Source organism: Mirounga angustirostris, unplaced genomic scaffold (assembly GCF_029215605.1).
Source record: "Mirounga angustirostris isolate CCGP_5_RB_7025 unplaced genomic scaffold, mMirAng1.0.hap1 SCAF_5, whole genome shotgun sequence".
Lineage (NCBI taxonomy): Eukaryota > Metazoa > Chordata > Mammalia > Carnivora > Phocidae > Mirounga > Mirounga angustirostris.
In genome coordinates, this window is record NW_026991713.1 from 71534241 (window position 1) to 71822598 (window position 288358).

At 36.7% G+C, this 288358-nt stretch overlaps 1 protein-coding gene across 5 annotated transcripts; it reads right to left on the bottom strand.

The window, feature by feature from the left end:
* Positions 1 to 66903: 66903 nt before the first annotated feature.
* Positions 66904 to 208827, bottom strand: LRRK2 (leucine rich repeat kinase 2). 5 transcript variants are annotated; one of them, XM_064591389.1, is made up of 51 exons: positions 208063 to 208827; positions 207705 to 207790; positions 203149 to 203258; positions 200742 to 200830; positions 196531 to 196665; positions 193732 to 193866; positions 190164 to 190295; positions 187174 to 187293; positions 186560 to 186699; positions 186387 to 186466; positions 184951 to 185057; positions 180259 to 180388; positions 177798 to 177922; positions 172861 to 172973; positions 166300 to 166444; positions 166027 to 166166; positions 161488 to 161616; positions 161243 to 161413; positions 155272 to 155530; positions 151298 to 151486; positions 144013 to 144131; positions 143537 to 143606; positions 142811 to 143028; positions 140722 to 140972; positions 140296 to 140444; positions 137017 to 137110; positions 134600 to 134786; positions 133284 to 133465; positions 129637 to 129866; positions 129069 to 129196; positions 126862 to 127080; positions 123086 to 123287; positions 121637 to 121725; positions 115169 to 115356; positions 114141 to 114295; positions 112732 to 112878; positions 112401 to 112592; positions 110823 to 110969; positions 106460 to 106560; positions 103243 to 103433; positions 97875 to 98035; positions 86151 to 86321; positions 84829 to 84929; positions 79927 to 80121; positions 78667 to 78860; positions 77228 to 77300; positions 76225 to 76409; positions 72979 to 73131; positions 70964 to 71172; positions 69038 to 69130; positions 66904 to 68442 (listed from the first exon to the last, which is right to left on the bottom strand). In XM_064591389.1, exons 1-51 carry the CDS (start codon positions 208214 to 208216, stop codon positions 68321 to 68323), a joined length of 7605 nt encoding a protein of 2534 aa, XP_064447459.1. In that variant the 5' UTR covers positions 208217 to 208827; the 3' UTR covers positions 66904 to 68320. The 5 variants fall into 5 exon arrangements, with proteins under 5 accessions (XP_064447459.1, XP_064447460.1, XP_064447461.1 ...); XM_064591390.1 differs by having other exon boundaries at positions 69038 to 69109; positions 208063 to 208826; XM_064591391.1 differs by lacking the exon at positions 187174 to 187293.
* Between the last annotated feature and the right edge of the window lie 79531 nt (positions 208828 to 288358).

The following is a 288358-nucleotide window of genomic DNA, read 5'->3' on the forward strand; positions in this document are numbered from 1 at the left end:
CCTACTATTCAACAGCTGTGGAAAAAACTGTCTGAGGAGGAAAAGAATAGGTATAGAAAAAGACAACTGTGTTGGTCCCCCTCCCCCAATGAAAGATGGGTTTTCTAGTTGTGCCTCAGCCAGCCGGACTGCTTCTCTGCTGTTCCCTGCAAAACTGGGACAGTACAACAAACACTAGAGAAAAACAGGATTATCTGATAGTCCCATATTATTATCAGAATAAGTACACAATTCCTAGCTCAAGTATTTAATTACAGAGTTTGATGTTCAATTACCAATACCTTTTTCTATACTGATGCATGAAGTGGGTTTTCCTTTAGGACAGGGCATCATTTCCCAAGAATCAGCAAATGCCTGAGGTGTCTTCTCCAATATATTCTGACTTGACATTAAATCATCCTCTACTCTGCTGTTGAAGGAACCACAGAGTCCTGGATAGGGCACAGAACAAATTTTAACATTTCCTCACCTACTCAGCTTTTTGGATTCATATTCTCACATCATATTCAGTTCTATGCTCAAATCAAAACACGCAGAAGCTACCTGAGAGTATGTCTTGGTGAGTCTTTATACATATAAGTAAAATTTCATGACACTTCCAACTAATGCTCCATTTTATTCAAATTCCAGGAGCACTGAAACACCATTCGCCACAAATACTGTGTTTTTCCTGTGTGTTGCTATAACATAACCTCCTTGAACAAGGTGGTAGGAAGCATGCTTATAAGCAGGGCATTTGTGACTGCACATTTTCAATATTAGTGTGGAGACTTGAATCATGTTAAGGGCTATATTCTTTCTTATCTGGAATCTTCCATGAGTTACATTTTTTCCCTATGTATACATAAGTCACCTTCTCGAGTAAAGATATGTTGCAAAAGCTCAGACGGTTTGAAATTAGTAACTGTGGGCTTTGCCATTGTTTTGTTTGTTTTGTTTGCCATCCATGACAGAATGCAAAAGCTGATTTCTATGACAGAAAACCTCCGTGAAAGAGATGACCATGTCATCTATCAGCAGAAAGACAAATTGTAATGTAGCTTGCATTTGAAACTTGATATTCAAAAGATGTAAATGTATAATATTTTCATCTTTTTCTTCTATAGATAAAAGCTTTCATAATCTATCTTAGCAGTGATATATAACATATATTATCAAACCTCACTTTAAGAAACCTTAATTTAAAAACCTTTAAATGTTTAAATTTGCAGAAAAACACTTGGGAATAGATTTTGTAATAAATAAAACTGTCTTCCCCTAATGAAGGAGGGGAAATTGGAGGCGGAGACAAACCATGAGAGACGACGGACTCTATGAAACAAACTGAGGGTTCTAGAGGGGAGAAGGGTGGGGGAATGGGTTAGCCTGGTGATGGGTATTAAAGAGGGCACGTTCTGCATGGAGCACTGGGTGTTATACGCAAACAATGAATCATGGCACACTACATCAAAAACTGATGATGTAATGTATGGTGATTAACATAACATAATAATAAAAATAAATAAATAAATAAACTATCTTTACCATCAGTTGAAACTGTTTTACTGCACTGTTGAAAGGAAGATTTAAGTAAAAATGCTTTATGATCTCATGTCATTAATGGAGGGACAGCTGAAAATGAAAATAAGTGATGGTCACATTACAGCCTTGGAAATAAAAACATATCCAGAGGACTTACCTATGGTATCCGTGAAATTGTTGTGTGGCACTGAAACATATAATTGCATCGCAGGAGCAATTTGTATTTGCATTTTTACACCAAAGTTCGTTTCTACTTGAAGGTATGAGGAAGATGCTTGGAAGACATATACTTTGCCTGTTAAAATAATTATTTACATTAATAGTAATAATTAAAATATTGAACAGGTTTTGATTTATTAAAATGATTTTATACTTTAACATCTGTTAAAAAACAGTTAATGTCCCTAAAAATTGAATAAATGAATGCATCTTACACCTATTTTAAAGTGGTATTATTAAACTTACCTGAATCGTCATAACTTTGTTTTATGTATTCAATCCCATTGTTTGTGACTGTTCCATTTCTGTTGAATACATATTTGTTACCTGAAATAGGCTAATATTTAAAACAATGGTTAATTCATGTCAACTTGCAATATTAATCCATTTTAATGCAATATATGAACCTAAATTTTTGTGCCATAAAAATGTTTAATTTTATTGGATTAGTTTTAAATATCTAAAATACAGAATATTTTTTGAAACACTCCTCATATGTTGCTTCATTTTTTCTTATACCAATTCTTTGAGGAAGACTCTAAAGGAATCCTCATCCGCAATTTGTAGATGAGGAAACTGAGACCCAGGAAGGTGACTTACATTCCCAAAGGTCAAAAGCCTTCTAAGTACCAAAGGCCAGTTTCAGTGTCCTCCCTCCCCCTTTAGTTCTAATTTCCATTTACAGTGTCAGTTCCAAATACATGAAATTCTAAACAAATGTAATTGCCTTCTTAAATGGTCCGCAGAGTTTAATAATTTAATAAGCACATAGGTTGATCTATAATTAGCACATCAGTTGTGTGTATATGATAATTATTATACACTTAAGGAGCCTTAGAACTATCCAGCTCTTCCAGAGACTTTATTAATTTTCTGTACAATCTTTTTATGATTTCTTTTTTATTTTATTATGTTATGTTAATCACACCATACATTACATCATTAGTTTTTGATGTAGTGTTCCATGATTCATTGTTTGCTAATAACACCCAGTGCTCCATGCAGTACATGCCCTCTTTAATACCCATCACCAGGCTAACCCATCCCCCCACCCCCCTCCCCTCTAGAACCCTCAGTTTGTTTCTCAGAGTCCATTGTCTCTCATGGTTCGTCTCCTCCTCCGAATCCCCCCCTTCATTCTTTCCTTCCTGCTATCTTCTTCTTTTTTTTTTAACATATAATGTATTATTTGTTTCAGAAATACAGGTCTGTGATTCAACAGTCTTACACAATTCACAGCGCTCACCATAGCACGTACCCTCCCCAATGTCCATCACCCAGCCACCCCATCCCTCCCACCCCCCACCACTCCAGCAACCCTCAGTTTGTTTCCTGAGATTAAGAATTCCTCAAATCAGTGAGATTATGATTTCAATTCACACAGTAAAGCCTCTATTAAGCCACAAAAATTCTGAATTTGTGAAGTAATTCATTCAATTTTGCTCTGGATAAACTTTAGGAAGCTGATTACTTACCGAATTTAAGAGGAGTGTAACACTGTTTAAGCATGTTCCTGACTGGCCACTTGGACATGGACGAAGTTCAACACTAATAGACCAATCTTTATGCTGTTAAAAAATGCATTTCATTGATATGTTAATTAAAATGTCATTGATTATATGCTATTACTGTGTGATTCATTTACAAGGCATGTTTGCATCTTAAACATGCACAGTTCCTACATACAATCAGTCTGCTCTGAAAATAAAACTTTGCTCAGTCCATGGTAAGTCTAGAATTGGCCAAAAGCTTTACAGAAGGTCCAAGTATCTTGCATAAACTATATTTATATAGTCTGATTAGTGGATTTTCATAGTCATCATTTTTTTTTCTTTTATCATTACTTTGTGCTGCATTGTAGAGACTAGTAGGAATTAGAGGTAACATAGCTGGTTGATTCTCTGGACAATCCACAATGTCTATTTAAATCCAATGTGACAGGTATTTAATTTGTAAAACCATAATATAAGCCATGCCAAACTTTGACTTCCAGTTCTCAAGATCTAGAAATCTAATATTTAACAAGCAAATGTTCCGTGTATTTTGGCATATTTCCCTTTTGGTTTGCCCATCCCCTACCGTCACGGATTATGTGAAGAACATAAAAAGAAGGAAAGATCTGGAAAACTGTCTTTTAGTAGCAGTGACTACATTTTTTAGATTACTGAATATGACCCACATCTCTCAATTCAGCAGTCACAAATTCTGCTCATCTTGGTTTCTTACCAGGAAGATTAAACAAAACTGTATTTTCAGACTAGCTGAAGGCAAAGCTACAAGATGGAATCCCCCTTTTATTGAAATTCAGATTACTTAAAGTCTTAGCCCTGAAAAGAATTTAAAAGTAAGGATTGCCTCTATCATATTGGTGATATTGTATTATAAAAACTATAAATAAATGTAAAGGAATAATGATGAAAAAGGAAGATGTTTCATGGAACATAAAAGATCATTTCAACTGAAGCATTAGTGAACACATGCAAAGAAAAGTAGAAGAAGGAAATATTTTTCAGTGTATTTAGAAAGTTACTAGTGATGAAGGAAATGGGGTTTTTTTGTTTGTTTAGCAAGGAATTTCTAAGGAGTGCAGGTAATACTGATTGTCAATGGCAATATGTGACAGAAAACAGATACTGAAATATGTAACCAATCATTGAAGGGCTGTTTGCTATTTATTTTTTTTAAATAGTAACTTAAAGTGAAGACTCTGTTTTAAATTGGTTGAATAGCTCAGTGTGTGTGCATCAGTTTTCTCAAGTGTTCCAGGCTATTACATACGTGGATGGCCAAGAAGTGACAGTTTCCAGGGTGGTGGTATTTAATACCATCAAAGGTGGTGATTGAATTTCCTTCTACCTTACATCTTCCAGGACATAATGCTTCAGTGCAAGACCACTTCGCATTTTGGCATGTGCTGTTAAAATGCAATGGTTATGTTAAAGGTCATCAGTTGTGTTTTCTCCATGAGGAAAATAAATATCCCAACATTAAAAATCAAAATTTAAATTAAGACATTTACTTAAGCTTTATTAGACCATCTTTTTTTAAAAAAAAAACTTTTAAGTAATCTTTACACCCAACATGGGGCTCAAACTCACAGCCCCAAGATCAAGAGTCACATGTCTATTGACTAACCAGCCAGGCACCTCTATTAGACCACCCTTATTCTCCACTCAACATCCCAACTCTGATCAAATGTCACATTGATGGTGGCATCCTGGCATTTTAAAGGATTTTAATTCCATGGACTAAAATAATAGCTTCTGCCTGCATTAAATATATAAAAACTTTTAAACTGGATTTCAGAAGTTTTTTAAAATGGAATACATTTCACTATTAGTATTAAACACCTGCTACATGCCACATCGTAGACCCTCACTGTTCAATATGGTATAGAGACATATAGCTATAGATTACTTGAAATATGACTAGTCCAGATTGAGATCTGCTATAAATATAAAATACGACTTTTAAGACTTAATTTGAAAAACAGATTGTAAAATCTTTCATTAACTTTTTATACTAATTTCATTTCTAGATGATAATACTGTACTTTGGATGTATAAAATACATGATTAAAATTAATTCCACCCCTATCTTTTTGCTTTTTAAAAACACATCAACTAAAAAATGTTAAATTATGTATGTGGGTCATATTTGTGGCTCATATGATATTTCTCTTGGATAGCACTGTCCTAGATATTCAATAAATTATAGTTATTGTTATTCATAATTATTACTAATATATTATTGCCACACTAACAGGAACATTTCTCATTTATAAGGAACATACTATAGTATAAATAATAAATTAGCTTTCACTGAGTCAGATCTATTTCCCTACAAAGGCACGATACATTTTTAGAAAAATCCTTTGGAGTTCTGCAGTAATTTAGAGTTTCAGAGAAAAGTCATAAGGAAGAATGGGGAACTCTGTCTGATCAGTATATTGTTCCCGAACTCAAATAATCTACACTAATTTTGGCATATAAAAATCCACTCTTGTTGAATATATCTATAAACATCATATATAAAAATAAGAATATATATGTATATTTAAATATATGTAAATATATAAATAAAGATTAAATATATTTTCACCAATGTAGCACATATAAAAATTATTTGAAAAGTAGTGGGCTGTTTCTGATTATACGTTACTAAATATTCTTGGTAATTAGCATAATTATTATTTCATTGTTGTAACCATACTCTTGTATTATTCTTTGCTCCATATTTGCAACCACCAATTGGTTTACTCTTTGAAAACCTCAGCTAGTGAAACTCATTACCTTTTAAAGATACCTAGAAAGCTCATACATTTTATTTAAAAAACACACTAGGGGCGCCTGGGTGGCTCAGTCGGTTGAGCGTCTGCCTTCGGCTCTGGTCATGATCCCGAGGTCCTGGGATCGAGCACCACATCAGGCTCCCTGCTCAGCGGGGAGCCTGCTTCTCCTCTCCCTCTGCCTGCCGCTCTGCCTACTTGTGCTCTCTCTCTCTCTATCTAATAAATAAAATCTTTTAAAAAAATAAATAAAAAACACACTAAACTTTCCCTAAAAAATAAGAGACAAACTATCTACACAGAAAATGCAGTGTTTATTTCTGAAGTTTATTTTAAGGGTGGACCTAGGCATTATTTCAAATTAGATGAAAATATTATTATTATTTCACTATTAACAAAATGTGGACAAAAAGCATGCACATACCACTGAGAACCACAAGGACCTCTTCGGACTTCCCCTGACTTATAGATCTTTCCATGTAAATTACAAGGACATTCGGTCTTTAATACACATTCCCCTTTTTCTCCAATATCATCCAATAGATAACCTAGAATAAATACATTGTACAAGAATTATATAAACATCAGTAAATTCTCAAGCAGTGAACTGTGAAATCACTCTTGAGCTAGTTCTTTCAAGTGTAAGCATACACTTAAAATAGTAAGTTCCATTTAGCAATTACCCCTAGTTTGAGAACTGGCAAGAGTGTAATTTTCTGAGCCATGGAACATTCCTACGGAGCCCAATACAGGACTAGGGGATCATCTGTGGATACCAGGGCCCTGAGGTACTATAGAAATAGACATATACGTTAACTTTGTCTCTACTCCTCTTCTGCAGTTTGCTAGAAGGATGGATTATGAATAGGTGATTTCATTAAACATCTGGTTAGAAATAAGACCCACCATTCTTGAATCACTGTTTTCAGTTGTTTTAGTGTAAACATTCTCACAGAGTGTATTACCTTCTGGGCAGACGCAGCCATTCACACATTCACTGTCTTGAAAAGGAGCCACATTAGAACAAGTTGCAGGATTTGAGGGACCGCATTCTTTGTAGATATGTTTTTCTGGGCATCTAGGTTTTGCTGGAGAAATATAGAAATATGTATACATGGGAATGAGAGGGAAATGAATGTGATAAATACATAATATTCTAATGGGGATCTTTTCAAATGGGATTGAGTCTAATTTTCAAGACATGAGTCAGTTTTTAAAATTATTCAGTACAACTAAATCGTGCCAATTTCTCATGCTTATTTTATGCTACAATATTTGTAGAAAAAATTAAAAACGAAGACAGAAATTAGGAATAAATGTATATTATATATGTAATAATATCTCATCTTACTTTGAAATTGATCTTCTACCTGTATTTTAACTTAAAAGGATTGAGCTAAGCCTAAATTGAAAGTACTTTTATATTTGTGTGAAATTCACATCTGTTTTACTAATTTTTTGAAAGAAAATCATAGTACTAATCAACATACTTTTGATAACTTTTCCAGTTACTTTTTTTCAGTTTTTGCAGAATTTCTCATTTTTCCCAGTGACTCTTACGAATTATATACTATAAAGTTCCTAATTGAGATCTTTTCACAAAGCACTGCAACTTATGGCAAAACAGTCCTGTTTCCTTGTAAGTACCCATGAGAGATGAGACTCCATCATATCTAAGATCCCGTTCAGGGCTTACAGTCATTTAAGAACATTACTTTGAAATATAGCTCAATTTTAAAGTGCTATAGAAACTTCCTGGCTTGGAATCTGCAATAAAATTTAAAACTTACCACAAATCACATCAGAATCATCTCGCCAGGATTCATAGATGCCGGGACCATCTGAGGCACAGAGGCGGGACAATTCTGAATAAGTGTCACACGTAGAATTTTTGTCTCTATTTTCACAGTAGTCGTTAACACAGATCATTCTGTAGTCATTGGAAAAAGCGGCGACCTTTCTACATTTCTCAAAGTAAGTTCCAATAATTTTGTCACAGTACTACAAAATAAAGTGTGAAGTTTTATTAAAACATAAGAAAAAATGACAATCAAATAAATATTTAGGAAGAGATAAATTCAGAACTATTTGGTTTTGCATGATAACCTGTAGCTTTGGCAGGGAGAGTTGCTGAATGCTGGTTGAAATGGACAGTTTTGAAGTGTTATAGTTGGCATGGTGACTCCTAAAAGAATACTTCACCTCTGGCATTTTGGATTGCTATATAACGACTTCAGAAATGTTTGTACCTACACTCATCCAAAATTTCTCCAAAGGTGACATGAAATTTACAAGTTGAGAAAATGGAAGGGGTGAGAAAAAAGAGCTACTGTCAATGCCAGAGAGTGGGATGGTAAATGACTGATACCACAAAAGACAGAAGGGAAATCAGCCCTTCATCTCTTAGTCTTATTATATTTGGTGAGCAAATAGGCAGTAAAATAGTCACTGTGGGCTTTCTTGGTGGGGGCCATGTGAGTTGACTCTGGAAACAATGTATTTGTTCCCACCTTGGTTAAGGAGGTAAACACATCATCAAACCCACAAAAGTTCAAATTTCAACATATGTTAACTACCACATAGCTGTTCATATGTTTCTCACAGAGAAATATAAAACCACTGTCAAGCAAATGCACAATTTGTAACAAATAAGCCCTAAGACAACTGATAACATTCTCCAAGTGAGGTATAAGATTAAGTGAAATAAAATCTTCAAAGATTGCTTTTTTATCTATTATTTTTTGCATATCTTTATCACTAGATTACAGGTTTCTTTAGGGCAAAAAATAGAATTTTGTATCCTCTTGGCTTAACAGTGTCTTGCACATAGTAGGTCCTTACTAAATATGCATTAGCTTTAACATAAATTTATATATTCACTGAGCTAATATTTTTGAGCCACCCGGAGTAAGTTCTCACACGCTATACAACTACCACAATAGCTAAAACATAATTCTTGTCAACATAGAAGGCATAATTTTACAGAGAATATATGGAAAAGAAACAAGGGAAATTTTTATAGATGGTCTCTTATCATAAGAAGCAAGAAGTAGCATAGGGTAACAGGAAAGAGAAAGCAATTCTAACTGTGAAAACCAAGAAGGGTTTCACAAAGAGGATAGCAGATGATATATAATGTCATGGCTTAATTTGTTTTGTTAGAAGATGACAAGGTGGTTATAAATGCAACATCCATTGTCAGTAAAACCAAAAGTCTTTTCTGTCCATACTATCCATACATCATGATCTTGAGAATTTTCTTCTAGATTGAAACAAGAATATGTAAACATTTATTCACTCATCAAATAAATGCAACCTATCAAATTCAACATAACAGAACTACACAAGTGTAGAAAGTTCAGAATGGGCTATTTTCAAGTGTCATAGTCAAAATAATTAATTATACATAACTCTTTCAAAAAGAAAGTAAAGGATACAGGGGCTGACGATTCAGATTGGCTCTCTGGGGCAAAAGTATAGGAGAGCAGAAAGTAGTTCTTAGGGACACAGTATATGGATTTCCAAAGTGTAAGAGTCAGTCAGTATCCACCAACAGTCTTAATGGAGAGGTGAAGTGTGTCAGTTTACAGACAAATTAAAACGTTATGCAAAAAAATCAGAATTGTTACAGTAATATATAGTAAATATCATAGAGTTTTAAGAAAAACTCTTATTTTAGTATCTACAGCTAAACTAAAGCTGAGAAACAGACTACAGAGACACTGGAGAGAAAGCAGTTGCACAGTTCTGAGAATCAGGCACGGGTGCTTAGAAGAGGATGTTGGCTATCTAAATTGAAACTAAGGAGAACAATGCTGAAATTTGCTACTAGGTGAAATATAAATCTCTCACCTCTATGCCATCTTCACAGACTTCATAGCTTTTACTAAAAGCTTTGGGACAATCACCAGGAATTTTACTATCGGCAATGTGTTCATTGATATTGTCTCCTTAAGAAGAAAACAATGCTTAGTTCAAGATATTCACTATGCACATACATGTTATTTTCAAGCTAAATATAACTAAATTGACAACATATTTTTTTATTTTAACAAGTTCTTATTCTTTAGATAAATGCAAATTATTGTTAGATTTATTCAAATATAAGCAATCATTTTATAATTTTCTTTCAGGAAGCAATTTTCTTAGATATAATGCACTGAAATCTTACCTAGAGTGCTGTTGAAGTTACCACAGAGACCACAAGTTGGATATTGCTTGTGAAGAGCAAGCTTTAAAAAAAAAATCACATGTACATGTTTATAAAATATTAAAAATACCTCAAGACAAAATTTATCCAAACCAAATGACGGTGTCTGTTCATATTCAATTCTACCTAAGCTGGTTACTTAGGCATGTACTATAGAGCCTCTTTTAGAGGACCTGGAACTAGAAGTTGGAAAGATCCTGACTCTACCTCTTACTAACTGTGTGCCTTTGGATGGATAGCTTGTATTAGCCTGAATTTCCTGAGTTCCATCACCTGTAAAATAAGATTAATAATAGTATGTACTTCAAGGTATTTTAAATTTTAAATAAGATAATGCTTAGTACAGTGCATAATATAGAGATTTTTCAATAAATCTTAGCTCTTATTTTCCTTATAATGTAATGTTTTTATAACTGAAAGCAAAGAAGAAAAAGCACAGGAATGTAAGAAAATCAGAGCCAGACTTACTGAGAGCTTATTTTTGCCCCACATCAAAGACAGGATTCCTCTACGGCTTTTCAGGACATAATGTTCTCCATATTTTTTAATGTGTATCAATTTATTGTCATATGGTATCTGTACTCTGAAAAGTATAAAATACAAGTACATATAATGGTAAGAATAGTATTATAACATGTTTTTTTAAAAATAATCCATGTTCTATATTTAGTATCATAAATATAATACTGGCTAATAAATATTAAAGCTTTCTTTTTCCTCTCATTTCAGAAGAGGAGACAATGGTTTTGTTTTTCCAATTTTTGAAAGACTTTTAAAGAACAATGAATAAATCCTTGGGGCTTTAGAGAAATAAAGAAGAAACTGGTTCAGTGTAAGGAATAAATGATCAAATAATTTGAAATGTTCACAAGTAGAATATCATGCCTCAACTTCTTATCCTGGAAAACATTCAAATATGGCATCCCTTCCAAATATGAATTGCTACTTCTAAAAATAATGGCTTAAGTTTCAATCTATTGAAAATCCCATATTTATATTTAATTATAAACATACAAGTGAAAATTGAAATATTCTATTAGCAGATTTGTTGAACATGTATGTTGCCCCAAATCTCGATACTCAAAATAGTCAAACAACAGAACTACTCTTTTTCTCCCCACCTTGTTATAGGAATAAATATAGTATCTTACAATCTCACACATAACAAAATCTTCTATCAGACTCCTATCCAAGAAATTATTATAAATACCAGTATGAGAACCAAAATAGGAAAAGAGTACCATCTTTTCCCTATTCAACCTTTTTTCTTTTTGCTCTGGTTACTTTAAGTGCTTCTATAGCATTTATCCATAACATTGTGGCATTTACCTTTCCTCATTAACTAGAATGCGATCACCAAAAATAGAGACCTCATTATTGTCGATTTTAACTGCTATTTTTTCAAAGTCACTATTACTCCTCCGTTTGATCTCAATATTGAAATCTCCTCCAGATTCAATGCAATGATGGCAGAAAGTGTATGCGCAGGAGGACTCAAAGGAAAAGATGCGGCCATTGAAAGTTTTGTATGTTCCTTTGCCCCAAGTAGTAGCTTCACCTACAAAATATTTAGAGTATTCATAATTATTTAGAACTATTAATGCAGCGTCTAGTTCTGCTTTTTTTAAGTGTTTATGTACCAAGAGAAAACATCACTGAAAGGTTCTGTTCTCACAGCCACCCCCTTAAATCAGTATTTTTCTTTCTCACATACACGCAGCAAAAGCACACCAGAAGTAGTGCCTGAATCCTTGGGAAGACACAAGGTGTCTATTCTGGCTCAGATAAAACATGAAGAAAAACATCTTTTTTCCTATGGAAAAGGGAAATTGTCTCTACTATGGGAAGGTAGATATGGAGGGAGCTGTGATCTGTTTGCCTACTTGCTTTGCTTTTTGTAGAGATAATCTTTCTATTGTTGCACAAGGGGATTACCATTTATATCAAATAAGTGTAAAGAATATTATTTCTTTATGTACATGCATCTGTACATATGCATGTGTGTGCATATCCGTTCATGTGCATGTGTGTGCATATTGTGTCTATGTGTCGTGTGTATATGTGTGGGCATGTGTGTGTGTGTATGTGTACCTTTGAGGAAAAATATTACAAATGTGATCTCATTCAAAAATGCAATGATCAAACAGATAGATGATGGGTAAATGTTTAAAACTAGTTTCAAATTTTGGTTACTTTGTAACCCTATTAGGTACTGGCTGGCTTGGACATAAAAATATAGATAGAAATCAGAGTCATTTTTACTTACCAATAATTGGGCTTACTTCTGAGTATTTTGGAATTGCTTCTGGAACATTGGATCCTTTTGCTATTTAACACAATGCATACATTACTTAAATTTCAAGACATACATTGATTTTAAATATACAGGATTTGAACTTCTACATGGGAACTTAGAAGCTGATTCTGAAGGCCATCAATGAGTTCCTTGATCCTGAATATATAATTTGATTTTGTGAGAACTGTCATTTACCAAGTTCATATACACGATTATCTCTTAAATACATATTTTTTTCTTGAACAATTAGCCATAGTATTTTCAGAAATCATTATGAGCTTATTCATTTTGGGTCATGTACAATTACTGACATACGCTGCATCCCCTACAGAACTATATTTTGAACTTCAAAAATAGAACTTTGCTAGCATACTTTTATTGGAAGCCATTAGCTAAACAGGTCCAAGGTAGATTTTATTAAATCAGTCTACTATATAATACTAATAATTCAATTATCTATATATGAACTCATTTCTCCTGATCCAAGAGGAAAATTCATATCCCCTGATACTTTTCCATGATTTTCTATTTCTAATGCATTGACCCTTTTATGTGACCAAGTAAATTTATATGAAATCTTAGAGTGAGGTCTAAAATCAAGCAGAATAGAAGAGCAACAACAATAACAAAAATCAGTATTTTGATGGAATCTTCAAATGTTTTTTTTATAACACCACTTATTGTGTATCTTGGGACCACTTGTCTTTACTACAGGCTGTCTTGTCTCAGGTCAAGTGGAAGTAGACTGAACTCTTTATTTATAAAGTCATTTTAAAAATAATATATCTAAAATGATAAAGGAGAAGTTGCATTATGTTTTATTTAGGTTCCCTTAAAGTATAACTTAATCTATCTTGTTAATGGAGTTGTTTAAAATATCCAGTTGGTTATCAAAGAGAAGCATTTAGAAGCTCAATTCAACATGGAAAAGACATAACAATATCATGTGCTAGTAAATCAATAATCCACAGAACATTTAAATTTCAAAATCATGTATACATGCACACCACACACACAGATACACACATATGCATCATATATAGAGATTTTAAACACTGAAAGCCATACATCCAACTACCTGGAGTACTGGATGGTCCAGAGGCACTGTTGTCAGAGGAGCTTGTGACACCTGTTTTAATACAAAATAGTTAAGCTATTTATTTATTTATTTATTTATTTATTTATTTATTTATTTCTTAAATGCGTACATTTTACTTGGTAAAATATGAGAAAAAGTTTTGAAAATCTGACGGATAAACGATGGATCCAAGTTCAGCGATGCTAATGCTAGCAGACTTAGAACAATGTGAAGCTGTATATGAAAAAAAAAAATAGTATCAACTCAACAACCTGTGGGACAAACAAAATTACATGCCTCACCACCAAATGAACTGACACCAAATTAATTATTCCAGATCAATTGCCTTAAAATGTATTCAGGAAAAGAGAAAGGTTTGCATAAACAGAGTTCAGGGTCTCCTATCTTCAGATTCAACCACACTTACTCCCACTTTGAATTGCTTTACATTTGGGAAATCCAGGTACCATTTCAAGATGTCAATCGAACAAAGGAGTCTGCACTCACAAAAACTGCAAGTATGAAAACCTAGTTGAGCTTTTGTCTGAATACATCTAATGTCAAGAGATAGTAATGTCAACAGCCAGAACTTGCCATTTCAAAGCCACTAGATTCACTGCTATTAGATATACTATCAGAAAGAACACTAATTAATAAAAGTCTGCCTTATTTAAAAAACTAAAGCAGACAAAAGCTGGCAATCAAATAGCAGAAAAATCTCAAACTGGTAACCACTCCACAACAGAAAGATGAGAGGCAACTACTTCTTAATACATTTCTCAGGAACACCTTGTAAATTTGAATACCTGAGCTAATGGCAGCAGATCTGGGGTTTAGATATTCAGGGTCTCTTAAACCATTTGTACCAACTATGTTTAAACAAAATCGGCGGCATAAATAATGAGTGATTTCAAATTTATCAGTTCCATTGCAGTGTTGACCTCAAAATTGATGTCCAAAGATTAAGAACAACCCAAAATAGAATTATTATTTCTGTATGACCATGCCTTTTCTGAACAGACTCACTGATAGTCAATCCTGACTGAGGTCAACCATTCCTGCACTATCTCTATTGCTAATTGGACTTTACCTTTTAAAAATGCATCAATCCTAAAGTTAAGTTCTAAAGGTGAATCCTGAATATTTTTCAGATCACTCACATCATTAAAAGTGAATCTACTACCCACAGTTCTGTGGTCATCTAGTCCAGTGGCTCCCAAGACTTTCCAATACGGCTAACAGCATCAACATAGTTCCCATACCATAATAAGTATTATTTAACAACGTGTACCACAAATTCCTAAACTATTCAATCTAATGTTTCCATTAAGGAGAAATATTAAATCTTATGAGATTTTCAAAAGGGAGGGAACTTGTTTACTCTTATCAGACATAAACCTGCAAAAAAATTTAAACTATCACGACCAGATCCAGAATACAAAGCTCAAACCCAACAAATTATGTGCTACTCTAACCACCTCTTCAACTTCTACAACTCCAAATCAGTTTTGCATAAAGGCAACAAAAACAATTCCACATCAGTATAATCACAGCCACAAAACTTGTTCCACATTCTATGCCAAAAAAATATTAAATGACTTTTCCTTGATCACATCTACATACAGTTTATCATTTCAGAATTTTGGCTTGCTTTTGGTATCACTATTAATGTTTGTGATTTTTGTTGTTATTTTATAATGCATTTTAGAATCCTGACTTTTTTTTTTTAAGATTTTATTATTTATTTGACAGAGACACAGCGAGAGCAGGAGCACAAGCAGGGGGAGTGGGAGAGGGAGAAGGAGGCTTCCCGCGGAGCAGGGAGCCCGATTCTGGGCTCGATCCCAGGACCTTGGGATCATGACCTGAGCCGAAGGCAGACGCTTAACTGACTGAGACACCCAGGCGTCCCCTTTAATCCATTTTTAGATATAGATCCATCAAAATTGACTAAAATATTTTAATGTTTATGTATTTATTTTTTTAAAGATTTTATTTGACAGAGACACAGCGAGAGAGGGAACACAAGCAGGGGGAGCGGGAGAGGGAGAAGCAGGCTTCCTGCGGACCAGGAAGCCCGATGCGGGGCTCGATCCCAGGACCCTGGGACCACGACCTGAGCTGAAGGCAGACGCTTAACGACTGAGCCACCCAGGCGCCCCTAGAATCCTGACTTTCTAATCATCAGACATAAATCTCAATTCCCAAGCCATGGGAACCAGATCCAGTAACATCATCTCCAGTATCACAGGTACCTGTACCACTAACGGCAGTTTCACCAAATTCATTCGGTCCGGAAGCACTACCACCAAGTCCAGCTGCACCCTTCCTTCCTCCACCACTTCCAGAACCAGAAGACCAAGCGTTTTCTCCTAATGGAAAATCAAAATGTGATTAAGAGAAATAAAGGAGGAAGAAATTAATTTGGATTTCTTGGGAATAGAGTCCAGGTTAAGATGCCTGAGCTACTGACATCAGATCCAGGACTCAAGGGTCCAGCCCCCAAGAAGCCACTGTCTCTCTCTCCATTCCAACCAATTCCACTGATTCCAAATCGCTGCTGGTCAGATGACCCCAAATTTAATCCTGAATCTTCAGAGATACCAACCAGAATATCCATCCCCATTTCTTGCACTTGAGTCACCTGATGAATACAAAATTATGGTCACGAGGATTATTTTTAAGGCGTAGCATGGTTCAGAATTTTTCTAGGCACAGACAGTAATCATCAATACCTAGAGCCCTGGAGCTAGAGCCTCTGGGACCACCTACTCCATTTCCATCAAAGGTTTTACCGCTATGGCCATTGGACTTGAACCAGAATCTCTAAAACTGATTTGAGTTTCACCCTTCCTTTCTCCATTTTCAAAATTAGAAAACCAATTCCTTCCCTCTAATGGAAAATTTAAATGTTATTTTTAAAAATTATTAAAAAAAAACTTAAATCCATTTCCATTTCACCAAGAGTCCAGGTTAGTAGAATGCCTGAGTTATGGGTATTGGACCTGAGATTCATGAATCCAGGGACAACATAAATGCTGCTGCTCATTCCATCAATCCCCTGCCTCCAAATTCCTTTTTATCAAATGCCCCAGCACCAAATCCTGAATTTTCAAAAAATTTTTAAACATTTTATTTATTTGTTTAAGAGGGAGAGAGAGAGAGAGAGTGGGAGAAGCAGACTTCCCGCTGAGCAGAGAGCCTGATGTGGGACTCAATCCCAGGACCCTGAGATCATGACCTGAGCCAAAGGCACACACTTAACTGACTGAGCCACCCAGGCACCTCTGAATTTTCAAAATTACCACCAGCATGCTCACCACCACTTCTTGCACTGGTACTTCTGCCAGAATATTAAAAGTGTGTCAATAGGACATATTCAATAAATTTTATAACTGAGAAATTTTTTAAGCAAAAAATTAACTAGCAACATCCATACCACTAAAATTAGATTCTATAGTACCTTTTATTACATTTTCACTAAGGCCAATGTCATCAAATCGATTTGAACCAGAATCTCCAAAATCAAATTTAGCTTTACGTTTCCTTTCTCCAAATCTCAAATCAAGTGATGAGGACTTTTCCACTAACAGAGAAATAAAAATGTTAACACAATAACAGATGAAAGGCTGAAATCAATTTAGATTTCACCTGAGCAGAGTCCAAAATTAGACTACCTGAGCCACTGGCATCAGATTCCCTGCTGCTCTTATCACTCCGATCAGATCCACTGGTTTCCAATCCCTTTTGACCAAATTTCTCAAAACCATATCTCAAATTTTCTGATATGTCATCAACAAAACTATCCCAATTCTTGCACTGGTGGTGCCTGCAGAATGTAAAATGATTGTCATCAGAACATATTTCGATAAATTTTATGATTCAAATATTTTTTATGCACAGAAATTAAACATCAACACCTAAACCACTGGAACTAAATTCACTAGTACATTTTATTCCATTATCACCATTGTCACCACAGTGATTTGAACCAGAATCTACAAAATCAAAATCAGTTCCAAACATGTTTCCTTCAAGTCCAAAATCAAAAGACCCAGGCCTTCCCAGTAACAGAAGATTCAAAATATTATCAAATAAAATAATGAATATTGGAAATCCAATTGGATTTCTCAGGAACAGAGCCTAAGTGGAATACCTGAGCTACCAGCATGAGATCCAAGGCCTTTGAATCCAGCCCAGGCAGATCCACTGCCACTCATTTTAGTCCCTTCAATTTCATTGATTCCAAATCCCTGTTGACCAGAAACCCCTACATTGGTTTCTGATTTTCCAGGGCTGTCACCAACAAATGTATTCCGATTTCTCAAACCAGAATCACCTGCAGAATATAAAGTGATGTCACAGAGTGTATTGAAAACATTTCATGACTCAGAAATTTTTATGCAGAAGAATGAGATATCAATACCTAGATTATTAGGAATGGGTCCTTCAGAACTACCCATTTGATTTCCTTCAATTTTTATTTTGCCATTAATGCCACTGCCACCAAATGAACTCAAACCAGAAGCTCCAAAACCAAATGCAGCATTGCCCTTCTGTTTTCCAAGTTCCCAACCAAAAGACCCAGTTCCAACTGACAGAAAAATTAAAATGTTATTAAAAATTAATCTTAATTAATAAGTTCATTGTTAAATATTAAAGAAATATATTTTAACCAATTAATTACTTTAATTAATTTCAAATTTTCTGTAATGAGTCTTAGTTGGAATACCTGAGCTATGGGCATCAAATCCGAAACCCACTGATTCACCCCTGGCAGATCCTCTGCTGCTCATTTCACTCCGGTCAGCTCTACCAATGCCCAGTCCCTTTTGATCAGATGCCCCCAAACCAAATCCCAAATTTCCAGAGACACTGCTACTAAATCCAGCCCTACTCCTTGGGTTGGTATTATCTGCTAAAATTAAAAAAAAAAAAAAAGATTGTTACCAGGTAATAATTAAATACAACTTACAGCTCTACTTTTTATGCACAAAACCTAAAGAGTAATAACTAGATCACTGGAACTTGATTTTCCAATGTTCCCTATTTCATTTTCACCAAAGTCTTTTTGTTCAAGACCACTGATAACGATTCCACATGAGCCAGAATTACCAAGACCAAATTCAAATTCACCCTTCTTTCTACCACCAAATCCAAAATCAAAAGGCAAATGTAAAATTCAACTGTTATCAAGAGCAAAAAAACAAAGGATGGAAATGATTAATTATTTGTATTTTTTTCTTTACAGAGTCTGGATTAGAATTCCTGAGCCACTGATATGAAAGCCAAAGCCCATTGATTTACCAAACTCCTTTCTGTTCTTCCTCTTTCCACCAACGTCCACATCTTTTAAGATAAATTGCTCTGACACAAAAATAGCAAGATTAACATACTTTATTGACCCTAACTTCTTTCACTGACTTTAATTTCCAAATATAAAATGCTATTTACCACACTTTTATAAATTTGTTTTTTTCTGGCATTCTTCTTCAAGGAAACTAGTTGAAATATGAGTAATGAAACTTAAAAAATTAACACCGCAAAAGTATGGAAACATGAGACCCAAATTCTCCTGTTCCTTAAGACAAAACTTGGGAAGAAGAGAGTTTAAGTGGCTTTCCCAAAGTCCACAGAAGGTTGGCAGGAAAGACTGGGGATAGAAACTGGGTCTCTTCCTTACAGGTCCAAACTCCTTCACAATTAAATCTAATTGCCTCTTCACTAAAATGTTCAAATTGATGATTTCTGTTGAAGACAACACAGATCCTTTAAGAATCAAACATAGTTTAAAAATCATTTCCATGAGTTTCTCTACTCTAAATCAGGTCAAAACACCACCTTCCCTGCTTTGCTAATTGATTGATTTTTTTTCTGTCAAAAGCAGAAACTAAGAAACAACTTAGAATACCTGTTTCACTGGCAGCAGAATTAGAGCCAGCCAATCCATTTACCGCATTCACATCAAATCCACTTTGGCCAGCTGGACCCCTACCAATGTCATTTCAATCTGAAGCAGTGCCACCAAATTTAATACCACCAGATATATTGTTGGCAAAACCACTTGCTAACTTGGTTTTCTCTGCCATACAAAAACACAATCACTATCAGAAAAAAAGTTGCATTCATTCATAATGTATAAGAAATTAATCTATACACATTGCTTGAACTAGGCCTACATTTTCATTTCAAAAATATTCCCCCTCCCCTCCACTCCATATATAATTCCATACAGTGTAACAGGGGTGTGCATGGTAACCAATTTACCATGAAGTTTGAGAATTCCTTTAGAAAACTAAAGCAGGGGCGCCTGGGTGGCTCAGATGGTTAGGCATCTGCCTTCTGCTCGGGTCATGATCCCAGGGTCCTGGGATCGAGTCCCTCATCGGGCTCCCTGCTCCGCGGGGAGCCTGCTTCTCCCTCTGCCTCTGCCTCTCTCTCTCTCTCTCTCTCTGACTTTCATGAATAAATAAATAAAACATTTTAAAAAAAAAGAAAAGAAAACTAAAGCATTGGGGCCATTTAAGATAAATTTCGCTGTGTTCTTTAGAACATGAGCAAACAATTAACAACTCAGTATAAACAAAAGCAAGTGTATCTGCATTAACTTATTAGTCATACTGTGTTTGTCAGCCCCCAAATAGATGACTGGATAAATAAGAAACTTGTGTCCTTCCTAAAGTTAATTTCAACTGCACCCCTATACCCCAAACTGTTTCTCCCTTTTCAGTTATCATCACTTGGATTCAAATATTAAATTTCAATATAAAATATTGAAGTTATTTTCCTCATTGGATCTCCTTCTTTTCTATTTTTGTACAGACATGAACTATAGAGATTTTGGGGACCAGGCAAGTAAAGTAAAACTTGGCCAATTGGGAGAAGTATGTAGAACCAGAGAGAACATCCCTCATCTAAAGAAAGTTGATTTTTTTTTCAAACAAAACCAAATAGCAGACCACAAACTGTTTAGAAACCCTGTTTTATAATATTACTCATAAAACTGAGCATGCAATTTAAAGACAGAATCCCAGTATAGAAAATAAATTATGGTTGGAGATAAAAATGTAAGTAGAGAAACCTTGCACCAAATTTGGGGCCAGGAAGTATTTTAATTAAATATCATAAAAATGATTGATCATTATAATATTAGCGCCAAGAAGAAAGATAGCATACGAAAACTAAAATGATCAGGAAAAAAAATGTAACTTAATGTAAACATCTTTGCCAAAATTCTCTAAAGACAGAATTCTCTAAGGTCAGTCTCATTGGCCCTGGAATTAGTGCCTTTCTATTCCCCTCTATTACTGTTAAGGCCATGTGCTGCAAATGATGCAAAGATTACCAGCTTATCCCAAAGGAAATAAAGCACTCGTTTCCTAGATAAGTTTTTTTCTCTAGCAGTACCTGCTGGAGTGTCTTTTAACACTAAACTATCATTATCTCGATGTTTCCTTGACCCATCTTTCAGCCCCTCCTGGAGCATTAAATCCAGTGTTAAGGAGTGAGCCAACAAGAGATTTCTTTCTTCTGTTTGGGTCACCAAAGTTCAGACTACTGAATAAAAAGCCACCTAATGTGAATAACGGAAGATCATATTTGAAAACAGTATTGCTAGCACAAAAAGGTGATTCAATTGTGACACTTAGGAAGCCATGTTATTCCCTGTTATTCTGGCAGCCCTTGGAACATCATACACTGCTTATTGCCTTCATTGCCATATCCGTAACATTTTGTCATAATTCTAAGACTTCAAGAAAGAGAGATGAATAGAGCTACAAAGATTTCACTGCCGTGTACTAGAAACGCTTCTTATAGTCGGGGCAGAAACCTCCCCAGCTGCTTCCTCTCCATTGCTAAGCCCTGAGTTCCAGTGTCCAACCTCCTGCTATCAAAATATTCTGCTGTGTTGAATCCACACTGTCCTTGGCTTAGTAATAGCTGATAAAGTTAAGATAACATGCCTGCTTGTCTTTTCTGTTTTCCTGCAAAGAAAAAAACAATGAGAACATTTATTCATAAGTTGTAGCATTTACCTCTTTCAAGTCTCAGCTTAAATGTCATCTCAATGAGGCATACTCTGACAATTTAAAACTGCTATCCCCATTCTAATACTCCCAATAATCATTATATTTCTCTAATTTATTCCAGAGATTTTATCACCTTGTAATATACCATGTTTACTACTTAGGTTTATTACTTACTGTCTGCTTCTTCTAGATTTTAAGCCCCATAAACTCAAGGGTTTTTTTTTGCCTGTTTTATTCACTGAGGTATCCCAGGTATCTAGATACTAGATTTTAATATCTAACTATCTTAGTTTGATGCCAAAGCAGAGAGAAATGAGGCAGTATTCAGTAGTGGGAAATCTACAGGTTTTTGAGTCAAACCCATCTGAACTCCCAGACCTACCATCAGAATGGCCTTTGACAATGCCTCTCTTAAGACTCAGGCAAGAGGGATTCCCACTCAGAACCACTCAAGTCTCACTCTGGCCTTCCTCATGCCATGGCTTTCCTCAGAGGGCAAAGAATAAAGGCAGAGCAATGTGCCATCTTCCCTCCCCCCACTGTAGACCATACTGAGTCCCCAAAGTCCCATGGTCCCACGACTGCTCTCCGGACCTTCATAAGCATCCTTCCCAAGACCATTTTCCCAAGGTTAGACCACACTGAAGCAATGAGAAGCCCTAGACTGGGGGGATAATCAAGGGGTGCTTCTTTGCAGGAGTAGTAGATGATGCTGAGACATGCAGGCAAGTGTATTTCTGTATGTGTGGAACAAAGCCAGGGATGGAAAGAGCGGGGGATGGTGGGGACAGGGACATTGGCAAGGGCACTGCACACCCTGTTCTCACATTGAATTCCAGTGATTTGAAAATCTGCATTAGAATCAGGCCTTCTAGGTGGTCACAAATATGATTTTGTCAAGTTGGAAGAAAAAGAAATTATGTTAAATTTTATTCCTTTATTTATAGATGTGCCATTCTTGCTCCCGGTTATGCCCCTGGATATATTTGATACTTCTGAAATAAAGTTTCTTTATCTATTAACTGGAGACTACATAACAAATGATAATAAAACATTATCCACTTTATAATGTGGTTATTAATGAAATGAAAGAATCAAATAAGATAAAAGCATCTAGCACAGTGTCTGGCACATACTAAGTATTCAGTAAGGAAGGACAGTATCTTTCAATATATTTTATTTTTCTCACCCAACTTGTCACATGAAACTTATGCAGAATCTTTTTATTTCATCTATTTACTTCATAAATATTCACTATACTTATACCTTTCCTGAGTTCAACCCCATAGATATATTATCAGATCTTTCATTTTGTTAGACCAATGTCTCCTCTAAATTTATTCATTCTGTTGTGGAAATGAATAGTCTGGTATCTTGGTCAGTGTGCCATGTTTGTTTCTACTAAGTAAATTATCCCTTTTTTAATATATAAAACTTACTCAGAAATACATTGCCATTAGGGTCATGAGCAGTAATGATCGGATGTGTTTTGTAGGTACTACATCTTAGACATGTAACAGTACCTTACATGCCTTATCTCTTCAATCCTCACAATCCCCCAAAAGGTTGGTACTATTATTATTCTTCACTTGTAGATGAGGAAATGGATATTTAAAAGAGACTGAATCACTTGCCTAAGATTACATGGTAAAATTTGCCAAGAAATCATTTTTTTCTTATGCAAAATATATATCTCATTTAAAGATCGATTGTTTATAAAATGCTTAAAGATAAATAAACTGTTTACTTCAGATCACAGACTTCAGACCACAGGATGAATCAGAAAAGAGAAATAGACATAATTCGGCTCCTCCACCTTCGCGCTATAGAGAAAAACTGCTGGATGAGAGAGATGAATATAGATGGGCTACCTGGAAGGGGAGATTTTAAAGGTAATGGCAACAAACAAGTTACATTGTCTGAAATCAGTAAAATGGAAAAATATCAAAAAATATAAAGTCCTATTGTCGTTTATGGATCCTTTTCTCAAATATGTGAATCTTTGTCTCATTAAAGAATAAAGATTGTGGGGGATACCATTGTTCTGGATTTTGACCAGTTTTATGTTGGTTGGTTGAGTGGTTGGTTGAGACTTCCTTGCTTGGCATTTTTATTCATCCAATGCAACTCTAGCCTTAGAGATCCTCAAGTCCCTCCTAAGTAATACCCAGACCTGGGATGTTCCCTGAGAGACACAGGAAAAAACTCAATTGTTCATAATTTCAGAAGATTTTCAGAGAACTATAGAATTCTAAGCATTTCCTTGCCTCACTCAAACTTCTCAAATGAGGACTTTTAGGAGAATGCTCAAGACTCATATGACTCAATTTATTCTAATTAACAATCAGATTTTGTACTCTTGGAAGGAAAGAAGCTCTTGCTCTATCATTATAGTAAAACATAATGAGTCCCATCCATAGTTATGAGGAAGTGAAAATTTTGCTGTCTTCATGAGACAACTAACCTGCTGCTTATTCTCAGTTTGTGTTTACCTCAAAAAAAACATCTTCCAATTATATTTTATTGTATTTCAGTTGTAGAAAGACACAGAGATCTAAAATATCACATAAGAAAAACATATAAAAGTAATCTTGGGCTATTTTGATTGTTATATGCATTAGACCAAATCAAATTGAATCTATATTGATAATAGCAAAAATCCTTTTCTTAGATTTAAGAAAAATTCCATGAAAGCAGTCTTGATTTGCTGTGGCTTATTTTTCATTTTGGTGGATAGAGAAACAAAATAATCGATAATATTCAGTGTTACTCAATTTTCTAAGGGAATCTGTAATAAAACTAATAGGACCAGGATCAATTTTAATTAAAACAGATCTCTAAGAAATTAATCCTATAATAAAAAATACTTATTTAAGGAAAGTAAATCCTTAAATCTGTATCTACATTTCTCTTACAAGTTTAAAAATTTTAGAAAAGCAAGTAACCACAGCAATTTTTTATTTCAAATGTTACCATCTTTATAAATGCTGATTAAATTTGTAAATATCTGGCCCAGAATATTCAAAAACACACTATAATATGTTTGCTTATAATAAGGAATATTTCATTTTAAATGTTGTAATGTTATTTCCAGGGGAGATATGCCTTCTCTCCAAATAAAAGCACTGTCACTTTATTGTTGTTTAGCATAAAAGTAACTTACCTGATGTATTTCCAGCTATTTTTCCATCTGAAGAAAAAAAAGGAGAATTGCTGTCATTAGTAGCTTATCTGACAGATTTGCCAACAGAAAGTGAATTTTGATTACAGCCATTTCTTGTCCTTGAGAGGTGTTCCCATAGAGCTATGCTCATTGAATTCAATACTCAGGCATGAATATGGTTAATTATCCATTGACCGTGGTATACTTATACCTCTTCAGAACACCCCCATAAAAGAGAAAGGCTCCATTGGTCCTCCAACCCATTTAAAGTACAGCCTAGGTGCAGGAATTAGAACACAGCAAAAAACAGTAATTCTTGGATGACTGAAAAGGTGCAAAGCATTGATTCCTATTCTGTTGGTAAAATGCAGGATGAAATAAAATACTGGATGAAAATAACTACTTAATTTGAATGAAATGGCTACAATTTCTATTGTACCGCTAGATACAAAATTCATGTACATGCTACATACAAATGATTTAAGCGTTATTATTGTTTATCAAGGTGAATTTTCTTCATATTTAAGTGAATAGCATGTATATCTGCAAGATGTCAAATTATAGTAAGAATAGCTGAGTCAAAAACACACTAAGAATGAGTAATTTATAACAAATGACAATTTACATATAAGCACATGTATTAAGTTATATTTAAAGATGTAAACATATTTTGTCAAATATATAAAAGCATTGGTTTCCCAGAAAATTTTCTTAAGAATTTTGTGAAATGAAACATTTAACAATGGCAATAGAATTTTGCATAAAATTACATGTTGATTACATATTCAAGAACCCTCAAAAAAAAAAAAAACATTTTGGGTAACATTTTTGGTTTGGTACTTAATGGATTGTAGATTTTTTTTAATGCTTCTCCATGCTCTATAATCTTCACAAATTTCCTAAACCCAAACTGACTACATCATTCAAATAAAAAGTCAAAGCATATGGTCTGATACTAAGATAAACTTTCAGAAATTGGACTGTCCTGAAAAATCTAGGACTTATGGTTGCCAAATCTATTCCAGAAACATAGACATAAATTAAGTAAAACAGGAAACAGAGCCAGTTAAAAGATAAAGAGCTTCCATGTGTTCTGACAAACTGTTACCAAAACCAAGTTACACGTAATTACACATACAAATACATATACACATATTTAGCCAAAGGCTAAGAAGAAATAGTTTGGAGACACTTAATATAAATGCTTCTAAAGAAAACTATATGATAACATTCTCCGTATAGGTTAAAAACCTGGAAAATTCTAATTATTTAAAACGTAGTTTGCAGTCAAAGTCATTCCCAAATCCTCTTACAACAAATAGGGAAAAAAATCCCTCAGGGCCCCACTTTAGGTGCACAGTCTTACAACAAATACTAGACTGAAAGCAATAAATAAAAATTGGTAACTGGGTGCAAAAATACAGATATAATAATCCTATCAGGATATAGAGTTAAATGTTTAATAGAAATGAAAAGACAGAAAGGAAAATCAAAAGCAGAAACATAGAAACCATCTTTAGAGTAAGGCTAAACTATCTTTTTTTTTTTAAGATTTTATTTATTTATTTGAGAGAGAGAGAATGAGAGACAGAGAGCACGAGAGGAAAGAGGGCAGAGGGAGAAGCAGACCCCCTGCTGAGCAGGGAGCCCGATGTGGGACTCGATCCCGGGACTCCAGGATCATGACCTGAGCTGAAGGCAGTTGCTTAACCAACTGAGCCACCCAGGTGCCCAAGGCTAAACTATCGTACACACAGCATTAGATCCCAAGGGCACCATTGCCTGATATATGATAATTGGCATTCATTTTTGTGTCCCTGAAAAAGATTAGACTATGTTCACAAGTCCCTTGTCTTCTTGGGTAAAAATATAAGAGTATCTGTGGTTCATTTCAGGAGTTTTACTTTGGAAAGGATTTGGTTATTTTCATATAGAAAATTCTTGTATGCAGAAAAAATCATATCTATAACCCCAAATTATATCATTAATTCAAAACAAGTATGACTTGAGTGTCTGTTCCATTGCAGCCACTGTTCTCAGCATTGTGAATACAGAACAAACAGTATAGATCAAAATCCTATCCTTGAGGTGTTTACAATCATGTGGGATACATGAGTAAGGAGTCATAGTAGTTTATTCCTAAATCAAGTGTGTATAAAACACATCAATTTTCTGTATTCCATGTTGGCAAGAATGTAAATTGGTCCAGCTATCATAGCAAATTGTATGGAGGTTTTTCAAAAAATAAAAATAGAATTAGCATGACCCACAAATTCCACTTCTGGGTATATATCCAAAAGGATATGAAATCACTATCTCAAAGAGTATTTCCACTTTCATGTTCATTCCAGCATTATTCACAATAGCCAAGACATGGAAGCAACCTAAATGTCCATCAACAGATGAATGACTAAAGAAAGTGTGGCACATATACACATGGGATACTATCCAACCATAATAAAAGAAAATTCTGCCATTTGGGACAATATGGATGGACCTTGAAGGCATTATGCTAAGAGAAATAAGTCAGACAAAGACAAATATCGTATAATCTAATTTGTATGTGGAATCTAAAAACATCAAACTCATAGAAACAAAGTAAAATGGTGTTTGCCAGGGGTTGGAGGTTGGGGTAAATGGGGAGATGTTGACCAAAGGGCACAAACTTCTAGTTGAATAAGTTCTGGGGATCTAATGTATAGCACTGTGACTATAGTTAATAATATTGTATTGTATATTTGACAGGTGCTAAGAGAATATGTCTTAAAAATTCTCACCACACACACACACACACACACACACAAAGGTGAATATGTGCAATGATAGAGGTGTTGAATAACCATATTGTGGTAATCATTTTACAACATAAACATGTATCAAATCATGTCATATCTCTTAAATTTACCCAATGTTATATGTCAATTATATCTCAATAAACCTGGAAAAAAAAATTCCTGTGTTCCAAAAGAAGCAGGCTCAGAATACATCTTGATATCCCAAAGTAAAGATTAATTTCTGGAAGATACAGACCTGAATTTTTTTTGTATAATAGGGCTTCCGCATCTATAAGAAAAGGAAAAAAAGTAATAACAATTAAGTCATTTTATATTTCTCTATAGTATGTTTTTTAAAACAATGAAAATAACATTCTGCCTGTTTCCATTCTTTTAAATTAAATCCAAGGAATCTAATTTTTATATCTAAAAAGTATATTTTCAATATTAATTTACTAATTTGAGAGCTTTCTTATATAGGTCTAGGTAATGCATTTACCTATCAACAAACTCAAAATCAAAATTTTCAATGTCAACTCATTATTGAAAAAATACATGGCCAAATAAATTAAATCCACAAATTTATATTAGCCAGTACTTTATATCTTTTTCATACTATCAAAACCTTTTACAGCTGTCAATCTGAAGTATATTTTCTGATTGAAATTTCACCTAGTTTTATTTTCCCCTAAACATTTCTGGTTAGTGTATTCATAAGCAGTGAATTAGACAAAAGACAAAAATAGAAAGAGAGAGAGAGAGAGAGAGAGAGAGAGAAAGAAAGAAAGAAAGAAAGAAAGAAAGAAAGAAAGAAAGAAAGAAAAAGAAAGAAAGAAGAAAAAGAAAGAGAGAAGGAAGGAAGGAAAGAAAGAAAGAAAAAAGAAAGGAAGGAAGGAAGAAAGGAAGAAAAAAAGCAAGCAAGCAGGCGGGAGGAAGGGAGGGCAGGAGGTAGAAAGAAAGGCAATAAATTGTATAGATGTTACCCCACTGAGAAGATAGAATAATGTGGGAAAAAATAATACTTGATTATACATATCTATTTCATGCCAGATCTATATCTCATATTACTGAAGTTTTCCCCCAATTAGCCAGGGTATTTTTTTATTTTTCTTTATTTTTTATACAGTTATGGTTGCTTAAACAGTAAAATTTTTTCTTCTGATTGATTACAGGAAGGGCTCCTAAATATCTGCTTTCACCAGCTTCCAGTCCCCAAGGCTTTACCATTCTATAACCTACAGAAAATGAAGTGAATCTGTATTTGGAACTTAGAGCTCATTGACTCAGGAAGAAATATTCATTTCAACTAAGGCACCTGGAATTTCTGCAGAGCATTTTTCCAGATAGATTTCTTATTTCTCAACATAACCTTATTAATGCATATAATACCTGCATTTTGTCAAAAAAAAATCACCAATCTATGGAAATCCTATTGAAATATTCATAATCATTTTTAGAGCAATCAGGGATATTTAAGAATTTACTTTAGAAATACTCTCCAATTCTCTAGTGAACTTAATATACTTTACTAAATACTTCTAAAACATTTTGCTGTGATAGGATATCATTTAATAAATACTCTGAAAATAATGTGTTTTGTGTACTGTTATTTAAGAAATAAACACATTTATGCAAAGTAGAAGCAAAGAATATAACAAAGTACTATTTAAAATTATGAAAGTCAGTATTACTTGAAGTAATCATTTTCTAATGGTCTATCAGATGATTTCTTAGGTAGCCGGATTAAGGATAGAAATCTTTTCTCTTAATCACAACAAATAATCGTAGTCCTCCACATTCTGGCTTCTCATAGAAAAGTAAAATGTACTCTACTCCCAAATTTAGAAAATAGATTTTAAATTTAGGAATAGAATGAATCTCCTCCCTTTTGCTGACCTTTCCCCTTATGTTTAGACGTTACTGTTTTTCTGCCATTTTCAGAAATAGAACTAAGCAAGTAATACATTTGTTTCTTAAGATATTTTCCCATTTTGTTCAATTATTAATTAACAAAACTAATGATGTGTTCCCTTTCGATTAATTTTAGAAATTAACTAACTGACTTCATGAAATATCCAGGAAAGTTGTTAGCTTAAGAAATGTTTTCTCTACAAAAAAAATTTTTTGTCATAAACCAGTCTTTTAATTGGTGATACTTTCATGATTTGTGAAAATTGCAATTACCAGTGTGGGTCTTTAGTCTAAATGCAGTTTTAAGTTCAAGATAGAGTCATTAGAAGATAAACTGTGATAAAAATAGACAACAAAAATAACACTATGTGCATCTTGAGTAACATGTTCATTAATAATTCCTTAAGATAGGTTTATGAAAGCTGAATAGGATAAAATCTAGGTTTCTTAGTATCCTAGTATCCTTACTTATTAGCCTACTGAGATATAGGAAAGTTTTCCGATGGAGAAAAACATTTAAAGTAGAGAACACCAAACATTTAAGCAAACATATACACATGTCTATCAAATTTGAAATGATTCTTTAAATTAGTACCTTACCTTTGCAGAAGGTGCAAAGGGCCACAACCAAATACAAAAAGATCAGTTTCATGGTGGTGATTTGAGACCTAGAAATGGGGACCAGTCATCCTGGAGAACGATCCGTGAGGGACCCTTTCACAAGAGTTTTTATACCCACTCTTACCACTGTTTCTCATCATGGGCTAGGTGTGGCAATGATAGAGCAAAGATAAATACCATAGCATGCCAAAGATGAAATCCGCTTCAAGTCAGTTTAGCGTCTTATTTGTGCCATCTTCTATCTTGGATCAAGTCCAGCTCACACCAAACCCAGACCATACCCTCTTGCCACCCTGTGCAAACAGGAAAGGCAGGAACTAAAAGCCTCAGGATTAAAAACCAAATACGCCAATGATATACATTTGTCTGCACCCTATTAATCATTGCAGAAGTTTTAATACCTCAAGAAACTCAAATAGTGTGATTAAATATTGTAATATTGTCTCGCCCTTAACAACAAAATGTACTTTAAACATTAACCTACCTTGAAACAAAGAACTCTTTACTTATCAATATATTAATGGGTATTTCTTTACAAAAGCAAATAATTATCACATAGGCATACGCATAAGTATAGCTGTAGATATACTAAGACATACCATGCCCTATGGTCACTGTAATAGCTCTATTACTCACAAGTACACATGATATTCCAATGATATACATGCTTACCATGAACTTTATAATCAGATATATAACTAGAAGACATGAAAATGAGAACATCAGGAAAAGAATGCTTTAGAACAAAAATAAAATTAAATAGAAAATATCACCCATCGGGCTCCTGGGTGGCTCAGTTGGCTAAGCGACTGCCTTCAGCTCAGGTCATGACCCCAGGGTCCTGGGATCGAGTCCCACATCAGGCTCCCCTGCTATGTGGGGAGCCTGCTTCTCCCTTTCCCTCTGCCTGCCACTCCCCCTGCTTGTGCTCTCTCTCGCTCTCTCTCTCTATCTCTGTCAAATGAATAAATAAAATCTTTAAAAAAAATACCACCCATGAATTATACATGTAGATATTCTGGGATAGGGAGAGGAAGTTCAAGTCATGGTCTAAGAGGAGAAGGTCTGGTGTGTGCTGAGCAGGGTAGACATGATTGGCCATGAAAGGTGGACCTGAAAACTAGAAGGGCCAACTTCACAGTTTGATGATGCAACTGCTCATCTGCTCTCAATCACCATCAAGGAAAGGCTTCAGTGCACTTGTGGTGAACATAGCATAATATATAAATTTGTCAAATCACTAAGTTGTACACCTGAAACTAATGTAACATTGCATGCCAACTATACTCAAATAAAATTAACAAGAGAAGAAAAGGTGTCAGTAGCCAAAGGGAAAATAGTCCTCAGTCTATCTCTAGAAAAGCAGAAAAATCCCACAAAAAAGGGAAAACTATGGATAAGCATCCCTTTCCTTCCCTTTTATCCACTCATCCTCAACTAATCTGTAGGAAATAAATGATACCAGCCTTGTCAGAGGGCCTTACCAATACCTGGTGAATGCTTTCACTCATGTGCTTCCTGTCCCCATGAAATCTCCTTAGTCTGTTTGTTCATTCCTTAAATCATCTTGAAGGAGAACAGAATTTATCAGGTTTAAATATTTTAAATGCTTTTTCCTGTTTAAGGTAATGCATTCACTGAAGGCCATGCATTTTTTTATCTGACATCAGTGAAAGTGTCAGAGTTTTCCTGGTGGGGCAAGGATTTGGAGAGTGGGCAAACAATAGACACAGGAGTGCTGGGGAGAGAGCTCACTCCAAGAAGAGAGAAGGAGGTAACAGAGATTGGAGGGGGTAAGATTGATTTCACTAACTTTGTAGTTTTTCCAAAACCCAGATCTGATTGTTTCAGTACTTTGCAAATAAAGACTATGTATTGAGGATTTTTCTCCAACACAGAAAAAAAAATGTAGTTAAGGAGGAATATTCCCCTTTGAGACATATGACTCATATGAACATGGCCATTTACAATGTTCTTTTGTTTTTTAATCATGCATGACTTCACTGTGAAGGAGATTTGGTCTTGAAGAGCCCATTTTTCAGATTATAATTATGACGTGATTATTCTGCTATGTGTCAAGAGTAGACCTAGATATGTAGACCAGAATGAAACGAAGTTACCTTGAGGCTTTCGGGGAACTAAGAATACATGCAAGATGGGAAATTTTCCATAAGTAAGGATCAGGTGAAATGCTATGGAAGCTTGAAGGAAGGTGGCACTCTTTTAGCTTGTGAGAATCAGGGAAAATTTCATGGAGAGGGTAGTTTAAGGGCTGAACCTGAGAAAAGAAAGTTGATAAAACCTGGACATGCAGAATCAGGGATGGAGTCCAAATGGAAAATGCATTATGAAAAAGTCAAATGCAATCTCAAGCATCTAATGTATTACCACCCACTTCTCTTTCTAGATCACTTGTTCCAGTAGTACGATTCCAAGAATCTACTGTATCCACTGGGACTTACAATCCATGGATCTGCTACATTTCATTCACCCTCACTCCTCTCGACAATTCAGCTACTCTCTTACTTGGTTTAAATTGTATGGTTATCATTATTCCTTTGCACGAACCCTTAATTCCTTTCTCTATTAAATCTATGATCCCTGTTGGGCCCTGAAGACAGTCAGGCAATTATATTTCCTAATGCATTGCTTTCACACTCTTCATGTTTTCTTTTCTCTTCTCCAATATCCAATGCTTTCTTTCCATCTTCCCTCTCAGTCAATGACCTTACTTACCTTACTTACTTACCCATTTTTATTGAGAAAATATAAGCTATCAAAAGAGAAACTCTATAAGCTCCCATCCACAAATATATCCATCTACTGGTATCTGTACCCTTTGCTCTGCCTGCCTTCTTATTAATACACAAGAACTCTCTTGTGCTACCATCTAAGGTCAATGTTCCCATTTGTATACTGGATTCCATCCAAGAACATTAATGTCAGTAATTTGTTCACCTGTGTCCATATCACCAAGGTTTCTTTCCTCTTTTGGATTAATCCCAACAATATAAATACATGCTGTTATTTGTTCCTAAGAAAAATAAATGTAAACAAAAAAGTAACTTTATGATTCTGAATTGTATGTCAATAAAGCTGTTACTAAAAAAAAAAAAAAAAAAAAAAAAAGATGTTGAACTCACTTCCTTCCTGCTCTCTTCCCATTTCTCTGCTCCCCTAATGGTTAAACTTCACAAGAGTTCCTGTGTTCGCTGACTCAAGTCCTGACTTCTCATTATCCCATGAACTTACTCAACCCCCACTAAGTTCTCTCCAACACTGCACAAAATCAAGAACACAGGTGATCTTATGTGAATCCAATGGTCAGCTGTCAGTCCTCATTTTACTGACCTCTCAACAACATTTGACCCATAGTTGATCAATTCTTCCTTCTTAGTACACTTTGACTTCTACAGTTTCCAGGTTTTTCCTGTTTCATGTGCTGCTCCCTCTTATTCTCCTCTGCTGAATCCTCATCTCCAGCACCTCTTAACATGAGGGCCTGGACACTCAATTTTGGATCTCTTCTTTTTCTCTAGACACTTCACTCCCTTGGTGATTGTACCCAAGTTCTATGGATTTACATACCATTTAGATACTCATGAATTCCAGGTTAATATATCCAGCCCTGGACTATTCCCCTGCCTCCAAGCTTATTTTCCACATCTTCACCTGTATGTCTAATAGGCAAATAAACTCAATGTGCCCAAAATGAAACTCTAAACCCACTCTTTCCACAAATGTGGTGTTCCCAGTATTTTTTTTTATATCAGTTAATGGCAAATCTGTCTGGGTTACCTCACCCCCAAAATTTATAGCCATTCTTGAATTTTCCTTTCTTTCACCATCCCTCCTCCATGCACATTCTCCGTCAGAAGATCCTGTTGATTCTCAATTTAAAATAAATCCAGAGTGAAACCTCTTTTCACCACCTCCTCTCCCATCACCCTGGCTCCCCTCATTCAGGACACAATTACCTCTGACCTCGACTACCACAGTGGACTTCTAGCTAGCCTCTCTTTTTATAATCTCAGAACATCAGCCAGAATTGTCCTGTGCAAACTGACACTTAAGATGCATTTTTCTACTCAAAACACTGCAGGACCCCCACCCCCTCATTTCACCAAATAAAACCATATTTTTGAGGAAGAGCAAGATGGCAGGGGATTAGGAGACCTAAATTTCGTCTGGTACCAGGAATTCAGCTAGATAGGTAGCGAACCATTCCGAACACCTACGAACTCAAAAGGAGATCGAAGAAAAGAATAGCAGCAACTCTCTGAACAGAAAAGCGACCACTTTCTGGAAGGTAGGACATGCGGAGAAGTGAATCCGAGGCGATATTCAGGAGGATAGACGGAGGGGGAGGGGGCCTCCGGCTGCCGCTTCTGGCAAGTGATAGAGCCGCGGAGCACAAAATCGGAACTTTTAGAAGTTGGCTCCGCTGAGGGACGTCGCTCCAGTGGCTAAGTGGGGGGTGGAACCCTCACAGGACAGTGTGGTCTCAGGACCCTCAGGGTCACAGAAAGACTGGGTGTGCCTGAGTGCGGCAGAGCTCCCAGGTATCGGAGCAGGGAAGCCGGCTGCAGAGACGGAGCCGAGGCACGGGCTCTCAGCTTGGGGTTGCCATAACCGTGATCCACGGCACAGTCGGGCCACTGCTCCTCCAGCAGGGACCCAACAAGCGGCAGATCTGGGGAGACTCCCCTTCCCCCCACCCCAGGAGCAGCACAGGAGCACACCACAGGGGTCTGCTGAGTTTGGAGACTCCACACAGGGTCGTGAGCCAGAGACAGAAACGCTTGGTCACAGGCCAGGTGAGCACGGAGTGTGGCCGGAGACTGGGGAGACGGGAGTGACTGACTGCTTTTCTCTGGAGGCGCACTGAGGAGCGGGCCCGAGTTCTCAGCTCCTCCGGGGGGCGGACATTGGGAGGCTGCCATTTTCAATCTCGTCCTCCAAAGCTGTACGGAAAGCTTGCAGGGAACAAAAGCTCCCGAGAGCAAACCCGAGCACGTACTTAGGCCGGACCGGGCAAGGGTGGGGCAATTCCAACTCCAGCAAAGACATTTGGGAACCACAGCAACAGGCCCCTCCCCCAGAAGATCAGCAAGAACAGCCAGCCAAGACCAAGTTTACCAATCAATGAGAACGGCAGAACTCCAGCACTAAGGGAATACAGCACATAGAATTCATGGCTTTTTTCCCCCCAAGATTCTTTAGTCTTTCAAAGTTAATTTTTTTAATTTTCTTTTTTTCTTTTTCTATTTTTTTTGAATTTTTCTTTTTCCCTTTTTCAACCAACATCTTATCTTATAAATCCCTTTTTAAAAAATCATTTTATTTTTCATTTTTAAAGTCATATTCTATCCCTTCATTGTAGCTAACCTTATTTTTTGTACATATATAAGTGGTTCTCTCTTTAAAATTTTGGGATAGAGTTTCCTCTAAGAGACTAAAATATACCCTAAATCTCTAGTGTATGGCTTTATTCTAGTCTCCTGCCTGATCACATTCTCTCCCTTTTTGCTGTTGTTGTTGTTTTTATTTCTCTTCTTTCTTTTTTCAACCAACTTCTTATCAATTCCTTTTGTAAAATCTTTTATAATTTTCATCTTTACAGTCATATTCCATCCCTTCATCATATTTACCCTTATTTTTGTACATATATAAGTTTTTCTTTCTTTAAAATTTTGGGAGGCAGTTTCTTCTAACAAACCAAAATACACCCAAAATCTAGTGTGTGGCTCTGATCTATTCACCAGCCTGATCATATTTGATTATATTCTTTTTTTCTTTCTTTATTTCTTTCCCTTTCTTTCCCCCCTAGTTTCAGGTCTCTTCTGATTTGTTTAGTATGTATTTTTCTGGGGGCATTGTTACCCTGTTAGCATTTTGATCTCACACTCATCTATTCTCCTCTGGACAAAATGACAAGATGGAAAAACTCATCTCAAAAAAGAGAACAAGAGGCAGTACTAACTACCAGGGGCCTAATCAGTATGGATATAAATAAGATGTCAGAACTAGAGTTCAGAATGATGATTATAAAGATACTAGCTAGGCCTGAAAAAAGCATGGAAGTTACCAGAGAATCTCTTTCTGGAGAAATAAAACAACTAACATCTAACCAAGTCAAAATCAAAAAGGCTATTAATGAGGTGCAATAAAAAAGGGAGGCTCTAACTGCTAGGATAAATGAGGTAGAAGAGAGAATTAGTGATAAAAGACCAAATGATGGAGAATAAATAAGCTGAGAAAAGGAGAGACAAACAGCTACAGGATCACGAGGGCAGAATTTGAGAGATAAGTGATACCATAACATGAAACAATATTAAAATAATTGGGATCCCAGAAGAAGAAGGGGGGGCAGAAGGTATATTGGAACAAATCATAGCAGAGAACTTCCCTAATTTGGGGAAGGAAACAGGCATCAAAATCCAGAAGCACAGAGAACCCCCCTCAAAATCCATAAAAATAGGTCAACACCCTGAAATCTAATAGTAAAACTTACTAGTCCAGAGACAAAGAGAAAATCCTGAAAGCAGCTCTGGACAAGAGATCTGTAACCTATAATATAGAAACATTAGACTGGCAGCAGACCTATCCACAGAGACCTGGTAGGCCAGAAAGGACTGGCATGATATATTCAGAGCACTAAATGAGAAAAATATGCAGCCAAGAATACGATATCCAGCTAGGCTGTCACTGAAAATAGAAGGAGAGATAAAAAGCTTCCAGGACAAACAAAAACTAAAGGAATTTGCAATAACCAGCCCTATAAGAAACATTGAAAGGGGTCCTCTAAACAAAGAGAGAGCCTAAAAGTAACATAGACAAGAAAGGAACACAGACAATATATGGTAACAGTCACCTTACAGGCAATACAATGGCACTAAATTCATATCTTTCAATAGTTAACCTGAATGCAAATGGGCTAAATGCCCCAATCAAAACACAGGGTATCAGATTGGATAAAAAAACAAGACCCATTGATATGCTGTCTGCAAGACACTCATTTTAGACCCAAAGACACTTCCAGATTTAAAGTGATGGGGTGGAAAACAATTTATCACGCTAATGGACATCAAAAGAAAGCTGGGGTGGCAATCCTTATATCAGACAAATTAGATTTTAAACCAAAAACTATAATAAGATATGAGGAAGGACACTATATCATACTTAAAAGGTCTATCCGACAAGAAGATCTAATAACTGTAAATATCTATGACCCTAACATGGGAGCAGCAAATTATATAAGCCAACTAATAACAAAATTAAAGAAACACATCAACAGCAACACAATAATAGTAGGGGACTTTAACACCCCCCTCAATGAAATGGACAGATCATCTAAGGAAATAAAGACTTTAAATGACACATTGGACCAAATGGACGTCACAGATATATTCAGAACATTCCATCCCAAAGCAACAGAACACACATTCTTCTCTAGTGCCCATGGAACATTCTCCAGAATAGATCACATCCTAGGTCATAAATCAGGTTTCAACTGGTACCAAAAGATTGGGATCATTCCCTGAATATTTTCAGGGAATACTTTGAAACTAAAACTCAATCACAAGAGGAAAGTTGGAAAGAACTCAAATACATGGAGGCTAAAGAGCATCCTACTAAAGAATGAATGGGTCAACCAGGAAATTAAAGAAGAATTAAAAAAAATTCATGGAAACCAATGAAAATGAAAACACAACTGTTCAAAATCTTTGGAATGCAGCAAAGGCGGTCCTAAGAGGAAAGTATATAGCAATATAAACCTCTCTCAAGAAACAAGAAAGGTCTCAACCTAGCCCTACACCTAAAGGAGCTGGAGAAAGAACAGCAAATAAAGCCTAAACCCAGCAGGAGAAGAGAAATAATAAAGATCAGAGCAGAAATCAATGAAATAGAAACCAAAAGAACAGTAGAACAGATCAACAAAACTAGGAGCTGGTTCTTTGAAAGAATTAACAAGATTGATAAACCCCTGGCCACACGTATCAAAAAGAAAAGAGAAATGACCCAAATAAATAAAATCATGAACAGAAGAGGAGAGATCACAACCAACACCAAAGAAATACAAACAATTATAAGAACATATTATGAGCAACTCTATGCCAGGAAATTAGATAACCTGGAAGAAATGGATGCATTCCTAGAGATGTATCAACTACCAAAACTGAACCAGGAAGAAATAGAAAACCTGAACAGACCTATCACCACTAAGGAAATTGAAGCAGTCATCAAAAATCTCCCAAAAAACAAAAGCCCAGGGCCAGATGGCTTCCCAGGGGAATTCTACCAAACATTTAAAGAATTAATACCTATTCTTCTGAAACTGTTCCAAAAAATAGAAACGGAAGGAAAACTTCCAAACTCATTTTACGAGGCCAGCATTACCTTGATCCCAAAACCAGACAAAGACCCCATCAAAAAGGAGAACTACAGACCAATATCCCTGATGAACATGGATGCAAAAATTCTCACCAAAATACTAGCCAATAGGATCCAACGGTACATTAAAAGGATTATTCACCACGACCAAGTGGGATTTATTCCTGGGCTACAAGGTTGGTTCAACATCCACAAATCAATCAGTGTGATACAATATATTAATTAAAAAAAAGAACAAGAACCATATGATCCTCTCAATAGATGCAGAAAAAGCATTTGACAAAGTACAGCATCTTTTCTTGATTAAAACCCTTCAGAGTGTAGGGATAGAGGGCACATACCTCAATATCATAAAAGGCACCTATGAAAAACCCACAGTGAATATCATTCTCAATGGGGAAAAGCTGAGAGCTTTCCCCGTAAGGTCAGGAACACGGCAGGGATGTCCACTATCACCACTGCTATTCAACATAGTACTGGAAGTCCTAGCCTCAGCAATCAGACAACAAAGAGAAATAAAAGGCATCCAAATCAGCAAAGAAGTCAAACTCTCACTCTTTGCAGATGATATGATACTTTATGTGGAAAACCCAAAAGACTCCACCCCAAAACTGCTAGAACTCACACAGGAATTCAGTAAAGTGGCAGGATGTAAAATCAATGCACAGAAATCAGTGGCATTCCTATACACCAACAACAAGACAGAAGAAAGAGAAATTAAGGGGTTGATCCATTTACAATTGCACCCAAGACCATAAGATACCTAGGAATAAATCTAACCAAAGAGGCAAAGAATCTGTACTCAGAAAACTATAGAATACTCATGAAAGAAATTGAGGAAGACACAAAGAAATGGAAAAACATTCCATGCTCAAGGATTGGAAGAACAAATATTGTGAAGATGTCAATGTTACCTAGAGCAATCTACACATTTAATGCAATCCTTATCAAAATACCATCCACTTTTTTCAAAGAAATGGAACAAATAATCCTAAAATTTGTATGGAACCAGAAAAGATCCCCAATAGCCAGAGGAATGTTGAAAAAGAAAAGCAAAGCTGGTGGCATCACAATTCTGGACTTCAAGCACTATTATAAAGCTGTAATCATCAAGACAGTATGGTCCTGGCACAAAAACAAACACATAGATCAATGGAACAGAATAGAGAGCCCAGAAATGGACCCTCAACTCTATGGTCAACTAATCTTTGACAAAGCAAGAATGAATGTCCAATAGAAAAAAGACATTCTCTTCAAAAAATGGTGTTGGGGAAATTGGACAGCCACATGCAGAAGAATGAAACTGGACCATTTCCTTACACCACACACAAAAATAGACTCAAAATGGATGAAAGACCTAAATGTGAGACAGGAGTCCATCAAAATCCTAAAGGAGAACACAGGCAGCAACCTCTTTGACCTCAGCTGCAGCAACTTCTTCCTAGAAACATCGCCAAAGGCAAGGGAAGCAAGGGCAAAAATGAACTATTGGGACTTCATCAAGATAAAAAGTTTTGCACAGCAAAGGAAACAGTCAACAATACCAAAAGACAACTGACAGAATGGGAGAAGATATTTGCAAATGATATATCAGATAAAGGGCTAGTATCTAAAATCTATAAAGAACTTATCAAACTCAACACCCAAAAAACAAATGATCCAATCAAGAAATGGGCAGAAGACATGAACAGACATTTTTCCAAAGAAGACATCCAAATGGCCAACAGACACATGAAAAAGTGCTCAATATCGCTCGGCATCAGGGAAATCCAAATCAAAACCTTAGTGAGATACCATCTCACACCAGTCAGAATGGCTAAAGTTAACAAGTCAGGAAACGACAGATGTTGGTGAGGATTCAGAGAAAAGGGAATCCTCCTACACTGTTGGTGGGAATGCAAGCTGGTGCAGCCACTCTGGAAAATAGTATGGAAGTTCCTCAAAAAGTTGAAAATAGAGATACCCTATGACCCAGCAATTACATTACTGGGTATTTACCCCAAAAATACAAATGTAGTAATTCAAAGGGGTACATGCACCCCAAAATTTATAGCAGCACTGTCCACAATAGGCAAACTATGGAAAGAGCCAAGATGTTCATCAACAGACGAATGCATAAAGAAGACGTGGTATATATATATATATATATACAATGGAATATTATGCAGCCATAAGAAAAAAAAACCATGAAATCTTACCATTTGCAATGATGTGGTTGGAACTAGAGTATTATGCTAAGTGAAATAAGTCAATCAGAGAAAGACAAGTATCATATGATCTCACTAATATGAGGAATTCTTAATCTCAGGAAACAAAATGAGGTTTGCTGGAGTGGTGGGGGGGTGGGAGAGTTGGGGTGGCTGGGTGATGGACATTGGGGAGGGTATGTGCTAATGTGAGCACTGTGAATTGTGTAAGAGTGATGAATCACAGACCTGTACCTCTGAAACAAATAATACATTATATGTTTAAAAAAAAAAAAAGATAGTAGGAAGGGAAAAATGAAGGAGGGGAAATCGGAGAGGGAGACAAACCATGAGAGACTATGGACTCTGAGAAACAGAGTTTTAGAGGGGAAGAGGTTTGGGGGATGGGTTAGCCTGGTGATGGGTATTAAGGAGGGCACGTATTGAATGGAGCACTGGGTGTTATACACAATGAATCATGGAACAGTACATCAAAAACTAATGATGCAATGTATGGTGACTAACATAACATAATAAAATAAAATGTAAAAAATTTAAAAAATTAAAAAAAAAAAACAGTGTCTTTAATATGGTCTACAAGGCCCTCTTCCATCAGCCCCAACTCTGATTTCACCTCTTTCCTGCTTGCCCTCACTCTCTGCTCCAGCCTCAGAGGCCTCTCTGAGTCACTGTTCCTCACCATACAATCCTACCTCAGAGCTTCTGCATTTGCTATTTCTGCTCCCTGGGATACTCTCTCCTCAGGTATCCACAGAATGTGCTCTTTCACCATTAAAACTTGCATTTTAATGACATTTTGCAAATAGCTAATATCTACTTCCACATGCTATAATTATTTTTCCTCCAAAATAACCTTTTTCAGGGTTGTGATTAGACTTTACCCTTAGTGAGTCAGAGCCTATACATATATAAGGGATTTAAAATATGGACAGTTTGCATGTGTTTTAAACAGATGTCCAGAAAGATAGTTACATAATATAATTCTTTGGCATGATCAATATTTTATACTATTAAACTAAATATTTTAATTTCAAAATAAATTAGAAGCCTTTTAAATTTTTTCTAAGTCATTTATACTTTTATGCAATTGCTAATTCTTTCCCCAGATATCAATACCTCACCTCATTCAGGTCTTTGTCCAAAAACCACCTTCACATGGACATCTTCCTTGAATAAATTACAAACCTCATCTCACAGCACTCCTTCCCTCTATTCTTTTCTGTTTTATTTTTCTCCATAGCTTTTACCACCATCTAATGTATATTTTTACTTAATCTGTTTAATACATTTAATTATGTCTGTCTTTAGTACTAGAATTTAAATTCAATTAAGGCTGGGATCTCTATGTGTTTTGTTCACTACTGAGTCTCAGTGACTATAAAGGAGTCTGGCACATGCTAGATGCTCAATAAATATTGAATAAATGATTTAATGAATAATTTTGCCATGCTCAAAAATAAAGATTATATTAAATAATAATGGCAATAATAATAATGATAAACAAGTTTTAGTATTAAAGCTATTTATATTAAGAGATTTAATTCAATATAATATAGCATGCACTGAGTTAGACACACTATAATAAAACTGGGGAAATATTGATGGTTAAGAAAAGGTTCCCACCACTTGAAACTTCTAGTCCAGATTCATCCTTGATTATTATAAGGGTAAAATGCTGTACCAGCAGTGTTAATGGTTTTGTTTGATTTCACCAGCTCAGTTGACTAGTAGTAAAAATAGTCAAAAGTCCTAGATCTTTTTCACTATAATGTCAATAACTACAGATGAAATTGGCTTTACAGTTATTAGAAAGTGGAGGAGAGACAGTAAAGTATCCTCCAGACTGAGAAGATACTTTAAGACCCCAAATCGGAAGTGAGCAACTCCAGTACATTTACACAGTCAGTCAGAGTAACTTACTGAAGGTGGTCGGGGGTGGGAACCAGGCAATCCAGGCGTTGTGCAGCTATCCTCAGACCAGTTTGGACCTTAATCCATAGTTTTCATAGAGCAAGGGGGATTGTGGTGGGATCAAAGGGTAGTTATCTAAAATGGGAACTTCTGTGCACAGGCATCTCCACTGGTTATCTACTGGTGCCATCTGTGTGCCTCTTTAGGGATGACCAGAACAAGCCTTTCCACATTCTGGTCAAGGCATACATTAACCTCCAAGGGGCCTGAAACACATAATGTTTTAAGGAGGTCATTGCATGGGCATGAACAAGATGGAGGGCCAAAGATGGAGTCAGTTTTGTTAGCACTCCCACAACAGTGGTGCTTAAAGTCAAGATGACAGTAAAATGCCAATATACTGCATTTATGTTTGTTGCCTTGCCATGAGGTGTTTTTTTTTTTTTAATTTTCATGAAGAACTAGGTAACTTGGAGGGGGGAAAGATGGTGGAGGTGTAGGGGACCCTATTTCAACTGGCCCCTGGAATTGAGCTGGATATCTATCAGACCGCTCTGAGCACCCATGAAACCAGCCTGAGATGTAAGAAGATCTGGATCTCTACAAACAGAATATTGCAGGCGGTTGGTTTTGAGGTAGGAAGCAGGGAGCCGTGATTCCCCGGGCAGATATCAGAGGATAAACAACAGCAGGAGGGTGCCTGGCCATGGGGATCCTACACCGCCAGTGAGTGACAGCCTCGCGCGCTGCGGAGGGGGCATAGACTCGCAGACTGGTAGCGGCTGGGAAGCGGGGTCTCGCCTGTGAACTGCAGCCCCCCGGAGGGAAACCCGGAGCCGCGGGGGTTGCACATGTGATCTGGGGGTGGCTGGCGGTTTTAGAAGCACAAAGGGCAAAGATGTGCCCCAACCTGGAGGCAGGACTGGAAATGCTGCTGAGGGGCGCACAACCCAGGCTGCTGCAGTTTATAGCAGCGCGGACAGAAATGGAGACAGTGTGGCCTGGAGAGCTCACTGAAGAACAGACTGAGGTCTCTCTGCTCTGAGGCAGAGGGTTGGAAACAGTCTCTTCTGCTCTGACTCATGGAAGAGACGCGGAAAGCCATCAGGGAAAGGCGCCAGAGAACAAAAGCCCCAAAGACTGATTCCCACTGAGCCTATCCCCCACCAGAGGGGCGCAGAGCAACTCCGCCCAAACAGGGTTGCCTGAGTAACAGTGCAGCAGGCCCCTCCCACAGAAGACAGGCTGGGAAAACAAGAGGCCAGCAACCTTAAGGTCCCAAGAAAACAGGTACGTCTTGCTTGGGTTCTGGTCAATAATTTGGACTCTATACATTCCCTCAAACACCAATCAACAGAATGACTAGGAGGAGGAGCCCCCAAAATAGAAAAGACTCAGAGATTATGACTTATGCTGCAGATTTATAAATGGATGCAGATATAACCAAGATGTCGGAGATGGAATTCAGGCTAGCAATTGTGAAGACAATGGCTAGAATGGAGAAATCAATTAATGACAACATAGAGTCTCTAAGGGCAGAAGTACAAGGTGAATTGGCAGAACTTAAAAATGCTATCAATGAGATCCAATCCAATCTAGATAATCTAACAGCTAGGGTAACTGAGACAGAAGAGAGAATAAGCGATCTGGAAGACAGTATAATAGATAAAAAGGGAAAAGAGGAGGCCAGGGAAAAACAACTCAGAATCCATGAAAATAGAATCAGAGAAATAAGTGACACCATGAGGCGTTCCAATGTCAGAATAATTGGAATCCCGGAGGGAGTGGAGAGAGAGAGAGGACTAGAAGATGTATTTGAGCAAATCGTAGCTGAGAACTTCCCTAATCTGGGGAATGAAACAAACATTCGAGTCCTAGAGGCAGAGAGGACCCCTCCCAAGATCAAGGAAAACAGGCCAACACCCCGGCATGTAACAGTAAAACTTGCAAATCTTAGAACCAAGGAAACCATCTTAAGGGCAGTTAGGGGGAAGAGATTCCTTATGTACAGAGGGAGGAACATCAGAATAATGTCAGACCTATCCACAGAGACCTGGCAAGCCAGAAAGGCCTGGCAAGACATATTCAGGGTACTAAACGAGAAGAACATGCAGCCAAGAATATTTTATCTGGCAAGGCTGTCATTTAGAATGGATGGAGAGATGCAGAGCTTCCATGACCGGCAGAAACTGAAATAATATGTGACCACTAAGCCAGCCCTGCAAGAAATATTAAGGGCGGTTCTATAAAAGGAGAAAGACCCCAAGAATGATATACAACAGAAATTTACAGGGACAATCTATAAAAACAACATCTTCACAGGCAATATGATGACAATTAATTCATATCTTTCAATAATCACTCTCAACGTGAATGGCCTAAATGCTCCCATAAAATGGCACAGGGTTGCAGATTGGATAAAAAGACAGGACCCATCCATATGCTGTCTACAAGAGACTCGTTTTGAACCTAAAGATACATCCAGACTGAAAGTGAAGGGATGGAGATCCATCTTCCATGCCAGCGGACCTCAAAAGAAAGCTGGGGTAGGAATTCCTATATTAGACAAATTAGATTTTAAACTAAAGTCTGTAATAAGAGACACAGAAGGACACTATATCATTCTTAAAGGGTCTATCCAACAAGAAGATCTAACAATTGTAAATATCTATGCCCCCAACATGGGAGCAGCCATCTACATAAACCAACTGTTAACCAAAATAGAGTCATATTGATAACAATATGTTAATTGTAGGAAACCTCAATACTCCACTTTCAGCAATGGACAGATCATCTAAGCAGAAAATCAACAAGGAAACAAGAGCTTTGAATGATACATTGGACCAGATGGACCTCATAGATATTTATAGAACATTCCACCCTAAAACAACAGAATACTCATTCTTCTCAAGCGCAAATGGAACTTTCTCCAGAATAGACTATATACTGGGTCACATATCAGGTCTCAACCGATATCAAAAGATTGAGATTATTCCCTGCATATTTCTCAGACCACAATGCTCTAAAACTGGAAGTCAATCACAAGAAAAAAATTGGCAGAAATTCAAACACTTGGAAGGTAAAGACCACTCTGCTCAAGAATGTTTGGGTCAACCAGGAAATCAAAGAAGAAAAACAATTCATGGAAATCAATGAGAATGAAACACATCGGTCCAAAACCTATGGGATACTGCAAAGGCAGTCCTAAGGGGGAAATACATAGCCATCCAAGCCTCGTTCAAAAAAGTAGAAAAATCCCGAATTCACCAACTAACTCTACACCTTAAAGAACTAGAGAAAAAGCAACAAATGATGCCTAAGCCACGCATTAGAAGAGAAATAATTAAAATTAGAGCAGAAATCAATGAATTAGAAACCAGAAACAGTAGATCAGATAAACGAAACTAGAAGCTGGTTCTTTGAAAGAATTAATAAGATCAATAAACCACTGGCCAGACCTATCCAAAAGAAAAGAGAAAGGACCCAAATTAATAAAATTATGAATGAAAGGGGAGAAATCATGACTAACACCAAGGAAATACAAACAATTATTAGACATTATTATCAACAACTATATGCCAGTAAACTGAGCAATCTGGATGAAATGGAGGCCTTCCTGAAACCTATAAGCTGCCAAGACTGAAACAGGAAGAAAATGACAACCTGAATAGGCCAATAACCAGTAACAAGATTGAAGCAGTGATCAAAAACCTCCCAAAAAACAAGAGTCCAGGGCCTGATGGATTCCCTGGGGAATTCTACCAAACATTCAAAGAAGAAATAATACCTATTCTACTGAAGCTGTTTCAAAAAATAGAAACAGAAGGAAAACTTCCAAACTCATTCTATGAGGCCAGCATTACCTTAATCCCCAAACCAGGCAAAGACCCCATCAAAAAGGAGAATTTCAGACCAATATCCCTGATGAATATGGATTCCAAAATCCTCAACAAAATCCTAGCTAATAGGATCCAGCAATACATTAAAAGGATCATCCACCACGACCAAGTGGGATTTACCCCCGGGATGCAAGGGTGGTTCAACATTTGCAAATCAATCAATGTGATAGAACACATTAATAAGAGGAGGGAGAAGAACTATATGGTCCTCTCAATTGATGCAGAAAAAGCATTTGACAAAATACAACATCCTTTCCTGATTAAAACTCTCCAGAGTATAGGAATAGAGGGAACATTCCTCAAGCTCATAAAATCCATCTATGAAAAACCCACAGCGAATATCATCCTCAATGGGGAAAAGCTGAGAGCCTTTCCCTTAAGATCAGGAACACGTCAAGGATGCCCACTCTCGCCACTATTGTTCAACATAGTACTAGAAGTCCTAGCAACAGCAATCAGACAACAAAAAGAAATAAAAGGTATTCAAATTGGCAAAGAAGAAGTCAAACTCTCTCTTTTCACAGACGACATGATATTTTATGTGGAAAACCCAAAAGACTCCACCCCCAAATTACTAGAACTCATATAGTAATTCAGTAATGTGGCAGGATACAAAATCAATGCACAGAAATCAGTTACTTTCTTATGCACTAACAACGCAACTGTAGAAAGAGAAATTAAAGAAACGATTCCATTTACAATAGCACCAAAAACCATAAGATACCTTGGAATAAACCTAACCAAAGAGGTAAAGGATCTATACTCTAGGAACTACAAAACACTCATGAAAGAAATTGAAGACACAAAAAGATGGAAAAATATTCCATGCTCATGTATCGGAAGAATAAACATTGTTAAAATGTCTATGCTATCCAGAGCAATCTATACCTTCAATGCCATCCTGATCAAAATTCCAATGACATTTTTCAAAGTGCTGGAACAAACAATCCTAAAATTTGTATGGAATCAGAAAAGACCCCAAATCGCCAAGAAAATGTTGAAAAAGAAAAACAGCTGGGGGCATCACGTTGTCTGATTTCAAGCTATATTACAAAGCTGTGATCAGCAAGACAGCATGGTGCTGGCACAAAAACAGACATATAGACCAATGGAACAGAATAGAGAACCCAGATATGGGCCCTCAACTCTATGGTCAAATAATCTTTGACAAGGCAGGAAAAAAACATGCAATGGAAAAAAGACAGTCTCTTCAATAAATGGTGCTGGGAAAATTGGACAGCCACATGCAGAAGAATGAAACTCGACCATTCTCTAACACCATTCACAAAGATAGACTCAAAGTGGATGAAAGACCTCAATGTGAGACAGGAATCCATCAAAATCCTAAACGAGAGCAAATAATCAAGTCAAAAAGTGGGCAGAAGATATGAAAAGACACTTCTCTGAAGAAGACATACAAATGGCTAACAGACACATGAAAAAATGTTCATCATCATTAGCCATCAGGGAAATTCAAATCAAAACCACATTGAAATACCACCTTACACCAGTTAGAATGGCAAAAAATGGACAGGGAAAGAAACAACAAATGTTGGAGAGGTTGTGGAGAAAGGGGAACCCTCTTACACCGTTGATGGGAATGCAAGTTGGTACAGCCACTTTGGAAAACAGTATGGAGGTTCCTTAAAATTTTAAAAATAGAGCTGCCCTATGACCCAGCAATTGCACTACTGGGTTATTACCCCAAAGACACAAATGTAGTGAAAAGAAGGGCCATATACATCCCAATGTTCATAGCAGCAATGTCCTCAATAACCAAACTGTGGAAAGAGCCGAGATGCCCTTCAACAGATGAATGGATAAAGAAGATGTGGTCCATATATACAATGGAATATTACTCAGCCATCAGAAAAGATGAATACCCAACTTTTACATCAACATGGATGGGACTGGAGGAGGTTATGCTAAGTGAAATAAGTCAAGCAGAGAAAGTCAATTATCATATGGTTTCACTTATTTGTGGAACATAAGTAATAGCATGGAGGACATTAGGAGAAGGAAGGGAAAAATGGGGGGGGTGGGGAATTGGAGGTAGAGATGAACCATGAGAGACTATGGACTCTGTGAAACAAACAGGGTTTTAGAGGGGAGGGGGGAGGGGGATTGGTTAGCCTGGTGATGGGTATTAAGGAGGGCACGTACTACATGGAGCACTGGGTGTTATATGAAAACAATGGATCGTGGATCACCACATCACAAACCAATGATGTATTGTATGGTGACTAATATAGCATAATAAAATTTTAAAAAAAAAGAACTAGGTAACTCAATGATTATTATATGAAAGCTACAAACCACATTTGCTTGATTCTTGTGCCCTTATACTTCTCAAGCCACTCCTTTAAAGATTTCACTGCATGTTATTCTTTTTTACCTTCTAAAATTTTAAAGTATCCATGATCGATATCACTATAAGAGAAAAGTTTTAAAAAGAATTAAAACTACTGACTTAGCAAATGTTAAAGAAGGTTCTTAAAAAAATTAATTTTTCTGGGAGGCAGACTCAGTTTTGCTCTGGAATTTTTTTACTAGGTAGCTTGTTTTTACAAGGAAATTAAACACTTTAACTCTTTTGTAATAGTATATCAATCAGATAAAGCCATCTAATAATATTAAAACATAGACTGAATAACAACTGTACATAGTGTAAAAACACACCCATCAAAAAGAACAATAGTCAAATGTTTCCTTCTTGATTTAAAAGAATGTGGCTTAAGTGTCTGTACACTTTACACTGTCAGAGGAAAAGTCAACAGTTGAAAGAACAATAGCATCAGTATGGGCAAGACAGTTTATTGTTTTTAAAGAACATTTGTACCAGAAGCAAATACAGAAAATGTTAAATAATACTTATTTGGATTATGGGACAAGAAGTTCCTTACTTTCATATATATTATGATCTGAAATTATATTGGAAAGTTGAATGTCTGGAAATTGGAAAATTTTTATTATATGGGAAGCTTCACACCAAGAAAAATAAAAATGTAATTAAATTATCAAATAAATATTACTTAGCCTGATATAATTATTTAACTTGATATAATTATTTAACATATATAATACTTAACATTAGATATAAATAATATTTTTTCATGGTAAATTACTACCTCCTATTTAACATCTCAAAATTCTTTATCATAGTAGTTGTAGGTAGAAGAAACTGGTAATATTAAAACAGATTTTCAGATAGTGATTTTATAATAAAGAAATTTTGTCGGAGTTCTGAGCAGGATATCATAGTGACATTGATACTTACAGCTATATTGTCAGCTTTCCTGAATAAAATTTTAAGAATTTGGACACTGGCCTTCTCTTGATAAGGTCTGTAGTAAGCCATATTCCTGACAGAAGTTTTATCTGTGTCTTCTCTCTGCATTACTATCACTGAAATGGCTTCTTGTGCTCAATCTAAAGCCATATTTTAAACATCACCCTATCATTTGTCTTGCACAATTATGCTATGGTTATATCAATTCCTTCTTTCGAGCTTTCTTCTACATTTTAACATTCCCTGATGTATTTTCATTCTCACTGTGTCTTCTAGTTATATATTGTCCTCTACCCACTTCAGTTAGGGTTTCATTCTATAAACTGTTCCCTAAACAGTCACCACATAACGGCTCATCACCACACTTATTTGCTTGATTCAATCCAGATGGCTTCTCATGGACTATTCTGCCACTTTCAATTCCACTGATTATCTCCTTTAAACTATCTCCATCTCAGTCTCTCCCTTTCTATTACTTCTGAATATGGATGTTTTCTGGAGGCTTTTTCCCCCAATATGTTCTCTGCCATTTCATACTCTCCCCCATTTTGAAATGATGGTGTTATGGGCTGAATTGTGTCCCCTCAAAAATTTGTATGTTGAAGTCCTAACCCACAGTACCTCAAAATGTAACCATATTTGGAAATAGGGTCTTTAAAGAGGTAATTAAAATAAAATGAGGTCGTTGAAGTAGACCCTAACTACTGGTGTTCTCATAAGAAGAGGAAATTTGAACACAGACTCCTACACAGGAATGATGGTCAAAAGATAACGGGGAGAAGATGAATGACCATTGCAAGCCAAGGAGAGAGGCCCATACAGCTTCTTTCACAGCCCTTGGAAGCAACCCACTTGCTGACACCTCGATCTTGGATTTCTAGCCTCCAGAACTGTGAGAAAATTGACCTTTCATGTTTAGCCACCCAATCTTTGATACATTACTGTAACAGCCCTTAACAAACTAATACAAATGACCTCTCAGCAATTGCAGATCTACCTCTAACCCCATGGTCTCTTCTGAGTCTTGGATCAGCATTCACAAATGTCTACTGAACATTTCCATCTCTGTGTTTTACAAGAAGCTAAAATAAACATGTCAAGCACTAAATAATCATCTGCACCAAACCTGCTCCTCTTCTCTACTTCCCAGTAGGTTTTCAATATTCAACAATTTAAGCTTAAAATTTCAGAATTATTTTGCAGATATAGTCTTGTGATTTTAAAATCGAATGATTTTTAACTTGATGTTAAAATCTTGCCATTTGTGAGAAGATGGATGGAATTTAAGGACATTATGCTAAGTGAAATAAGTCAGAGAAAGACAAATATCGTATAATCTTACTTGTATGTGGAATCTAAAAAACCAGAAAAAAAATGAACAAAACACAACAATAACAAAACGAGCTCATAGATACAGAGAACAGATTGGTGGTTGCTAAAGGCAGGGCGTGGGGTAGGTGAAATGGGTGAAGAAGTTCAAAAGGTACAAATTCCAGTTATAAAATAAATAAGTCCTGTACTATATGGTGACTAAAGTTAACAATACTGCATTGCATATTTGAAAGTTGCTGAGAGAATAGATCTTAAAAATCCTCATCACAAGAAGAAAAAAATTTTAGCTATGTATGGGGACATATGTTAACTAGACTTACTGTGGTGATTATTTCACAATATATACAAATATCAAATCATTATGTTGTACACCTGAAACTAATATAATGTTATATATCAAGTATACTTCAATAAATAAATAAATAATAAATAATGAAAACCTTAAAGTATAACCAAAGAATATCTTTAAAAAATTCTGACAATCAAAAAATGACCCCAAAGACTTGTGCCAAAAAATAAAGGATATCGTGTATAAAATATAAACAGATTCACTTTTTAATGTAACATATCATTTACTTTAAAAATAAACTGAATGAGGCATTATGTAGTGATGTTAACTGGAAATAGTGATTTATTTCATTACTGATGAAACATTTATACCCTATTAAACCTACTAACACTTGCCAGGCTAGGAAAAAATAAAAGCTAAACCTGAGGGGATAAGAATTACAGAAGTTTAAAAAATGTTTTCAGAAGAATTTTACGTCATTCAGTGGAAGTAAATTAGTGTGTTCCATTATTTATTGAGATATAACATACATGAATAAATACATAAACAGATGCATAATTTAAAGAATCATTATAAATCAAAAACCCATCTAACTGCCAATTAGGTCAAGAGATAGAAAGTTTTCCAAAATCCCAGAATCCCCCACCTGCTTGCTTTTCAATCATAATTCCTTCCTCTTTTTATAGAGATATTGACTGTTCTGGCATTTGTAATCATCATTTCTTTATTTGCTTTGTAGGTTTCCCACCTATCTATGAATCCTTAAACAATAGGGCAGTTCTTTTCCACTTTATATGAGTGGAAGCATTCTGTGTTTTGTTATTTTGTTTTGCTTCTCTCACTCGTATTATGTTTGTGAGAATCATCCAGGTCTTATTTGATGTTCTGCATTTGTGTTTTAGTGTGTCTGTGTAGAGATAACTTTTAGTTTATCCTGATTTAGATTATCAAGACATTGTGTATATATAGATGGATATCTTTCATCAGTTCTAGCTATTTCTTAGCCTTTATTTCATCAAACATACCTCTCCCCATATTCTCTCTCCTGACATTCCAATCAGATACATGTGAGACCTTCTTACTCCATCCTACAAGATTCTTGCTACTCCATTTATATTTTCCATCTATTTTTCTACCCAGGCTGCATTTTAGAAAATTTATTTTGACTAATCTTCCAGTTTACCAACTTTTTGTTCATCAGTGTCTAACATGCTATTAAACCCATCCATGACACACTTTTAATTATAATTATTGTAATTTTCCTGTTCAGAGTTCCACTTGATTCTTTTTCAGATCTCCTCAGTCATACTTACAGCTTCCTGCACCCTGAAAATATTTTCAAGTTTGTTTGTATCTCAGATCTTATGTTTCACTATTCTCATAATTAGACTTTTAACTGGTATCCTTCTGTTCTGATATGACCCTGAATCTTCTCTCTCATGTTGTCTTCTTTTCTTGTAGGCTTTATTTGGACTGTACACTGCTTATTGTCTTTAAAAATTTATTTACATCATTTGACTGATAGAATAAGGGTATACTCCTTCAGTGAAAATGTCAGTTTTCTCCTTCCAGGTACCTAAATACTACCAGTGGAACTACTTTAGATAACAAATCTGATGTTTTTTGGAAACACGTAATATAAATTTGGTCTACAACTCTACTATGACTTCAGAGTTACAGTGTCTCAGATTCTTTTATCACCACCTAGCTATGGCTTAGCATCAATGCAATTTTACTTGGAGGGAGGGGCTGTAAAAGTGTGAGGTGAGTGGGGTCTGGTTTGCCTTTATTCTGAGTTTACTTCTTTGGGTTACAGCTTTATTTGAGGAATGAATCTTTAATTAGACTCCCCATGTTTGGTAGATCCTCATTTATGTCTTCATTTCCACATACCACATAAGTCCTTCAAAACTTCATCCCAATTTTACTGGAATCAACAAATACATTCAAAGCAATTGGTTATTTACACAGGTATTTATTGCTTTAGAAATACATTGGAATTTTAGTTATCTCCCATAGATGCTGCTCAACACCACCCAGAACTGAAGAACACATTCCCCCATTTGCTGGGAAGGTTGTCAACTTGTCTTACAGTCCTTTCCTACAGATGCCTCTGCTGAAAGTGTTGTCATGCCCAAGTTCACTTTGCCCTTTCCAGATAGCCCACATCCAATGATCTATGGTCTATGTGGGTATAAAGTCCTGGGTCCCTCACCTCAACTTAGATGACACTGAAGGGCTATAGCAGCTTCAAAGTTCTCCATGAGGTTAACAGAAGTCTGGTCACATGTGTGGCACCACCCAACTTCTCCTTCTGCCCCATCCTGCCCCATTCTTTTCTATCCCCCCAACCCATGTGTGGATCTAAGAAGCACTTTTTGATAAACTTCCTGCACACTGATTTCTATATCAGAGTCAGCTTGTCAAACTGTGACTCCTTTTTGTAATTGATTTTTTCTTTGTTTTTTCTTTTTTTCCCCTTTCTTTTTAATTTAAATTCAATTAGCCAAAGCATAGTACATCATTGATTATCTTAATTACATTCTGGTGAGACAATAAACTTGTATGATTTCAGCCCTTTAAAATTAAATGATTAATTAATGACTTGTGAACCAGCTTATGGTAAGTTTCTATAAATGTTTCTTGTGTGGTTGAAAAAGAAACACCTATGATAAAGATACTGGTTGCAATATTCTTTTTATCTCCATCATGTCAAAATTGTTCATTGTGCTATTCAAACCTCTGTCCTCACCAATTTGTTCTTCTGTCTAATTGCTCTATCAAGTAAAGAGAAAGGATATTAAAATTTTTCACTCTTATATGTCAAATTATTCTTTGCAGTTTTGCTAACTTTTGCTTTATGTATTTGAGATTATGTGATTATATAAATTCAAATGCATATTTTGCATATATATTTAAAAGTTACATCTTCATAATGAATTAAACATTTTGCATTATGAAGTGATCCTCTTTACTTCTAGCAATGATATCTGCCTTAATGTCTAGTTTGTCTACTACTAATATAGCTGTCTTGGCTTCATTTTGGTTACTATTTGTGTGTGTCTGTATTTCTATTATTTTATGTTCAACATTTATGTATTTTTAAAACTTAGTTGCATCTCATAGTTTACAGATGGATTTTTATTTTTTATCAAATCTGAAAATCTTTTCTTAATTGGATCATTAAGCTTATTTACATTTAACGTAAAAACTGATATATTTGATTTTATACCTATGGTATATTTTTTTTATTTGTCTCATTTTTTCTGTTTCTATTTCACTCATTTCTTGCCTTCATTTGGATTGAAAAATATTTTATAATTTCTTTTTTCTCCTCAACTACTTTAGAATTTATACACTCTGTACTTATTCTTTTAGTGGTTACTCTAGAAATGACAATACATATATATTTATCAAAATCTAAATGTGTTTGCCCTCTTCCTAGCTAATTAAAGGACTTTAAAACATTTTTCATTTAATCAATAGTTTGAATGATTTTGTTTTTAATAATATTCATGATGTGAATTTGGATTGTAGCTCCAGAAGGGTGAACTTACGGGCAATCTCAGGACCATGCTGTCCCAGTGGGAGAGGATGGGGCAGTTCTACTCCCGCTTCTCACTTACACTAAGATGTATCCCTTCAGTACCCCTGCCTAATGGAAACAGCTGTGTATTTGACTCCCAAGCATGATGTGTGTTGGGATATGCCCTATGCCCTCCAATCCACTCAAAGCTGAAGAGACAAAGCTCAGGTTCACTAGGATCAGCCAATGCTCACAGTAGGGGGAAAAAGGCAGCTTTGATGCTCTGCTTACATCACTGTGTTCTCACCCTCACTTTGACTTTGGCCTGATAATTCCATACCATCTTATCAGATCTTTCTTTTTATCTAAACGTTTTAGTTGTCAGCAGCTGGACTTCTCCAAATCATTGCTGGAAATGAAACCAAGGCCCATTTGTTTTCATATTATTTTGGTTAACACAAAATCAGTTTCTCCTAGGTCTCACTGAATAAAGGCTGAACAAATATTTAAAGTGTTAGTTTGATGGGATACCAAGTTACTCAGCCAGTAATACCTGTGATACACAATCCAGAGACCATAGTCTGTCACTCACGTAACTCAGCAGAATGAATAATCAGCAGAATATTGGCTCCATCTACTAGCTGCAAACTTCAAAATTCACCTTCCTTCTATCAACAAATATAAAGCAACTAAAAGTTCTTTTAGGTTTGGGGATAAATAGGATCTGAGAAGAATATGCTCCTCACAGCTATATGTGATAGTATTTTTTCATCTTTTTACATATGAGCACACTGACACAAAAAGAGATTGGGCAGGCCAAATGGTATAACCATGAGCCCAGAGCCCACATTCCTCACTTCTAGTTTCTTTGACTTTGATGCACAAAAGGAAAAACAGTTAATTCTTCTGTCTATATAGACTTACAAAGGAAACTTTCCCATAGGTTTCTGACACACAGGCCTTCAACTAATGATTAAAGATTTAGGTTGAGTACTTCTTCACTTTTTCCATAATGTGCAATTATGTTATAAAAATCTTCAATGTAGTATGTCTATACAATGGAATACTACTCAGCCATCAAAAAATGAAATCTTGCCATTTGCAATGACATGGATGGAACTAAGCAAAATAATTCAATCAGAGAAAAATAATTATCATATGATCTCACTGATATGTGGAATTTAAGAAACAAGGCAGAGGTTCATAGGAGAAATGAGGAAAACATAAAACAAGACAAAACCAGAGAGAAAGACAAATTATAAGAGATTCTTAATCATAGGAAACAAACTGAGGGTTACTGGAAGGGAGTGGGTGGTGGATGGGGTCACTGGGTGATAGACATTAAGGAGGGCATGAGCACTGGGTGTTATATAAGACTGATGAATCACTGACCTCTACCTCTGAAACTAATAATACACGATGTTAATTAAAGTTTTTAAAAAAATTTTTTTTAAATCTCCTTCAGTCAATGTTTCAGATTATGTCAATTTTCTTTCTTCCTATTTATATTACCTTGAAAATATAAAAATTATTTGAAGAAACAATTGAATAATTTATATTATGATATTTTAAAAATAAGTCTATACCTGGAAAACCACTTTCTTTAATATAAAGTGAATAACCCAAAAAGAGTTGTAAAAAGTAAAATGTCAGTAGTCAACGGATAAAGGACTACTTATTTCTCTGTAATTGACACATACTAATTATCTTTATGGAACACCAAAATGTATAAAATAATTGTGAGCATTTAATGAAAATGTAATTGAGTTGACTTAACAGCTTAACATAATAGTTCATTTAGAATATTACTAGATATTGCTACCACTTATGTTTACTTTTGAAATAAGTACATATCAATGAAGACATTCTATTTTATGTAGCTAAACTTATATTTATATAAAATCCTTCTTGCTAAATAAAGATACTCCCAGATTTACTCAAGCATGCTTGACACATAAAACTGAAATGATCTCATTTATTTTATAATTCCCTACTGCAACAAAAAAGAACTTTCTAGAAATTATCAGAAATTCATAGAAGGTTTCAAATGCCAAAGTTAATTTTCCGGATGTAATTACGTGCCACAGCCATTATGCCCATCAGTAATGTAGCTCTGACATAGTAGATATGAAACAGATAAATAGCAAACCTCATATTGTGGGAAGGGAAGGGAGCAGAGAGAGGTTATTGTAATGCAGAAAAATTACATGGAAAAAGCAACTCTGTGCTAAGGCAGAATTTTCATCAGATGATCCTCATCCTCAATGTTGCTCTCTTCTCCCACCACTACACATTACCCCACCCCCCAACCCGGAAACAACAACAAAAAGTCAGAGCAATCTTACTCCCCTTTGCTACACAAAGCATAACCCAGCAGCTGCAGACAATTCACTGAAGCAGAGAAAATCATAAATGTTATCAAATGATCAACATACTAGCAAATTAATTATGTTTGTAGTTAAAATCAAAGATGAGTTGTACTTAATGTGTTTATTTTAGTAATTGCAGACAAAACAAAACAAAACAAAACACAACACCTCATACAGTTCTTTGCAACTCCACTTTCATTTTGATACCAGGAAATCTCCTTGCTGTTACAAGCCAACATGGAACATAGACCAGTGAATTTACAAGCTCTTTTTACATTTATTTTTAGGCATACTTTGTTTATCCCAAATTGTAATGTCTCATCAAAGAAATCCACATCCCTAACATATTAGTAAACTTATACTCTTTCTAAAAACATAACTTTAGTCAGAATAGCTATGTTATTATTGATCTGTCTGCAGCAAAGACTTTTTTGATGCAATCCTATGACAAATATGTATGTATCTGGTGATTGACAGCAGAAATCCATCTAAACAAAGTTTATGGTCAAAGAATACCCTTACCTACAAGCAGCTTCTATCTATGGTTGCCTTATTACTCTGATAGATACCCCATCTGCACTATTCCATGCATAACAGGAAACCAAAACAATGCCAACATGAGCGAATAAGCTTGCAAATTGGACTCCCACTGTAGTAAATTATATAGTATACACCCTTTTTTTCAAGTTTTTATTTAAATTCTAGTTAGTGAACATATATGGTAACATTGGTTTCAGGTGTAGAATTCAGTGATTCATCACTTATATATAAAGCCCAATGCTCACCACAAGTGCCCTCCTTAATACTCATCGCCCATCTAGTCCATCACCGACCCACCCCCTTCCATCAACCCTGTTAACAAACATCTATCATTTGTTCTGTACAAATTTTTCCTACTTCTTGAAAGTTGATGGCATTTAGGAAGCCTTAATATTGAATCAAAAGATCCAAGAAATGAATATCTAGAATTATTTCAATGCTGAAGGATTTTAATCCATTACCAGATGATATTGAGGTTGAAGCGATGACATGAAAGTATAATGGTACTGTATAACTATATTGTCCCCTTGCCACATTCTTTTAACTTTGTCTATACTTTCTTTGCTGAGTTCATAATTGGTTCTTTATTCAGGCTAGTGACTCAATGGTTATTGAGAAATTTGCCTTTGTACTAGATTTTAAAAAATAAAATAGTCATAAATATAAAAAACAGAGTCTCTTATGGTTTGCTTCCCTCTCTCTTTTTTTCCTTCCCCTATGTTCATCTGTTTTGTTCCTTAAATTCCACATATGAGTGAAATCCTATGGTATTTGTCTTTCTCTGACTGACTTATTTCACTCTACCTAATACACTCTAGCACCATCCACATCATTGCGAATGGCAAGATATCATTCTTTTTGGTGGCTGAGTAATATTCCATTATATATATTCCACATACGAATGAGATCACATGGTATTTGTCTTTGACTGACTTATTTCACTTAGCATAATACACTCTAGCTCCAACCATGTGATTGCAAATGGCAAGATTTCATTCTTTTTAATGGCTGAGTAATATTCCATTGTGTGTGTGTGTGTGTGTGTGTGTAATCACTTCTTTTTTATCCATTTAGTAGTCGATGGACATTTGGGCTCTCTCCATAGTTTGACTATTGTTGATAATGCTGTCATAGACATTGGGGCGCCTATAACCCTTTGAATCTGTATTTTTATATTCTTTGGGTAAATATCTAGTAGTGCAATTACTGGATCACAGAGTAGTTCTATTTTTAACATTTTGAGGAACCTCCTACTGTTCTCCAGAGTGGCTGCACCAGTTTGCATTCCCACTAACAGTGCAAGAGTTCCCCTTTTCTGCATCTTCATCAACACCTGTTGTTTCTTGTTAATTTTAGCCATCTTGACAAGTGTGAGATGGTATTTCATCATGGTTTTGATTTGTATTTCCCCGACGATGAGTGATGTTGAGCATCTTTTCATGTGTCTATCTGACATCTGGATGTCTTTCTTAGAAAAGTGTCTATTCATGTCCTATGCCCATTTCTTAACTGGGTTATTTGGTTTTTGGATGTTGATTTTGATAAGTTCTTTGTAGATTTTGGATACTAACCCTTTATCAGACATGTCATTTACAAATATCTGCTCCCATTCCACAGGCTGCCTTTTAGTTTTGTTGATCAGTTCTTTTGCAGAAGCTTTTTATCTTGCTGAAATCCCAATAGTTCATTTTTGCTTTTGTTTCCCTTGCCTCTGGAGACATGTCTACTAAGAAGTTGCTATGGCCGAGGTCAAAGAGGTTTCCGCCTGTGTTCTCCTCTAGGATTTTGATGGTATCCTGTCTCACATTAAGGTCTTTCATCCATTTTGAATTTATTTTTGTGTATGGTATAAGAAAGTAGTCCAGTTTCATTCTTCTGCATATTGCTGTCCAGTTTTCCCAGCACCATTTGTTGAAGAGACTGTCTCTTTTCCAATGGATATTCTTTCCTGCATTGTGGAAGATTAGTTAACCATATAGTTGTGAGTCCATATGATTCTCTTCTGGGTTCTCTTCTGTTCCATTGATCTCTGTGTCTGTTTTGTGCCCATATCATACTATCTGGATGACTACAGCTTTGTAACAGAGCTTGAAATCCAGAATTGTGATGCCTCCAGTTTTGTTTTTCTTTTTCAGAATTGCTTTGGCTATTCAGGGTCTTTTGCGGTTCCATACAAATTTTAGGACTGTTTGTTATAGCTCTGTGAAAAATACTGGTGGCATTTTCATGGGGATTACCTTAAATGTGTAGATTGCTTTGGGTAGTATAGACATTTTAACAATGTTTGTTCTTTCAACCCATGAGCATGGAATGCTTTTCCATTTCTTTGTGTCCTCTTCAATTTCTTTCATAAATGTTCTATAGTTTTCGAAATATAGATCATTTACTGCTTTAGTTAGATTTATTCCTAGGTATCTTATTGTTTTTGGTGCACTTGCAAATGGGATTGATTCCTTGATTTCTTTTTCTGATGCTTTGTTATTAGTGTATAGAAATAGAACAGATTTCTGCACATTGAATTTATATACTATGACTTTGCTGAATTTGTGTATGAATTTTAGCAATTTTTTGGTGTAGTCTTTCAGGTTCCTACACAGAATATCATGTCTGCAATAGTGAAAGTTTGACTTATTTGCCAATTTGTTTGCCCTTTATTTCCTTTTGCTGTCTGATTGCTGAGGCTATGACTTCCAGTACTATGTTGAACAAGAGTAGTGAGAGTGGACATCCCTTTCGTGTTCCTGACCTTAGGGAAAAGCTCTCAATTTTTCCCTATTAAGAATGATACTTGCTGTGGGTTTTTTGCATATGGCTTTTATGATATCAAGGTACGTTCCTTCTATCCCTACAGTGTGGAGAGTTTTTATCAAGAAAGGATGCTGTATTTTGTCAAATGCTTTTTCTGCATCTATTAAGAGGATCATATGGTTCTTGTCCTTTCTTTTATTAATGTGGTGCATCACATTGATTGATTTGTGGATGTTAAACCACCCTTGCAGCCCAGTAATAAATCCCACTTGGTCATGGTGAATAGTCCTTTTAATGTACTGTTGGATCTGATTAGCTAGTATCTTGGTGACAATTTCTGCATCCATTTTCATGAGGGATATTGGTCTGTAATTCTCCTTTTTAGTGATGTCTTTGTCTGGTTTGGGGACCAAGGAAATACTGGCCTCATGGAATGAATTTGGAAGTTTTCCTTCCATTTCTAATTTTTGGAACAGTATCAGAAGAATAGGTATTAATTCTTCTTTAAATGTTTGGTAGAATTCTGCTCTGAGGCCATCCAGCCATGGACTCCTATTTGCTGGGAGATTATTGATTACTGGTTCAATTTCTTTGCTGATTATGGATCTGTTCAAATTTTCTATTCCTTCTTGTTCCAGTTTTGGTAGTTTGTAAGTTTCTAGGAATCTATCCATTTCTTCCAGTTTGCCCAGTTGGTTGGCATATAATTTTTCATAGTATTCTCTTATAATTGTTTGTATTTCTGTGGTGTTGGTTGTGATCTCTCCTCTATCCTTTGTGATTTTATCTATTTGGGTCCTTCCCCTTTTCTTTTTGATAAGTCTGGCTTGGTTTTATCAATTTTATTAATTCTTTCAAAGAACCAGCTCTGAGTTTCCTTAATCCATTCTACTGGGGGTTTTGTTTCTATATCGTTTATTTCTGCTCTAATCTTTATTATTTCCCTTCTTCTACTGGCTTTAGGCTTTTTTTGCTCTTCCTTTTCTAGCTCCTTCAGGTCTAAGGTTAGGCTGTGTATTTGAGACTTTTCTTGCATCTTGTGGTAGGCCTGTACTACAATATACTTCCCTCTTAGAACTGCTTTTGCTGCATCCCAAAGTTTTCAGGCTGTCATGCTTTCATTTTCATTTGCTTCCATGTATTTTTTTAATTCTTCTCTAATTTCGTGGTTAACCCTTTCATTCTTTAATAAGATGTTCTTTAATCTCCTTGTATTTGATGTCTTTCCAAAATTTTTCATGTGTTTGACTTCCAGTTTCATAGTGTTGTGACCTGAAAATGTGCATGGTATGACCTTGATCTTTTTGTACTCGTACAGGGCTGATTTGTGACCCAGTGTGTGATCTAGTCTGAAAATGTTCCATGTGCACTCAAGAATAATGTGTACTCTGCTGCTTTAGGATGAAATGTTCTGAATATATCTGTTAAGTCCATCTGGTTCAGAGTGTTATTCAAAGCCATTGTTTCCTTGTTGATTTTCTGCTTAGATGATCTGTCCATGGCTGTAAGTGGGGTGTTAAGTTCCCCTACTATTACTGTACTATCATCAATGAGTTTATGCTTATTAATTGATTTATATATTTGGATGATGCCAAGTTGGGGGCATAAGTATTTATAATTGTTAGATCTTGTTGATGGATAAGATATAATCTCTTCTACCAGTTTTCCAGACTGCCCTTGTTACAATCTTTGTTTTAAAATCTAGTTTGTCTGATATAAGTATGGCTACTCCAGCTTCCTTTGACTTCCATTAACATGATAGATAGTTCTCCATCCCCTCACTTTCAATCTGCAGGTGTCTTTAGGTCTAAAATGAGTTTCTTGTAGGCAACATATAGATGGAGCTTGTCATTTTTTTAATCCATTCTGATATCCTATGTCTTTTGATTAACACATTTAGTCCATTTACATTCAGAGTGATTATTGAGAAATATGAATTTAGTGCCATTGTGTTACCTGTAGAGTTGGTGTTCCTGGTGATATTCTCTGGTTCTTTTTAGTCTTTGTTACTTTTGATCTTTTTTTCTCCATTCAAAGAAGTTTACAGCTATAATTTGTTCAAATAAACCTTCTGCCCCTTTATTTCTCTCTTCATCTTCTGAGAGTCCTATGAATGAATGTTACTACATCTTACTAAGCTGCTGAGTTCTCTAAGTCTACCTTCATGGCCCATTACCTTTCTTTTCCTCTTTTTGGCTTCATTATTTTCCATAATTTTATCTTCTATATCACTGATTTGCTCCTCCATTTCATCCATCCTCATTTTTATGGACTGCATTTGTGTTTGCATCTTGGTTATAGCATTTTTCGTTTTGGCCTGACTAGATTTTACTTCTTCTATCTCTGTAGTAAGGGATTCTCTAGTGTCTTCTATGCTTTTTTCAAGCCCAGCTAGATCCTTATAATCATTGTTTTAAATTCTAGTTCAGACATCTTACTTATATGTATATTGATTAAATCCCTAGCTGTGAGTACAACCTTGTGTTCTTTCTTTTGGGATGCATTTCTCCATCTCATCATTTTGTCCAGAAAAGAAAAGAAGAAAGAGAAAAAAGAACAAAAACAAAAACAAAAATGCAAAAAACAAAACAAAAACACAAAAACAAAGCAAAAAACAAAGAAAAAGAAAAAGACAAACAACAACAAAAAAAAACCCCAAGAAAAACAAAAACATAAAAAAAGAAAACCAAACCAAAAAACAAACAAACAAAAAAATCAAACTGGATCCTGGGTGTGTTTTGGTCTGTTTGTTGAAAAATCTAGATCCCAAAATAAAAAATAAAATAAAATAAAAAGTAAAAAATAAAATGAAAGTAGACAAAAATTAAAAATATATATGTAAAGTATATATATAAAAATTTTAAAAGAAAAAATTTTTAAAGGAAATTGGAAAATATAAGAAAATAAATGAAAAAATAAGAAAAATAAAAGAAATAAAGAATAAAAGTAAAAACGAAGCTCGATCCTATTTCCCTTAGAGCTAAAGACTTTGCAGCACTCTATGATCAATAAACTGGTGCAAGCCAGTTGTTTGTGCAGGTCTCCTGAGGGGGAGGGGAGGGCCTGCTGTGCTGATTCCCTTGTTTCAGGGGAAATGTGCCTCCGGGGGGCGCCTGGGTGGCTAAGTCGGTTAAGTGTCCGCCTTTGGCTCAGGTCATGATTCCCAGGATTCTGCGATGGAGCCCTGCATCAGGCTCTCGGCTCAGCGGGGAGTCGTCTTCTCCCTCTCCCTCTGCCTGCAGCTCTGCCTACTTGTGCTCCCTCTCTCTCTCTCTCTCCGTCTCTCTCTGTTAAATAAATTAATAAAATACTTTTTTTTAAAAAAGATTTTATTTATTTGAGAGAGCGAGAATGAGAGAGAGCACATGAGAGGGGGGAGGGTCAGAGGGAGAAGCAGACCCCCTGCTGAGCAGGGAGCCCGATGCGGGACTTGATCCCGGGACTCCAGGATCATGACCTGAGCCGAAGGCAATTGCTTAACCAACTGAGCCACCCAGGCGCCCCAATAAAATACTATTTTTAAAAAGAAAAGAAATGTGCCTCCAGGGCACAGGGCGCAAGGCTTGGCGTACACAGTTCTGGCTTCCACTAAGTGGCACTGTTCTGCTCTCTGAAGGCTTTCAGCACTGATGGGTGGGATGAAAATGGCTGCACTCATGGGGCGCCTGGGTGGCTTAGTTGATTAAGCGTCTGCCTTCGGCTCAGGTCATGATCCCAGTGTCCTGGGAGTGAGCCCCGCATCGGGCTCCCCGGTCAGCGGGGATCCTGCTTCTCCGTCTCGCTCTGCCTCTCCCGTATGCTTGTTCTCTCTCTCAATAAAATCTTTTGAAAAGGAAAGAAGAAAGAAAAGAAAAAGAGAAAAAAGGAAAGAAAAAAGAAAAAACAAAGAAAAGAAAATGGCTGCACCCTGTTCTCTAGCCCCGGAGCTGAAAGTTCACAACCGCTACTCTTCAGTGAGCCCTCACAGAAAACAATCACCCTATTTGTTTCACCGGTTTCCATCTGACCCCTGCATTCACGCTATTCGTGTCTGGAGCATTTTGGTGTTTCAAAACCCCAAATTTCAGAGATGGCCAGGGCGCAGACCCACACTGTTCCTCCAGGGGTGGGTCCCCCCACACTTGCTGGCCTGTCCCAGGAAAGGGGTCCCATAATTGCACAGCGGTTTGCAGTTTATAGCAGAAAGCCTGCGCCAAGATCCGAGGCTCTCTGCTGGCTTCCTGGCGCCTATGCCTGAGAACAGCGCAGCACTTTGGCGCCACCTGTTCTTCCCGCGGCCCAGGGGATCCTCAGACCACCCTGTCACTCCTGGGATTCTGCCCCTTTTTTACCACCTGTGCACCTTAATCCAGGAACGTCCCCCACAGTAGCAAATCTATAAATTCAGATTTTGTACTCCGCAGCTTGTAATACTGCTTACCTTCATAAGCGGCCTCCCTCCCCACCGTGGCATCCGCAGCTATGCCTCCCCCAAGTAAACTTCCGCACCTCCTACCATCCAAAAGGTGGTTGCTTTTCTACTTGTAGACTTGCAGTTTCTGTTCTCTCAGACCTCCAGTTGATTTCTTGGGTATTCAGAATGATTTGATAACTCTCTACCTGTGTCGGAAAGACCAGACAAGCTCAGGGTCCTCCCACTCCTCCGCCATCTCAACTCTTCCCCCTAGTGATTCAACACGTTCCTACAACACCCAGTGCTCACAAGTGTACTCCTTAATCCCCATCACCTGTTACCCATTCCCGCCACCCACCTCCCCTGCTCCCTGTAACCATCTGTTTGTTCTCTATAGTTCAGAGTCCGTTTCTTGGTTTTTCTCTCTCCTTATTTCCCCATATGATCATTTGTTTTGTCCCGTAATACTTCTAACACAGCATTTATCCGCTGGTTTGTATTTTCAGAAGTAAATGGGGATAATAATAACCTCTCTCAGTCATGTTCAGATTAGTCATAGTGACACAAATAAGGTACTCCATGAAGTCTAGCTGTCTAGGCCCTATTGCCATGGGACAGTGGAATCTCTGGAGGCCAAGCAGTATCCCCCCATGACCCATCCCTCTCCCTACTCTTTGTCTTAGGCTGAGAATCCCCCTAGCAGAGACTTCTCAGTGAGCCTGTAAACCAAGGGAAGGTAGAGGTCCAGCACAAAGGGAGAGCCATGTTTCTGCTCACACTTACAGCGCATTCAGACTGCAGACCTGGCTCCCAACCGAACGCGAAGGTGCCAAGAATACTCCAAATACCTTGAGGAATTGGATGAAGCAAGTACCTGTGTACTTTTAAACAGCCAGATTCTGAATTGTTATTGGCAACAATGGTCCCAAGGTTGGGAAACTGGCCAGATGGAGAATGAGAATTTCAATTTCTCATGAGTTGGCAAAGTTTAAGATTTTACTATATTGCTGATGAGTGTCTATGAAAAGCAAAAGCATTAAGTTTCCCAAGTTAGGTGTTGAGCTACATACAGTGATGGATTACATAAAGATGCAAAGTCCCAGGAGGTTTAGACATTATCCACTCTCAGTATCTTCAATTTAGAAAAGTTCTCAAATTTTTTTTGTTGTTTTTGCTGTTTCATCAATTTATGTCACAGTCTTGATGAAAAATAAGATGAATTTTACTTAAAGTAGTTCACACATAATCCATAGTGCTTGCCAGAATTAGATCTGGGGGTTACCTTTTTTTTTTTCTTAATCCTTTTAAAGATTTTATTTATTTATTTGTCAGAGAGAGAGAGAGCACAGGCAGGGGAAGAGTCAGGTAGGGCAGGCAGAGGGAGAAGCAGGCTCTCCGCTGAGCAAGGAGGCTGATGTGGGACTCCATCCCAGGACCCTGGGATCATGACCTGAGCCGAAGGCAGATGCTTAACCGACTGAGCCACCCAGGTGTCCCAACCGGGGCTCCCTTTTTAAATTTAAAATTCCTCTCCAAAATATTTTCTATTAATATAAATGCTTACGCTTTTATAAAGATTAGTAGCTTATTTGGGGGTTCTAGCCAGAAAAAACTTAAAGTAACTGTCAATTTTTTTATAAATTGTTCTAAAGTCATTTTTTTCTGTACTCAAGAGTGAATAATCCTACTTAAGAAAATTTTTATGAAAACTTGAAAATGAAATAGATCAGGCCTATCAGCTTTTATCCTGGGATCCTGGAATCTACGTGTACTATAGAAAACTGAATAAATCCTCAAGAGAAAACTTTAGTTAGCATTTTCTATGTATCTCATACACACATTAATGCAAAATTTCATATTATAGACCTATACGTGAAAAATAAAACATCACAAAGTTTTAAAATTCTTAAACATGCTTTAAAAATGTTTATTATTCCATTTAAATACAATGTTCATTTTACATATTTCTTCATAATTACCTTTGTAAAAAATTGCAATAAATACAAAGTAACAATGAGAAATACCACAGGAACAAACTCCTCCATTTTTTAAAAAATCATCCTATAACACAACATCAGTCAGTTCTGAGAATATTAAATGGACTGGTTATCCTATCACAGGGAATTGTTTGAAATTATGAATATTGGCCAGGGCCAATTAATTTACCAGAAATGTTTTTCCTTAAAACAGAAACGGCACTCAAATTGTTTCCTGGATACTTGGCCCTGATATTCCTACTGTGGGAAGATATTTAAACAATTTAGGTATAATTTAGGAGACTAGGTTAGCAAGTATTTTTACCCATCATAGCCTGAAGCTCCTTCCTTCGTCAGCAAACTAAAGTGTTAACATACTTGCGCCCATGGTCCTAATGGGAGTTGTGGAATCCTGTAATTCTGGAAATGTGGTTTTTTTCCTGAGTGATGCAGGATGTGCAGAGTCACAAATTTAGGAAGAAGATGGGTAGAAGTGTTAGAGCAGAGATTAGGAATGAGTAACCAGAGGTCTGGCTTACCACTGAGAATCCAAATTAAAACATAAAAAATATCACTTGAAGACTGAACATTGTATTTACACCAATTATACAAATTTCAGGGTATCCACATTCAAAGATAGAATTGCAAAATAGGAAAAGAGAAAGTGACTGTGTCTTTCCTGGCTATGACAACAATATGCTACATTTTCTCATCAGCACTTTTCATGACATTTTCTTCCAGATGGAAGGAGGTTGCATGAAATGCCTTGTTTGAATCAGCAATGAAGAGAATGCACATCCCAATGAAGGGCTTCATTAGTGAAAATTCATTGACGGTTTACAAGCCTATGTGATAGCTGCATTTAAAAGCAATCTAAGAAGGAATGTATTACATGTGAAATGGGTCTAATAGTTTGATTCTATTTTGCAGAATACCTAGAAAGTAATCAAACAACAGTCTTGTTTAAGCACAGAATTTTAAATAATGTTTACTTTCCTTATGGATAAGAGCAACAAAATTAGTCACTTTGTAAATTTTAGTATGATTCCTGCAATTATGTACTTTTTAGATTTCCTTTCATTACTTAATCCACAAAATTAATTAGGATGTGTAGGAAATATAATGTTGTATTTTAAATAGTTCTTCAAAACATATTTTCACTGATAATTATTTTTACACATATTTATATTTAAAATAAAATATATATAAATTCCCTCATATACACATGAGCTATTTCAAAAAGTGGAAGAACGCTTTTCATATGTAAACATTTTTAAAGAAATATTTACAAGAGAATAATCTTCCCATCCAGAGACAGAGATCTCCAAAATCTCTCTTATTCAACAGATATTCTTCTCATTTTTTCAGCTAATTCTTTTCTCACTTCAATATGTTTTTCTAAATTTTGCACTTCATGTGGAAGATTGATGTCCCAAACAGACAAACAAGATTGTATCTCTACAAAGGAAAAAAAAAGAAACCATGTTTCAAAGATTGTCCATAAGGCATTTTTATTTTATTTCAATTTTGTTCATTTATATTTAGTTGTCTTGTACAAATATATATATAAATACAGCTAAAAATAATGCACTAAATTACTGCTATTTATAAGAAACTCCATTTGGAAAATGTTTAAAATATCTTACAGGAACTACTACATTTCAAAAAGAGTATGGACCTTTAATAATCTAACATTTCATTTTTTGAAAGAAATCATTTTTTCAAACACTGTTCAAAATCAGACCTAATATGGATATTGGTAAGTTGTAAGGAAAAATATCCACATTTAGCTTAAATGTGGGCTAGTTCTCACTTTATAGTGGTTGGTATTTCTACTTCATTTCAAAAAATACTTAACACTGCTAAATCACTGAAACTTAATTTTGAAGATTTATGTTTAAATTATTTACACTCTAAAGAAGCTACCAATTAAAACTGCTTGAAGTATTATAGCATATGTTATATTTATTATAAATGTATAAAACACATAACATGTTATAATCATCAATGTCATTGCAATGTGTTTGGAATACAGTATCTTATTAAACATTACCTTTTTGGTATTGTGTACTTTCGGTACTTTTCCGGATATACCCCAAAACCAGCATGACATTTTTAAGGCTTCCTTTAAAAAAATATGAGTCTTCTGTTAAAACAATATATTAAGTTGGACTTTAAAAAGTCCTTGGAACTTACTTTATAATTCTACTTTTTAGGAGACACTTCAATTATATTGAATAAAAACTCTCCAAGACAAGCAATTATTTAATGTTCAAAAATTTGTGATCTACTCCTTGCTATAATTCCTATAAATTGTGTCAATCTGAGAAAACAATTTAACCTTTGAAAAACGGGTTTAATGTTTATACAGTCCAAGTTATAATATTAAATGAGATCATGTGCATGAAGGTGATTTGCCACTAGTCAAATGTGAAGCACTTGGATAAAGAATTGGATGGATGTATATACTGAGAGTCTGTCACCGAGCCATACTTTCTTCTCAAGTCATTCGCTGAGAGGCCTTAGAGAGGCCCTAGCAGTAAAGGGGTAAACAAACACATGCAAACTCAACCCACATGGAGTTTAGTTCTAGTGAGGAAATTGACATTAATTTAAAAAATCCATGACCAGGATCAATGCTATGCAAGAGAGATGTTATGAGAGCCCCCAAGAAAGAAGTTTGACCTCATCATTATTGACTTCTCAGGGGTTTGGTATATGAACTGCCATTTTGAAGAAAGAGTTAACTTAGTCTATCTTCCTGGCTTAGTTAATTACATTAACTTAAGTTAAATAAGCCAAGAAGGAAACAGCACATGAAAAACCTTGTGGCCGTATGAAGCACGGTATTTCAGAGGGACTGAACAATATTCTAGAGCAGAAAGCGCTGGGAGGAATGTGGTAACGGGCAGAAGCTAGGAAGGTGAGGTGAAGCCACATTGTGCCTGCCACACCTTGTAGATTCTGTTTAAATTTTATCTTTATTTTAAAAATCAATTAAACCCACTGAAATCCCACATAATGTCAATAAGGAACAACCACCTGGGTCCTAAAGTATATACGAATTAAATCAGAGGTTGGAACAACCTTGGTAGAATAAAACTAGAGAGACAAACCTCTAGACACCTACTGCTCTGCTTGCGTGGACATGTATCCTGATAGCTAACTAGGCACTCACAGCACCTAATCTCACTCCTTCTGTGCAACTCCAACATCCATTCACAAAAACTGGGTGAGAGTAAGGAGAAACACTTGTCATTGCTTAATATATTCCTGTAAAAGGAATTTACTATTTTCTTCACCTGTCAAACACATTATGATGTATTTGCTCAAGTTATATAAACTCTAGTTTCGCAGAACTTAATCCCATTATGTTATTTTCATGATCAACTTTGCATATATGCTAATACTGTATTCTAAGCCAAATAATTAGTTAAAAGAAGACAATGGAATGTATTTATGTAGAAAACATATTTCACATGCTGTTATGATTTCTCATATTTAAATAGAAAAATAAGAGCAAGAAAAGACAAAGTTTGTGTAAACATCATGATTGTCAATACTTGCACATTGTAGAGTTCAGCATTTATTGTTACAAGAATATAAATTTGCTTATAGGATGAAAAACCAAACTTAACAAGGGTGGGAAGCTTAAACTGATCAAAATAAACATTTGCTTTAATATCTTTGGTTAAAATTTAAAAATAATCAACATTATCTATTTCCTCTTTTTGCCTTAGGTATAAAAAGTAAGATGCAAATTTAGTGCTCAACCACAATAATCTGCTTCTCTATGGGACTGAGAGCATCTACTCTCTCTGTTTTTTTAATGACCCATTCCAAATTTCTCCCACTCCTGTTTCATTTTGTGACCAAGACACTTCAAATGACATTGGAAAGTGAGAGAAAAATTAAAAATAAAAGCATATTTTTATAATCTCAGACAATACGAGAAAAGATCTAAAGGAGAGAAACTTACCTAACTGTGCTGTCATCATGACTCTGACAGAGTCACAAAAATTGTGAATTATACGTATAATTCGACGAGTTGAAAGATCAAGAAGTAAAATATGGCCTCCTCCAGTTCCTATCCAGAGAGCAGTGTTCTTCTGGAGGCAGAGGGTTTTCACTCTCCCAGAATAAGACAGTTTATGTTTTGATTCTGCATTTACTTTGACCATTTCCTCCCTAAAACCATAAAGTATGCATTATAAGTTTTATCAACAACTGAGAGATAAAATAGATGTATATCTACATATAAATAATATATACAGCATCTTAAACTATGAATACATGAGAATATACATTATATATCATTAAAATCCTACAAAACTGGTTTTGTTAAATACAGAATGCCGAAGTAGCTTCTCTACTTGAAACAAATTATCAAAGATAACACAATCATAGCCCCTTAACTTCAATAAATTCTGAAGTACATAAAATGGATATAATTTTTATAAGTAACAAGCCTATGTAATTCAGTAAAAAAAAGAATAAATTTGGGGCGCCTGGGTGGCTCAGATGGTTAAGCGTCTGCCTACAGCTCAGGTCATGATCCCAGAGTCCTGGGATCGAGTCCCGCATCGGGCTCTCTGCTCCTTGGGAGCCTACTTCTCCCTCTGCCTCTCTCTCTCTCTCTGTCTCTCATGAATAAATAAATAAAATCTTTAAAAAAAAAAGAATAAATTTGCCCAATATAAATAGAAAAAGTTACTTTCAAAAGCTTTCCATGAAGTCTAAAATTTACAAAGGAAAATTAAATTGTAGTTATTTGCCTGTATAAGATATCAATACCAACCACTAAATTTTTCCCTGAGCCAATGAATAATTCATGACAAAAATGAGGTGTCGAGAAATAAAAGAACTCTAATACTTCTAGAACTTCAGGAAGTAAGGGAGTCTTTACCAGCCAGAACTCCCAGCACTTCAGAATATAAATCGCCTTACCATCCAAAGAAAAACGAAAAGATTCTAGGAGAGTAAACTTTGAAGTCTCATTTTATAGACATAGGGCATAATCTAAGTGTTTTCCAGAGTATAAAAAATCTACATAGTAAAAACAAAACAAAAGAAAAAATATAAAGCGGCTAGCAAATAAGGCTGGCAGTGGTCCTGTTTCCCAGCAGTAGCACACAAAAGATGTGTTTGATTTGAAGTCTGAGATTTGTGTCTGACATGCTGGATCAGACTAAGAACTGGCTGTCAGTCTGGTGTCTTGACCCTTCGTCCTTAGGGACTTAGTGCACTGGCCAGTCCAGTAGGTTATCCCCCATTTTTAAAATTGTTTTGTGACTTGAGAGCAAAGTATCCTTGGACCTATAGGATAAAATAAGTAGTAAACTTTGAGGGCTGCCTGGATGGTTCAGTTGGTTAAGCATCCAACTCTTGGTTTCCGCTCAGGTCATGATCTCAGGGTCATAAGATTGAGCCCCATGTCGGGCTCTGCACTCAGCGAGGCATCTACTTCGGATTCTCTCCCTCTGCCCCTCACCCCATTCCCACTCTCTCTCTCCCTCTAAAATAAATAAATAAAATCTTTTTTAAAAGAGTAGGAAACATCGATACTGTAACATCACTAGATGTACCATCAGCAATGAATCCAGTATGATCACTTTCAATAATGTGCTATTTTTTCATTAGAGAATATTCTTTGTAATACTTTGAAGAAACCATATACATTATATTTCTTTTTTTTCCAAAATGAAATTTGCTAGATACCAAGAGATTGTGCTAAAAAGCAATAACAATTTTGTTTCTGAGTTTTTGTTTGTTTAGTTTTCTAGTTAGAGGTAGAAACAAAGTACTATTAGTCATACTGCCTTTCTCTGTGAAATCTGAAATGTAAAGACAGCTCTTACAAGCATAAAATAAAGAACCAATGACATTGTACCTACAGTCAACAATATGTTATACACCTAAAAATTTGTTAAGAGGATCAATGTCACATTATATTCTTTCCACACTAAAATACAATTAAAAAAACAATTAATTTACTTTAAAAAGTGCACACAGTCTATTAGTTCAAAGAGTTTTTCAGTTTTCTTATCCCGTACTTCCACAAATGGGCTATTTTTCTTAGCAACGTAGAGAGCCGTGTCTACCACCACCGCTATGATGTTGGAATCACTGAAAGCTGCATAAGAAAACCTAGAGGGAAAGAAAGAATGTCACTACTATTCATTTCTTGCATACAGATTGGCTACCATAGGCCCTATCTTCATGGCAAACTCCTACTAGTTAGTCCTTGAGGCTTAACTTAAAAGTCAGCTCCTCTGAAATTCATCCCTGACCTATCAAAATACACCAGTCATTCCCTTTCCCGCACTGGTACTAGCTGTAATACTTTAGAGCTTATGAAATGTAAAATTGCTTTTATTAATTAGTACATCCCTGACACTAGACTGTAAATGTGATTTCTTAAGGGCAAGGACCATGTATTTTCTATATAACTGCAATCCAGTGAAGAAGAGTCACCAAGTACCTATCTTATCTAGTGATAGACGGGTGAGTATCTATCTAGAAAAATGCCTGGTTAACAAAGTAGGCAGTCTGTGAAGTGGATGGACAGAAGAATGGATGGATGAGGAATGAACTAACAGAAGGAATGCACAACCACGAAAAAGTTAAAATGGTTAAAGTTGCAATGCAATCAGATAAATGACATGAACATGTCACAGGGTGTAAAAAAATCTTTAGTTTGTCCTAGGGTAGGAAGACTTTTTTCCTCCATCCTTCTTGTCCTGGCGAAGGAGGCAAAAACATGTGTTGCCAGACAGCTGCTACATTTTAGGCAATTCCTCCCTGTTGCTGTATTTAACAGAAGACAGCCAAACTAGTCCAAATGTTCCATAGTTTTAGAATTTATAAAATATTTTTGTGTGTTATCCTATTTGATCCTCAGTAAAAATCTTATAAAATATTACAAATCTCAATGTCTGTAATTACAGAAAGCTTACAAGTGCTAAATAACTTGCTCGAGGCCACATGACTGGCATGGTACAGAAGGAGGACTCTACGCAAGTCTTTGGAGGCCCATGGCTCCAGAGGCCCCATCATCTTTTACTCCCTGTCATGCCTCTGTCAGTGTGTACTGAGGAATAAGGAGGGCAGTGAGGATGAGGCAGCATCTAATTAGCGATGTGGTATCTGCTTAGCCAGGGAGAGACCAAGGCAACAGGAGATGCGTTTTGAGAAGAGAGTAAATATTTCCATGTGTCTATGAAACTGGGTCCTAATCTCTTTTGGGAGGTGAGCAGCTTTGAAAGCTTCATGTTTATGAGTGATCTCTCTGGGAAAGTGTTTATACTCCAAATCTTACATGGAAATGTAGGGGATCGATACCCATGATCTCATAACATGCTCTATGAAATTAAAAAAAGAAAAACTGGAGGGCCTTCTTTCTAAATATTTTCAGGCTTGTTTAGGTTGGTTAAAAGTGGAAATTCCAGAATGAGAATAAGTTTATCCAAACATGTACCACATACCACACACTAGGAAACAAATCTGTGAACATGACAGAAAACAAAAATCCTCACCCACGAGAACCTACAATACATAGCAATGTATCTGAACCCCAACTCTACTTTTGAATTACCTGAGAGCCTGAAAAGAAAAATACTGACACATGGGCTCCACCCCATGATGAATTCTTCTGATTTAATTTGTCTGAGGTGAGTCCCAGGCAGAAGATTATTTTCAGCTACCTAGTGGTTTCTAAGTGGGACCAAGCTGAAAACCAGTAGGTTTAGTATTATTAGGAAAACATTTTTGAAACTTCTTTTATAACAATGAAGGGACATAAGAGCTGCAATGGGAGAACAAATCCAAGGCACCTAATCTGCACAGGTGGAATCAGACACCACCACTCAGAGGAAGTGACATCTGAATTAAACTCAGCAGGGAACACAATCATCATCCAAGAGAGGGAGGACCCTAGTTTAAATATATAGCCAGGGAAATAAACAAAGGTGTCTTTGAGAACTGAGATGATTTCAGTTTGGCTAAAGCACAGAGGGCAAGGAGGCTGCAAAATATTAATTTAGAGAGGGAAGCAAGGGTCTGGTAAGCTCTCTTAAGAAATCTGAACATCATGTAAAGGACAATGGGACCTGACTGGGGGTTTTAAGCAAGAGACTGACATCAGATTGATTTGCATTTTAGAAGAGCCCCTCTGTCTGCAATGTTGCGAATGGACTAAACGGAGCACAATCAGAGGTTGAGAACTGGTTAGAAAAATGCTCTTGATAACATGGTGATCGATGGTGGATGACAGCCTGCCCCATGGAAGCAGCAGTAGGAAAAGTGAGAAATACAAGAATATGAGAGTCGATTAGAAGGAGAGTTAAGTAGACAAAGGGAGTAAAGCACAAAGGAGTCAAGGATTGCTCCCAGAATTTTGGTCTTGGGCAACTGGATAGATATTGAGAAACCAGGATATTCCAAGATAGGGATTTGTGACTCAAAGCGATTTATAATCATAACTAATATTTACTAGAGCTTACCAAGTCCTGGGCATTCTGTTAGCTCCCTATATTAATTTTGTCTAGTCTTCCAAACATCCCTTTGAGATAGAATATATTACAATTCTCAGGTTAGAGAAGACTGGGTATTTAAGAAGTTCTTGCCCAAGTTTACATAATCAATACATGGCAAAGCCAATATCTGAACTACAATTTATGCTGTTATCCACCAACCTACACTGCTTCTCCCTGAAGAATGTAATACAGAAGAACTAACTGCAATGATTTGGTTAAAATGCAACTCTAAATATTGAAACAACAAATTGGTACAAGGTTTATAGTTTATTTTCACTTGAAAGTGGCTATCATTAACTTTGCTGTATAGAGGACATCTGTGTAATTATCAAATCTAGAGATGACTTTATTCCTGAGGCATATGTTTCTTACAATCAACATTTAATGGAAGTTATCCAAAACACATATGTAAAACCCACAGATGAAGTAAAATACTGCTAAATTTATCACCTATCAAATTCATGTTTAATTTGATACAGAGATAATGAAATTGTTAAAAATTTAGATTGATAAATACTACTAGATTATCATGGTTTTTCATATTTTATCCCAAACATGATGAGGCTGGGTGATATCTTTAATAGAAAAATAAATTATGCATTTTAAAAGATTTTTACTTGGATTGCAATAGCATTATTGATATGATTATAAAAAGAATAAACATGAATAAAGTAGTAAATTAATTGTATAGATAGAAATAACTTACAGCTGATTTGTCTTTGTCTCAATGAGCTTCTGAATGGTGAAATCATCAGAAAATGAGAAAAGTTTTGTACCACATCCTCCCCACATAATGTTTTTTTCAGTTGAATTCATGGATTCACTCAAACACATCAGTGGAGTACTGACATTTCCTATATTTAGTATCTTCAAAGGAGCGGCTCCTTTACACTTTGCCAAGAAGAGAAACACATTAATTAAACTGAGTATCTGCAAAAGGAAATGCTGTATAATTTGCTGTGCTTTCTAAAAGCTACTTTTCCATCATAAATGGCTAGAGGTCTTAAAATAAAAATTCAAGATACATTTTTCAAAGGATTTATGAAAACACGATTCAATTCAAGTGGAATGCAAACCAATCTCTGTACTTCTCCATGCAAAAAATTTACAGGAAATAACTCAGGGATTATACTCTACTTGTTTGTCTCTCATCAGATAATCAGCTTTTTGATAACAAGGAGTATAAATGGGTAGGATGTTGGATAAATAGATGGAATCACAGATGCATGGATGGAGGAAAGAATAAATGTTTTATTGATAGATGAGAATCTGAAGAACAGAAAGTTATATGATTTCTTCCAGACTAAAGAAAATCTGAAGAACAGAAAGTTATATGATTTCTTCCAGACTAAAGAAAAAGTTGGTGGCCAGCCATATTTAAAACTTAAGTTTTGTTTTTTCCACAATATATTTATAAGGAATTATCACTTCATTTATTAAAAATAGAATTATTTTCATTACTAACATTTTAAATCAGATCTCATTTATCATTTTATCCTTAGTTCATTCATATAAAATGTATAGTCAACAAGTATTTATAGAGGATCTATTGTATGCAATAGATGAAAAAAAAGGAAAAGAAGATGAAAAGCAGAATTTCTGACCTTGCTCTTAGGGAGTTTATGTCACTTAGAAGAGGGGTGGGAATAAGCATACATAAAACAAATAACTTAAAACAATTTTTGATGTAGAATGGATTCAACATTTACCTTAACAGTTTTATCTTCAAAAATTGCTAAATTGCCATCAGCAGTTCCCACCAGAAGAAAATTTTTTTGCTTGCTAAAAGAAAAAATGTCAAAATTGTTATAAAAAGAATGGTGATATTGACCAAGATGGCCATAACGTTCCCCTCTAAAGCTGACTAAACTTTAGACAGGTTTCTGCGTGACTATGGGCCCCTGACATCCCTTTTCTTATGGCATTTATTTAGAAAACTGAACAGCTGTAAATTCTTGCTCTGCCCATTTGAGATATAACCCCTCAGCCTCTTGTCAGTTCTACAGCCCAGGCCCAGGTATGTGTCTCTGGGAACTAGGAGCCTTCCTTTTGAAATGTAATCATCAAGAAAGGCAGGGCCCCATCTCCCAGTCTCTTGGGAGGGTAGGAGCTTAACTTCAATAACGCAAAACCACTGAATCGTTGAACACTACATCAAAAACTTATGAGGTACTGTACGCTGGCTAACTGAACATAATGAACAATAAAATAAAATAAATAAAATAAAATAAGCAACAATTAGCAAACACAGATGGCCTAATCACACTGACCCCCCCCCACATATTAAGTCCTCCGGTACTCTTCTACTAGCTCATCCCAGTGTTAAAAACTCTGCCACCTTTTGTTTCAGCACAGAGAGCTGAGTTCAATCTCTGTCCCTTATTGCAATAAGCTTAAATAAAGTCTTCCTTGCCTATTTAATGCCATCTGATGACATTTTTCTTTGACGATATCCAAATAATTTCAACTCCAAAACTGCCAGTGGAGTTTCTATTTCAGCTGCCAAAAACTTTAGTTTCACATTTTTTCTAATATTTATTTTCCAGTATTGACTTAAACCAGAGTAATACATGGGGTATAATCTTAATGGCTCCTGGAAATCATCCTGCCCCAAGTATTATAGCAGTCAGCCTGTGACTCACACCTGCAATCCTGCCATTTAGATAAATTCCTTTGAAATGACATCCCCACAACTAATAATGCTTGAGTCATTTTCACCTATTAATAACTTATGAATTCATTTACTGGATATTTTCTCAATTTGATAGTGAACTGATATGTTTTAAACCAGCACATAACAGGCTATTAATATTCAAAAAAAGGATAAAGAAAAAGTCATCCCTGAAGAGGCCCTACAAAGAAAAGCAAACTGATGTGAGGGCTGGTAAAGAAATAGACCAGGGCTGAAGTATCACCAGCAGTAGGTGTGGCTGGCCTGAAGAAGGGACTGATCTGTTTTATAACAACGGCCGCAGCTCGAGCTATAAGAATATCGTTGTGGCCTCCCACAATGCCCTTTAAAATATGCAAATAAATAGAAATATGTTAAAAATGAGCAGTTTTTGCTGAAGCAATAACAGTTTTCCACACAATTCAGTCATATAAAAGGTATGTAATTTTCTCCCAAAGTTCAAATTCACTACAGCACCTTTGCTTGGGAAAGGGATTGCAATACAAGCAAGTCACAGAATCAGTCATCTTTTCAAGGGTATGTCTCTTTTCCCCATCTTCGGTATTGATGACCAGGAGCATGCCAGACTGTGTCCCACACACAATCCAGCTTTCCTTTTCCACAGGAAGAGGCACCAAAGCCAGGCACAGTATTCTACTATCAATAACTTCCTGTTTAAAAAAAAGAAGAAGAAAAGAAAACACACTCTGAAGAACTTGATTCAAGCTTAAGTAACTAGAATATGAGTAGAATGAAAATATTGTTATCCAGACACTTAACTCGTTTTATTCTCTTGCTTTTAATTTTAAAAACAATGCCAATTTTACTTAACTTTCAACAATAAATGAATTAACTGACAAACAATTTTGCCCTTCTAGTGCATTGGAAACTAGAATTAAAATTGAAATTTGTTTTTTGGTATCATTATTTCTCACTCCGTCAAAATAATATGAAGGGATTGTTCAACTTTAAGAATAATAATTAAGCATAACCTTTATTTCAAGGCAACAGTCAAAATATTAGGTTATTTTGTAAGTCTAGAAATTTATCTTTTATTTGCTAATACAATTTATTGATCCATCTTGTAAAGCTGGGCTCAGATTTCCTCTGTCAGTCATGTGTGTGCATGCACCCCCCTCCCATTCTGAGTGCTGAGTGCTGAGATAAAACTAACGGCTCAGAGCAGCACCCTCCACTGCAGAACTGCCCTTCGCTGATGGGGGGGCTAGCTTGCCCGAAAATGGCTGGGAGGTGACATCACACCCATCCTTGGACAGACTGAAGCCAATGACTGACTGCTATGTGGGAATGAAAGACTGACTCCCTTCAGAGATCAATCTGTGCTGCTATTCAAACCCCAGAATTTCTCATGGCTAAAGATGGAGGGTAGATTTCCTCAGAAACTACATTTGTGTGGAATCTCTTCCCCTGTCCTTTTTGACTTCCTTCACTTCCTTAAAAGTTACTCTCTCCTTAAATCACTGTACAAGAAACTCTGTCTTAGACTGTTTCTAGGAATCCTGACCTAAGACACACATATACTATGCTTTTAAAACAAAACACAGCCTATTTAATTTCATGTAAATACTCTTGTTCTACCAGAAAGCTAAATAATACTCCTATATTGCTTTCATTTAATTTCTTCCAAAATAACTTTTTTAACTGACACATGCTTTAAAATCACCCACAAAATAAATTTTCTAAAGTATCTGTAATTTAAAGAGTACTTGAATTTACCTCAGGAGTGTGTTTTTCTGTATTTAAGTCGAGAAATAAGAGCTGTCCTTTATCACGGTGCCCACAGCCCAGCCAGATGCTTGCATTCTTGCTGTTATGATTTGTAGCAACCATGCATTCAACACTAAAGTTTTTAGGTATTGATATATGTCTCATCAGACAGATTAACTCAGCTGAATTCAAAGTGTCAAAGACCTGAGAAAGTTTAAAAATAACAAAACAATACACATGAAGTTAACATATGTCCTCTTGAAAGATCATATTATTGTGCATAATGTAGAATGATGTGTTATAGCTCTATCAAGAAAAACCTAAATCTGTTAAACTGTGATCTAATCCAAGCAACAGGATAAATAACCCAAACTACAGATAAAATTACATTAAAATAATACTTATTTTTAGACTAAGCATGAGATAGACTCTTTTGACTGTATGGTATGTTTTGTAACTTGAAAAGAAAGAAAATCTCAAAAGTGCCAACTGAACAGAAATTTAACAGAGTCAGGAGCTATTTTTCACTCAGTTTGATACCACAGAGACACATCATGTTACAGATAAACACTGGCCAGCAATGGAACAGACCTTCTGACAACTGAAGGGAAAAGAACTTTTGATCTCTGGTAATGAAATTCACAAATCACTTCTAGATTCTGTTTTCATGTTTTTCTTTGAAACACAAAAGAACTAGAGAGACAGGCAAGGTGGGCGGGGACCACTGTAAGGAAACAGAACCAGGACTTGGGAAACTGGAATTAGAGCCATGACACAGCCACTTGCCTTCCACCCACGAGACTCTGAGAAAGCTCCTTATTCTCTACGCCTCATCTGACAAAGGTGATGAGTCTACCTATCTTGCCTAATATATACTGTACTTAAAGATTAAGTGGGTATGTCAAAGTCAAATATTGTCATATACTAAAAAAAAAAAAAAACTCAAGGTAGTTATGTAATCTATAAAATACAGGTAAAGTATTATTGAAAATAAAAGGAGGAAAGAGTAAAACAATAATTAAGCTATGGAAAATTTCACTGTGAAAAAAAATTTAAAAATACAAGTGATTAACACCAGTGGGGGTAACCAAAATACAAGTGAATAACAGCAGTGGTAACCAAAATTTACAAACAAGCGGACATACAAATGGCCAACTAGTACATGAAAAGGTGCTCAACATCACTCATCATCAGGGAAATACAAAGCAAAACCACCAGGACATATCACCTCACACCTGCCAGAATGGCTAGAATCAAAAAGACAAGAAATAAGAAGTGCTGGGAAGGATGGAGGAAAAGGAAACTTTGTGCGCTGTTGGTGGGAATATAAATTGCTGCAATTACCATGGAAAGCATTATGCAAGTTCCCCAAAAAATTAAAAACAGAACTACCATGGAACTTCCAGTTCAGGGTATATACCTAGAGGAAATGAAATCATTATCTTTAAAAGATATCTTCACCCCCATGTTCATTGCAGCATTATTCACAGTAGCCAAGATGTGGAAACAACCTAAGTGTTCATCAATGGATGAATGAATAAAGAAAATACGATATATATGTATATGTATATACAATGGAATATTATTCAGCCATAAGTAAGAAGGAAATTCTGCCATTTGTGACATGGATGGACCTTGAGGGCATAATGCTAAGTGAAATACATCAGAGAAAGACAAATACTATGTGGTATCTACTTATACGTGGAATCTAAAATATAATAAAATAAAATAAACAAAACCAAACAAGCTTCTAGATACAGAAAACAGACTGATGGTTGCCAGAGGCAGGGCATGGGAGTGAGTAAAATGGGTGAAGGGGGTCAAAAGGTACAAAATTCCAGTTATAAGACAGGAATATAATGTATAGCATGGTGACTAAAGTTAACAATACTATACAGTATATTTGAAAGTTGCTAAGAGAGTGGATCTTAAAAGTTTTTATCACAAGAAAAAAAAATTGTAATGTGTGAGGTAATGGATGTTAACTAAACTTATTGTGGTAATAACTTCATAATATATATGTATCAAATCATCATGTTGTACACCTAAAAACTAATACAATGTCTATGTCAATTATGTCTTAATAAAACTAGGGGAAGGGGGAAGGTAGGGAATGTAGCCAAGATAATTACATAATGTTTGTTAAAGTCAGTGTATGTACTCAGCTATTTTTGAGTAGAAACTTTAAAGTTGAACAAATATTTTTCAACGAATTATGATACAAAATCAAGAGTCCACAACATAAAGAGGGCTCTTGTTTTGATCTACTAAAATCTGTTTCAGTTCAAAACGTAGTAAGCAATCTATTTCTGATAATATGGTGGAAAAGGTTAGTTGGACAAACCACCCATCTAAAAGCAACTTAAAATGCTAAGGAAATTATTTTTTTAATCTCTTAAAAAAAAGATCTCACAACATCTTAAGGACTTACCAGGCCAAAATATTAGTGAAAGACAGAATCCAGTGAAAGACAGAGAGGTCAATTGAACCCTAAAGTCAGATATTTCCTTAAAGGCATTTGTCTATTGAAGGCAAACTGATATGTGGTTTTCGATATCTTGTCGGTCAGTGAGAAAGAAGTTTAAATCTAGAGGCTGCCCAAAGTGAAGTCCAATAAAGGTCTATTCCCATAAAGCTGGGACCCCAAAGGGCTACATATTCCAAGGAAATGAGAACCAGGAATAAAGCCGCCTCATGCTTCCACTTTCTCTGGTACAAGGAAAGATGCCTGGGACTTTACAGGCAAAGGGGGAGGAGGGAAAAGAACCCTAAGAAATTGCTATCCACAAGCTTGTTCTTAAGATTTGTAGACCAGATTCCCATCACCTGGGTAGTGAAAAAAAAAAAAATCTCAAGCAAGGAATTGAATTTAAAGCAATTTGCAGCAAGAAAGTTTGAGAAAAAATGCAAAAGGCCTGTATGCAAAATTATAAAACTATATTGAAAGACACTTAAGAAAACATCAATAGGAAGATAACTCACATTCAAGAATAGAACGACTTATGAAGGGGGAGAAATCGGAGGGGGAGACGAACCATGAGAGACGATGGACTCTGAAAAACAAACTGAGGGTTCTAGAGGGGAGGGGGGTGGGAGGATTGGTTAGCCTGGTGATGGGTATTAAAGAGGGTACATATATTGAATGGAGCATTGGGTGTTATACACAAACAATGAATCATGGAACACTACATCAAAAACTAATGATGTAATGTATGGTGATTAACATAACATAATAAAACAAATAAATAAATAAAAAGCATAGACCGACTTAATATCATAAAGATAGAATCCTCCCCAAATTATCTGCAGATTCATTGCAAGTCCAAACCAAATCACAGTAGGGTTTTTCATAAAAGTCGACAAAGTGATTTTAAAATTTATATGTATATAAGCTGAAGAATAGCTAACACATTCCTAGAGGAGAAAAATAAGTAAAGAAAGGAGACTTGTAAAGTGACAGGAATTAAGACAGGATAGTATTAGAGGAAGAACAGACAAACTGACCAATGCAAGAGAACATGTGTGTGGATGTGTGTGTATCTGACAAATTATGGAGTGAAAATGGCAGGGTGGGGGGGAGATCAATAGAAAAAAAAGGAAGAAACTATTTAATTGATGAAGCTGGAAAATTTAGTTATCCATATAGGAAAAAGGAAATTGGATTCAGATAAAAATGTCAATTCTTGATGGGTTAAGAACTTAAGTGTCAAAAGCAAAACTTTTAACCATTTTGAAGAAACCATAGGTAAATATTTTTGTGATTCTGGAAGAAATAAGGACTTCTTCAAACAGGACCCCAAAAGTAATAACCATAAAAAGGGTTGTTAAAATTTATCTGTATTAAAAGTAAGATATTCTGTTCATCAAACAGAATATCAAAGGTACTCTGCAGGAAATAAAAAGGCAAACCACAGACTGGGAAAAGAAATTTGCAATATATAACCAATAAAGGATTAGTATTTCTTTTTTCTTTTTCTTAGTTCATTTGTATGCAAATAATCCAATAGGAAAATAGGCAAAGTAGTGAACAGGCATTTCCCAGAGGAGTAAACATATATATAACCAATGAACATATAAAGAGATGGTCATCCTTATTAGTAATTAGGAAAATATAAATCAATCTACAAGACAACATATTTTGGAAAAATTATGAACTCAGATAGTACTACATTTAGGGGGAATATATAGAGAAATGGCTACCCTAACATACAAATGATTGAAGTGTTAAGCTGGTACAACTTCTTCAGAAAACAATATGGATATTCACGTATCTTATGATTCTGCAATTCAACTCCTAGGTATATATCACAAAGCAGTTCTCATATATCCTGCACTAGGACACAGGTACAACCATGTTCATAATAGCAAAACACTGGAAACAATACCGATACCCATAGACACGCTCATGGGTACATACATTGTTGCTCATTCAAACAGTGGAATAGAATTGCGGTGAAAATAATCAACAGCTATGTTTAAAACCTCCATAAAGCTTACAAAATAAGGCTGGGAGAACAACTGAAAATATCTCAGAACATGACATGACTATAATTCTATTTTAAATAAAAAATGAATACAGGAACACTAAACTGGGTAGCAAACATAAGGAAAAGAAAAGCAAGAATTATCTCAAAAGTCAGCAAAGTGGCTGCATCTATAGGGAAAGGAAAGTGATACAATCAGGAAGAAGCATACGGGGACTCCCAGGTGTTATCAGTGTTCTTTATTTTGATCCCTGTGTGGTGGGGAATAGAGAAGTTTTGCTTTATCACTGTTTGTCATATGTGTGTATGTGTGTGTTTATTTATATATTTGAATATATATGTGTGTGTGTGTGAAGATTATATATGTGTACATACATGTATTGGATGTTCTGTATAAAATATTGATAAATTTTGACTATAAAAGTACCTGGGCAGAAGTAGGTCTTTCTTGAGGATTTTCTTTCAAACACTTTTTAATTAACTTCTCAACCATGGGCCATGGGGCACAGCCATATTCTTTAACTGGATCTAAAACATTCAAAAACACATGCTATAACATTAGACAAAGCAGAACAATTGCTTCATTTCCTTTCAATGTATATTAGAGGTCCAGACCATGCAAAGGAAAACATTGATCTCCATAATCCTGTATTTAGTTTGGATCTACTTATATCACAAACTTAAAGATAATTTTGTTAGCTTTATCTCTACTAGAGGCATCAAAAAAGACATCTTGATTTTTTATTATATAAAAAAAGACAAATACTGATTGAATAAAATAATAGATTTTTCATTGTACACCTGCATTTCACACATACTTTGAAGATACTTTTGTTCATATAATAATTAGACTTCTATGGAAGTAGTTTTTTATTTTAATATTTGAAGTTGGCAAGCATTTAATCTTCATACCCCCACAATCGGTTTGTGTACATTTCTTTTTTACAAGAGGTGTGCCATTCTTCTGGCTGGTATAAACCAGAGACCTGGAAACTGTCACTGGACAGCTAACTAGTGAAATTAGGGCAATGACCCAGATTGTGTTCAAAGTTCATCCAAATAATAATAAATTTCCTTTTGCTGGGAATCTGAAGGTCCCCCCTAAGGAGGTAGGCAAAGCTATATTCCCTGTACTTGGCACACAGCATACACTCAAAAATATTTCTTAAGTGAAGGTGAAAGCAGAAAATATGAGAAAAATTTAAAAGAGTACTTTGTAGGGGGAACTGAAGTAATAGTCAAGGATGAATGACAATGTCCTAGAATTTCTTAAAAGCATGAGACAACCATTCAAAATGAGATCTGATCTCATTAGACAATCATTTGTTAATTCTTATTAATATTTACTACTAAAAATAATTATTATAAATAATTAAAGCTTCCATTCCTGCATATAAATTATCTCCCTCCAAGAAAATGAAAATACTCCAAGCTAATGAGCACATAGTTACTCTTTATAAGCACAGAAGTCACTAAGCATGGAGCTCTAACAGCAATTTTCTTTTCTGAATATTATTCTAAATATAATACCAAATACATCAATGTTAATTTGGGATTTTTTTTTAAAGCCTTAAACCGCTATCTTTCTTACACGATTTTTATTAATGTGTCACAGGATTTAAGAATATTCATGCATGAAAAAAAAACTCATCAGTTGTGCAGTGAATTAACTATACAATTAAACAACTTGGAAATAAAGCTGCTGATATAAAAAATAATCATCTTTATTGTAGATAAAATAAAACTTACCAGGTAATTTTCCCTGTATTGCCAGTTCATCAAACTCATTTGGAAACTTCAAACCCTCTGCTATTCTACCTCCAGTTGTCAAAATGTCATAGAGTAGTAAACCAAATGAATAAACATCAGCCTGCTGGTTATAAATAACATTTCCTTTAGCAACTTCAGGTGCACGAAACCCTGAAAGTAAGCAGATATATTAATAAATATGCCCAACACCAGGGCTCACACACCCAAGGAGGCATATTTTTAGGTACATATGCTGATGAAGAGTCAAGGAGATGAGTTCTAAATCAGGCCATGTCCTCTCTATAAGAAGATATACAGATCAAGCCAATTAACAGCCCTGTGCTGACATTTCACCCCAAAATTGCTCTTCAAAAATAATGATAAACATTCAATAATTATTAATGTTTCATATTTAAAGAAATTAAGCCTAATAGAGGGGAAAAAACCTACATCATTTTTCTCATTCCTAAAAATAACTACTCCCAGGGAAGTGTTTGAAACAAAGGAGAGGTCAGGAGGGCGAGATTTCTAGACTTCACTCCAAGTCACTTTAACTTGACTGAAGTTCAATGCCTTCATTATTTCCAGAACTTGTGACTCTACTCCCTCTACCCAATGGAAAAATGAAAATAAAACTATGACTAAGATAAAACAACACCTCTCTCTCAGGTATTGGTTCATGACTGAAATTCTCTTAAAGGGAAATAAAACCTTTCATTTCACAAAAGAGATAAATCACTTCTAAATTCTTCAAGAAAAAGGAGTAATTTCAACATGATTCACAAGAGTAAAAATATCAACAATCTAATGAAATCCAACTATCGAAAGAAATTGGTTAAATAATGTACGCTATGTATTAACTTAAAAATCATTTTTAAGATGACATGCTATAATGTAAATGAAAAGAAAATGTATGATATAATTCTGCAAGGACAGAAAGTGATCAAATGTGTGGAAAAAAATCAACTGAGTTAATTTTTTTAGCTATGATAATGGTATTGTGATTATGTAAACAAACATCCTTATTCTAAGGAAATATATGTCAGTATACTTAGGCATGGCAGCATGATGTCCGCAATTTAATTTCAAAGTCTCAAATTCATATACAAAGAAAGAGAAAGAAAGGACAGTGTGGCAAATAGTCAATAATCAATTAATCTATATGAAGGGCATATGGGTGTACATAGTGCTATTCATTCAACTTTTCTGTAGACTTAAACATTTTCAAAATAAAAAGTTAACAAAGAAATACATCTAAATATAATAATGATTATTTCCATGTGCTAAAATTATTAGCTTTTATTTATTATTATTTTAATTTTTATACTTAGAAATTTTCTTTCTTCTTTTTTTTTGGCTATGTAAGGGATTTTTTTTATTATGTTAAGTTAGCCACCATAATGGACATACATGAATGTTATCTTAGTTTAAATATAGAGCCAGGGAAATAAAGTATGAATTCATAGCCTTCAAGAAGTCAATGATTGAATTTGGAAAGAGTTCTGTTTGACAGAGTTTACCATCAAAAGATGAAGCTCAGCAGTCCTTCACCAGGCTGGAAGGACATGAAGAATCAGAAAGATGGGATGTCAGATTTGAGCATGATAGCCCCTATTGTACTGTTAACATTCTCCAGTTAACATGTTGCCACATTTGTTCATACACTCTCTTTCCACACACACACACACATTCACCATATTCCCAAATCTGTCTGTCTGTATGTATGCCTGTCTATACATAGAGAGAGACATATATAATAGCCATTTTCTTAGAAAAAGGACACTTTCCTACATAGCCATAGTATCATACTCACACCCTAAGCTAAAGAATTGTGTAAGTATTTGAGACAGTTCTTAAATAGATTCCTAATCAACTATATCTGTGACATAATGTAAACATATAACAACAGCTCCTAATTCATATTACTATAGCATTTTATAGAAACTTTCTTAAGTATTTCATTTGCTATGCACAAAAATCACCTGTGGTGGGCAGATGAGGACTTTCCATTGTATGAATAACATAATCTTTTAAAAAATGTTATGTGTTTTCCTAAGGCCACAAAGATAATGAACGGTCAAGTCAAGAGTACTTACAAATAATGAGTTACTCACACATTAGCTAGTTCATCAATAATATTTGATTACCTTTCTAGAATTTAAATGGGATTTTGGAGGCTAATATCAATCTCATCCAATTATTTATTATTCATCCAACACATTTTGGGGGTATCTATTATAACAAGGTACTATTCAGAGACTATTAAAACGTTCAACATATTTTTTCCCTTGGTAAATTTACTGTTAGAAACACTAGGATTTGGAATCAAGGGGTCTTCGAGCAGAAAAACTCAAGGGTCACTTAGTCTAAATTTTCATCCAAGGCACATATTCTCTTACAACAGTTTTTATCCCTCTAGGCATCAATCCACAGATGTTAGAGCTACGCAGAAGGCTAGAATTTTTTTTTCTCAGTGAGTCGGGGGACACTAAGAAAGATAATTGTGAGGCTATGGAAAGAAGTATTTACTTCAACATGGAAATGATTTTAACCTTCTTATCTTCTCTTTCAAAATAAATATCTTCATTGACAAAATCCCCAGCAGGAGAACATAATCCTTATTTATATATTCAAGAAGTACCTCAACTACAATATAAGGCACTTTTAAGTGCTTCCTGAAATTCATCCAATGAATTTCTAATGATTTTCTAATTTCTTGATTGCACTAACAATTTCTTCTAAAGTTATCTATGGAGCAGTAGAGGATTTTAGGAAAAAACTCCCCCAAATAATAAACACTGAATGATTATCTGACTGTAATGCATCAAATGGGCTGGTCTGCATCAAATATGTTGTCACAGATTGCAATAAAATGACATTTAATCAACAAAGCATGCAGAATAATATGAGACATTCATCCCCAATCCATACCTTTAAACACAAAAATGCATAATATATTGCTGTAACTTGTTTCTCTGAAAAAGGTAGAATATCCACTTAAAAATCATGAATTTCAAAAATGCTGAGTAAACAAAGTTTAAATCAGATTGTCCTATAAAATAACATAATTAAAATCCTTGATACTCTACCAAAATCTATGCAACACTGAAACTAGATGGAGAACTTGGACAGAAATATGTAGGAAAGATATGATAAAGATGGCATTCAGAGCAGCAGGGAAAAGACAGACTTTTTTTTTTTGGTGAGTTGCCTGTTTAAGAAAGAGAGGAGTAACTGCATCACTCCTTACACCTAATAAACTTTTGATAAGCCAAAAGTTTGAACATAAATATATATGCATGAAAGTAGTGAAGACATATTCATAACTAAGTTGATAGTACTGGGATGCAAAAGGCCTTCCTAATCATTCTCCGAAGGTGGGTGGTGAGAGCTGAAGGCTGAGAGCTGAAGTCACACTGTCTTTGGAGAATTTAAAAATAATAAGCAACTGCCTGCAATGACACAGATCAGCCCCCTCGTTCTTGTCCTTGGTGTAGCGCCGACAAAACATGTCGGGAAAATCAGACTCCAAAAGGTAAAAGAAACAAGTTGTTTATCTGAAAGATTCACACTCTACAACAGCAAAATGCCATCAACAAGGTTGAGGAACAAACCGTACACTGGAAAAATATTTGAATATATGAGAGGCAAAGAGTCAACATTAACTAAAATCAGCTTTACAAATGAGTGAGAACAATGGACAAATGAATAAAGACACAAAAACGTACAGAACATGAAAGGAAAAATACATGTCCTCTATATTAAAGATTGCTTAGCCTCAAAAAATAAGCAAATAAATAAACACTTGGAAAATAAAAACATTAAGTTCTCATTTTTTGACTATTAATTTTGTGAAGATTAAAAAGAATAACTAAGCCCAGAAAGGGAAAAGGGTGCTCTAATTCGAGTATGGAGGGAATTTTAATTGACAAACCTTTCTAAGAGGCAATTAGTGTTTCAAAATTCAAAATATGCACTCCCAGCAATACCATGCCTACCAATTTAATGTTTAAAACATCAGTTTCATAAATGGACAATTTTAATTTACAATTATGCTAGTTAAAGCATAGGCAATACATCAAAAAGTCAGAAAAAATTTAAATATACATCAAGATGTGGTTAAGTAAATTACTGTACATACTAGCAATGAAATACTACGTAACTGCTAAAGCTGATGTTTGACATAGAAAGATGTCCATGAAATATTAATTAGAAAAAGAAAACTAAAGCAGAATTTATAATACATCTATAAAAAACTTAAGCACATCCAAATCTAGATATAGATATATCTCTATGTTACCAGAGTGTTAAGAATTATTGCTGCTAATTTATTAGAAACACATATTTCGACCTGCGTAATAGGATTTGCTGTTTTACTTCATGCCCTTCTGTTTTGCAAATCAAATCTTACTCTAAAGTGACTTGGCCTGAGCTGCCTCATCATGGAGTCCTTCACCTCAAAAAGACCAAAGTGATCATGGGAAAGGGGACTCAGGGTGTTAAGACCTAAGCTCCCAATATGATGTTTGCCTGTCAGTCTAAACCACGAGAAGATCCTCAAAGCTCTTCTGCATGTACTTTATAATGGAGCACTTTCCTGGAACCGCAACTGCAAGTTCTCCCAAAATTTTCACCTTACATTTAACTAAACTTGTCACCATAGTAGTAACAGGAAGAATAAACTTTCAAGCTATTCAATGTATTCACCATGGAATTTCATTTGGGATAAAAATGAACACTTTTAATATTACCTGCCATTGGGATAGAAACATCTCTTACATCTTTACAAAGGGGCACTATGGCCACATGATCTATGATCTAATATTATGAATGACCTATGGTGCTCATGGACCATATTACCACACTGCAGGGATACCCTGTTTAGCATCGACGGCCCTCAAAGACTAGAAATGTCAAGCACTAACTGAAATCCTAAGTGTACTGTTTGTTATATTGGGCTGTTCAAATAAGTCTTTTAACATGTGTCACTTCTTCCTCTAGCTAAGATGGAATAACGGGAACTAGATTTACCACCCTGCATAAAACAATGAAATATCAGGCAAAATATATGAACCACTGGACACTAGGTGCAGGACAGTGATCCCTGAGAGAGAGCAAACAAACAAGGTGAGTCCTCTAAGGACCCTACAGAGAGTTTCCAGCCCACAGCGCAAGGAAGGCAAACAAAAACAGAGCCTGACGCCCTCTAAGTAGAAAGAGCAGAAAGTTCAGGAAAGCAAAGGCAGCTAGAACGTTTATATGAATCTTTATATGAATCTCCCATTTATTTTTCACAACAATCCCCCAAAATAGATACTTTTATTAGGTACTATTGTTGAACCAAGAAAAGAAGCTAGGTAATTTCTCCAGCCTCAGCTAGTAAGCAGTAGACCAAGAATTCAAAACCAGACAGTCTGACTTCGCAGCCTCTGTTTAACAGATTCCAGTCAGCCAAATAGTTCACCAAGTCATATCTTATCTTTCTATCTCCAGAATCCACTGCGATGCCTAGAATATGCACCACTGAGAAAGAATAACTGGAAGTAATTGACATTGTTTTGTGTTTTTAATTTGGATATAAGCCCAAACTCTATTCATATTTACTCACTCTCTTAACTTTTTGATTCTATCACAGGCTAATACTTTTAAAATCTCAAGTAAATACTTATCATCTTGTTAAAAGTTTTTTTATAAATAACATTTCCCCCCACTGTGAGACAGTACCAAAATCTGAGCTGCCCATCTTACCATCGATTCATGCAGTCAGTAACACTAGTTATACGATGTAGAGATGGGAAACTGTGGCTAACAAGTATTTTTCAATGACTCCCCATAACTGAAAGACTGTATTATTTGGCATGATTTAAAAAGCCCTTCATGACTTAGAAAAGTGTGATTATGGGCTGTGTATCAGAAATATTTGTGTGCTATTCTTGACTTTCATTCTAGACCAGTGACTCTTGATCTTGAATGCACATTAGAATTACCTGGAGATATTTAAATAACTCAATGTCTGGGCTCTATCCCAGACTTAACTAGAACTTAAATCAGAATCCCTGGGGGTGAGGTCCCAAGACTCATATATTTGGAAGTTCTCCAGGAGCTTCTAACCTGTGGAGAGATTGAGAATTCCACCCCATGCCTACTAAAATAGAATTATAAATGATATAACCCCACTAGATACATTTTTAAAGCTCTACATGCTATCTAGTACACAGCCAGAATTGAAAGACACTTAGTAACCTTCCATCCTCCATCTATCACTTAGACCTTAAGACTTTCTTGCAGTTATTTAAATAAGACAAGTCTATTATACCTTAGTGCCTTTTGCCTGGAATGTCTACTCTGACTCTTTAATTTTTTTGTTTTCTCAAACTTCCAGCTTATCCTTTAAGATATAATTCCAGAATAATCTCCTATATGAAGGGAAGTCTGAAACTTACAACTCAGTTAAGTACTTGATCCTTTGTGCTCTTATCACTATACCTTGAACTAGATCGCCTACTGAAACTGGCAAAATGCTTTATGATTATTTGTTTATAGCCCTATTTGTCTTGGCAGAATATGTGCTTTCTGGAGGATAAAATTCACATTTATTCATGCACATTCCCCAAATTCATCACTAGAGCAATTGCTAACATGGTTGAAGCAACTGCAATATGCGAAGACTTATTCTATGCTATTTATGTGGATGATTTCATTTCACCCTTAAAACAACCCCATGAGGTAGGCATTACTTTTTTCTCATCACAATTTACAGAAGTGAAAACTGAGCCCCAGAAAGCAAATCCTGATGAACACCACACAGTTATTAAGTAGTAGCACCAGTTTGATATTTGGCAAATATGCAATAAATTATTGCCAGATGCATGAAGAAATGAATAAAGAATAAAGATAATTTTCCCTTGGAGAATTATCATAACAATTACAATGTCAAAATAATTGGGAAAATATGATTCATTGTCTAAAAACTATTTTTAGAAATAACTTCTCAGGGCGCCTGGGTGGCTCAGTTGGTTAAGCGACTGCCTTCAGCTCAGGTCATGATCCCAGGGTCCTGGGATCGAGTCCCGCATCGGGCTCCCTGCTCCGCGGGGAGCCTGCTTCTCCCTCTCCCACTCCCCCTGCTTGTGTTCCCTCTCTCGCTGTGTCTCTCTCTGTCAAATAAATAAATAAAATCTTTAAAAAAAAAATAAAAAAAGAAATTTAAAAAAAAGAAATAACTTCTCAAATGAACCTGAATTTCAACAAAAGCAATGAGTAAATAAGGAAAAGATCCACAGATCAAAAATATGAGAAATTTAGGGCGCCTGGGTGGCTCAGATGGTTAAGCGTCTGCCTTCGGCTCAGGTCATGATCCCAGTGTCCTGGGATCGAGTCCCGCATCGGGCTCCCTGCTCCTTGGGAGCCTGCTTCTCCCCCTGCCTCTGCCTCTCTCTCTCTCTGTCTCTCATGAATAAATAAATAAAATCTTTAAAAAAAAAAATATGAGAAATTTAGGGGCACCTGGTGGCTTAGTCAGTTAGGCATCTGCCTTCGGTCATGATCTCAGGGTCCTGGGATCAAGCCCTGTGTTTGGGCTCCCTGCTCAGCAGGGAGTGTGCTTGTCCCTCTGCCCCTCCTCCCACCCATGCTCTCTCTGTCCCTCTCTCTCAAATAAATAAATAAAATATTAAAAAAAATATATGAGAAATTTATGTTAGGTCGGACTATACATCACATAGTACACAGAAACATATATTTTCTTTCCTTTTTTACTTTGAGAGAAATATCAGTAGAGCATGTTTCATAATCTCTATCAGATAATAGTGTTTAACCAGAGAGTAATACTTTATCTGTCCAAAGACAACTGTATTTCTATGGATGTTGGCAGAGTTGGAGCCATCATTCAGCATCCACCTCAGTCAACAGTGTCGCTGTCACAGGACCCAGAACTGACTGTCATTCTCAACAGGATATGATATAAATATATCCATTTAACCGAGTTAAGTGGAAGCTCTCCAAATGATTTATAGTTGAAAGAATCCATCCTATATTTACCTTTCGAAATGTAAACAGACACTGCATCAGTCCTTGCCAATAACTGAGTTGTTTCTAACTTGCTTTCCATCTTTGATGCTGCCTAGCAGGGGCTCTGCTCCCTGATAGGTTGGATTTGCATCTTGTATGACCCTATAGACACTTCTAATGGGCCCTAAGCTTTAGTTGCCTTATCTGTAAACCAGGAATAGTAATAAGACCTATGTCAGGCAGTCATAAGGATTAAATGAGATAATCAACCCACACAAAAGTCTAAGCACAAGGCAGCACACTGTCCGTGCCACAAAAGGTTTGCTCCCATTCCCATCTTCTCTCAGAAAGCAGTGATGAACCCACTTTCACATGCACACAACAGAGTGAATGCACCACAGTAAAGGTTAAAACATACACACACACACACACACACACACACGTTTAACAAATGTATGGTCTTTTGTTTCTCTAGAAGTTTCCAAGTTAAAGATTATAACATTAAGAGATCCATTAAAAGGAAAAGACTCGAGATAACTGAAATCATATGGAAGGGGATGATTTTCTTCTCAAACATAATGATTTGGAGAAGGAAAAGTTTGGTGATGGTGGTTAGCAGTGGTGACAGTTACTGTTATTTAAAATTTGAGGCTGAGTTTAGAGCTGAGATAATCAGAAGTGCTCTAACAATAATGAATACAGTAATGATAAAGAGAAGGTCCAGGATAATGAGAAAAAATGCTTACAATGTATTAAGCAGCCTGGGGGGAAAGGGATGGAACAGAAAGGATCAGGCTTTGGGTTTTTCTGTCATGATCTTTCTCCATTATGTATGTTACTGCACATTGATATAGCAGATTAAAAGGATCAGTAAAAAGTATCCGGCTTGGCATGAAAAATCAACTGGATATTGAACTCTAGGAAGGTTTTCACCAAAACCAGGAAGTCAGGTACTTAAAAGGAAGGGCCATGAGTCTGAACAGAGTTGAACTGAGTGGCTGCTGGCTGGCCCAGCCCGCTGAGGGAGGTGGCAGGTTTGAGGCCCAGAACACAGTCAACTGGAACAGACAGATCCTCTGCCCAAGTAGGTGGACAAGACCTCATCAGTAGGATTTCTACTCCATGAACATCATGACTAGGTTGGGGTTTGGAGGGGGAGCAAATTGTAGGCCTCAGTTGAGTGGTCTGGCCCACCTTCATATCACATGAGAGTCATGAGCAGATCTCCCAAAAGAAGACCCCTAACCTGTGCCCACATTTTCTAGGTGGGAGTATAGGAAGCCTATAGAATTCCATCCTCTAAGATTCTTCTTCCAAACCTGTATTTGATAATGTTGGCTGTTCATGGTCCCATCATTTTGCTTTGTTTATTTTGATTTTTTAGTAACTAAGATTGAGTATTTAAGCCATGTTAGAGTTGCATGTAATCTAGGAGAAAGATTTAGGATTTAAAGCCAAATAGTTCTGGATTCATTATTCATTTAGATTGAGTTCTTATCTTGACCACTTACTGCATGACTTCCTGCAAGTACAGAATCTTGCTGACCCTCAGCTTCCTCATTTTACAGATGAGAAGGTAAAAGCTAACTTTCAGCCTTGGCATGAGGATAAGATACCATGTGTCTGATGTATCTGGCACTGAGCCTGATACACAGCTGGTGCTCAAGAGATAATCATTTTAAACAGCCCAGAGAAACTTGCAGCCATAATATGTACTTTGAAAGGTTTAGGGAGAGAGCACACTCTGCTTCCAACACATGCTATGAATAACAAAAGAGAGGATATGTCTTTGGAGCAAAAATAAAACCATGCATTGCAATCTGGGACCATCTGCTTATCCAAGTTCATACCAGGGTGTGGGGTTATTGTCACCCCATTGTCTTCTGTATTAGGCATGTGTTTTAAATGAGTGCCAATCATCAAGATGATGTAAATTTATTTACAAATAACAAACTGTACAAGATTTCTCTGAAGACGGAGCTGTTCCTCCAAACATAAGTTAACCCCCCAATTTTCTATTCCTGCTCAAACTGAAGGCCAAAAGACAAGATATCTCTGTACAGAGCACTTGCCTTATGACTGTTTCTTACTAATCAGAACCTGAGATTCTGATGAACCTGAGACTATCAGGAGAACAGGAGTTGAGAAAGGGAGGGAGGATCCCATGGAGTAGACAATAATGTGAAAGAACACGTCTAAACATAAGACCGTGCAAATACAAGAGCACAGGAAGTGGATTATCAGTGGTAGAAAGTCAGTTAACAGTAGAAGTAATAGGATTATTAGAACAGGCATGACAAATAGGGGTTGTAGATAACCCTAAAAAGCAACATTAAACTCTAAGGCAATAAAACAGTCTCTGTGATTTCTGGAGACCATAGATATAACGATAACCAGGATAGGTACGTTTCACTTTAGATAGCAACCATGACTCTTCTTGCTATATAGGACCAAACAGAGAAACTATATTATTATTAAGTATTGATGTATTAACCTATACATTTTGAAGAAAGAAAACTGAAGTGCAGTGTTTAAAGGTTTTAACTCCTGTACCAATCTGTAAGAAGAAAGTATGCCTGTATCAAGAACAGTACAACTGAAAACTCTGGCCCCAAGTCTCCATCTGAAACTCTTGGAGCCAAAAGTATTTAGGAATTTATATTTTTTCATATTTAAGAAAGTTGATAATGATGCACATAACATAATTATAGAAACTCTCAGTAGGATCGGGACCAGCACCCTGTACTCAAATGTGCTGTATTTCTATCATGAAACATACACATATTCGCACAGAGTTTGAGAAATAAAGATCGTAATAAGCATCAAGTTAGTTTGGGTCAGATTTTGCTGCCAAATCAGTTATTAAAAAAACTGGGGGTTTTCAAAGTTCTTTGGATTTCAGAGTTATGAGAAAGGGTTTGTGAACCTGCATTTGGTTTGCCTCATTTTTAGGTAAGTGCGAACAATACCTAGTTTAAAACTTTTTCTGTTCCTTTTCACCACCTCTAGAATATCTAAATATTTTAAAAATCCAACTTTTAAAAATATAATTTGTCATCAAACATTCTCTATTTTTTTTTTAAAGGTTTTATTTATTTGACAGAGAGAAAGACAGCCAGAGAGGGAACACAAGCAGGGGGAGTGGGAGAGGGAAGAGCAGGCTTCCCGCGGAGCAGGGAGCCTGATGCGGGGCTCGATCCCAGGACTCTGGGATCGTGACCTGAGCCGAAGGCAGACGCTTAAGGACTGAGCCACCCAGGAGTACCCCCTTCAATCTATTTTTTTTTTTAAGATTTTTATTTATTTATTTGACAGAGAGAGACACAGTGAGAGAGGGAACACAAGCAGGGGGAGTGGGAGAGGGAGAAGCAGGCTTCCTGCGGAGCAGGGAGCCCAATGTGAGGCTCGAACCCAGGACTCTGGGATCATGACCTGAGCCGAAGGCAGACGCTTAACGACTGAGCCACCCAGGTGCTCCAACATTCTCTATTTTTTATTTGTTTTTTTCCCTCTGGAAAATTTCATCAGATTTTTTTCCCCCCTACAGACCATAGTGATTATTGACCACAATGTAGTAGTCACAATATTCACACAAGAAATATCTGTTCACAACATGATAGGATACAGTGTTCTCTTGAGTCTCCTGAACTTACAACGGAAGTCACTGGCTGTCCATCCTGAAGAAGGAATTACCAAATCAACCTTCTCACCTACCTGGTGTGCCCTCTGACGTCTTTATCCCCATTCTACAGCAGTACTGAGCAATCCCGTAGTCCGCAATCTTGGCAATGATGCCAGCATTGGGATACAGGGTGAAGAGCAGCACGTTGTGGGGTTTCAAGTCACGGTATATAATCATGGCCGAGTGGAGGTATCTGCCAGGAAACGTGCAGGCAATGTCATTAAAATGTGATTATGTTATTACAACTTCCGTCATGATTTCCTTAAATATGGGTGTCCATCATGCAAAGCATCAAAACTTCTGTGCTAAGTTTGACCCCTCCACAGAGATGAAGAGATATCATAGAAGGAAATTAAAACATATGAGCCAAATACTACAAAACAAGCTTGTGCTTTTATTTTTTTTTAAGATTTTATTTATTTATTCAAGAGAGAATGAAAGCGAGAGAGATCACAGAAGGAGAGGGAGAGGGAGAAGCAGACTCCGGGCTGAGCAGAGAGCCTGACCCTGGATGGGGGGGGAGGGGGCTCAATCCCAGGCCCCTGGGATCATGACCTGAGCCGAAGTGAGTCATCCGGGCGCCCCAAGCTTGTGCTTTTAAAACCAACCAACAAACCAACAAAAAGTGGGTCTATCTTGATAAGTGAGTGATTTAAACTTTAAGGCACAACCAGTTCAAGCAAAGTACCAGTTTTTGGTCACTTTTCTTTTGTATACCTAAGAATTATGTAAAAGAATTCTCTGAATTCCCTCAAAGATCATATGACTATTTCAATTAGTTTAAAATGTAAATATGTTAAATAAGAGTTGATCGTATTTTGTTATAACTCCGTTTAATAGTTTTGATTTTCTTAAAACCATATAGAAGTTTACCTTAGCTTTTAAAATTCTCTCTATTCCATTTCTCTTTTGATATTTATTTTTCTCTGATCAAAATGTTTCCTAAATTTGGGGAAAATGTTTTCACCTTTTTCAATAATAACAAATCAACATAAAAAAACCTAGCTAGCTATCAATACCATAATCTGTTCAAAAATGTAATTTACTTTAAGCCCAATTCTATTATGAATTAAGATTAACAAAAAAACATTTTGGACTGAGAGTTGGAATGAGTAAAACAATTTCTTGTGAAAGGTGATCTCGGATGATGTTAAAGTCATTCCCTTTGGAGACTGATCCAATCAAACTTAAGCAGTAGAGTTGGACACTGCAGGTAAAGATTAAAAAACAAAACAAAGTTTTAATCTTAACCAGGTCTTGTCCATTCTGTGTTCCAACAATTAAAGTAACTCCATTACCACCTTTCCTTACATATTCACAAAATTCAGATCCATCCTCCCCAACTCTGTCTTTCCTGCTCCATGATGTCAAATTTGTTATAGCTCTCCACGTGATCTCACAGGTAAATTATGACCTATCTTGGAAGGACAATTTTTTACAGAACTTAACAGAGGTAAATTTAAATCCTTTGTTTGTCTGTGGCTTTTGGTTTGGGTTCACATTGTATCTATAAATATTTACTCCATTACCTACTACCCATCACTGTTAGAGGGATTATGAGCAGAGTGGCAGCAATACTATGAACTTTCCACTGCATGATGGCCTACAGTGTATATATCATTTAATTGCATCAGCTGAAGCAGACCTAAATTTCTCTTCCAGGAACTAGTCAGGACATTTGACGTTAGGCCTACTCATTCTGCTCTACATATTTTTGGCTGAAAAATAAGATAAATGTACTAATGAAGTTGACCTTAACAATAAGTAATGGACTAGAAAGAAAAATTTACTAAGGGCTTACTGAAAGGCCATTAGCTACCCTTGCCTTGCTGGAAAGAAAAGCTGGGAGATTAAGAAGAAAAAAGTTAAAGCCAAGTCATGTATAACTGAATAGCATCCAAATCCTTCCTAATGCATGCCTCTTTCAGAATATTTATAGAATACAGACTCTCTCACAATTCTTCTCAAAGGTTAAAAAAATAAACTTAATTTGAAATAATGTCAGTGGGAGGGAAAGATTAACTGGGTTAGTTAAAATGTTCAGTTATAGAATTTAATCTTAAAAAATACAGTTTTAATAGCTTCTAACAGACCAGCAAAATAGCCTTTGATATATTAACAAGTACAGATCTTGCCTTGCTGAAAATAATTCAGCCATAATTTATGCATTATGTGACAATGAGCATCGCCAAATATTTTATTAAAATAAACTGGTCTAAATGCTGTCAGTCATTCTTTAATTGTGATATCATTGGTGTTGCTAGGAAACCCCTTTCTTGATAATTTAAAGTAAACTTTATCTCACCCTAAGTAGAATTATTCTAAAAATGAGATGCATTCATTCATTTGACAAATATGTATTGGGTATCTAAGAAGGTCAGTCACCAGGGGATATAAAGCCATCATTAAATCTCTGCTTTTGAGGAGTCACACTTTAGAAAGAGCACCTAACACAAAGTCTTGCATACAGCCAACTCAAGGAACACGTGCTAGAGAGGTTATCTCTTCATGGTGCAGTTGAGTTTCACTGTGGAGATGGTATATGAGCAAATTCTACAGGAAAATGAATTCTGTAGGCAGACAAATCTGGGGACAAATGCCAAAACAGACATGGATGTCAATGAAAAGACAAGACCTTCAGCATGATTAGAATGGCAAGTGAGGGCAGTGGAAAGGCAGGAGGATGGAGAGAAAGGCAAGGCATACACAAAGAGTTTCGATGCTACTCCAAGGAGTTTGGACATACTTCACAGATAATTTGGAACTACCAGGGAATTTCAAGCATAATTAGATTTTTATTTTTGGAGAAATATTCTGATAATTCCCTAGACATACTGGACCAAGGCAGCAGTAATAGCCTAAAAATAAATGAATCGATGAAAAAAGATAATGTGAAATAGTCAAAGACCTGGTGGCCAAATGGATACTTACTTTTGGGAGGAGAGGAATAGCCTAGATGTGACCACAATAATCTTCGTCAGCAAGTGGGAGATACAAGGGAAAGAGCAGATTCATGGTAGGAGGACGTAGCAGAGAAAGGAAACTCAATTTTGTAAATAATGAAACATAGAAACTTATGGGAAATACAGGTGACCACATCTTCATAGGTAATTGAGAATTATGATTAAGAGCTCAAGGGAGAGGACTGAATTAGAAATGAAAGCTAATAGTTGTAGGCACTACTGTAAAAGAATATGGGAATGTGAAAGAAGTTCTTATATATCCCTCTAAACAGCTCCATCATTTAAGGGACTCCAGAGCAGTGTGATTTTATTGTCTCTTTCTACCTCTGTACCTATAGTTTTATGCTGAAATATATTTGAGAAGGCAATCCCTAATGCTGAGTTTTTAAAAATATACTTAGTGCCGTTAGAAGACAGAAAGCTACTAAAATCTACTAGCCTCTTATAAAGATCCAGAAGGCTGTCCTGGCATTATGCTGAGAAGAAATCAGGCAAATTAAAGGAAAATATGCTGAGGTTTAATTTACTTCACCAGAAACTGCTGGATTTGTTATTTAAAGTAAGGTCTCAGAGAACCTTATCTTAGAGAGTTATCTTAGAGATGAGGTCTTTCAAACAGTCGTGAATGAAAAATAGTAATTCTTCACTTTCTAAATAAACATTTTGGGAAATATGTGGAAGAATTAGGGGAAAATTAGGATCTGGACTTAGTTAAATTAAGGAAAGCAACTGATCCAGCTCTGAAATACATGAGACTTTGTTGCACATTATCTAGATTAATTTAATACACGGTTCCCCCTGGTGTTCAAAAGCAGATATACACCCAGCCAAATCCAAACCTCCGCAATACTGTCTTATTAATAATCTGTAAGTTTTTCAGTAATTTCTGGACTCTTTCAGAAAAGAGTTATTTTATGTTCTTGTTCTATTCTCTATACACTATCAAGTTATATCTTCTTGGTTTGGTTTTGTTTGTTTATGAGCAGTGTTTATTTGTTTTCCTTACCATCCATTCCATTTACATTTCTGGAGACTGCCTGAGAGGAAAAGACGCAGTCCCATATAGAGGAATAGGTATGCTGTCCTCCCTCCCTCTCTCCCTCGCCCCCTACTCTCTCTCTCCCCACTCCCTCTACTGCCAACAGATATTTACCGAGGGCCCACTGTCCCAAGTGCCAGGGATAGGAAGGTGAACAAGATGGCAAGTCCCTGCTACCGTGGCCCTTACATTCTAGTGACAGACAATGAACAAACTTTTTAAATGAAAACATAAAGAATACCAGGTAGTGAAAAGTGCTATAGGTGCCAGAGAGACGTAAGGTAGGCAGGGACATCCTCTCTGAGAGGAAACCTGAAAGAAATGAGAAGTGAGCCAAGAGGATATCTGGGGCTCAGACACTCCTAGTCAAGAGAAGAGCTTTAGTAAAGCCCCGGGTATATTTGAGATACCTCAGAGCAGCAAGTGGCTGAGCACAGTGACCAGAGAGTGAGATAGGGGAGGATTGGTAACAGGATAAAGACTTGATCCAACTTCCATGAAGAAAAACCACCATGGCCACTGCCATGTGAGGAGCGAGTTATATAGGGCAAAGGTGAAGGGGAGTGGGCCGGTTAGGCAAGGAGCCCTGACTACAGTTCAGCTGTGGGTAGGGAAAGAGATTGTGAGAAGTAGCTGCATTAAGATATGTTTTGATGGCAGAGCTGAATGTATTTGCTTAAGGATTAGGTATAGGAGGTGGGAGAAAGGACGGAATGAAGGACTACTCCAAGGTGAAATATGTACGTGAGGAGATGGGGCCAGTGGAGGAGGAGGAAATCCAGACTTTAATCTGGGAGGTCTTCAATTATCACAAAAGTCCTTGAAATGTTACGCATTAAGTATTAGTCACAGTTTACAGACTCTAACAAAAAGGGTTTCAGAGGTGTAAAATCACAGTTACTAAGTGTATGGAGCAGTGATTTCTCCCAGTCCCTTTGTCTCCAAAGACCATGGCCTTTCTACTCTCTTGTGCCTTCTGGGGCCAGCTGGCTGCAGGGTTGGGTGTGCCCCTGATAGTCAAATCATTCCAGTCCCCTTCAGAAATACAGACCAATCTTTCCTTATTAGAATTATCCATGAGAACTGACACTTTCCTTGACACTTTGAAACCTAACATTTTTTTAGGGGAAGGAGGACACTACATCCTGAGCTCTGGAGCAGGACTCCTGGGTCCAAACTCTCCTTTCACTATCTAGGAGGTTCTGTGTGGCCTTCCTACTCTTATTTTATGAAATTACAAAATCTGATCAGGGAAATGGTAGTTTTTCCCTCAAGTTGTTTGTGAAATGTCACTGGGACATAATGTTACTGGAAAGTGCTGTTCTCCAAGCCTGAGAGTAAGTTCAGGCTCCCTCTTGTCACATACTGAGTAGAAAACCACATGACCGAATTAATTACCTCAAGCCATCAGCCACATGTAGTGCAATCCTGTGCTGCAGGGTTCTGGTGAGACTTCCTTTGTCCTGCTGAAGCAAGCGGTCCAGCGAACCCTTGGAGGCCAACTCCATCACCAACATTCGAGGACGAATCCCAGCCGCCAGCAAAGATATTAAGCTGGGGTGGTGGAGGTGACAAAGGACCACCAGCTCCTGCAAAAGTAAAAAACATTTACACGTACTACAGCCCCAGTATCTCCTTCCTAAGTGTCTTGACACTTTGGGCATGGTTTTCTCTGGGAAACTGGATTACAGCAAATGTTCCATTTCTTCCTTGGTCTTTTTTGTATTTTCCACATATTCAGGAATAAATGGCTTTTTAAAAATGTATTTTGAACAAACATGTTAAGTTCTGTCTTTCCCTTTGCTCTGTGTCTTTCAGAAGATTTAATACAGGGACAGTCCACATGCTGTGGTTACACTACCAGGTCATGTCATTCTTATCTAGTGAATCCTAGTCAGCCACAGAGTCCTCCTCCGCCCAGGATTCTGAGCAGCCACTTCTAATCAACTGCAACTAGCAGGTGAGGTACAATGTGCCTATCATTAATGGTTTCATGACTAGACAAGTTTCCTGAGAGTGTCTAAGACCACAGGGATATAAGGTATCACTCCTCCTGAAAACTCTCTACTAACTTCCTGTTACTTTCGGATTAAAACCCCGTGTACTTACACAGCCTTCAGGGCCTGATCTGACCTGCCCCCAGCCCATCTCTCAAACCCTCTATGCTTAATGCAGCATTCTTCCACCACACTGGTGTCCATTCAGTTCTCTGCACGTGCCCAGCTCCTTCATTCCAGCCACAAGGCCTTGGCCCATGCTGATCCTTCTGCTCTGAATCCCTTCCCCTTCACAGGGCCAAAGGCTTCTCCTCATTCCGATCTTAGCTCCAATACTCTTACTCTCTCAGAGTGACCTGCCCTGAACCACCCTCACTAGAGCAATCCCCAGCTGCAACAATGTCTCCCCGAGGAGTCAGAGATACCATTTTAGCTTGAACAGAGAGGTCTCCATTCTGATGTAATCCTCTTCCTAGCCCACATCCTGTGAGACTTTACAATCTCCTTTACTGATACCGTGGTCTGTGAATGCCATACATACTTCACTCTGTATATTTCACTTTACCCTGAAACCCAAATTTAGTTAAAATTTATAGTTCATGTGATATTAAATTGATTCATGTTTTAAACTGTGATTTCTGCAGAAGCTCTGCCTCTTAACAATCAGCTTCAAAGGTGTGGAGTATCAGTGCCAACTGCCTTTGTCAGGACACGGGAGTGTGGAGAATTCTGCAAGCTGAAGAAGAAAGGCTGAATACCCTGAGCAGGGATTTTCCAAGAACAAAAGCTCCAGCCTGCAACCATATTTCCTTAGTGGATAAAAATCTTTTTTTCCTCTGTCTGATCAGCTCAGTTGGTTCAAACTGAGAAGCAGTCAAGTTAGGTCTGTTCGCTTTCAGAGTCCCAGGCAGAAAGAAGCCTAATTCAAATTTTCTATCCTCAAAAAGCGCTCACTGATTTCAAGGAGAAAGGAGCAGGAGACTCTAATAGATCAGCCCCAGTTCATGACCACTGGTAGAATGACCCTCAAAATGCTGCACCGGATACCTGAAGTGCTTTCCTTTTTTTTCTTTTTCTTTTCCTTTTTTTTTTTTTTTTTTAAGAACAAGCACGGGTACCTGGGTGGCTCAGTCCATTAAGCATCTGCCTTCAGCTCAGGTCATGATCCCAGAGTCCTGGAATCGAGCCCCACACTGAGCCCCATGTCAGTCTCCCTGCTCAGCAAGGAGTCTGCTTTTCTCGCTTCTTCTGACCCTCCCTCCTCCACTTGTGCTTTCTGCCTCCCTCTATCTCAGATATATAAATAAAATCCTTAAAAAACAACAACAACAACAAGCACATTACGCACTCTACTGCTACTATTTCTCCTATCATTTCCTTGGGTCACCGAGCTGCCTATACATTACTCAGTCCTGTATACATTCTTGGTGTTCTGATTTTCAACAGGGTTCCCTGAGCACACTGCATAAAATTTGAAACATATATTAAAGACTAATGATCAAGGCTGAAAAATCAATTTATACAATCAATTGCCTACAGATTGAAAGAGACTGTACCCAGATTTGCTTCATAGACTTGCTTCTATATATAAAATGTTTCTTAACTTATATCTAGAGCCACAGTGTAACTTCTGATAGTACTAATAAAATTACTGCAGGATATTTTACACAGACATGGAATTATTTTCATTATCCAGAATAACTAATATATTGTAATTGTGCCTTTTTTAAAAAAAAAAAGTTTACACAAGTCATTTAGTTTCAGATTTAGGCAGAAATTACTTTTCTTTTTTTCTTTTCTTTTTTAAATTTTTTTTTAAATAAGAATGAATAGATTCAAAAATACAGTTGAATTCTGGCATAAGATTACAGAATTCAAATTGGATTTTACCTTTGCTCTCACTCTGACTCACTCTCTCATTCCTACTTCGGGAAAGTCTCAGAAAATAGAATAAATCCCCACCAGTACTCAATATCAGAGATGGTACTAGAGTGACCACCGATAGCTTTCCATCAACATCCACTCACTTTTCTTTCTTCCTAAGGGTACCTTGATTTTTGCTGAGTTATCCAACCCTCACTCAGGCAGACTATGAATTTTAGGGGGTACTGACCCCAACTCCAGCCTCAGGAAAAGGTGCGACTATTCTAAGTAATACCATCCCCGCATTACCATAGAGATTGATTGAGTGACACAGGCCTAAGCCAATCAGTGCACAGCACCATCCTGAACATAAAGTGCTTATGGAGAAAAGAACATGTGATAGAAGTGAAACCAAGAGAAATTTTTAAATGAGCCACTGTGTATAGGATTTGAGCTCCTCTGAAATACAGGACCTCAAAAGAGGTACCCTCTTTCTTCTGTACTTGGGGTGTAACTGTGATGCTTGGGACAAGAATTCTCAGAACACTGTCTGTTCTTCATTTTTCAACAGGAGAAACAAAACAAACTTTTTTTTTCCTCCATGAGGAAAGGACAAAGGTGGGATTTCATAACTAAACTCAGGTAGACTTGGGGGAAATGTGGTCATTTTGCATTTTCACAAACACATGCAAAACCAGAGTTCCAGGAGATTACCAATGTCCGATGTAATGCAATAATACTATTGGATTTCTTACTTGTCTTAACAGTCTAAGTGATGTATGTTTATTGAAAATCTTCACAGCCACTTCTTCTCCTTCATAGGCTGCTCGATAAACAGATCCAAAACTGCCATCACCTTTTGAAAAGAAAGTACAAAGCACTTCAGTTAATCTGTCCAAGCAGAAAAGCTAGGTAAATTATATCGGTGGTAATTACATATGTGGTATATGTGAACAGAAATCTGACCCATTTGTTTCATTGAATCAATTCTCCTTTGATGCTTCCACTTCCTTCTTCTACTCTGTGAACTATGACGCACCTAAAGATTTTGTTCCAGCCTTCCCGTCTTCTGTCTACATTCTCCCCACTCAACTACCTGGCCGACTCCTTAACTTCATCTCTTTGTATATGTTGACCATTTCACATCTTCATCTACAGCCACAAGCCACCTTCTGAACTCTATCCTATATTTACAACTTTGCATTGGAGATCACTGGCATGCCCCTCCAAATCTCAACTATGCTCCATCGGAAGCCACCCTCATCATCTTGTCTCCAAACTAGTTTTTATTCTGCCTTATATATCTGATTTAAAAAAAACAACAACAACAAAAAAAACCTTTTTTCCCGGTCATTCTAGAGTCAAAACTGAAAAATCATCTTAGTTCTTTGCCCCTGCCTCCTTTCCATTTCCATTTCCACCGCACCCATTTGATGCCCTTGGTGCTTTCTGCCTAGACTGTGGAGGCCTCCTGAGTTCATCCCCTCCAATGCAGTCTACGTCTCCTACAAAACCAATCTCCCTATATTTACACTTTGATTGGTCACTCTCTTGTTCAAAAACAAATTATTCTACACTGTCTACTAAATAAGATCCCAAATCAAGGACAAATCCATATTGTAGCTCTGAATTCCCCTTGTGGTTCTCTTCCTGTCCTACTGCTCATTCTCTGGGCTCTAGCCCAGTGGTTCTCTCAGTTTGGGCTGCACAGGACATCCGAGGAGCTTTCTAAAAATACCAATGTCTGAGTCTACCCTCAAAGATTCTGACCTAATTAATCACAGGAGTTACTGGTCATTAGGATTTTTTTCTTTTAATTCCCCAGGTGATAATAATGAAAACCAGGGTTGAGAACAACTGTTCTGGAAAACTGGAATAGCCAAAATTTCCTGAACATGCTTTGTATCTTCAGGCTTCCATACCCTTGTTATGCGGTCATTTAAAGAGCTATGCTGCTCCATCATCTCAACTTCTTGGTGTTTATCAAGTCTGTAAAGCACAATTCAGATTGAGATACCAAAGCCTGAGAAATCGACCATCATCAGCTCCATGGACTGTTACTCTTCACTGACATACAATGTATCCTTATTTGTACAGTATTTATGGTTCTCATATAGTACTTTGAAATACAAGCACTTGATCAACATAAGTGAATGAACTCAGAAAAATCTACAGAGAAACAGAACAATGTTGAGATCTGTTATTTCTAAGTGGTGAAATTATGCATCTATGGGAAGCTTAGATATTTTGTATTTTTTAATATTTTTGGTTTTTTATTGTGTATTTTCATCTCTATGATATGTATATGTAAGCATATATTACTTTATGCTCAGAAACACTGTACATTAAGAATAAAAATAAGTATTCATTTGAGCATATGTCATATTTCTACTAGATTGTAGACATGCTAAAATTACTGTCTGTGTATTTTCAGCCTTGGTATCTTCCCATCCCTTCCCTCCAGTACTCAATAAATACCCAACTTCTAAAACCATTAGTTAATATTGATGGTATTGAGAGTTTTGGAGAGAAAGGAAGGCTATCGGATCAGTTAAGTATTTGAATCAAAGCAAGATTGGGCAAACAGGAGAGGAAAAAGAGAAAGAAAACAAGTGGAAGGGGAATGGAGAGAAAGGGCAAGATAGATGGACACTTAAGTAATAGATGCTCCTGTTTTGGTTCCCCTCAATCTGGACAGCTATCAACAACAAAGAAAAAACAAAACAAATAATACATTATATGTTAATAAAAAATTTAAAAAAAAACACACAAATAGGCAGAGAGAAGAAACACACTCTAAGGAGATATAAAATTTCAGGTGAGAGGAGTAGAGATTTCTAATTTTTTAAAGTCCTTCCCTATTTCAGAATCACTGCCATATTAAAATGGAGCATGGACTGTCATCTCAGATGGCTAACAGTAAAAATAAGGTTAAGGACTGTAATTGTGCATTTGTGACACCGAAGTATGAAAGAAACTTGAAGGCAAGGAAACCTTCCTAACCCCATCAGATCACACCACTGAAGTACCTTTCTATTGCGGCTCTCTGGAAAAATAGTCCCCTGAAGAGGAAATACACCTCACAAGTCCTCAAACAGACACACAAACCCCTACACCTGTGCATTTAAATTTTTTTCATAAAACAAGTCTATTAATATTTACAAGTCTATCAAGAAATGTCATCTAGTAACTGCTATCTTGGAAGGAAAGTGTTAACCGAAGGCCTGAAATTCACTCCCGCCTTACAAGGAGAATGGCAAGGAATGATCTCGATCACATTACCCTAGCATAAAAATACTGGGAAGTCTCTGATTATAAAATGTTTTTAGAAGGATATATCTCATTTGTTTAGATCAGTGATTCTCAACTAGGGTGATGTTGCTCCCCTACCCCTACTCTCTACCTTTTGCAATGTCTGGAGACATTTTTGATTGCCACACCTTGGGAGGGGGGCGGGGGGTAGAGGAGATACCACTGACATCTAGTGGGCAGAGGCCAAGGCTGCTACTAAACATGCTACAATGGGGGACAGCTCCCATAACAAAGAATCAATCAGTCTAAAACAGCAATAGCACAGAGTCTGAGAAACTCTGATCTAAATTGTAAATAAACATGGAATTTATGGGTTTATGGGACGTGAGACTGGAAAATGGGAGTACTTATATAAACACTTTCCTCTGTGTAATTAATGGAATACAGAACACAGGTGCTTTTGGAGGTGGTCAAAGGTAAAAACTTCCAGTTATAAGATAAATAATTACTAGGGGTGGAATGCACAGCATGATGACTACAGTTAACACTGCTATGTGATATATATTGAAAGTTGTTAAAAGAGTTAATCCTGTAATATCTTAACACCAATAAAAAAATATTTTTTCTTTTTCTTTTATTTTATATCTATATGGGATAATCAATTTTAACTAAATTCATTGTGGTTAATCATTTCATGATATATGTAGAGTCAAATCACTTGCTGTACCCCTTAAACTTGCACAGCGCTGTATGTCAATTATATCAATAAAACTTAAAAAAAAAAATCCCACAAGAAACTTCAAAGTTAATTCTGTGAACATTTCTACATACATTGCTCAGAAGGGGTCCATTAATATGAAATACATCTTAATGCACTACTAAGAGTTATTCTGGGGAGTTTTGTCTGAAGCTTGAGACCCCTTCAGAGAAAGACTACAGTATGACTGGTACTTACCTGTACCGTTGGAATCACAAGTCAAGTCTGGTATTGGTTAAGATCTAGGATTTGGCATTGACAATTCAGCATTTTGTGTTAATCCACTATTACTAATATATTCACTTCCAGAGTTCCAAAGCATTCAAATTCATTCTAAATTTCTCAATTGATGTGAAGAATAAAGGTACAAAGCAGTTTGCCTTTACATGTCATGTCCCAAATTTTGGACATTCTTTATTAATAATTTTAATGTACTGACAGACATATTTTAGGCATTCTTTCTCCGGAAATTTAATTAAAATTAAATATAGACAGACACAACAATGAATACTCCACAAAGTAAAGCCAGAACTGTCTTCAAATACTTTACATTAATTCAACCCAATGCTCTTCATGGTTCCCAATGACTCTCAAGAAGGTTCCCAATGACTCTCAGGACTTGAGTATGTCACCAACTTAATGCTTCTCAATTTTTCATCCCAAACTGCTTTTTATGACTATTTTTATGAGAATTCATCCTTGTCATCCTGAGGAACAAAACTGCTCCTCTGACTACCTCGAGGTGTTCTTCTTTTATTTATTCTGTCTTTTTGAGACTGAAAAATGACTGCATTACACAATTGAAAATCTTCTTATCCGCTTCCTCCATTTCCAGCACTTAAAGCAAATGCAAGGACATATTTCACAAATATGTGTGCTTCCACAGCAGCCCATCCTGATCTTGAACCTAGTTCATAAGAATGTGTGCAAAGCAAACTCCATGTCTGTAACATATTACTTTCAAATAGATCATTCCGGAAAAAAAAAAAAAAACATTATAACAAATATATGAAGACACTACAAACTATGACAATATATTTGAATATTTTCTAGGTTATAAGGAAAAATTACATCCTAATTTTTATTCTCAAACCAACAAAAATAGTTACCTAAGAGAAACTCTGGAGCTTGTTCAAATTCCAATTCATCATTATTCAACATAATATTTCTAGGCAGGTCAGCCAAAATTAAGTCAGGAGCAATTTGAGATATTGGAATGGTGAGCCTTGGTTGATCTGGATTTATCAGAAGGTCTCCTGAGAAGTACATAAAACATTTTTTTTAAACAAATTTTTACGGATGTACATAAAATTGCACAAAAAATCACATTTCCTATTATTTCTAATCACTCTTTTAGGTTTTCTTACCAATCTTATTTTTCTCTAGAAAATCTGAGACAGTTTTAGAGGTTCGATTAATACCTATCTACTTGGAAAGTTAAAAACTTATTCCTAGGTTCACTCATTACAAACTACATTCAGAACTGCCTTAGACCTATCTGACATCTGTAGAGAATAGATTATTTCTATTCAGAGAAATACTCTACTTTTACCACATTTGTGAGGGCACTTATTGCATGGTTAACAAGTTGCTAAGTTTTTCTATGTATCATCCTATTTTATTTTTTATGCAAGTATAATTAACATACAGTGTTATATTAGTTTCATGTGTACAATATAATGATTCAACACTTCTTTACATTTCTCAGTGCTCATCATGATAAGCCTACTCTTAATCCCCTTCACTTATTTCATGCATCTCCCAACCCACCTCCCTTCTGGGAGTCTGGGTTTTTCATGCCTCTTTTTTTTCCCTTTGTTTGTTTGTTCTGTTTTTTAAGTTCTACAAAGAGTGAAATCATATGGTATTTGTCTTTGTTTGTCTGACTTATTGCATTTAGCATTATACCTTCTAGATCCATTCATGTTGTAGCAAATGGCAAGATTTCATTCTTTTTAGTGGCTGAGTAATATTCCACTGTGTGTATGAGTACTCACACACACATATATACATATACCCCACATCTTCTTTATTCAATCATCTATCAATGGACATTTGGGTTGCTCAACATCACTAATCATCAGGGAAATGTAAATCAAAACCACAATGAGATATCACCTTATACCAGTCACAATGACTACAATCAAAAACAAGAAACAAGTGTTGGCAGGGATGTGAAATAAAAAGAACCCTCATGTGCTGATGGTGGGAATGCAAACTGGTGCAGCTACTGTGGAAAACAGTGTGAATTATCCTTGAAAAATTAAAAATTATTCCACTACTGAGTATTTACCCAAAGAAAATGAAAACACTAATTCAAGAAGATAATGTACCCCTATGTTTACTGCAGCATTATTTACAATAGCCAAATTCCGGAAGCATGAATCATCTATTTTCATCCTCATAACAATTCTATGAGGTAGGTTTTAGTATTCCTATTTCGCAGATGAGGTTATGTTGCTCAGTAAGCCAGTATTCAAACTCTCAAACCCAAAATGTTCTGAATCTAGAACACAAAGGTCTTATTGGTAACAGATACAATCCATCTTTCTCAGCTGTCACTCTAACTGAATGTAGTATCCTCTAACTCATCCCTTATGGATAAGAATAATTTTTACATTTATTACAAAACTCCACAAATATTGAAAGTATCACTTAAAAACATCTGAAAGTTATATCAACACTACCTTCTTCTGCTTTCTTCGTCAAATCATCAAGTAAGATTTTTTGATGCTCTTCACCATCACTAAAACTATATAATGCCCATTTCTTCAACAGAGTTTCTCCTTCACCACAGATATCAATCTCCAGTAATCCAGGAAACCATTCTTCCATAAGAGAATCAATGTGGTCCACAACTTGGCCCAGAAGAATACAGCCTACGTAATCCAAAGGAGAGCTCATCAACACCCTATCTGAACCATATTCTGTTTCAAAGCTGGAAATTACAGAGTTTTTTTTAAAAAAAGTTTAAATTTCTTTAGTGGTACATTTCAAAGTTTGAATTAATTTTCTTACCTTTTCTACAAGAAGGAACTGTAATTTTTAAGAAACTCTCTGGGTGATTGTCTAAGACTTCAGATCCTACCAGACAATAAGCCTCAGGAGACCAATTCAAGTAGATGCCTTGTCGCCAATACATTCTGTTTGGGCGAAGTGCTCGTTCTGAAAGAAGTTTAAATGGACCCAAATATGTCCATTAATTATGAGCTATTCCATAAATTAAAGAAGCAGAAAAATCACTGCACATGCCACAAGTAACTAATAGAGAGATATTTGTTTTGATACACAGTATTGGAATTGTTAATGATACAAGTCCTCATCCATATCTATTATACATGAAATTAAGTATTTTAGCCTTAATTTTGCAAGCAAATAAACAAAATGCCCAGTAGGTAACCCAAGAGAGAGTTCAAGTTCACAATGTTAAATAGTTTAATATATTTAAGAGATAAAGAATCATAAATAAGTTCTCATAACTTTAATTTTTTTTTTCTTAAGAGAGAGAGAGCACGCACAAGTGGGGGCTGGGGAGGGGCAAAGAAAGAGGGAGAGAGAGAATCTTAAGCAGGCTTGATCTCATGACCCTGAGATCACGACCTGAGCTGATACCAAGTCAGATACTTAACCGACTGAGCCACCCAAGCACGCCAAGTTCTCATAACTTTTAAAACTCTTAAAAGGAGGTTGGTTGTCACACTCAAATCAAAACTTCCTGAATGTTTCGTTTTAATGCAATGTAACTACCTATATATTTATTAATTGCAAGCAAGATAAGGTTTATTTCAGAATACAGTAGCACCTGCATAAAGCTATTTTTAACCCCCCCCAAAATGATATTTTCCCTTTGGAGCACTAAGGTCTCCCTTTCTCCTGGAAGAAAGAGCTAGCATTATAAACACCCATTTTTATTCATTTTTATAAATCCCTCAGGAATTGTGCAGCAGAAGAGAGCTATTTAAGTCTCTACACTGAATGGTCTGAAGGGTCACAACCTGGTTACCTTTGTTAAGTAAAACTCCCTGGCTTTGCAGTGATAGTCACTTCTAGTTTTTCTTTGTTCATTTGTGTGTGTGTGTGTGTGTGTGTGTGTTTATACACCAATGACTCCTCATAATCTTACCGTCTAAAATTGTTGCTTCTAGTCTACTTTGGCCTGGAAAGCAAGATATTCATACTTATTCTAAGGGTGTCTAAAATAAAAACAAAAAGGTTTTGAGTGAGGACTTGAGAAATCTCCTTTTTGACAAACTGCATGAACTTATGTGAGCCTATATGTCTTTCTGTGGCTACTCTGAAGTATTATGAACTTATTTTCTGATTTTCAGTGGCCTTACAAATAAGTAAACTCTGTGAAAAATGACATGACAATTTTAATACACTTTCCCCCTAACTTCTCAAATATTAAGTCTTCATTAAATACATACCTCTTCCTGAAAGCATGTAAGGTGAAATTTCAAGTAATCGATTAATTAACCTAGACCAAAATCCCATTGGAAAGTAAGGCATTTCGTATAGTCGAATGATAATTTCAGAGTTCTCACAATGGGGAAGTTCTATCACAGGCCTGTGGTCAGACAAACTAAAGAGAAAAGGACATCAGCATTATATAGCTTCATAAAACACCCAACCATGTTAACCAAAATGCTTTCCTCCTTAAAATCAATGAGTTGAAGATAAATATTCTAGGCAATTGCACTTTTTGATAATGTTCTTTTGAGACATGCCCTTCCTTCTTCAAAAATTCAGTGGCCGATTAATCAATTCAAATGCATGCTCAGATGCATGACATTTTTTCAGCAATCCTATTTACACTAATAAATAAATTATTACAATTAGTTATGCGTAGACAAGTTTTAAGGGATTATATAAAACTTGAAAAAATGCATGTCCCAGAAAAAGTGTATATGTATTTTTGGAATTGGATAGCATCTACCAATCAATGCAATTTTCACTTTTTAATGTCGTACACCTTATAGCATTTCCCAGCAGTAAGAAAATATAAAGCAACAAGAAAAATTCCTATAATACAGGATTAGAATGTAGGCCTTCATTGTATTGCCACTTTCCTCACAAAATACACTGCCATAATTCTTCTGATGAAAACTCACTATCTCCCCAGAACTTGTCGAATATAACTCTCTCAATGCCATGTAAGGATACACATGAACACACACACACACACACACACACACAAATCACTATTTACCTTTCTTAAGTAATTTAAGCAGTGGTTAACGGAATAGTAATTATATACACAAAACAAGTATTTACTATAACTTTAAAATGTCAAATATAGTGTTTTCATTAAAAGTAAATGCTACATTTCAATAGAAATTGTGCACAAGAATCAAAACAAATTAATACTTTTATAATAAACCAAAGTTATTTTGACAAAACATATAATAGATGGTGAATTTCCACAGGGTAATTGAATTTTTAAGTTTAGGTTTACCTGCTTGGAACCAGCAAATATTCTTCTCCTATTGGCAAGGCAATCTGGAATTTTTCTAGGAGTTTAAAGTACTGTGACATGTAGTTCTTTGGAAATCTCTTCTTCTTTGAAAGAAATTTTTCCACATCTCTACGTGAAATGATTCCTTTAGGATGTTTTGGATAGCCTTCTACTTTCACTGTCAAAATCTGAAAGATTTAACCTTGTTAAAAATCACTAGAATTTATTTTCTGAAGTTTTTCTTTTAAGATTTATTTATTTATTTTAGAGAGAGAGAGAGTGTGCATGAGCAGGGGGAGGGGCAGAGGGAGAGAGAGAGGGGGAAAACAGACTCCCCGCTGAGTGCAAAGCCCAGTGTGGGGCTCAGGGCTTGGGGCTCTATTCCAGGACCCTGAGATCATAACCTGAGCTGAAACCAAAAGTCAGACGCTTAACCGACTGAGCCACCCAGGTGCCCCTATTTTCTGAAAGGTTTTGAATTTAAGGCATTTCATGTCTTTGCTCGGTGAAAATGATCAGAACAATTTTAATGTTTTCAAGTATAACACAGGACCTAAGTTCTCTACTAGCAGCTATGTAACCTGGAAGCCCAGTGGGGCAATCACTCCTCCACAAAAGATTTATTAAATTAAGGGAGTGAATTCAAATCCAAAATTAAAGAGATCCTCTGAAATCAATGAATCTTTTTTTATTTCTAATTTTTTTTATTTTATTATGTTATGTTAGTCACCATACATTACATCATTAGTTTTTGATGTAGTGTAGTTTTAGATGATTCATTGTTTGCGTATAACACCCAGTGCTCCGTTCAATACGTGCCCTATTTAATACCCATCACCAGGCTAACCCATCCCCCCACCCTATTTCTAATTTTAACACATTTTCATTTTGACATAATTTCCCTTTTTGACCCAATTATTAGTACGATGAACAAAGTTTTTCCAAATGATAAACCTTTCTTTACCACTTACGAAACATGACTTACTACTTTTTTTTTTTAAAACCTTGGTTGAGTATCTCAGTTGCTGAGTTACCTTCTTTTTTTTTTTTTTTTAATTTTATTGTTATGTTAGTCACTATACAATACATCATTGGCTTTTGATGTGGTGATCCACAATCCATTGTTTTCGTATAACACTCAGTGCTCCATGCAGTTCGTGCCCTCCTTAATACCCATCACCAGGCTAACCCATCCCCCCACCTCCCTCCCCTCTAAAACCCTGTTTGTTTCTCAGAGTCCATAGTCTCTCATGGTTCATCTCTTCCTCCAATTCCTCCCCCCCCCCATTTTTCCCTTCCTTCTCCTAATGTCCTCCATGCTATTCCTTATATTCCATATAAGGAAATCAATGAATCTTAAGCCTTCCCCAGCTCCAGTTAACAGATCTATCCAACACCCCCATCCTTATTATAGTCTCATCAACAATATATTCACAGGGAAATTATCTTCCAGGTTTGCCATAGACATGTTACTTTACATTTAGAGAATAGAAAATGGTTTCTATCAATGGGAAGGGAGGCAGTATAGTACAGTTTAGTGATTCCTTTGTAACTATAGAATTTTGGAGTCTGGATCAGTAGGTCTGGGATGAAGCTTGAGAATCTGCTTGTTTAACAAGAAACTCAGATGATACTACTGTAAAGACCATAGTTTCAGCTTTGACCATCATCACAGCAGTTAAGTTTTGACCTTTCAGCTTTGACCATCATCATAGCAGTTAAAAGTATAAATTCAGAAGAATCCAGGTTCAAATCCAGGCTCTAGTACTAGCTGTATTATCTTGAGAAAGGTATATAATTTCCTTAAGCCACAGCTTCAATCAGATAATAAAAGTGACTATCCCTTAGACTGCCATGACACTGAAATAAGATAACATACATAAGGCATGCAAGGTGCATATGACAATTTTTAGCATATAGTAAGCCCTCATATGTTAGCCATTACTGGCCACATATTCCTATTCATTTTACTTAGCCAAATTAATTTTTGCAAAGGCTTGTGCTTAATTTCTTTAGTAGATCTTTAACATGTAAGGGATAGTTCCATAGGACTATATATTATGTACATTATCATGTTGCTGGGTGAAATATTGGATTGTAAAATCCTTAGACCCAAGGACCTGTCTCCCTCATCTCTTTATCTCTATTTGGTACATACAGTGTTTATTGAATCAATGAAAGCATGATTGGCTGAACATAATGTATAATGACAACGTATAAATATGTCAGCAAATAATAAAAACTGCAGTTTGGGACTTCTCCCATATTGTGCACGTTATAGCCCAGACTGCTCTTACAATTTAGGTGGTAAGGAAAACTGTTTGCTGTTCTGGCATTTTTAAAGTTGCTAAGACCTTGTCTGACAACTCACTCTCTATCCCCACCATACTTTTTTCTTTATAGCACTCTATCACCTGACATTTTAAGTGTTAATTGTTTATTTCCTCCCATTTGAATGTCAGGTTCATGAATGCAGGAACCTTGTTTTATCTATGCTTACAGCCCCCACCAGAACAGTATCTCGAACACTGTAGGTGTCAGATCAATATTGTTGGATGAGTGAATTAGGGGAAAAAAGACGTTTGGAGCATTTTATCCTGGGGTTAGGTTTATAGGCACCGGAGTCAAACTACTTAGTTTGAAATCTTAACTGTACTTGTTCCTAAATATGTAGCTTTGGATAAATTATTTAACTTCTCTGTCCATCAATTTCTTCATCTTCACGATGGGGACTAATATAATACCATTTAAAAGAACTGCTCTGAGAAGTACATGAGAAAATGTTTGGATAATGCACAAGTAGCCCTTGTATGTTAGGCATTTTTGTATACTTAGAATTCTAATTTATTTTATTTAGACACATTGACTTTATTTTTTATTTTTTTAAAGTTTACTTATTTAAGTAATGTCTATACCCAACATGGGGCTTGAACCCACAACCTCGAGGATCAAGAGCTGCACACTCTTCTGACTGAGCCAGCCATGCATCCCTAGGCACACTGATTTTATTTTATTTTTTTTAAAGATTTTATTTATTCATTTGAGACACAGAGATACACAGAGAGAGAGAGAGAGCATGAGCAGTGGGAGAGGCAGAGGGAGAGGAAGAAGCAGACTCCCCGCTGAGTCAGGAGCCCAATGTGGGGCTCGATCCCAGGACCCTGGGATCATGACCTGAGCTGAAGGCAGACGCTTAACCATCTGAGCCACCCAGGTGCCCCGGCACACTGATTTTAAAACAGAGGGTTGTGCTGGATTTTTTTTAGTAGATCTATGGTGTGCTACCACTATTGGTAGTAGATAGTTTCCAAAGATGGACACATGAATTTCTTCTCTCCCTACACATGCATGGTATTCAATCTTTCAAGAAATGAAATCCATTCATTTTTCCTCCTCTTGAATCTGGATGGGTCTTATGGTTATTCTAGTCATGAGAATGTGGCAGAACTGACACTTTATAAGTTCTGGGCTTACCCTTTGAAAGGACTGGTCATAAGAGAGGCTACATGGAAGAGTACCAACACACCAAAAATGTGAATGTAGTTTTCTTGGGCTTTCCAGCCTGGCTCAATGAAGGAAGCCAAGTGAATGACCCTTGCCAATGCCATGTGGAGCATAACCACTCAGCTGAGCACAGTCAACCCAAAGAACTGTGAGAAACAATAAAATATTGATGTTTTACTCCAACTTTACTTGTTTTCTCCAAGTTTTGGGGTATCTTGTTACATAGCAATAAAAAACTAAAACATTATCTTAATTTTATCACCTTTAAAAGAACTCTTAATATTCCTTCAGCCTAGTAACTTATAATGCTAATTTGTGCCCTCATGCAAAGACAGAAAATTTTCCAAATTCCTCACCCAAGTTTTTAATCAAGATTAAATTTCCATGCAAGCTTGTTAATGTTCCACCTGATTAATTCAATAAGTGCCTTTCATCTCTCTTTTATCATATGGTTAAATGAGTTTTGTAAACTTCTCTGTGCAGCAATGGAAACTTCTTTAATAAGTTTAGTCTAAGGCACAGAGAAGTTGGGTAGGTTCATTAGAGCTTCTGCACCATGAAACTTTCTGCCTTTGCCTTGGTGATTCATGGAGGTGAATACCCTTATTTTTTTGCTGATGGGTGTCAGACAAGTCATTCTTGTTTTCACTTGATTATAGTTTTCATTCTCTTTAAGTCTTGGTGAAAATGACATAATTTAATATATCAGCATAAAAAATATGGTATTTGTTAAATTAATAAGAAATTTAAATTATTATTCCACTGACTCTTTAGATCTATCTTTCAATATAACTTTGAACTATGCAAGTTCTTGACTTAATTTTCACTTAAATTATCATGTTTATAGTATAACCATGCTAATAAGAACTTTCATGGAGTTTCAACTTAATTACCCCATGAATCCTCAGGGATTTTACCGCGGTTATGGTGGAAGGTTGTTTTTTTTTTAAAGATGGTGATTCTGATGCAAACCACTTCTTTATTCTACTGAATAAGATACGCCCCCCCCCCATATTATCCACATCTGTGCAACTTTAAATATTCCCAATTTACATGGAAGCACCTCATTTTTTTAGTGTAACTTTAGCCTTTTCTTGACTATATAGAGTTTAGTTATTTTCTGATATAGTGTGCCATCTAGGACAACAAAATATTCAGGGTATATTTAAAACTCCCTTTGCTGTACAGAACACACCCACCTACACATATTTTTTATTTAGCTCTGTACCTGGCATACTTTCCAAAACTACATGGATGCATCACTACAATTTTGAAGATTTTTTAAATTTCCTAAAATAATATCTTTAATTACCAAATAGGTCAAACATTAAATTAGCTAACATTTACTTCTCACTTATATTAAGTTAGGGAAGCAATGTAGAAAATAATATTGTTATTATCCTTATTCTACAAGTGAAGAAACAAAAGCTTAAAACATTAAGAAATGTCACAAAGTTAGGAAAGATATAGAAGAAATTTGAACACAGGTCATCCTGACTCCAGAGCTTGTGCTCTTGACCACTCTACCAGCTTCATTCCCATTTAGCAGATGAGTGGACTCACACTTTCTATGGCATATTTGCAAAAGGAGGAAAATCTACCTTAAAAATATCTACCAAAATAGTTATTACCGTCATGTTACAATAGCCAATTGCAGTAATGTTTCAGTATGCTCTCAAGGTCCATGATATAGGATTTAGCCCAAAATGAGTTCCCTCTCCAAAATATCTTCCTTTTTTCCCTTAGATAAAATTTAGGAACTATCATTCAAAATTATCTGAGGGAATTTAATTACTATTGTGGTTTAATTAGAAGAGGTGATTCTAATGTAAAAAGGTAGAATTATTTTAGGAATTCAGGCATTCACATTCCAAACTGTAAATTATGCTCACAAACAAGATAGTTGCCCTTGAGTACATGTGCTAGAGACAGCCTCCCGAGCTCACTTCAGTTCATGATTATGCTAGATGCAGTTGTTCTCAACAAGGGTGATTTTGCACCACCACCAATATTTGGCAACGTCCAGACACATCTGGGGCAATACTACTTGCATCTAGATGGTAGAGACAAAAATGCTGCTAATCATCCTATAATGTACAACAAATAATTATCTGGCCCAAAATGTCAAAAGTACTGACATTAAAAAACACTAAGCTAGTATATTCTGCTTGAATGGTTTTCTATGGCAAACCTATAGAGATGGGTTATAACTAAGATAAACTCTTGGTAATTGATTATCATTGGCAGAAGAAAAATTTTTCCATATGAAATACAAATGGAGAAAGGACAGCCATAACCATCACCATCCAGTTTTCAAAACTGTAAGCATTTAGAGCTTATATTCCACTCAAGAGGCAAAACTCCCCTCCATGTTACCTAGCTAAAGGTTTTATGCTCATCAACCCAATTTTTTTTTAAAGATTTTATTTATTTATTTGACAGAGAGAGCGAGAGAGCACAAGCAGGGGGAACAGTAGAGGAAGAGGGAGAAGCAGGCTCCATGCCAAGCAGGGAGCCCGATGCAGGGCCCGATCCCAGGACCCTGAGATCATGACCTGAGCCGAAGGCAGACACTTAACCATCTGAGCCACCCAGGCGCCCTTCATCAACCCACTTTTTTTAGGTATATTTGCCCCCAAGGATTTTCACAGAGCTTCCATTCAACTGACTCTATCAATAACCAAACCAAAGTGTCACCGGGATCTAGAAAAGCACTGTGGAATAGAGTGGTAAACAACTGTTTGTAAGTTGGAAACAAAGACACTGAAGTGAATTCTCAGACATCTTCCCTTCTTCCATGAAGCTCTACTTAATGCAGTCTTCTACATGAATTGTTCTACAGTATTCTACATGTGCAGGATCTTCTACCTTAACTGAACACAAAATCTATAATGCTCAATGCTCTTCAATCATTGTGCTTCTCTTCAATCATTACCCCCTGCTACAAAAGTATCAGACACCAACCTGTGCCATGACTTTACAAAGCCACTTGGGTTCCACAAAATATAAGTCACTTAACTGCAGTGCTGGGTCTTGAAAATGAAGAAGGACCCCTGTAGTAAAAATCAAACAGTGAAACATGGAATCTACAATATACAAATAGCAAGGGGCTTTAGAGAGTCTCTAGTCCAACCTCCTTATTTTACAAATGAGGAAATCTCAGCGCAGTTAGTGGAAGAGCTGAAACTAGAACCTGGGCATCCCAGTTTCTGAGCTCTAAGTCCAAATATTATAAAGTATTTTTTAACTAGATAAAATGATCATGTAGAACCATATTTGAGACAGTGACATGCACTGTCTTGCATATATTTATAAATAATAAAAAATTCACAATTTTCTTTATTATGTTCAGTTAGCCACTGTATAGTACATCATTAGTTTTTGATGTAGTGTTTAACAATTCATTAGTTGCATTTAACACCCGGTGCTCATCACAACACACGCCCTCCTTAATACCCATCACCCGGTTACCCTATCCACCCCCCACACCTTCTGTAACCCACAGTTTGTTTCCCAGAGTCCAGAGTCTCTCATGGTTTGTCTCCCTCTCTGATTTCTTCCCATTCAGTTTTCCCTCCCTTCCCCTGTGGTCCTCCACGCTATTCCTTATATTCCACATGTGAGTAAAACCATATGATAATTGTCTTTAGTTTTCTAAATATATTCTACAAAGATACTTTATTTTCAAATATAGGTAAGAAACACAGAACATTGCACAAAGCTACTGGTTTAAAAATAATGGAAGAAAAGGAAAAGATTATAATCCATGTGAAGATTTATTTTTCACACAACAGAATCTAGGGATTAAAGGCAGCTTCTTGGCCACTTACTCTAGTACTACAAATCAACTCACACATTTCTAGCAAGGTCATACTGATCAAGTACCCAAATAGCACAGAAGCTGGTGTGAGTGTTTTCATCTGTGAGATCTCACTATGACTTGCGATGCAACAGGCAAGATCTGCCATTCAAAAGGTGCATTATCTCAGGTAACCACTGATTCTCTAAGTGCCCAGTTAGACCAACCCAAGAATAATTCCCCTTTATAGTATACAAATAACTCCACACACACTAAATTCAACTGATACTATGGAAGGATATGGCTTGTGCTCAGGGTCCCAAAGCTCCTGAATAGTTAAGTCAATTTTTAGAACCCACATGTTTTAACTCCTACTCGGATACCCTTCCCACTACTGCCCTTAGATGGCTTCTAAATGTTTTTTTATATAATATGGCATATGAAAATTCAAAATTATTGCACATGATGACCTTTCAAAAGGAAAAAGTCAATGGTCAAAGAATTTTATGGATATTCTGTTAAGTTTTGTATGTAAATTCTATACAAGGTTCAGATACATTTTTATAAATGATTACAGTGGGGCTTTGAAAAAAATATGTAACAAACACACAAACCTGATTCATTTAGGAAGTGAACTGCATGAGGAAGCTCATTTTCATCCAACTGCAGCTGATTTTCTTTTACGAGTTGTAATAATCGTTTCCGGTCGATTACAGGAAATTCAATTGGCACATTTTTACGCTCTGATAAAATGATTTTCTCAAGTTCTACATAGCAGTCTGGAATCAGCTGCCCAACAACAGGCTGATCTCGAATCTGTGTAATTACAAATGACAAGCTGTAAAAATCCATTTTACTCCTATGTTTGTCAGGTGGTTGGTAAATGCAGTGCTAATAGCTGTTAAGAAAGTGATATATTATTCAGAAATATATTTTTTAATAAAATCAAAATGTGATGTAAAACTATTTAAATTGTGAAGAATAAAGTGATATTAAAATAAGAAAAATATAAACACAGAAGCCAATTTACAAAGAACTATCAAACAAAATAATATGGAAATATTCATCTAACCATTCAGAAAACCCATGACATAACCCAGGATAAATCACTAACCATAAATAAAGGATTTACTATTTTCTAAGACATTAGACATATATGCAATAGATATGCTAGCATTAGAAGTGAGTAAGAAGTATTACAAAAGCTTTGGGGTCTTATTGATTAGATTAAATATCCATGCCATAAGGTAAAACATTAAATTTTGTGCTTGTTATTTGCAAAATGTTGCATTAATGGAATATACATATCAACAGAGATAGACATGAAGTCTCCTCACCCAACCTATGCTTTTTCATGGAACTTCAAACTTGGCAAAATAAAAACTCATCTAAACAAGTGATTTTGACATGAGAGGATGATTTTTTTTGGTCTGTTACACTTATAATCTAATCATTGTCTACTAACTGAAATACATAAAAATTTTTAAAGAATGGCTTTAAGATGATAATTTCTATAATAAAAAATCTTTCCCAAACCTCCACCCCCCCCAGGAAAATCTAATTTTAAATAGAAATGCAACTGCTAACACAGTAACTAAAATGCCTCTGAGGGGCACCTGGGTGGCTCAGTTGGTTAAGCGACTGCTTTCGGCTCAGGTCATGATGCCGAGTCCCACATTGGGCTCCCTGCTCAGCAGGGAGTCTGCTTCTCCACATGACCCTACCCCCTCTTGGGCTCTCTCTCTCTCTCACTCTCTCAAATAAATAAATAAAATCTTAAATAAATAAATAAATAAATAAATAAATAAAATGCCTCTGAAAACCACCAGATGGCAAACTCTCCCCATTGCTCAACCCATGTATATATTCTTGTATTCTTTTTACCTGATAATTTCTACTTAAATTCTTAAACTTATTATAAATGGAAATTCGGTTTTATTACACATACACATGCAAATTTAAGGTGCTCTTTTTTTTACTCGTAACTGGAACTTTTTAAGAAGCTTTATTTATAGCAGCCATACTACTACTTACATATTCACCTCCAGTCATTCGAAAAATTGTTTTCATATATCCAATGCCCCAGCAAATTAAATGTAATTCCACTAATCTCTACTTTTCATATTCCCTCTCTTCATCATTTGAAAATTAAGACAAAATAGAACTTCATATTGAAGGTTGTGTTTTAACCCAAGAAAGAAAACCTACATAGAGAAGTAAACAAGGGTTCTCACAGAAAACAAACTACATAGCAAAGGGATGAATTTCATAGGGCTGAGTTTCAGGCCCAGCAGAGCATCCTGCTCTGCTAATGGGCTGGACAAGATTGAAAGGGATAATGTTGTCACTGAATTCCATTTTGTCCTACTTCTCCTTTTAGCTTGATTTAGGGTCGCCAAGAGCCAAAAAAGAAAAAAAAAATATCCTAGAGTCTGGAGAGATACATGTTAATAAGGGTGAGACAAGGAAAGATTAGAGAAGAGCCAAGATAGGAGGAGAAAATGGAAAACAAATGACAAGGCAAAAAAAATTATTTCTAATAGCTTTAAAAAGCTGCTATCTGAATACACGTTAAAACATCTCAGGGAGGAAAGAATATACAGTTCTGGCAGGTTCACTGGTTCTGAAAGATAAGGAAAGAGCCAGTATTCTGCAAAGCAATCAGATTTTCAAACTAAAATGCCAGAATGATGCAACCATTAGCAATATACATCTTTCTTCAAATAATGCAGCCATTTCTCAAAGCATTTGTTTTCCCTCCTTGTGTCGGCTTCAGAATTCATTTACAAGTGCAGGAAGAAAACTGGTCTTATTGACTGATAGTGATAACTTGCTATCATGCTAAAGTACTAGTAGTCCAGTCAGATGAACCAACCAGCTCATCCATACTTCAACTAAACTATCCATACTTTATCTACTTGTTTCCACTAAATTCAGCCTTTTTCAAAACAAACTATTCTCCAAGAAGTCTCTTAAAAATATGATACATGCGCCAACATATATGATAAAAATAGCTATTAAAATGTTATAAGGAACAATAAAGTTCTGGAAGTACAGGTATAGTCTCAGAAGAAAACTGCCTGGATAAAGAGAATATTTAATTGGATGCATGAATTTTGTGTATTTGTTTCTTCAAAGTCGCATTACTCTAATCATATGTCCAACAGGAGAGCAGGAAAATTTGCAAATAAATACTATGTCATTCTTCTTACATAAGATGCCATTACTGACCCACCATTGGTAAAACCTTTTAGAGACTATGATAAATGTGTTGAAAGATACAAACATGCAAATTCTCTCCCTGGGCACCACAAAGACCAACACATTTATAAATGGCTCATTAGGTCTTAGATAGGAGCATAATCTGTGCAAATGGAACAGAACTAAGCTAACTGGCCAACACATTATAACCAGGGTGACTGTGTAATTTATCATCCAAATTGGAATGCTTTTGAGAATGTAGTGGGGCACTATTAATTATGCTGGGAATGCCCAGGCAAAACAGGACCCTCGTTATAAGCCATGGCCTTGATCATTAGTGCTAATGAGCTAAACCAACAGGGACTAACAGTGAAATTCACCATTGGGTTTGGCATATTGAACTATGTGAGGAATTTTCAGGGCAGTTTATACCACGGCATCTGTGGAACTCCGGAAAGATTTTCCTGAAAGTATTAGAAACAAGTATTCTTCCCAATAACCAATTTATGTATGTTTTATGAACCCTATGAATTACATTTGGCTTACTAGAACTTTGGAAATGAAAACATAATTTCTAAAATAGAAAGTCCAGTTTATATGGACTAAAAAATTGTTAAGACATTGTTGAAAATCAAACTCCTGATCTTGGCAACCCCAGGAAAGAGGCATCTCACAGTACTGAGGGGAAAAAAAACAGGTGGAATGGGTATCACAGTGACAAGAGACTCGAAGGAGCAGCACAGAATATGAAGATGCACATAAAACAGGAACTCCAAAAGAAAGGAGCAAGTGGTGAAAACAAAGAACAAGAGAGGAATGATGATCCCAAGACCCCAATATTCACTTGTATTCTTTGAATCACCACCACAAAAAGCTGTGAGGAAAAGGGCATCAGAAACATGATCTCAGATTCTCTCAGAAATATTTTCTCAGTTTCTCAGACAATCTTAGTTTCCTTCAGGATCCTCTAATTATTTTTATTCCCATTTCTATACATTTGAAATAAGGTATGCATAAGTAAGCAACTTTAAAATTGAAGCATTTTAATAATGCTAACATCAATGAAAGAAACCACAATTTTAAGATAGTCGTTCTTTTCTCAACACTGACATTTCTAAGCAGTTGCATAACATGAGAGTGAATCAATTAAATTTATCCACCAGTCTACAGTAGGCATTAACCACATTACCTTGAAATTAAGACTCTCATTTATGATGGTTTTCCGAAGCTTTGCCAAAGCGTCGGATTCCTCAGTGGCATTCACAAAGTGGTAATCCCTTATTGCAGGAAACCCTCGCTTGTTCAAGAGTTCCTTGGTGATTTTACTTATGCAGGCTTTGCGCTGCTTCTCATCAGAAACATCTAAATGTGTGCCAACGAGTATCACAGGGGAAGAAGAAGCACGAGCCTACAAGAAATGGTATAAAGTACTCTTGTGTTTGTTTTAAAATCAAGACTGCTTACAGTTCCGTTCATAGTCACTTTTTATGAAATTCAGTTGAGTGGAAATGAGAAATCGAAAGATGTCAAGAAGAAGAAAATGTTAACTATGTTCCCTTCCTTAAACCTAGGGGGAAAAAATGTAACCTTAAGAAATTTTAAAGTCATTCTTATGTCCCTTCTTATTCCAAGTTACCACCTTTCAGGCAGCTTATATAACAGTAGTAATCTATTTTCCTTTTCTTTTCTTTTATGCCTTAAAATGGGTTACTCTCTAAGTGTACTTTGGACTTCTAAATAAAATAAGCATTTAATAAACCCAAGACTGTATCAAAGTGATCTAATATGGTTTATATTTTCACTTCCTTATCTGTAAATTCAATCTCCTGAATTCAATTTAAAGTCATTCAATTTGTTGTCCACATGGACAACAACACAAAAAGGCACTAAAACAAGTATGACTGCCACTATAATATTTGCTCACTTTGGCTAGTTATGACCAAAAAAGGAAGATAAAAAATTACCAAAATTACAAATTGAGCTTGTAGGCAGCCAAAATATCTGCTAAAATGTCCTGACACAAACCTTTTTAAGGACTTGATTCACAGAAGAGCCCATTGAAGCTTCATTCAAAGAGCATCACTCACTCTTACTTTATCTCAATTCTACAAACCTGTACATCAGGAAACACCTAACAGCATGACAGCAAGGGACAAAGTGGAAAAATCACAAAAAGAGATTCCAAATACAAGAGCATACTAATCTGGTGCCGTTTAAAAGTGTAAGATCTGGGCGCCTGGGTGGCTCAGTTGGTTAAGCGACTGCCTTCGGCTCAGGTCACGATCCTGGAGTTCCGGGATCGAGTCCCGCATCGGACTCCCTGCTCGGCGGGGAGTCTGCTTCTCCCTCTGACCCTCCCCCTCTCATGCGCTCTCTCTCTTTCAAATAAATAAATAAAATCTTAAAAAAATAAATATAAAAGTGTAAGATCTGAAGTAACCCATACTACATTGCCAGTGAGGACACAGCTGGCGATGCATGGATTGCTTTTGTTTAGTATAGTTTATTTTAAATTAGGAAAGTTCATACTCCATTTAAGAAATAAAATGATCAGGGGCGCCGGGGTGGCTCAGTCGTTGAGCGTCTGCCTTCGGCTCAGGTCATGATCCCAGGGTCCTGGGATTGAGCCCCGCATCGGGCTCCCTGCACGGCGGGAAGCCTGCTTCTCCCTCTCCCACTCCCCTTGCTTGTGTTCCCTCTCTCGCTGTGTCTCTGTCAAATAAATAAATAAAATCTTTAAAAAATAAAAATAAAAAAAAAAAAAAGCATCCGACTCTGGATTTCAGCTCAGGTCATGATCTCAGGGTTGTTGGGCATGGAGCCTGCTGCTTATGATTCTCTCTCTCCCTTTCCCTCTGCCCCTCCACCCTCAAAAATAAAATAAAGTGAAATAAAATGATAAAAAATAGCTTAACGTATATATTTTCAACTCTTACAGGTTAAAGGGTTTTAAGTATCTATAACATTTAGCTATATGGAACACACTATTTTCATGTCACAACTTAATGACACTAAGAATTCTCCAACTCAAAATTTTAGTGCTTCTAACTTTATTTTTTTATTATTTTTTTTTAAAGATTATTTGTTTTTATTTTGAGAGAGCGAGAATGAGAGAGAGAGAGAGAGAGCACATGAGTAGGGGAGGGTCAGAGGGAGAAGCAGGCTCCCCGCTGAGCAGAGAGCCTGATGTGGGACTCGATCCCGGGACTCTGGGATCATGACCCGAGCCGAAGGCAGTCGCTTAACCAACTGAGCCACCCAGGCGCCCCGCTTCTAACTTTATTTTTAAAAGCTGAGGAGACTATTTGAAGCAGCTGCTTGTCCAAAATAAATTACCTTACACACACAAAAATAAAAATTATTTTCTACTTCCAAATGATTAGTAGAACAGATGACCTTTATATTGAAGAGCCAAGGCTTCATGGCGTCCACCTCAGCCTGCCCTTTGCTGAGGTCATAGACGGCAAGGTAGAGAGCTCGCTGGGTCATGAAGTGGGGATGAGTGCTGTAGAATTCCTCACGACCTAAAGAAAGATTGGAGAATTTTTTTTTAGCCTTCCAAACAAGAGGCAAGAGTCCTTTAAAAAAAAATTTAGGTGATAATATCTACTATTTAGCATACAAAAAAAAAAAAAAGAGAGAGAAAAAGCCAATAGACGTTACATTTAGAAGACTATACCAGGTTTTCACTAGGGATTGACAACTTTTAGCCTGTGTGGCAACTACCGACCAAGTATTTAAGCTTCAGCTGCCACCTATTGGTTCCTAACATTTCCCTCCATGGAATTCACTCTGGTGACAAGGGTAAAATTAGGAGAAGTAAACAGCTTTGGAATAATTCCATAGGATCTACCAGGTCTCTGCAGTATCTACCAGCTCTTTTGCAGGAACAAAATCTCAGCTTTTAAATCCCTGTCCTAAATAAAAGATAAATATGAATAAAAGATTCTAGCAAAATAAATACCTGCAAAATCCCACACATTTAGAATGAGGTCTTTCTTCCCTTTGCCTCTTATTTGGATAGGCCAGTCTTTTACATCTATACCAACTGTGGAGCTTTGCACCCCAAGATCTGATTTCTTGGTTTTTGTTAATTGCTGCAGTAAGGTGGTTTTACCACTCCCAGTATTTCCCACAATCATTAGCTTCATTCGGTTATAAGGTACGGCCTTTTTTAACCGCTGTTGAAGAAACCTGGTATTTGAAAGACAAAAATTAAATAATAAGCTGCTTAACAATGTACTTAATATAGAGGTGAATTCTTACGTGTTGAAATTTTTAAAATATTAGACTGTTCTAAAATATAGCATGCAAAACACTGCACAGCTCATGTACCTAATAGGTATATGTCTTTCAATACACTATTAATACATATATTTTGTTAGTGATATTTGTGTACTTGATAATGATTGGTAGCATTATCAAATATAATAACATTACATTATCACCAGAAATAATCAAAATATGTTTGCAATACTAATTAGAACGCTGATAATTATGAACTAATTAGCATTATGTGTGTGTGTGTGTGTGTGTGTATGAGTTTCTTTAAATAACACAAATAAAACCCTAAAAATTAGAAGGTCCAAAATTTTAAAAAGCACATATGACAGAGAAGCAAAGTGGAATATATATGCATACTGTTACACTAAACTTTGATAGTGAGGTCATACTGGGTATACTATATGTGCCTGTGTGTGTGCACATATATATTCATATTTGATATATATAATGTATATATTCATATACATTATGTATGCATGTATATAATGGAAATGGAGACTGAAAACATATTTGTTATATTATAAATTAGCACATGTAAACTATTAAACTATCAGCAGATAATATGATGCTTTTCCTAACAATCTTAATGAAAAAAAAAACAACTGAAACTAATTAGAAGTGTGCTATAGGTGCCTAACAAAACAACTTTTAAATTAATACTAGATTTTAAGGGCGCCTGGGTGGCTCAGTTGGTTAAGCGACTGCCTTCGACTCAGATCATGATCCTGGAATCCCGGGATCGAGTCCCACATCAGGCTTCCTGCTCAGCAGAGAGTCTGCTTCTCCCTCTGACCCTCCCCCTCTCCTGCTCTTTGTCTCTCATTCTCTCGCTCTCAAATAAATAAAAAATCTTTAAAAAAAAAAATTAATACTAGATTTTAAATGTCCTTAAAAATATACTGGCTATAGAAAGATATATCTTTAACTAGGTTAAAATGTTGCTACAATTTAAAATTAGAGGAGCAAACTAAATCATGTGTGAATTTTAGGGAATATGGACTGATCCATTCTCATAACTAATAGGACCAACATTCCTGAGGATCTGAATAAAAGGCATCATTACTTTTCATGATTTATTTGATGCTTTAGAAAATACAACCTGACAGACCAGATATTGGGCCTGTGATTATTGAAATCATTTTGTCACATACAACTTAAATTCTGTTTGAAATAATTTTCTCACATACAACTTAAGTTCTCTTTGAATTATCAATAAGCAAGTATGTCAATGGTTCAAATGTCTATTTATTAAGAATTCAGCACTCTTTGAAAAAGTCATTCTTTAAAAAAAACAAATGATGGGGGTGCCCAGGTGGCTCAGTTGGTTAAGCGTCTGCCTTCAGCTCAGGTCATGATCCTAGGGTCCTGGGATCGAGCCCCGCATTGGGCTCCTTGCTCAGCAGGGAGCTTGCTTCTCCCTCTCCCTCTGCTGCTCCCCTTGCTTGTACTCTGTCTCCCTCTCTCTGTCAAATAAATAAGTAAAATCTTTAAAAAAAAAAAAAAGAAAAGTAAATGATGCCTACAATTTCTAAACTACTCCAGGTCTCTCCCTTCTAAAAATGTTAAACACATTTAAAAGTAGATATGGTGGCTTGATAATGTAGCATACCATACTGAAAGGAAATCTACTAAATGCTTACCAAGAATTGAACCAATTTTAATTTGAACATCTGTCCAGTTTCAGAAGGGAAAATCGTGGGAAACAATTAGGTAGGATGAAAGGTAATCAAGTTTAGCATAGCTAGTGACAGTCTTTCTTTTCAAATTAAATCAAGCCCAAGGGGACAGAAAACCAAATCTTTCCTCATAAAAAGAGATGGAAAGTTAAATGCAATTTAAGAAAATTTAAGCTGAAGAGAATTAGGTAAGTATGTAGTTCACTGGTAATTCAATAATCATCAATTATATGCCAGGCTCTGTGTTAGGTGCCAAGAATCAAACTGCGAAGGAACATAGCCATGATCTCTGCCTTGCTGGATATTATAGTGAAGTCAGGGATACACTGAGAGGTGATAATTGAGCTGAAACCTGCCAGATAAATATAGATAGGAGGGCGCCTGGGTGGCTCAGTTGGTTAAGCGACTGCCTTCGGCTCAGGTCATGATCCTGGAGTCCCTGGATCGAGTCCCGCATCGGGCTCCCTGCTCGGCAGGGAGTCTGCTTCTCCCTCTGACCCTCCCCCCTCTCATGTGCTCTCTCTCATTCTCTCTCTTAAATAAATAAATAAAATCTTTAAAAAAAGAAGAAGAAGGGGCGCCTGGGTGGCTCAGTCGGTTAAGCGGCTGCCTTCAGCTCAGGTCATGATCCTGGAGTCCCGGGATCGAGTCCCGCATCGGGCTTCCTGCTCGGCAGGGAGCCTGCTTCTCCCTCTGACCCTCCCCCCTCTCATGTGTTCTCTCTCTCTCATTCTCTCTCTCTCAAATAAATAAATAAAATCTTTAAAATATATATATAGATAGGAGTAGTTTCGTGGAAATGGGAATAAACAGTTTCTGAGTAGGGACCAATAAAACTGACATGCTCAAAAGGTAGCAGAGAGTAAGATAAAGTCCATTACCAAAGGTATTTGAAATACATCAAGTGTAAAGACCAGAAACAGTGATACCTGGGAAGTTTTGGTGGTGTAAAAACGATCAGGGCCAGTAGGTTACTCACCCTTACAGGCAAAATCAAAGTTAGTAATTTTGTATCACTTAAGTATCTATAATGCTTAATATATAATAGACACATGATAACTATTTGCTATATGAAATGCAGCTTGAGAAGTTATTATACTCTCTTATACTCTGTTACTATACTCTTTAGAATGTATATTTGTAACAAGAGACCACATAATAGTTGCCTTTTACAGTCCATTTCTCTTTTTTTTCTTTTTTTTAAAGATTTTATTTATTTATTTGACAGAGAGAATGAGATAGAGAGAGAGAGCATGAGATAGAGAGAGGAGGGTCAGAGGGAGAAGCAGACTCCCTGCCGAGCAGGGAGCCTGATGCGGGACTCGATCCCGAGACTCCAGGATCATGACCTGAACTGAAGGCAGTCGCCCAACCAACTGAGCCACCCAGGCGCCCTTACAGTCCATTTCTATGACCAGCATGATCAGGAGGAGAAGCCACTCTCTCACATTAGCATGGCTAGGAGAAAATGAAAAGCTCTGTAGAGGCACCATATAAACCCATTTATTAAATAAAAGGAAAATGACACACAGCATATCACCATTAAACAGTACTATACATTATTTCCTAAATTGTAACTACATACCCATCAAAGTCACAGAAAAAATCTGAAATGAAGTTAATTTAAAAAACGGAAATAAAATTATCTAACCTTATGATGTCTTTTGCTTTACATCCTATATGTTTAAAATCAAAATTAAGCCGTAGTTCGTCCAAAGGAAGATCCCATATTTTGCTTAACTTCCCCATTTCATTAGGAAAGGATCTCAGCTCCAAATTGTAACTGACATCAAGGGAGGTCAGGTTTTCAAGACAGCCAATCTCAGAAGGAATCTTAATGAAATAAAAAAAGACTGTTGGTAGGAAGGAAGAAATGTGTGCGGCCAAGAAACAAGATGTTTCCTAGGAAAAGAGAAAGGCTCACAGAGCCTCTCAGCAAATTGTATAACCTTTCAGCAGGGTTCTAAAACTTTCCAAAGGCTTATCATAGTTTCCAATATAAATATTTAAAGACACAGTATAAAGGAATTACCCAAAACAATCCAAGTCACTTATTCATAATCTTAAAAAATCTATTCTCCCTTGGTAGCGTATTTATCTCCTCACAGTATTAAAAGTAAAGAAGTTCTTTATATTTATCTAAATCCAATCACCAGTGGTGGCTTCAGTCTGTCCCTTTACACTATGTTCTCCACTAAAGCTATAAAGATCTAGTCATAAACTTACATGCAACCTAACGTTCTTAAAATACAACTAAATGTTTATGCTTTCGGTGGCATTGTAATAGGAGGGTATTTTTCCTGTTCCAAATTATTAAGCGATATGCATTACTTTTACAATAGAAAAGCATAAATTTGCTGGCAAAAAAAATCAGGTACCAAAAACCATTCACAGTTATTCTGAACTTCACAGTTTCATACACTTAATTCTTTTTGGCTTTCATAGGCAAAAAACCTGAAGTTGGCAAAATTATATTTTTTTCTGCGATGAATGAATAATCAGTTTTAGATTTATAATAGAGGCAAGGGAGCGAATCCAAAAAGGCTGATCCACTGGGCTAAAGGGCGGCATGATGGAGGAATGCAGAAATTTAAGAAAATGGGAGAAGAAGTCAGCTTAAAAACACATGCTACAGATGGCTCAGCAACAACTTGAGAAATGTAGATTATCTGCAAGTCTGTTAACAGATCAGAGATTTAGTGATAAAGCAAAACACTTAATACATTACACACATTCATGATTAAATATGTATATTCATGTAATTCTTAAAAATAGAGCACAAAGTGATTTTGAAGGAAGGTAATCTACGCTAATATGCCCATTTACTTCAGGATAGGATTAGATCTTATTCAAAGGTAAGAAATATCAAATGACAGATTTTCAAAATGATAATTTGTGATATTTTCAAATCACAAAAGCACATTTTTACATTGGCAATCATTTTAAACAAATAAGATAACCTCTTACCTCTTTCAGTTTATTATGAGAAAGATGTAGTTTCTCTACTCTTGACCACACATACGCTTTTTCACTCAAGTCCAAGATGCTGATCTGATTAAAACTGAATAAGAGTTCCCTTAAGTTCAAAGATTTCCAGTGTGCGGGACTTGGCAGATACTCAATTTCATTGCTGCTCATATCTAAGGATCGCAAGCTAGAACAATACAATGTCATGATAAAAACCAAATGAGTGCTTCCAAAATACATGAAATAACATCACAAGAAATTTTCACCAGAGTGAGACACAACTTTAAAACTAACATTATTTATATTTAAGTATGCATGTATGTTTTTGTGTATATATAGATAGATATGGGCTAGAAAAAAAGCATGTCTCACTAGGAACAACATTTAAATGAATAAGGACTATTAAAAGCAAAATTGAAGCCTAATTTTCTTACTTCAGAAACATAAAAAGTCAGAATGAGAGAAAGACCAAGTGTTTACCAATGTTTATGATACATGAGAAATCATAATGAACAAACGCAAAAATGGTCATTTCTATACAAGATTTATAAATATGCCTTCTATTCAAGAGTTACAAATAATTATGTAGCTCCCCACTTCTCTTTTCATTTTCCTCATTACTGTGGGATTCTTCAGAGGCTGTGCCCTAGAGCTAATTAATAATGTGCATAGGCATAACCTTTTACCAGCTTGTCTCAGTGTGATAAATATCTCAACACTGAACATGATGTCTTGCATACAGTAGGCTCTCAATGCAAATTAGTTGCTCTCAGGAATATGCTATCCAAAGTTTGCAGGAAACAACAGAAAAACACATGTCATAAGCATACATGTGTAGAAAGAATAAAGACAATCAGTGTGATATATTTGACTACGTAAAGGTTGTCTGGACTTTTACAATTATATGTTGACCCCTTTCATCCAGCATTTTTGAACCATAATGAATTATTCTAACTAAGCTCACACAGTTGTACAGCCTGCTAGACCAAAGTTCAGGTCTGCATAACATTTTTGCTCTCATTTTAAAATGACACTGGATTTTGCCCTATGTATCTCATAAAGATGCATAAAAATAAGAAAATTAATTGGACTGTATTAGAGACAAGATGTGCATATCTAACAAGCAATACAACTTAGATAAAGCCAAGAATCAACAGAGTGTTCAAAAGAAGTCTCTGTTAGCCTCAATGGGGACTTACGCTGGCCAACTACATGTTCTTTTGTGAAACAAAAGAATACATTTGAAGAAATACATACAAAATGCTAGAAACGTATGCCTGAGGATGTTGTCTAAAAGTATAGAGTAATTAAGAACTAAATAATATTTTTAGTTACCTGGGAAGCAAACTTCTTTATGGCATGTCTCCCTAATCAACTTCTATAAATATTTGACTTTCAAACACATTTTCAGGAATACATTATGTTTAAAACATAGGACCACCTGTATTCTAGAGGTGCCTATATGCACGAGTTGAGAGTATAAAATTGAGTCACCAGTGTTTAAGAACTGTGATTTAGGCAAATTACTTCATCCCTTTAATAAAATAATGTTCTCATTATAAAGTGGAGATAATAATAGTTTTATTAGGAAGATTAAAGACAATGATCCACCACTGAGCGGATAAAACAGTGTCTGATGCATTCTAAAGCTAAACTGAAATTAACTATTATATGTCTGTCTGACATCTTCTATGGCTAGATTATAACTAAGCACTATTTGCCTGTATATGCATATATTTGCACAGATACACTTATAGATTTGGCTTATAATGTATAGCCCAATTAGAATAGTATTTAAGATGACACATTTGAAATTTAATTAATGCCTAAATTTATAGTTAACAGGAAGCTTTCATTTTTAATGAAATTAACCAGAAATATCCCCAAATACCTGGAGCTATATAAATTGTCCTAATCTCCACCAAAAATGTCACTCAAACTTAAATATAATCTCAAAGTTAGTAATATCCTAGGAGCATATCAACCTCTGAGAGCAAGTAAAATTTAAAAGTTAACGTGATATGGTGAACGCCATGAATTGTGTAAGACTGACAAATCACAGACCTGTGCCCCTGAAACAAATAATACATTATATGTTAATAAAAAAATTAAATAAAAAAAGTTAAAGTGATAGCTACCGTAATCTCAATTGTTTGTAATAGTGCAACAGTTAATTAACCTTAAATTGTCTCAACACAATAGTACCCTATATTAATATAAAAGTTAAAAAGTCCAAGTAACAACTTGGGTCTTTTGCCTAGGAAAATTCTAACATTCATAGGTTTAAGAACATTAAACTGAGTAGCTTTAGAAATCAATTACAAATTATAAATCAATTAATATGCCTAAGTCAAAACTGTGTTTCTAAAGGTTTTGTTCCAGCTCATGTGGTTTTAAAATTAAAATAATAAACTTACTGTGGAAGATTTAAAATTGCTTCTGGAACACATGTAAAGCTGTTTTGAGATAATTTTAGGCTTGTCAGAGAAGAAGGCAAAAAAGGCATAACAGCTAAAAGAAAATAAAAGTGAGATGAGGGACATTTTAATCATTTTAACTAGATTTCCTTTAGATTTGACAATAAGAACAGCTATCAATGACCTGTCACTTAATTTAATTTCTATTCACATGCTGACAATAAAAAATTCTACTTTTAAAATAAGGTAACTCCCTTACTCCTTTTACTAAACATAAAAACAATGCAGCATACTTATAAGCATATTTTCATCTGAAAGCTAAACAACTGTCCAAACATAAATTCATCTGTCCAACATTTGTACAAAGTAAAAATTATTAGGATATTCATTCCAACTTATGTGTGATATTATCATTATGTGTACATACATTATGGATTAATTCATATTACTCATAAGTATAACAAAACACTTTGAATACTAATACACAATATAATGTAAAGATAAAAATTCATTATAGTACCACCTAGTAAAGAGTGTTCTATGGGATAGTAATGGATGTTGCTTAATAAAAGCATTCTTTGATCTTAAGAGATTGGGGAAACATTAAATAAAATGAAGTAAGATATCTCAGAGTTCTCAATATTCTCATATACTTTATGAACTTCCAAGAAGGAAATACAGTATGAAGTACCTCCAGGCAATAAAATTCTGTGGAACACAGTTTTGGAAACTGAGCAAATCATTCAGCCTGTTTTTCATCTGTAAAATAGTGCAGCTAGACCAGATGAACTCTGCGATTCTTTAGAGATCTAAAAATCTATGGTTCTATGAAAGTGGCTTGAGAAATTATTTCTTAGCATTTTCAAGGTTAAAAATATGAGTTATGCTTTCTCTAGAAAATCTTCAAGGGTCAAAGTGTTCCAAGACGCTGCTAGAAGCTGTTTTCCTGAGAGGCAGAAAGGAACATGCTGTTATTTTTCGCCTATATCTGAAAATTATTTGTGGCAAAATAAATAATTCTCCACTTAAAAATTAAGAGGTTTAGATGATATATGGAAAAGACTCATGAATTCAAAGAACCAAAACTGCATTTCACATGGGATTATTTTAATGGCTTAGTGGTCCCACTCAGATATCACTTCCCTAAAGCGTCGTTCCAAATATAAGACCACTTCTAAAACTATTAACAGTTGTGTAGTGCAAAGCAAACGGATTTTTGAACTTAGTTGTATTAGCGCTTTCACAACAACCAGTTAATTAATTCTATGCCCCTGAATACATCACACAAAAATTCTCTTCCTTTTCCTCAGTCAAGCAGAGAGCATACCTGTCCTACCCTATAGGATTTTTGTGAGATTCAGCTGAGATGACATTAACCAAGCCTCAGGGTCCTTGGGATGCTCCTCTTTCCAGATCTAACTTAAATGTCACAGATACAGAGACTTCTCTGCCTCCACAGTGTGGATGAGATCCCCCTGACGTACCCTTGTAGCATCCTCAACTTGTCCTCATGGTACTTAGCTTAGTTACTGAATGCCTATCTTCTGAACCTAACCACTTATTCTTTAAGGACAGAGACTGGGTTTGCTTTGCTCACTAGGAGGGAATCACTCTATCCCCGTTTTCAGGTTCATGGTAGGAACATGGTCAATATTCAAGAGGCCTGGAGGAAAGGAGAAAGGAGGAAAGGAGAAAGGAGGAAAGTATCATGCAAATTAACATAGCTTTTACCATTACTAGCTTCTGAAAGTTCTGTCAGAAGAAAATATTTTAGAATAAGTCAAATTTTATTCTGCTTTTAAGCAGTATTAAAAATTATTTTACTGGAATGCCTGGATGGCTCAGTCAGTTAAGTATCTGCATTTGGCTTGGGTCGTGATCCTGGAGTCCTGGGATGAAGCCCTACATTGGGCTCCCTGCTCAGCGGGGAGTCTGCTTCTCCCTCTACCTGCTGCTCCCCCTGCTTGTGTGCACTCTCTCTCTCTCTCTTTTTAACAAATAAATGGATAAAATCTTTTTAAAAAATTATTTTACAGAGTCAATATGGAATAGTCACATGGGTGGCAAGGTGCATGTGGCCTCCTTTTATCTTCTTAAGGAAGATAAAATATGGGGAGTTCCCATTTATTCCCATAAAAGTATTTTGTCCCTTAATATTAGAATGTTCAGGTAGACTACAAATAAACATAATTCCCTGTTACCTCACATGTTAAGAGAACATGGACTATTTCCCGACTTTTAATAAAAGCGATGATCATATTATGTATTACTATAATATTCTGCACAGAGCAAGTGCTCAATGAAAAACATTAACCATACTAATTTGAAAACTGTTAACTGGTTAATTTTATATCCACAATAAATAATAATAGTAACTATACTTATAATCCAAAAAACTGAGCAAACTTCAGTAGGAAACTCAGTATTCCTGCTTCAACCAGGTCATGCAGCCATATGCATTTTAGTTTCACAGACTACAACAAACCGTAGTATGACTATTTGGAGTCCAAAGAACTGTCATTTTAGCCTATGAGCAACCTATTATAATTTTTTAATTCGAAAATTTTTTCAGTATTAAAAATTTTAATTTTTTAGTATTTAAAAAATAAACTATTTTTAGAGTACCTTTAGGTGTACAGAAAAATTGAGCAGAAAGTACAGAGAATTCCTATAAACCCCTTCTCTCCTCACCACCATTCCTCCCACACACACACATTTTTATCCTTATTGTTAATAACCTGCATAAGCTTGGTGTATTTGCTATAATTGATGAGCCAATATTGATATATTATTATTAACTAAAATTCATCATTTACAATAGAGCTCACTCTGTGCTGTACATTCTCTGGGTTTTGACAAATGTATAATGACAGGTATCCACATTACAGTATCATTCAGAATAGTTACACTGTCCTAAAAATCCCACTCACCTCCCCATTCCTCTCTCCCTCCCTCCAAACTCCTGACAATCACTGACTGTTTTACTGTCCCCACAGTTTTGTCTTTTTCAAAATGTCATATAGTTGGAACCATATAGTATGTAGTCTTTTCAGATTGGCTTCTTTCACTTAGCAATACACATTTAAACTTCCTTCATGTCTTCATGCCTTGATAACTCATTTTTTTAAATCACTGACCTGTACACTTTATCTCTGAAACTCCTCCATTAAATTTAAATTGAAATGCCACCTTTATATCCCCACCTAACATGTCCATGTATGACTCATCCTATAATACTCAAAAAGATTGTTTAGGAGGAGACTCATACAGAACACTTACCAAGATAATTCATTCTGGCACTGAAACTCTCCATTTTAGGACATGCCTCAAGGAAGTCTTCTGATAGGGATGTAATGTGGTTTTTACTAAGGTTTAAAATCTTCAGTTCCTTCAGGCTTAAGGGGGAACATATTTCTGGTATTTTATTTCTAGTCATAAGAAACAAAATGAGGATTAAAGTTCATAAATTATATGCTTTGAAGAAAAAAACAATTTGCCTTCAAAGAAGAGCATCAAAGCAGATTTATTAATTTTAAAATTAATTGTGAAAATTGACAGAAGCCATAATATGAATTCCCTCAATCTTTTATCATATTATTGTTTAAAACCCGTTACTACAGAAATAATGTCAACATATTTTATCAATCTTACAAAACTTCAATGTAAGGCAATCCTTTTGTATTTAATTATGAACTCCTTTCTTACCCTTCTAAAATGAGCTGTTCCAATTTCTCTACCACATCGCCAAGGTTCTCAGGAAAAGAAGACAGCTGATTATATGACAAGTTAAACTGTTTCAAGGTTGGGCACTTCACTGCAGGATCCAAAACCACTGAAGGGCTGATGTCGTTTCGAGAGACATCGAGGTTGGCAATACAATTCATTTTCAACAAGTAAGAGGGAAATGATGTAAATTTATTACTGTGCAAATCCAAATGTGTCAAACACTTCAGGGTCTGGAAAGACAGTATTTTAAAATTCTCTAACCATCTGAAAAACTTAAAATTAGCTAATATTTCTGCCTCTATACCTCTGGTAATTAGAACCATTAAGAATTTTCCAAAAAATTGGAAACACAATCCACAAGAGAACTTCAGTACAATGATTGGTCCAACCATCCCTGCTATTAAATGGGTAAAAACCAGGAAAATGTAACAGTTAAAATGTAAAAAGCAATTCACAAAAATAAGGTTAAGAGTTTAATTTAGTTTTTTGGTAAATTATTCCTGCCAAGAGTGAGATGGAAACAGAATAAGCCTCAATAAATATTTGAATTATTTAATGAATAAACAGTACAAAATAATCCTGGGAATACATTTTTTAAATACTAGCTACAATTAGTAAAAAGTGCCATCTATTGGTGCCAATTTAAAATTTCCTTAAGAGAAGGTTCTGAGCTGGTCTGGTCTTTGAATACCCTAATGTATCTCACCCTATCATGCTCTTATCGAATTCTCTTTGTTTTAGCTAGGCTAAACTCTAGTTTTCTTTTATTTACTGTTTAACAAATATTTATTGAAGGTCTACCAAGTGTCAGTCATTAATTCCATCATAAATTAATTCCATAATCATCTGTTGAGCTCTTCTGTATTTCAGACCTTACTTGGCACTAAGAATAGACATGACCAAGCCTGAAACAGCTCCTGTTCTCAAGAAGTTAACCATTAGTAAAGACAATATACCTTAGATCAAAATTTATAAGAAGCATTGGGGGAAAAACATGGAAGCCATAGAAACATTAATCAGGCTGGTAGCCAACCTGGTCTGGAGGCAAGAAGAGGAGAAGGAAAGAAAAGGTAAGGAAATGACATTTAAACTGAGACCCTTGTGACTTGGAGGATTTAGGCAGGCAAAGAGAGGAGGAGAAGGAGAGAGAGCGCATTTTAGACACTGGGGTTACAAAATGATCACACTTCTTCTCTCTCCCTCTCTCCAAATACACAAACTTTAAGGGAAAGACACCACTTAAATGTACTTAAAAACATGCAATATTGCTTTAAAACATCTCAAAAGTATTGTAAATTTTATAGGTGAGAAAAAAGAAAAAATGCATTTGCAATAAACCAGTTTTTTATAAAGTATGATCCTTCATCAAACTCTGCAGCTCAGTCTAAGAATTTAGTTTAATAATTTAAATATTTGTATCAAAATGTTTTTAGTTTGTCAGGATATCTTCTTTGACTTCTGATCCATCGTACAGTAAAATGATGAACAAAGTCAATATTCTGAGGACTACTCTTCAGCAGATCATTTTATGCTTTAATTTTTGAAAATAGGAACTTTGAGCATAAAAAAATCAACTTTTAAGTTGCATGTAATTTTAAAACTCAACAAATGCCTTATGGATAGTTTGGTTGAGCCTCTGTACTTTGCAGATGAGGAAATGAAGGCTTCCAGCAGCCAGAGGGACACATACTTCTTGTTAAACAGCTGGGGGCTGCGCCGGAGCCGGTGCCACCAAGCCAGATCTAATTCTGGTCTACCTCTTTAAACAGCTGAAGCTGTCTCCCTAGAATTCAATGACTGAAGGCATGATTAACATGCAGCCTCGATACATCCTACCATGTACCATGCATCATCAGGACAGAACCTAGGATTCCTCTTTACCAGATCACCATTCCTCAAAGATGGTGAACACCATACACACCAAGATACCACTGTGGAAACCCCAAGAAAGGGGGAACTACTGTCCAGTGATGCAGAAGCAGATCCTTCTTTTTAAAGATTTAACCAAAGATAGAAATGCAACAGCTCTTCAAATATCCTGAGAGTTAAAAGGATAAAGTAAATTTACTTCACACAGTTGTTGTGGAAAGCTCGTGAGTGCATTCTGGTGAAGCTCCAGCTTTTCAAGATGCTCCAAATGACCACTGATACAGCACCTCTGGCTTAGGGCATCAATATCTCTTAGTTCATTTGCTGAAAGGTCTAATGATGTAATATATTCTCTCTCAGAAGCCAGGGAAGAAATGCTGTCTGAATGCCTCATATGGGATTGAAGTTTTGATGACCCTTTTATCAAAAACAAACACACAATGGAAATATAAGCAAGTAATCTAAGTTCACTTGGTAAATATTTACTGATCACCGACCAGTGGCAGGCTCCCTTCAAGGCACTGGAGACCCAGTAGGAAACCAAACTACAGAGCTTCCATTCCAGTGGCAGAGCTGGACAATAAATAATAAATATTTAATCAAGTGGTAGAAGTAATATAAAAAAACAATAGACCTGGAGAAGGGGATGAAGAATGGCATTGGTGATGGTATTATTTACATTTCAGAAAAGTAGTAGAAAGGATAAAAGAGTCAGTCTTTCATAACATCATAAAAGGTAAAATTTTAAATCTATAATTGTATTTCATTTTTCTATAATGTCTGGTATTATTAGGTAAATATAATTTGAAGGTTATGTAAGATGAAATTAACACCCAGAAAATTTGAACAGAGGAAATTGTTATTAACAAAGTACTGTATTCTGCTCAAAATATCTATTTATTTATGATTACTTTCAAATACTTACTGAGTGACTCATCTGAAGACAGTATTTTTCTTTTTTGCCTCAGTAAATCTTCATGATCGAAAATGGGTTCCTATTAAAAAAAGACAAGTATAATAAAATCCCTATCATTTTTTGGAGCAAAGAGAACATTTCCTATTCCTTAAGAATCACTGTAAGATTTCTAGTTAAAGTACACTGGGGACCAACACCATAAGACAGAGACCTAGCCTGGACTCCATATATATGAAGCTTTAAAAAGAAAAAAAAAAAAAGATAAAATCATTTTGAAGTATACTTAGTACACATATGACCCAAACATGCTCAAAAAAATGGATATTTAGAATGGTTTATACGTATAAATATATACATATTCTATATATAAAGTTTTCATATACTAGGGAATTTCTGCACCAGTAGCTCCTAGCTTTAGCACATAATTTCAGTTATCGAGAGACTATAAGTAACAAAACACACAACATAATCACAATTTCACTTACCAATGAGTTGGAATGCCTTTGCAAATTTGGTGAGCAACGCTGCAAGGCACAATCTCGGTAAAATTCTCCTACGCTAATTGAATTGGATTTTCTTTTCACAAGAAATGAGCCTTCACTTCCTATTTTTAAACGATAAAATAAAGGCAAGTAAATGTTGACTCAATCATAAGATGCTAGCCTCATAGTAAAATCATAAAAGGTTAAACACATATTCATCGATAGAAGTTGCTCAATTCCCACTGTAACATCTTTAAAATAGAAATAATAAACTATGTTGGCTTTTCACTTTCAAAATTCAGCTACATTTTTCTTCACAAATAGTTTTTGAATGGCTATCCTAGACTAGTACTGAGTAAGTGCTGAATAAAGATAAGCAGGAAAAAAAATCCATGCCTCATGAGCTCATAGTACAGTAGGAAAAAGCCAAGTAAAAAAATAGTTACATATTATAATAAATACATGTGTGTACAGGAAACAAAGAAAGTTTATACACAAATCTGGGGTGCCTGGGTGGCTCAGTCAGTTAAGCATCTGCCTTCGGCTGTGGTCATGATCCCGGGGTCCTGGGATTGAGCCCTGCATCAAGCCCCATGTCAGGCTCCCTGCTTAGCAGGGAGTCTGCTTTTTCCCTCTCCCTTTGTCCCTCCCCCCATTCATGCTCACTCACTCTCTATCAAATAAATAAATAAAATCTTTTTAAAAAGATCTGATCAATGCCATTTTTTTCTGTTTCTTTGATTTACTCTTAGAAAATTTTTGTTTAAATATTGGAATAACAGTAAATTATTTCACATTCAGCAATCTTGAGAACCTCTCTAAATTTCATATTATGTGGTTTCATTTATGGAATGACATTAAAATGAAACAATGAGTTTAGTTGGCATTATCCTCTTGAGAGAGAGAAGAACTATTTTTAAAATTATGGATTTAAAGAAAATAAGGATCAATAAAGAAATTATATTATTAAGGATAAAAAATTTGGAGACATTACTGCAAAATTATGAGATTATAAATTCTACCACTCTCTATCTTATAAGCACAAAGAATTAATTTTAAGTGTCAAAACAAATTATAAAATCTACATATCTAAAAATCAACTTTATAATATTCTATATAAATCTTAAAATTGATACAAATACTTCCTACTTGGTTCACTATTAAAATTTAATTTATCCTATAATTTTAATTAATTTATGCTTAAGCATCTTAATAAAATAGACTTCACAGTTTAATTACATTTTATATCTTATAACTATTACATTTTCATAATTATCCTACTTTATGTTTGTGTATGTTGTGTTAGCATATTGTTTATAGAAGCAACAAAGGCATTTTATAATTATTTTTATGTCAGTATTTCTAATGTTTTTCTTTATTTAAAAATACTTAAAGGGTTGCCAGGGTGGCACAGTTGGTGGAGTGTCGAGTCTTGGTTTCAGCTCAGGTTGTGATCTCAGGGTTGTGAGATCAAGCCCTGTGTTGGGCTCCACACTAAGCTTGGAGTCTGCTTGAGATTCTCTCTCCCTGGCTCTCTGCCCCTCCCGCTCATGATCTCTTTCTCTCTCTCCCTATCTCTCTCAAATAAGTAAATAAATCCATAGAACAAAATACTTAAAGAGAATTCTTCTTTCAGGCATGATGGAGTTACAAACACCAAACCTAATCTCTCCCCACAAACAACTAGAAACTTGGATGAAATATTTTAAACAACTGGTTTCAAACACTGGGCAACACACAGTTCAGGATGGTGTACTCCCTGAAAGAAGGGAAACAAATTATGTAAGCCTTATGATCACCCTGGCTTCCTGCCTGAAGACAACCTAAGGGTCATAGGCACAGGGAGGAAGAATTTAAACAAATCTCAACAGCTTTCTTGAGATGAAGAGATGGAGATCAACATTCATGTAGACTAATTTAGCTGGGAGTTCTGGGGCAAAGTCATGAAAAAAGAGCTCGAGTAATTTGCATAGGGGTTTCCAACAGATTTGCAGTGTAAGAAATGTAAAAGGGAGTTCTTTAAGAGGAAAGAAATAATACCTGGATGAATATAAAGGGATTAAGTCACACAAAAAAATTATAATCCTTTATGTCTGTGCACCTAGTAACAGAGCTCCACAATACACAAAGCATAAACAGATAAAAGGAGAATTAACAAATCCATGACTACAATTTCAACATTTCTTTGTCAAATACAATAGGCAGAGAGAAAAATTAGTAAAGATATAGAAGACCTAAAAAATACTACTAATTTGACCTAATTGACCCAACAATTGCTGAATATTCTTTTTTAAATTTTATTTTATTATGTTATGTTAATCACCATACATTATATCATTAGTTTTTGATGTAGTGTTCCATGATTCATTGTTTGCGTATAACACCCAGTGCTCCATGCAGTATGCGCCCTCTTTAATACCCATCACCAGGCTAACCCATCCCCCGACCCCCCTCCCCTCTAGAACCCTCTGTTTGTTTCTCAGAGTCCATAGTCTCTCATGGTTCCTCTCCCTCTCCGATTCCTCCCCTCCTTCATTTTTCCCTTCCTACTATCTTCTTCTTCTTCTTCTTTTTTTTTTTTAACATATAATGTATTATTTGTTTCAGAGGTACAGGTCTGTGATTCATCAGTCTTACACAATTCACAGCACTCACCAGGTGGCTGGGTGATAGACATTGGGGAGGGTATGTTCTATGGTGAACGCTCTGAATACATATTCTTTTAAGTTAATCAAAGAACATTCACCAACATAGACCATACAGCAATCCACAAGCAAGTTTTAAAGAGAGTTTAAGTTTAAAAGACTAGAAATCATTAGAGTAGGTTCTCTGAGCTCAACAAAGTTAATTTGAAATCAACCAGAAAAAGTTGTTTGGAAAAATTTCCAAATTGAAAACAAAACAACACTCTTCTAAATAACCCATGAGTTAAAAAAAATTAAAAAATCACAAAGGATATTAGAAAATTTTCAAAACTGAATGTAAACAGAACATATAAAACTCGTGGGATGCAGCTAAAGGGGTGCCCAAAAGAATCTGTATTGGTCTTAAACATTTATACTATAAAATAAAAAAGGTCTAAAAATCAGTATTCTAAGCTTTTACATTAAGAATCTATAAAAAGAAGAGCCAAATAAAATCAAAATAAGTAAAATAAAGGAAATAAAGATTAATGCAAAAATCAGTGAAAAAGAAAATGGACAAACAACAGAGAAAAATCAATGAAACAAAAATCTGATTCTTTGAAAAGATCAATAAAATTAATAAACTTGAGCTAAAGAGGAAACAAAAGGAAAGAGACAATGGATTACCAGTGTCAAGAATTTAAGCATTTTTAGGCCTAGCAGAAATTGTGCTCTGTTGATGCGGGGGTTGTGTGATTGTAAAAGTGTACTGCAACTGTCTTTTAACCTGGGAGCCCCCGTGTCATTCAAATATGTATCTCTGAAGTTGTGCAAAGTGTCAGATAATATTATCTGTGGGCTGCATTTTCCAGGCAGGTCTTAAATTTTGTATTTTTTGGAAAATTTTATTTAATTTCTTGGAGATCATTGTGAAAGGGTCAAGAAATCCAGGATAGCCATTTCTTTAATATCCATTTAAAATCTGTTCATTTCCTGTTGGTGGAACCATTAACTTGTCACCAAGTAGGACTCTATGTAAAACAAAATATAAAACTACTTGTGGCCTATATGTGTTTAATCCTGGTAAAAGATAAAGCTTCTAATGCTGGTTTTCATTCAACACATTAACTTCATAGACTTCACAATGTTTCCCTCATTCCTCACACCAAGGCTTTCTTTCACATTCCCTTCCCTACAGGCTTCCAAGCCAACGTCAACCCCAGGCTGCATTGGGCCCTGCCCCTGCAAACAAACAGCAGGCAAGAATTTCAGGATTCATATACAGATAGACAATAAAGTCATGTAATTTGAAAAGCATGTTTGAGTAGGAAAGAGCTCTCAAGTTGTTTATAAAGCTAATCTAATTTAAAAATATATAAATGTTCTTGAAAAAAAGAATTAAAGATCAGGTATCTGCAGATCTTACAAAGTTTGACAGGTTTAGTAAGAGAATTATTATGAATAACATTAAACAAATGTGGCAACTTATGTGAAATCAACAAATTCCTTGAAAGTTGCAAATTACAAAAACTGATGCAAGAAGTAATAGAAAATCAAAATAACCATGGAGCTATTAGAGTTACTAAATTTCTGACTAAAAATAGCCCCCCAAATAAATTTCCAAATCTACATGGCTTTACTGGTGAAGTCTATCAAACATTTCAGAAGAAAATAATACCTCTCTTACACAAACATTTTTAGAAAGTAGTGGAGTTGGGAACACCTCCCAACTCATTTAAAGAGGCTAGCGTTATTCTCATAATTACAAGGAAACATAAAACTACACACAATACCCCTCACAGATGCAAAATGTTTAACAAAATTTTAGAAAATCAAATCCAATAATACATAAAAGGGATAATACACCATAACCAAGAGAGATTTACCCCACAAATGCAAGTTTGGTTTAACATTAGAAAGTCAATGTAATTAACCATATTAACAGAATAAAGGGGGGAAATATGCCCATTTCAACAGATGCAGAAAAGCATTTTCCAACACCCATTAGTAAAAGGCTCAGCAAACAATTACTAGAAAAGAACTTCCTCAACCCGTTGAAGTAGGTTATCTATGAAAAAAAAAAATGACAGGTAATATCATACTTAATGATGAGGGACTGAATGCTCTCCCTCTAAGTGTGGAAAACAGGGAACAATGCCTACTCTTACCACTTCTAGTCAACATAATACTAGAAGTCCTAGCCAGTGCAATAAGATAAGGGACAAAAAAGACATACAGATTAGAAAGGAAGATGTCAATCTGTCTTTATTAGCAAGTGGCATTATTGTGAACATAGAAAACTCTATGGAGTCAACAAGAAGCTGTTAGAACCATGAGTTTATTAGCAAGTCCACAAAATACAACATTAATATACAAAGAAATCAATTGTATTTCTCTATACCCTCAATGAACTATTGGAAATTGGAATTCAAATACAATACTATTTACTATAGTAACAAAAAACATACAATACAAAAAATTGGTGGGAGAACTTTGAATGATAAATAAATGGAAACATACAACATTTATATGTCAGAAGACTCATATTATTAAGATATCAATTCCCCCAGATTTATTTATGATTTAATCTAAATAATTATTTATATGTTAATTCTATACTATGTAATATTAATAATATATAATTAATATAGTAATTCTAATTAAATGTATGTATTTAATTCTAATAAAAATCCCAGCATAAAATTAATTTGTTGACTCAAAATGTATATGGAAATACAAAAAATCTGAAAAAAAAAAAGAATGGTGAGAGCCATTTTGGAAAAAACAAACAAACAGAACACCAGAGGACTTATACTATCTGATTTCAAGAGCTGCTATTAAGCTAAAGTAATCAAGGCAGTATGGCATCAGCATAAGGACGAAGACATTAATTAATTGTCCAGAATAAAGAATGCAGAAATAGGACTACACCCATATGGTCAATTAAATTGGACAAACATGCCAATAGTTCAATGGAGAAATATAGTATTTTTCAACAAATGATGTTAAAAAAACTGGATAGCCACACAGAAAAAAAATAATAACAATCCTTCACTGACACCATACATAAAAAGTACTTAAAATGGATTATAGATCTAAATGTAAAAGCTAACTTTTAACACTTCTCTGGAGGAAACATGGGAAAAATATTCACAAAGTTGGGATAGGAAAATATTTCCTAAATGGAATAGAAAAAACACAAACATAAAGGAAAAACTTAAAAAGGAAAAAAACAACTGCACTTTGTCTAAATTTAAAACTTCTGCTCTTTAAAAATTAACATTAATAAAATGAAAAGACAAACTATGATGGGGAGAAAATACTTGCAATTCATCTATCTGTCAGAGGACTTCTACCTAAAATAATATAAAACACTCTGACGATACAAAGAACTCTTATAATACAATAATAAAACAACAACCCAATTAAAAGTCAACAAAAGATTTGAACAGACAAAGAAAATATGTGAATGGCCAATAAAAACATGAAAATATTCTCAATATCTATAGTCATCAGGGAATGAAAATTAAGCCCAAATGAGCTAGGACTAGACCTTCCCTAGAAGAGTTAAAATTAAAGTGCCTGACAATATCAAGCATTATAGTGTGACAAGGATGTATAGCAACGAGAATGTTTATATTGCCGGAGGGAGTATAACAGGGTACAACTACTATGGAAAACAGCCAGACACAGAAGAGAACATACTGTATCATCTTATTTGTATAAAACTTAAGATACCAATTTAATCTATAGTGACAGAAAGCAGATCAGTGGTTGCCAGGGACCAAGGATCAGGGGATTTGTGAAAAGGTATAAAGGAAATTTTTTAGATGATAGAAATGTTGCATAATTTAATAGTGGTGATGATTACATGGATGTATAAATTTTTCAACACCCATGAAAATACATACTTAAAATGGGTGCATTTTATTTTATATTAATTGTATCTAAATAAAGTTGGTTTTAAAAAATACTTGGGCCAGAGATTTAGGGATTTAGGAAGAACCCTCACTGTTTGCTCTCTCAAATACCTTTATCTGTTACCCAAAGTTTTCAATCACACTATGTTATTAAAAAAGCACCTCACCCCATTTTTACCAAACTGCATTGTATTAAATATGTAAGTTCTATTGCTGTCATTATATATATTGTCATGGCAGTTTTTAAAGTTATTTCAAGGGTCTTATTAAAATATTAATATTATTTTAATCCTTCTAAAGGTAAAAATATTTTTTATTAACCATTTCCTAGTTGGGAAGCACTCTCCCAGACACTTTACATACATTTTCTCTAATTCTTATAAATAATCCTGGAAGGTTGGCAACACTATCTTTAATAAGGGTAAGGGGCTTACACAAGCCACAAAAGGATCTTGTCAATGAAGGAACATGGAATCCAATCAGAGTCAGAGTGTTTTCACTACATTAGTCACCATTCACTGATTATAGTCAGTATTATAACACTTAGGAAATGCAGAGATACATTTTCTTGACAGACATCACCTTAACTGGAATTAGTGAGCATTAACTACTTCTGATAATGAACACATTTTTCCTCAAGTTTTCCAAATAAATTAAATCAGGGTTTTGTCTCAGTTTCTATTGTTCAATGCCAGTGTGTAAATATCTTAAAACATAAAGGGAATATTTCTTTATAATAAATACCTTCACTATCCAGGTCATCACTTTGACCAAACACACTGTCCACATAGGAGTCTGGAATGAAGGTCCATTCATCAAATTTATCAAGTATTCCTTCAGAAAAATTCCCATTGCTGCCTGAGGCTGCCGCTTCTTCCACAGTACTTTTCATCTGATATCTGAGCACCATTCTTGCTAGGATGGATCCTACATCTACAATAAAAAGATACACAAGCAACTTAGAAATCAAGAAACATAAACATAGATCATACCAAAGTTCCTTATGTATCCTCATACTTCTAGAGAATTTTTTACACTTATTTCTTTTAAAAAAAAAAACATTTATTTATTTATTTAGTTAGTTATTTGAGAGAGAGAGAGAGAGCAAGCATGGGGAGGGAGGGGCAGAGGGAGAAAATCTCAAGCAGATTTCCCACTGAGTGTGGAGCCCGACACAGGGCTCGAGCCCACGACCCTGAGATCATGACCTGAGCTGAAATCAAGAGCTGGACGCTTAACAGACTGAGCCACCCAAGCACCCGTATATTTATTTCTCACTTTATAACCATGATATTGCATAAGAAGCAGGCGGTGAATTTAAATTTTTTAGAAATCATAAAAATTTACTCAAAGCTTTGGTGTAGGTGACAAAACTGAATATTTATGAAACTAACAGGAAAGAGCCTGGGCTTTGAAACCAGACAGACCTGTGCTCAAATAACAGTAATAACACTTGCAAGTTACATAGACCCCTGAGGGTCAGTATCTTCACTTGGGAAGTGAAGATGACAACGTAGGGTTATGAAAAAGATTAGAGGAAATGATGCAGGGGCGCCTGGGTGGCTCAGTCCGTTAAGCACGTCTGCCCACGGCTCAGGTCATGGTCCCAGGGTCCTGGGATCGAGCCCCACATCAGCTCCTTGCTCAGCAGGGAACCTGCTTCTCCCTCACCTCCCTGCTCTTGCTCTCTCTCGCTATCTCTGCCTCTCTCTCAAATAAATAAATAAAATCTTTAAAAAATATATAAAATAAAGAAATAAAATAAATTTAAAAATAAAGGAAATGATGCATATAAAATGTTTAGCACAATACTCAGAACATAGAAAATGCTCAATAAATTATATTATTGTTTATGAACTATTTGCTAAGTGATTCATTCTACTGGGAAATTTGGTGGAATTTTAAAGTTAATATCCTTCTATTTTATTATAATTTATATTATGTTCTATTATGAAGAAATAAGTTTGCAAAGTCCTCATTATGCTACATATAGCTTGGCAATTTCTTCAAATACATGTGTATGTGACTCAGTCAAGTAGTATCTGAAAAATGTTTTAAAGCTATGAATCCAAAATGTTCTTTACTCAGATGAGCTGCCAATATAATTATAGCCATGCTCTCCAATGAATCAAATGACATTATTGTATTTTTTTAATTAGGTGAGACTTATCAAAGGTAAAAAGAACGTCATACAGAACAAAGGGAATACAGTGGATGGTAAATCTCCCTTCATCCCTCTGCAGGGGGCCTACAATCTCTCTCCATCAGAACTCAGAGATTCAAGTAAGCAGGTTGTTGGCAGGAGACTGCTTAAAGTGATGGAACATGGGATCTAATCATATTTCATTAGTTTCCAAGGTCCCCAGAGGCAACCAGGGAATGAATTTCTGGAGTTTTTCTTCTGACATAGTCTTTTCATATTCAAACATTTATGACTACCATATCTCAACTGTGTTTTCGCAAACATCAGTATACTAAAAATGCTGTTCTTTGCTTTTTTATTCATTTTTTTTACTTAATAATGCATTCTACATCTGAACATTTGGATTTGCTAGATGTTTTTCCCCCAATGATTGCAAAGCATTCTATTGCATGAATGTACCATGATTGATTCAAATAGTTTCTTTTGAAGAATACTTGGGAATTTTCCCCATAATTTCTTGCTATTATAAACAATATATTAATGTGCATCCTTGTACATGACTTCTTGTGTACATTAAGGATGCCTTTATCATGGATTTCTATCAGTATATAGCTGGGCAAAAAAGTATGGATGTGCATTTAAAATATTAATGGATATTACCAGATTGTCCTCAAAAGAGGATAATTTAAGTTCATATGAATAATGTGTGAAATGCCTATTTCCACATATGCTTATCAACATAATTTATTACCAAATTTTTATTTTTGCCAATATTATAAATATTTAATGAGCACCTAATATGTGCAAAGTACTAGCATAGATGCTAAAGTTACAACAATGGAAAAAATTGACATTGACTTTGTGATGCATGTAATGTATCAAAAGGTAGATAATGAAAAGAAAAAATACAATTATATAATGTGATAAGTGCTGGTACAGGTAAGAAACAAGGAGCTACAGAGCATGTAGGAGGACCTTCCACCCCAACTTCACATGGGCAGGAATGTTTTCTTATAAAAAGTGAGATGGTGCTGAGGCAAAAAGAATGAAGAGACAGACAAGTGAGAGAGAAGGTAAGAAAATTAGGTAGCTAGAGTAACACTGGGAATAGCCTGGAAATAAGAGTATATGACGCATTTAAGAAACTTGGGGAAATTCAGCCTGACTGAATCTTTTAGGGTCCACCAAAATGTTGGAGACCTGGAATTTGCAGAGGCCCCAATAGGCACAGATGAATGCTCCAGCAGCATTTAGCTACCCTAGTGAAGGGAAAGAAAGAAGCAGACTGTTAGGGGCGCCTGGGTGGCTCAGTCGTTAAGCGTCTGCCTTCTGTTCGGGTCATAATCCCAGGGTCCTGGGATCGAGCCCCACATCGGGCTCTCTGCTCTGCGGGAAGCCTGCTTCTCCCTCTCCCACTCCCCCTGCTTGTGTTCCCTCTCTTGTTGTGTCTCTCTCTGTCAAATAAATAAATAAAATCTTAAAGAAAAAAAAAAAGAAGCAGACTGTTGGAGTGAACAGGAATAGGGTTTTGCCAGGTCAATGCATCAGAAAAATGACAGTAAAGCAAACATGTTATTCACTGCAGAGTTCTTAAGGTGAAGAGTCGTGGAATATGATCACTGTAGGGAAGGAAGTGGGCATGGGAGTAAGTTATCAGAGGGAAAGCAGGGAGCTCAAGTTTTAGAAACACAGTATGAGTGACTGACATCTGAAATAACAGAAATATTAATGGAGGACGATGCTAGCTTGTCATCAATATACTTAATATATATAAACTTGAAAATATAAAGAAAATACATCCTTAATTGAAATATTAAAAGACTTAAAACTAAATACGTTAAAATGAAAATGCAAAGTATATATGTGTATGTTTCTGCATATACATTTTAATGCATATGTATATGTAAGCATATAAAAAATCTAGTAAGAAAATCTACATTGATTAGCTATGTAGAGTAGTAGTACTCTACATAGTAGAGAAAGTAGTAGTAGTACTCTACATAGTAGAGAAAGTAGTAGTTTTTCTATTATTTTCTTCCTCACTTTTTGTGTCTTCCTAAATTCTTAAAATGATCATGGATTACTTTTATAATAAAAAATAAAATATATTTCAGGCGCCTGGGTGGCTCAGTTGGTTGAGCATCTGCCTTCGGCTCAGGTCATGATCCCAGGGTCCTGGGATCGAGGCCCACATTAGGCTCCCTGCTCAGTGGGGAGTCTGCTCTCCCTCTCCATTTGTTGCTCCCCCAACTCATGCCCTCCTTCTCTCTCAAACAAATAAATAAAATCTTAAAAAAATAATAATAAAATAAAATATATTTTTTTAAAAAGCAACTGCTCAGAAAGATCCCACTGTTTGGTTCTATCTTTATAAAATATGTATTTGCTAGGTCATTAAGAATTAAATATAATATCACTTTCAAGCATTTCATGACCAAAAAAACCCGATATCCAAACCTTCACAATATTTTTGGCTTAAGTTGTACCAAACTGAAATAAACCTAATGAAAAGATTAGTGACAAAAAAATACGAATAAAAACAAGACTTGGACAAAATCTTCCTGCTAATACTTACTTGTTTCTTTTCTTAAATTAGATGTCTTATCCGGAAATAAAGGACCAAGCCATGAAGGTTCAATTTTTCCTATACAGAATCCTCCAAGGCAAATGCTATTATTGGCCACATCCAGGGCAAGCCTCCTTAAGAGTAAGCTGATGATCTGGCTGTCACCTTTTGCAATGCTTATCGTCAGCGCTTTCCGGACGTCTTGTTCCCGGGAACCACCATTCAGTAACAGTTCCACCAATTTGGCCCTACCGGCTTTCTCACAAACCTAGTAAACAAAAAAGGAAGGTGAACATATTAGAAGCTCATTTCTTCCTTTTGGTAGACTGGTGAATTGAATTTGGTGTGACTTTTTTTTTAGAAGATTTTAAAGAGAGATAGACAGCGAGAGAGGGAACACAAGCAGGGGGAGTGGGAGAGGGAGAAGCAGGCTTCCCGCGGAGCAGGGAGCCCGATGCGGGGCTCGATCCCAGGACCCCAGGATCATGACCTGAGCCAAGGCAGACGCTTAACAACTGAGCCACCCAGGCGCCCCACAAATATTGCTTCTTTTACATTTCTTTTTGACCACCTAGATTAACCTTTTTTTTTTTCCTAAAGATTTTATTTTATTTATTTATTTGACAGAGAGAGACACAGCGAGAGAGGGAACACAAGCAGGGGGAGTGGGAGAGGGAGAAGCAGGCTTCCCGCGGAGCAGGGAGCCCGATGCGGGGCTCGATCCCAGGACCCTGGGATCATGACCTGAGCCGAAGGCAGACGCTTAAGGACTGAGCCACCCAGGAGTACCCCCTTCAATCTTTTTTTTTTTTTTTAAGATTTTTATTTATTTATTTGACAGAGAGAGACACAGCGAGAGAGGGAACACAAGCAGGGGGAGTGGGAGAGGGAGAAGCAGGCTTCCCGCTGAGCAGGGAGCCCAATGCGGGGCTCGATCCCAGGACCCCGGGATCATGACCTGAGCCGAAGGCAGACGCTTAACGCCTGAGCCACCCAGGCGCCCCAGTGTGATTTTTCTCTACACCCTTAAATTTAGATAGAAACAAAATAAGGCAAAACTCATCCTTGAAATAGATTAGGAAAATAAAAGATCAGTGTCACCAATATCAGCATAGCATTAGCCAAATAATCTGCCACATGAGAGTCAGTTAGCATGAGAAAGGCAACATAAGGAGAAAAAGTTCGTAACACTGGAAGTCAGAAGACCTAAGGCTCTACCAATTATACATATTGCTTATACCTTCTGGGCTTCTGTTTACTCCTTGAAGCTGGAAAAACTAGCACCATACACAGTAAAGGCTACTGCCCTGCCTTCCCTCGTGATAGAGAATAATTAAATGAGAATGTGAACATGACAAAACTTGTAAATGCCATAGGCAAAGGACAGTCATCTCTGATCTCTGGTTTCCAGGACAAGAATCTGAATTTCCACAAAGAAATTTCCTGTATTCTACCTTCCCCTGAATACTGTTTTCAGAGCACATGCTCCAGGTAGGGTCAGCATGCTCAGTGCTATAAAAACCACAGTGACTGTAGTAAGCAGAGGGAAGACAGCAACCTGTAGCCTACTGGCCTGTGCAGGAACAGCTTCTGAAAGGTGAAGGAATATGATGCTCTATCAACTAGAAGATCAAAGTAATAGGTAATAGAAATATTACATGTCAGGTACTGTACTAAAGTCTGTATACACTTGATTTCTAATTCTTATTAAAAATCCTATGCCAGGGACGCCTGGGTGGCTCAGTCACTGAGTGTCTGCCTTTGGCTCAGGTCATGATCCCATGGGCCTGGGATCGAGCCCCGCATCGGGCTCCCTGCTCAGCGGGAGGCCTGCTTCTCCCTCTCCCACTCCCCCTGCTTGTGTTCCCTCTCTCGCTGTCTCTCTCTGTCAAATAAATAAAATCTTCAGAAAAAAAAATAAAGTTTTCCTTTAAAAAAAAATCCTATGCCATAAAAACTACTATCCCCATTTTATAGATGAATATTTAGAAAAGATAAATGATTTGTCCAAACCCTTAGAGGTAGTCAACAAGAGACTTGGATCTGAAGTCAAATCTGCTCACTCCAAAGCCTGTGCTCCTTTCCCTACCCAAAATTAAGGATAAGAAAAGAAAAGAAAAAAAAGAAAAGAAAAGAAAAGAAAAGGAGGAAAGGAAAGAAAAGAAAAGAAAAGAAAAAAAGAAAAGGAGGAAAGGAAAGGAAAGGAAAGGAAAAGGAAAAGGAAAAGGAAAAGGAAAAGGAAAGGAAAGAAGCAAAGCCCTTAAGATCCAAGGTGCCAGATTAGGGGAAAGACACCGGGGGAAATCCCTGAATTCTCTAGAATTTAAGTATGTTCAAAGAAGTTGAGGGGACCATTTTTTGGTTCGATGACCAACTTAATGCCCACCAGTCTCCAGGTTACCCACCTTCAACCCATTCTTCTCAGAGCCACCACAGTACCCTTCTACTTCAGATGTGATCAAGTCATTGTCCTGTTTAAAAATCTTCTAAACCTCTCTGCCCCAAGACATTTCCCAAACACAACATGCAATTTTTTAAATCTCATTATTTTCATTTATACTATTTCTAGTGCCCTAAATGTCTAACTCTGCTCTTCATCTAGCAAAAAGATGTTCATTCTTGAAGGAACAGCTTTGTAATCTCTTGCACAGTAAGTCCTTGCTACCAAGCTCCCAACACACATTCTTTCTCCTCCAGGCCCCCATCACTTTTGCTTAACATAGCACTTGGCACACTAAACCAAAGATGCCTATCTGTTTTAAAACTAGAATGAAAGGCTTGGATGCTATTATAATTCAATTTGTACCTCCTCAGCCTAGTATAATACCTAGGAAATATATAAGGACTCCTGGGTGGCTCAGTCAGTTAAGCATCTGCCTTCCGCTCAGGTCATGATCCCAGAGTCCTGGGATCGAGCCCTGCATCGGCTCCTTGCTCAGCAGGGAGCCTACTTCTCCCTCTGCCTGCCTCTTCCCCTGCTCATGCTCACTCTCTCTCTCTCTCTCTGACAAATAAATAAATAAAATCTTTAAAAAAAATACCTAGGAAATATATTTGATTTAACTACCGAATTACTAAAATCCTCTTTAAAAGTCCACAGGAAATTTAAAAAGAAGGCAGGGATGAAAAAAAGGGGGATTGAAGGAGGAGGGAGGGGCAGAGGGGCCAGAAAACTCAATCACAAATGCCTTCTCTGTAGCCCAGCAAAATTTACATCTTATTGCCTACCTTATATTAAGAGGATTTATGTTTTATCCTCCCTCCTCTCCCAATACACACCTAGAAATAAACCCCTTGTATATTCTTGACTACTTATCTAGCACTGTGCTCTCCACCTAGAAGTTGCTCAAGCATTTTTATAGTATATTCTTCTTGAGGGCCCAAAAGATCCAAGCTGACTTTAGGTATACAGTGCCATGAAGACAGAGATATATAAGAAAGTTTATCAGGGGTGCCTAGCCACGTGGCTCAGTCATTGAGCGTCTGCCTTCCGCTCAGGTCATGATCCCAGGGTCCTGCTCCACGGGAAGCCTGCTTCTCCCTTTCCCACTCCCCCTGCTTGTGTTCCTGCTCTCGCTGTCTCCGTCAAATAAATAAATAAATAATCTTCAAAAAAAAGAGTATATCAGACAAAAAAAAAAATGAACGTAATTTCAACTCCATGAGAAGAAAAAAATACTGCTCAGAACTACAGTTTTACATTTAAATAATAATGGAGAATATAATCTAAGATTATCAAAAGTGTAATTTACGATCCTTTGCAATCTTCTCTCTCATCTTCAAATTTATAAATAATGCAGCCTACAATTAAAGGCTAATATTTCGCACTAGCCTTTGAGAATGAATGAACAACCCCCCCTCCTCCCCTTACTGCCCCCACCGCTATCATGCATCTATGGTGTAGACAAGAGATGAAAGCAGGCACTTGGGAGGCAGATTTGCCATTACCTACCAGGAAAGTGTCCTTAGGCAAGTTACTTAACCTTTTGTGCCTCAATTCCTTACCTGTAAAATGGAAATAATACTAGAACCCATTCCTAAGGTTGTTGTAAGAGTTAAATTGTATAAAGGACTCAGAGCAGTGCCCAGGGGGTAATGAACACCATTAACAGTGCTTGTTATTACTTTTATTCAGACTTCATCATAGTGGCTCTTCCCACCATGATTTGATGATTTTCATCTTTGGATCTCTCTTTATGCATTTTCATGCCCAGTATCAATCTTCCATATTCTTCCATAGGAATCATGCCTATTGCATCATTAAATTCTCCTCAGAAAGCCTAACAAGATTAACTCTATCTTTGCTCTGAATAGACCTTAATTATACAGCATTAGTATACAAATAGTATTGACTACCTTATTTTGCACTAGTATAAAATAATGTATGTTCAATCTATCCACAAAATTTAATCAACATTTATTATATTTTGGATGCAAAAATCTCTGGCAACTTAGATAAATTCTTTAAATTTAATGTACCCATAGATGTAAAGATCTGATTTTGTTTAAAAAGATATAAATAAGTGCATCAAGTCCAAAGGATGTGCAAAGAAGAATAAAATAAAAAGCTTGTAGAGAAAGATTTGGATAAATTGAGAGAAGAGTCAGAAGCGTTTCTGGTGGGAATGTAAAATTATTGCACTCAAGTGCTTTTAGGTGTTATTTCCCTAACAAAAAGTGTGAAGGGGAAGTTTCTTTTCAGTTCTTTGCCATATCCCAGTAACATTAAGCACTGATCTGCAGATCACACGAAAGATACACAATAAAAGTGTGTATTACATTATTGAGGGAAATAATTTAATTACCTTTAATAATAGAGAAGCAACTATTTTTAAGGTGGATTTCTCAAATGAAATTTGACTAAATTTAAGTAATACGATTATTTATTTGGTCTTAATGTACAAATTAATTATGCATGAAAATAACTTACAGGTTCAGTTTCTTTTTATGTAGAGTGCTAATGAGTACTAACTTAGTTTACAGTTGGCAAATTGAATTGAATCCATAGGCAAGGGGAAAATTAAATTAAGTAAGACTTTAAATTATTGGAAAATATAGCATTCTGTTGGTTATTTAATAATGTATATTAAATCACTATATAATTCCTTTGTTAGAAATATTATTATATTTCTAGAAAATACACATGGTGCTACCTGAATGCTATTATAAACTCTAAAATGTATACAATGGCAAACTTGAAATAACACATAGTGAACTTCAATAAATAAAGACTAAATGCATACTGTACATAAAGCCATGAGTTAGCTATTCTAGATGATACAGAGATGAACATTGTACATTTCTACTTCCATATAACTCACAAAATATAAAGAGGTGTACATAAATTGTCATGGACTTACAGAAGTAAATATTTTGTATGGAGGTCACGGGTGCAGGAAGAGCTTTATTAGGGAAGGAGAATTTGGGTTAAATTTTGAAGGAAAAGGAGAACAACTAGATAGATGTGTTTGCTCAGTGCATGAGGGAAGAGAGGGAAGGAAGGCAGGCCCACAGTGCTACACGACCACTGGGGTGGCCAATGGCGGGGATGTCAATGTGAACAGCATCCCCAAGGTGTGCAGTATACCGCCTACACGAACACACACACTAGCCCTGGGGAGAGAATTTTCTGAAAAGAGAGAAAATGGTTGAAAGATGATCAAAACAAAACCATATGCTGTGTAGAGTGTGCCTGGAGAACAATTTGTAGAGAGATGCATAGTAGGAGACACACTTGAAAAGTTATTTATCAACATACCAAGGTAGGTAAACAAGTAAAATGAAGGATTCAACTAGATATACTTCAAGGACCCTACTGCCTCTGAAATTCTGTGAATCTAAACTCCTACCACTAATCACAAGCAATTGTGCAATTAACTGGTAAATTCTGTATTAAAGAACAATAGGATGTAAGTAAGAGCTGTACAATGGTAGAGTCAAATAACAGAGGAAATACGAAAGTCAGGCCTTGAATATTTACCTGACAAATTAAAGACGTTGCCTCCTTTGTTCCATTGGCGTCCGCTCCCAACAGAAGCAAGCATTCAACCATGATGCTGTTATTCTGATCGCATGCTCTCTCTAGCAGCACACTTTTTAACTCATCATCCAAAGCTAATTTTGCAAAGCACTTGCAACAAAGGTTTAGAAACTAAAAAGAATGGAAATGAGGATTAGAGTTAGCTAAATACATAACAGTTAGCATATAGGTGAAAAACACTGTACCTGTTGATCCTTTTGTTCCATGATACTAGAAGACATCTGATGGAATATCACAGAATCAAAGGAATGATGGACCAGCAGCTTGGAAAAAGACACTGACAATTCCAGTATTGTCAAGATTGTCTGAAATCCCTGAAAGTGTGACCAAAATAATAACATAAGCAAGTCTAGGCCAAAAGAATAAATAATATAAAACAGAGAGTTTGTATATGATACTTAACTAAGTAGATGTATTTATTGGGTTTGTACTTAAAAGCTGTAAACCTTGAAATAATCCTATAAACACACCTTGCTCTCTCATTGCTAAGAAATATAGCAGGCACATAGAGAATAAAATGCCGGGTAACAAACCATAGTCTAGCAAAGCAGAAAAAATACCTAATGCATTAAAAGTTGGCTTTTAATTTAAAGATTCCTGTCTGAAGACATACTTACAGGATAAAAACCAGATATTAATTAATATTAGAGTAGCTGAATCAGCAGGGTTACACACTCAAACCGGTCACTAAAGTGTATTTTTTATTATAAGATTGCAGATTAGTTTCTCTAGATAGCCCAGTATTTCCCCTTTCTTCTGTGCTGTGTGTGTGTGTATGTGTGTGTGTGTTTGTGTCTGTGTGTGTGTGTGTCTGTGTGGCTTTCTTCTGAAATTTCAACCCCAAGGAGACAAATGTGAGCTCCTAGATTTCATTCATGTTGAGTACATTTGAGAAAAGCTCTAAAGGCACTCTGAGGTTTACATCCTTATAGCAAATTATTTATAAAGAACTAATCAGTCTTGCCATTACTTTTTAGAACCACCTCAAACATATTCCTAAGAGTTGTCTGGGCTCTCCACTCATGAGATATTCTAAGGAAATAACGAACTTTTGAGTTTACAATTATTTAGCTTCAGTAAGCTCGGAAAGATCAATTGAACTTTTAAAATTTTTATTATTTTGAATATATTAATGACATTGTCTAAATAATACAATTATTATTTTGAGCTTTTAAGATACTGAATGTCAACAAATATTTACCAACAGTTGATCAGAAAAGTAGTCTTAGTTTATGCAGATCTGAGAACATGTAGTCCACCTACCACTAGACTAGAGGTCCCTGCAAATTCAAGTGAATGCACCAGCAAAGCAAGTAATACAAATGTGTAGAAGGCACATAATTCAAAATAAAAACTTAGAAACACGGAACTGGCCAAATAAAATACGTTGGCAGGCCAAATTCAGCCCACTGGTCAACAGTTCACAACCTCTACTATAGAGATCCTAAAATTTATACCTGTATGAATTAATACGGAGTAAACTAAGAGCTCTATACCTGTACAAATTTATTTCCTTTCTCTAGGATTATTTTTAATCAATTCTGGCTTGGCTTTAATAGTCCGAGGCTAAGGCACATTATAAAAAGCAGATTTATAAAACACATTGTTGTTTTTAATATAAGTGTGTGTGTGTTCAGCACTTTATAATTAAAATCTTTACATACATTATCCCATTTACTAATAACATCTGTACAGAGGATAGAGCCTAGACATTTTTACTCCTGGTCAATTCTGCCATTTACGAAAATATTTGTTGTGTGTGATTTATGAAAGTTGCAAACTCCATTACTAAAAAAACCCTCAACCAAAGCAGAAACTCTTAAAGAGACTACTTGTTTTGCTAACATTAGAAAAAAAACAAAACTTTCAGCAAAGTAGATATAAGAACCTATATCTAAACCTATATCTAAAGGAACCTACCTCAATATAATAAAAGCCATATATGACAAACCCACAGCTAACATCATACTCAATGGTGAAAAGCTGAAAGCTTTTCCTCTAAGATCAGGAACAGGAAAGGATGTCCACTTTCACCACTTTTAAAAGTCCTAGTCACAGCAATTAGGCAAGAAAAAGAAATAAAAGGCATCCAAGTTGAAAAGGAAGAAGTTAAACTGTCACTATTTGCAGATGATTGATATTATAAGTAGAAAACCCTAAAGACACCACCAAAAAACTATTTGAACTATTAAATGAATTCAATAAAGTTGCAGGATACAGAATTAATGTACAAAATTGGTTTTATGTCTGTACAACTAATCATGAGCTATCAGGAAGAGTAATTAAGAAATCAATCCCATTTATGATTGTATCAAAAAGAACAAAATACCTAAAGATAAATTTAACCAAAGAGTTGAAAGACCTGTACACTGAAAACTATAAAACATTGGTTAAAGAAGTTAAAGACAACACAAATAAATGGAAAGATACACGATGCCCATGGATTGAAACAATCAACACTATCAAAATATTCTTACTACCCTAAGCAATCTACAGCTTTAATGCAATCCCCATCAAAATACCAATGGCATTTTTCACAGGACTAGAACAAATAACTCTAAAATTTCTATAGAACCACAGAAGACCTTGAATAACTAAAGCACTCTTGAGAGAGAAAAATTAAGTTGGAAGTATCACACTCCCTGATTTTAAACTATACTACAAAGCTACAGTAATCAAAACAGTATGGTACTGGCATGAAAACAGACACTTAAGTCAATGATATGGAATAGAGAGCCCAGAAATAAACCCATACATATATCATCAATTAACCCAAGAATATGCAATGGGGAAAAGACAGTCTCTTTAATGAATGGCATTGGGAAAACTGAACCTGCTACATGCAAAACAATGAAACTGGATTACTATCTTACACCATATACAAAAATTAATTCAAAATAGATTAAAGACTTGAATGAAAGAACTGAAACCATAAAACTCCTAAAAGAAAATATAGGCAGTAAAGTCTTTGACATTGGAATCAGCAATTTCTTTTGAACTATACTCTTCAGGGAAAGGCAACAAAAGCTAAAATAAACAAATGAGACTACATCAAACTAAAAAGCTTTTGCACAGCTAAGGAAGCCATCAGCAAAATGAAAATGTAATCTAATGAATGGGAGAATGTATCTGTATCTGTATCATCCAATAAGGGGTTAAAGGCCAAAATATATAAAGAATTTATACAATGTAATGCCAAAAAAAATTAAAAAATGAGTAGAGGACTTGAATAGACATTTTCACAAAGAAGACATACAGATGGTCAACAGACACATGAAAAGATGCTCAACATCATTAATCAATCAGGGAAAAGGCAAATCAAAACCTCAGTGAGATATCACCTCATGCCTGTCAGACTGGCTATTATCAAAAAGACAAAAAATAACAAGTGTTGTCAAGGATGTGGAGAAAAGGGACTCCTCGTACACTGTTGATGGAAATGGAAATTAGAGCAGCCACTTTGGAAAACACTATGGAGGTTCCTCAAAAAATTAAAGATACACATACCATATGATCCAGCAATTCCACTTCTGGGTATTTACCCAAAGAAAATGAAAACACCAATTCAAAGATATATATGCACCCATACGTTCATTGCTGCATTATTTTCAATAGCCAAGATATGGAAACCTCGTAAGTGTCCATTGATAGATGAATGGATAAAGAAGATGTGATACACACACACACACACACAAAACTGGATATTACTCAACCATTAAAGGAATGAAATCTTGCCATTTGCAACAACATAGATTGACCTAGAGGATATTATGCTAAGTGGAACAAATCAAACAGAGAAAGACAAATACCATATGATTTCACTTATATTTGGAATCTGAAAAACAAAACAAATGAACAAAAAAAAATGCAAAACAGAAACAGACTCAAAGATACAAGGAACAAACTGTTGGTTATCAGAGTGGGAAGGGGTTGAGGGGCAGGCAAAATAGGTGAAGGGGATTAAGAGGTACAAACTTCCAGTTATAAAATAAATAAGTCATGGGGATATTATGTAGAGCATAGGGAATATAGTCAATAATTTTGTAATAACTTTGTATGATAACAGATGGTAACTAGATTTAACATGGAGATCATTTTGTAATGTATAAAAATATCAAATCACCATGTTGTGTACCTGGAATTAATAGGATTTTATATGTTAATTATACTTCAATAAAAATAAATAAATACATGATAGGAAAAAAAGAGCTGAGCCAATTTATTTCTTAATCTCCTCTAAGCCAATATCTTTCATTCCTTATAAGGAACAGTTATTATATATCACATGTGAAATTTTGCTTGATGAAAATGTTTAAAACATTTCATTTCAAGAAGAAAAATCAAGGAGAAAAATTACTAGAGGTAAGTAGCCCACAATAAAACACTGAGAAAGACAAATTTTGGAATAATTATAACTTCTATTTATCTAAAATCAAGCAAATAAAGCTCAGCTGGCTGGAATTTCTTTAGCATATTCTCTGCTCTTTCATGAAAAAGACAAATGGCAAATAAACATGCTGATTTTAGAGATTTATAACAAAACACGGGATCTTTAGTGATTCAACCCCATTTTCTTCACCTTCTATAATTAAAATACTACAAAATGATAAATGGTTTTCAATTAACTAGAATATCTCCATTAATGCAAAGTGGGAATTGTACCAACTGCTCTGAAAGAGAAATCTTCATAAGATCCCAAACTCCCTTCAAGACAATGCACATACTTTAATCTGTACTTCGGCCGCATCCTTAAATCGTTGTAAACTGGAAACCAGAATTTTTGCCAGCAGATGCCCAGTTCTTATGCATAAATTCTTCTTTGTAATCAAGCATCCTGTAAGACTTAACCCCAGACATTGAATTTCTAAAAAAAATAAAGGAAAAAAATAATAAAATTGTTTTAAATCTCAAAACTGAAGAAAAAAATTAAAGACATCCAACCAACAGCTAAAGGCCTATAAGAATCATCCTAAATCCTGAGTTCAAATCGTACTAACCTTGGTCATCTGGATACATCTGCAGTGTGTGAAGCACTGAATCAACAGCACCTTCCAAGGATAATACTTCTAACGCATCCGGAGAATGTGCTATAGAAGAAATTACTTTCAGCCCACATTTCTGAATCCCAGGATTTCTAATGAACTAAAATCAAAAGGACAATTAATATTTGCTATTTAAAATGAGTTCTTAATACTTACCCTAGTTAAAGGCAGCAACAAACTAATAAAATATAAACTAGGTAGTCTAGATAAAGATTATTTTCCTTGATTTTTGCCTTGTATTACTAATTACTTTTTAGTTATTATTAAGGATAAGAGCTACCATTTTAATGCTTACTGGGTGTCTATTCTGTACTAAGTACTTTACATGCATTTTCTATTCACAAGAATCTTAAATCCATACCAATATCATTCCCATTATAAAATGAGTTCACTGAGGGTTAAAGGGGTTCAGTATTCCTAAAGTCACACAGATTGTACATTGCTGAGATGAGACCAAATTGGGGATGTTCAATCCCACTGCCTACATACATAACCAGAAAAATGCAATGCTGACTCTCACCATAGAAGATTCTAATTGAGAATTTACTCTTTAAGTGTTTTATGTGCCAAATCTCATTTATTACCCCCCAAGAGCCTATGTAATAGATTCACCAAATTTTACAGATGCAGAAACAAGAAGAGCTTAAGTCACAAAGCTAATATGTGTCAGGTCTAGGACTTGAATATAAATGTGTCCCTGTAAAAGCTCAGGATCCAAAAAAAAAGAGTCCAGGAGGTTCATTGCTACCTCTTCTAACTTCTTTGTGTTTTTTTTTTAAAGATTTTATTTATTTATTTGAGACAGAGAGAATGAGAGAGAGAACACATGAGAGGGGGGGAGGGTCAGAGGCAGAAGTAGGCTCCCTGCTGAGCAGGGAGCCCGATGCGGGACTCGATCCAGGGACTCCAGGATCATGACCTGAGCCAAAGGCAGTCGCTTAACCAACTGAGCCACCCAGGCGCCCCTCTTCTAACTTCTTAATATCAACTCCTCTAGATGATTTGACATTATTTACAGGTATTCTAATAGAGGACATTTCTCCCCCCTCCGCCCCCCACAGGCTATCCTACTCATTGATTGAGAAGAAACAGTCAACACACCTTCCAACCATGGACAATCACAATCACACCTTCCCTCTTTCGACGTCTATGACATGTAGCTAACTCTTACATGGGACAGGTAGGCTTTTTTGTAAAGCTTTTCCACAATGCTTTACAAACTTCTGCCATGATGTGAATGCCCACATAATAGTTTTCCTGTCAAAAATTACAATGCTATCCTTCACAGGACTTCTGCTTTCACAGACACTAGCTCCATGGTATCTCTACTCCAAATCTCTGATTGACACCACCATGGGGACACCATGGAGCTGAGAGCTTCAAGTCAGACCTCAAGCTCTGTTGTAGCTTCTTCACTAAAACCATCTACCCTCCAACCTTTTTCACTTCCATACTGTCAACAAACAGACTTTCATTTTTTCCAATCTCATCCTCCAATGCCTCTCAATTGTCCTCATTCACCTTTTTTTTTTTTTGTATAGGGTGTGGGGTTTTTTGCACAGGGTTCTAATTCTGTGCCTTTCTCCTCCAAGCCCTAATTGCTCAGCTTGTACATCATTTCATCTATCATTTCAACAACACACACCTTATCCTCGCCTCCCTTTACACTTTTTCCTGTCTTTATTTTCATCTTACCAACTCCCTGGGTAGTAACTTGGAGCCAGTTAAATTTAGGTTTAAATTCTGCCTCTTATTTCCACTTTAAAACCTAATAGCTCCATTTTAGTTCTACTAAAAATGAATGAAATAACATTTACTCAGAAGTGGTATTTACTCAGAAGGTATTATTCAAAAAATAAAAGAAATTCAAAGTGGCTCAAAGTGAAGCTAGAGGGATGGCTCATGTCTTCTCAGCTTCCTCACCTCCCACTGACCCTAATAAAGCAGGGTTCTTACGAGGATGAAATGAGAGGACTCACTGTCCCTGCAGTAAGCCCTGAGTGATGGCCACACACAGTTCAGGCCTTGGGCTAAACACCCTCCTCAGAGATGAAAAATTGGTTTTCCTTTCCATCAAGCTACCACTTGTCCTCCATTTCTAAACTTATTAATAGAAACATCTATACCCACTACCTCTATATTCTCACCACCCCTTAATTTCATATAATCAGACTGCTGTTCTAACCACTCAAAGAAAAAAGGCCTTCAACAATTGAACCGCTGTTTTATCCTCCTTTGATATCCATGACATGGTACGCCCCTAATTATTCTCAAACTTTAAAGCCATTCATTTGCCCATCTCCTTTACAATCTCTTCTTTCAATGTCAAACTTTGTCCAAAGTTCTTTTCTTAAAACCCCTCTATTCATGGATGGGACTTTGTACACAAATGCGGTTCATGTCACCATAACAGCAATAGTAACAACCACAACAGTAACGCTAAAATCTATGTAGCACTTGCTATGTGCCCAGACATTCCCTTAAGCACTTTATATGTATTAAACTCATTTAATCCTCACAACAACTCTGTAATGTAGAAACATTAGCCCTATGTTATTGATGAAAAAAACTGAGACACAGAAACCCTTAAGCAGATAACTCAAAGCCCAAGTTTAAACTCTCTTAAGCTCTAGCTAAGCTCCCATTACTCTTTGCTAAAACAGCAGTATCTTAAACTCAGACGTTCAAAGCTAAAAGTTTATCATCGGGTTGCCTGGGTGGCTCAGTAAGTTAAGCGTCTGCCTTTAACTCCGGTTATGATTCCAGGGTCCTGGGATCGAGACGCGCATCAGACTCCCTGCTCAGCGGGGAGCTAGCTTCTCCCACTGCTTGTGAGCGCTCTCGCTCTCTCTCTCTCTCTCTCTCTGATAAATAAATAAATAAATAAATAAATAAATAAATAAATAAATAAATAAATAAATAAATAAATAAAAATAAAAAATCTTTTTAAAAATAAATAAAAATAAAAGTTCATTATCTTCTTAAAAAAGAAAAAGTTAGATTGTAGATTATCTTTTCTGAAGTTTCGGTTTGATTAATAGTACCACCACATCTATTTCCTAGGCAGGGCCAGCTTCATGGGTGTGTACCTGTGCACTCTCATAGGTCTCTGTGCTTAGAAGGGCCCCAGAGTTGGTAAAATGCTCTGCCGCCACTGTCTTGAAATTCTTAATGATTTTTAAACAAGGAGTCCTTCATTTTCATTTTGCTTTGGGCCCCACAAATCATGTAGCCAGTCCTAACCTCAAAATGTATCATAGGCTTGGGGCGCCTGGGTGGCACAGTCAGTTGAGGATCTGACTCTTGGTTTCAACTTGGGTTGCAATCTCAGGGTGGTGAGATTGAGCCTCACGTCAGGCTCCACACTTAGAGCGGAGTCTGCTTGGGTTTCAGCCTCTGCCCCATTCTCTCCCTCTCAAATAAATAAATAAATAAATAAATAAATAAATCTTTTTTTAAAAATGCATCATAGGCTTATTTTTATGCTAAAAATTAAACTGATATTTACAAAGCATGTATCTTTGTCCTTAATACCATCCCTCAACAAGTTTCTATTCAATTACTGGTTCTGCTACCTTAAACGCCTCTAATCCTGAACAGGTGCAGTTGGATGATGACTAATGACTTGCAACAGGAAACCTGTGATTTGTCGATGCAAAAAGAGAATGACAGTATCACATTATTATATATGACGGAGCTCAAATAAATTGATAATTTAAAATAGTGGTATCTGATTTTTGACAGTTTCATAAATTTGAATATATATATACATATGTTACATGTACATATTTATGATACATACAAGCTTATGATGGATTTTTCTTTCATCAAATGTTCTTTTTGAAAATAGTGACTTAATGTACTGCTGTTCAAAAGGAAATTAAATTCAATTTACTAGTTTATACTTAGCAATGTTATCCAAATGAAGTTTTTGGAAGTGCCAATGGAAGGACACCTACAGACATTAATTGGAAACATCTTATTGCCTACGTCCCACAGATTTCCAAGTTTTTTTCAGAGAATATATAAATAATTAAAATGGCTTCTTCAGTGAGCTAGCTAGTCAGCTCAGGGGGAAAATGACCACACCAGCCTCTTTCCTAGCTACCAGCTAAGTCAACTGCAATTCAAAAAAAACTTCCCACGGGGGGGAAAAAAAAAGGTTAAATGTAGAGCTAAAAAGAAGACACCACACAGTCCAGGACTAACATTAGGTTACATTCTAATAAAATATCTGGACTTCAGGAAAAAGAATCCTTTGGGACTTTAAATATCATTCATTTAAAAGTGAGGAAAAAATCAAGCTGGTTTTGGATTTTTCCACTAAAACATTCAGTACTAAAAGACAGTGAAATGCCTACAAAGTTTTTAAAGAAGATAAAACCCCAATATTTTGCAACCAACCAAACTGTTTTTTCAAGAGTCCAACTATAAAAACAACAACAGATTTGAACTTTAGCCTGAATGTTATTGGAATTTCATATATATCCACACACTAATTCACTTCAATAAATACTTTCCATAGTCTTTGCATTGTAATCTTAGTTGAATCTCAAATTCTACCTTATTGGGAATTCTGTTTTCCAAGAATAGACTTATTTTTAAAGGGAATTCATTTCACATGTTTGCAGTATTTGGACCTAAAATCTCTGATGCATTGTAACATTTATTCAGAGTGAGACGTGCAATGACAGAATTTTAGAGCTAAAGAAATACATACATTCCTCTTTTAGAGCATTTTTTCTCAAAAGTAGTGAAGGATTAGGGGAACTACACAGGGGAGATTTTTAAAAATAAAACACTGTCACTTCTGTTTCCCCCTGACCTTAACTCCCTGCCTCCAAATGACAGTCACTGTTTAGTGAGATGCAGTGTCATTATTCAGTTGTTGAAATGGGGTGGGCGGGGGGAAGTGGCAGGTTTCTCAACCACTTCTGGGATTAATTAGCAAAAAGAAAGTAAGACCTGAGAGCTGAGTGATTTCTCGGCATCATGGTATTTACAGGTAGAGCTGGGTCTCTTGACTCCTGACTCCTTCCACTCTATCACACTCGTATTCAATAACTTCAGAAAAGATGGGCTAACCAGAATTGCAGTTATCTATAAGGCTGTTTTGGTACCTCTTGCTGCTCACCAACACATACCATGAATAAAATTAACTGCTCCCTCCCCTACAGTCCTAGAACACTGTCCATAAAGCTAGTATAGCTCATAAGTGCTAATGCAGAATGAGTGGTTTATGCATAGCTATTATTCCCCTACCCCGAATGAGATGCGAGATAGAACAAAACATGTTCATTTTTGTTTTCCCAATGCCTAACACAGTTCCTTCCACCTACTGATTTTCATCAAATATTTCTGGGATTGGGGGCGCCTGGGTGGCTCAGTTGGTTAAGCGACTGCCTTCGGCTCAGGTCATGATCCTGGAGTCCCGGGATCGAGTCCCGCATCGGGCTCCCTGCTTGGCAGGGAGTCTGCTTCTCCCTCTGACCCTCCTCCCTCTCATGCTCTTTGTCTCTCATTCTCTCAGTCTCAAATAAATAAATAAAATCTTTAAAAAAAAAAAATATTTCTGGGATTGAATTCAACCCATTATATTGCTATACTCAAAAATCATATTAAGGTTCCAGTACAAATGACTCAAATATATCATAGACAATTACATTATAAAGTTCAGTTTAAATTGAATTTTTAAAGGAGATCTCTCTGCAGGCTACTCTAACTAATTTATGACATTTTTCAAAGTATACTAAATCATAAGGAATCATTTCCATTAATTACCTTGACTGCTCTCTTCCTTTCATGAAAACATTAATCATTCTTTACATCTTTACTCTTACCTCTTTCATAAAGACCAATTCATCTTACATTAAACTTTCAAACCATCTTAATTCCATCAATATCTTTTGCATTCCACAATATAAATGTAATTCCCCTCTTTTTTCATACTTAGTATGATTGTTGATTATAGTCACTATATTATTGCAAATGTACACAGATACATAAATAACGAAAAATGGGAAGAAACCATGCACGCTGAACCATTTCAGAGGTTATCTCTGAGGAGAGCAATGAAAGTAAGCCCATGCAATCAAAGAAGACTTTAACGTTGTGCCCTGTTGTCTTCATGGAATGAACCTTTCAGACCAGAAAAGAAAGACAAGGAGCCAAAAGAAAGAAAACAGAAGCCATAGTTCCTGACATCACTCATAAGGCTTAGCTGAACATCTAGTTCTTTAGTTCTCTTTCTGATTGTGTAGACTGGAGTGGATTTATGTTACTAGCCATTTAAAGAACCTGTCCAAGTCTGTAGTCAAGAGTATGCTTCCCTTAGCTGGAATGATACGTCTCTTCACCCCCTACATCCCTATTGGCATCCTACGTCTCCACCCACGTAACTTCCTACTATCATAGTAAACAGAAGATGGAAAACTTAAGTGAAAACAACCCTTCCATTTCCCCAAATTTCATATTCTAGTTAATGATATAAAGGCAGAAAACCTTCATTGTACATACCCTGTTCAAAGCTGCTAGGACCAGTTTATGAATATCATTCTTCAAACACTGTTTTTTAACCACATTTAGCTTATGTTGATATTCAGTATCTTCCCTGGACTCTTCTGGCATGCCTAAATAAATAAATAAATAAATAAATAAATAAATAAATAAATTCTCATAAAGATTTAAGCTGAGCAGATTGTCACTTTGTAGAAATGATCATAATTAACCTAACAATACATACACATGTTGTTCTTTTTTCTAACGCACAGTTCCTTTTCAAACAACCCTTATCTTTAAGGAATTTATAAAAAAAAATTTATCATTGAATATAAAATAAATACAGCGAGTGTGGATGTTTACTGAATTTAAGGATAATTGGGCGATGGGCATTAAGGAAGGCATTTGATATAATGAACACTGGGTGTTATTTGCAACTGATGAATCACCAAATTCTATCTCTGAAGCTAATAAAAAAATGTTTAAATAAAAAAAGAGAAAAATAAATAAATATAGTAGCAGAAAGTTACTCCGTGGAGAAATTTTCTGTAGCAAACAATGTCTTTTTTGTTCAAATAAGCTGTACTCATACAGAAGTTAAAAGATTTTTATGCAACAATAGACAACTTGAGAAAAGCTCAGTTATTTGGATTACAACAGAAAAAGGTCAGATATGAAATGCAGACAGAAAAGAAAAAAAGATTTTAGTTTCAGCATTATGATGGTAAAGAGTATGTAGTTTTGTTAAAAGTGCTCTAAGGCTGTCTACTAGTGTTAAGTTACTTAAAGGAAACATATTCCTTATTAAGCTACCTGGTAACAAAACTATCTTAAAACTTGGAAAAACAGGAAGTCAAAAAATATTGGTTATAGAATAGAATATATAAAACAATTATTATGAATGAATGAGCTCTCCAAAACCTGTGACTATAAAAATAATGATTAATAAATAATTCTTTATCATCTTTCACTTCAAACATTTGTATTAACATGAACTATAAACTGGCTGCATATAGAGCTTTTCATCTACCCAACAAAAAAAACTTGAAGGTTACCTATATCCCAGAGGTGCTGCTACATGTTGGGAATTCCACAATGAATAACAAAGGCTGGATGGATCACCACCCTCCTGGAGCTTTCAGTCCTCATTTTAAAATGTATTCAAACCGGCTCAGACATTCACTACAGCTGTATGACCTTGGGCAAGTCACTTAAATTCTCTGTGTCTTATTTTCAGCAACCAAGCCCACGTTAATTTCTGAAACTGCCCATTGCATCCCAAGCAGACATAACCACTAAGAGCAGGCCTGCTGAGTAGTGAAAACTTCAGCACATGTAATAAGTCTTAATAAACATCCTTCTTACATTAAGACCAAATGAACATCACCATAAATTTCATCTCTGGTCTTTATTATATCACTTGACTTTCTACTGTCCATAGTAGATATAACTTCCTTTCCATGTAACAGCCCTTTAAAATGTATGTACTGCAAACTTTCTGAGGGCAGGATCCATAGCCTAATCATCTCCACATCACCAAGAGTTTCAAGCATAGTGCTTTAGATATAACAGTTGTTCAATATGTTTGTTGCACAAATGTATATTTAAAGTGCCTACTCTGCAGTCAGGCTGCATAGTTTGAAAATCTGGCTCCATTTTATAAGTTGTGACCTTAAAATCTCTACATTTCAATGCCTCTACATCTCAGCATTGAGACGCCTCAGTTTTATCATCTGTAAAATGGCACACACACACAAAGCAGTATCTGCCTTATGGGTTGCTGTGAGAATTTTAAAAAGTTTATATACATAAAGCACTTTGAATAATGCCTGACACATTTTAATTCCTCCAAGTTGTTCAGTTTTATTGTTATTAACTACAAATGAATGTGCTGTATTACAATTTTCATATCATCCTAAATCATCTCCAGATTAAACAAATTCAGTTTCTCTAAATTGTTCTTCTGGATGTGGTTTTATACTCACAATCAACTTCCTCTATACACTTCCCAATTTGCACAAGTCCCTTCTTAAACAATTTTACATTATTTCCTCTAGAACCGATAAAAGTCAAGAAAAAACCAATGAAATGTATTTTATTAAAATAACTGTGGCTTCATTATTATTTTATCAAAGCCACAGAGTCAATCACTCCAGTAACTTATTGTTATAAAAAAGAGAAGAAATTGAAAAGTACTAGATTGAAAGAAACTTAAGAGACATAATACCATATGTGATATATGACCCTGAATTGGATACTGTATTATATAACTTTGTTATAATATGCACCTTTGTTACAGTTAAGAATATCTGAATATGATCTAGTTCATAAATGAATTTAGATATTATAAGCACCTACCTCAACATGTTCAAAGCAGAATCATAATCAACCTCAAAACTACTGGGGTACTGATACTGTAGTTACTCATTGATATACAGAATGGTAAGATATAGTATGGCAAGTATGGTGCAATACAGGATAGCATGGTGTGGTATGGTAATACAGTATGGTAGAATAGAATAAAGTAGATGGTTAACAATAAAGAAATGTATTTACATACTAGTATGTTTATAAATGTGTCAATTAATATGTGTTTCCACACAAGAAAAATAATCCTAAAGTTATAAAATTGTTTCAAGGGTACTCGTTTAATACATCTAAGCATCATTATAAAAAACATCATTTATCATTTACATGCATCATTTCAAATATCTAAAGATTATTGACTATCAATATTGCTTCAGCGTCAATCTAAGAACAACAGAAGAAAAGAAATATTATATTCAAAATTTGCTTTTGAACTGAGAGAGTATTATTTTATTAACTAACAGATTTGGTTCTGAATGCTTTCTGCTTATCTTAAAAACTCAAATCTGGGCGCCTGGGTGGCTCAGTCGTTAAGCGTCTGCCTTCGGCTCAGGTCATGATCCCAGGGTCCTGGGATCGAGCCCCGCATCGGGCTCCCCGCTCGGCAGGAAGCCTGCTTCTCCCTCTCCCACTCCCCCTGCTTGTGTTCCTGCTCTCGCTATTCTCTCTGTCAAATAAATAAATAAAATCTTTAAAAAAAACAAAACAAAACTCTAATCTACCCTCAAAAGATTAAGGCTGACACCTTTAAGGATAATCAAAATGGTTCCATTTTGTTTTGTCTTTTACAATCGACAAAGTTCAAAAAAAAAACTTGTAATAATATTTTCAAGCAAAATTATGTCTGTTAACTTATACCTTAAAAGTTGCCTGACAACTCTAAATAGCACATCATGATTCAATTCAAAATATATACATATATATATATTTTTAAAGATTTTATTTATTTATTTGAGAGAGAGAGAATGAGAGAGAGCACATGAGAGGGGGGAGGGTCAGAGGGAGAAGCAGACTCCCCGCCGAGCAGGGAGCCCGATGCGGGACTCGATCCCGGGACTCCAGGATCATGACCTGAGCCGAAGGCAGTCGCTTAACCAACTGAGCCATCCAGGTGCCCCAATTCAAAATATATTAATCGAAGAGCTATTTTAGTTCAACATACCAGGGGATTTAAAAAAAACAAAAAGATGACTGAAGAAAGCCCTCTCCTTGAAAAAAAAAAAAACGTATATTCCTGTACTGAGTATACTTTTATTCTTAGAACCATAAAATACCAATATGATTACAGACAGTGGTATATTTAGGAAGATTTCATTTAAAAAGGACACACACACACACACAAATTGGGCTTTAAGAGAATTAGGAATTTTACCGAACAACAAGTAATTTCATCCCTGATATTCAGTCGTCAGAAAGTCCTGTCAAATCTATCTCCTCCCCACCATGTCTCATCTGACTATCGTGGCTGCCAACACAATCTCCCTGCAGGAAGCTTTTGCCCTGACAGTCATCCTCCGCGGCACAGTGTTATTGTTATAAATGGCAGATTTGGTCATGACACTACAGTTTTTATAAACACCTTTAATAAATTTGAACTGACTTCTGTTATAAAAGCACACACTGCTCAGTGTTGTGCTCAAGCGCTTGACTTCACGCCTCTGCCAGCCGTTCCCCGTTCACCCTCAGACACCAATCTCCTCACACGCCACACTTCACTCACCCCAGACCATGGGCACGCTCTCCTTCTGCCTGTCATATCCTGCCCAGCCTTTCTACCAGCTCAGTTTCATACACCCTTCAACTTCAAATATCTCAGTCGTGACCTATTCCTTTGAATACATTACTTGTGTCTTCACCAATATCCTCAGAGCCTTTTATGTAAACCTATGGTTGTAACAGCTCCCCTCACACTGTCTGGTCTTTATGCATTTGCATATCTGTCTACCTCGAAGCTCCTGTAATAGTAGAGGAGTGCCTTTTCCATGCATTTGTCATAACTGTACAGCCCTCACAATGTTTAGAACATAAGAGGTACTTAATATATGTTGAATGCATGGAGGAGCAGGTGTTTTAAAGGGGATTTGGAGGACAAACAAGGTCACAAGAGAGGTTAAGTAGGAGCTAAAGGCGAAAAGATAGATGCTGTTGAGGTTAATGAGTAAAAGCCATGAGGTTCTCTTTGAGAAAGATTAATTCAACTACAGAGTAAAAGAAGGCCTGAAAAGAGCAAAAGAGAAAGTGTGAATACTAGTTAGCTATTTTTATAGTTCAGACAAGAAACAAAACAACTTGGAAGGCAACAGAAATTGAAGAGAATTATCAGAGTGGACACCCTCTTTGGAGGTAAAGCTCTATACTTTATACTGCAGTGATTTCTTGTGTAAGTAAGTTATTGAATTTTCTTGTAAGTGAATCTGACTCTTCCACACATCTTTTTCCTCTCTTTTTATTTTTGGATTAGTGGGAAGATTTGCAGTTGGTTGGGAGAAACAGGCCCTTTAATTTTTGCCTAGAAAGTTGATATTTCACTAAAAGTCAGAAAATCCATTAAAATTGCCATCCCTTCCCATATCTATTATGTAACTTACCTGGAACTATAAAATGTAAAACAGCTCTTAGTGCCTCCAGCTGCACTGATAAGGATGCCTCGTGACTTTTCATAACTGTTATTATTTTGGGGGCCACTGCTGCCATCGTATCCAGGGTCGCGTTGCTGGAGATAGAACATCGAAATGCTTATGAAATGTACAACCTGGGCGCCTGGGTGGCTCAGTTGGTTAAGCGACTGCCTTCAGCTCAAGTCATGATCCTGGAGTCCCGGGATCGAGTCCCGCATCGGGCTCCCTGCTCGGCAGGGAGTTTGCTTCTCCCTCTGACCCTCCCCCCTTTCATGCTCTCTCTCAGTCTCTCTCTCTCAAATAAATAAATAAAAAATCTTTGAAAAAAAAAAAAAGAAAAGTACAACCTGATTCCACTGTACAAACACCAAGTTGAAACAAGTACAGGAAAACAGAACCATTCTATTTTATCAGAAAAAAGGCTGTATGAAAATGCATTTGCATTCAGTCATATGAGCAAACATATTTTAATTATTATTTAATTAAACTCTGGCTTCAAGAAGTAGAATTCATAGCAACCTGGGAATTCTTTTATTTAGTTTCACAAAACACAACTTCCTTCCGACCTACACACGGGTCACTGGCAACAACCCTGAGAAGTAGGTGTTATTGTCAGAAAAGTAGGCATTTTCCAGATGAGGAGTTTAGGCTGATGGAGGTTACGTATCAAGGTCCTATCACTAGAAGGTGAGAGAGTCAGGACTGGCACGCCAACCTGTCTGAGCCCTGAGGTCAGGGCGCTTTACTGCGTACCAACCTGCCTCTTCCAAATTAACACCCCTGGACTTCCTATTCGGTATTTTTAATCAGTTTAATTTGCATTAAAATCAGTTTCTCTAAGGTGTTATAGCTATTCTTTCTTTGCCATATGAAGAAATGCCACTTGACTAGACTTCAGTGGGTACTACAAACTTTAAAAGAGGTACGCCTGGCTTCAGGTAACAGTACCCTGTTAACTGAAACCTGGGCCTCTCCAAACCTTGTCCTCTCTCTATTCCACAGAAACAGTGTCACTGTTTGGGTTGCTTCATTCTGCTGTTATAATTATGCCCACTTTTGTGCACAAACTTGAGCACAGGGGCTGGAATTTGAGGGGAAGAGTGCTAGTTTGAGCCCTTGGCAATCTGAGGTGAAGGCATGTTGACTTGGCATTTAGCAGGTGGTGCGCCGCACATGCTGACTCAGGCAGGAGAACTGTGAATTTGGGACCCACAGGCTGATGGCATCGTGTGTGACAGGGACGTGGCTGGTTTTGCTTTTAATTTCTGTTTTTCTGGGAAACTCGATCTCTCCTTCTATTCTAAATATTTGGATAAAAGGAGTGTGCTAGGCTGAGAACATCAACAAGCACATCAAAGAACATACAGCATGATTCTGGTTAGTAAAAAAACAAACCCAGGAAGAATAAAACAAGATGAAATTAGAGAGGGAGACAAACCATAAGAGCCTCTTAAGCCTAGGGAACAAACTGAGGTTTGGTGGAGGGGAGGTAGGTGGGGGGGATGGGGTAGCTGGGTGATGGGCATGAAGGACGGCACGTGATGGACGTGATGGAATCAGCACTGGGTGTTATATGCAACTGATGAATCACTGAATCTACCTCTGAAACTAATGATAACACTATATGTTAATTAATTGAATTTAAATTAAAAAAAGGAACCCCCCCCAAAAAAAACACCTTGTCCTCGCTTCACATGGTTCTGTGGTCCCTGTAATACAACCCCTCTCGTCCACCTGTAGGTCCCACTTTAAACACATGCCCTCCTTGTAGCTTCCCTTGTTTGTCATTCCACCTCATTCACTCCCCTCTAACTGCTGTGCCCCTCACACATTCCCACTGTTATATTCTCACCCGGTATCGTGAACTGTGTACACATCAGTCTCCCCCACTGGACAATGAGTTCTTTAGTCACGGGCACGGGGTCCTCGTTAACTTGGATCCCCAGGACTAAAACTTTACATATTTTACATATGAGGGAACAGCCAGGAGCACAGATTGCACACAATCCCCCAGAGCAGAAAGAGAAGACAAAGTTAATTCAAATGAAAGAATAATAATAAATATTAGTTGTGAAAAAAGCAACAATAAGAAGCCACACGCTGATTTTATCTCATATAAATTTCACACATAATAATTCGAAAAACCATTTAAGGTTACATGCTGTATAACTGCCATCTTTCAAAACGTAGTCCATACCAAGCACAGAGTACAAAAGCCAGCCTTCAACATGTTTCTATGATCTCTATCATCCTTTTCAATAGTTGGAGAAAATAAGTCTGTGGTATCAGTGAGATGAGATTATATTCCACAATGTTTCAATCTGCATCTGTCTTATGCTTTTCTTCTAATTCCTAGAAATATGTTTGAAATATTGATATTCTACCACGCCCAAGAGTATATATTTGGCATAAGTTCATGAATCTGTATTACCTTCCTTCAAAGAGATGATTTAGCATTTTACAGCCACTTTCAGCAACTTCAGGAGAATGTATATGCTTCTGCATTAACTCCAATACATTCAGGTATATTCCTTTTGACAACAGGATTTTTCTGAAATTAACTATAAAAATTTTTTAATGTTACTCATAGAAATGAAACAACATTTTCATAATTTCGCAGTAAGACACAGAATGTTAAGATAATCCAAATTCGGGGCGCCTGGGTGGCTCAGTTGGTTAAGCGACTGCCTTCGGCTCAGGTCATGATCCTGGAGTCCCGGGATCGAGTCCCGCATCGGGCTCCCTGCTCGGCAGGGCGTCTGCTTCTCCCTCTGACCCTCCTCCCTCTCATGCTCTCTGTCTCTCATTCTCTCTCTCTCAAATAAATAAATAAATAAAAAAGATAATCCAAATTCATAGAAAAGTATATACAAGTACTTATGGAAGTTATATTTCATTGTAACTTAAAGATCATTAATGTTTATTTCTTTAAAATATACACCATTTCAAGGTTTTCACATTTATTAACATTTAGGTTGAGGTTTTGATTTTTAAGGTTTTACTCATAGAGTGAGTTGACTGGTACTAATATAATCCCATCCTTGTGAAAGAAGTGTGTCTGCAGAAATATGTTTTAAAATAATGCTCTCCAAGATAAGAACGAAAGTTACATTTCATTCTAATATTTATAACAGCTTCACAAAATAACTGCACTTACATAGAGCTAAGACTTGCTAGGTATGCTAGACACTAGTGAGCTGTGAATCAGTTACAGGTGCATGCAGATACTGACCACCTCTCAGCTCTTGGGAAGCGGGGCAGTGGGGTGGGACAAGGCCTGGGACCACACTGGGCTGCCTTCAGCCTTGAGCTACCTTCTCCATTTATCCCAGGGGACTGTACAAACATTATTCTTTCTATGTATGCCATCATGTGCAAAGGGATAGAAAGCACTTATAGAGAGAATAATTACATAATTTCACAAAGTAATGCCAAAGCTTAAGAGATACAGATATGGGGGTGCCCGGGTGGCTCAGTCAGTTAAGCATCTGCCTTCAGCTCAGGCTCAGGTCATGAACCCAGTGTCCTGGGATCGGGCCCCACGTTGAGCTCCCTGCTCAGCAGGGAGTCTACTTCTCCCTCTCCTTCTCCCTCTACCCCTCCCCCTGCTCGCGCTCTCTCTCTCTCTCTGTCCCTCTCTCTCTCAAATAAATAATTTCTTTTCTTAAAAAAAAAAGAAATACAGATATTCTTTACAACTGACTTCACACTCTATGTGAGAAAGTAACTATAACCCAATGATTACAGAATATTTTTTTTCTTTGTAATAGACTTCTTTCGCTAAATGCAAATTCATTATCTTGAAGTTTCCATATAAATATCAATTGTCTTGAAGACTCTATTAAGTATCAATTCCAACATTACACACTGTAATTCAACACTCTGAAAGTGGCAGGAAAAGAAACTGAGAAAGTGTTAACTTAAGTACCACAGAGGGTCCCAACTTTGGATGGCTCAACTATGATTTTTCAGCCTTGTGATGGTGTGAAAGTGATACACATACAGTAGAAACCATACTTCAAATTTTGAATTTTGATCTCTTCCTGGACTAACGATATGTGGTATGATACTCTTTCTTGATATTGGGCAGTGGCAGCGAGCCACAAAATTACGAGTGAATAAACAATACATTTAACAAACACTCTCTACTTCCTCATTCTGTTTTTCACTTTCAGTACACTATTCAATAAATTACATGAGATAGTCAACACTCTAGTATAAAATAGACTTTGTGTTAGATGATTTTGCCCAATTGTAGGCTAATGTAAGTCTTCTGAGCACACTTCAGTTCGGCTAGGCTAAATTACGATGTTCAGTAGTTTAGGTATATTAAACGCATTTTCAACTTTCAATATTTTCAACCTACAATGGGTTTATCGGACATAACCCCATCCTAAGTCAAGAAAGAGCTGTATTTTGTGTGTGTGTTTTTTTAAGATTATTTATTTATTTATTTATTTGGTGGGGGGATGGTCGGAGGGAGAAGCAGACTCCCTGATGAGTCTGGGGAGCCCGATGCAGAACTCAATCCCAGGACTCCAGGATCATGACCTGAGCCGAAGGCAGTCACTTAACCAACTGAGCCACCCTCAAATTGGGAAAGGAAGAAATGATAGAAAATAGGGAAAACTCAGAAATAAGTGGAATTGATGTACACATTCTAAAATACTGCCAAAATCTGAAAAACTCATACCTTTCAAAGACACCCAGAATATCACAGATTAAAATATAATAAGTTGGTTATTTTGCTTGGTTATGTCAGAAGTTTTAAGAACCCCTCCTAAAGTGGCTAAATTATAACCTAGGGAATACTTTAAAAGATAGAAGTCCCTCTAGACCGGCCGTTCTCAAACTGCAGAGAGCATCAGTGCCACCTGGAGGGCCTGTTGAAAAAGAGATTGTTGGGTCCCGAACCCAGAGTTTGTGATTCAGCAGGTCTGAACAGGGCCCTAGAATTTACATTTTTAACAAGTTCCCTGGAGATGTTACTGTTCCAGGGACCACAGATTAAGAACCACTGTCCCGGATACTAACTTTTGACTTAAAAATTAAAAATTGAGAATAGAAATTTCATCAAACACTGGACCTAGAAGAAATTACATCATGGAGTCACTTCAGAGTTTATAAAACATTTTAGACATCTTATCTCATTTACCGTATATCTACACAATACCCCTGACCTCTTCCACTCCATTTTAGCAATCAATTACCTGCTTTAAAGAGCCAATAATAATATGCAACTTCCTTCAGCTCTTCAGTCAATATTCACCTTCTTTCCCGGTTGCCTTATCACCATTTTATCTCCTCTGACCCCTAACACGTATCCTCCTTCTTTGCTTCATTTTTTTTTTTCATAGCTACCTCACATATCATATATTTTATTTAGCCTTACTATCTGTCTTCCCGTCACTAGAGTTTAAGCTCCCTGAACCTGGGAGTATTCTATTTAACTGATATATCCCAAGTGCCTAGATCATTGTCTGGCAGTAGTTCAATAAACATTAACTGAATTAATTGATTAAGTGAGGAAAACGTCACATAGGATGTTCAAGCTTTGGCCTGGGTAACACCATGGCAGAAACCAGTTCTTCTGCCTGCCAGTCCAGTCATTTTTCTAGAAAACCACATCCAGCCCTGCATACCCAATGTTTCCAAGTGTCTTTCAATGAGAAGTTGCCTACAGAGGTTGGTGACCGAGCTGCTCAGTTCTTAATATTCTCCTGCGGCAGAACTCCAAGAACAATATAAGGGATCTGAGTACAGTTTACCCAGCAGGTGGCCAAGAACAAAGAGGTAAGGAATCAGGAAGAGCAGGGCACTGATTCTGAACAAAGAAATCAAGGTTGACTCCAAATGTAACTAATCCTCAAACACTAGTTATTTTGTTGGCATATCAAAGATTTCCACCAGGTAAAAAACTACAGCACCAACACAATATGTGTACATGGTCAAGGTTGCTCTTCTCTCCTAGATGTGTCACACAAAAGCAACCAAGTCTGGTCCTCATTTTCAGGAATGAGGTCCTATCCAGGCCTCAGCACAGTAGAAGATGGGAGATTTAAGGACAGCAATTCCCTTTTCTACCACTCCTACTCTGACTCATCCTCCCAGAGGGCAACCCCTGTCTGTCTGTAAGGGCTCTTGCCCACTCAAGTGTTTTATTAAAGTGCATCTGAGAGGTAGAGTGAGAAAGGAGGAAAAGGAAGAAGAAATTATTTTCCTCGTGATTTGACTTAAATAACAGCATTGAGAAACCTGCATGGAGTGGTTTCTTGATTCCTTTCACTCTATGCAGGTTCTCTACTAACAGGTGGTGCTAGCATTGGTCTTTGTTTCTGTCTTTGTGTGTTTTTCTCTCTTTTGCTCCCTCCAAAAATATCCTGCAAGACCTGCCAAGTCCCAATGCCTTTCTGATGAGTTTTCTCCCAAGATTTTCTGGCAGTATTTCCTGTTCATGGGGGCCTGGAATCTGAACAGCCAGAGCCTCAATTTTAAAACTCAGAATCTTTCCAAAGATATAATAGCCATTTTTGTCTCCTTAATAATGAAAAGCTATAAGACTTACACATAAAGGACAATTTTACCAGATTTTAAAATGGTGAATATCTCTCCACCCACTGCATTATCTAGAAAGTGTTCCTTAAAAAAATAACAGGAACAGTATATTAAAGAAAATGGAAAAAAGTGACCATTTGGTACCAAAAAAAAAAAAAAAATCCCACTCAACACAAGGTAAAAGTCCATCAACGAGGAACTGGTTCATAAAATAGGATCTAGGTGTACACTGGGAAACTACATGGCCATTAAAAATGTAAATATGAAATTTTACATTTATCAGCACCAAAAATGAAACATGTAAAATCTGCTTTTAAAATTATTGATATTATCCCATTTTGGCAAAAAATAGAAAATATATAGTATATGTCACATGTGAGTACACACACAGAAATTCAGGAAAAAAATCAAAATGTTTATTTTCTTCTTTATCCTTTTGCCTATATATAAATATCTCTATATATCAGATACATAGATCTACATATTTGAATTTTTATAACATATTGTCTTTATAATTAAAACAATACAAAGTGTGTTTCCTCATATTAAAAAATGGTGCACCCCTTACCATTTTGTTCTAATAGAGTTGACAATGCATTTGCAGATGCCTGGAAGACTTCTTTTGATGAAGAATGCATCAGCATGGAGAGCATCACTTCCCTATGAGCTGGGAACCTTTCACAAATTCAATCACAATATTACTGGTAATCTTTTTAATAATTAGTTCAAATATTCATGTATCATTATCTAATCTCTCTAACAACAAATAAAGGCTTATAAACATTTCATGCCACCTCCACTTACAAGAGTGAATTATAGTTAAACAGTTTTATATTTAAAAGATAGTTCAAATCCACTAAATACTAATAAATCAGTATTTCTCTGTTTCTTCAAAGTTGATAAGCAGTAGGGGGGGAAAGACTCAGCAAATATATAAGGAGGTAGTAAGAGTAAAAAGATAAAGTGAGAAAAAGAAGATAACGGAAACAAGAAAAAAATGAAAATCATAAAGGAGCATCATGAGTTTTAAAAGTGTAGAACATAATATATTTTCTTTTAATAGTATATTTATTTTAAAGTTCTTATGGATATTGAGGAATGAGTGTGCTATGAGCTGAAATTTATAAACTGCACCATGAACCTAACCTCTTAAAAAGACTACTCAAAGTGGATTAGGATGCTGGTTTAACATACAGTTTTCAAAAGAATTAGTTTCCTTTCAAAATGGAGATATATAATTAAATGGCATCTGTGTTATTAATTCTCTCCTGGTTGGCAATGGATCATGATACAAACAGATTTTCAGGATTAGAGATATAGTCTATAGAGATATAGACTATTACTATTTAAGTTTCCAAGATAAGTCATTCAAAAGTCATCAAAAGCAAGAGCATACCCAGAGCAAACATAAGCATTTCCATAAAGCACAAACTCATGGGCATGAAACAACTCTGATAGACACAAAACTCCTGTTCACAGTTTGTGTCTTTGAGAAAGAGGACTGGTCTTATGAAGCTTGAATTACACTCCTGCAGAATGCCTCCTCAAGAGCTGACACCTACAAATAACCCTCTCAGGAGAACACAGGTCAACAATGCCACATCAAGTGAGGAATCACTAAGGAGGCCTCTGACCACATTGCATTCAAGATATTGACAACCTGCTAACTAGTCACGGCAACAGAAAAGGTCACAGATGACTCTGCCATCTCTGTCACCTGAGATTAATTAACATAGCATTTTTAAATGATCAGCTAGAAAATTGAAAGTTCTTTTCTCAATGATTCATAATTTCTGAATGACTCGATTCCAAATTATTGGGCAATAACTCTCAAACACATCAGGGATCAAAATATTATATACACTCTACTATTTTGTGGTAGCACTTGAAACATATATGCCTATATCAAAAATATGTCTAACAATAAAAGTTACACAGTATTTTATATGAATCGATTAAAAATGTAATTAAAATTTTCTATCATATAAAATCAAAACTACTGACTGGCCATCTTCATCTCCAATCTTCTCATGTAAACTGTTTTGGTACATAAGGAGATTGTTAAGGGCCCAGCATGCAGCTTCCTGGATCAGGGGAGAAAAAAGAAACCTGTCAAAACATAAATTAATGAACAAACATAATTTTGAATAACTATAATATTTATGAAAGAGTACAACCTGCACATGCTTATTCTTTCTATGCCATGTTAATGCTTTGTAACAGGTTTCCAACCAGAACAATTTATCTTCTTCCTCATCATCAGTCTCCGAATTCTCATTCTTTTCCTCTAAATCTTGATTTAAGAAAATGGTCTCAGCTTGAAAAAATATAAATATATGACTTACTTACAGTTTGAATGACCAACATGAAGTCCATATTTTGAAACATTATGAAAAAGTGAGGTATTCCTTAGTTGTGGCCTTAGTTCATTATAAAGACTTTTTTAAATATATTACACACCTCAGAATACTGCTATTCCATCAAATGAGGAAGAGAGTACCAAACAAACCTAATAGATTAGAGGAAGATTAACTGAGATTAGCTGTCCAATAACAAAGCTAAATCAAGGATGTATTTACTCATGTACAAAGTGGGAATGGTATAATTATCACAACTGTTAGTTCCCTTGAAAGTATCTTCTATTAGAAAATGAATTACATTAGGACAGAAAAGCCAATTAATGATACCTTCTCTACATATGACTTTCTTGTTATAACGATGTCTTGTTATAATGTTCACATTCAAGATCAAATGCAGCTATAAAAATTTCCTTTTGAGTACAGTTACTTACTGAGGAGCGCTAAACAGCTGAGTGCTGCAATCTGTAACGTGGCGTTCTCTGAATATCGCCGCACGGCTTTCACCACAAACTCATGTACCTCATTTAATACCAGAATATTAAAAAAATTACCTAAAAGGTAAGTGAGATACTAGCTGAATTCTCATCCATGGAACTTAAATTACCTTGAGTTATACAACAGTATTTATATCAATAAATATGAAGAGTAAATACTTTAATGACATTAAGATATATATTAATTTAATTAAAATAGCTTAATATAATTGCATAAAGGCTTGAAAATTTATTTCATGAAGTCATTTAATTATCTTACTTAGACAAAGGAACTGACTGAGCAAAAATAGTGGTATGTTTGGGTTACATTAATTTTGTGTTCTTTCACTCCCTCTCATGTCATTATCATATAAAACAATGAGGTATCTGTTATGCATGGCTTTTGTACAAAACAGCTTGATTTTCTAAAGATGAGGGAGAAAACCTCCCTTGTGATTAAGTGCTTTTGCCGAACCCTTCTTTCTCTTAAAGGAATGCTGCTCAGAAAACTCATTAGCATGCATCATTTACTTGATCTTATCTGTGATGATCTTAGAAAAAAAAAGTAAGAGAATATTTCACCCCCTCTAACCCAAACCAGGAAGAAGTCTCACCCCTTTGTACATTCACTTTTCTGAGAATCAACACATCATCCAAAAATCTAAATCCTTATGAGGAAGGAATTTGTAAATGATATTCCACATGTATGTGCCTCCTTCCATTTAAGCCTATTTGTAACTCTCTAACAGTCACAAGTTTCCTTCTAGAAGTAAGAATGAGGGGCGCCTGGGTGGCTCAGTTATGATCAGGTCATGATCTGGGGTCAAGACCTTTGTGGGCTCCCTGCTCAGCGGGGAGTCTGCTTCGCCCTCTCCCTCTGCCTCTTCCGCAGCTCCTGCACTCATTCTCTCTCTCTCTCTCTCAAGTAAATAAACAAAATCTTTAAAAAAAGAAGAAGAAGGGGCGCCTGGGTGGCTCAGTTGGTTAAGCGACTGCCTTCGGCTCAGGTCATGATCCTGGAGTCCTAGGATCGAGTCCCGCATCGGGCTCCCTGCTCGGCAGGGAGTCTGCTTCTCCCTCTGACCCTCCTCCCTCTCATGCTCTCTGTCTCTCATTCTCTCTCTCTCAAATAAATAAATAAAATCTTTAAAAAAATAATAATAAAAAAAATAAAAAATAAAAAATAAAGAAGAAGAAGAAAACTCCTATTTAGCTACAAGTGTAATTAAATGAACCCTGAGACACAAAGCCAGGATTGGAAAAGATCCTATATTATGAAAAGCCTAAAGCCCACACTAAATATTAATCAACGGCTTCAAAATCAAAAGGCAGTTTAATTAGGTATAGCTCTTCTCTGGGGCTCCTGGCTGGCTCAGTCAGTTAAGCATCTGCCTTCGGCTCAGGTCATGATCCCAGGGTCCTGGGATTGAGTCCCGCATCGGGCTCCCTGCTCAGCGGGGAGCCTGCTTCTCCCTCTCCCTCTGCTGTGCCCTTTGCTTGTGCTCTCTCTCTCTGTCAAATAAATAAACAAAAATCTTTAAAAAAAAATTAGGTATAGCTCTTCTTTATCAACACCTTCTTATGTTCTTGCCTCTTTCACATTCCCCCACTAAGCAGACATACTCCCTGCCCTTAGAGGTCTGTAGTCTTGGAAAGTCATTTCATAGGATTCTCTTCTACTTTTACCAACTTATCTAAACTTGGGTTGTCCCTTCACCTTCTTTTTCCCTACCATGCCACTGCCAACAACCACTCTACCATTGACCAACTGTGTGACTCTGGGCAAATACCAGTGAGACCGGCCTTCTCTTACTTTCAGACAATTTATATGAAAATACATAGCAAATTATATAAGGCCTTTAAATGCATTAACCCCATAATTAGGTTACATAATTTGACAAAATGCTAAATAATTAGTCATTGACTTTGGGTTTTTATTTTAATTAGGAAGAGAAAGTTAAGCTTCTTCTGGAACAGTAACAAGGCAATAAATTCTCTAGCCATGAAATGGGACAGATAATAATCTGTTAAGAGATAAATGAGGAAGGGCGCCTGGGTGGCTCAGTTGGCTAAGCGACTGCCTTCGGCTCAGGTCATGATCCTGGAGTCCCGGGATCGAGTCCCGCATCGGGCTCCCTGCTCGGCAGGGAGTCTGCTTCGTCCTCTGACCCTATCCCCTCTCATGTGTTCTCTCTCTCTCTCAAATAAATAAAATCTTTAAAAAAAAAAGTAAAAATAAAAAAAAAATAAAATATTTTAAAAAAAAAGAGAGAGAGATAAATGAGGAAGAAAAGAAAAGCATCCTTATCTGAAGATCGAGTTAATGGCTTTTTAATACTGGATGGTGTTAACTCTAAGAGAAAGCAGGGAAAAGAAGTAGCCTGGAGGGGCGCCTGGGTGGCTCAGTCCTTAAGCGTCTGCCTTCGGCTCAGGTCATGATCCCGGGGTCCTGGGATCGAGTCCCACATGGGGCTCCCTGCTCGGCGGGAAGCCTGCTTCTCCCTCTCCCACTCCCCCTGCTTGTGTTCCTGCTCTCGCTGTCTCTCTCTCTGTCAAATAAATAAATTAAATCTATAAAAAAAAAAAAAAAAAAAAAAGAAGTAGCCTGGAGTAGCTTTACCAGCACTGGTAATGACTTAAGTTGGTTGGGGCATTCTTCTGCTTTGTGCTTCACATTTTCTACATGTTATGCTTATTCTTTTGTATGTACCAACTATTGATATAGTTATACTTTAAACTAACAATAAGATGAGACTTCTCTTTCATTATGCACATCAATTTTTGCCACTGCTTTTAAAATTCTAACCATGGCAGAACAGTTTGCTATTTTACAATATTTCTATCCAATGTATGTCAATATGCTACTTATCAACACACAACATACATATGCTATATATATTTGCATCATATAGACCATGATAATAAGTTAACCAAGAATTATAACTCACCTAATGTAAGCCTATGGAGCAAGCAACAACTCACTTCTTGAATTTTTTCATTGACAGGGAATGCTTTCATGGCTTCTACCACAATGTTGTAACACCTGACGTTGCCACTCATGAGGACTTCAACATTATTGCCTAAATTTAAAGAAATAATAATTATCCAAAGGTAATAAAAGGTAACAATTTCCCACTTGAAATATACATACAAAAACATCTTGTACATTTTGTGAATATATGCCAGCAAAAAGGCTATACTTCCAAATTTAAATATCATGTTCTGTCAAACAGCTGTAAAAAACACTATGCTCATTGCTCCTATAATAGGATTTAGACTCTTCTCTAGCATTAAGGGGAAATTGCTTTACTCCTGCTTCTTCACTTACAAACAAACAAAATAAAGGGATAATTGAGAGTGCTTTTATGTAAGCCTAAAAATGTAATGTCTTGGCCATAAGTTTTCAAATAAATGCGTTTGGGGCCTATTTCCTAATGAGGCACTAACTCCATTGGATAACGCCTTTTACATTGTTCCTTTTTCTCAAACCAGCAGAAGGAAAATCAAAATCTTGTCACGTAACAGTTCAGCTAAAATCAACTATGACTTATTTCCTGCCCATTCCAGAAGGGCAGCAGAAAAGCAGACGTGTCCTGGGCATCAAATTCAAGGTTCCTGAGGCTCTGAGATAGAAGGGGAGAAGTAGGGGGCAGGAAGCAGGGCACAGATGACTAAGGGACAAACACAGGTGAACCAGAAAGAAAGGAAGGAATCTACTGGGAAAGGCAGTCAGTCAACAGAAAGAGCGAGTATATGAACCCACGTGGAGAAAACGAATTTGCATTTCTGAATGAAATGTTGACTATTATTAAAACAAACCCCCCCCCCCAAAAAAAGGTGTTTGCAAAACATTTTTCTGTGTTTTTTGGCATAACCAAACTAACCAACTGTTTCTCCAAAAATATATTTTTAATGTTTAAGTTGTATTTTAAGGAGCATTGAATATAGGAAAACATGTTCTGATAAAAGGAAATGGCTTCTGAGAATAATTATCTGCTTTTACTCAGAATAGCAGACATGATTTGCCCTAAGACTCAGAAGCAAACATCTTTCAATTAGAATCAGTGTTTAAAACATTTCATTTTTCTTATTTTTAGTTGCTACTTTCTTTGACCTTTGCATTCTGAATCAACACATTCTTCACTGCAGTTATGTCAGATGGGGCTGGAAAACAATGAATTTCAAAGCACCCAGCCCAAAACAAATAAATAAATGTATAAATATAACTGAGGAAAGGTAAAATGAAAAATATATTTGGTTTGTTGACAGTGGATGACTCAGAAATTTTGAAGTATGTCCATTCTCTATTATAGTGCAATTCCATCTACTTTCAAATGTTCAATTTCCCATGGATAAGAAAATGATGGATTTTATGACAATCATAAGAAAGAGCATCCTTTCACAATGGGATTGGGTTTTTACTGAAGACTCACATCAGATTTCCATGTCTGAAACCATGTTGCATATTATATATACCATACTACAGTACACATGTAGGAAATATAAATTATGTAATAACACTGTCGATATTTTTACACTTACTACATACCAGGTACTAGTCTGCATTTTTCAAGTTATTTAACCATTTAATCCTCACAACTTCGCATGTGTGAAGATGAAAACATCACTAGATAAATGCGTGTGTATATCCTGCATGAAATGCTCATGTGCACTTACAAAACAAAAGTAGTAGATTCGGGAGCATGATTTTAGCCCATTAGCAGTCACTGGTAATATACACAGTAAACTAATTTCTTCTTATTTGTACTTTTTTTGTGATACAAGTGCCTAGATTTCAAAGCATCAAGAAAATGCTAAACAAGAATCATTATAAAGTTCAAACTTCATCCTGTGGCTTTTCAACCCTTTCAAGATCTGCTTATGTTTCCAGCTTCATCACACTGACTCTTATCAAGCCCTGCCCCCCACCTCCCTTAAATAACACAAAGGCAGACACTCAGGGCTGGACATATGCATAGGTGTGCGCGCATACACACACAAACACACACTCTTAAGTACACAGTTTACTGAACTACTTTTATCTTCTTTTTTAATTAATTATTTCCTTTAATTTAAATTCAATTAATTAACCTATAGTGTATTATTAGTTTCAGAGGTAGAGTTCAGTGATTCATCAGTTGTATATAACACCAGGTACTCATTACACGGGCGCTTCTTAATGTCCATCACCCAGTTACCCCATCGCCCCACCCACCTCCCCTCCAGCAACCCTCAGTTTGTTTCCTATGATTAAGAGTCTCTTAGGATTGGTCTCCCTCTCAGATTTTGTCTTGTTTTATTTTTCCCTTCTTTTCCCTATAATCTTCTGTTTTGTTTCTTAAATTCCACATATGAGTGAGATCATATGATAATTGTCTTTCTCTGATTGACTCATTTCACTTAGCATAATTCCCTCTAGTTCCCTCCACGTCATTGCAAATGGCAAGATTTCTTTTTGTGTGTGTGGCTACGTAGTATTCCATTGTATAGATATACCACATCTTCTTTATCCATTCACCTGTTGATGGACATCTGGGCTCTTTCCACAGTTTAGCTATTGTGGACATTGCTGCCATAAACATTGGGGTGCACATACCCCTTCAGATCACTACATTTGTATCTTTGGGGTAAATACCTAGTAGTGCAATTGCTGAGTCATAGGGTAGCTCTATTTTCAACTTTCTGAGGAACCTTCATACTGTTTTCCAGAGTGGCTGCACCAGCTGCATTCCCACCAACAGTGTAGGAGGGTTCCCCTTTCTCCGCATCCCCGCCAACATCTGTTGTTTCCTGACTTGTTAATTTTAGCCATTCTGACTGGTGTGAGGTGGTATCTCATTGTGGTTTTGATTTGTATTTCCCTGATGCCAAGGGATGTGGAGCACTTTTTCATGTTTCTGTTGGCCATTTGTATGGCTTCTTTGGAGAAATGTTTCTTCATGTCTTCTGCCCATTTCTTGATTGGATTATCTGTTCTTTGGGTGTCAAGTTTGATAAGTTCTTTATAGCTTTTGGACACTAGCTACTTTCATCTTCTTGAATGCACTATGCTTTCTCTTGCTCCAGGATCCTGACACTTAACGATGTTCACTGCCTGAGACACTCTGCCTGCACTTCATCTCAGACATCCCTACACACAAAGCTCTCATCATTAAAGTCTCTACTAAGAGACTTTGCCTCCCTTCTTGTTTTTCTCATAACCCCAGGTACTTCTGCCAATACCTGCCTTATAATACACTGTAATCACCTATATTATCTATATCTGGCATGGTACCATGGGCTCTGAGGAGGCAAGAAACATGCCGACATTTTCTGCTACTGTTTCCCAGCACCAAGTGTTGAGTCAGCTGCAGTAGAGTATCAATAAATAAAAAATAATTAAATTAATAAATAAATAAACAGGATTCCCATCTGCAAGTTTCTACATAATAAAAAATATTTTTAAATGCACTCAGAAAGGACATAAATTGTAATTTTTCATATACAAAAAAGAAATCATGCACATGGGGTACTTACAAGGAATTGCTAGGGAATGTAAACAGTGCAGGACATGAAACACAATTTCCTCTTCATCTTTAAAATTTTTTAATGCATTGAGCAAGATCATATAATCTTTATTCTCAACAAATTCAGTCAGCTGCTCCTCTGAAACTAGAAAAATGAAAGACAAAATACTGAAAAAGTTTAAAGATGATATAAATTTTAATTACTTAAAAATATAATATTCATGTCAATTATATGAGACACAGTAAATACAATAGACATAAAGTTAAAGATGCGTATTTCAGTCAAACCCTTCTTAAGAATTTTATAATGGGGGGCGCCTGGGTGGCTCAGTTGGTTAAGCGACTGCCTTCGGCTCAGGTCACGATCCTGGAGTCCCGGGATCGAGTCCCGCATCGGGCTCCCTGCTCGGCAGGGAGTCTGCTTCTCCCTCTGACCCTCCTCCCTCGCATGCTCTCTGTCTCTCATTCTCTATCTGTCTCAAATAAAAAAAAATAAAATCTTTAAAAAAAAAAAAAAGAATTTTATAATGGGGAAAAAAGCTACTGAGATTAAAAGAATTTCTTTTTGATCTGTATTAGTTTAGTGTTTTAAAATGTAAAAGTGTTAGTGACCAAATTATTCTCAGAAAAACAAAATTACTTATAATTTCCTTTGGGAAACTGACCAATGACTAATAAAGATGGCCTACTGCAAGTGACTATATCAATACTTAAAAAGGAGTGGTCAGTGGTACACTGTTTAAAAGCAGCTCAGTTCAAAAGGGGTGAACTTTAGCAAATGACAAGTAATTAGACTTTGAAGTACTCTGTCTCAATGATCTTGATTTCATCAGAGATTATTATTAATTTTCATAATTAAAGTCTTTTTAATCAAGCCAGTGAGTTCCATTTGGAGTCATTTTATTGGGTGGGTAGCTCAAAAACATGTATACAAATCTGGCTTTTCTAGCCTGAGAAGAGCACAGACAAAAACGCTGGAAAACGTGGCACTCTATGATCAGCATTACTTTTTTGTTTTTCAACTTGATACCAATGGTCCGTATAAAATGATGTGAAATTGGTTAGGTTCTTCAAATAAGTGAGGAGTATCATGGAACTTTCTCATTTTATTGAGCAGTTTCCACAGTATACTTTCAAATTTTGAAAATTCACTTTACAGGTCCCAGTAAGTCCCAGAGAACTTGATAGTCCTAAAAAACTCAGAAATTTTTCTGCTCTATATTTAATCAAAATACTGTCAGTACTGATAATATTTCTATTGAAAGAGCTTCCTTTTAACATTCCCTGGTCCTTCTCCATATGTCCTGGATGGGTCCCACAATGCTTGTCAGAGAGCTCTTCTTCGATCAACAAGAATGTGCCCTTGGGGGCGCCTGGGTGGCTCAGTCGTTAAGCGTCTGCCTTCGGCTCAGGTCATGATCCCAGGGTCCTGGGATCGAGTCCCACATCGGGCTCCCTGCTCAGCGGGAAGCCTGCTTCTCCCTCTCCCACTCCCCCTGCTTGTATTCCTGTTCTCGCTGTCTCTCTCTGTCATATAAATAAATAAAATCTTTAAAAAAAAAAAAAAAGAAGAAGATATCCCGAAAGACATGCAGTTCCTTGATTCCCCACTCACAGTAAACCCTCTTCTCTGCCAAGCCTGATCATCAGAGAGTTGGGTTCCAGGCCCATGCTGTTCTGACACTTGACAGAGTCTCTTTCACTGAAATACACTTTGTACTCCTTATAAAACGTGTGTACTTTATCATCTCATCCAGGGAAACCCAAGAGAGTATTTTACCAGGTTTCCCATGACGCTGATCCCTTCTCCTGATAAATGGGTTTATTTTTATTTCAAGTAACTTTGTAACAGGCAACGTTTAACTCTTCTTTGCCTGATAGGAAGGAGAGAGCCAGATTTCTGGTCCATACCTTGACAAGTATACAGGACCTGAAGTCACTAGTAAATTTAACCAGGCTTTACATTATTTTCCCTTCACACATTTCCTCATCCACTTTTTTCTCTAGTGTACTATAAATATCTATAAGCTATTTAAAGTCTTTTTGAAATGAGACAAGAATTAAATAGTAGATGTTGATCTATTCCATTCCTGGAGATGCCAGAAACTCGGGTGACAAACTGACATAGACACAGAACCCACGTAAGTTATTCTTATCCTAAACCTCCAGCACTATTGGTTCTCATAATGATGCAGAAGGAGCTCTCAAAAAATGGTGGTAAATTGAACTACAGTGGTGGTAACCAGCTGTGTGCCCACAGGCAGGTTGCTCATGTCACCTCTCCCATCTATACCCTCATCAAGTCAGTGGAAGGACTCATGGTTCCAACCAACTCCAAAATGACATGATAATCTCTGTTATCAATCTTAGTCCCATGAGATAAAATACATATTTGTCTTTTTCCTAAGGGACACTCTGCAAACCTTCTGGTTCTTTATACAGAGTCTTCAACAATTTCTAAAATCCCTGGAGATGACTCAACATCATAAATCCAAATTTAATCTATGCTTTGACTTTACAGTTTTATTTTTTCTTTCTTAACACCTACACATCCAGTTTGCAAAGTGAACCATAAGTTTTGTTAAGCAATGGAAGAAAGTCTACTACAATTGCACAATTTATAACCCATGAATGAAATTCATTCCACAAAACAATATTTCTGAATTAACCCCATTATTTATCCTTGACTGATAGCCCCCACTTCTTCATAAATAGTAAAATTTTAGCTACCTTATTATCATAACTATATTCTACTTTTCCGTTGCTTCTTTTATAAATATGAAATAGAGAATCTGACATTTTTAAATACCTCTTTCAAACAGCACACGTAAAGCTTTGCATCCAAGTTTCTGGACTTCGTCATTGGCTGAAAATGTGCGCATGGCATCAAAAATTAACAAGAAAATATCACTTTCTTCATCCAATATCAGCAAAGTGATTTTGCCTATTTTGAAAAGAACAATATGCCCCAGATAAATAGCTGTTTCAACATTTAGTATGTTTATTTTTACAGGAGGACTATGAATGGTTTGTGGACTCTACTTCCTGATAAACCACTTAATTACCCCAGATGTTAGACCTATCAAGCTCTACGATCTAAGTGAAATAAATTCCCAGTACACTTAACTATAACTCTGCGATTCCTAATCAATACCTGTAGCCAAGGTCTTTTGCTCTAAACTCCTGAAACGTATTTCTATCTGCCTCTTAGACAACACCATCTGAATATTCCATGGGCCCTATATCTAGCCTTCTTCTGTTCCCTGTCTTCTTCAGTGATACCATCATCCAAATTACCCAAGAGTAACTACCAACTCATCTTCCTTCTTCCATCCTCCCTCTCTCTTCGCACAGTCTGCTCAACCAAGGAATTAACTCGTTACCAAGTCCTGCAAGTCTATCTTCTAACTAATTTTGAAAATTCCCTTTGAAGTAGCAGCCCCCCCCCCCCAATTCCTATTGCATTCAGAACCTCATCATCTCTCACTTGGGATGCAAACACAATTGTTTAATGCTCTGCCTGGCCCAAATCCCTCCCTAACTAATTTATCCCCTGCATTATATTTCTAGCACCAATGTGCTCCTATATATCCCTTTTTGAAATCTTCTAAAGTCTTTTCATATTGTTCAGTCTGTCCAACAAGACCCTTCACAAACTGACTTCATGTATCTCATCAGCCTCACTCCCTCCATGCACTGTCTCGACTCCAAACATACTAAACTCCCTACTCATGACTTAACGTTTTCTTTGATAACCCTTCACACTTGCACTAGCTGTATAGAATGCCCTCCCACTCCAAACATATTCCTGCCATAATTCGAGAAATAACCACAAACGGCACCTACTCTGTCAATAAAAACAATAGTACTGGAATAGGAGTGGTAGTAATAATAAATACGTGTCTAGCACGTAATGTGTCTTACACCGGTTGAAGCAGCTCACGCCAACACATGTAAAAACCCACCACGACCCCATAATGTAGGCGCAATCCCCATTTTAGAGGTAAGAAAACTAAAGTACATAAAGGTTAAGTGACCCAAGTGACTTTGTCCAAGTTCCAACAACTAATAAGAGACAGAGCTGAACTACTTAGGCAGTTTATGTCCATGCTCCTAAGTTCTTTGAATGAGTTTAGCTACTCTCTTCTCTATGTTCCTGTAGTGCTTTTTATCATATCCCAGTTATAGTAATTTTCTGATTAAATTGAAATTTTGGGGGTATCTTCGTGGCTCAGTCGGTTGAATGGCCAACTTTTGTTTTCGGCTCAGGTCACGTGGGATCAAGCCCTGTGCCCGGCTCTGGGCTCAGCACAGAGTCTGCTTTGGATTCTCTCTCCCTCTCACTCTCCCTCCAGCTTATGCTCTCTTTCTCTCTCTCTCTCTCTCTCTCTCTTTCAAATAAATAAGTAAAATATTTAAAAAATAAAAAATAAATTGAAATTATTTCTCACACTACTCTTTTTTTAAAGATTTATTTATTTATTTGAGAGAGAGCACTCGTGCATGAGTAGGGGGAGGGACAGAGGCTGAGACTCTTCAAGCAGACTCCCCATTGTGTGTGCAGTGTGAGGCGGGGCTGGATCCCAGAACCCATGAGACTGTGACCTGAGCGGAAATCAAGAGTCCAACGCTTAACCATCTGAGCCACCCAGGTGCCCCTCTCACACTATGTTTTATGTCTTTTCTTGTCCTGTCCAATTCAGGAGACACTAAGCACATGTGACTTTTTAAACTTAAATTTAAATGAATTAAAATTAAATAAAGTTAAAATTTAGTTTCCCACATTTCAAATGTTCAATAGCCACATATGGCTATTTGCCATGATATTGAAAGGTGCAACATTTCCTTCACTGCAAAAACTTATACTGCACTGTGCTGCTGGACTGTGTCCTTCTATGTTGCAGGAATTTTGCCTCATCTGCCTTAGAGTTCTCCAGAGGCCAGCACAAAAGTAAATGCCCAATAGCTATTAAATCCATTAACTAACAAACCAAACAATAAAAACAATCTATAAGTTAACCTTTAATAAGTATCTGAGATGAACTTAAAACACATTAAAAACTTCCCTAACAGCGTAAAATTCTAAATGTTACATGGAAGATACTAAATTAACCAGTCTTTTCAAGACCCATGTCAGGTTTCCTAACTGTCTGAATTTTTCTAATTCATAAACTCTCAGATTCCTGTCCATAGCAAATGGAGAACAAAGGAAAAAGAAAAAAAGGCTCCCAAGGATGGGTTTCAAATTAATCATGGTTAAGACTCGTTGGTGCAGGGCGCCTGGGTGGCTCAGTTGGTTAAGCGACTGCCTTCGGCTCAGGTCATGATCCTGGAGTCCCGGGATCGAGTCCCACATCAGGCTCCCTGCTCGGCAGGGAGTCTGCTTCTCCCTCTGACCCTCCTCCTTCTCATGCTCTCTGTCTCTCATTCTCTCTGTCTCAAATAAATAAATAAAATCTTTAAAAAAAAAAAAAAGACTCGTTGGTGCATCCCATTATGTATTTTAATAAAAGGCTGTGGTAAAGTGGTGAGAACCTTCCGGCCTTTCCTACTCCTATCCCGTCACACTCTGATCTTCACCTTCTTTCTTCCTTTCTCTTTCTCCTATCCAGTCTTCATGATTTAGTAGGGCCAATGAGCACATTTAAGAGCTTCCTACCCCACAGATCCAACCCGTATCATGCCATCTTCCCAAGCACCTATAACTCTAGGTATGCTGTTCTCTTGACCTAAAGCACCCTCTACCACTTTGAGAGGGAAAACCACTCCCCATCATCATGATTATCTCCCTGTGAGCAGCCTTTCTTCTCAGAACCTTATATAATAGCAAGTGTCCATCACAGCAATGATCATAACTATTGCACCATAAAGATTCTTTGTTTCCAGGTCAATAATCCTCCAAGCAGAAGTGTCCTCAAGGAAAGAACCTGATATGTGGACTCAGACCCTGGTTCTACTAGATACTGGCTGAAGCAATCTCTTTGTGCTTCCATGTCCCTCACTAGAAAACTGTGATCAAATACCCATCTCAAGAGATGTTTTGAGGATTACATTTTTAAAAGCATGTGAAGTATTTTACACATGAAGCCTGGCATCTAGCAAGTATTCAAGAAGCAATGCTATGTATTTTTAAAATATTACTATTATGTCATACCCTAGAACATATAGAAAACATATTAGAGATATAATGAAGAAAGATATAATAATGACAAGGACCTGTATGGCCAACAAGCTAATGGGAATGTGACATGCGGGACCAGACTTTGGGAGCAAAGCTGGGAAGAGAAATTAGGTTCAGGAATAATATATAAAGGTGATGCTTAAGGTCAGGATATTGGGTGGGATTTTTGAAAGAAAAAGAGTGGAGAAAAGAGATAAGGAGAGGGGCACCTGGGTGACTCAGTTGGTTAAGCGTCCGACTCTTGGTTTCAGCTCAGGTCATGATTTCAGGGTCATGGGATCAAGCCCTGCATCAGGCTCCATACTCAGCATGGAGTCTGCTTGCCCCTCTTCCTTTGCTCCTCCCCACTCTCTCTTTGCTCCTCCCCCCGGCTCCTCCCCCCACTCGCTCATGCTCTCTCTCTCTCTCTCTCCCTCAAATGGATAAATAAAATCTTTTAAAAAAAGACAGAGAGAAGGACAGAAAACAGAAACAAAAAGAATTTTGGAAATCACTGATATTTAGGTTATATTATATTCTTATATTTTAAAAAGACATTAAAACACATTTGGTAAATGGTTTAAAATATTTTTTTAGGGGCGCCTGCGTGGCTCAGTCGTTAAGTGTCTGCCTTCGGCTCAGGTCATGATCCCAGGGTCCTGGGATCAAGCCCCACATTGGGCTCCCTGCTCTGCGGGAAGCCTGCTTCTCCCTCTCCCACTCCCCCTGCTTGTGCTCCTGCTCTCACTATCTAAAATCTAAAAGATTTTTAAAATCTTTAAAAAATAAAATAAAATAAATAAAATAAAATATTTTTTTAATCTGAGTCAACATTAAAAATATACATGTGTATGTATTACCTGAAGTTAGAAGGAGATCTAAGGCCTTCAGTCCAACTGTTAACAGGTTTACACTGGCATTATGAACTGTTAGCATTTTAAGAATCAGTCTGTAATTAAAAACAGAAATCAAGGTAAGAGTGAATTATCATACCTAGATGTTTGCTTTTTTAGATGTTGTGCTTCACTCACCTATATTTTTATTCATCTCATTGTATTTCATTCCCTAAGAAGCTCTTGTGCATTTTTCTTCCATTAAAACTGAGCCAAACTTATAACGATTAAGAGGGAAATATGTCTCCATTAAAAAGTTAAAACTTTTTCTCTGAATATTCAAATTCAATTACTAACTACTTTCACCCAACTCCATATCTAAACTATCATGAGGAATTACATACATCAAGAGATCAGGCCCATTTTTATATTTGATATATACTTGTGTATTATACGTTATGTATGTTGATATATTAAAATATAGAGAGATGTAATAAAAATGTTAGTTTGTACATATAAATTAAGAACCCATATGAATATTTAAATTACTGATTTTTATTGTTTTTGAAAGAGAAACTGACAATATTTTATCAGTGAACCTAGTATATCAACAATATTCAATTAGTTAAAATTCATTCAGTTTAAATCTCTGAGTTAATCAATTCTAAAATATACAATCTTTAGTCTGTTCCTACCTAGTGGTGGTTAGCTTTACATCCTTCGAAGAAGAAAGAACCTGGTGACATCCACAGATTCCCAAGAAACTTGCCGCATGGTCTCCAGTCGGCAAGGTGAGGAATTGAGGGACCCAGTCCCTCTACTCCCGTCAATTCTCCTCCAACCCATGTTGCCCTACCTGTCCCTGCATCATACCCACTGTTCCGACTTCATCTCCACATGAAACTTCTTCTTTAGTACTGTACACCTTCGGTGGAAAAAAGTCCTTAAATATAGGGAGATTATGTTTCACAATAAAGTTTGCTGGGAATGATCTAATATGCTCCACTATAGAAGGCAGTGTGTCTACCTTATTCACACTACTTCAGGCCTAAAGTAAGACTATAATAAATATTTGATGAACAGGATGAATGAATGAATGAGTAAATGAGTGAATGCGTGGCTGAATGAAGGAGCAAATGAGACTCCCTACAGAAATGTTTATGTAATCTAATTTGAACAGTGAGTTTGTACTAGAATATGACTAGATGAGTTTTCTAAAACTCCCTAAGTTTATAGATTGCTAATCTTTGGGGATTTTGGAAATCTGCAACCAAATCAAGGGACACACAACATTTCAATTACTAATTACAGTTATATTTCGTATCATTCCTCATTAAGTGCTGCATACTTTAGAAGTGACTCATAGAGTTTCAGAAATTGTTTGGAGATGAGAACATTCATTAACTGTAAATATGCTCTTTTCAAAACACTCTTTAGATCATGGAAACTGAAGAACAGCAACACATAAAACATCAAAGATGGAAAAATGAGTAAGCACAGATATGCTCACCTATGAACAAACAGCTCTTACATGTTTAAATTTGCAACTATGGTTGATACTAATAAACAATACAAAGATGTAAAATTTAGTTTTGCACAAAATACATTTTCCACAAGCTATATGTCATTGGAAGCAATAGGTATTCACTTCTCTGTGGTAAAGAAAAGTCACATTAGGTATAAAGAACGCCTAAAGTTAATAAGAAAAGATAATTTTTAAAAGTCAAGGGAAAAAGTTATAAAAAAGGATTTTCCTGGAAACACATTTTTCTTCAGAAAATTTTTTCTTAACTAATTATGGCTAAAGAAGTGGTCTCATCTATGAAGTCATTATGTTGCAAACTGCAGTAACATAGCTGGTAAAACAACTATAAGATTTGACTGCAGATGTGCTGAAAGGTAATTTCCTCTTTTTTCTTCATTTTGAAAGCTGTGGTTTAAGCTCATAAATATATATGTATGACTATATATATAAATGTACTTTTTAAAGACAGTAAAGCATAAACTTCTAAATTACTACTTACAGAACCAAATTTTAGTACCCATATTTTTTTTTAAGAACTAGTAGTTTGTATCAGTTCTACTATTAAAAAGTAAAAAACTTTTGTTGGTTTGAATTCAGAAGTAGTCATCAAAAATCTACAACCTAACCAATTGTATAACTGCATTATTATATTATTAAAACAATAATAATAGCACCTGACATTCTACCTCAAATGTCAATTTTCTACCTCAATTAGATAATATACTCCTGGGTTGAAAGAAATCTCTCTATAAAGGTGTAAGTCACTGATTTGAGAAAAAAATATCTGTATTTTAGAGGATTTTACCAGATTTGCTTGGATTACAAATACATGATATATCAAGGGCAGGATTGTCATATGTATGGATAAACACTTAATGAAGTTTGGTTTTACGTATCTGTCATACTTACTGGTGAACGCCAAGTACTTCCCAATCATGTCCAATATCCTGAGGTCCCATTAAGCTTTGCATTGTATTTGGACAGATTTCTATCAATTTGCAAAGAAGTGACCAACCCACCTAAAAGCAAGAAAGGCAAATATTCACATTTTTTAAACATGCTAAAAGAACATATTCAGTCTCTTCATTCTTACTGGAATACGTGACTACCTATTTTTAAATAATTATTTTAAAACAAAATGACATCGTAAAATGCTTACTGAGGAAAGCAAGCCATATATATAAAATACATCTTTCTCCAAAAATCATACCAAAAGGACATACAAAAAAATATTAGAGCATTCCTGAATGATGAAGTTAACAGATGTGCCTATTATCTAAATAAAAAGAAATAAAATAAAATGAAACCAAAAAAAATAGTTTCAGAGGACACACCAAGATTATGAAGTACAAGATTTTTAAGTCACATCTACCTGACAGAATTTCTTCTAAATACTTAAGATTTTAATTGTAAGGGGAAAAATTAAGTGATTAGGAATGGAGGCTAAAACAAATTTTTTTTAATTAAAAAAAAAAAAAGGAATGGAGGGTTAGGGGAAGTTGGAAATTTTGATAGCAAAGTAAAGACTGCTCCGCAGGGAGGGTAGGTAGAATGACTGGCAGAGAAAAGGAATGGTCTGACCAGTATAACGTCTGGTACAGGAAAAAGAGAAAGGCACTATAAGAAAGAGAGGGGGTAGAATTGCTCAATGGGTCCCTCCAGGTTTCTTTAGAATATCCAAATATGATTTGATGAGATGTGGACATCAAAAATATCCCTAGACTTTTTCCCATTTCCAAATGAAATATGATCTTACTGATGCATTATATATACAACTTTTTTCAATCTGTTTATACATGATGCCAACTTGAATAAGTTGCTCTTCTGAAAAAAAACACAATTTTTAAAAATACAACTTTTTTAAAAATAGGGTATTTGAATTTCAAACTAGAGATTAAATTTAACTCACTCTTCCTGTTGTATATTCCTCTCTACACTTGATCTAATTTTAAGGAATCTTCCATTCTTTCTATTATATTACAGAACTAGATTTGATATAGTCAGAAAAAAAGAAAATCAAAAATGTATAAATATGTAGCATCTAGAGAGTCATGAAAATGTGTCTAAGTAGGATGTGTGATAAATATCGATACATGAAGCCTGACAGCGAGAGTCCCTGTCAGAATTACCCAGAGAAGGATACAGTATGGAAAAGGTAGGACTTGAGCCAGATTTCAAAGGAATTAGAAACGTGGTCATTCAAAATAGGGAAATGGAAGCCTCTGAAACTGCTAAGCTGTGAGGAGAGTGAGGGGCCAGGTGGTAAGGACAGTGCTGCAGGGCAAGGGTCTTGCTAGACAAGACCAGACACAGAAGTGGAGCCCAGTGATGCGGACCCGGATGACAAGGTGAGCACTTCTATGCATCCAATAAGGAATAATGGCACAAGTTTGTTGTTTACAAGAATAAACAAGGGCTCTTTCACAAGACAAAAATGATTACACAAGATCTCTTTACAATATGATTTCTGAATCTTTTCTGGATTAAGCATGAATTGCTTTACTCTGTCATTACATCCTTTTACATAATTTCAAACTGCTTGAAAAGGCAGCAATTTCTGACAGCTATTTTTACCTATATTTAAGTAGGACATCCTCCTCCACGTAAGCCGAACAGACATTGACAATCCAGCTGTCATAGAAACCAGCTATTTTCGTGCTTTCATAAAATACATCGAGACTTTTTCCCCAAGTATTTAAGAAAATGATATTTGGAACAGCTTCCGGTGGGAAATAAATCATAAGTCACATAGGATGCTCTACTCATTTCTGTACCTGCATGACTGACTCGAGGAGAAAACCTGTTTTGTTTTGGTTGGTGAATAAGCAGCATCAGTAATTGCTTTGCAAAAGGATTGAGGCAACTGAGCCTCTATGATTAAACAGAAATCACTGGCAGCAGAGCAGAGGTAACAACTGATCCATTAATCTACTCAATTAAAAGCTTATCTTTCAGAGAGAAGGTTCCTATCCTGCCCAGTTATAATACAATTAAATTGGTAGTTTCACGTTATTATAACTATTCTGGAAACTCAAGCATCTAATTAATGCACAATGGGAAAGAGTCCAGGGGTTAAAGAAAAATTCAGTCACTTTCATTTATTTCGTTCTCTTACTTCAAAGGTTGAAACTTGTGGATAAAGACAAGTTATGTAAAATTGAGGAGCACAGAGAAATGATGGGATGACTGGCAGAAAAAGGAAACTACAAGACAGCTAGCCTAACTACCAATTCTCTAAAGACTGTCATTTATTACAGAGCATTAATAAAATGTAAAAAGACCTTGAAAATACAAATTTGGAGTCTGGAGTATCACGTGAAATGAACTCTAGAAAAAAACCTTAATATTTACTTTTGAATTTACCTTACCTTCTTAAATTCATCATTCGGAAGTTTTAAGTCAGCACTTCCAACCAACTCAAAATATAAAGCATTAAAGGATATGTATACTAATTACACCACAAATGTGAAGAAAATTGAAGGAAAAGAACTCTTTTAAGTGGAGTATTAAAGTATCAGTAGAGACCCCTTTCTACATCCCTTTGATAAGACCAATGATAATTAAAATGGATAACATAGTTGTGCCTAGCATGGCCACAGTATTTGTAACAAACCATTGTGCTTCTTACTTGCAAGAACAGCTTGTGAATTCACAGTGTATACTGGAAAGAGATTTTGAAGTATGTGAAGACTTGAGTCCTGGCTCTATCATGAGCTCCATGGTCCTAAATGAGCTACTTAACTCTGAGGTTAAAAATGTCCAGTGAGATTTCTGACAGAGCAGTGAGATTCCAGTGAGAATCACACAACAGCTTTTGCAGACGAATACATGTACAGTGCTGAAATGAATAATTCTATTCCATTAAAGAACCAAATCAAAAGACAATTCCTTATTTTCTTGCATACTTTGTCTCTGGTACCCGCCGGACAAAATATTAAGTGACATTCATAGCTATTCCAGACAAACATGTCCAGGCTTGGACAGCTTGTAAAACAAAGAATGAAGTGGTGGGTCTGTTCCAGCCTCCCCTGGGTTCTCAAGTTCAGCATAGCCTCCTCTGGACCCTGCACACCAAGCCCTCCCAGGGTCCTGTGGGTTCTGAGTGGCACCCAACAGGGGAGCTCTCTATATCAAGCATGGAATCCAAGGGATAGAGGCTGCCAGGCAAGGCACTTCTGAACACCAAAGCAGAGGCAAGGAAGAAGGGATGATGTAGGAGGTGAGCAGCAAACACAATGGGCCAGCTTTAAAATGTGACTCATATTTCATCGGCAAAATTCAGACTCTGGATGCTAAAAGGAACGGTGTCTTTATCATGCCTCTCATCTTTTCATGATTTTGTTCGCTAACTCCCTGAAAATCAATAGTCCGATGGGAAACATTTCAGTGGAAGAAAAATTAATATAACCATTTATCCCACATTTAAACGTTCTCATATAAAAGAAGTTAGGTACATGGTTCACCCAGACTAGACATAGCTGGACACAGAGATGAACATAAAGATGAAGGTAGCTAGATATAGATTTGGAGATCCAGATAATTCTTACGTCTGTCTAGCCTCTCCAGCAAGTAATAAGAAACACTGGCTTTCTGACTACACCTTGAGAGAATTCAAAGTTCAATTCTCTTTCCCTTCAGGACCCAACGACATGCAAATGACTGATTTCAGTTCTCTAAGTCTCAGAATCTACAAAGGAAGTTAATATGTCAGGCAATAATTTGTTTTAACTGTATATCATCCTTAACGATCACCTTAGGACTCTTTTTTTTAAATATATTTAAGGTATTTGACAAATTTCTGTGTTTCCTATGGTATGGGTTCTAAGTTTCACTTTTATATTCAGTTTATATGAAAAGAGTTGAAAAATACAAATATAAACTTGTAGGAGAAAGGTAAAACATCATTTTCTTTAGATAATACAAGGTACACTACAACTGAAGGCCAGAAATCTGTTTTCAAATTTAAAAAAAAAAAAAAAAAAGAAACCTTAAACCTATGAGAATTTGCCAGTTACTTCATTTCATTAATTTAATTATTATTAATTTTTATTACTGTTAATCATTCTCCTTTCCCAAACTATTCACAATGGTGTCATCTTTAGGACATGCTGTACATTGGTAAGATTCTTAGAATAATCTGATTAAATGCTGAGGCTGATGAACTCATCTAGCCAATCACAGAACTAAATTTCAACCCATGATTATTCCCGCCCACCACCAACCATATTTTGTAGGTCTGTTGTACAAATTTACCTCTACAAAACAATCAGGGAGCACTTAGTGGGCCCTTTTAGATCATTAACATTTGATAATGATTTGACAACGCTTCCTTCTTAAAACCTGTCTGTGGTTTGTGAAGCCGAAAGTCAGAAATAACCCAGAACCTCTGGGTATATAATACGGACAGAAAAACATCTATTTCCGAAGAGAAAAGGGAAGGGGCGACATGAAAACAACTCCTTTACCTGCTGCACGCTAGCGACTCTCATATACAAGTCCAAGACGATCAACACAGGCACGTGGACTTTTTTGCCTTGAAATAACTTGGAGGCTGGAAAAGAAGGGGGTGAGGGAAAAGAAGCAAAGTCACGATTCACTCACCCCTTTTGGGTCTGAAACGGGGGGGAGGGGGTAAGCAAAAGAAGGGAGCGCAAGACCTTCCTAAAATTCTCAGCTCCTCTCTGCCCTAAGGAGGAGAGAGTCTTGGCTTCTCAAAAGTCCAGGTTTGTGCAACTCCGAAGTGCGAGGGAGAAAGTTTGCAAAGAGGCGGGGGGGGGGGGGGGTGCGAGGTGGGGGGGGGGGAGTTTCCTTGCGAATGATTACCGTGGTCGGCGTACGTGAACACCAGCATATCCTCCAGAATTTGGACCAGGGTCTCTATCTGTTTTCCTTCCTGGACATTGTTCAGCCTGACTATCAACTTCTTCAGAGTTTCCTCGTCCTCCTCCTCGCACCCCTGACAGCTGCCACTGGCCATGATGGACTCTGCTCCAAAGCGAGCGTCCCTCGCTCACGGAGGCCGGCTGCGCCGGGAAGGGGCCGGGGCGCCGCGGCGGCTCGCGGGGACCAGCACAGCTCACCGCCCGCAGCCAGCGCTCCCCGCCGGCCCCATCCGCACCCACGCCCGCCTGTTTATGAGGAAGGCGGCGGCTCCCCGCCCTGCGCTGCCCTCCCTCTCCCCAGCCCTCCTCCCCGGCTTCCTCCTCCCCCACCCAGGCCCCCAAAACGAGCTCAGGGGCCTGCGCGAGGCTCTGCCGAGGCAGGGCTACGCGGGCAGAACCGGGGCGGGCCGGCGGGTCGCGGCTTGAGCTGGGCCCGGCCGGGGTGACCGTGACCGTGGCCCCCGCGCCGGCCCAGGCCCGCTCCCCGACCCCGGGGAGCGCCGCCTCCCGGGACCGGATCCCGTTCGCCGCGGCCGCGCGGCCGGGAGTCCTGGTGGAAGAAACTGACCCGGCGCACTCCCGCGGAGTCCCCAGGCCCGGAGCCCCGCAGCCGCGGCGGGAGGAGGCGCGCGGCCGGCAGCCGCCCGACCCTCCAGCCCGGGATCCTCCAGCCCCGCGGAGGGTCTGCAAACTGGGGGAAATAAAAAATGAAAGCCTCCGCCTATCTCCAGATCTAAGAATAGAAATCTGGGCGTTGGGAAAGGAGGACACCGCCCAGTCGGCCCCTTTTAGGAAAACATGTTCTTTGGAGTTCCCCCTATAGGGAAATGAATGATTTCCCCCCAAGGATGGAAAGAGATTTTTGCAATCAAAATGTGCCCAGCTAAGGCTTTTTTCTATGGTTGTTGTGGCATTTGGTAGGAGAGCAAATAATAATCCCCCCCCCCTTGGTTATCTAGAGTTCTGATGGCCAAAAGTCCACTAAAATTAACTTTTGAAAATTTGAGTTTGCACTTCGTAGGGTCTTGATAATTGGGGCACACCAAAGAATAATCAGTTCTCAGCGCCATTTAAAGAAAAACACGGGGTAAAGGAAGATGAAAGCGGAAAACCAGAAAAAGTGAAAGATACAAACTTCAACATTGATCCCCTGATGTTTAAAATTACTTTTAAGTGTCTATAACCCTAAAGTTAAAAAAAAAAAAGAAAAAGAAAAAGAACCAAAGTAATGTGTTTTTCAGGAAGAGAAACCTAAGCAAGAGACACTGTAGACAAGGCTGAACAAAGATTATGTTGCTTTCAGATTATTTGTCCTGGGAGTCATTTACAAAGGAGAGAATTGGACTGAAACTTAGTACTTCACAATTTTAGATGGTTTGTTTCCACTTCTCTTGCTTCATCATCTGAAATGAGTGAGACAACTACTTACCCTTCTTTTGCTAATGAGGACATTGAGATACAGTGTTGATGAGAAGATTATTGTCTGAGTCCACAGATAGAAAGTTGAGAGCCATGACTTAAACCCAGGTAGATCTCCCAATGCCAAGCTGAAGGTTCTTCACACTCTACCACTGTAATCAAAATGAACGAGGCTGCCCTAATACATTATGTTAGTAAAATTGCACATTCTAATTCAACCTCAATATTGTGAATATGTTTTGTTGTCATAAACACTTTTTATCTTTTACAGTCATATGCTAAAATTTACAGTCGAAATGATAGAATGGCTAGGATTTGCTTCAGAGTAATCCAGTGGTGGAGAAAGGGGTGAAATGGGTGAACGTAGAGATGAAATGATACCACTTTTGAAAGGACAAAGTGGGAGAATTGCCCAATTAGACGTTGAGTCGGGACCTCTATTACCTTTGGTCAATTTCCCAGAGGAGGAGAAAGTGTCTGACAACATCTTCCTATGAATTAGAAAAATGCATCTCTCATTCCAGGCAGACACAGCCCTATGCCAGGGTGTACAAAGCAGGATTTGGGTTTCAGACTGAACCCATCCCTTCAGCCTGGTATCAGATACTAGGCATGGTTTGTACAATATATGAAGCAGTGTGTTGAGTCTTATTATGGTGCTATAGGAATTAATTGGCATATTAATGGCACAGCTATACAAAATGACTAATGAAAGAGCACAGAGAACCCAGAACCCAGAAACATACCCTTACATATATGGAAATTATATATGAGCAAGGTTGTATTGTATATTGGTGGGAAGAGAATGGACTATCTGATAAATGAAACTGAGGTCATTAGTTGTAGAAAAATATCAAATCATACCTCTTCCTCACACCATATTAAAAAATAAATTTCATGTGGATTGAACATTTTTATATAAAAAATGAAACTAAATGCTTATGACTATTTTATGACCTTAAGGTAGGAAAAGATAAGACATAATCATCACCATCCATAAAGGAAAAGGTGGTTACATTCAAATACATTAAAATTTAAAATTCGGCCTATAAAAGGCTCCATCAACAAACTCAGAAGATGGACAGAGAGTGGAAGATTTTTGCAATGCATACGACCAAAAAAAGACTAATATGAATATGTAAAAACAACCTGGGTGGCTTAGTCAGTTGAGCATCCAACTCTTTTTTTTTTTAAAGATTTTATTTATTTATTTGACAGAGAGAGACACAGCGAGAGAGGGAACAGAAGCAGGAGGAGTGGGAGAGGGAGAAGCAGGCTTCCCGCCAAGCAGGGAGCCCGATGCAGGGCGAGCATCCGACTCTTGATTTCAGATTGGGTCATGGTCTCAGGGTCGTGAGATGGAGCCCCGCATCAGGCTCCACACTCAGCTTAAGATTCTCTCCTTCTTCGTCTGCCCCTCCCCACTCATGCTTTCTCTATCTTAAAAAAAAAAAAAATCACAAATAATAAAGCAAAAAAGTCTAGTTTTTATATGAACAAAAGACATAAAAGGCAATTTACAGAAGAGAAAATGTCATTAAGCCTGTCAAAAAATGCTCAACCCACTAGTAATCAGGAAAGTGCAAATTAAAGCCATACCTCACATACCATTTCACACCCCTCAGATTAACTAAAAATTTAAAGTTTGATGATACCAATGATTGGGTGGAATGTGGAGCAACCAGAATACGTATACAGAACTGTAGAAGTGTAAATCAGGACAATCACTTTGGAAACCAATATGGCAATATCTAGTAAAGCTGAGGATGTATGTATCCTAAGACCCAGCACTTTCTCTCCAAAGTTAGGCCATGGAGACATTCTCACATATGCACAAGGAAAACTGTATTAAAATGTTCAGTGCAACATTTTTTGCTTATAATGAAAATGAAAACCACTTGAATATCCATCAACACTTAAATTACATATATTCATATAATGGATTTTTATAAAGCTGTGAAAATTATTGAACCAGAGCTCCATGCATCAACATGACTGAATAGCAAAAAATATAATACTAGGCTTTTAAAAAGTTACCATAGGATACATGTTCTACTGTGATATCAATACTCTAATGTTATAAAACATTCAACGTTGCATATACTTTAGGGATATATACATTTGTAGTAACAGTACAAAAATCATACATGGGAATAAAAAGTTGTAGCTAGTGGTTATCTCTGGGGAGAGGAAAGTAGAAACATATCCAGGAAGAACTGGAGGCTACAATTATATCTGTAACTTTTTTTTCTTAAGCTTATACTGGGTACATGGATGCTCATTATATTATTACCTATATTCTATATTTCTAACTTATTTCATAATAAAAATAATCAGGTGTATGTTCAACCTCACTGGTGCTCAAAGTAATAAATAAAACAATAGATTAATTCATTTTACTCACCAAATTAACTAAGAAGTCTTTGAAATTTGGGTAGGAGTTTATACATGAGGAAATAAATTGTTCATAACATAGAAAGGTATAACATAAAATTACAGAATTTTGATCCAAATTTTGCAAAAATAATCAAAAAAGTACATGCCTAATGAAACTGCTGAAAGTAGATAAGATAAACACATGTGTAACAGGGATTCTTGTTAGGTGATAGAATTCTAAGTGATTCTTACAGCCTTTATATTTGTCTGTGTTTTTCAAATTCTCCACAGCAAATATGTATTATAACAAGAAATAAGGCAAAGTAATTTACGAAATACAATTTTTTACCTTAAAAGTAGAAAACTTATTTGGAGAATATGACTTACCGCACTAATAAGTATAGGACAAAGTATTTTATATGGCACAAGCAAAAGAGGAAAATTCAAACTGAAGTCCAGTGGACTTATTGGATATATGCTGTAATTCAAAAGTCTACATAGCCCACAAATCATAACCCAAGTAATGTATCCTGGTTCTCAGAAATACTTCACTGATGCTGTAAATCCCATGAGGGCATCTTGGATTTTGTTCTATACCCACACTCCAACAAAACAGTCCCTGGCACAGAACAACCATTCCATGAATTTCTGGTACTTGGATGAATAACTGAATCAATGGAAATGGCAAACCAGAGGAGTAAAATGAGCTTTCCAAAGTCATCACCAAAAGGCAGAACTGAACCATGTGACACTGAGTTCTAAGACTCTCAGTCCAGACTTTTTCCATCACTTTGTTTTTCTTAGGTGAGTTTCATTAAACCAGAGAGTGGCTATCTAATCACTGAATTTATACTTACGCTGTATCATCTGTGCCTTATTTATACAGAAAGCAACTTTCTTTTCTGGCTTCTGAACTAAAGATAAAAATCACAGCTGTGCTCACGATGTGACATTCTCCTTCTATCAGTTGAAATAATCTCTTATGAAAGTAAAATCTGATTAACTCTGAGATTACAACAGCAGAGTATCTGTAGTCTTCGTGCTTGGTTTGCTCAGGAAAGCAGTCTCCCAAATTTTTATGTTATTATTATATCCTCATTTAAAATAGTTAGAAGTGCATATGTATATTAAGAGAATCATAGAAAAACAGGAACAGTAGCATAGAAAACGAATCCAATATCTATTTCACCCAAAATAGATCATTGCCTAGATGATGCTGGGCATATTATAGGTGATCAAAAATATTTCTTGGGTTAAATAAAATAAGTTATTGGTCATGGTACTTAATCTCGCTGGTAAAATAATAAGAACAATGACATGATGAATCTTTATTATTACATTCTTTTATAGGAAAAAAGTGACTGGAAATTTCTTTTTAGGAGCAACATTGTTTTTACAACTCGATAACTAAATGGTATCTTTAAAACATAGTTTCATATCCCTTGCAAAGGTAGTTATAATATAAAGGTGTATACATGCTTGAGTTCCAAATGAAGAGGTATATATCAATCATATCTTTCACCACTAGTACTAGTTTCTGGAAAATTTAGATGACTATCCTAAGTGGATGCTTTTGTTTAAATCTGTTGTAAAAAGCACACATCTTCTTATACTATTAAAACTTTTATTGTTAAATTAGTTGACAGTAATTTTTTGAGATTAATAAGAAGGCAAATTTAGACTACAAAAACAAGACTATTTCAGGGTATTCAGTCATTAATCAACAATTACAGTAGTCCCCCTCTATCTGCAGTTTTGCTTTCTACAGTTTCAGTTACCTGTGGCCAACTGCGGACCGGAAGCAGATGATCATCCTTCTGACGAATCATGGGATGGTCAATAGCAGCCTAATGCTACGTCACACGCCTAAGTCTTTCACAGCACCTCATCTAGTCATGGGCATCTTATCCTCTCACATAAGCACAAGAAGACAGGTGAGTACAGTACAATAAGATATTTTGAGAGAGACCACATTCACATGACTTTTATTACAGTATATTGTTATAACCGTTCTATTTTATTATAGTTATTATGCTAATCTCTTACTGCATCCAGTTTATAAATTAAACTTTATCATAGGTATGTATGCATGTATGTATAAAAAATACAGTATACAGGCATACCTCAGAGATATTTCAGGTTCAGTCCAGACCACCACAATAAAGTGAATATTGCAATAAAGTGAGTCAAATTAAAATGTCTGCTTCCCAGGGCATATAAAACTTTTGTTCATAATATACTGCCGTCTAGTAAGTGTGCAATAGCATGATGTCTAAAAAAAAGTACATACCTTAATTAAAAAATACTTTATTGCTAAAATATGTTTACCATCAGGGTGTCTGGGTGTCTCAGTTTGTTAAGCATCCGGCTCTTGATTTCAGCTCAGGTCATTATCTCTAGGGTCATGAGAGTGAGCCCCATGTTTGGCTCCATGCTGGGTATAGAACCTGCTTAAGATACTCTCTCTTTCACTCTCTCTTTCTCTCTCTCAAAAATAAATAAATAAACAAACAAATAAACAAAATGTGTTTACCATTATCTGAGCTTTCAGCAAGTCATAATCACAGATCACCATAACAAATATAATAATAATGAAAAAGTTTGAAATGTTGGAGAATTACCAAAATATGACATGGAGACCTGAAGTGAACAAATGTTGTTGGAAAACTGATACTGATAGACTTGCTTTTTGCAGAGTTGCCACAAACCTTCAATTTAAAAAAAGGCGCCTGTGTGGCTCAGTCAGTTAAGCGTCTACTTCAGCTCAGGTCATGATTTTGGGGTCTAGGATAGAGCCCCATGTCTGGCTCCCTGCTCAGCCTGCTTCTCCCTCTCCCTGTGCAGCTCCCCCTCCTTGTGCTCCCTTGCTCTCTCTCATAACTAAATAAATAAAATCTTAAAAAAAGAAAAAGTATCTGAGAAGCACAGTAAGACGAGGTATGCCTGTATATAGGGTTCGGTATTATTTGCAGTTTGCAGTGAAAGAGGAGGAGTGTCCCAGGAGGTACAGTGAGGGGTGAGAGGGAAAACAGGGAGAGTGGAGGAAAGTATGTAGAAGGGGAAGTGTTTACCAGTAAGGTCAAGAGCAGGAAAGACTTAAAAGTACCCTTTGGATTGGGTAACACCGGAGAGGAGAGCAATTCTGCACACAGTGGTGAGCTCTAAAGCCCACGGCATTATGCACAGTGAGCTGGGAATGAGAATGCATAAGTGTTTTACAAGTGGCGTTAAACTTCAGTTATTGTTTCAGTATTAATGAGGTGTTAATTTTCATGTTGCCAGTGTCTGTAAGATGACTCAGAATCTAATTCTTGCCTCTTATTATCTCTATATTCCAGTGTTACCTTTCCCCCTAAATGAGTGTTTCTTTCCCTTTACAAGTAAAAATCCTGCTAAGAAAACATATTAAGTTGCTACCAACAGTTGGAAAATGTATTTGTTTTATTGCAAACCAGAAAAAGAACCAAGAGAGAAAAATATTGGTACAGTTCCTTCCACCACAGAGGTATGTTGTTACTGGCAGCCAAAACATGGGAACTATAGAGGGGAGCTCCCAACTCCCACAAGAACTTGGGAAAAAATTGAAGCATAAAATCAACAAAAGCAGATGAGACCAAACATAATACATTGAGATCATTTCAAAGAGACACAACTGCACTCAGATTAGCAATACTATCTATACCTAATTAAATATATTAACATATCTAAAAAACAAATGTATTTCTCTGAAATACATTTCCTGGTCAACCAAGAAAACACAGATAAAGAAAAAAATAGGCAAACTTCAGTGCTCATCCAGGAGAAGTCATTATTAAATAAATTTTGATAGAAAAGTGAAGCAAAAGCAGACTGCACTGTTGGAAAGCATGTCTTGACCACTGGATTTTGGACCCTCTGATGAAGGTACCCTATTACCAAGATGAATGAATGAATGAATTCAACAGTTGTTTACTGAGTGTCTGTTATGTAGGCACTAGGATATAAAAGTAAGTATAGAGTTTACAATCTAGGGATGTCACAGCACTGGGTGGTAAGTATTGTAATGAGGTATGTATAGGTTACTATAAGAATACATTAAAAAGGGAAACTTTCTGGAATAGAAAAGTAAGATGAGAGAAGGCCAAACCCACTAAGAGCTCTGAAGCTGAGGTGGTCCTCAGGGTGTTTCTGAGTTGAGATAATGGCACCGGGTCTTTATTACTCCATGCAGACCAGTCATTGGATAGAAGCAATTTGGGAATGGAGAGTGCTGACCTTGTGTGAGAGAATTCTCTTCAGCTAAGATAATTCTGAGAAGGGAAGACAGCTGAGAGCCATCTGCTAACAACAGTCCCAGTAGCTGGCAGAATAAGCCTTCCAGTCCTCAAGGCAGATCTAATAGTTGAATTACAGCATAATTGCAAGAGAGGTAGAAGATAAAGCTGGGAAGGTGAGCCAAGGCCACATCAGGAAGGGCCTTGTAAGTCAGGGACTTTGGATTTTACCCAAGAACAACAGAGTGGGTACTGCAGAGTTTTGCTTAAAATAGCGATGTACAAAGATTTGTGCTTTCAAGTGATCACTATGGCAGGGGTATTCTTTTAGGGTGGAAAAGAGATCTAAAGATCAAAACTGGAGGAAAAAATATTGTTTGGAGAGTTGTGAAGGAATCAAGGAAAGAGATGTTGGTAGTCTGAATGAGGCCATGGCAGTAAGGATGGATTTGATGGATAATGGATTTAATGGATTTGAAAGAAATTTTGGTCACAGAATAGATTGGATTTGGCTATTAATTTGATGTGAAGGTACAAAAGAGGAAATATGAAATTTACCAATTAAGTGAGGGCAGTGCCATTTATCAAGCCAGCAACCACCAGAGATGGAGCAAGACCTGGGGGTGGGGTGGGGGGGCAAGGAACAAGTTCAATTTTAGAATCATAGATGTTACATATCTGCAATAACATACAAGTAGTAAACGGTTATACCTACAGGTCAAGAGCTAAGAGGAAAATGTGGGCTATAGATATGTTTCCTTCCAAATTAAAAATAATCAGGGTGCCTGGGTGGCTCAGTTGGTTGAGCAACTGCCTTCGGCTCAGGTCATGATCCTGGAGTCCCAGGATCGAGTCCTGCATCGGGCTCACTGCTCAGCAGGGAGTCTGCTTCTCCCTCAGACCCTCCCCCCTCTCATGCTCTCTCTATCTCATTCTCTCTCTCAAATAAATAAATAAAATCTTAAAAAAAATAATAATAATAAATGACCCTGAGCAAAAAATGAAATCTTTCAGACAAAAAAAAAAAAAAAAAAAAAGCTATAGGGAAGCAAAAGAACACTTAGGACAAGAAAGGAGGTGTCCAAAAAAGATGATAAAGATGAGTTTGGAGGATACTGGATTTGACCACAAGAAAGGAGGTGTCCAAAAAAGATGATAAAGAGTAGCCAAAGAGTTTGGAGGATACTGGATTTGACCACTGAGGTACAGTTCCTTCCACCACAGAGTTTGGGGGAACACCCATGGAGAACAATGAGTGAGAGACCAGGGAGACAATGGACAAGTGTGCCGCCATGAGTTCGCATTCACGGCAGGGAGATTGGTGGTTCCCCTGCCAAGAGCTATTCCAGGAAAGTGGTGTGGGCTTAAACCAGACCACAGGGGCCAAGAGTCAGTGAATTCAACTCAAAATTCAACTCTGGCCAAGAAAGCATATATCTTGGAGCTGGTATTGGGGTGGCATCAAAGAGTACTGTACTTTGTATTATTTTATGATATAGCAAGTTAGAGAAAAAGGCTGAGGAGATAATCTATTGAATGAACTCCACGTGGAGGCCCCATGGGCATGTGACCTAGAATATAAATAACGGTTGGAATTAACCTTAGGAAGGTTTTGAAGTAACCTAAAGGAAGGAAGAAGGGGTACCCGTAGAAACAGGTTAAGTCTGTAGGTGGAGTAACAGGAAATCAGAGTTCTACTACAAAAGTAGGAGGTGAGTGAGATCATTTGTGAGCATGAAGGATCAGGGAGATATTGGAGCTGGAAATTGGAAGAAAGAAAGTTTTGAATTTGTGTTGAAGGGGAAAACACCTTAACTAGGTAGCCTATTGCTTCTAAACATTTAAATCACCTAGTCACTTTTCTGATTTCTCATGCTCATCAAGCAGTTAGTATTACGTTGACTTCCCTGTAGTTCTCTCAAAAAAACTGAGTTATTATTATGGTGGTTGTTATTATTACAGGAAAGAAATGCACTATGCAGGATGATATGTGTATTCTTGTCCATACAACAGTTATATGTCTTATTCTAAATCAGTACATTAACATTTTTGTTTTAAACTACTTGGAAGGGATGGTGAGTTTGATTTATGTGAATGTCCTTGAACACGTTCAGTGAGAATGTGTTGACTATAGGGGGCAAGTATCTGGGCCATCAAGTCCAGGGTCACACGGGACTGTGCCAGTTTGCCGTGCACTCTGGGAGAAGGCTTCTTGGAGGACAGCCAACTAGACTATCCCTGTCTTGACTGTTCCTCTGTCTTGAATTTCATGTATTGTTTTAAGCTTTCCATTATCAATTATGGGACAACCCAAAACTAGAGCCAAACTAGGGTAAATAGACCTGAAAGTATCACAACAAGATACAGAAAACAGCTTAGGTCAATTCCAAAATGAAAGAATCAGAAAGGGAAAATTTTGATAGAAAACAGAATAAAACTTCTGATGTAATCACAGTCGAGGCAAACATCTTTAAAAGGCACATCAGTTCATCCCTTTATTTTCTCATTCAGTAAATATTATTGATCACCCCCTACCCACTGGGAAGATGGTATGAGCAACTAAGATTAGCTCCATTCCTTGCAGTATTTGCTCCAAATACTGTTCAGATGAAAGGTTTGCAGGGGGAATAAAAGACTAGAACAGAAAGCATATTAAACTGTGTCAATCTCTTACTGACAAATTTCTGTGACTCAATCCAATTGTTGAATAATTGACAGAGATTAACCAAAAAATCTTGTGCTATATTCACCATAGAAAACAATATTAAGGTACTAAAGAATCATTTTAAAAGGAGATTATGTTGCTTAAAAAGAAAATTGCATAAGGCATCAAGGAATTATGGCCTTTCTTTTTCTTTTTTTTTCTTTTTATTTTTTTTAACTTTTTTTTTTTTAATTTTATTTATTTATTTGACAGAGAGAGACACAGCGAGAGAGGGAACACAAGCAGGGGGAGTGGGAGAGGGAGAAGCAGGCTTCCTGCCAAGCAGGGAGCCCGATGTGGGACTCGATCCCAGGACCCTGGGATCATGACCTGAGCCGAAGGCAGACGCTTAACGACTGAGCCACCCAGGCACCCCGGCCTTTATTTTTCTTATGTGAAGAATAAACAGAAGAGAATGAGAGAGGACATTTATATACAATGTTGCAACTGAAAGATAGGTCTCAATAAAAATAAAAACAATATAATAATAAATTAATATAAACATCGGGAGTGGGATTTTATCATCAAAATGTATTGCATCCTTTGGAGATATTATAACAAGGTCTCTAGACACAAGGTTAAAAAAAGGAATACTAAAAAAGTAAGTAACAAGGGATACAATACAAAAATACACATTTCACCATATTCCAAGTAGAAATCTCTGGCAAGAATAAGAAGTAGAGATGAAAGAGAAACAGAATTTCTGCTAGCTACAAAAGCTAAGTCAGGTTTTTTTATTGTTAGGCCTTACACACACACACACACACACACACACACACACACACACACATTCTGTCTATAAATGACCCTAAAGAGGAGTAAAAATTTTTTAAAAGACTAACATCTTAATGCCCAAAGCACTTGCTACAGCAGAAACAAGAAAGAGAAGAGAAACCACACCTTGCAAATGTAGAACTATGTGAGTGCATGATTTTCTAGTATGTGATATTTCTTCATACTTCTGGCTCAGGGACATTATGGAAACATCCTGGGTAGAGCTTAAAGCCATTTTCTTCAATGTTCAGCAACGATTATGTAGGGCTGGAAGGATTTCTTTCTACAGTTTAGATGGCTACATAGGAAATTAAAAGGGGGATGGGCAGTTGGAAATGAAAGGAAATAAAATTTACTGAGCATCTACAAATCCTACTTTACTCAAGACTTTTTACATATATGACATGTTGAAGTTCAACATCACTAAGAGGCAGGTATTACTCCTATTTTTTAAGAAATAGTGTTAGAGAAGTTATACATTGTCTAAGTAAGAGGGGAAGCTGGTATTCAAACACATAGTTGTGTAACTTGGAGATAGTTCTCACCAGGAAGGACTCTGTACAGACAGAAAAGAAGTACCAAACAACGTGGTAGGTTTGGGGTCCAGATCATAATTGCAATCATTAAAATTTTTTTTGGCTAAGAACACATCAAAACCTCAGATAAGAGTCTCTTTGACTTTAACTCATGACTTAGAGACAACAGAATGAGACTTGTTCTAAAACTCGAGATCAAAATTTGGATTCCTACACATCATAAAATATAACCCACATTCTGCTGGCCACATCAGACTAGGAATCCACAGAGACTCACAGCAGGCAAAAAGCAGTGTTCAGGAGCTGTCCCCCATATTCTTCCAAATATGCCTGGGGTCCCCAAGATATTTACCTCATGTGTCTCTCAATGTATTACTTGGACTACCAAGTAGGATTTAACTGTATATTTTTCAGCTCTTCATTGACTGGACTATAAACTCCATAATACTCCATGAGTTTTTCCTCACTCTTGAATCCCCAGAGTTTAGTCAAGTTCCTTAATTCATGAAGACAGTTAATAAATATTAAGTGAAGAGGGAATTGCCCCTGTTTCTGATACAGCAAAAGCAAGAGGACTAATGCTGACTACATGACTGAGGATACTGTGGGCCACTCTGCCTGAGCCAAGGAAACCATCTCTAGTCCCTCCAAAGCGGGAAGCATGTCTGTTGATTGTGGCCAAATTCTCCTGATACCAAAGCTGCTGATGCCCTCAGGATGCAGCGAATACTGCACAAATGATATCAATGATATAGTGACTTTAGTTTTTATTTACCTGATTTCTGTAGTCCTCTTGTCTTATGCTTCAGTCTAAAGACAAGTCCACATGACAGATTCTGTGCTGTTCTCTGAAATATCTCACCCCTCTAAATTTTGTCCCACTACCTTTGAAATAACCCTTTTTCCATAGTTCTTTTTTCCTCTTATAATGATCATTCTTAAGCTTATTACATATGTACATAATTATTATATATAAGCTTTTAAATGCATGCATATGTATATATTTATATGTGTATACAATATATATACAACTATACAATAGTACACATTGCATGTTTATTATATAGTCTATAATTATATATTGATATATGGTATATATTAAATACCACATAATACACATGATATAAATAATTTTAAATTATATTTAATTTATTATTTATGTCTGTGTATGATACATGTATATATACATGTATATCATATATATAAGAAAGGGAAAAGAGAGGAAAAAACTTTAAATACAGCACAGTGTGTTTGGGGTTTTAATTTCCAGATGTTCCTTTCTAGAAATTTGTGCCCCCCTTAGCTGGTACTTGAGGGAAATAGTTCTGATCTTCTTTGCCCATCTGCATTATTTTTGAATCCTGTATCTAAACAGGTTTATTTACATCCTGGGTCATCTGGCCCAAATTATCACCTAGGTGAGTCAAGAGGTAGCAAGATGTTGTAATTGTCATCATTGTTGGAAATTATGTTGGATTTTTACTCTCAGTATTTTTCCTTTCACTTCCCATTTCTAACTGGTTATTTATGCTCTTTGTGTTTCTTGCCTAAGATTTATGGGCTCAGAGAGAAGATTCCTTCCCAGCTTTTGTTATTCTAAGGCCTGTCCTATTTTAAGATATTAAGCTAAATGCTAATGAAAGTGAGGTGTTATTTGGGGGGGGGGGGGGGAGTAGAGTAAGTACGATTTCCCTAAGATTTAAAAAAATGTCAAAAGTGAAGGGTGAGGGAGCCAGAGCTGGGGGGGGGGGGGGTCGGGGGAGGAGGGAGAGAGGGCAGTGATCAGGCTTCAAAGCAAATTCCTTCCAGGAGTGACCAGGAAAGCTGGGCTCTGGTCAGGAGACTCCTAGGAGCAGCTCAGATTCCTGAACCCCTTTGGAGTCCAAGAACAGGGATCAGCAGGACTTCTGCAGGCTTGGACTAGGAGCAACACCAAAAGGACCCCAGAGGTCTTTCTGCCATTTCCTGGATCACATAGAAATCTCTCTGATTCTGTGCAATCACAGGGAAGGATCCAGCCCCTAAATCACAGAGATTGCATTTTCTGCCATCTGGTAGAACTACAGTTTGGAGTTAGAATTCAATTGATTTAAAGAACATAAAGACAGTCATAATGTTTGCACACTCGAGTGTGCCATCCGAGATTTGGTCCTGCTATTATTTTTTAAATTTTAAATGCAAAAATTCCTTAATGCATCTGCAATGAACTCATTCATTCAACAAGTATTTACTGAAGGACTTCTATGTGCCAGGCGTTTGGGACAGAATGGTGAACAGGATGCAGGGGCCAGGGCTTGCAGCCTAGTAGCAGGGTAAACTAGTAAATGGAATTAAATACAGAGTGCTAAGAATAATGATAGAGCAAGATAAGTTAGGGGAGAGATGGGAGACCATTTAAGTCGGGCTTAGGGAGCAGACATGAGAATATTCCTCCTGGAACAGGCTTGCACAGGAGAGAGTGCAGTGAGTCCCGTATGGTGCTCAGAAGGCGAGACATGAAGCTCCCGGTGGGGAGCTGCGAGAAAGGAGCCCAGAGAGGCCACCAAGGTCCAAGTCAATAACGGCTTTGAAAGCAGTGTGAAGGGACTTGGGCTTCCAAGTGATTTCTCAAACTTTTCATATCTAGTACACATTTTCATTAGGTTTCTAAGGAGGTTTTCTTTCTTCCATTGCATTTTGCACCCCTAAGTGGCTACGGCTACTGATGCAGCCAGAAAAGCCTCTCTGATTTGCAGATTTGCTGGTTTGTATCTCCGCTTCTCTCCTAGCTGCACTGTGCAGTAAGCAGTGAAGGAAGTTTTATGAGTCACAGGTGGTTTTCACCAGAAAAAGGCAGTTTGTAATCTGGCTATAACCTGAAAATGGCCCCTCCTTGCACGGGATTCCTTCATCTTGGTTTTGCTTCCTTTGTCGCAATATTGAACATCCCCAAGATTGCAGCAGCTCAGGTCTGCTTCTGTGTAAAATAAGGAAGAACTGCTTCTACTTTCAGTTTAGGTTTGTCATCACCTTTTAATATTTTGGTTCTGAAAATAATCTTCCATTAAAAAACTAACCAGAATAACTGATGTACTAAACTAGGCAGAACCCTTACCACCCACCCAGAACGACACAGGCCCAGGGAACACAGGGCTCAGCACTGGTGGGCGCTTTGTTCCAGAGCAGCATCATGTAAGCCCTCCTACAGTGAAAATCTGACGTGGTCATATCTGTTTAAATCTTCTTTCAACTGTGTCACCAGCACTTGAAAAGTTGAAGACAGCTTAAACATTAACTTTCAAGTCACTGGTTAAAATGCAAGGAGTGTCGCCTTACCCATTACCAAAAATTTCCATTTTCCAAGGGCTGGAAAGATTCCAGTGAATGCTCTACCTGTTCAAGGCAGTTGAATGAATAAGTCATCATTCTGCAGCTGAGCTTATATTCACAGCGTGCAACAGAATTGTAGCTTAAAATTCAAAGAAAGCTCCAAACGTCTGAGAGCACAGAAGGGATGCAAACAGAGATCTCAAACCTCCTGAGTGGTGGGGCGCCTGGGTGGCTCAGTCCTTAAGCGTCTGCCTTCGGATCAGGTCATGATCCCAGGGTCTTGGGATCGAGTCCCACATCGGGCTCTCTGCTCAGCGGGAAGCCTGCTTCTCCTTCTCCCACTCCCCCTGCTTGTGTTCCCTCTCTCGCTGTGTCTCTCTCTGTCAAATAAATAAATAACATCTTTAAAAAAATACATTAAAAAAAAAAAAAAAAAAAAACCTCCTGAGTGGCAAGAGGCAAACTGGGGGAAAAACAGAAAAAAAAAAGGTCAACCTCCACAGTAGTATCCTAGCCAGCTAGAGAGTAAAATTAACTTACAAGGCGATACGGTTTGGTGTTCATCCAGCTGGATAATGTATCTAATACTTTGTTATATTTGAAGCTACCAGCTCAGGTGAATCCTATCTGGGATCCGTGAGTTGGACTGCTAAAGAGTTAACGAAGGGCGCCTGGGTGGCTCAGTTGGTTAAGCGACTGCCTTCGGCTCAGGTCATGATCCTGGAGTCCCGGGATCGAGTCCCGCATCAGGCTCCTTGCTCAGCAGGGAGTCTGCTTCTCCCTCTGACCCTCCCCCCTCTCATGTGCTCTCTCTCTCTCTCACTCTCTCAAATAAATGAATAAATAGGGCGCCTGGGTGGCTCAGTCGGTTAAGCGACTGCCTTCGGCTCAGGTCATGGTCCTGGAGTCCCTGGATCAAGTCCCGCATCAGGCTCCCTGCTCGGCAGGGAGTCTGCTTCTCCCTCTGACCCCCCCCGCCATGTGCTCTCTCTCTCATTCTCTCTCTTTCAAATAAATAAATAAAATCTTAAAAAAAAAAAAGTTCATGTGAATACCGTATTTTCCCTGCTCCGTAATGTACAGCAGTGTCATCCACCAGGTCTTCATCCCACAGGCCTATGCTATGCAGCCATGCCTAATATCCACTAACACACGCTCTGGACTTCTGGGAGCGGACGAGGCAGCCTGTGCGAGGGGCCGGTGTGGCCAGAGGTGTTTTGTATGTTTCAATCTTTGAAAGCAGTAAGTTTACAGTTTTGTCGGGCTCACTGACTAACTTAGCTACTCTTTGATTTCAAATGTATCACTGAGGTGGGAGCCATCACACAGTATGGCCATCTTCCAGGGTAAGAGACAAGATTGAATGCTTAATGATGCAGCTCTGCTGTGTGATCCAAAAGTGCAGCTTCCAACCACAATTACTTGTGACTTCTCTGTGACTCTCCTCACAGGAGATCCATTTAAAGCCAGAGTTTGAGGAAAGCGTCACTGCGATCTCTTGCATTAATAAGCACTGGGGGGAAAGGGGGAAAGTATCTTTCATTCCAACAAAGTCATAGGCTTTAGAACACCTGGGCAAAACAAATGGAAGCCAGGGGTTTATAGAAAAGCAAGCAAAGGGCGCCTGGGTGGCTCAGTTGGTTAAGCGACTGCCTTTGGCTCAGGTCATGATCCTGGAGTCCCTGGATCGAGTCCCGCATCGGGCTCCCTGCTCTGCAGGGAGTCTGCTTCTCCCTCCGACCCTCCCCCCTCTCATGTGCTCTCTCTCATTCTCTCTCTCTCAAATAAATAAATAAAATCTTTAAAAAAAAATTTAAAAAAAAAAGAAAAGCAAGCAAAGAAATTGCTAAGATAGACTTAAATTAAGAGATGAATGCTGTACTGAAATAATTCTATTAGAATATCATTAACGGGCACCTGGGTGGCTCAGATGGTTAAGCGTCTGCCTTCGGCTCAGGTCATGATCCCAGGGTCCTGGGATCGAGTCCCACATCGGGCTCCCGGCTCAGCGGGGAGCCTGCTTCTCCCTCTAACCCTCTCCCCTCTCATGCTGTTTCCCTCTCGCTCGCTCTCTAAAAAATAAATAAAATCTTAAAAAAAAATTAAAAAAAATATCATTAACATCTGAGTTTTATTAAAAAGGAGCATTCTATGAAGCTGAATTAAAATACAGAGCTCTTGATTAAACCAAACCCAAGAAATTTCTTGAGACTAAGGATGTAAAGAAAGATCACAAAATAACATACTAGTCACAATGCTCATCTCTACTATATCTGACTAAAATGCATAGGTTTGGAGATTATCATTTACCTGGAAATTATCATTTACCTGAAGTTTTTGAAGACAGTTTTACAAAAATGGATCTACTGGTGACATTTAAAAAATACTTAAAAACCTCAAAAGGTATTCGTCCACAGTCCTTTGATGAAATTAACAGTAACAAAAAATAACATGGGTAAAACATCCAGAATAATATCTAAAATATGCTTAAAATGGTTGTAGTCATTGTTTATTTATATAAGCCTGGCATAGTTCCAAGAAAAACTAAGGTTTATATTCCTATGTCATTTGGCAAAGACAGACAATTCTTTACATCCATATTAGTATAGATTACATTATTAAAGACTGAAAATATCATAAACAAAGCATACTTGTATGAATAGCGTGCAACAGAATTAGATTTCTTTTTATTGGCATAACTCTTACAGTAAAGTTTTTTTTTTAATTTATTTGCTTTATTCTAAAGAGAGAGAGAGAGCAAAGTGGGGAGTGCAGAGGGAGAAGGCAAGAGTCTCGAGCAGACTCCCTACTGAGCGCGGAGCCCGTCGCAGGGCTCAATCTCATGACCTGAGCTGAAATCAGGAGTTGGACATTTAACTGCCTGAGCTACCCAGGTGCCCCAACTGTAAAGTTTATACTAAAAAAGAACATGCAGATTATCAATATTTTAGAAACATTTAACTAAGCAGTATTGGCAATTCCTACTCTTATAATTAGGAAGCACTTTACTAAACATCACTTAAAAAAACAAACTCATAAATTTGGGAATAGAAATATGTATCCTTAGTGTGGATCATAATCAATAGGGAAACCTTAGAGACATTCCTATTTATTTATTTATTTAAGTTTTTATTTAAATTTCAGTTAGTTAACGTACAGTGTAATATTAGTTTCAGTTGTACAACATAGTGATTCAACACTTCCATACAACACCTGGTGCTCATCACAGCAAGTGCACTCCTTACTCCCCATCACCTATTTCCCCCACTCCCCCACCCACCTCCCCTCTGGTAACTATCAGATTGTTCTCTATAGCTACGAGTCTGTTTCTTGGTCTGCCTCTCTTTTTTTTTTTCCTTTTGCTTATTTGTTTTGTTTTAAATTCTACATATGAGTGAAATCGTGTGGTATTTGTCTCTCTCTGACTGACTTACTTTGCTTAGCATTATACTCTCTAGATCCAACCATGTCATTACAAATGGCAGAGACTTCATTGTTTTTTATGGCTGAGTAATATTCCATTGTTTATATATACCACCTCTTCTTTATCCATTCATCAGTCAATGGACACTTGGGCTGTTTCATCAAAATAAAAAGCTTCTGCACAGCAAAGGAAATAATCAACAAAACTAAAAGACAACCTACAGAATAGGGGAAGATATCTGCAAATGACATATCTGTTAAAAGGCTAATATCTAAAATATATAAAGAACTGATACAACTCAACCCCCAAAAAACAAATAAGCCAATTAAAAATAGGCAGAAAACATGAACAGACATTTTTCCAAAGAAACATACAGATGGCCAAGAGACATATGAAAAGATGCTCAACATCACTGATCACCAGGGAAATGCAAATCAAAACTGCAATGAGATATCAACACACACTTGTCAGAATGGCTAAAATCAACAACACAAAAAATAACAGCTGTTGACAAGAATGTGGAGAAAGGGGAAACCTCTTACACTGTTGGTAAGAATGCAAACTGGTGCAGCCACTCTGAAAAACAGTATGGAGGTTCCTCAAAAAGTTAAAAGCAGAACTACCTTATGATCTAACAATTGCACTACCAGGTATTTACCCAAAGAGACATTCCTATTTATTTAAACAAGCTTGTTGATAAAACTTTTTTATAGGGCACCTCCCTTATTGTAGGTATTGTAATGGGTGCTGAAGATTCAAAAAAGGAAAAAAGAGAACAGACTCTCAAGAAACTCAGAATCCCTTATTATTTGCTATCAGAAGCATACTTTAATGTCTAATGAGGAAAACAGCATCATTTAACACTCTTTTGTAAATTTTGGATAAAGCGTAAGATAAACAGAAACAACAAAAAAGTAACTATTTGAGTTTCATTATTTGCAAGTAATATATTCATGAGTCTAGAAATCTGAGTGATCACAAATCTCTTAAAATTACTAAGAGTTTATTAAAGAGACGAAATTAAAGGTTTATGTTAAAAATTAGTTTATAGTACAACAGTAAAGACTTTGTAAACATAATAGGAAAAAAAGTTTACATAAATAGCAATGAAACAATAAATGGAAAAAATCCAAAAAAACAAAAAACCCGGATTGCTCTAACAAGAAATGTGTACAGGGTCTATTAAATACATAAATACACATACACACACACAGAAAAGGCCCTTAAAATTACTAAAATAGATGATGAGATTGGAGTAAATGTTTTTGTTTCTGAATAAAAAAAAATTAAATAATAAAGATCTGTGAAGATATTAATTCAACCCAAATGAATTTACAAATATAACATAATCTCAATCAAAATGTCATTGGTTTTATTCCATTAGTGGAATTAAACATGATGTTTCTAAAAGCACTAGAAAAATAAGTTTGTGAGAAAAACTAAGAAAAATTTGAAAAAAGGAAATTATGGGAGATTTGCCTTATTAGACATTAAAGTATATTATCAGGCAAAAATAATAGAAGAGTAGAAAATCATTGCAAATATTGTTAGAAAATGAGACAATTGATCCAAAAGAGAGCTTAATGGGGCACCTGGGTGACTCAGTCTGTTAAACGACCCATTCTTAATTTCAGCTAAGGTCATGATCTCAGGGTCATGTAATTGAGCCCCACAACAGGCTCTTTGTGGCATGCAGCCTGCTTAAGATTCTCTCTCTCCCTCTCGCTCTGCCCCTCCCCACTCATGCTCCCTCTCTCTCTCAAATAAATAAATAAATAAATAATAGAGAGCTTAGTGTATATGAAAGTTTAGAAGTAATCAGGGAAACATCGTGAATCAGTAGGGAAGAAATGAATTATTAAATAGTTCTGTAGAAATTAAAATTATTGAAGGAGGGTATCAAGTTTATTTCTTACAATGTATATCACAATAAATTCCAAATGGATTATGGAGCTATAATGTAAAAATTAAAAATGCAGAAATACATATATATATATATGTATATATGTATTTTTTAAGTCTACCATAAAAAGGAATATTACATTTAATTGAATCTTTAATTTTTTTAAATCCTGTACACAAAAATACACTAGAATTTTATTTGGCAATGGACAGAGAAAATATATTTGTAAAATATATGGTGGGTAAGAGGTTAATGTCCTTTTTTTCTTTTCTTTCCTCCTTTCTCTCCTTCAACAATGTATTAACTTGAGCCAACAATGTGTAGAAATTGAAAATGCAATGACTAACAACATAGATTTGGTCTCCATGGTTGCTGCTACCACAGGGTATCCCAGGGGAAACTGGAGAAAAAAGGTGCCCCCTGTTGGCAAATTGTGGAATTAAGAAGGGCTGGATTTCAAGCTCCCCTGGCTCTTCTCATATGCTGCCCCTGGGCAAAATGCAGGTCCAGCCCTATGTGGGGACTCTCCAGTCGCTCTGTACAAACAGGCAAAAAGGTCAACTGAACAATTCCCATATGATGATGCAAGACAGAACAGAGTAGGGAGTACTTAACCTGAACTGAGGAGTCTAGGGAGGCTAGCTGAGAGAAATGGCAATTACACTGAGAACTGGAGAATGAGCAAGATCTACACATAAATACAGAACAGCATATATGCAGGGGCGCCTGGGTGGCTCAGTTGGTTAAGCGACTGTCTTTGGCTCAGGTCATGATCCCAGGGTCCTGAGATCAAGCTACAGACCCATTTTCCCTCTGTCCCATTCCTGCTTGTGTTCTCTCTCTCTCTTAAATTAATTAATTAATTAATTAATTAATTAATTAATTCTAAAAAAAAAAGAGCAGCATACGTGCAAAGGCAAGATCCTCATTTTGTAAAGAACTCTTGTGACCAATAAAAAAAATGGCATCATAAGATAAAATTAGGCAAAATACACTAAAATTCATAGAATTTTAATCAGAGAACATAAACAATCACTTATCCTCCCAAATAATCAAAGAAATGCAAATTGAACCATCAATTGAGATATCACGTTTCTTCTATAACCTTGAGAATACTTGACAGTTTGTGTTAAGAGCCCTGAGAGAACTGATACCCATTATTCAAGTAACTTCACATATCAAATAATAATAATAGTAATGTAAAGATATAAGATTATTCATTTTCAAACATTATGTATACCATCAACTGATAAATGGATAAATAAAAAGGGGTATATCCAACGGAATAAAATTCTAAGACATGCTACACCAACGATGATCCTTGAAAACATTATACTAAGTGAAAGAAGCCAGTCTCAAAGATCAGGTAGAGTAGTGGTGGTTGCTTAGGGTTGGGGGGCAGAGAGGGAATGAGATGGGTGAAGTTTCTTTTATGATGAAAATGTTCTAAAATTGACTGTGGTAATGGTTGCACATACTTGTAAATATTCTAAAAACCACTGTATTACACATTTTAAATGGATGAATTGTACAATATGTGACTTACATCTCAATAAAGATTTTAAAAACATTATAGTATATCTGATAGCAAATAAAAGAAAAAACTAATATGCAAAAAGTTTTTAAATGGTTAGACAATATCATAGTAGAAGTATAAGTTGGAATAGTATATGTAAAACACTGCATAATATGATGTTAAGGTGTAAAAAAGATATTATTAAAATCCACTTATATCTGGGGCACCTTGGTGGCTCCGTCAGTTAAGCATCAGACTCTTGGCTTCATCTCAGGTCATGGTCTCTCAGGGTCATGGCACTGAGCCCCGTATCAGGTTCCGCACTCAGCACAAAGTCTGCTTGAGATTCTCTCTCCGTCTCCCTCTGCCCTTCCTCCTGATCATGTGTGCACACACTCTAGCTCTCTCGCTTTCTAAATTAAATAAATAAATCTGTAAAAAATATCTACTTATATCTATTATATAGCATTGACATTTAGTTATTTTTGGATATTGGCATTTGTGGGTGATATTATCTCTTCTGTTTGTTGTTGTTGTTCATTAAAACTCTTCTGTAGCATGGACATCTTATTATTTTAACAATGAAAGGAAATGACACGTTAGGAAAGACTAAAACAAATTTGTAAAGTTTAAGAAAATGCCCAAAACTGAACTTCTGGAAGAAAAATATAGGACCTGGAAGTTAGAATAGTATAAGTTAGAAGCTCATTGTGTTTCTTTTCTGTTTGTTCCCTTTTTTTGAAAATGTTTGTAATATTTTACACAATTAACTTTGTGTCCTACACTTCCTGTGGTGAACCACGAGCTATTTAAAACTTTCTTTCTCTCATATTAGTCATTCAGAAGAAAAGGAAACTGTTCACAAATGATATACAGCTCTAAAAATCCTATGTTCTTCTTGCAATTTCAACATAAAAAAATAGAAGGGGGGTGATTCAATGATTACTCAATAATGAGATTTCTAAGCCGTTGGTTCACTTAGAAATGAAAAAGAAATGTGAAAAACTACTAAAAAATTCTTAAAACCATGATACAACTTTTAGAAGTATTTAAGCTGACCTTCCTCCCAAAGTCTGGAGTTTAAGCAACTTAGAAGTAATCTTTTCTAAAATCAGCTTCACCTTTTCAAAATGGAAAGAGCACATTGTGGTTATGTACAGAAATATCTATAATTTAATATGTAGGACTGAAATAACAAAATGTCTATTATTTGCTTTGAAATACTTAAGCAATAGGAAAGAAAAGGAAAAATGGATGGATAAAGCAGATGTGGCAAAACTTTGATAATTATTAATTTTAAGTTATTGATATATTTAGGCTTACTGTACATTTTGAAGGTCTTTATAACGAAATATTTTTTGAGTGGAACATTTTAAATTTCTTAAAAAATATAAATATAACCTAAAGTAAAAGATCAATAGATTACACAAAGCAAAGAGGAAGCTTACAAATCTTAAGTTAATATAAATGTGCTAAAGACAATTAAATTCATCTTTGGCTCCAAACATCAGTAAGCCATCTGGGAAAAATAAATAAATAAAAAATCTCAACTCCATATTCAGTTGTAAAATCGGAGCAGGAGACTTTATATTGTCCTGAGAGGTAAAACTCTGACGAATGGGTATAAACTCAAAGAAGACAAATATTCCAGAGATGGAATGGCTTCCTTTGGGAAGTTGTAATTTACTCACCTGCTAGACATTCTCTCAGAAAGGCAGTTAGAGGAAGATTTCAGGCATCAGTTGTGGGGCTGGACTAAATAAAACTCCTTTAAGCTAACTTTGTTATTCAACCAAAGAGTGAGGCATAATAACGAGCTGGTTGCTAATTCCATGGTTCTAGAGCCAGTTATGCTCAACCTCTAGGTGCCTGTGAAATAGTATCTATTTCTCAGGGTTGTTGTGAGGATTCAGTGATAAAAATATACATAAAGCATTAGAACAGTGCCTGGCTTATAGTAGGCACTCTTCAATATTAAACTTTGTTGCTATGATTACCTCGTAAGCTTTGGAGTCAAACATCTGCTTTGTAGCCCCAGCTCTACCATTTACTATACTTTTTTTTTTTAATTTTATTATTATTTTTTTTATTCTTATGTTAATCCCAATACATTACATCATTAGTTTTAGATGTAGTGTTCCATGATTCATTGTTTGTGCATAACACCCAGTGCTCCATGCAGAATGTGCCCTCCTCAATACCCACCACCAGGCTAACCCATCCTCCCACCCCCCTCCCCTCTAAAACCCTTTTGTTTTTCAGAGTCCATCGTCTCTCATGGTTCGTCTACCCCTCCGATTTTCCCCGCTTCATTCTTCCCCTCCCGCTACCTTCTTCTTCTTCTTTTTTTTTTCTTAACATATATTGCATTATTTGTTTCAGAGGTACAGATCTGAGATTCAACAGTCTTGCACAATTCACAGCGCTTACCAGAGCACATACCCTACCCAGTGTCTATCACCCAATCACCCCATCCCTCCCACCCCACCCCCCACTCCAGCAACCCTCAGTTTGTTTCCTGAGATTAAGAATTCCTCATATCAGTGAGATCATATGATACATGTCTTTCTCTGTTTGACTTATTTCACTCAACATAATACCCTCCAATTCCATCCACGTCGTTGCAAATGGCAAGATCTCATTCCTTTTGATGGCTGCATAATATTCCATTGTATATATATACCACATCTTCTTTATCCAGTCATCTGTCGGGCTCTTTCCACAGTTTGGCTATTGTGGACATTGCTGCTATAAACATCAGGGTGCACGTACCCCTTCGGATCCCTACTTTTGTATCTTTGGGGTAAATACCCAGTAGTGCAATTGCTGGATCATATGGTAGCTCTATTTTCAACTTTTTGAGGAACCTCCATACAGTTTTCCAGAGTGGCTGCACCAGCTTGCATTCCCACCAACAGTGTAGGAGGGTTCCCCTTTCTCTGCATCCCCATCAACATCTGTCGTTTCCTGACTTCTTAATTTTAGCCATTCTGACTGGTGTGAGGTGGTATCTCATTGAGGTTTTGATTTGGATTTCCCTGATGCTGAGCGATATTGAGCACTTTTTCATGTGTCTGTTGGCCATTTGGATGTCTTCTTTGGAGAATTGTCTGTTCATGTCTTCTGCCCATTTCTTGATTGGATTCTTTGTTCTTTGGGTGTTGAGTTTGATGAGTTCTTTATAGATTTTGGATACTAGCCCTTTATCTGATATGTCATTTGCAAATATCTTCTCCCATTCTGTCGGTTGTCTTTTGGTTTTGTTGACTGTTTCCTTTGCTTTGCAAAAACTTTTTATCTTGATGAAGTCCCAATAGTTCATTTTTGCCCTTGCTTCCCTTGCCTTTGGCGATGTTTCTAGGAAGAAGTTGCTTCGGCTGAGGTCAAAGAGGTTGCTGCCTGTGTTCTCCTTTAGGATTTTGATGGACTCCTGTCTCACATTGAGGTCTTTCAACCATTTGGAGTCTATTTTTGTGTGTGGTGTAAGGAAATGGTCCAGTTTCATTCTTCTGCAACCATTTGTTGAAGAGACTGTCTTTGTTCCATTGGACATTCTTTCCTGCTTTGTCAAAGATGAGTTGACCATGGAGTTGAGGGTCCATTTCTGGGCTCTCTATTCTGTTCCATTGATCTATGTGTCTGTTTTTGTGCCAGTACCATGCTGTCTTGATGATGACAGCTTTGTAATAGAGCTGGAAGTCTGGAATTGTGATGCCGCCGGCTTTGCTTTTATTTTCAACATTCCTCTGGCTATTCGGGGTCTTTTCTGGTTCCATACAAAATTTAGGATGATTTGTTCCATTTCTTTGAAAAAAATGGATGGTATTTTGATGGGGATTGCATTGAATGTGTAGATTGCTCTAGGTAGCATTGACATCTTCACAATATTTGTTCTTCCAATCCATGAGCATGGAACATTTTTCCATTTCTTTGTGCCTTCCTCAATTTCTTTCATGAGTATTTTATAGTTTTCTGAGTACAGATTCTTTGTCTCTTTGGTTAGATTTATGCCTAGGTATCTTATGGTTTTGGGTGCTATTGTAAATGGGATCGACTCCTTAATTGCTCTTTCTTCTGTCTTGTTGTTGGTGTATAGGAATGCCACTGACTTCTGTGCATTGATTTTATATCCTGCCACTTTACTGAATTCCTGTATGAGTTCTAGCAGTTTTGGGGTGGAGTCTTTTGGGTTTTCCACTTAACGTATCATATCATCTGCAAAGAGTGAGAGTTTGACTTCTTCTTTGCCAATTTGGATGCCTTTGATTTCTTTTTGTTGTCTGATTGCTGTGGCTAGGACTTCCAATACTATGTTGAATAGCAGTGGTGATAGTGGACATCCCTGCAGCGTTCCTGACCTTAGGGGGAAAGCTCTCAGTTTTTCCCCATTGAGAATGATATTCGCTGTAGGTTTTTCATAGATGGCTTTTATGATATTGAGGTATGTACCCTCTATCTCTATACTCTGAAGAGTTTTGATCAAGAAAGGATGCTGTACTTTGTCAAAAGCTTTTTCTGCATCTATTGAGAGGATCATATGATTCTTGTTCTTTCTTTTGTTAATGTATTATATTACATTACATTTATTGATGTGCGGGTGTTGAACCAACCTTGCAGCCCAGGGATAAATCCCACTTGGTCATGGTGAATAATCCTTTTAATGTACCGTTGGATCCTATTGGCTAGTATTTTGGTGAGAATTTTTGCATCCATGTTCATCAGGGACATTGGTCTGTAATTCTCCTTTTTGATGGGGTCTTTGTCTGGTTTGGGGATCAAGGTAATGCTGGCCTCATAAAATGAGTTTGGACTTTCTATTTTTTGGAACAGTTTCAGAAGAATGGGTATTAATGCTTCTTTAAATGTTTGGTAGAATTCCCCTGGGAAGCCATCTGGCCCTGGGCTTTTGTTTTTTGGGAGATTTTTGATGACTGCTTCAATTTCCTTAGTGGTTATAGGTCTGTTCAGGTTTTCTATTTCATCCTGGTTCAGTTTTGGTAGTTGATACATCTCTAGGAATTCATCCATTTCTTCCAGGTTATCTAATTTGCTGGCATAGAGTTGCTCATAATATGTTCTTATAATTGTTTTTATTTCTTTGGTGTTAGTTGTGATCTCTCCTCTTTCATTCATGATTTTGTTGATTTGGGTCACCTCTCTTCTCTTTTTGATAAGTCTGGCCAGGGGTTTATCAATCTTGTTAATTCTTTCAAAGAACCAGCTCCTAGTTTCGTTGATCTGTTCTACTGTTCTTTTAGTTTCTATTTCATTGATTTCTGCTCTGATCTTTATGATTTCTCTTCTCCTGCTGGGTTTAGGCTTTATTTGCTGTTCTTTCTCCAGCTCCTTTAGGTGTAGGGTTAGGTTGTGTACTTGAGACCTTTCTTATTTCTTGAGAAAGGCTTGTATTGCTATATACTTTCCTCTTAGGACTGCCTCTGCTGCATCCCAAAGATTTTGAATAGTTGTGTTTTCATTTACATTGGTTTCCATGTATTTTTTTAATTCTTCTTTAATTTCCTGGTTGACCCATTCATTCTTCAGTAGGATGCTCTTTAGCCTCCATGTATTTGAGTTCTTTCCGACTTTCCTCTTGTGATTGAGTTCTAGTTTCAAAGCATTGTGGTCTGAAAATAGGCAGGGAATGATCCCAATCTTTTGGTACCAGTTGAGACCTGATTTATGACCTAGGATGTGATCTATTATGGAGAATGTTCCATGGGCACTAGAGAAGAATGTGTATTCCGTTGCTTTGGGGTGGAATGTTCTGAATATGTCTGTAAAGTCCATTTGGTCCAGTGTGTCATTTAAAGTCTTTATTTCCTTGTTGATCTTTTGCTTAGACAATCTGTCCATTTCAGTGAGGGGGGTGTTAAAGTCCCCCACTATTATTGTATTGTTGTCAATGTGTTTCTTTGCTTTTGTTATTAATTGCCTTATATAATTGGCTGCTCCCATGTTAGGGGCATAGATATTTACAATTGTTAGATCTTCTTGTTGGATAGATCCTTTAAGTAGGATATAGTGTCCTTCCTCATCTCTTATTACAGTCTTTGGTTTAAAATCTAATTTGTCTGATATAAGGATTGCCACCCCAGCTTTCTTTTGGTGTCCATTAGCATGGTAAATGGTTTTCCACCCCCTCACTTTCAATCTGGGGGTGTCTTTGGTTCTAAAATGAGTCTCTTGCAGACAGCATATCGATGGGTCTTGTATTTTAATCCAGTCTGATAGCCTGTGTCTTTTGATTGGGACATTGAGCCCATTTACATTCAGGGTAACTATTGAAAGATAGGAATTTAGTGCCATTGTATTGCCTGTAAGGTGACTGTTACTGTATATTGTCTGTGTTCCTTTCTGGTCTATGTTGCTTTTAGGCTCTCTCTTTGCTTAGAGGACCCCTTTCAAGATTTCCTGTAGGGCTGGTTTTGTGTTTGCAAATTCCTTTAGTTTTTGTTTGTCCTGGAAGCTTTTTATCTCTCCTTCAATTTTCAATGACAGCCTAGCTGGATATAGTATTCTTGGCTGCATATTTTTCTCATTTAGTGCTCTGAATATATCCTGCCAGTCCTTTCTGGCCTGCCAGGTCTCTGTGGATAGGTCTGTTGCCAATCTAATGTTTCTACCCTTGTAGGTTACATATCTCTTCTCCCAAGCTGCTTTCAGGATTTTCTCTTTGTCTCTGAGACTCGTAAGTTTTACTATTAGATGTCGGGGTGTTGACCTATTTTTATTGATTTTGAGAGGGGTTCTCTGTGCTTCCTGGATTTTCATGCCTGTTTCCTTCCCCAAATTAGGGAAGTTCTCTGCTCTAATTTGCTCCATTATACCTTTTGCCCCTCTCTCTCTTTCTTCTTCTTCTGGGATCCCAATTATTCTAATGTTGTTTCATCTTATGGTATCGCTTATCTCTCGAATTCTGCCCTCGTGATCCAGTAGTTGTTTATCTCTCTTTTTCTCAGCTTCTTTATTTTCCATCATTTCATCTTCTATATTACTGATTCTCTCTTCTGCCTCATTTATTCTAGCAGTTAGCGCCCCCATTTTTTATTGCACCTCATTAATAGCCTTTTTGATTTCTACTTGGTTGGATTTTAGTTCTTTTACTTCTCCAGAAAGGGTTTCTCTAATAACTTCCATATTTTTTTCAAGCCCAGCTAGTATCTTTAAAGTGACGATTCTGAACTCTAGATCTGACATCGTACTAATGTCCGTATTGAGTAGGTCCCTGGCAGTCGGTACTACCTCTTGTTCTTTTTGTTGAGGTGATTTTTTCCGTCTTGTCATTTTGTGCAGAGGAGAATAGATTAATGAGAGAACAAAATGCTAGCAGAGTAACAGCATCCCCAGAAAAAATACTCTAAACAAATCAGAAAAGACCTGAAGCAGTGGGAAAAGAAAGGGAAAGAGAGAAAAAAGAAAAAGAAAAAAAAGAAAAAGATAGAGATAAAAACAAAAACAAACAAAACAAAACAACAACAACAAACAAAAAAAGAAACCTGAATGTGATCAAATATGATCAGGCTGGTATATAAATCAGTGCCACACACTAGATTTGGGGTGTATTTTGGTCTTTTAGAAGAAAGTGCCTCCCAAAATTTTAAAGAAAGAAAAACTTATATATGTACAAAAATAAGGGTTGATATGATGAAGGGATGGAATATGACTGTAAAGATGGAAATTATAAAAAATTTTATAAAAGGAATTGATAAGGAGTTGTTTGAAAAAAGAAAGAAGAGGATTTAAAAAAAGAAAAAAGAAAAAAAAAGGGAGAGGATGTGATCAGGCAGGGGAATAGAAAACACCATATACTAGAGATTTAGGGTATATTTTAATCTGTTAAAAGAAACTATCTCAAAATTTTAAAGAGAGAACAACTTATATATATAAGCCAAAAATACGGGTAACTACTATGAAGGGATAGAATATGACTCTAAAAATGAAAAATAAAAATGTTTTTTTAAAAAAGGGATTGATAAGATGTTGGTTGAAAAAGGGAAAAAGAAAAATTCAAAAAGAAAAAAAAGAAAAAAAGACAGTTAAAAAAAAATTAACTTTGAAAGACTAAAGAATCATGGTAAAAAAGCCATGAATTCTATGTGCAGTATTCCCCCAGCGCTGGAGTTCTGCCGTTCTCATTGATCGGTAAACTTGGTCTTGGCTGGCTGTTCTCGATGATCTTCTGGGGGAGGGGCCTGTTGCCGTGGTTTCCAAATGTCTCTGCTGGAGGCGGAATTGCCCCGCCCTTGCCCCCTCCCGGCTAAGTAATCTGCTGGGGTTTGCTCTCCGGGGCTTTTGTTCCCTGCGAGCTTTCCGTACAGCTTTGGAGGCGGAGAGTGAAAATGGCGGCCTCCCAATCTGTGCCCCGGAGGAGCCGAGAACTCGGGGCCCCGCTCCTCAGTGAGCCCCCAGAGAGAAGCTGTGAGTCACTCCCGTCTCCCCGGTCTCCGGCCGCACTCCGTGCTCACCCGGCCTGTGACCGCGCTTTTCTATCTCTGGCACCCGACCCCGGGTGGAGTCTCCAAACCCAGCAGATCCCTGCGGTGCACTCCCGCGTGGCTCCTCCCGGGGGAGGAAGGTGAGTCTCCCCGGATCTGCTGCTCGTTGGGTCCCTGCTGGAGGAGCAGGGGCCCAACTGTGCCGCGGATCACGGTTTATGGTGACCCCGAGCTGAGAGCCCACGCCTCAGCTCCGTCTCTGTAGCCGGCTTCCCTGCTCCGATACCTGGGAGCTCTGCCACACTCAGGCACCCCCGGTCTCTCTGTGACCCCGAGGGTCCTGAGACCACACTGTCCCGGAGGGTTCCACCCCCCGCTTAGCCACCGGAGTGACGTCCCTCGGCGGAGCAGACTTTTAAAAGTTCCGATTTTGTGCTCCATGGTTCTATCACTTGCCAGAAGCGGCCAACGGAGGCCCCTCCCCCACCATCTATCCTCCCGAATATCGCCTCGGATTCACTTCTCCGCACGTCCTACCTTCCAGAAAGTGGTCGCTTTTCTGATGAGAGAGTTGTTGCTCTTCTTTTCTTCGATCTCCTATTGAGTTTGTAGGTGTTCAGAATGGTTTGATCCCTATCCAGCTGAATTCCTGAGAGGAGACGAAATCCAGGTCTCCTACTCCTCCGCCATCTTGCTCCGCCCCCCTATACTTTTTTTTTAATATCTGACAATTTCAGTTTCCTTAAATCCTTTTACACTAAACACTGAGTAGCAAGTGCTAAAATTCACTAAGTAATGTGCACATGATACGAGATTGATTTAATAAATGACATTTATCTTACTAGTAATGACATTGTTTCCTCCATATCAAAATTTCTATGATTCCAAGAAAAAGTTACTGAATGATATTAATTATTTTAAATTTCATTTCCAACAATGTTTCTTTTGAACTTACTATATATTGAGCTTGGAATTTACTTTGAGAATATAAAACTTACTGTGGATAGCATTTGCTGAGAGTCACATTGGCCATTAACAGAGCTGAGGAACTCTGATTTTTGCTGGCTGGAACCTCCACCAGAACCTGTCCACTGACTGGCCGCCAAGGTCAAAACAGGTGATTTATTCTTTCCAGAACATCCACATCTTGTCACCAGGAGGCTCTTCTAGAAGTAAAATCTTTGTGGCATTTATGACTTATTTTAAGATTTTTGGAAGAAAAGAAGGTAAAATATGAGTATTGCAGCATTTTTAAATAGGCTGTTACAAACTCATCAGCATCTAAGGAAAAAAAAAACTATATTTATCATTCTGATTCCTGATTGCTGTTCACCAACAGTTTAAGATTCACTGCTTTGTTGTCAGAGAAATATTTTCAAATGTCTGTGTATTTCTCTGTATATCTCTGTAATAAAGCAAGGAATCCAAAATTGAAGGCACTTTGAATCAGTTTTAAATATGAAACATGAAATTTGGCATCAGTGTTTAGCATGATGTTCTTCCTGTAGTAAGTGCTCAAAAAACATATGTAGGCTGTAACTGAAAAAGATTATCCAAAATAAATGGTCTTTACAATTCAGCAGTGTTAAAGATGTATTATGGAAGATATAAGAAGAAGGCTTAAGCCACTGTATCAAGTAGTTATTTCTAAGTATGGCAAAAAAAAAAATTATAATGTATATAGATCTTAAACATCTTACCCATTATTATGTCTGTGCATATTAACTCAGTATTAAATTATGATGTCAGTAGTTAAACTATAATAGCCATCATGGCCTGTTTTATTGTTTTTTTTTTCTTAAGGCAAACCATCTTAATTTTAAAAGAGTGTTTTCTCTAACAGGTTTTCTGAATATAAATATTCTGCATAAACTTAGAGATGAAAATTTCTGGGAAATTTTCTTAAAATAGAAAACCTATGTTGAGAGATTAAAATTAGTTTTTTGGTGGGCACAACTCAACTAGTACATTATAGTTTTACAATATTTTTTGAAGATTTATTTGTTCATTTTAGAGAGAGAGAAAGTGCGGGGTGGGGGCTGGGAAGGGCAAAGGGAGAGAGAGCATCTGAAGTAGGCTCCCCGCTGACCATAGAGCCCTAGGCAGGGCTCTATCTCACAGCCCTGAGATCATGACCTGGGCTGAAATCAAGAGTCCAACACTCACCCGACTGAACCGCCCAGGCACCCCAATTTTATAATATTTATATTGTTTTATTTTATTTAAGATTTATCTATTTTAGGGAGAGAGAGCACATATGTGCATGAGCATGAGGTGGGGGGAAGGGCAGACGGAGAGGGAGAGAGAAACTTAAGTAGACTCTGCACTGAGCACAGAGCCTGATGCGGGGCTCCAGCTCACCACACTGTGATCAGGACCTGAGCCAAAACCAAGAGTCAGATGCTTAACCACAGTGCCCCCCAGGTGCCCCTATAACATTTTTAATCATAAACTATCAACTATGTCTTAAAGTTTTTTAAAGTTGACCTGGCTCTCACAGCTAGGACTTGCTGTTCTATCGAGCCTAGAATGTCATCGAACATTAACATCAGACAAGGCCACTCTGTGTGATAGATCAAGGCAAAAACTAGAGCACTCTGCAATCATGTGGAACATACACAAAAACATGAACTTTGTCCAACTCACAAAAATGACCAAACATTTCCTCTCCTGCTGTAGACTGCTTCAATTCAAATGTTGAAACCCAATCCCAAATATGATTGTATTAGGAGTGAGGGGGCAATTGGGAGGTGATTAGGTCATGAGGATGGAGTCCTCATGAATAAGATTAGTGCTCTTATAAAAGCAACCCTAGAGAGCTCCTTTGCCCTTTCCATCATGTAAGGAGACCTAGCTGTCTAAGAACCAGGAAGCAGGCTTTCACCAGACACTGAATCTTGGCCTTCCCATTCACCAGAACTGTGAGAAGTAAGTTTCTTTTTTTTTTTAAAGATTTTATTTATTTATTTGACAGAGAGAGACAGCGAGAGAGGGAACACAAGCAGGGGGAGTGGGAGAGGGAGAAGCAGGCTTCCCATTGAGCAGGGAGCCCGATGCAGGACTCGATCCCAGGACCCCGGGATCATGACCTGAGCCGAAGGCAGACACTTAACGACTGAGCCACCCAGGTGCCCCGAGAAGTAAGTTTCTATTGTTTAAGCCGCCCAAGTTATGGTATTCTGTTGCAGCAGCCTGAACAGAGGAAGACACTGGCTAATAGTGATTCCTGCTTCTTTACAAATTATATCTTTTTTTTTTTTTAAGATTTTATTTATTTGACACAGAGAGAAAGAGAGACAGAGACAGAGAGCACAAGCAGGGGGCAGGGAGGGGAGAAGCAGGCTCCCCGCGGAGCAGGGAGCCCGATGCGGGACTCAGTCCCAGGGCCCTGGGATCATGACCTGAGCCAAAGGCAGCCACTCAACCGACTGAGTCACCCAGGTGCCCCTACAAATTACATCTTTAGCCTAGATTTAGCCTTTTCTTCTAGATAACATCTATTTAGATATCTAATCATAGAATTACCCTCACTTCCTAATGGTATCCTTAGACCCTCCCCAAATTACCTAACTCAAGCAAAAATTCTGTATTTTCTACCAGCTTCTTACAGGACAAAAACTGGGACAATTGTAGGCTTCTCATGTAGGGTATGGCAAGGGGCACTTATACTTCATAACAGCAAATGGATAAACACCTGTAGCCTTGCAAGGGTGTGTGTGTGTGTCTATGTGTGTGTGTCTGCGTCTGCATATGCACATACATGACACAAAAGCCAAGAGCAGAGAGTAAAAGAAAGAATTAGCTCCAAGAAATAAGATAACTTACGAGCAATGACCTTTAATACATTAACTTGGCCAGTAAAGAAACTTGGGCCAGTGGATATCTGAGAAGTCTGCAATTCTCCCAGTTTTCATCCTCTGCCAAGAAAGTTAAGGTCAAACCATGATGGGAGGTAAGAACCCAGCAGCATTCACCCATGTTCAGAAGATTGTCGTGACAAAGCTGACATCCAATCACTTTGCTCTTAATTCCTGTGTGTCCACTTTATCAGTCAAGACACTGGAGGACAGGACAGGTGAGCAGCAATCAGCAGAGGAAGAATAAAATGTTATATTGTATGTGTTATTTTCATTAAGAGAATGAAACTTCCTTCTTATGAGTTCTTTAGGTAATTGAAGACTGTAGAACACCAAAACTCTGAGCTTCACATCACTATTGAGCAGAATTCACATTTGGCTACAAAAGCTACATAATGCAGTGTTTTTCAAATGTGGCCCACAACGCATTAGTGTGTCAAGAAGTCAATTTAACAGATTATCACCAGGAGTTTTAAGAAGCAAAATAAAATAGAATAGAAAATTGCGGAGTGCATTGGGGTTTGGGAGAGGGAAAGGGATAAAAAAATCTCAGTGTGGTTAATAGTCTTAAACTTATGCAATTTACAAGTAGGAAAGTAGGGACTTCAGACCATCTGAATCCATACCATACATGCTTTTGGCTGTATGATATATCTCAGTTTTGCTGATTTCTAATAACTTATCTCCCAAATTCCTCAGCCAATTGTTTTCTTAAAAATGACCATGGTGATTAAATGCATAGATCTTAGAGCTCAAATCCTAGGCAAGTTACTTTCCCTTTTGGAGTCTCATCTGTGGAGATAATCACCGGACCTACCTCACAGGATTTATTATAGGCTGAATTGTTTTCTGCTGCCAAATTCATATGTTAGGGCCCTAACCATCAGTACCACAGAATGTAACTGCATTTAGAGATAGGATCTTTAAAGAGGTAATTAAATTAAAATGAGAAAATAAATATCTGTGGTTTAAATCATGCAGGCTGTGGTATTTTGCTATGACAATCCTAGCAAAATCATATGGGGTTGTTATGAAGATTAAAATTTAATATATATATATATGGGTGCCTGGGTGGCTCTGTCAGCTAAGCAACCGACTCTTGATTTTTAAGCAGGCTCCACACTCAGGGTGGAGCCCATCGTGGGGCTCGATCATGACCTGATTTTGGCTCAGGGTTGTGAGATCGAGCCCCACGATGGGCTCCACCCTGAGTGTGGAGCCTGCTTAAGATTCTCTCTCTCTACGATGGACTCTGAAAAACAAACAGGGTTCTAGAGGGGAGGGGGGTGGGAGGATGGGTTAGCCAGGTGGTGGATATTGAGGAGGGCACATTCTGCATGGAGCACTGGGTGTTATGCACAAACAATGAATCATGGAACACTTCATCTAAAACTAATGGTGTAATGTATGGGGATTAACATAAGAATAAAAATTAAAAAAATAAAAAATAAAAAAGATTCTCTCTCTCTCTCCCTCTCCCTCTACTCTCGATCTCTTTCTCTCTCTTTCTCTCTCCCTCTCTAAGAAAAAAAAAGTTAATATATACAAAATGATTTGTAATATGAGTTTTCTATTGTTATTGCTTGCCTCAATTTCTCTATATCTTCAATTCTTAAAATTTACTTCCTTTTTATATATAATTATATTTATTTATTTAACATTTGCCCCGTTGGCTAATTTGTAAGCCCCAAAAAGAGGAATTACTATGTTGGCCTGCTCAAATAGAAAATTGTTTAGAACCTATTGAGGACTTATTAAATATTTACTAAATTGATGAAAGCCTCATGATCAATGTAGGTGCTCTCCCGAATTATTTTTGCTAAAAATGGGCCAATTGATTTGAGAATTTCTTCTTTCACACCCATCTCTGGATTCTTGTCCCCATACTTTTTTAAAAACATACTTAAGGATATAATGCAGATTACAGATTTAAATCTTATTTTTCTACTGACCTTACAAAAGGATGTTGAAAGAGGAATAGAGGAAACAGTGACAAAGGGTATGATGACAATGCTCAAGTAACCGTAGAAAACCCATCAGGGGAATATTAAGACTGACCTCACAGAGGGGAAATAACATTGGCTATAGATACACCTCCCACTCTCTAGTGTAGATATATTTTACCTCTGTGGCAGGAGAGCATTCAGGACAGGGACAGGGGTCATCTATGATTCATGAGTTTTGCTTTGCAGTGTCAAAGCCATCAATATAAAATCCCCAGTCTAGTTCCCAGAAATGCAGGCACCATTTACTAATCTTGCATACATCACTGTTTAAGCCTTAGAGCTTACACTGGGGGATATAATCTTGTTAATGGCTGAGGCTCTCTAGAGACTCTGCTGAAATTTATGTTCCTAAGCATGAAGTAGGAAGAAAAATGAAAAAGCACCATTTAGTTTGAGGAAGGAGTTCTGTTCCTCTTGTTTTCTACTTGAGAGTATGGCAGGGCCTAAGAGGTAATAAGGACAGTATCTGTGGATGGTGCATTACAGTCAGGCCTTAAAGTATCAGATAAGATTCAGTAGGGACAAAAGCAACATAACCACTGAGGTAAAAATAAACCATATTCTATTAATAGGACAATGACTATGACTCATCTCTTAGTAAAGACAGGAACATCATTAGGCCTTGAAAATATCAGTCTAAGGTGCTATTTGGTTAAAAGAATCAAGGTAATGCCAGTCATTTTTAGAAAGGAAGCAAATTGTGAAACAGGAAGCTTGCCTTTAGATTCTTCACTATGCATCTTATCTCTAAGGCAGTGAAAAGAAGTTTTGGGTCAAGAAATTTTAAAGACGACTTAACAGATTTGGAGAAGGTGAGAGAATAATGTAACTAGCATACTATAAGAGGTAATATAGCTTCTATATGTAAAAATACCTATGATTGGTTAGTCTGAAAAAATGAAAGAAGACAAAATCAAAGTTCGTAATACAACAACAGGTTATATACAGGACAAATGTAGACTTCTTTACCAGATCACTAAATGTTAGAAAGGGAGAAGACAAACTTGATGGAACATCAGGACTATATAGGACTTAGAAGTCATTCTAATCCAATCTCCTTATTAAAAATCAGAGAACTTATGGGGCGCCTCGGTGGCTCAGTCAGTTAGGTGTCTGACTCTTAGTTTCGGCTCTGGTCATGATCTCAGGGTCATGAGATCAAGCCATGTGTTAGGCTCCATGCTTAGCATGGAGTCTGCTTGAAACTCCCTCACCCTCTGCCCCTCCCCCTGCTTGCCCTTGCGCTCTCTCTCTCTCTCTCAAATAAAATAATTAAGTAAAATCTTAAAAGAACACAGGGAATTGATATCCAGAGAAGTGAGGTGACTTTCCCAAGAACACCTTGCTGATAATAGCTGAGCTGAGACTAGGCCTTATTTCTGTATTCAACTACCTCTCTTAACTCCATTCAAAGGCCTCATAGAGCACTCTGGCTGGTAAATGATACTGTACCATAGAATCTCTTTGAGGCCTATTCAATTCATTCTCCTTTTTGCAGTCCTGAATCAACAACAGCTGAAGTAATTTATTCTAAGGTAAAAAGAACAATAACTGTATGCCTTATCTCCTCCATTGATTTCTCTTGAGCACTCTCAGAGGGAAAACCCTAAACCAAAGAGTTAAATGTTTACCTCACCACTCTCTGATGTTGGAGATCATGAGACCCAGGGCCATTCTCTTGGACTTTCTAAAATTGTACAACCTAGGGCACCTGGGTGACTCAACTGGTTAAGCATCTGCCTTCGGCTCAGGTCATGATCCCAGGGTCCTGGGATCAAGCCCCACATGAGGCTCTCTGCTCAGTGGGGAGCCTGCTTCTCCCTCTCCCTCTGCCCCTTCCCCTGGTTTGTGCTCTCTCTCTCTCTTTCTCTCAAATAAATAAAATCTTTAAAAAATATAAAATAAAATTCTACAACCTAGTACCCATTAAGTCTTGTTAAAAACAGGAGTTTTTAACTCCCTTGCTCAAAATCGAGTCACCTATGCTTAAGTCTATGCCATCAACTGAGACTTAATTATAGTTTTGATTCTCCCAGAAATGGAATCTTAAACCAATCAGGAATCACCTAATCAGCATTAGTTAGGTAATTGGCCTGACAGATCCTTGCCATCTGCTATCAGGAAAATAACCTTTAAATAATTAATTTGCTTTTTTTTTTTGCCTCTAGTACTACTTCCTTATTCCTCCTTCCTTCTGCCTATAAAATCTCTTACCTTGTATAGCTCTTCAGAGCTCCTTTCTATCTGTTAGGCTGGATGCTGCCTGATTCATGAATCACTTAATAAAGCCAATAAGGTCTTTAAAACTTACCCTTGAATTTTATTTTCTTAACTGTTTTGATGGTAGCAGTGGGATTCAAAGTTCCAGAGATAATAAGGAACATAGACATTAATACCCACTGAACCCTTTGCATTCTCTCTTTCTTACCATATCAGAGAGCCATAGGTAAGTTCCTCTTGGATCTGAACTCATTTTTTTTTTTTTGCATCTGAACTCGCTGCTTTTATCGGATTTCCAGTCCAAGGTTAACAGGTCAATCTACACCATTGAGAGGATAATAGAGCACCAGTCCTTAGCAGTCCAGGGCTTAGCAGGTCAGCTTGAGCTGGCAGACGATTCCACTTGCAACTCCAGTCCCTAGCCCTTGACAAATCCACAGTATCATTTCTTTGGTTACTGCTGGTGTCCACAGTACCACTTCCTAGGTTACTGTTGCATTCTGCTATGTGCATATTAGGTAAAGGAATAATAGATTTATCATTAAAGAGAATCCCAGTAACCAGACTGAAAAATTAGTGGGCATGGGTCAAGAACTTGGAAGCTGTTAGGGCACTCATCACATAAATCTAAGATTCCCATCATAGGATAAGTTGGTCACACAACAGGTTAGATTGACACTAAATCACAGACAAACCTCGAGAAAATTTCCATGCAATAAGGTACACTATAAAACACCACAAAATCCCCAACCCACAGCCCTCCTAGATATTAATTTGATTATGAGAGACACAAGATTTAACTAAAGAAATAGGATCCTCAAGTTCCAAAGGATTTAGTCAATGCGCTAAAGAAGCGCACTTGAAAGCAAGGGCTCTTAAACAAAGAGAACAAGATGCCTATTTTAATTGGCATACAGAAGCATCCAAAAGTCTTCAAGATTCTATAATAGCTTATTGAAAGATTCATTGTAAAACGCTAATGAAAAATTAAAGATACAAGAGGTACCCCAAACAAAAGACTGTAAGTCTGTGGTGACTCCTACTGTTTCCCTTTATCCTTCTTTGTCTGAGTACTACCAGTGCTCTGTCTTAATTACCTTTCCACTCTGAAGGGACTATCAAATAGTTGCTTTTTAAAATAAGATCACCCAAGGTGATGCCCTTCAGATATCTTTCACTTCTTGGTCAAAAACTAAACGAAGGGCCATAGTTACCTCAACCCAGGGAAGATTCCTAAAAGTTTTCTGAACAACTTAGAGTCTTCACTGTGGCCTATGACCCTGAGCTGGCAGATCTTGAAACCCAAAAACAGACGTGGGAAGCAGAATGGCATAAGTCTAAGAGTAATATCTGAGATCCTCAATCTCCAACATGGTCCCCTTATGAAACAGAAAAAGGTCACAAAAAAACAACTGATCTTTAAAAAGTTATTCCCAGAATCTTTCTGAACCACACTGATTGGTCTGTTATCCAAATCTTCAAGCAGAAGAAAGATGAATCTGTGGCAGATTTTTAACCCCATCTGGAGTTTATCTTCCTACAGTATGAAGAAAGGGCATGGAAAGGTAGGCAAGGACACACCTCAAGAGAATATCCTATTTCTCAGTTATAGCTGGGTTTATGAGATTCTTCTTATTGTTAACAAAGCCATGGTAGCCTTGGAAGCAAAATCTGTCATCATGCTGCCTTTTCCTATAGTGAATGTTTGCCTTCAAATTTCCCTTCATATGTTCGTCCTCTAAGAATGTCACTCTCTGAGATGCTCCTGGGTTGTATGGAATGATAATACAGGGGAGGAAAATTTTCCATCCCAAAATATGTCTTTTTGGCATAAGGATTATTTTAGGCTGACTTTTTTTTTTTAACATTTAATTTTTTTAAAAATTTATTTATTTAAGTAATCTCTACACCCCATGTGGGGCTAGAACCCACGACCCCAAGATCAAGAGTTGATTGCTCTTCCAACTGAGCTAATCAGGCACCCCTATTTAAAAATGTTTTAAAGTATAAATAACCTACAGTTTTATATTAGTTTCAGGTATACAGTGTAATGACTCAACAATTGGATACATTTCTCAGTGCTCATCAAGATAAATGTACTCTTAATTCCCTTTTACCTTTTCACCCAACCCTTCACCAACTTCCCCTATGGCAATGACCAGTCTGTTCTCTGTACTTAAGAATGGGTTTTGTTTTTTGGGTTTTTTTGTCTCTTTTGCTTATTCATTTGTTTTGTTTCTTAAATTCCACATATGACTGAAATCATATGCTATTTGTCTTTCTCTGGCTGACTTATTTCACTTAGAATTATATACTCTAACTCCATCCATGTTGTTGCAAATAGCAAGATTTCATTCTTTTTATGGCTGAATAACATTCCATTGTGTATGTGGTATGTGTATAAAACATCTGTCTGTATATATAAAACATCTTCTTTACCCATTCATCTATCAATGGACACAGGTTGCTTCCACATCTTGGCTATCATACATCATGCTGCAATAAATGTAGGGGTGCATGTGCCTTTTTAAATTAGTGGGGTTTTTTCCTTTGGTTGAATACCCAGTAGTGGGATTCCTGAATCATATCATAATTCCACTTTTCATTTTTTGACGAACCTCCATACTGTTTTCCAGTCAAAAACTCCTGGCAAGAAAAGTACAATCCTGTTATGTTTATTGAAGGTGGAAGGCCTACATTTTGGTGAATAGCATTAATACTTCCATACCACACAGCATTCTTATGAATCACCTTAATAACAGGAATTATAGATGTTCTAAGTGGCTTCTAGGTTTTAATGTAAATCTCACTGCATCAGTGAGGACTCTTTACTTGGATACAACTGATTTGTTATTCTTATCTGAACTGCCAGTGACATCTCAAGCTTTGTTCTTCTTTTCAAGATTGCTTTGCCAGTTTAAGCAGAAGCAGGATTTATTAAAGAGTATTCTGTAGCCCACAGGCTCTCTCTCAGATTTGAGAGCACTCCACACAGTCAGAAATAATATTTCTTTTTGATGTAAGGTAAGGATGTTTATTTGAGTTTTTCTTACTTCTTGAGGTAGACCTGTATTGCTATAATCATCCCTCTCATAACAGTTTTTCCTCATCCCAAAGATTTTGGATTGTTTTTCATTTTTATTTGTCTCAATGTGTGAGTGTGTACATAATGTTCTCAATCTATCCTCCAATCTTTTATCCTTTCAGTCATCATTTTGATGTCTTTAGTACTTTCCATTAAATTCTGAGAAGATATCTATAGATTCTATTTAAATTATCAGTCTATCAGGGTGCCTGGATGGCTCAGTTGGTTAAGCATCCAACTCGTAATTTTGGCTCAGGTCATGATCTCATGGGTCGTGAGATTGAGCCCTGTGACAGGCTCCATGCTCAGCAGGGGTTCTGCTTGAGATTCTCCCCCTCTGCCTCTCCTCCCACTTGCACTTGCACGCTCTCTCTCACCCAAATAAGTAAACGTTTTTAAAAAATAAAAAAATAAAAATAAATTATCAGTCTATCAATTATACATTGCCTCCATTGCAGTTATAAACTCAGAGATCCTGTTACTCTCTTAGTAATCTTATATGTCAATATAATAAAGGTCATATAAGAAAAACCCACAGGTAACATCATAATCAATGGTTAAAAACTGATAGCCTTTGTTCTAATATCAAGAACAAGACAAAGAATTCCACTTCCAACATTTTTATTCAACATAGCACTGGAAGTCCTAGCCACAGCAATCAGACAAGAAAAGAAATAAAAGTCATCCAAATTAAAAAGAAAGCAGTAGGGCGCCTGGGTGGCTCAGTTGGTTAAGCGACTGCCTTCGACTCAGGTCATGATCCTGGAGTCCCGGGATCGAGTCCCGCATCGGGCTCCCTGCTCAGCAGGGAGCCTGCTTCTGCCTCTGACCCTCCCCCCTCTCGTGTGCTCTCTCTCTCTCATTCTCTCTGTCTCAAATAAATAAAAAAAAAAAAATCTTAAAAAAAAAAAAAGAAAGCAGTAAAACTGTCACTGTTTGCAGACAAAATGATACTATATATAGAAAACCCTAAAGACTTCACCAAAAAACTACTAGAACTGATCAATGAATTCAGTATAGTTGTGGAATACAAAATTAATATATAGAAATCTGTTGCATTACTATGCACTAACAAGAAAGTAGCAGAAACGGAAATTAAGAAAACAGTCTTATTTATAATTGCACGAAAAACAATAAAGTATTTTAGAATAAATTTAACCAAGGAGGATATAAACCTGTACTCTGAAGGCTATAAAATACTGATGAAAGAAATTGAAGATAACACAAACAAATGGAAAGATATTTCATGTATTTTTTATTTCCTCTTGGATTTTTTTTGTACCTATTCATTCTTTGGTAGCACAGTATTTAACTTCCATGTATTTGTGTTCTTTCCAGGTTTTTTCTTGTGATTGATTGATATCTGGGGTCATACTGTTGTAGTCAGAGAACATGCAAGATATGATTTCAATCTTTTTTGAACTTATTGAGACTTGTTTTTGGTCTAATGTGATCTATTCTGGAGAATTTTCCATGTGCACTTTAAAAGAATGTGTATTCTGCTGTTTTTAGATGGAATGTTCTGAACATATCTGTTAGTCTATCTGGTCCAATGTGTTATTCAAAGCCACTGCTTCCTCGTTGATTTTCTGTCTGGGTAATCTACCCATTGATGTAAGCGGGATGTTAAAATCCCTTATTATTATTATTATCATATTAATGTCAATTTCTTCCTTTATGTCTGTTATTAGTTATTTTATGTAATTAGGTGCTCCCATGTTGGGTGCATAAATATTTATAATTCTTTTTTTTTTTTTTAAGATTTTATTTATTTTTTGGAAGAGAGAGACACAGCCAGAGAGGGAACACAAGCAGGGGGAGTGGGAGAGGGAGAATCAGGCTTCCCGCTGAGGAGGGAGCCCAAGGCGGGGCTCAATCCCAGGACCCTGGGATCATGACCTGAGCCGAAGGCAGACGCTTAACGACTGAGCCACCCAGGCGCCCCCATAAATATTTATAATTCTTATAACCTTCGTTGGATTGTTCTCTTTATCATGATGTAGTGTCCTTCTTTGTCTTTTGTTACACTCCTTGTTTTAAAATCTATCTGATATAATATTACTACCCCAGCTTTCTTTATGCTTCCATTTGCATGGTAAATGTTTTTCTATCTTTTTACTTTCAATCTGCCCGTGTGTTTAGGTCTGAAGTGTTTAGGTCTGAGTCTCCTGTAGGCAGCATATAGATGGGTCTTGCTTTTTTTATCCATTCGGTTATTCTATGCCTTTTGTTTGGAGTATTTATTCCATTTACATTTAAAGTAATTATTGATAGGTATGTACTTATTGCCATTTTGTTACTTGTTTCATGGTTGTTTTTGTAGTTCTCTGTTCCTTTCTTCTCTTGCTCTTGTCTCTGACAATTTGCTAGTTTTCTTTAGTGGTATGCTTGGATTCCTTTCTCTTTATTTTTTTGTCTATGTGCTGCAGGTTTTCGATTTATGGCTACCATTAGGTTTATATGTAACATCTTATGCATATAGCAGTCTATATTAAGTTGATGGTTGCTTAAGTTTGAACCCGTTCTAAAAGGACACAATTTTTATACTCCCACCTCACATTTTATGTATATGATGTCCTATTTTACATCCTTTTATTTTGTGAATCCCTTGACTGCTTTTTATACATATAATTGATTTTGACTGCTTTTGTGCTTTAACCTCCATACTGGTTTTACCAGTGATTAACCTACTTTCAATACCTTTCCATTTACCTGTAAAATTTTGTCCTTTCCTAATGTTCTTACTCCTGTTTATGGCCTTTCCTTTCCACTCAAAGAATTCCCTTTAATGTTTCTTGTAAGTATTGTTTAGTGGTGATGAACTTCCTTAACTTTTCTTTGTCTGGGAAACTCTTTATCTCTCCTTCTATTCTGAATGATAGCCTTGCTGGATAAAATATTCTTGGCTAAACTTTCAGCACTTTGAATATATCATGCCACTCTCTTCTGGCCTGTAAAGTTTCTGCTTAAAAATCAGTTGATACCCTTCTGGGGTTTCCCCGGTATGCAGCTGGTTTTTGTTTTTGTTTTTCTCTTGCTGCTTTAAAAATTCTGTCTTTATCACTACTTTTTGCCATTTTAATGATTATGTGTCTTGGTGTGGACCTCTTTGGTTGATTTTGTTGGGGGTGCTCTGTGTATCCTGCATCTGGATTTCTCTTTCCTTCCCCAGATTTTGGAAGTTTTCAGCTATTATTTATTCAAATAAATTTTCTGCCCCTTTTTCTCTCTCTTCTTCTAAAAAAAAAATCTTTTTTTTAAGATTTTATTTATTTATTTGAGAGAGAAACAGAGAAAACACAAGGAGGGGCAGAGAGAGAAGCAGGATCTCTGCTGAGCAGGGAGCCTGATCAGTGGGGCTGAATCCAAGGACCCTGGGATCATGACTTAAGCCAAAGGCAGACACTTAATTGATTGAGCCACCCAGGCACCCCTTCTTCTGAGATTCTTATAATACAAATGTTATTATGCTTGATGATGTTACTGAGTTCCCTTAACCCAATTTCCTTTTTTATTATTTTTTTTTTTTCTTTTTGCTGTGAAGCTTGGTTGCTTTCCCTAAATTCTGTCTTGGTCGCTGATCCATTCTTCTGATTCCTCTAATCTGCTATTGATTCCCTCTAGTGTATTTTTACTTTCAGTTATTGAGTTCTTCATCTCTGATTGGTTCTTTTTTTTTTTATTTTTATGTTTTCCATATCTTTGTTGAGGATGTCACTGAGATCTTCCACTCTTTTCTCAAGTCCAGTAAGTATCTTTATGACCATTACTTTTAATTATTTATTAGGCATATTGCTTATCTCCATTTCATTTAGCTCTTTTGCTGTGGTTTTGTCCTGTTCTTTCATTTAGGACATATTCCTCTGTCTCCTCATTTTATCTAGCACTCTGTGTTTGTTTCTATGTATTAAGAAAGTCAACTATCTCTCTTGATTTTGAAAGTAGTGGCCTTATGAGGAAGAGGTCCTGTGGTGCCCGGTAGTAGGCACTTCAGGGGTGTCTGTTATGTGCATTGTATATACTGAATGAGTCCTTTGTTCACTAGACACTTCAGGGGTATCTGTTATGTGTGTTGTATATACTGAATGAGTTTGTGAATGAGCTGTTTATGCCTTCAGTCTAGTCAGCTGCAATGGCCCATTTTGTCCTTTTCTTGGTGCCCTGGGCAGGGTTTGGTCCCTATGCTGTTAATTGGCCAGTCTGGAGGTGCCTTGGGTTTGTAGTTGGGTGTGAGCCAATTCATTTTAAGAAACTGCAGACACTGAAGCCTGAAATCTGAGTAGAAGTTACTTTCTTGTCAGAGACACTTATATTTATAAAGGAAATCTCCATTTGTAAGGGTTGTACCAGAAAGAGGGGAATGACACAATCTCAAATTTGTCAATGGAAAAGGAACAACTTAAATCTGTATAACAGATTACTTACTCTTGTTTACTGTGTTTTCCTGGAAACCTCCCAATACTGGTTTCCCAACCCCTACATCTTCCTTGTCTTTAGCTGAAGATGGTATTTAAGGTGGTGCCTTTGGCCAGTCCAAGGAATTATTCCGTTTTCTTGGGTATCTCCCTGTGTACAGAATGTATAAATGTTATTAAAATTCTATTTCTTTTTCTCTTGTTAATCTGCCTTAAATCAACTTAATTATAGACTATCTAGAAGAACCTAAAAGGGGGCACCTGGGTGGCTCAGTTGGTTAAGCGACTGCCTTCAGCTCAGGTCATGATTCTGGAGTCCCTGGATCGAGTCCCGCATCGGGCTCCCTGCTCAGCAGGGAGTCTGCTTCTCCCTCTGACCCTCCCGACCCTCCCCCCTCTCATGCTCTCTCTCTCTCAGTCTCTCTCTCTCAAATAAATAAATAAAATAAAAAATCTTAAAAAAAAAAAGAAGAACCTAAAAGGGAAGAAGGGAAAACTTTTCCACCCCTACAGAGGGAAGAAGGGAGGATGACTCTCATTACTTCTAAAGCAGAGTTTACAATTCAAGCCTTAAAAGGGAAAAATACATAAGGATATGCAAACATAAGTTGAAGTATACTCAGTCATTGAGCCTGTGTGTTTAAAGAGATAAAAATCTACAGGGAAATGAGCTCACCAATCCCTGGGGCTATTGTTAAAGAGAATCTTGGCAGCATTTCATTTCATTAAGTAGAACTTGGGGAAATTATCCATTATAGACAAGTTTCTTTACTTTAAAATTTTACTTTTAAAAACCCAGGCTTTATTACAAGATTTCAAGCAAATACCCTTTTACTCTAAGAATCTAAAATGTAAGCAATGATCTCTATATTCACCATTAGTCACCTAAGCATACATGTTGGAGGTGATTTCAAGGACTCATCTCATTTGTCCTCTCACAGTGAAATCTTCCTAAAGTCAAGAAGATCCCTTATTTTAAAATATCCTGGCGGCTTGTAAATTTTTTTGAATTGTACACATAAACATTCCTACTTGTTTAGTTTATAGTTTATAATTAGATGTTTATATTAAAAGTAGTCCACCAAATAAGTGTCCTTTAAGAGTTTTGCTAATGCCAGAAAAATTTAAAATAATGAAAAAAAAATGTGAAATGTTACTATTTTTAACAGAAGCAAAATGTAGTTAAGATTGCAATAGGATTGTCAGTAAAATGCATACCTGCTATGCTAAGAACTTATGAAGTGCTTAAAAAATATTTGTTGAGTGAATGACTTATGGGAAGAAGTGCCACTTAATCATAAGAATACAATGTTTCAAAATAGAAAAATTTCAGGAACTTGAAGGAACAGACAAATGCCAATAAGTTTTGAAATAGTACTATCCAACTTGCAATTGATAGGTTATCTCTTGCTTATGATAAGCCAATTAAATAAAGCAATGAACCTGCCTTAAGTTTTTAGAGAGGCATTCAGATTTTGATAGCTTTGTTTTTATAACTTTGAGATACAGATAAAAGCAGCAGAATTAGTTTATTCTACTTATTTTTCAGGAGTATCAATTGTGATAGGTTTTAATTGACATTGTCAACTGAGAAGAGGAGGTGAAACTGAAAAAGAAACAAAGGCCTTCATTGGGGGGGTCTCAGAACTGCAATTTGGGGAGCACAGATTCTGGCAACAATCAGAAAAAGTTTCCTGCCCGTGAGGGGAAAGCAAGGGGTTTTTATAAGAGAGACAGGAAGGAGGGGAGCAAATGCTTGACTTAAAAAAGGAGGAAAAGGAAATAAAAAATTGTCAACTCATACTAACATGATGAGCCACTTTTGTTTTCTACACTTTGATAGATGAATTTATTGGTGTTATGAAACAAAACTATTCCTGGTGTGCATTAGTTAACCACTCTGTCTTCAGAAAGTCCCCACTGACAGTTTTATGGTCTGGATGCCAGTGGGCCTGTTGATTTTACAAGCAAGTGCTTATAAAACAATTAGCATCTCTGACCCAGTTCAAAAGGTCTTTTCACCCAGTTCAAGAATTCATTAGTTACAAAGGAAAATGAAACTTCAAAGTGGAGTCTCTCTTGTCCAGAAATTTTATAAAATTCCCATAGTGGAAAGGGCTCTCCTCCAAAGGAAAATGGCTCACCCATCTAAACTGAATCTCTTTGCATGAGAAGCAAATGATAAAAAAAAAAAAAAAGCACAGGGTTTGGATTCTGACACACTAGCACAAATCAAAGCTCCAACATTTATAGTTGCATGTGACTAAGGGCAAAAAACTTAATGTATCTGATCCTCTCTTCTCTTATCTGAAAAATGGAGACAATAGCATTTACCTCCCAAGATTGTTGTGAGGATTAATGATAATAAATGAAAAATTCCTAACATGTAATGTTAACTTTAAAATTACTATTCTCAAAATTATAAAGAATATTCCAAAATGAGAAAATGTTCAAAAATAAGACAAATTTGGAATAATTATTGACTTAAAAATAGTAACATTCAATACTACAATTCTGGATAACAGCATAAGCCAGAATCTTAAGTATTTTCTTTTTTAAAAAATTTTTTATTTGAATATAGTTGACACACAATGTTACATTAGTTTCAGGGTACAGCATAGTAATTCAACTGAACCTGAAGTATTTTCCACTCAATATGCTGTTTTTTTATTTTTGTGCTTGTATAAAAACACTGAAGCTTACATTAAAGTTGAAGAATAGTACAATGAGCGCCTATATGCCCTTCACCTAGAGCCAATAATTGGACTTCCAACATTTTGCCACATTTTCTCTCAGTCTATTCACATACATGCATACACTCACTTGTGCTGGGTTACGATTGTCACACAATATCCATCCACCCCAGAGAACTCTTTCAGAAAGGGACTTTCACAATTTTATTCTTTCCCCTCAGCTTTTCCCCTCAGTCATTTCCTCTTTTGAGAATAAATGGAAAATATCATGACAGTTCATTCCTAGATACTTCAGCATGCTTTTCCTGGAGAATAAGGATATTCAATAAGCTAATTTATTTTAATGCATCCATCAGGAAAAGTAGATGTAAACAAACTGTAATTGTTAAGACCAGAGTCTTCTTCTTGAGTTGGAAATCTCTCTACTTTTTTAGCTACCAATTTGCATTGGTAGCTATTTTATTATGAACTTAGGGTTTTATCATCAGTAACAGTATTTATGAAAATGTGCTTTTTTTCTGAATGGCTACAAAAACTTTATCTAATTATTTAAAATGTTAGCATTTACGTATTTGCATGTACACATAAAATTGTTACATAAAACCTTCAAGTCACTGGGGTGCAAATATGGGACACACACAAGCCTGGTAGAACATGTGTTTTAATATAGCAATATAACTGTGGGAACATCTAAATGACTGTGTAGACACATCCAAAGATCTGAAGACCAGTTTTCCAAATTTTACTATGCACTGCTGAGTTTTCTCTAGTCTTTGCTCTACAACTTCTCTGGACAATAACTGGTGCTGATTAAGACTGTCACACAATATCCATCCACCCCAGAGAACTCTTACAGAAAGGGACTTTCACAATATTATTCTTTCCCCTCAGCTTTTCCCTTCAGCTCTATTCAATCTTTTCCTCTCCCTTTATGCACAATTCAGACAATTCTACCTGAGGTAACTTTTCAATAAGCAAACTCACCTTTGTTAACAAATTCCTCTCTCTTATATTTCCTCTTTTAGAGCTTTTGCTCAATTATCACATCTCATTCCCTCTCTAGATCTTAGCCTTTCTCTTTTCCTTGTCTTTTTTATTATGGACTAGCAAAATAATCCAATCACTATCAATTAGCTAGTTAACTTTGGGCAAATTGCTTGAGTGTTCCTGGACCTCAGTTTTCCCTCCTGGCAGCCAAGGTTGAGTGAGCTGTATTTGCAAAGGCAGAATTTAGAGTCAGTTCTGCTTGAGTGAGATTAAGTAGATGAATTCTTTTTTATTATTATTATGTTATTTTAATCACCATACATTACATCATTAGTTTTAGATGTAGTGTTCCATGATTCATTGTTTGTGTATAACACCCAGTGCTCCATGCAGAACGTGCCCTCTTTAATACCCATCACCAGGCTAACCCATCCTCCCACCTCCCTCCCCTCTAGAACCCTCAGTTTGTTTTTCAGAGTCCATCGTCTCTCATGGTTCATCTTCTGACTTGAACCCGCCTGAATTCAAATCTCTGCCTCTCCCACTACTAGTTTGATGGCTGTGAGTGTTACTTAACTTTTCATACCTTGGTTTCCTACTTGTGAGGCAGGCATGTTAATAAGAGTAGCTGCCTCTTACTATGGAGTTAATATTTGTATCCAAGGACATCATGACTGAAAAATGTTAAGAGCCATGCTTGGAATACACTCACATCAAGGAAACAACCACCAGTAGCTCTGAGATCTATATGGATAATAAAAAATAGGATGAAATGTCTAAAAGTATTGAGTACATGTCAAACATCCTATCAGAATAAAGAACTATAAATGCCTCTCCTTTACTACCTGCTTTCTTCTCATCCTCTAATCAAACCTACTTGTCATCAAAAAGTCAAATAAGATAAAATTTCTTAATGTTATTTTAAAATTGCTCTCATTATAACACCCTAATTTTCTAAAAGTTAATTGTATATTATACCAGGTACCTTATGGGCTGAATTTATGTGGGGTGTAATTAGGGCTTAACCACAGGTATACTATTTCTAGGTTCTCATTAGGTCAAAGTATGAATTTCAAAGAGTTAAAAACAAGGCTCATAAAGTAAGCATATGCAAGGACATTTAACTGCTTAATCAGGGAACAAACAGAATGATGAACGTGGTTGCAAAGAGAAAAGGAGAGACCAGTATATACAGTAAATGGAAAAAAAGAACACCGGAAAAAAGGTTGCTAAGTTATATTTTATAATACTGATTGCTATGCTGAATGTTCATAGCATTCCAAAATTCCTCCAAAATTCATATATTGAAATCCTAACCTTTGGGAGGTCCTTAAGTCATGAGGTGGATCCCTCAAGTATGGCATTAGTGTATTGGGTTTTTTTTATTATTATTCATTAGAGAGAGAGAGAAAGAGCACAAGCAGTGGGGGAGGGACAGAGGGACAGAGAGAGAAGTAGACTCCCCACTGAGCAGGGAGCCTGATATGGGGCTCCATCCAAGGACCCTGGGATCATAACCTGAGTCGAAGGCAGATTCTTAACCTACTGAGCCACTCAGGCGCCCCTGGGATTAGTGTTTTATGAAAGAGGCTCCAGAAGAAAACCTTAGTCTCTTCTGCCATGTGACCTGAAGGGGAGCCCTCATCCACCTATGCTGGCACCCTGATCTCAGACTTTCAGCTTCTAAACTGTGAGAAATAAATTCTGTCATTTATTAACTACCAAGTCTGTGATATTTTGTTATAGCAGTCCAAACAGACTAAGACACTGATTAATTTCTTCAGGGCAATAAACCATAACGTTTGGGGTTATCTTTCTTACTAGAAAAACACTGTTTGCTTCTCTACCAGAGAAAAATAATTTGCAATTTAACAATCTTTGTCAAAGTAACATCTACCTTTGCATAGCCTGAGCCCAATTAACACTAAGTTATTGACTAAGTTTAACAAAAGTTGCAATCTCTAAATGCCTTTAAGCAGGCTGATTGATTAGACAGTGCATTAGTATGACATTGAAAGCACCCTCCATGACATTTTTGCATTATCTTTATGTTTTGGATAATTTTTCAATGGTTTCATTTTACAAGGAAACAGTTACAACACGATAAATTGTAATCCAGTTGTAAGCCATCTATAAATTGAGTATTTCCTATACAAAAGAAGTAGGCAAGTGTGGCCCATGACTTTGGGCTTCATATTTGATGGGGAAACTTTTACTTAATTTGGGAGGACAGTATATACATGCAGAAATGACTCAAGGATACTTACAAAGATTTTTTTAAAAGTTTAACTCGGGGCACCTGGGTGGCTCAGTCAGTTAAGTGTCTGCCTTCAGCTCAAGTCATGCTCTCCGGGTCCTGGGATCAAGCCCTGTTTTGGGCTCCCTGCTCAGCAGGGAGTCGGCTTCTACCTCTGCCTCTGCCCCTCCCCCCCACTTGTGCGTGCACTCTCTCACTCTCTCACTCAAATAATTAAATAAAATCTTAAAAAAAACTTCAATTCAATGAATGAATAAGTACTTGGAATCAGTAGAGCTTAATGCAGGTAGTCAGAGAGCTATAAACATAATCTGCACACTTAAACGTATACCAACTTATCAAAGAAATTACATAGCTTCAACACCCATACCATGTACTATACATTTAAAAATGTGTAGTGTATTGACTTCATGATTCCAGAATTCTAAAAATTCTATCAGTTTAAATTTAGTTCTTATGCTAAGCCAATAATTTTGAAACCCCTCTTCTTCTCTGACTCCTCTGTATACACAGAGTGGAAATACCAAAAAAGCCTGGCTTTTTCTATGAAAAAGTCAGATTCATATGCAAAAACACTATGTGAAAGAATACATGTTCCACGGTAATATTTTTTGTTGGTTTGTTTTTGTTGGTTTTACTGAAAGCAATGCTTTTGCAATCACATATTCAATATTATAACATGCAGGTAAAATAAGTCATTCTGGTTTTGGAGAAATTTTCTTTAAAATTCTTTTTCAAAATATTCATGTCTTTTCTTTTGAAAATCCATGCTTAAATAAAGAACAGAATGTCTGAAAGTTTGCAAGAGACTACTGTATTTCTTGTACCTTACTACACTGTAGGAAATGTAACCTTGAGTTAACATAGTTCTCATAAAAAAAAAAAAAACTCATATAAATCAATAAGAAAACACAAAGACACCAATTGATAAGAAGGCTAAAAGTATGAAAAGAAAACTAAAAGGAGGAACTGCTGCTCCACAGACTTATGGGAATATGTTCTAAGCACTCTAAGAAAGCAAATTAAAACAAAATTCCAATATTCACCTTAACTAGTATATTAGTTTCCTAGGGCTGCCCTCACAAATTACCACAAACTGGATAGCTTAAATTGACAGAAATTTATTCTCTCTCAGTTCTGGAGGCTAGAAATATGAAATGAAGATGTTGTCGGGGCCGTGTGTTCTCTGATGGCTCTAGGCAAGAATCTTTCCTTGCCTCTTCCTAATTTCCGGTGGTTTCTTTACTTGCTGTTTCTTTACTTACAGTTGACTCTCTCCAACCCCTGCCTCCATCTTCATGTGGCATTCTTGCCCCTGCATGTGCATCTCTGTATACACATTCCCTCTTCTGTAAGGACACCAATCATTGGATTAGGGCTCATCCTAATCCAACATGACCTCATTGTAATTCAATTGCATCTACAAAGACCCTATTTCCGAAGAAGGTCACATTCTGATGCTCCTGGTAGTCATGAAGGCAGAGGGGCAGGGGATGGAGGGGGAACACTATTCAATCCAGTATAATGAGCTAAGATTTTTACTTAATGATATCTCCAGTACTTGAAGTCAACCAAGACTTACCTCTGTCTGTCATGTCGCATCTGATCATCAGCAAGCCTGTTGTTACTCTGTTTAAAACATCCTCTGATAGGCACCTGGGTGGCTCAGTCAGCTAAGCATCTACCTTCCACTCAGGTCATGATCCCAGGGTCCTGGGATCGAGCCCTGCATCAGGCTCCCTGCTCAGTGGGGAGCCTGCTTCTCCCTCTCCCTCTGCCTGCCGCTCCCTGTGTTTGTGTTCTCTCTCTTTATCAGATATCAGATAAATAAAATAAAATAAAAAATAAATGGTAAAAAATATCTTCTGAATTTGACTTCTCACCATCATCTCTCTCCATCTGGGCTAGTGCAGCATCACCTACTTGGTTTCCTGCCTCTGCCCTTACCCACCCCCCACACTCTCTTCTCCATACTGTGCCAGGGTGAGCCTTCAAAACCCCAATCACAGAATTTCACCTCTTCATTCAAAATCTGCTGGAAACTTCCCACCACACTTAGAATGGAACACAAAGTCCCTGTCAGGTTGTAAGAGGCCTTATGTGCTCCAGACCCTGGGTCCCTCTCTGGTCTCATTTTTAACCCTCTTCTTGTTCATGCCCTCAGGTCACTCAGACCTTCCTACAAGGCATCTGTGTTCCCACTTGCAGCCATTTGCACTTGTTATTCTCTCTGTCTGCTATGGTCTTCCTCAAGATCTTACCATGGCTGCCTAATTCACTATATTTGGATCTCTGTTCAAATGTCATTTTCTCCACGAGTCCTTCCTTGATCATTTTTCCTGAATAATACTTCTTAAGCACTTTCTATAACCTTTCTCTGCTTTATTGTTCTTCATGACATTCATCACTACCTGATATTACCTAGTTATATACATATACATAAAAATGTACATGTAAAATATATGTAATATGTGTATTATATACATTAGACCTACATTAAATATACATTACATCTAATTAATTGTATATGTGTGTGCGTTTGATGTTGTTCTCCATACTCAAGTAAGCTCTCTGCTCACCTGGGATACAAGCCTAACTTTTTTCCTTCCTCTTTAGAAGTTTTAAATCCATGTAGGTAGGGCTGAGCAAATATATCATGAAATAGACTTTCAGGTGGCCATCCTGTTATATTAGAGTTTTGAGAGAAGAGATGCTACAGAAATAAGATAGAAACCAGCTTCAGTGAGTTACACATACTGAGTACTGGAACACACACAGGATCACAACCTAAATGGGGAATTAAGTACAACATGATTAAACCAGGCAAGCATGCTTTCATCTCTCTAAATTTGGTGCTTCAGGTAAACTGTATTAGAGAATGTCGTTCAGATTTGAAAGTAAAGTAAAATTTCCTAGTCTTTTCCCTCTGTGTTGAAGGCAGCTGATTCTACGGTGTATGCCCAGCCTGAATTGCTCAACCAGTTGCAGGAAAAGCCATAACTGAGTCAGAGAACAGTGATCCTCTCTCACTGCGGTAGGGCGGTCTACCAGGTATAAATGCTATCAGCCAAAAGAAGCACAGTAGAGCCCCTTGTGCCTGGATGCAGAAGATAGATGAGCATGGTATATCTTCAAGCCCTAGCCTTAGGGCAAAAAGAACCTGACCGATACTAAATGTACACCAGTGAATGTCAAGTTCTAAGTAATCAGAATTACCATCTCCTTATTTAGGCAATGTTGTGGTTGAACTGTGTCTCCTCAAAGAGATACCTTCAAGTCCTAGCCCCCCAGTTCCCTTGAATGTGATCTTATTTAGCAAAAAGGTCCTTGCAGATGTAATCCATTTAAGATGAAGTTGTGTTGGATTAGGGTGGGCCCTAACGCAATGACTAGTATTCTTATAAGAAGAGGGGAATTGGTTGCAGAGATGAACACCGGAGGGCAGAACGCCATGTAAAGATGGAGGCAGAGACGGGAGGTGTGCAGCTACAGCCAAGAATGCCAAGGTGAGCCAGTGGTCACCAGAAGCTGAGAGGAGGCAGGAAGGATTCTTCCCTGGAGCCTTCAGAGGGGAGCATGGTCCTACCACCACCTTGATTCAGAATTCTAGCCTCCAGAACTGTGAGAGAATAATTTTCTGTTGTTTTAAGCCACTCGGTGTAGATACTTTGTTATAGCAGCCCTAAAAATCGGATACAGGAAGGAATACGGAATAAATTGGAGAGAAAGTCTGGAAGTGTTTCTTCCCTTCCGACTCTCCCTCAGATGTAAGAATGAGGCTTTTTCCCATTGGAATAAGAGGATAAAATATTGGAAAGTGAGAACTTTTCTGTTTCTCTCCTGCATTTTTGCTTCTACCGTTTAATAAAAATCTACAAAAGCCTTTGTGCTATGTTTCCCTCAACTAATGAACTGGAGATTCAGTAATGAGAGCCAGTGATCCCTGAAATTGGTCAGAATGAGATATTAATTATTTAACTCTGCAGATATGGTATGCCCTAAGCCAAAAATGTATTTTCTTTTCTATTTCCACTTTCAAAATACGCTCAACCACTACTTTTAACATACTCGCCAGAGCTCCAATTTTGAAAATGAACCTCCTGCTCCCATTATTAAGTTCCCAGAAAGAAATTAAAGTCCTTCATTTTGCAAATTTAAGTTAAAAAACATGAAAGTTTAATATTCTTTCCTTTCTAATTCCATTTTCTCCTCAGTCTCAACATGGGGTCTCTCTGGTGCCCTTGGCCTACGTGACCTTTCTTTGCAATATTTAGCTCCTTCAATCCTCAAGAGCTGATTTAATCCAGCTGTAAATCTTTCATGTGTCCCACGGTGAGAGGACAAGTCTCAATAGGTTTTGGATCTGGGTAGGTTCCTTCAGAGAAGTCATTCTACTTTGTTCCCTGAGATCTTGGCTCCTGTATTATTATTAGTAGTATTAATATTAACAATAATAATATGATAGTAGTTCACATATAGAATACTTATTATGTGCTCAGGTACTATGTTGACATCTTTATATATTTTATCTCACTTAATTGTCTCAAAAATCCTATGAGATCACATTCTTGTCATTCTTGTTTTCTAGATCAGGAAACTAAAGCACAGAGACTTAAAAAATAACAATTGCTGAGGTTCAAACCCCAGCAATGTGGCTCCTGAGGCCACAGTCCTCACCATTACATGATATTGCCTTTACAAACCTTGTTTGATTTTTGTCAGGACTCAGTCATACTTTTCCATCTAGGCACAAGTAAATTTGGCCTCTTTCTCTGAGTAACCATCCTTTAAAAACAACTGCACACGAATATATCTCATTATCTTTTTCTTTTCTTCCAGCTTGGTATCTAAACTCTCAACATTTCTCCTAAGAAATGCTTGTGCTTTTTTTAGTTCTATTAACAAGACTTGCTTCACTTTTGCTTGATGTTACTATTTCTAGAATGACTACTAGTCTTTGACATCTGACTTGTCTAATATTGTTTCCACAAGACATATCTATGCATATATATATTTATATAAAACCATTATTTAAATTAACTAAAGAAGTAATGATCAAATAAAAATGTTGCAATTATTAAGCAATGCTGCTTGATTTTTTTAATGCAGGTATTTCAACTAGTTATTCTTTTTATTTCATACTCTTTTTTAAAAATTATATTTATTTATTTTAAAGAGAAAGAGGGCATGATGGGGAGGGGCAGAGGGAGAGGGAAAGAGGTAATCTCAAGCAGACTCCCCACTGAGCATGAAGCCTGCCCAATGTGGGGCTCAATCTCATGACCCTAAGACCATGACTCTGAGATCATGACCTAAGCTGAAATCAAGAGTAGGACGCTTAACCAACTGAGCCACCAGGTGCTCCTATTTCATACTCTTCTTATAATGCCTTTTTAAAAATGTGCCAGGGGGCACCTGGGTGGTTCAGCTGGTTAAGCATCTGCCTTTGGCTCTGGTCATGATCCCAGGGTCCTAAGATCAGTCTGTCTCTTGCTCTCCTGCTGCCCCTGTTTGTGCTCACTCACGCTCTCTCTCTCTGTCAAATAAATAAATAAAATCTTTAAAAATTTAAAATAAAACTAAAAATAAATAAAATGTGCCTAACACCTCTTTAGAGAACTCTTCTATATTTTTTCTGGGTAAGAGAGTATATGTGCCTAATAGTCTATTAAAAATACAACAAATAGGGCACCTGGGTGGCTCAGTCGGTTAAGCAACTGCCTTCGGCTCAGGTCATGATCCTGGAGTCCCTGGATCGAGTCCCACATCAGGCTCCCTGCTGAGCAGGGAGTCTGCTTCTCCCTCTGCCCCTCCCCCCTTTCATGTGCTCTCCCTCTCTCATTCTCTGTCAAATAATAAATAAAATCTTTATTAAAAAAATACAACAAATAACAACTTATGTAGGTATGTACTATATCTAAAATCAAAGAAATTCTTTAAAACACTCTCTTGTAAAATGGCCCTTTAGAAAGAACAATCCATGTTCTTTATTTCAAAACTAAACCTGTTCATTGCCCAAGTCCTTTAGAAAATCACCAAGTCTTGGCAATTGTCCATATTCAGATATTCCTTATGAGTCTAATTATGAGGTTAAGTTTCTACCAATACCTCTACTGTTATTTGTAAGAAAACTTATATAAATCCGAAGCATGCAAACAATTATATTTCATAGTAGGTGTATTGTGCAAGTGGCAGGTAATTCTATCCATTCTGCAGTAAGCCAAAAATCTTATGGCAGTTGTCTTCTGAAGTACCTTTTAGTTAGCAGTTCAATAATCCCATAAAAAGATAGCATAAACTAACAAAACAGTTGTGGGAAGGTGCTCAGAAAAGATCATACAATCTAGTTTTATCTAGAATCTATAATAAAATTGTGCTTTCCTTTTTATTTTTTTAAGATTTCATTTATTCATTTGTGAGAGAGAGATCGTGCATGCAAGTGGGGGGAGGGGCAGAGGAGCACCCTGCAGGGCCGATCCCAGGACCCCAAGATCATGACCTGAGCTGAAGGCATACACTTAACTGGGTGAGCCACCCAAGCACCCCTGTGCTTTCCTTTTTAAATGAAAATTATATTTCTCTTTCATTAACAGTTGAGTTGGGTTTTTCCATAACCAATTTTGCCCAGAAAAAAATGAGGAAGCAATTATATTATGATGTAAAAAAAAATAACTACTATCATAAACTTTTAGAATTTGCTGTCTGGGTTCTAGAATTTGATTTTTATTTCTCTTCTTCAATTCCTAATTTAATAAACCTCAATTTGTATAGAATTATTTATTGCAACATGACAAATCAGCCCAGAACATAGTAACTTAACACAGTAAGTGTTTATTATCCTCACAGTATCTGTGGCTCAGGAACTGTGGGAACAGACTAGCCGAGCTTGGGCTTGGGGTCTCTAATGAGGTCAGAACTGACAGGGGAACTGACATCTGAAGGCTTGACTGGGCTGGAGGTTCAATTTCCAAGGTGGCTCACTTACATGGCTGCCAAGTTGTTGCTGGCTTTGGTAGGAAGCTTTAGTTCCTCCCCATGTGACTCTATCCACAGGTTTCTTAAGCGTCCTCATGATAGAGCAGGTGGCTGGTTTCCCCAGAGTAAACGACCAAAGAAAGAGAAAAGTCATATCCACAATGTCTTTTATGACCTAGACTCAGAAGTCATACACTGTCCCTTCCACCACATTCTAGTTGTAAGAAACCAGTCACTAAGTCTGACATACACTCCAGGGCAGGGAAATTCGGCTGCACCTTTTAAAGGGAAGGATGTCAAAAATGTGAGAACATATTCTTAAACCACGACAGTGTTATTTACTTTATCTCTTATTTATTATAAAGAAAATCTAACATAAGCTTAATATTCTGGTAATAATTTATCTATTTTCAATATTATTTTTCAAATATTTCCCCAAATTTACTTAACAACACTATATAGCCTAAAAAAATCTCTCTCTAAATTTTATCCCTATCCTTTCTACTGGTTTTAGATTTTGTTTGTTCTTCTTTTTCTAGCTCCTTTAGGTGTACAAGTGGATTGTTTATTTGAGATTTTTCTTGCTTCTTGAAGTAGGCCTGTATTGCTATAAACTTCCTTCTTAGAAGAGCTCTGGCCACATCCAAAGGATTTTGAACTGTTGTGTTTTCATTTTCATTTGCCTCCATGTAGCTTTTCATTTCCTCTTTGATTTCTTGGTTGACCCATTCATTGTTTAGTAGCATGGTATTTAACCTCCATGTATTTGTGTTCTTTCCAGATTTTTTTCTTATTGTTGATTTCATAGCGTTTCATAGCATTGTGTCTGAAAAGAAGCATTGGGTTTCTTCAATCTTTTTTAATTTGTTGAGACTTGTTTTGTAGCCTAACATATCACCTATTCTGGGGAATGTTCCATGTCCATCTGAAAAGAATGTATATTCTGCTGTTTGGGGGTGGAATGTTGTGAATATATCTGTTTGATCCATCTGGTCTAATGTGTCATTCAAAGCCATTGTTTCCTTGTTGATTTTCTGTCTAGATGATGTACCCATTGATGTAAGTGGAATGTTATGTCCCCTACTATTATTGTGTTACTATCAATTTCTTCCTTTATGTTTACTAATAGCTGTTTTATGTATTTAGATGCTCCCATGTTGGGTACATAAATTTATACAATTGTTTTATCTGCTTATTTGATGGCTCCCTTTATCATTTTGTACTGCCTTCTTTGACTTTTGTTACACTCTATTTTAAAGTCTATATTGTCTGACTAAAAATTTTTAAAAATAAAGTCTATATTGTCTGATATAAGTATTGCTACCCTGCTTTCTTTTCACGTCCATTTGCATGATAAATATTTTTCCATCCCTTCACTTTCAACCTGCATGTGTCTTTATGTCTGAAGTAAGTCTCTTATAGGCAGCATATGGATGTGCCTTGCTGGTTTATCCATTCAGTCACCCCATGTCTCTTTATTAGAGTGGTTAGTCCATTTACATTCAAAGTAACTATTGATAGGTATGTACTTATTGCCATTTTGTTATTGTTTCATGGTTGTTTTTGTAGTTCTTCTCTGTTCTTTCTTCGTTTGGTTTCTCCCCTTGTGTTTTGATGGCCTTTTTTTAGTGATATGACTAGATTCCTTTCTCTTTATTGTTTGCATATCTATTACGGTTTTTGATTTGTGGTTACCATTAAGCTTATATATAACATTCTATGCATACAGCAGTCTATATTAAGTCACCTAATGGTCACCTAATTTTGAACCCATTCTAAAAGCACTACATTTTTACTCCCCCTATGTTTAATGTATGTGATATCAGATTCCACATTCTTTTATTTGTGATTCCCTTGACTGCATTTTATACACATAATTGTTTTGGACTGCTTTTGTGCCTTAACCTCCATACTGGTTTTATCAGTGATTAATCTACTACTTTCATTATGTTTCCATTTACCTGTAAAATTTTGTCCTTTCCTAATGTTCTTACTCCTATTTATGGCCTTTCCTTTCCACTCAAAGAATCCCCTTTAATGTTCCTTGTAAGTACGGTTTAGTGATGATGTATTTCTTTAACTTTTGTTTATCTGGGAAACTCTATCTCTCCTTCTATTCTGAATGATAGTCCTTGCTGGATAGAGTATTCTTGGTTGCAGACTTTTTTCTTTCAGCATTTTAAATATATCATGCCACTTCTTTCTGGCCTACAAAGTTTCTGCTGAAAAATCAGCTGATAGCCTTCTGGGGTTTCCTTTGTATATACCTGTTTTCTCTTACTGCTTTAAAAATTCTGTCTTTAGGAATCACTGGTGGCTCAGTTGGTTAAACATCTGCCTTTGGCTCAGGTCATGATCTCAGGGTCCTGGGATCAAGCCCTGCATTGGGCTCCCTGCTCAGTGGGGAGTCTGCTTCTCCCTCTGCCCCTCCCCCTACTCACTCACTCTCTTTCTCTCTCTCAAATAAAATCTTTTAAAAATAAATAAAAATTCTATATTTATCACTACTTTTTACCATTTTAATGATTATGTGTCTTGGTGTGAACCTCCTTGGGTTGATTTTTTGGGGGGTACTCTGTGCCTCCTGGATCTGGATTTCTGTTTCCTTCTCCAGATTTGGGAAATTTTCAGCTATTATTTCTTGAAGTAATTTTTCTGCCCCTTCTCTCTTTCTTCTCATTCTGGGATCCCTATAATGTGAATGTTATTATACTTGATGATGTTTACTGAGTTCCCTTAACCTATTTTCATTGTTTAATATTGTTTTTTCTTTTTGCTGCTTGGCTTGGTTGCTTTATATTACTCTGTGTTCCAGCTTACTGATCCGTTTTTCTGTCTTCTCTAATCTGCTATGATTCACTTAATGTATTTTTATTTCCAGATATTGAGTTCTTCATCTCTGATGGATTTTTTATATTCTCTTTATCTTTGTTGAAGGTCTCACTGAGGTCCTCCACTCTTTTCTCAAGTCCTTTGAGTGTCTTTATGATGATTACTTTGGATTCTTTATCAGGCATATTGCTCATCTCCATTTCATTTAGCTTTTGCTGTGTTGTTTCCTGCTCTTTCATTTAGGACATATTCCTCTCTCTCCTCATTTTCTCTGTCTGTTTTTATGTATTAGGAAAGTCAATTACATCTCTTATTTTTGAAAGTAGTGGACTCATGAAGAAGAGGTCCTGTAGTGCCCTGTAGTGCAATGTCACCTGTTCACTAGAAACTGTTGCTTCAGGGGTGTCTCCTATGTGTGCTATGTTCACCCTACTCTTGTGGTTGTGCCACATTTGTACAATCCAGTCATCTACAATATCCCCTTTTGCCTGTGGCCAGGGTTTGCTCCCTCTGCTGTTAAGGGGCCAGTTGGGGCTGTCTTGGGCTTGAGTTGGGTCAGACTAGATGTTTGTCTGAACTGTGGTAGCTCCATACTGCAGGGCACTCTCCCTGTGTTGTCACTTGAGGGGCATTTTAAGTGAGCAGGGCCTGCAGTCAGGCTATATGTCTGCCCCCAGTCAATCTGTTTGGGTTGCAATGACTCCAAACTACTGAGTTAACTCTTTGTGCTGCCCCTTGTGATGTTTTTGTTGGTGAGTGAGTTCAGCTGTGAGATCAGATGTATGCCCCCAGCCCACTACTAGGACTGCAATGGAACCTGTATGTGTGGTTATCTCCCCCTGTCCCCAAGAATCACTTTGGAGTGGTTCCGGCCAGTGTTGGGTCTGCTTTGGATGGACTCCTGCCAGGTTGGGCAGGTTGAATGGGGCTTTCTGCAGGAGAACGGGGGGGGGGGGGGGGGGGGCAGGGCACATGGTGTTAGCAAAGAATGCACTTGTCTGCTTGCAGGATAGAACCTGGAACCACCTTGGAGGGACTTCTGCTAGTGTGCAAATTGGATGGGGTAATCCATAGGAGAGCATAGGGGTTGGACACACAGTGTTAGCAAGCTAGGTTGCAAGTGTTCTTACTGGTTCTTGTAGATGTTCCAGTATCCAGGCTGGGAGGTACAGGAGAGATATGGTGTCCACCAGCTCTTTTGTTTTTGAAGAAGTCTCCTAAAGATCCCTGCCCCTCCAGCACACATTATGAGCTTAGTAAATAAATCTCCTTCTTATATACCCTATGCACTTTTCAAAATGCTATTTCTGTGCTGTAACTCAGTTGGGCTGTTGTTGTGCCATCTCTCAAGGGCAGGGACTGTTTCCCATTGTCCTCCAAGTCTCCCAGAGCTGAGCTTATTGATTTTTAAGGTTTCTGGTGTTATGCCCTATTAATTATAAAAACTTACAAAGTTAAGTCCCTCTGGTTTTCAAAGCCAAATGTTATGGGGACTTATATGCCCAGTGCTGATCCCCTGTGTCTGGAGTGCCTGGTGTGGGGTCTGTTCCTCTCCTCTACAGTTGTGGTGTCCCTCCCTTTTGTGGTTAGCCTCACAGGTTAGTTTGGTTCCTGACTTTCCTCCCCTTTTCAATATGGCCTCTTCTCTATTGTTAACTGTGGAGAGTCTGTTCTGTGAAATCTCCACATGATTTTCTGGGTTAGTTATACTGATGTGGGTGTTATCTACATGTGTCCTACTCTGCCATCTTCCTGGAATTTGACTTTCTCATGAAAATCTTAATTTCTTTCTCTCTCGTGACCAAAATTTTTCAATTTTGTTAAGAAAGCCCTGACCTTCCCTTGGATGAAAAACAAAGTAAAGTAAAAGCATTGGAATAACCAGTTAGAAATATGAATTAATTAATAACTTGAAGGAAGCCTCACTCAATTTCTCTTAAATTTCCAATGACAGCACAGAAAAGCAGATGAAAACTCACAATATTACTATTGAATAATGTGGACCACTGTGTGCTGGAATTGTAAGCAAAGTCTGCCAATGATAAGGCTAGTACCAAAGGATTGGTAGAAAATTTTTCAGGTTTTGCCTCATAGAGAGACTTTATTTTATTTAAGAATGAGGAAGAGAGAATTGGGGGGGTGGGGAAGAGTCTAGAAAGTGCTTTATACCTGCCCCTCAGTGTGTAAGATCAGCGGCCAAACTCTATTTCACAGTGCTGTTCTATAACACCACAGAGGGGGGTCAACCTCATCTCCTTCCCTATTTGTTTCCTATATGTACACAAAGGCAGAAACTCCCAGCACGTAGGGGCAACTGAAGGTAGCTCTTTGATTTAAAGACTTAGGGGGAGACAAACCATGAGAGACTATGGACTCTGAGAAACAAACTGAGGGTTCTAGAGGGAAGGGGGGCTGGGGGATGGGTTAGCCTGGTGATGGGTATTAAATAGGGCACGTGCTGAATGGAGCACTGGGTGTTATACGCAAACAATGAATCATGGAACACTACATCAAAAACTAATGATGTAATGTATGGTGATTAACATAATAAAATAAAAATGAATTAATTAATTAATTAAAAAATAAAGACTTAGGGGGATATATTCTGGTGATAAAAATTCTTCAAATACCACATTTATTAAAAATATCAACTAACCAGTGGGTTTGGTTTCAAAAACTGCCTCAGAATTCAACAGAAACATTTAATGAAAGCCAGCAAGAACCTGGAAATGAGATAGACCTAAGTATATCAGTCTGCATTTCAGCTAGAGATTTGGAAAGTTTACCAAGAGTGGAACCTTAGCCATTTATTCTCTGGTCTATTGACAAACACTGACTTAGGACTAAATCTCTTTGGGTGGGAATTAGTAGAACACACACAACAAATATTGGACCTCTGGGAGAAAAGGGAATGAATTTTGCTGTAGAATAAAGACTGATAAGGAAATCCTGCCATTTGTGACATGAATAAACCTTGAGGGCATTATGTTAAGTGAAATAAGTCAGACAGAGAAAGACAAATACCATATGCTCTCACTTGTATGTGGAATCTTAAAAAAAAAAAAAAAAAAAAAAACACTCTCATAGATACAGAGAACAGACTGGTAGTTACCAGAGGCAGGGGTGAGGGGTAGGAGAAATGGGTAAAGGTGTACACCTGGAACATATAATGTTATATGTCAATTATATCTCAATAAAAAAGGAAAGTGTGACAACTAAAATGTTTGAAGGAAACAAATTCTAAAAATATAAGATTCTAGAGAAAATTTCAATAAGTTGATATTATCAATAAAGAAGTCATGGCTTCTGTGAAAAGAGAATCAGGTAAAAATAATAGAGAAACCAAAAAGCAACACTATGAGATGAAAAAGCAATAGATGAAAAATCAATAGAATGAGAAGAGGAGGATGAACACAGTAAGATAAAAAGGAAAAATGCCGAATTATGGACTGAAGTTTTGTAACCTCCCCAAAATCATATGTTGGAGCCATAACCTCCAGTGTGGCTCTTTGTGGAGATGGGGCCTCTAAGGAAGTCATTAAGATTAAATGAGGTCGGGGCGCCTGGGTGGCTCAGTCATTAAGCGTCTGCCTTCGGCTCGGGTCATGGCCCCAGAGTCTGGGGATCAAGCCCTGCATTGGGCTCCCTGCCCAGCGGGAGGCCTGCTTTTCCCTCTCCCACTCCCCCTGCTTGTGTTCCTGCTCTCACTCTCTCTCTCTCTCTGTCAAATAAATAAATAAAAATCTTAAAAAAAAAGATTAACTGAGGTCATAAGCATGGGGCCCTGATTGAATCGATGTCCTTATAAGAAGAAACCTCAGAGAACTTGTTCCCACTCATGTGTGTGTATGTGTGTGTGTGTGTGTGTGTGTGTATACAAAAGAAAGGCTATGTGAGGACAGGGAGAAGAAGGCTACCAGCCAAAAGAGAGAGGCCTCATCAGAAACTGACCACACTGAGACCTTGACCTTGGACTTCTAGCCTCCAGAATTGTGAGAAAATATATTTCTGTTGTTTATGTCACCCAGTCTGTGATATTTTGTTATGGAAGCTCGAGCAGATGAACATGCTGAGATTAGAATGTTTCTGCAAGGAAGTCCAAAATATAATCACGAAATTAAAACCTCCACTGAAGGTTGGAAACAGCACGATGTATACTGAAGAAAATATAATCAGTGTAGACTGTGTTTCTCACATTTCAGTGGGCATGGGGGGCCCCTGAGGTTCTGATCCAGTGGGTCTGGGGTCTGAGATTGTGCCCCTCTAATAAACTCTACCGTGGCTGGTCTGAACACCATGTCTGGTGTGACGTAGCTATAGAGAACACTTGTAAAGCACAGAACATGCTAGACATGGCTGACAGTGAATATACATGTTTGTGTTTCTAAAGGAAAGATCAGCACAAATGCAACAGCAGAATAATTAAATGTACAATTGAAGGAAATTTTACTGAGGCTCAGAGGGAACTGAGAGTTCAGAGAAAAGGCACTACCATTTTATGTACAAAATTCAGTGAAATGCTCTGGTACCTCCTCCCCAAACTGAAGAAAAACAAAACAAAACAAAACCAAAAAAAAAAAAAAACTACAACTAACATAACCAAAAAAAAAGAAGAGGCAGGTTTATATTTGTCATAAATTTGTTCACAATAGGGGAAAATGCAAATAATCTAAATATCCAATAGTAAATTGTTTTAAAATTGTGGTCTAAATAAAATAAAATTGTGGTATATTCATAGAGTAGATACTAAGCTACAATTAAAGTTATGTAGCAGAAAAACATAGAATGATATTAAAAATATTCACAATATATTGTAAAGTGAAAAAAGAAGGCTGCAAAACAGCATATGATTCCACTCCTATAAACATGTGTATCAATGAATATGTGAATATATGCACTGAACAAACTGGAAGATATACACCTGCTCCCTAATGTGGGATTCCAGGTGATATTTATTTTCTTCTTTCTTGCTGGTATTTTCCACATTCTCCATAGTCTAGAAAATAGAAATCACCAACGATGCTATTGCTGGGCACTTTATGTCCAATGAAGTTTTCCATACTTAACTATAAACACCTAAATGATTTTAAAAGTTAAATAGACATTAACAGTGTTCAGGGAACATTAATTACTACTTATCTTCAGGAAAATTAGCAAGGCAACCAGGGACAGCATGGCTATAACTTGACCTCTCTTGTTTGAGAAAAGAGTTTTCTTGTCCTATTTCCAATTTTCTATCTTACAAAAAATTTCAAACATTCAAAAAGAGAATAAATAAGTTATATTGGAGGTGGTTTTATTTTATGTCTTCTTAAAATTATTTTTCAAATCAAAATTCACTTCAGTAAAACTAAGAATAGATAACATTTTCAAAGTTACCATAAACGTCAGGACTATTATAATATCCACTTTACTGAGCAACAGATTTTTAAAGCAAAACTGAGCAAAAACGGGTGCTATAACAGATGTATTTTTATGCATAAGTGATGATAGAAAACTTTTTTTTTTTAGTTTGAAGGAAAAAAAGGGCAACATAGTATTTTGGAAATAGATTTTTTTAATATTTTTCCCTAAATGTACTTTAGTTTTACTTTCTATGGGCATTTCCTAAGTCTAACTAGATATTCTGAATTACAAATTACAAAGATTTTCCCACATATATCCAATCTGCAAGTTCAACACTCTATTTAACAAGTTAAAAAGCTGAACATAATATAATTTATATTAATTTCTATATCCAATTCTCAACTCATCTTTTAAAAATAACAATAACAAAAGAAAAGAGAAAAAAGGAAAAGAAAACCAGTCACCTCTTCTATTATTTTGGATATTAAAAGTAAACATATTGCATTCAAGTTATTTTCTAAGTTCAAAAAAACCACTTCGGGCATTTTCTAAAATTGAAACAGGACATTCAAATTAATTTATGTCATTTCGGATAACTTACAAATAATGACTCCTGGCAATGAAAAACTCAAGTTCTTTAGGTGGTAACTGACTTCCTAACTATAATTCTCAGTTTTTCTCACAATGTGGTAGATTTTTCCAAAATGACAGAAATGTGGTCCTCTCATTGCTTTAACTACTTTATGAGTTTGTCCTATATCCATGTCTTTCTGTGCTCGGATGCTGGCCTTGGGCATACGACTGGCTTTGGACAACGGGAGATCAGATGAGGTGACACAAGCAGATCTTTTTTTAATCATCATTTTAAAACTTTTCATTTATTTTTCCTTATTTGTTGTAATTTGAGTATAGTTGACTCACTATATTAGTTTCACGTGTACAGCACAATGATTTGACAAGTTTATCATTACGCTATGTTTACCACGAGTGTAGCCACCGTCTATACCGATCCATCACTATTACAATACCTTTGACTGTATTCCTTATGCTGATCTTGAAAAGAGCCAGCCCTCGCCTGTTCTTGCTCTCTTCCACTACATGAGATCAGTGCCAGGTAGCCTGCTAGAAGACAAGAGGCATGCAAAGCACAGGCAAGCCTCCCCAGTTGTCACAGCAGGGTCCTACTACGTTGGATGACAGTTTTGTTGACTCCTAGACATGAGAACAAGTCCAGATGAGATGAGCAAAACCATCTAGCTGACTGCCCACACCACATGAGCAAAAAATCATATATTGTTAGACGCAAACAATGAATCATGGAACACTACATCAAAAACTAATGATGTAATGTATGGTGATTAACATAACATAATGAAATAAAATTAAAAAGAAAGATAAATAAGTACTAGGGATATAATGTACAACATGATAACTGTAGCTAATACTGCTGTATGGTGTATAGGAAAGTTAAAAGAGTAAATCCTAAGAGTTCTCATTACAAGGAGAAAATCTTTTTTTCTTTTATTCTTTTTTCTTTTCTTTTTATTGTCCCTATATGAGAAGATGGATGTTAGCTGAACCTATTATGGTAATCATTTTATAATATATGCAAATGAAACCATCATGCTGTATGCCTTAACCTTATATGGTAACATGTCATTTATTTCTCAATAAAACTAGGAGAAACCAAAATTTAAAATTTAAAATGCAAATTTTCAAGCATCGTGTACCAAGGAGGTATATATTTAAGTCCATTCCAGTGTAGAAAGGAAATTGAAATTTATATTTTTATCTCATATCCTTAAGATTTCTATTTTAGGGACACCTGGGTGGCTTAGTCAGTTAAGCGTCTGCCTTCGGCTCAGGTCATGACCCCAGGGTCCTGGGATCGAGCCCCACATTGGGCTCCTTGCTCAGTGGGGAGCCTGCTTTTCCCTCTGCCTGCCCCCTCTCCCTGCTGTTCCCCCTGCTTGTGTGCGCTCTCTCTCTGACAAATAAATAAATAATCTTTAAAAAAAAATCATATATTGTTGAATGAACACTACTCAGGTTTTGTGATTGTTACTCATCACTTATTATGGCAATATATAACTGATACAAAGGTAACATCAGCATTGTGTTAACACTGTTTTACAATAAAACAGTGAATTGAAGGTATTTAGAATATCCTGCAGAAGAAGCAATGATGATAGTGTCAGAAGTGATTGACAAAAGAAACTTGATGGGCACCTGGGCAGCTCAGTGGGTTAAGCGTCGGCCTTCGGCTTGGGTCATGATACCAGGGTCCTAGGATCGAGTCCTGCATTGGGCTCCTTGCTCAGCGAGGAGTCTGCTTCTCCCTCTGCTTGCTGCTCCCCCTGCTTGTGCACATGCGCTCTCTCTCTCTCTCTCTCTCTCAACCTCTCTCTCTGACAAATAAAATCTTTAAAAAAAAAAAAACTTGAGCAAGAGTTAAGAAGAACTGATAGGTGTTCATCAAGACATTTAAATATTCCTGGGAATTCTCAAATATTGTGGCTGTAATGGGAGCTAAATTCCCTACCGTCAAATGTCACTTGGTTAACACAAATTATTCTTTTTGGTTATTTTTTTTTTAAAGAGGGCTTGGGGCACCTGGGTGGCTCAGGCAGTTAAGCATCTGACTCTTGATTTTGGCTCAGGTTATGATCTCAGGGTCCTGGGGTCAAGCCCCATGTAGGGCTCTGCACTCAGTGAGGAGCCTGCTGGAGATTTTCTCTCACCCTCTCCCTTTGCCCCTCCCCATGCTTGCTCTCTCTCTCTAAAATAAATAAATCTTAAAAAGAAAGGGGGGGGCAATCTTAGAAGGCCAAACGACTTAAGTACCTCATTTTACTAAAGTTTATTATTGTGAACTTCTTGAATCTTTAATATAACAACAGAGGGAATAACAAATAAAACATAAAGATTGTGTTTCTTTTTTCCATGATTAATAAACCACCGAAGGGCTGAGACAATGTTTAATAAAATTTATTTTATCTCCCACAGTACCTAATCCTATGACTTGCACATAAATTGGCACTCAGTACACAGTGTGTTAAATTGAGTTGGACAATTATGAAATAATTACTTAGTAATTTCTTTGAGTTCTGTGAGAGAATTTTCACCCAAGATTTTGCTGAAAGCTACATTCAAATGTTTGAAATTGACACAGAAGTCTATGCTTATTTGTTTATGGCTCATTTTTAAAATATAACCCATTTAATCTAATTTCAGGTAACTATAAATTTAATATCATTGGCCCATGTTCCCTACAACAAAAAGTACAAAGAATGCCTGGGAGAAGTAAGTTGCAGATGAGAAATGAAGAGAATGAAGCTATTTCTAACACCAATGTTTCTAGCAGCAAAGGGACAAGGAAAAACTAGAAGATAAAGTTGTTTGCTTATTTGCTCTCTTGTACCTATGGGACCTCAGGTAAATTAACCTAAGTACTTTTGCTTGATTATTTTAATTTCCTACTAAATGGGGGGAAAGGGAGAAATGGCAAAAGTATGTTCTGTGTCCCTCACTGGATTATAGTAAGAATGAATGAGTTGGGATATGTGAAAGCCATTCAGACTTTATACAATGTGATATCCCATCATCCTCGTTAATATGACACTAGATAAGAGCACACTATACTCTATGTAGCATCATACTTATCTAGCTCTAACTCTCTGATGTTAAATAATCACTTTCCTTCTTTTATTTTAACTCCAGAGAACGTAATTCCACACCTTCCTTTAACCTTGGCCAGGCCACAGACACACCAAGAACTCCCTCGGTGGGGCCATGCCTTCAACCTATGAGTCAGAGACTGGACTGGCTAAATCATGAAGACCACTTTAAGTAACTTGCAATTGCCTTATTTATTAGACTATACACAATTTCCCTATTTAAGTTAATGTGATACTTTGAGGAAGTTATATATGCAACAGAATGCAATATATGCAATAAAATCAGTATGTAGCCTATTCTGAAATTCAGTTAGCCCACCAGAAAGGGTCAGAGTTAAATCCCTGGTATTTCATAGAAATGAAAAGAAAGTTCACCACACAATAGTCTTTCTCTGTGGAATTCAGAAAAGAGAACACTAACAATATAAAAGAAAGTGTAAGTTTGAATGATCACCTACCCAGCACAAGTAGTGAGAAAAATTAACTAGATTTGAACCACAAGTTGTATGCTCATATCCCAGATTTACTCCCAACTATACTGTGATCTTGAGCAAGTTATTGCACATCTCTTAAGTATCCATTTTCTCACTTATACAGTGATATCAGTACCACCTACATTACAAAATTAAAGATTAAATTTGGCAAGTCTTATTAAATAAGAGTAAAAAATACCATACTCTTAGTTTCCTTTTTTTTTTTTTTCATCTTCCCTGAAATTTGGTTAAAGCAAATCTTGTTTCTGAGGCCCAATGTTGGGGCACCTGGGTGGCTCAGTTGGTTAAGCATCTGACTTCGGCTCTGGTCATGATCTCGGGTCCTGGGATGGAGCCCCATGTCTGGTTCCCCACTCAGCAGGGAATCCGCTTATCTCCCTCTCCTGTCCCTCTGCTTCTCTCAACCTGCTCCTCCCCCTGCTCATGCTCATGCTCGGGTGCACGCTCTGTCTCTCTCTCTCTCTCATATAAATAAATAAAATCTTAAAAAAAAAAAAAACCACCAAAGGTCCAATGTGTGTGTCTCCCTTCTCTGAAGCTAAGGCCATTTCTGGTAAGACTATGCCCATCCAACTGTGTAATGTAAGTCCCATATTCTTGCTATCAATGCAGACCTTAGTAATTCATGTCATTTCTTTCTTACTCATATAGTCTCCAACTCCAGATCTCCGACTGTGGCTCTGTCGTATGGCAAATATCTTCCATGTGCTCACTGCATGAGCACACTTTATTACCCCCTTCATCTCACCTACTATGGTAGGAACCTATATAATTGTAAAGTGGTTGCATAGTAACCACATTTTCAAGTATCTTCATTCCACTTCTATCTTAAAACTCCAAACAACTAGTGGAGCATTTTTCAGTAAACAACAGTCTTCAACCCGAAAGAGAGGAAATAAACTTCCAGGTTGCTGATTCCGTTATTTTTTTTTAAATTAGTTACCTCTGTGTTTATATTCACCAGGCTTGTATGTGAAACAAGAACCTAAGCGCTCACAGATGAGGAGGCAATTAGCATCAAAACACAGCACATGCCAAACGAGAGCTGTTGTTGCTGCTATCCAGTTATCTAGGTTATCGCTGACAAATAGCTTCCCCCAGAACATGAGAAATCTACAGCCACCTGCTCTTTCTTGGCTGGTGGAGTGAAACAGACTTCATAGTCTACTGGCTCTGCTAAACTGTGAATTATAGGTGAGCCAAAGCCCCTCTGCCAGCCATTGAAAGAAAAATGACCTCAGTCAGCAGAACACTCCCTTGCCAAAAGAAAGGAAAAGAGACTTGAAAAAGCATTTAATCCAAGACCCTCATTGCACAGATTAGAATTCAGGTCAAGTGCTTTACCAAAGTTGTAAAACAGTTATTTAATTGCAAAAATAGTAGGAGCAGAAACCTTTCTGCTTAAATTAAAGATTCTTCCAGGGAGGCAGCATGACGTATGCTGTGGTATTGAGTGAGACTGCCTCGGCTTGTATTTTAATTCTCCAATTATGTGTAAGCTCTCAAATTAACCTTTAGCAACTTCAGGTTCCTCAATGCTATCTCACAGGGTCATTTTGAAGAGTACATGAGACAATCCACATAATATTTGTGTAATTGCACCTTACATAAATTAAGTACATGCTAGCAATTATTATTATTCAGTGGTCCAGAAAACTTAAACCTGTCAGATCCCAAAATAACTTACTGATATCTTCAAAAGAAGGGAACATCTTACATTCAATGCAACAGTAAAGTCAAATAAACTTCCAAAATTTAAAGCTATATCTAGATCACCCATTATTCAGTCCTTTTAAAATTCTCTCTTCCCTATCTCTGGAATGACCATCCTAAGCTTTCATCAAATGCAACTGGCCCAGAACAGTAACCACATATAATATAGAGCTTAACAAATAAAGGTTTTTATTTCCATCAAAAACTCTCATTTGAGCCTTTAAACCAGATTCCAGCTCTTTTATAGAAGAGAAAAAGAAAACAAAAATTTATGAAGTATGAGGAACCCTGTCTAATTTGAGCCTTGAGCCATGGCTTAAACATTCTTTTAAAGAAAAGCCTCCATGATTAATTATCACTAACTATAAATTTTTCTCTAGTAGATCAACAATGAACTAGATAACATTTGGGAGAGTTTATTTTTGGTTAACCTATTAATCTTACCCAGAATAATCAGGGGTTGGGGATGTGAAAAAGATTTCAGAAACTATTCTGTCAAAGATCCGGATTTTCAAAAGGACCAAGGCAGGTTTTTCTCCTCTCCTCAAAAATAACAAACAAGCAAAACAAACAGAAAACAGAAGGGTGAGGTTGGGGGTACATATACAGCTCCCTCCTTTAAATAGATTCTTTGGAAAAAAATCATTTGGAATATTACTCTTAGGCCTCTCCATGCCTATTGATGATATAACTATGAATACTGAACACCTACCTCCCTCTTCTACAATTGTCTTTTCTTTGGGGACACTGATTCCTTCTCTAACTTCAAAGATCAGTAAGTATTAGCATACAATTTCAAGAGATCACAAACTCGTTTAGCTTGCTTCTCTGGAACCAGGTATGTTTTCTCAATTTCCAAGTGTCATTTTTACCACATCCATAAAAGCAGAAGGCATTGGAAGTGGCTTGTTTGTTTGCAACCCAAGTTCTCCAGAGAAAATCTGAGACTGACCCCCATACACAGAGGACAGAAAGAGACCAAAGAAAGAGGCAGGCCACTCCAGATTGGTAGGTGGCAGTTTTAATAAGCAAGGAAACTTACACATGAGGCTGGGTCTTCCTGACTTCAGAATAAACAGGTCTCCGCACCCACCCACCAAACCCATGAAAATTTATATAGGCCTTACCTGGGCTCAGCCCAGAGGGTCTCAACAGCACTTTGCTCTCTCACAGCTGTGTTCTTTACGTGACTCCTAACTCGAGAATAGTGGGCAGAGCATACACTTCAAGGACAGAGGAAGGGGGTAAATAGCCTCTGATTGCTGGAGTTCAGCTAAGAGGTCAATCAGCGGTCACATCCTCTGATGACCTCCTCCAACGTGGCTGGACCAAGCAACTGGGGCATCTACCTAGAGCTTTCAGATCTTTCCTATTTCTGGAGTAATTTCTCTGACTCTTATAAGGAGACTGTTATGGTATTTTCAAGCCAGTTTCATTACAATATTATAATCTGCTACTCCAAAAATATTTCTTTCATTTTCTTAATGGTACATTGGATCCCGAAAGACATTGTGGGTCTTTCTGTTTATTTATGTGCATGTTTTGTTTTTGGAAACATCAATGTAGAAGGGGAAAATGATAATAATGAAGATCATCTAGTCTCAGAGTTCATTAAGCCAGTTAAAATTTTCCCAGTTGACACTTTTCTTCTCTTGCCTGTGTGATGAAACTGACATTTTGGGGGCACCTGAGTGGCTCAGTTGGTTAAGCAGCAGCCTTCAGCTCAGGTCATGATATCGAGGTCCTAGAATCAAGCCTCATGTTGAGCCCAACCTATGTTCAACTGCAAATGTGGCATGATAAATCCTTTAAATGAGAATTGAAGCTCACAGTAAGCCATCAACTTCTGTGATGAAATTAGTAAAAATAATGGTTGTGAATTTGACTCACCAAATAATGGTGAGTTAGGAAATTGAGCGATGTGGACAGATGGAGGAAAAAAATGGTAACAGATCAATATAGTTCTAGCACAAATATAGAAGTGCCAATAATTTGAGCCTCATTTAACTTAGTTTTTTTCTAAAGTTTTGGGTACTTAGTGAGGTTAGAGAAAGATCCTCTTAGGAATCATCTAGAACAACATGAATGAACTTGAAGAATTATGCCAAGTGAAATAAAGGAGTCACAAAAAGACAAATACTGTATAATTCTACTTGAATGAGGTACCTTTATGAGTAATCAAATTCATAGAGACACAAAGTCTGGTGGTTGCCAGAGGCTGTCGAGAAGGGGATATGGAGTTGTTTAATGGGTACAGAGCTTCAGTTTGGGAAGATGAAAGTTTTGGAGTTGGATGATGATGATGGTTGTACAACAATGTGAATATACTTAATGCTGCTGAATAATACACTTTGTTTTTTTGAGAACTGTACACTTTAAAATGATAAATCTTATGTCTATTTTACCACAGTAAAAAAATCACCTGAGAAAGATGGCAAAAGAAGAGATTAGGATGATAAAATTGAAATAAACGTGAAAAATGAAACATATATATATGTGTTAAAAAATTTCTTTATCATAAAATCTGTTTTAGTCTTAAAATGTGTAGAAAAATCTCAGCAAAAGAGTGCCCCCATGTGGACCTCTGTGAGGTGGCAACATATATAATGAATAAGCCTGATGTCCCTCCTAAACTCTTTTGAATTATACATTCTAGTTCTTGCATGTAACCCCACACTTACATTCCTTGAGGGCAGAAGAACTCAAACACCTCCCCAAAGTTAATTCAAAATCAGAGACCAAAATAAGGATGTTGATATACTTTGGAGAGATTCTTTCTCTCAATGTCTTTGTTGACAGTCAATTGACAATTAAATTTCTTGAACGTTTTAAAGGTTGAAGCTCAATGGCTCTTATGCTAATTACAACCTAGAGTATTTAAATTCATATTGGGTTTCTGGAAGAAGCTTCTTTAGAAGAAAAAAGATATTTTGAATGTGGTTTTTTTGGGGGGGTATGTTTTTGAAGATTAACTTTATTTCATTCATTACCACATTTAGTTCTGTTTCTCAGTAGGAATGACTGTTGTTACTGACATCTAATTTTGTTGTTATCACAAAATGGTAAAAGCTTCCACAGTAGATATTTTTATTTAACACTTTAAGTTGTCTTTTCTTTTATGATGACATCATTATTTCTTTTTTTTAACCTAGAGAATTTCATCAACCTCATTTGGTGGCCAAGGAACATGTTAAATAAGTTTCTAAGGTCATTGAAAGAATGAGTGGGAAAGCAAGATTAAAATTCTGACATACTGATTTCCTACACTAATCTTAGCTGATTGCCAATGTTGCCGCTCTAAAAATGTATATTCTTAAGTAGAGGCAATATTTTCGTTGAGATTTTTCAAGGTGATTCTATGATTTTGTGGGGAGAAATAACTTAAAGAATTTGATTTAAAAAATTATTTTGTAAACATAGGTTCCTAACAACAAATATCTTAAATTGAAGAAGACAATAGAATGATTAATTGTACCTACTGGCGGCTTTCGCTTGACCTTGTAAAGGTTAGAGTTCTCCAGAAATCTCATTAGAAACACTTTCTACACTTGAGCTTCTGTTTCCTTAGGATCAAGAAGCTGAACCAGTCTAGTATTAATGAAGTAACTGTAAGTAGCTTAAGCAATTTGTAGTTACCCATCCTGAGATGATTTGGAGACCATTTGTTCTAAGTTCACGATGTCATTACAATATCTCTTTAACAGTCTAGTATCATTTTCAATTGTAACTATGTGGGGATTTTTTTTAAAACTTCTTTGCAATGATTTAGATTTACAAAAAATCCCAAAGGTAGTATAGAGACTCTCCATATACCCTTCACCCAGTTTCCCCTTATGTTACCATCTTACACTAACATGTTACATGTGTCAATATTTAGAAACTAATATTGATACATCACTATTAACTAAACTCCAAAATGTATTCCATTTTGCTACTAATGTTTTTCTCTAACCCAGATTCCCATCCAGGAAATCAAGTTGCATTTAGTCATCATGTCTCCTTAGTCTCCTCTGATCTGTGACAGTTTCCCAGACTTTCCCTGTTTCTCATGACCCTGACAGTTTTGAGGAATATGAATTTTGTAAGTTGTCCCCAAATTTGGTTTTGTCTGATGTTTTTCTTATGACTAGACTGGAGGTTTTGTATAGAATACTAAAAAGATAAGAGTATCCCTTTCATCACATCATATCAGAGGTGCATGATATCACTGCTAACATGACCTCAATCACTAGGTTAAAATAGTGCTTGCCACATTTTCCACCGTGAAGTTGCTATTTTATCCATTTTTTCTTTTCACTATTCCTTGGAAGGGGATCTCTAAGTCCAGCCCATACTGAAGGTGGAGGAGGATTGAAGAATTAAGCTCCACCTTCTGGAGGGGGCAGTATCTGCACATGTTATTTGGAATTTTCCATAAGGACGATGTATCTCTTCTCCCTCATCTGTTTGTTTATTCAACGATTTCTTTATATCAGTATGGACCTGTGTATATTTCATACTTTGTGTTATAATCCAATACTACTTTATTTTGATACCCAAATCATTCCAGATTTGGCCACTGGCATCTCTTTTTTGTTCCTGTGACCTTTTGACATGCCCCCATTCTTTTGTTTTCTTAAGCACTTCCTTACTTTTTGGTATTGCAAGATGCTCTAGGTTCCTCTAATATTTACCCTGACCCAGCCCTAAAATCAACCATTTTTCCAAGAAGCTCCCATTGCTATTACTGGCAAATGGTATTTAGAAACCAAGATCTCCACCCTTGGTGTGCTTATTGCTACTGGTGTCACTGCTTCTCAGCCCTCTTAGCAGATAGAACTAGGAAACATGGAGGCGCCTGGGTGGCTCAGTCGTTAAGTGTCTGCCTTCGGCTCAGGTCATGATCCCAGCGTCCTGGGATCGAGCCCCGCATCGGGCTCCCTGCTCAGCTGGGAGTCTGCTTCTCCCCCTCCCACTCCCCCTGCTTGTGTTCCCTCTCTCGCTGTGTCTCTCTCTGTCAAATAAATAAATAAAATCTTTAAAAAAAAAAAAAAAGAACTAGGAAACATGTCTGTATATCAACCTATGTATACACATATATCTATAATTATTTCTGTATCTCTCCAGCTATAGATAGATGCTTCATGAATGGATGGATGGATGGATGGATAAGTAGACAGATAGGAATTCATACTGAAGTCTCTGACACCAATCCAGGACAAAAGGATTTATTCTAGCCTTCTATGAGAATTTTTTTTTAATCCTGAACTTTACTTCCTCTTATTAACTGATTATTTTTTGTAACTTATAGTAATTTATGTTACTAAATAAAATTCCCTATTAAGCCACTACCACTATACTTTGGTGGCATAATCATGTTGCTCTATCATTTTCTGTAAATCAAGTAAAAGCTTTTGACCCATGCAGCAGATACTGTTTATGGTATACTTAATATTTATTCACCTCTTCTTTGTTCCTAAAATTTTGAAGGTAGGACTGTATCCAATTAAAAAATTCTCCTCTCCAGACTGTCTATAAGCTAGTGTTGCTCCCATGTAATTTAGATGTATGGTATATGAAAGGAAGCTTCCTAGGTGCAGCATGCAGGAAAGCAATTGTTTGCCCAATGAAATATACCTTTGTTCTTCATTCTACTCTCTTCCTCCCATCTGAGACATGCACATGACATCTGGAGGTGGAGAAGTCACCTTATGGTCAAGAGGATAAAAGCCATACAGTAAAGATGGCAGAGCTGGAAGATAGAAGGAGTTGGTCTAATGAGTTCTTTAAGCAACTGCACCAACTTTAGACTGACTACCTCCAGAATTCTTGTTACATGGGGGAAGGGAGCTCATATTAGGTAAGCTACTGTAGTCTGTTATGTAAAGTTGAACAGTCTTAATTGATACAGCCCATTTGGAAGAATAGAACAGTAATTTTTTTTTTTAAGTGGAATGGTGTGATATTGTGATTATATGTGCCATGAAATACCAGCCAGTGCTGGTTTGTTATATCATATTTAGGTGTTGAAGTGTATATTCCAGTTTCAAGGGTTAGTATACAAAGAGTTTAATGGCATTCTGATCATCAGTTCACAGTCAGCAAGTTTCAGGATTAAACAAAGTTTCATCTATACATACCATGTAAAGGAATAGGTTTTAGAAAAACAATTTTCAGATTATCATATCATAAAAGATTGATTTTTCAGGATGTGACTTAATATATTAATATATATAAAATATAAAAAATTTTGGGGGTGGGAGGACGAGATACAGAGTAAGGATTGGGAGAACTCCAAGAGCATCATGGGAGAATATGCAGTTTGAAAAAATCATATTAGAATTGTAATGACTTTTGATCAATATATTCAATTTTCTTTGAAAGTTAATACTGATGATGAAAATAATAGATGTGTCCCATGTTCCAGGCAAAATGCTAATCACTATAAAAGTATTATAACATTTATTTGCCACAATAATACTTTGCAGTAGCTACTCTTAGTATCTGCATTTTAAAAATGAGGAAACTCAAATATGGAAGTACAAGCTCACAAATCTAATTAGTGCTTAGTATTCAAAAACAAGTGTGTCTGATTCCAGGTTCCGTATCCCTACCAATCTCACTGAACTGTTTCCTTGCTAAATAACATTAAAGGAAATTATAGGGTCCCTATTTTGTCAAATAGCACTTTACAAAAGGTGTTTTTTTTTAAGCTAAGTAATACTGTGAAAAATGTGAAAATGTGAAAAATGGAAAGATGTTTTCCTACCTACTGATAGGAGTAAATCACATTGCTTGATCACATAAATTTCTAGATGAATATAAAAACTTAAACTGCCATTTGATTTGCATGAGTCTATGACCTTAGTTCATTGCAGTGTAACTGAGAAATCTTTTCTCAATCAAAACATTAAAAATGGGGGTGTGGGGGGATGGGTTAGCCCAGTGATGGGTATTAAGGAGGGCACATATTGCATGGAGCACTGGGTGTTATACGAAAACAATGGATCGTGGATCACTACATCAAAAACTAATGATGGACTGTATGG

Excerpts from the sequence above, each read along its gene's own strand:
- LRRK2 (XM_064591389.1), bottom strand. The coding sequence starts at position 208,216 with ATGGCCAGTGGCAGCTGTCAGGGGTGCGAGGAGGAGGACGAGGAAACT. Across the intron at positions 140,445-140,721 it reads GAACAGCTCATTTTAGAAGG|AAATAAAATACCAGAAATAT; the intron begins GTAAGAAAGGAG and ends TCTTATGACTAG. Across the intron at positions 121,726-123,085 it reads TCACTTCCTAAATGAATCAG|GGGTCCTTCTTCATTTTCAA; the intron begins GTTTGTGTGTTT and ends TTTTTACTACAG.